The sequence below is a fragment of the Lampetra fluviatilis genome, chromosome 36, assembly GCF_964198595.1.
Source record: "Lampetra fluviatilis chromosome 36, kcLamFluv1.1, whole genome shotgun sequence".
NCBI classification, from domain to species: domain Eukaryota; kingdom Metazoa; phylum Chordata; class Hyperoartia; order Petromyzontiformes; family Petromyzontidae; genus Lampetra; species Lampetra fluviatilis.
Genome location: NC_136310.1, coordinates 3,421,285 through 3,709,642, shown reverse-complemented (window position 1 = coordinate 3,709,642; position 288,358 = coordinate 3,421,285). Strand labels below are relative to the sequence as shown.

Sequence of the window (288,358 nt, the reverse complement as noted above, 5' to 3'; positions counted from 1 at the left end):
TAGCAGGAGAGCATTGTGAGAATGTGAAAGACTCATTATCCATCCTTTCCTGTAGCATAAGACAGCCCAGATGCATTCACGTCGCACCCTGCTGATGAAACTCATAAAGTCAAAGCTGATCCGTATTTCAACAGCTCAAAGAGATGTTGATGAAGAGCACTGACATTGCATTGGTACACATTGCATACGCAACTGTAGAGAGACACGAGTAAATACGAGCCCACAACCTGATAGGCGTTTCAGTGATGAAGCGGGTGGCTCGTCATCGGAAAGGCTGTAATCGGAAAGGCTGTGAGTTCAAACCATGGTTGAACTTAAGCCATCATCCCTCCAGGAATAAATAAAATTAGTACCACTATGTGGGGAAATCAACAGTGGTTTTATCGTATGGGTAGGCTCACCCCCCCCCCCCTCGACACAGAAGTGTGGAATTTCCGCCACTGGTTCAGGGATGTAATCAGAAGATGAGCACTGCTGCCTCGATGCACATTTTACCAAGAAATCACTTTGGCTTGACATATTGGCTACATATGAGATGTGTTTGACATATTTTCGCGCACAACACACTGTTGGATTGAACATTGCATCCGATTCGCGAAATAGGTGTGCATTATACATTGCGCTCATTTTTATTTATTAATATTATTATTATTCGACAGTTGATTTATTCAGGATGTCAAGGCAGATGTTAGTATGGCATGACAATGGGCTCACACTCGGGAAGCCTTGAGTTAATTTCCCAGTCAGCATTTGACTAAACCCATCATCACTTTGTGGGAAACAAACAGGGGTTGTCTTAGAATACACTTGTTGATTATTTTGTTTGTTGTCCTTCCCCGCACCTTTCATTAGCACGTTAATCTACGTATGGTGCAAAATACGTTCAACAAACACACGTGCGGAGACGCCCCCAGCCATGGCAATGTGCAATGTTCACTCACCTATTGTCACAACCATGACCTTTGTATTGAGCTTTTGCAAAGAGAGGTAACAGTGGAGCTATTCTCACCAAACCGCACGTCCAATTAGCACAGTTGGCTACGTACGGTGTGAACGAAGTCCAACACACATACATACCACTTGGTTTATTTACAATTACGTTTTGCGTTCATCATATCCAAGCAAAAGTGTATCCCTGCTCAAATGAGCAATGGCAGTGGTTATCTCCATTGGTGCCCCGAAGTCAATGGTGGAAATTCCACATTCACATGGCAGGTTTCCGTCTATGTTTAACAGATTTTCAGCTTTAGCCTCACACTCCACATGAGACGATTTACCTGGTTCACTGCTGATGAGGATTGTATATGATTGAGAGTGTGTCATGAGACTTGTGGCAAGTTAGAACTTAAAGCCTTTTCCTGCCCTGTGAGTGAAAACACATTCCTGCGGAGGGAGCTGGTAGGAACGTTGGGCTGCTCGGTCAATGGCCAGGGTCAACGGCGGCGTGGTGTATTCTGCAAATATGCCCGACTGTGAGGCCGGGCACAAGCCGGCGTGAGTAGGTTAAACGTTGAGTTTAATAAGGGCACCACGGGGTGACCAGCCCCTCCCCACCCAGCCCCACCCCCCACCCAGCCCCACCCCCCACCCAGCCCCACCCAGCCCCACCCAGCCCCACCCCCCACCCACCCCCACCCTCCCTACCCAGCCGCCCCCCACCCTCCCCACTCAGCCCCTCCCCACCCTCCCCTCCCCTCCCCACCCAGCCCCTCCCCACCCAGCCCCTCCCTGCACGACGGACGGACGGACACAATAATCCCCTGTGGGCTGGTGTAACCAGGAGGTTCCTACCAGTAATAATTATCAACCTCTGGGTAGAAATATTGTGCATCGATTGTGTTTGTTGTTTCTGGTTATACGCATAGCTGTGATTATATTTGTGCCGTTTTTTTGCGTTATAGACTCCCTCGAGCATAATTATAATGTTCGACACTTGTGATCATCTCTGTTTATATGTCTTAGATTTGTTTTCTTGCATATTTTATGAGAGCGTGTATACTGTGAAGGTATACATTAAATTTGGCACGCAAACTCAATTTGGCCATGCGACTAGATCACTTCTCAATTTGCTTGACTTGCAGAGACATTTCCTATTAACGTAGAGAGGCATTTTATCGCCGAGCCTGCTTTATAAACGTGGCCTAGTCTTCCAGATTAATACGAGTGTACGCACACGCGCAAAAAAAAATCCTTAACCGGATTGGTCTCGTGGAATCTAAATGTGAGCAATTACCTTGACTTGTCACGAATGCGAACTGGCGTGACATCACTTCAACTCAGGCGTGAATGACAGTTCACTGTTGTTTCTTACATCTTGGATTCCTTAAGTCGCCTTCCCCCCCCCACCTTCATATTACATTGCCATGGTCTAAAGCAATGGTTCTCAACATTGTTGTCAGGGACCACCGGTCTCACGTGCCCGAGGTTACACAGGCCACAATCGACACAGAGATCACATGCCCACGCCTGTAGCGGACACGGTGCTAGTGAGCCATTTTTGTCGCACGCTGTGTCTTCGTGTGTTTTGTGTCAGTAAGGAATTTGTCACACGCTGTGTGTTAGTACGGTATTTATTTAATGTTGTTTACCAGTGTGGCTTTCCAGAGGTTGAGAACCGCAGATCTAAAACCCCAATCCCCCCCCCCCTTTAAATAATCAACAATAATTCACAAGGGTCAATGTTATCACCACACACTCTGATCATAGTATTAATGATGGTGCAGTGTGAAAGATTTTCTCAAGCATTGCATGATTCACACACATACTCTCTTCCATCAGCTTGCCTCAAAATAAAAAGAGCCTGGCTTAGTGCCTATGGTTCATTGCGTATGCCCTTGCGAGAATTCTCTATGTCACAACAATGTATGAGTAAATATATTGTGCAGCAAATATTGCGCTGATATAAACTGAGAACGCTGCTTTCTCAAAATAGGATGGCCCCAATTCTCACTTCACATCGCGAGCTTAGCACTGACCACTGCACGGACATATATAACACTGGTCAACACACTTTTTCTGGCATAAGGTATTCCAACTGCATTAAGGTAATTTTGAAGTGCTGATTCCAAATCTGGCATCAGTTTTTGTTTATCACATCAGGTTTTTGAGATATAAAATATTGCATTTTCAATAAAAATATTAAATAAATGTGGATATCTACATAAAATTATATTATAAAAACACTATCCTAAACATACAGCACCATATTTTAACACTAAAGCAGTCACTGACTCGCAACAACTTGCAATCATAAGTAACAGAGTTAATTTCGGGTAAAATCAATGAAAATGGGGTATGCCGATAGCATAAAAATGATGTGATAGAGAAAACCTGAGACTAAAAAGCATTTTACGCGGAGATACATAATAATGGTTGATTTATGCATTCATTTATTTCACTACCTGACACGTTTCACAAAAGCACATGGCGATAAAAAAATAGCAATCATCTCCATGCTCAAGCCTGCCAAGGTCACGTGTTTAATTGGTGTAAATTTCACATTCCTACGGCGGATGCCAGTGTGCGAGTTTGTCCGTCCATTCATCTGCAAGTGCACAATGCGATAGAGCGCCGCTTGTGCTGCAATGTCTTGTACCCGTGCAGTAGTGAGGTTTCATGGCTTTCCGTTTGGTCAGGGGCAGCACTTAAGCTGTAATATAAACGGAGGTCATCAATTTTTGCAGCAATGATTGACAGGCTTTTTTTTTTAGGAATTCTAATTAGTCTTCACGACTTACCCATATTGCATGCCAATGTTGAGTTTGTTGTCCTTCCCCGGCACCTCCGATTAGCGCGGATGCCTACGCACGGTGCGAAATCGAGGAAGGTGGAGGCTCTGGGCCTGTCTGAGAATGATCTCGGATTTGAAAGTTTCCAATTTGGAAGACGTATTCTGCAACGTGCCCGTTTCTCGAGCAGCGTACAATAACATGGCACAGTTATTCGGAATGGTTCAATGGTGCAATGGTTAGCACCGCACAACAAACATCCAGAGGACACAGTGCTATGTCCCGACAGTAAAAATTAGTATAGCACAGTCGATCGGTAGGTCCAGTGTGGTGGAGTAACGTGTGGGTATACCCACTTCTTCAAAGATGCTTAGCCAGTGTTGTAGAGTAGGCCAAAATACCCGTGAGAGGGACTCTCTCGAGCTCCCGCTATTGGAGAGCCTTCCGCCAGCATTGGCCTGAGCAAGAAATTGCAGGGTTGCACCTTAGCCTTATTGTGCAACAAAATGACTGACATTAATCCACATGTATATGTAACAAACAAAAAAATGAAGGAGAGCAAACGGCTTGTGAGATAAACGTGGTTAACTTGTGTTTTCTTTTGCCAATACCCTTGTTTCATGGTTTATCTAAAAGGAAGCCCCTTATCACATTCCAGTTGTTGGTTTCAAAAACATACATTTTTGGGGGATTTATCAGAAAGGAAACAGGGGAAAAGTCAATAAAGATGCCCGTATAATGAGACACATGCATGTTTAAGTAAGGTAATAATAATACAGTAATCGTAAAATAATCTCTTACAAATAAACTGAAAGTGTGCTTGTTGATAACGGTTATTGTTTTAGAGTTAGGGCTCAGTGATAAAAGACTGCTCTGTCAGGTTATTTTCCTAAGGCCCCAATGTCTAGAGTAACACATTGAATCAACAGAAAACCTCGATCTTAGCTTCATTAAAATCGCCTACAGCTAAGTCTGTGTTCTGTGTTGTGAATCAACTTTAATGAAGAATGCTCAATTGTCCTTCAGTGAGGCTGGACACAAAGTGACACAAGTACTGAAGTCTGTTATACAAATTAAATTGTACACGTTAAAGACGCCAAAATGTGTTACCATCACTGAAGCCAATACAGCCAATATGATCCATTATTGGCCATGGTCTATCCACTGCTGGATGAAGTTCTCATACAAGCCGATGTCAACGCCCGCAATCCTGTGATGCAATAATTATATTCTTAGGTTTTTTCGGTAGAGTCACGTAGGTAAAAAATTATAATTAATAAAAGTAAAATGTAACAAAAATTGTGATTTATTTATTTATTTTTATTTTACTTTTATTAATTTTATTTTTTTACCTACGTGACTTTACCGAAAAAAACCTAAGAATATGAATCCTTGCAGTCACGAAAGCTTCAAATCTAGCAATAATTATAATTCAACAAACACCTGCACTGAAATTGATTACGTCGCTCCATCTCATCGTTAGACGCACCTCTAAGATGCTTTCCATAAAAATGTTCTAGAGATTATTTTATGTTATTAAGCTGTATTTGATTACGTTTTATAAGCTGCAGCAGACCCAACACAGGGCTTCAGAGCACCCTACAGAAGAAAATTAACAATACTAGTTTATCTAACATGTCATAAGAGACAAAATGTGTTTTTAGTTTCCTTCTAAATGGGAGAATCTCAGCGGTCAGGCGTAATTCTTGAGGCAGTGCGTTCCGAATCTGAGGACCAATGACTGAAAAAGGCCGCGTTCCAAAACTGTTTTTTTTCTTTCTGAAAGCGTGGCATTGTCGATCTGACATGTATTTTTTTAAATCAAATTAAATGAATGCACACTCTATCTCTCTTTGTATGTGAATGTGGTCATTCAATAGTTACACGAGTTTAACGCAAGTGCTTGCACCTTCCCTGGGTGAACGATGCCATATTTAGAACATTTGAAAGGTTGCAAGTTAAAATCCGAGTTCGGGGTTTTGTTCTGCACACCTTTCTCTTCTGGCATTAATAATACCACTTTGCCACTTTATTGTAAGTCAGCGGTTGTTAGTGTCTACGGAGAGACCAGGGCCCTATTGTAGGAAATTTGAAACCCCAGCCACCGGTTGAGGGCTGCGAATGGAGATGAGTGTTAACTCATTGTGCATTTGGGCAAGGAAACTATTGTTCTGTTAGTCATGGTCTGGCATATAAACAAAGAAAATACCCTCCGAATAACAGACTGTTGGGGCAAGTGCTGTTAGCGAGCACCGATGCAAGCTGGTACGGCACACGAGGGGGTGGGTGGCCAACACCAAGCCCGGCCGCCTTTGCCTTTCTAGTGGTGATGTTTTACACACCGCACCAGGTACTCATTTAAGGCCAAGTCGACCTAGGGGAGGCCCAGGACCGATTTAGACAATCGTCACTGGTGTTGGCCGTGAGCGGTTATCAAACTCTGGACGCCGGGTTCGTAGCACAAAGTGCTAACCACTACACTACCGCTCCCAGACGCACACATCATGGCACAGTCAAGATTGACATGGATTTCAATCTTATCTTCCATATATCTGAATACATTGTGCATAAAAATACGCAGTATAAAACATGCATACACACGTATATAGTTTAAGAATAAAAGGGGTTTGCTGATTTGTCAACATTTATATAAACAACCAGCCTATATAGCAATTTCAGATTTATACATTTCAGTAAATCCAGCGGTCAGCAACCGACGGGTCCGTAGCCGCATGCGGCTATTTGACTGCTTCGTGACGTCATTTATTAATGGCCACCATATTGTTTTCACCACGTGCATTGCGGCTCTTGAAATATTGAGTTGTTGTTTTTTGTTAGCGAATAAACAAACAAAGGTCTGTTAAGCAGGAATCTTTATTTCCAAGGCAACTCACACGGTACTTCCACTCATCATCGAAAATCAACCTCGAACCCTCCAAATCCTCTCCCTTATATAGCCAGTCTCCCCCCCCACCAACACTTTTATAACACACATTCTCTTCTCGGGTTTCTAACCCTCCCAAGGTTTTCTCTCCTTTGCCAATACTTCTCGGGTTTTTCCCACTGCTAATCCTCCTGGGGCCAATCGGATCAGAGTGTTTTCCACTCAATAATCGAATTGCGTGTCATACACGGTAGTGCTCCCCTGACCCTTAACCCGTGGTTCTGTGGTGTTTGTGTGTGAAGATGTCCCGAACATCCTCTACACTTTGTTTTACCGACCCCTGGTCTCACCGATGTTACCTTGGTCTTGTTTCTTCTTCCTTGAGTGTCATCATCAGGATGCACTCACTCTTCAACCAACGCCACGTGGCTGTCCCAACGTTAACGGCACGAGCTGTTCGTGTACAACAATTCATTGCAAATGCTCTGCAGCACACAATTAATGCTGACGCTACGGGAGTTGGCTATGCGTTGATGAAATGTGTGTACAGCTACAACTGTCCATTACAAAATGCGCTGCACTGCTGCATATTCGGGTATTAATAAAGCCATAAATAAAATACAGGTTTTTTCTCTCATGCATAAATCTATGAATTCTTTATCGGCAGTGGGTACCCACAAATGCTGCACAGGTGATAAGTCACGGGGTGAAGCCGTACACGTGAAATTGTCACCGTGGTTCAATCCATCCAGTGATGCAACACAATCTCCCGAATGGTCAATTTATTTTGCACTGGCATATACCCTTAATAACGCACACCATTAAAACTAAACACATACGTTCCCCGCGACATTTGCATACTTTGCATATCGGACCATCACATATCCACCCTGACCCATTAACCGCCCCGACAACCACCGAGTGCAGCATTGAGCACAGGGTGTAACTCTCATTATTTCTAATTACCTGTTCACATATCCCTGAATCGAACTCGGGTCGCCGAGTTCATAGAGCAGTGTGCGAACTGCTGCGCCACCATTCCTCACAAAGACATCCTTTTGAATGCATTCACGTGAGGTAGTTTTTTTTTTAAGTAATTACCCAGTACCTGACGAGCCCACAGAACTAAGAGCGTGTTAACATTTGCAACATCTGTCCTTGCCTCTAAAACTCGTGCGCTTTCTGTAATTGTCTTATGACGTTAGTAAGAAGGAATGCTTCGGTATAGCTTTCTTTTTATCCAGGAGGCTCGGGTTCCTCATACATATTTTTACATTATCCACAGAGATCGCAGCCCAGATTCCACAAAACGCAAGAAAAGCATCATTAATTGTGCGTGTCCTCAAAAGCAGAGTGCCGTGCATGCGTGACGCTAAGCGTGTTTGACATCCGGCTCCTGGTTGCACACCGCCCAAGACGGACAGAGACACGCTTATCCCCATGTGTGCTCCGATATTGCTCATCCATGAATTGTTTGGAAACAAGTTTTCCGCCCTGTGCTCGCGTGACCTCGTGGCACCTTTTTTTTTTACAAGCAGAAAGAAAGCAAAGGTCACCGTGACGATGCGCGAAAATGCCACGGATTAAATTGAACGAACTTGCTTCGTTAGCACCAGCACGACGGTGGTAAAGAAAGTGTCATCAACGGTAAGTGTGTACGTATGTATGTTGAACTTATTTCACACTGTATGTAGGCAACCGATCTAATCGGAGGTACAGGTGCAGCCCTGCAATTTCTTGCTAATTACACTGCTGGTGTAATAGCCTCCACTAGGCAGCTATAGAGGGGGCCTCTAGAGTGTAGTTTGGCCTATTTTTAAATCCTTTATATTAAGTTCACTTGCTTGCTTGCTTGCGCGCTTACGACCGTGCAAATCTTTCTGTCGTTTTTTAACCCACTTCCCGTGATCCAATCGAGCTGACATTTTGCACACAGACTCGTTGTGCGTGACAATTTATTTTCGTGAAAAAAAAAATCCAAAATTTTACACTTTTTAGGAAAAAATAAATTATATTTAATTACCAATTGCTTAATGGTGGCAGGCAATCATCTGACCCATAGGTGGCAGCCATCTCAAGCCAGAGGACGAGAGGACTCTAGCCGCCACGCATATAAAGGATTTATAGTGAAAAACGTTGTTTTTACGGGTTCATTTTTTCAACATAGTTCAAAAGTCTTGGAAGATGTGGTGGTACTCACGCGGCCTGAGGATCAACTGTGGTGCACCCATTTTATATTTCTGGGTGGAAAGAAGCGGTCAAAATATTGCCCATTTGTTTCAACACCATCGCCAAAAGATAAGTAATCTAACCTGTGACGTCGGGATTGCAAGCCCTGTGTGCTGAACCACATTACACCACTGTGGCGGCATCCCGAGTGAAAGAGGATCAAACTTAAATGTGAAAAGATAATTAAATTTGTCTCACAAAATACAACATGAAAGCATCAAATACAACACTCGGAAACGTGCATTTAAGCCGATACAAAATGCACGCGCTGCATGAATTGGTTCCATTTTAACACTGCAGGAAAACTCCTTTGATGAGTGCGACGGCTGTGACACAGACTGCAGCCATGCATTGTTTAACAAGCGGCGGTAGAATATTCCTGTCTCCACCAATTAGCGGAGTCCTTATGTCTGTTCATGACAAGCCACGTGACACCACGCACGTTATCATTTATTCAACATGTTGTAGGAAGATTTTGACATAAAACTATTTCACCTCCTGTGAAACATCCCTTTGTAATTTCAGCACACTAAATATTCATAAGCCTTGGGAATTTCGCTTGCCAAACAAAAGCCTATGAATTGCAACTTTCTTTTTTTCCCCCCACGAAACAGCAGGGAGGTTCCACAGCGAGTGCACTATGAACCCGGCCACACGAATTGGATTCCCAATCACGGCTTACATCGGCAGCCAGTCATATCCGAACTGATCCTAGACCTTCCGCTTCACCAACCCACCTTCACCAGCGCAGTGAAGTATGGTAGAATAACGCCCAATGACTCACACGGCATGGACAGGCTTTCATCTAGCCGTAGCGAGACCACGTGTCCACGTCTCAGTGTGTCCACATTGATATTGGACACATGGGAGAAAATGTCAGCCAACCATAATCAGTGGAGAAGTGCTGTAGCAGACTCAGTCAAAAGGGTTGAAGAGAAAAGTGAAGAAGAAAAAAAAAACTATCAGCATCAACACCAGCAGCGGTGTGACACAAATCCCATCCAGCAGACGAGCATCAACTCTTGCCCACAGTGCGGTCGATGGTTTCACTCAGGGGCTGGCCTCTCATCCCACCAGCAGCACCGAGGAGAATGCTACTTACTCGTTGTTCTCTACAGGCATCATCGTTCGCGATGGACAGCCGAAGGAAGAAGAACACAAGTTAGACACATGACTGATAATTGTTATATTTTTGTATTCAATCTATGTTTAAATTAACGTAAAGCGTAACACCAACGTTTCCACTGATACATCCGAGAGCTGGGGCAGCATGGGGCCTTCGCCGTACAGGTAATTTCCCACATGCTATTGAACATGCCTGGCCGCAGCAATATATCATGATACGCTGGCTTCATGCATCTGAATATGTCTCAGCATTAAAGGCATCAACCGTATATTCATCGACTGTTAAGCCTGAGTAAACTTAAGGAAGGCACAGCCCAGCGACCTATGCCAAGCAATGCTGGTGACATGCATGCCCGGTATTCTAATTGCAGTCATCAGGATTGGAATATGTGCAGACGCAAGCTTTTTCATTTTCCTAAAGAGAGCAAAAACTACATCGCCTCACTACCCATTACATCGAGCTCTGATGCCAGTGTTCATTATAACCATTTGTTTTCCCAATTTTCATTATGTTGCTCAGAAGTAAAAGTTAAATGTACACAGAGGTCAACATTAATTGTGAAATTCACAATCCTCAAGGCGCCTAGAATTTCCACAGGCTTTGAAATCATGCGAATTTATTGCCAAAAAAGTGGCTCGTTTGTGTTTTGAAAGTTCCCAATTGGGGAGAAACCAGCTCCCGTGTCCGGCCAGGTGGCTCCTCATGTGAGTGAGTCACCCGCAATTGAAAGTTCAAAGCTTGTTTGGGGGTTTATTCAGCCGGTCACCCCCCAGGGGCCGATAAAATAGCTACCACATTGTGTGGAAGTCAACAGTGGTGGTCCTGTCCAAATACTTGCCTACCCCCCGAACCATAGGAATGTAGTATTTCCCCAAGCAGTACCACAATGCTCATTTTAGCAGGAAGTCACGTGGCTTCTCATTTGAGTATTCTACTCACAGAAGAGATGTGGAGAATCAAAGATAATTTGGCATTTCTCTGAGAGTCAACGGACATTCGATTCAGTAAATGTTTTTTGGTTTCTTCATTTTAACATCATCTTTAAAAGGGGGGCAACCCAGGTCGATTTTGGAACACCATTTGCAATGCCCCCTCCCTAGCCCCATCCCAGATACCTCCTTCTCCTCTCACGTGACCATCAGTGGAATCCTCTTCAGTCTTTCCTTTGATTTCCAATTGGTGCCATTTGGTGCTGCTGCTGCTGCTGCTTCTGCTGATGCTTCTTCCACGTGCAACAGGTCAATTATTAAGTAAATCAATGGTGCCTGATTAGCACACGTAATCAAAACTGGTAAATAAATAAGGCGGAGGAATTAGTGCCGGTGCAACTTCTGTGCCGCATCGCCCGGCGTCCATTTGTTTGTTAAATTTTAAACTTTAATTAGAACTTCTTCAGTCAAGAAATTGCCTTTAGGCATCGTTGCAACTAATTGCGTCCTAATCTTTGCGCCCATTCCTTTAAAGTCGCATTAATTAGCGGAGGATTTGCCAGAATGATGTAAGAGCTTCCCCTTTACCGATTACAAACGACATCTCACACTGCATCATAATCGTTATCAACCAGGATCCATCCACTTCTGCATGAAGGTATTCATAAGCAATCACCGTCTCTCATGATCTGGTAATGGAACAATCTCTCTTGCGCACAACCTGATTTCATTGTTCCGTCTTCATGGTGTTACTTGATGCAATCTCATTGTTACGGTTCTAAATTTGTAAATTATTTTCGTTTGTTCGAAATAACATTTTCATGAAGACACACCTCGTTTTGAGAGTCAAATGTATTCCACAATCTACAAGGGCTCGGCAACTTATTTATGTAATATTAATTTAGGTTGTTTTTCTCTCTCTCTCCGGAACCAGAACCTGATTGATAGTGTGTATGTTGTCAATGCTAGAGACACCTTTCATAAATTCTGCTCACTCGTATGGTTGGCTGGCGTCTGATTGTTTTTGTTACTCCATTCCCAATGATCCTTGCGAACAATTTTAGTGCTGATAATAGATTTGCCATTCTACAAAGTCATCTTAATCACGATTTTTTTAATACAATTATTGAGTAATCTTCCGTGATTGTTTCTGTGTACACATTTCGCAAATAGGTACTCTAATTGTGTGATCCTTCGCATCTGCTGATGCCCATGGTTATGACAGCTGGTCCAGGAACTTTGACTTTATGCAAACTGTGAAGAGAAGAGTTTACTTATTCAAGTGTGACAACTGCAACTTTCTTCTCTTTATTTGTGAATATTTTTAAGTTGTGAGATATATATATTGTTCTACTTCTAGATTTGAAGCTTTCGTGACTGCAAGGATTCATATTCTTAGGTTTTTTCAGTAAAGTCACGTAGGTAAAAAATGTAAATTAATAAAAGTAAAATAAAACAAAATAAAAAAAATTCACGACGTTTCGGAAGCAACACAAGCCTGTGACGGTTCCACCTGAAGACGGAGGCTTGTGTTGCTTCCGAAACGTCGTGCATTTTTTTATTTATTTAACTTTTATGAATTAAAATGTTTTACCTACGTGACTTTACCAAAAAAACCTAAGAATATTGTTCTACTATTTATAGCTCTGCATAACATTTCTACAATCAGTTCAAGATGTTATCTCTATCGTGTTTCCTGGTTTCCTTATGTCCCCCTTAGGAGCTACCATTGGGTGAATTGGCAATCATCAAACATATTCTCGCGCGTTTTCATGCTCCAATTGCTTGCCATGGCAACTTCGTTCACTTCTGCATTGTTATCCTGACTTATATATATGTAATAAAACAAAACTACTTAGGGAACGAAAGTGAAGGGCACCTTCAAAGTTTGGTCAGATTGCTTTCGCCAATAAGGACTAACTTTGGAAAATGGGATTTGTGGACACGCATTGGCTCTACACATATTGTAACGATTACATACGCGAGAGCAACACGATGCTGCTATATCATAGTACAGCAAAGTAGGCGGGGTTTGTTTGGTATATCTGTATTAAAACGAATTTAACTTAAATTGTATTCATTTCTGGGCACTGCAGTTTTCTCTGACAAATAAAACGTCTTCAACCATTTGAGGCTTTCAATTATAAATAAGAATTGACCATTACCATTATTCCCACATTGCCAGTGTTATTTATAACCGAGCCAAACCGTGATGTTTCCCATCTGTTTCTCGCTTTTGCAGTTCGCCTCGCAATTCATTGGATCTGCCATAAAAATCTCTGTATCCTAACAAACGATCGCTGAACAAATACTCCTTGAGAACAATGAAGGAGTGAATTTGGCTTTTACAATCTTGAGATTCGATTTTTTTCAAAGAAGGTCTTGAATGCGTGTTGTGGGAACCTGAATGTAGATTTTTCTATCCACAAAGCAAACACTCATCCATTGTGCTTCCCACACAATGCACAGCTCTCACGAGGCTTTCAAAGGGTTAGAGATCTTACGACCATTTCTCGTGCGGCAACAAATTCACGTTTTAAATTTAAAATGTAACATTCGGGGAAAATTGCCCCCGAGATATTGTCGTTAGACTTAATTACTGAGGTTATCAGAATAATGCTGCACGGGGATGTTTATTATAAAACAGAAAACTATACAAAGTGTGCTAGAATCTTGCACATCTTTCAAACGACACGGAAACAAATAGAAGATGCCCAGAATTGCAACGGCCGCCAAGTAATCTTTCACAACCGTTTCTACAACATGACCTTCATTCTGAGACATGGAGGCAACAGTTGATGCCATGTGCGGTGATACTGCATCTTAGCCATCCACGTGCAGAGCAGCAACGTAGCTGTAATAATAAGCAGTGCAGCAAGTAGGTTGTTGACATCCTGTATCTGTGTGTAATTCAATAGCTATTTCCCCATGTGTTCGCGTGCGTGTGGTTTTTTTACCGGGCACTCGACTCTCCTACCGCCACGTAAACATTAACAATGTGAAGTTGCCCATCATTCCAGGTAGGACCATCCTAAAACACCCTTGACAGCTGCAGGTATTATGGGTATTTATGAGCACTCTTATAGACTTCATTCTCAATTGTTAACAGGCGATTATGATTCGAATTAAAATGTGTTACGAATGATCAAAGTCACGAGCAATGTTTTCAGTTCAAATTAGAAATGTTGATAATTCAAATTGTACCCGTGACAAGCGCCGTTTTGACAGTGACATAATTGATCGGTTGAGTTGACGTTAAATGTAACAGTTTAATTAGGTTAACATTGATAGGCTGGGATGCTGCTGTGGTGTCGTCGTCAGCACAGTGGACGTAGGATCCAGAGTTTGCCGGTTCCAATCGTCCTCGCTAGGTGAGTCAATGTTGCAGGCTAATGTTATACCCCCTGCCTCTGTCCAGCCCACAATACAAATGGGTTAATACTGGTAGGAACCTCCTCGTTACACCAGCCCACAGGCGATTATTGTGTCCGTCCGTCGTGTATCCAAAAATGGGAGGGGTGGGGCTGAGTGGAGAGGGGAGGGTGGGGAGGGGCTGGGTGGGGAGGGTGGGGCTGGGTGGGGAGGGGCTAGTCACCCCGTGGTGCCCTTCTAAAACTCAACGTTTAACCTACACCACGCTGCCGTTGACCCTGGCCATTGACCGAGCAACCCAACGTTCCTACCAGCTCCCTCCGCAAGACAATGTGTTCAGAGATAGGCGATCGGTAGGACCAAGTGTGGGTGCTCCCACCTTTTTCAAACGTCTGGCCAGTGTGAACGAGTAACCCGAAATACGCTCAAGTGCGGGCTCTCCAGAGCTCATTTCAGTGGAGGCCCTTTCGCAAGCATTGTAGTGGGCAAGCAATTGCACGGCTGCACCTTTGCCTTGTATTGATAGGCTATTTATGTGACTGGGTGGCAGCGAGCTGTCGTGGTCTACTGACAATTGGGGACTCGCAAGTTCAAACACCGGGTGAGTTTTAACTGCGACGAGTCATCTCTCTCAAGACTTGACAAAATGAAATCCACTTTGTGGATGGTCAAAGTCATTGTCCTTTGGAAAGACTCCGGATTTATCCATAGAATGTAAAAGTTCCACCATTGGCTGAGGGCTGCCAGAATAGGCGATCCTTGATTAAGCAGCGTTCTCTTCGCTCCTTGGCTTTTCGCATATTCATAATCGTATTGGAATATGCGAGGGAATTCGTGCATTGGCATGAGATTAGTTTAACTCCTACATAGCTTTGTAACGTGTTTTCATGTTGTATTGCACGTGGATGCGCACGATGCGTGAACCGGAGTTCTTTAAGACGCTGAACCTGAACTCGACGGCAGTGCTCCATTATATTCTTGGTTCTTTCGGTAAAGTCACGTAGAAGGGAAATAAAAAAAAAAATCTCACGACGTTTCGATTGCAACACAAGCAATCATTGCTTACGTGACTTTACCGAAAGAACCAAGAATATGAATCCCTGCAGTCACGAAAGCTTTAAGTTTAAATTCAGTGCTACATTGTTTAAAAATACTTTGATCGCCTTTACTTACAACATGTTGACTGCATCTCGTTGCCAATGTTTACTGCCACACAAACCAAGGAAATAATCTTTTTAACAGTGAGTGCCGTAAAATAATGCAAAGTCTCTCGGGTTATTAGCTGAAATAAAATAATTAGTATTTTCAAATAGGATTTCCATGTTTAGCCTCGTGTAGTCAAAGTTAATGAAGCAGAAATATTCTCATAACCTCAAGCAACGGAAGAAATTGGCTCTGGGTTGTGCATTGGTTTAATGAAGTATTAATTGGATGTGCAGATCAGTAAATTATAATTGAGATGTCAGTATGTGTGTGACTAGCAGCTGAGGGCTGCGTCCCAGATTTTCCCTTAAAGCGGCAGCGTTCATCTTGCATCCGCGTCCCAAAGCCAGCGGTGGAATGTCCAAATTGGCATTAACCAGCTACAAAGTCATTCCATGGGGATAGTCATTGCTGGCATACATCACGGCATGTTCATAATGTGATTGACTCAGGGATGGATGGTGACCGAGGTAAAACCACGGATTTGACTGTGCACATTTTTGATACAATACTTGCGCTTTTCTGATATTTGCCCACCCCTCATCCACCCCCCCTCAAATACAAAAAATACCATCCTGCCTCCTATACTATCAATGGGGCACATTTGCAGAGTTATTTGTTCCATTAATTATTGATCTTGTAAATCTAGCCCTTTGTGTTAAATTCTCAGACCATAGCACAAACTGGGTGAAACGTTGGGTTTGCGCAGTGGTTAGCACGATGCGTTTGCGTCGTGGTTCGCACACTATTTTATTCCCAGTGACAGAGAACCTCCCCACCCTTCACCAACCTGCACGGACCAGAATGGTGAAGTATGGTCAAATAAACCTGATGACAGACGTAATGTGAGGAGGCCTTCATCCAACAGTGGGTTGACAAAGGGCTATGTATGATAATAATACAACTGTAAACCTGTTGATAATGGCAACATAATAACACGTCTAATTGTATATGTGTTACGAGTAAAATATATTTCTTAAAATTAAAAGCCAATATAGAATACGAATAAAGCTTACGGGAGTTAGAAAAAACAAGCGCATGACTTCCATTTTGCCTTGCGTGCATTTCATGTGACCGCCACATCACGTGTGCACAGTTCTCAGCTTTGTCTAGACCAGCAACTCAATAGAGATCTGAAAACGTGGCTGTATTATTGTTTTGAGACTACCAACTGAAAACGGATGAAAGTGTGGCCATCCATTCAGCTTAATGAACTCATGTTTAACTGGTCATTTTTAATGTCGCGGTAAAGTTTCAGGACCCTGCTTTGTAGCGTGGTTAATTGAAGCCCTTCATCTTGTTCAAATTGCCGATAAAACACGCGCACACCCCCAAGGCCCATCGCCCAAGCCGACATGACGGATTATCCCCAAGCCCCTCCCCACAACGAACATTATGAGTGATGCCTCAAACGCACGGGGCCATCACGACGATACCGCCAGCCGAGATTGTGTAGCGCAGTCGCAACGAACACGTAGCAAATCACGTATACAACATCGGCTACTTGCGCGATGAGATGATAATTAACAAACCATAATATCACCCTGAATTACGTTAGTGTAAGAGTCGTGCCTCACGCGCACATTAGGCAATTTGGACTACACTCCATTTGACCGTCAACAACAAATGCTCATTTGCCATCTGGGTTATGAATGCGCAAACAGGGCGAGATGCGTACGCCGTTGTGCTGCAAAATTTATATTCTAGGCTGTGAGAAAGATTATTTTGTTGTCGCAGTGTCTGGCTGTTATATGCATGCTGCATGAGGAAACACGTACAGCTGAAGGTTGCAATGAACATGGGATGATATGAATTAGCCCTGTGAAGGAGATCCTGCCGTCTTTGATAGGCAAGGGTCAGCCATGTATGCAGATAGGAAGCATGTGTTTTGTAGTGATAAAACACAATGGATTGACATTTTAAAATTTCAAGGATGTTCTGACATTCTTTTTTTTTCACCAGCATTGAAATGCGGTAGTAATTATTAGCAAACCTTGGCTTTTTCCTTTCATTGGTCCAATTAACAAAGATACATATTTGCTCGTGTCAGTATTTTGTGTGGATGTCGAGTGGACTTTAAACACTGCTCACAATTTACTACTGTTTCATTGCGGCAGTTTTAAAACGTGATTGTAAGCATTTGCGAACGGCAACACAAACATTTTAGATATTTTTTTCAAGATTGACGTTGGGTAATTTACGCACATGAGTGTGTTGCGCAGCCGCCGTTAATCTTGTTTTGTTTTTGTTACAAAAGTACATTTGCCACGACGAATTACAGACTCGTGACACGCAGCTCTGTCTCCGGTTCTATCGGGTGGTTTCATTTCGGCTGTGGGAACAAACCACAAAAATCACTGTGGTTTTTGTGGGACGGCAAAAAAACAAACCTCTGATAACGGTTAGAACAATAAATGTGATGGGTCATATTGCTCAAATGGTATATGTCAACCACAGGATAACAAACCAGTGGATTGGAAGTCCCAAGTACAAGGTTGACAGCTGGTTGTTTATCTTTAAAAGCAGCCAGAGATAATTATTAATTAATACATATTTCATTGGTTAAGCATACATAGTAAATAAATAAAATGCATTGCATCGGGTTAGATAAACAATTGATAAAAAAAAGGCAGCAGTAGAGATCACATGCTCGACTGGTGCATGTGGATTCACTGGCCAATGCTGTATACTACCGGTAGCTTTGGTATTGCGTTGTTCTCATAGCGCGGAGCTATCACGGAGGCGTGATGTTGCCCAGACATCGTCTGCAGGAGATTCGCTGTTGTGTAATTCCTATTGAGTAATGTGCAGGTAATATTTGAAATTCGGCAAATGATGACAGTGGCGCATGCATAATTATCCCACGAGCAGTATTCTTGCAAAATGGTTTTATTGTTTCCATTGTTTTTCTAGGCAGCTCTTCTGTCAAATGTGATATTCTGACGTACTCGAGTCCGGCTTTGGGAGATGCTAATGTACAGTTGCATTGCGACAAACAATCATTGGAAGATTTATTAAATTAGCTTTTCACACCATTAATTAAATGAGCCCAACATTGTAATTGGATGTTGTTTTGTCGTGTCTATTCATCGTATTGTGTTTTTGCTATGCTTATGATGATGCCTTCGCTAATGTTCAACTTTTTGGGGGTTTCAGGGAAATATAGACTTGTAAAGGTTATTATTATTATTGTTATTTCGCTTCACTATGTATTTTTATTGTTAACAGGGCAAGGTTTTTCTTGTATTATTGTCTTGTCAATGTGCGACCCCGTGCTGATGACACCTCGAATTGGAACTAGGCCCAAGGTTTTCCTTGTTTACACAAAAGCTCAGAGGATACATTCCTGAAGGAGATGTATTTGTAGATACATTAAATATGATTACAATTTAATCATGAAATTCATGTTTTTCATGATCATCCTTGCACCAATGTCCATTCGCTGCGTGTTATCCCTATCCAGGAACACGTTGTCCTTGCGATGTATATTTTATCATTGTAAATGTACGTGCCGTGCAATGTCACATCCAACTTGATGGGGACTGAGGGATAGGCGTTTATCTGAAGGGGTGAGGTTTGTGAACACCGAGAGCCAATGACAATTACACCATGCACACACTGCACAGGGCAGTGGGGGTCGTTAATTGGTCAGGGTAGGATTTAGAACTGTCGGATACGTGATGTTGCCCTGTACTATGCATTTTTTTTCTCCAAAAGTATGTTTTATCAAACAAACAATTCGGGTACACACAGAGGGCATGTAAGGGAATTGACACCAGTATAGACACAATGCGAATTACAATGAGTTTCGCCAACATTTCATACATTGAACCTGTCTATGTGTTTAAATAAACTCAAAGTCACTGGTGTCTACTCCCTTAACTCGGATAACCCCTGTTCTATACTTTTAGTAAACATCGTATTACCCCAGCACAAAGGCCCTCACTCTTGCAAATGGAGCCATGAGTCCCTTAATTCTCTCCACTCAGTATACCACATTCTCTTCATAGTATTACCACAGCATTACTAGCCAGAGAAATAATTGAGTTCGTAAAATGAGCAGTAATCAAATGCGTGTATCCGCTGATGCAGGCAGTATTCAAAATCTAGGTTGCTGTTTAATAACCCTAAAATATTGAAATATTAACTGGTCTGGACACATAACTGATCAAACCACATGAGAGCATGGTAACCGTTCTGAGTAAACTCACGACTTAATTTCTGCTACATTGCAATGAGCCCGTTATGGAGTGCATTTACATTTTCAGTTTGCATACGTAAAAAATGGCAAAACTGCTTTGCGTGTTATATTTCAAAATGTGTTGCTTTGTGGGACCTGCCACAACAGTCAATACAAGGAACGAGAATGGAGTAATTCATCTGGACAGGGTTTGTTTTATGAGCATAATATCAACTGGAAAATGAGCTCTGTGGCTCAAAGGTCCCTTAACAGCTATTTGGAGAGTAAATGATGTAAATCCAGCAGTGGTCCCCTTGAGACTTTCGCATCTGTTATGCATGCAACAGGTGTCACCATCCTACCTACAGGAATGTAATTTGAAATAAGCTGAGGTGTGGCGATGTGGATTGTTAATGGAAATTAAAAGCAGCAAGTCATTTTTAATCACCCCCATCTTGGCTGGTACGGCAGTTGCATATGGTGCTTCGGTAATAGGTAATGTATCAGAAATTGCTTTCCCACGTGTCGTCAATGAACAGTTGGTTTCCCGGTGTTATTTGGCAATTAGCAGCAAACACGTATGGCCGTCGAAAAATATGACGCCTACATGATTTAATAGCGTGCGGAAATCCAGGCACGGAATTCTAATTCCTGATTGTTCTACTCCTTGGAAATTGTATCGTTAAGAAATCGTAATAACACTGGGTGGCTGGGTGCCAAATGGGGACGATGCCACGTCGAACAACTGAGACGGCGTCGCTGCGACCGGCAGTTGTAGGCAATCACTGCGGCAAAGCGCTTGGCTCACATTCACAGATAGGCAAGATCAAGACGTATCTCTGTGACCAAAGCCATTGATGCCACCGCATCTCGCCAAAAGACTTTCTACCTTTTTTGCCCGAGAATGACAATCTGATGGTGAGTCGCAATGCCATTAACGTGATAATTTCGTGGTCAAATAGGGGCCCTTTTTGTGGGAAGTCAACAGTGGCTATACAAATTGGGAATTCGATTCTCGTCATAAAAATGTGGAATTTCCACAGCTGACTCAGGGTTGCCAATGGATTTGAGTACAATACAGCCAAAAGTTTGTTTTATGATCAAATGCGATATATATACGCTTTGCACAATGTAAGTCCGATTTTCTATGCCCTATAGTTGGAAAGAATATGAGAGAATATTAAACAAGCACCTTTGAAGGAAATCACGTCCCCACCTCTACCATACCTGAAATAATTATGCATTGACTGCATATCATACGTCAATCTCTTTGATGAGATAACTTGTCCATCGCCTTTCACTCCAAAAAGGAATCAAGTGCACGATAATGGAAATAGGTCCACTTATGAGCATGTAATGATCAACCACAAGAAGTAAGAATGGTCACAGGAATATCACACTTCCTTTTTGCATAATGTCCACTTCAGCTCTGGGAATTTCAAATAAATGGATTTAACTCTTTCCTTTTCCACGTGCAGTTTCCCGTAGGCTACCTTAAGCAGAAATGAACCATCCTTGTATCATTGAGAAATTCTTCATCCAGTCTTAGGCAGTTTTTTTTTTAATGTCAATTCCATGGTACATGTATCGTTTACTAGGTGCCTATGCTGGCACCTGGACTCAACCACATTGGGCTAATGCTTAATTGTTAAAATACTTCATAATCATCCACAACTGTATGAAGGCGTCTGCCGTGCCTTGTCCATCATTGGGGTTGTTTGGCCATACTTCACCGGGCTGGTCAGCGAGGTTTGGGGAGGGAGCGGGTGTGGAGTTTGACTGATTCAGAAATATCTTGCCGCTGACGTTAGCGACGGCTGGGAATTGAATCCGGCTCGCCGCTTCACAGCGCAGTGCACTGAACGCTGCGCCACCGCTCCGCCACTCTTGATTGTTATAGGGTAGCGAACTTGCAAATGTGGCTGAAGGCTATTTCAACGAACCATTTTCTTTGGCTTTCAAGGCAGGAGCCCATGAATTTGATATACAGTTTTTTTTTTGGGGGGGGGAGAACGTATGCATTTTATGTTAATTGGATTTTGCGCTGTTGCAAATTATTATTATCAATCGCCAAAGTATGTCTGTGCTTATCGCGATATGGCTGTGGGCATCTCTGTCGGCAGCGCGGTACCAAACACACAGCCTAGACACGTCGCCTACGGCAGTACCCGCGGTGCAATAGTGTTTCTTGTATTCTTTAATCCTTTCCCGTTCTGAGACGTCTGGAAGTTTCAGGGTGGGGTCCCGTTCACCGCTGAATCTCGGCACGTGCCCCTCCTCACCCAGCCCCACCCAGCCCCACCCTCCCCACCCAGCCCCACCCTCCCCACCCAGCCCCACCCTCCCCACCCAGCCCCTCCCCACCCTCCCCTCCCCACACAGCCCCTCCCCACCCTCCCCACGCAGCCCCAGCCCCACCCCTCACATTTTTGGATGCACGACGGACGGACGGACACAATAATCCCCTGTAGGCTGGTGTAACCAGGAGGTTCCTACCAGTAAAATGTTTTCTCTATCTACGATGTATTTTACATTTCTTACGGTATATATTCGTCGCTCACGTTTTGACTTCATTTTGCTCGGTCGGTGTTAGCCACCGAGGTCGTGACGGTTGTTTTTTTTTTGCTTATTGTCCCATACCCCGGCACTGTTACCGTTTCGTTGTAATGCGCGCTGGTCTCAACCTTATCGAGGGTGACATCGGCACGTGAGACAAAGATCGGCTGATTGGACGTGTGAAGCGCAGTGAAGCATTTCCCCACAATTCAAGCAGTTTGCACTTGTAACTCGTCCCCGAATCGAGATTCTTTCGATCATTTGGCTGCTATAAATGTCCACGTGATAAGCCGCTTCGTTGAGCTCTCGTTTGTGGCAAGGTCGCATCTGGAAAATAAGCTAAAAGTTTAGTGGGCTTTACCTGGTAAGGGAAAAAGACTTTTATTTAATTCGTATATTTGTGCGAGTGATTTGCTTGCCTTTTCCTACACTTTGCACTCCTCTCGTGTGTTTTTGTATTGTTTGTTGTTGGAACTTGCTGACCCGCCCCTACTGGACATCGGTGAAAAATAGCTTCATGGGCTCATTGGATTTCCTCCAGTATAAATACATACATGCTCTGTACACACATTGCACAACTGTCATGTTCTCCAGCCGTTCACGTATCCGACCGTTTCGCGTGTGCGCGCTTCTACGGCTCGGTTATATTACTCGGATTCGCGACGTTGTTTTCCAAATCTGATTACGGAAACGTAGTGCGGCAGCACCTGCAACCATTTTTTTTAAAATCTCCTCAACACGGAAGAGAGAGCCCGCGTGCCTAAATGCACAACACTCGATCGCTCACCGTGCGGTTTCTCACTCGAAGGAATTACCCCCCAAGGCAACGACGCTGATGAAGCAAAGACCAGATTGACTTATTTTAGAAAGATGGTCTCAAAAAAAAACAACAACTCGCTTTTCAAATCCAAAGCCACGCGCGGTGCCATCTGGGAGAGCTTTGGGGAGCTCAGGCAGCTTTGTTAGAACACTGCTTCGCAAATCCGTCAATAAGCACTTTCTCGAATTCTCATTTATAAAGGCATTTGGCGATTTTAAGCGTAAATACACTTGCTCTCTGTATATATATATCTATATGCAATTAATAAAGACGCTTTGCCTAAAATGTCATCTTTTATATAGATAAAAAAACACAATTTGCTCTTTGGCTCAGTGTTATGGATGAATTACGCAGCACAGCACTTCAGAGGCAGAGGTTGGTGGATCACGCAGACTTCGTGTTGCATATCAGCGTGTCCTGTTGCCATAGATTATCGCTGACGTCCGCCGTGTACATTCAAATGTTTCCCTGCACGGCAGCCATACCGTGGCGTGCTCTTCCCATTGGAAGGCTTTCCACGGGTTGGGGACCGCTGTCCTAACTACACATGCACCCTTTATTTGTTTTAATGTTTTGTTTTCTTCTAAAACAACATTCAACTGGGGTTTTCCTACTCTTTGGTTCTCTCGGTGAAGTCACGTAGGTAGAAAAATAGAATAAGAAATTATATATCGCGACGTTTCGATCGCAACACAAGTGGGAAAAAAATATCCAGCAGTGGAACTGCTGAACCAGGAAGAACACAGCTTAAAATCGAGATTGGGTTTTCCTCTTGTATTATAATTCTCAGTGACTCCATTATTTGCAAGTGTTGCATGCATGTTGAACTCCTTTCGCACCGTACATAGTCAACCCAGCCAATTGGAGGTTAGATATTTGGTTTGCTTTTCTCGTGCTAATATTGCAAATTGTGACCAACGTGAAGCAAATGCATGGGAATGCAACGGCAATTCCGTGTCGTTTATATTATTCTCTCTTCCAGTCTTTTCCATCCACTTAAAATGAATGGAATGCTTTTCTGGCAAGTCTAATGTGGCGGAGACATTCAAAAGCTATTATTCAAAGAGTTGCAAGCTGCCGTGCTATTAGTGTCCAAACACCTCGACAAAAAAAGAAGAAACGTCTACCAGGACCGTGTGCGTTATCCCGAGGCAGTGTGCCGAGTCTTGTGATTCAACGGATATTTGAGCTCTGAGTGGCCTTGTATTGTGGTACTAATGTGTTTTTGTTGCTTGCATCGGCATTGTTGTGTTGGCAGTTGGCACACCTTCATGTGACAGCTTTTAAAGCTGTTACGGTAACAATACTCTGTGTATGTACGTGTAATGTTCACCAGCTTTGTTTACGACCATGTTTCTGAACGTTATGCCCTTGCCATTAACAGAAACTAAATGTAAGAAAATACGAAATGTGTGTAGAAAAAAGAGATGCTTGAAAATTACACAGAGGGACAGAAAGAGGAACACGTGGATGAAATACAGAATGCAGACTGTTAAGAGATGTGGGTTCTAGATTTGAAGCTTTCGTGACTGCAAGGATTCATATTCTTAGGTTTTTTTCGGTAAAGTCACGTAGGTAAAAAAATAAAATTAATAAAAGTAAAATAAAATAAAAATCACGATGTTTCGGAGGCAACACAAGCCTCCGTCTTCAGGTGGAGGTTTGTGTTGCCTCCGAAACGTCGTGATTTTTATTTTATTTTACTTTTATTAATTTTAATTTTTTACCTACGTGACTTTACCGAAAAAACCTAAGAATAATAGATGTGGGCTTGAACAGGGCCCAAAACTGAACCCCCAGATTGGCAGATGGTTAAAATAATTACGAGGGAGCAGTTCACCAAGTCATGGAACAAGTCCGAGAGGAATGTCTGTCGAGGAGATGGAGCCATGAAACCTGCTCACGTACATGGGGGGGCTGGGGGGTGGACCACAGAGCAGATGGTGGACGGCTGTTAGGGCAAATCTTGTAGTTTTCCTCCGGTGGAGGGTGGTAGAAAGCGTCGGGGAGGCCTGGAGGCAGAAACAGCTTTCGGCCTTAATGACATCTTGGTCGTGATCCTGTCCAACAAAACAGCGGGATGGTTTGACAGCGAGTCAGATGGCACGGATTGTGGAAGTGGCAGTTGAGATACTGTAAGTCACACGCATTTGGAGTTTCGATTTATTTGAACAGCTTCGCAGCCGAAGTCATACGCACGTTCTCGGTTTGTTGTAGCGACTCAATGCTCATTGCATTAGTGTCTGATGTGTCTTGGCTTGGTAATTATGAAATCCTACTCTTATTCTGCCGCCAAAGTTTCATGATTAATAACAAAAAAGTAGCTGGTGTTAGAGCAATTAAAATATTGTATTAACTTGATATTTTTGGATCGTTCCCGTGCGGCTTAATGTAAGTGTAACGTTGCTTGGCACTAACTGCCTTTGGTATCGTTGCCCTATTTATAGGGTAACCTTCCAATTACTGAGCATGCAACTGAATTGGCTCACTTTTAAAATCAAACTTGAGTTAGTTCCCTTTCTCCTTTAGTCTGGAGCTGAATTTGTAAAAAATAAAAAATAAACATTCATTCTCCTCTAGAACACCCACATTATCTATCTCCTTATGTGTATACTGTTGTCTTCTTCTAGATTTGAAGCTTTCGTGACTGCAAGGAATCATCTTCTTAGGTTTTTTCGGTAAAGTCACGTAGGTAAAACATCAAAATGAATGAAAATAAAATAAAATAAAATCAAAAATGATTTTTGATTTTATATATTTATAAAATCTAAAATGATTTTTGATGTTATTTTATTTTATTTTCATTCATTTTGATGTTTTACCTACGTGACTTTACCGAAAAAACCTAAGAAGATGTTGTCTTCTTATACTCATTGTGGCCATTGTGTGCAGTGATACCTCTCCGTGTTGCATTCATTATTGTTGATCATATTTAACTCGCAGAGGTGGGACAAAGTCATTGTTATGCAAGTCCAAGTCGAGTCGCAAGTCATCAAATTCATGACTCGAGTCTGACTCGAGTCCAAGTCACATGACTCGAGTCCACATCTCATAGGTGGGACAAAGTCATTGTTATGCAAGTCCAAGTCGAGTCGCAAGTCATCAAATTCATGACTCGAGTCTGACTCGAGTCCAAGTCACATGACTCGAGTCCACACCTCTGATAACTCGCCTTCGGGACTGAAGATTGGTACAAATATAGTTGATTCCAAACTTTTAAATTAATATATTGAGTCCATTTGTTTATCCACTGCTCGATGAAGGCCACCCCAAAGTGTGTTGATCGAGGGAGCTGTCTGACCATACTTCACCATGCTGGTCAGAGCGTGTTTGTTAGAGTGCATTTGATTTCACCTCACTACCCTCCACTGCCCACACCGTAGCATTTCCTCAGCCTATAACACCTGTTTCACTCATTGTTGTCACCCATCTATTCACCTCCCAGGCTCGATCCTGCTTGGCATTAGAGATCTGGCGAGCTCGGACACATTCCAGGAGATCTGGTTGCACTCTGTATACTGTGCATCTATATATCTAAAAGGGAAATTTGTGAATATGTGTGTCTGTTCGAAATGTTTAGCATACTTCCCAACATGCAACAAACTTGAAGTTAGCCATGTGGGTAGCTTCCAGACTGTACACAAAGCAAAACGTATAAAAATAGACTTTTGTATTTTTTTTGTGTGGGGGGGGGGGGGACGCAATAATGGATATATTTTGCACGGCAAGTGAGCGGTGACGTCACATCTGTGATGTCACCCGCATGCGGCAGCGTCACGCAGTGTGCCTGCTGACATCACGCACCCCCCCCCCAAACCCTCCGCGTAGGCCGTGTATTAATCCAAGGCTAGAATCCAAGTCCCGGGCAAAAGCCGGGTAGTAAAGCTAGTGCACATATAGGGGTTGTTACGGGGAGAAAGGCGGACAGAAACACAGGGGTGTCTACACCCACGTCCGCATCGGTTAACCCTGGGGACCATGGGTGGCGCTGTGATCCCCCATAGCCCCACCCCTCGGAGAGGATTCCTATTAAAGGCGGGGAGCCAGAGGGCTCGGGGCCAGTGTATTAGAAGCTTCACCAGTGAAGACTGAAGACCGGCAGAATAGGCCCTGGAACTCCCCTGGCTCGCTGTCCTTGTCAGGGCCGAGCAGGGCAAGCCAGTGGCGCGGCCCCAAGAGCTCCAGGACCGCTGCTCTTGTAAGAGCACGGCCTGGTTAGCTGGGTGCCGGGATCCGTGCTTGACCAGGGCCGGATCAGATAGCCTCCCCTAGCACTCATAGTGGAGGACTGGGAATAGGACAGTCGGGGAATAGTGCTAGGGGTGTTTCCCATTGAGTACGGGTGAAGAGGCCGTTACCCCTTCAAGTGTTGTTACCGCCTTTGGTTAAATATAAGAGTGTGCCTCAACTACGTCGTCTGCCTCGCTGAGAACTCACTACACACATATAAGGGGCAATGGTGTCTCTCCACTGCTGGGTGAGACCCTCCTCGTTGCTTGTAGGCTGTGAGGAATATTTGATCTTACTTCATCATGCTGGTCAAGGCTGTATACATACATCAACACATTCGGATCAGAATATTAATGTATACGTGGTCTCAACCTATTCCACCTTTTCAGAAATCTACTGGCAGTACGCCTTTGCCACGACAGAGGATCTAAAAGTGCGCCGAGCTTGGCACAAGCACCATGATGATGTCATTGCCATTTAGTGTCAAACAGTGACTGTTAAGCATACAATATATACACAGTATGGAGTATATATATATGCAGTATATATATATACAGTATATGTATATACTCCATCAACCTTTATATGTTAAGTATTGATTGTTTGGCCTTTGTAAGCACCCCCCTAGCTCAGGATATGAGAGAGTGTCCCTTCAGAAAACGTCTGCTGTATCTAGGAATCCATGTCATTACTTAGGCCTATTATCTTTCCGGTGTAGTCTATACTCTTTCTTGCGAGTGCGTCTTCGTCTTTGTGTGTCTATCATGCTGTCTGTTGCTACAATGTTCTTCCGGCATGCAAAAATAATCATAAGTTACGGTATCTCATTTTTCAATAGAGTCCTGTCTGGTTAGGAATAAGAGCAATTTCCTGTGCATGCTGTTATACAAGCCAACACAAATGTGGCAATGTTTTCATAGATACGTAAATATATGTTGACGTTTTAGCTCCAGTAATCTCAACAATATGCCTTCCAGTCACTTCTCGGATGCAAATGTTTTGTCTCTAAAGATGTTTGTCTCTCTTCCCATTTTTTACATTTAGCATTTGGCAAATGCAGCTACGGCGTTTTGCGTTTGTGTATGTGTGGAGCGGTGATGCAGTGGTTAGCGAAGTGTCCTACAAACCCGGCAAACCCAAGTTCGATTCCTGCTCATGGCCAAGACCAGTAACGCTATTTTGAATCGGTCTTGGGTCTCCTCTAGGTTGACTCGGCCTCAAAACGAGTACCTGGTGCTGTGTATAAACATCGCCACTGCGTAAACAAAGGCGGGCTGGGCATGGTGCTGGCCACCCCACCCCCTTGTGTGCCGTTCTGGGCTGGATACTTGCTCGATAACAGCACTCGCCCTCACAGCTTGTTGAAGGCTATACAGGGGATCTTTGTGAGGAGCAGTGATGCAGTGGTTTGCTCACCGCGCTTCGAACTTGGTGACTTGTGATTGATTAGAAGCCGTAGATGTCATCAGTGACGAATGCTATCCAAACCTGGTCACGCGTGAATGAGCATCTGGCGTGATGCGTGCACATCAGCACTTGGAAGGCAAAAGCAGCCAGATGCGGAGGTGGTCAAACCACTCTTAATAATATGCAGTGGGTGGCCTTCATAGGTGCTTGCTAATCGGACTTGCTCCAAAAAGTCTGTACGGCTAAAAGTGGGTTGTGAGTCTCTCTTTGTTTTTTGGTGGAATCGGCCACATATCGGTTAGCGCAATTGTTCTAATCTTCGTGTCGTGTGTTCAATTCTTGGCCGTGTTGCACACCGCCAATTGTGGCGAGTGGTATGCCAACCTGACCTGAGTCTTCCATCGGGCCAGCTCAGCCTCAAACAAGTGACGGATAAAGTCCGAAAAATAAATCAACACATGGGGGGACACAAAGGCTCGTCTGGTTCTGGCCACACCGCCCCTTTGGTGCTTTGCCAGCCATAACAGGCGCTGCTCATGGGGATATCTGGTTATTTTATTGTGTGTGTACAAAGTGATGTCAAGTCGAAGTGTCTCTCTGCTCAAATGTGCGATGGGTCACCACTCGTCTCCATCGGTGGTCCTCAGCCAGCGGTGGAAGCACCACCTTCCAATTGGGAGGGTGAGTTGGGTAGTCCACGCCATCGAAAACCAGATTCATTCATCAATCAACCTATTTGTGACCAGATGGTAATCTATTGTTTTGCAATGGAAACCTTGAAAAGCGCTGCTGGATGAGGGCCTCCCCATGCCTTGTGGTCCATGACCGAACGTCACCACAGTGGGCAATACCAGTTTGTGAATATTATCAGTCAAACGCGGTTCTTCTATGTACATATGGTCAAAATGCATCCGCACAAGAATTGTGTGAATTCCTCTAAATTGGTATTGTCTCATTTATTCGCATCGCTCAGAATGTTTAATGCCGCATCAAGTTTTGTCTGTCACCACCCCCTGCTGGTTCTCCGGAAGAACGGGCAGTTTATTCGCTGCCTGCAGTCTGTATTAAGTAGGCTTGCTACGGCATGTATCTACGTATGGTGAACTTCTTTCGCACCGTACGTAACCAACCACGACGGCCCCATGGTATACTGTGTGTAGTTCGATATAAACACCAAATAATAGAGTCAGTTGGGCATACATCCCAATCTAGGGCCACAATGCTTGGGCAATTGTTGACACCGGTTCTGGCTGCATCCGCGTTTTTCCGCAACCCTCCACTCCTCCCCGGTGCAATGTTCTTTTAGCCACGAGCCTAACTGTGAACATTAGGAAGTAATTTGCGTGTAGAAACACATTGATTGCTACGCATCGCAGTCTGAGCCTTAAGACGAATTACTCATCAACCAATGGGTCATTAGACCTCAGTGTGTATACATCCGTGCGTGTGTCTTACGTGTCCAAAACATTGCATCTTAAAATATATATATAATAAAAACAGAGATGCAAAACACGTGAGAAAATATTATTAAATACAACATTGACGAGCTTGATGCCCTCCCTTTCTTTAAAGTTAGTGAAGTGCCCACAAACTGCATTGCTGCCTTTTATCAGCCACTCATCAGCCACTTATCAGCGTTCATCCTGCTGGACAGCATTCAAGTAGAATGTTGTCAATTGGGATCCCACTGCGAGAGGACAATCCATCCGAGGATCCATATGCGGCGGATAAAATAAGCTGTGCAACATATTGTTTGAAGTCCTACGCATATACACTGACCCCCAGTCATAGGAATGCAAATGTTTCATGACCAGATTAGGGCCACTATCAAATGCAAAAAAATATATATATATCATTTCAAGGATAATCTTTAAAATGTTGATTTTATTAAGTAAGGCCCTCTGAGCTATACAGCTCTTATTTCAGAAGCAACCTGGCCATAAATGATAGGTCAACGAAGTGGCAGTTTATCGCAGCTAGACGACTCATCGACTACGGGGAGAACATGTAAGATCCAAATATACATGTGTCAGGGTCGGGAGCGAACCCACAACCTCCTCTATACCAGGCGAGAGAGTTCATATCTCGCTGCCATGCCACTTCTTTCTATGTGCGTGTGTGTGCAGGGATTCATTTCAATGAGAGCTGTAAAATTATGTCCATGGGTCTTGGTGGTCAAGGGTTTGGTGAGCTTTTTCACAATGTTTAATGATATATATACATAACCACAGTGTATAGATATTTAAATTTTACAGGGAATTGTTATAAACCATGTGCATCGTTGTACAATATTGCATCAATGCAGATAATCAGATAATTTACTACATTTACAGAAGAAGAAAAATGGTCAACTAAATTACCATACAGATTAGCACATATAGAATATAATATAACTGGGTCATATCATTCCATTATTCATAAACGCACCATGTTATTGATATGCCAGGGGTAAAATGCATTTTCTAATGAAAAAAATGCATATAAAGCAGTTGTTTTTCGCTTTGTTCTACGGGTGAAAAATAAGGTAACAAAAGTTGGCTGCATTTCAGCAATATGCACCATGAATTATGATCTTATAAAATATAAATACTCTATCGTGTATATATATATGGCCAGATATTTCCAAGTAAATCTGTATATCTTTGAAGAAACATTACCACAAAGTATGAAAAACGCATTTGAAAGACAAAAGGAAGTACAATATTCGCCAAATAGCCAAGCCATTGCTTTTTAGCCACCTAATGAGGAGTTTTCAATGACAAAATACAAACATTTAGAGATAAAAAGATAACAATAAAAGCTTTTCCACGCACACACACAGAACGACATCCATACTCTAGCTTCACAGATGTTACATACTGTCCGTCAAGTCTTGTAAATGAACTCCTTTTCAGGTCAAACCAGTGCACAGAGGTGATGGTGTGGCGAGCACCATGCCAACACCACCCTCGATGGCATTGGCCTACTCTTCCGTGCCGGACAGATGTCTTGGAAGAGATGCTAGTACCCACACTTCACCTCACTACACATACCATTTTTGTTTGAAGTACGGAGTTAGACTGATGACTTTAATCTAAGTTGTCTTGTGGTTGTTGTTGTTTGACTTGCATCCCACTGGGATTTTTGCACACAGCGTTGGTGTACGGTGCTTTTTCTGGAAGATTTTGCTGTTTTTCTGTTTGCGCATAGTCACTTTAAGCTGTTTTCTTGTTCATGTTTTTTTTTGCGGTTGCACCCGATTCAAGAGCCGAATGGCTCACAGGGCTATACCTAATAAGTGAAACTGAAACTGATTTGCCCATCAACGATCTGTGGTATTGTGGGTGGGGAAATTAAGAAACCTGTACCACTCTTTCATTGCCATTTGCCTCTCAGTGTCGATGTGTACAAAACACGCACGGTTTTCTTTTGAGGCCCAGTCAACTGTGGGTAGGTTTATCCCAATGCGCTCGCATTGAAGCCAGTCGACAAAGATTGTAGCACAGCGTACGAACAGCCAAACGCACGAATCACCCACTCACTCAAGCAGTGTGCACACGCACATAACGCACGTTCACTCTAATGCCGGACAATCTACAGTATTTAACATTCAGCTCTATTTGTAATTATCTGATTAAATGTGTACGATATGAATCAACGTTTCATTTTGTGTATTTCAGATTTTGAACACTTAACATATGATTTAATTAAAAGCCATGTAGAATGTTTTTCAGATTAAATGAAATTGTGTTTAACTCTGTGTCGTGATAACGTTGAAGCAATTACTGCGTTGAAATTGTTAATTGAATGCACAAAAAAGTGGAAGCAGTTTAATTGCAATTTAATCCCAAATGGATATATGTGTTGAGGGCGGAATCTGACAAGATAAATTTAGACTACAATTCAATAATTGTACATTACAATCGCTCCACATTATTGCTCACAATGCACACAGATTAATCAGGGAATAATAATTGCACGTGTCTACACTCGAGGCAGATGCTGCCGTGGTTGACCAGAGTTCGTGTGATGCTTTATGCTCCTGACTGTTCTCTTCATGGAGCGTGCACCATCACGCAAACTCCGACCATCCTGGCAGCGGCTTTTTGGCTCGCCACTGAACAAAGACGGTCAACTGCATCGCGCACTTTCAGACGCGCTTCTGCAGCCGTCTGGAACGCTCTTCCTTTCGTTATATTAGGAAACCACTGGAACTTTGCACTTTTAAACAAAGACTAAAAAACGAATTTCTTTCGAACTGCTTTTCATGTTTCGTTTGTTGTACGGTGCGAAAGAAGTCCAACATACATAGCGTACTGGACTTGCAATCCAGTGGTCGCTCTCGGTATGACAGTTAAATCAATGGTGCACGTTTCTTAAATTCCCTGACATCTGTCCCCCTGGTAGCATGTATAGGTGCACCACATGTAGTCAATAAGGAGGTCCCATTTTGGTGGGTACTCTTACCTCTTTAAATACGTAGGCCAAATACATTCTAGAGGGGCTCTCCAGAGCTCCCTGTAGTGGAGTCTCTTTCACCAGCAGCGGTGTAAGCAAACAATTGCAGGGCTGGGCCTTTACCTTTTACAATGACATAGCTGGAATGAAATCACACTGGGTCCTATATTAAAATTCGTGGACGCAAAATATTTTATCTGGTAAAAGTGAGGTCGTGATAATAATTACACCGTTTTATTATCAGTGGTTATTGTATAGGGAAATTGCCCCTTGCCATAGGAATGTGGAATTATCCATAACCGGTTCAGAGCTGCCAACTTAGATGACCACCACTCACCGCTAGCTTGAGCGGAGAGACACATTCATTGTATTGCTACGTTGAGATTTCAGTAATATTTGACTTTTGAAAAGAATATAGCTTTCTACCCAGCGCCTGCTATCACCCGAGATTGCGGTTTTGAAAACTCAGATTGTCAAAGGTGTTTTTTTTTTTTGGGGGGGGGGGGTTCACCTTGAGCCAGCAAATTCACTCACGACATTGCTTTCCACCGGTGGGTAGCAGGTGTCATGGCCACGTCAACCACCTGCTATAAATCACACCTCCCTGACTCCCCAAGCCACATCCAGTCGCAATTTCGCGCACACACCACACAGGTGTGCACATAAACAGGCAAAAAAAAAACCCAGACAAACCTTGAGAGCCATGTAGAATGTGCTGTTAGTGAACACATATTAAGACCAGTTCGGGCCAGACTCAAGTCTCACGACGAGGTGGGTGGCCAGCACCATGCATACTAAGCTGCACACACACGTGCAAAATAAAATGGGTTCACAAGCAAATGTTTTGCAGGAACTCTTGAGCTCAAAGCGTTAATGTTTTTAGCCACCATCAGCTTTCTATTAAATGTACATTCAAAAAATTTCACTCCAACTCATAGCCCACACCGATAACAACACAGTCTGATGGGTGACTAATGCAATCTGTGCGCGAGGGAGGAGAGTTTCTTTTTACTTTTTGTCACTTTGAACACCAACACTTTGCAGCACTAAATTGATTAATGTATTCAGATACATGATAATAATATTACACAAGACATCAAGAGACGGCGACTCAGATGGCTCGAACATGAACTCAGAATGGACTGGATACCAACAATTGCCCCAAGAAAGACTGCCGGGCAAAAAGGAAACCTGGGAGGACCCGAGACCACGTGGCACAAGGCCGTGAAGGGCGAGCTTGATAGCAGCGATCGGCCTCTCTTGGGGCGAGGCTCAACATGTTGCCAAGGACAGGAAGAAGTGGAGGGAGCTCATTGCCACCTTATGTCCCATAGGGGACGGAGAGGATTCACGTAAATAACCAACTATTCAGATAAATATACGGTGAGACTAAAAAACGTCACCAACGGCAACAAAAAGTTACGATGAATATAAACTCATCTCATGGTTTTAGACTTTTTTTAAATATACCATACAATATGATTGTTTTGTGGACCTGTATTATTTGATGTGCGAATCGGTGCTATGCCAATGTATTGCATTGATTGTATTGACGTCTGTTGACACTCTCCCATAATTCGATTTTCTAAAAATCCCCATCAGCATTTTCCCATTCTCATCTGAGTGATGGTCTCACTATACTAGGCTAGGCTGTGCAGCCAAAACCCATCTCATTCTTCCAAGGATCGTGATTTCCTTGCTCCATATTCTATTTTCATGTCCCTTCATGTATTGCCTATTGTTGACATTCCTTTTGGGCCTGTGTTATTAAAGGACTTACCAGAATGCCAATGGCGTGTAGGCATACGTGGATGTATGTAGGGTTATGGTTTTGAATGTTACCTGTTCACAGGGTAAATATATATCTACATGAAATGTTAGAATTCTTCAATAGAGTATAACATTTAGCACACAGCTTACCAATCTACCTATATTATTGATTATGTTGTTTGATTGCTTTATTAAAATAACAATTACATTTACATTATATACTGTAGAGCACTGACAATTATTATTGCCCCACATGATGACGGACGCTCGTGTTGCACCCGAAACGTCGTGATTTAATTTTTTTTATTTTATACCTACTTGACTTTACCGAAAGAACCAAAGAGTACTTGTACTAAGGTTGATTTACACCTTGAAATAGGAACACTTGCCTGAGTACGCTACACTTGCAGGCTGTTCATCACAATACATCCACATCTGCTTCAGTCCTCACAGTAACCCATGTTGCTTATATTAATCACATGATCTGGAACAATTTACATATTTAAAATAAAAAAAGATAAAAAAATGAATAGTGTACTGTCTTTTAAGTAACAACAATGCAATTATACACTGAAATAATATAGAGCTAATTTGCTCATGTGATTATAGTACACCACTCTTCTATTCTTGCTCACGGCAATATTTGCAGAAGCTGAATGCCATGGTCGAGATTTGCTGGCCATGCAAGGGCTTCAGGAGAGAATGTAAGTAGTTTTGCTGTTCCTCCTTCGCTCAAGAAGTGCAGACTACAGTCGTTGCATGGCCAAAGTGGCGCTGTGGCTTTCATGAAAGAGATGTGCACTTCGGCCTGTCGATGTTCTGTAACCCATGACCGTGACCTGCCACACGGCAACACCCCATAGAGCAACACCTCAGCGAGCTACCAACCATCAGTGAGCTGAGGCGTGCCATCAAGCGGATGGAGTCCAACAGAGCATGCGGTCCCGATGACATCCCAGCTGAAGTCTTCCAAGGTGGCAGCCACCTGTTCACGTCAAGGCTCCGCAAGCTGATCCTCTGCGTTTGGTACAAAGAAGACCTCGCATTCCTGAGGAATGCGACCGTTGTAACAGTCTTCAAGAAGGGGGACAAGTCCTGCTGTGTAAACTACAGGGGGCATCTCGCTCTTGTCCGTAGCAGGAAGTGTCCTGGCTTGTATCCCGCTCATTTATCAGTGTCCCATTGCTGAGGACACAGTGCAAATTTTTACCATCCCGAGGAACTGCAGATGTGGTCTTCGCTGCCTGACAGATTCAAGAAAAGTGTCGGGAGAAGCATCAAGAACAGTTCTTGGCATCCATCGACCTAACCAAGGCATTTGACTCCCTCAACCAGGAAGCCCTTTGGAGTATCCTCCAACGCTTGGCTATCCAGAGATGTTTGTTAGAATCCTGCGGCTCCTGCACGATGACATTACCACCACCGTTCTGAGTGGGGGATCTCAAACAGATGCCTTTTAGATCCGAACGGGTGTCGGGCAGGATTGCGTGATCACCCCCACCTTATTCTCCAGCTACGTGGTCATGGTCACCCTCCTCGTCCACGGTCGCCTTCCATCTGTTGTCAGCATGCAGTACCATCTGGACGGGTAGCTCTGAACCTCGGACCTTTACAGGTAAAGGAGATGCTGACCACAAAGGATATCCACGACCTGCAAACTGCAGGTCGTGGATATCCAGATGACCCTTGATGTATTCAACTCTGCAGATAAGAGAATTGGCTTAACCTTGAACATCACCAAAACCAAGGTCCTTCACCAACCACCATCCGATCAACCAAACATCCCACCAGATATCTATGTCCATGGAGGGGCCCTTGAATGTGTGGAGTATTGCCCTTACCTCTGGAGTCATCTCTCTCAAATGGCCACTATTGACGAGGAGATCGAACACAGAGTCCAGTGTGCCAGCGCCCCCTTCTACAAACTGCACCAGCACATCTTCGATAACAAAGAACAAAAAATATCCTCGTTTACCGGTGCGCCATTATCATCCCAACGCTCCTCTACTGCAGTGAGACATGGACAACATACCGGCGCCACGCCACTGCACTTGAACACTTCAATCAGCACTGCCTCCGCCAAATCTAGCGAGTCAATTTTGGAGATTACTGCCACAATGCGAGCATCCTCCTTCAAGTTGACACCACCAGAATCGAAGCAATACTTTAAAAAACAACTATAATGTACCAGCCACTGAATCCGCCATGCCTGAATACCGTCTTGCTCGCCAGATCCTTTTTTTCACGAGGGGAGGACAAAGAAAGTGGTTCAAGGATACCCCCAAGTCCTCCCTGAAGTGCGCAAACAATCAGCCTTCAAGACTGGGAGAAGCAGCAGCAGGCTGCCAACCGCCTCTGGTGGGCCGCTCTCTATCCACCAGGTGGTGGCCCACTTGGAGACCCATCATCTCGATGCAGAAGCGGATCGCCGCCAAAAAAAAAGAAAAGGAAGCCCGACCCGGCGCTGCGGATCCCCACTTCCATCTGTGACCACGTGGCGGGACCACGTGGTTGCCCCCAATGGCCAAAAGATCCGTGGATCCAGATTTGGACTCCTCAGGCACCTCGAGAGCCACCCCCAAACCTGATGGACGTTATCCTCGAACCCCGAGGGATTGCCGCCGACGACCGACGACGACTGTAACCTGAAATATTGGCATGAATTGCACTCTGCTTTGCTTGCCATTGCACACCGCATGTTGAAGCCATGCATCTTAGCAGATCTGAAATCCACGTGGCTGGCATTTGTAAGTAAGATAAACCAGAAGCAATAAATTGTTTTGCATTCATCTCCAACAATAGCTCGGGTGGTTGCATCTTTCATAATGTTGTAAGCGTATATCAGCGATCTGTGGATAATCCCAGGATTTCTGTAGGTTGTTTATGAGTGAGACAGCCACGTAGAATTTCACTTTAATATATCGCAACATATTAAAACAATAACAGCTGGCCGGTGTAGTGCTTTGGTTAGATCAGCTTAGCACACAATTGGTAGTTTTGCAAGTTAAAATCCTATTCGGGGGGGGGGGGGGGGATGTGGGGGTGTTGGGGGGGAAGGGGGGGGGGGAATAGACGGGCAGAGGGGTTATTCTTTGGTCGGAAAAGTCACGTATAAACATAAAATAATACATTAAATTAAATACTAGCATACGACGTTTCGAATTGCAACACAAGCAATCGTCATCAGGTATAAATTAAATAGAAACACAAATCTAGTATACTTAGAAATGTAATGTAATACAACAGAGAGTCGGATAACATAACAGTCAACGTCGTATGCTAGTATTTAATTTAATTTATTATTTTATCTTTATACGTGACTTTACCGAAAGAACCAAAGAATAATTCCTGCAGTCATCCGTCAAGGGTTGTTAAAACGATTCTCATCTGTGGTGTGTCAATGGCGGCCGTGCTTTGGAGAGGCTTCCATGCTCTAGGAATGTCGAGATTCCATTAACGCCTGTTATTGCTGAAAATCAGAGACGACACTTTACAAAATATATTATTACTCCTCATTAAAACATTGTGCTGTGATGCAGCGGTGGTGTCATCACGTGTGTTCTCATTAATTACGATTGAAGGTGCGGCATCTCTGCTCCAAGAAAGATATTTATTGTGGCACTCATCTCCATTTGTGGCACTATGTTAGTGTTGGAATTTCCACGTTCAAATGGCAGAGGCCAGTCTCTATAGGATAATCACTGTGAAATATTCGGATAATAAATGTACAGGTGTAGCCCAGTAATTGCGAGTTCAGGCCACTGCTGCCAGAACGGCTTTTCCTAGAGGGAGCTGTAGAGTGCCCTTCGAGAGAGGAATGTTGGCCTACTCTTCCATGCTGACCAGACAACGATATACACCACTTGTGCAATAGTAGAACAACAATTCAATGAAAGAAGATACATAGTTTGTGCAGTCCGTAGTGATAGTATACTGGGTACTGTGACATGACGGATGAGAGCACATTAAGGCTGCATGCAGCACAGGACAACATTAGCATAATGAATGGAGGCAATGAATATCAGGTCAGGGTCCCTGTGTGGCTAGATAGTAGAATAAACTCATTAAGCTCAAGAGCCAGAATGTAGGAAATTTAAGAGACACTGCGAGTGAGCATTCTGCTGTAAGTGCTGGGCGTGGCTGGGAAGCTTAGAGGAAATTGCTTTGCTGATGGATATGCTGTCTGTGCCATTGTTTACGAGCATTTCATATGAGTTAGCAATTCCTACCGGGCACGTAAAAAAATTATAATAAGTCACAAGCTTTATTTATGACAGTATTAAACAAAGGAAAAGCGGTATACACTCCTGTTAATTTGATTACATTTCTCAAGTGTAATAAAAAGTGTTGGTTTTCTAACAAAAGTACCATAATTAGTACGTGTGTACATGTCATATGGATAATGTATATGCTGTGCAATGAGCAATATGTACATGCCTGTGTGTATCTGAAGCTTATATTTCAGCTCGACGAGTTAGTTTGGAGGGGAGGCGAAAATAGAATTGCATTTCTAAGAGCTAAATGCTATTGGTATAAATGTTGCAATACTAATTAAGATGTGTGTTTCCATACATATCCAGAACATGGTCTGGATCTGCCGTAAGTTTACTCGGCTTTAAATGATTATTTTTGTGTGGAGTGTGAGCATTTTAAAGTACGTACGGAAACAAAGTTGGTCTAATCGGATGTTGGCCGTTCCGTACCATTGCGCTGTGCTGACCTCAAATATCCGTTAGGTCCCACAACTCGCCTCTGCCGTCTATGGCTAAATGGGGAGGATGTCTTTTTTGCTTGCAAGGTTCACTATTTTGTTAAAGTGCTGATCACATGAGCGGCATGTGGAGACTGAGATATCGGGATGTACGAAAACGGTAACGAAGTGAAACACATCCTAATTGGCAGTGAGACCGCAGTGGTTCAACTCGTTATGAGAACGAGCCTGTACCATACTCTTAGTTCTTTCAGTAAAGTCACATAGGTAAAAAATGAAATTAAAATTAATAAAAATAAAATAATAAAATCACGACGTTTCGGAGGCAACACAAGATGGAGACTTGTGTTGCCTCCGAAACGTCGTGATTTTATTATTTTATTTTTTATTAATTTTAATTTCATTTTTTACCTACGTGACTTTACCGAAAGAACTAAGATTATGAATCATTGCAGTCACGAAAGCTTCAAATCTAGAGCCTGTACCAGTTGTATAGATGCAACTGCGGGGCGAGGACGAAACACAAACACACACAAAGCAGTTCTCAATAAATTAGTTGTCTATCAAGATTTAAAAGTGCATAACTCCAGTGGCTTCCTAATATTGGAAGAAAGAGCGGAGATTTGTTCTGCCACATCATTGCCAGTGAGCTAACGGAAGGGACAGATTGTGATTATGATAAATAATAAGAAAGATTTGAGCCATGCTCTTGGTTCTTTCGGTAAAGTCATGTAGAAGGGAAATAATAAAATAATAAACATAAAACATAAAAAAAACATAATAAAATAATATTTTATTACGTTTTATTTTTATTATTTTATTATAATAAAATATTATTTTATTATGTTTTGTTTTTATTATTTTATTATTTCCCTTCTACGTGACTTTACCGAAAGAACCAAGAAGATGAATTCCTGCAGTCACGAAAGCTTTACATCGAAATTTGAGCCATGCTTATTTTTCCGTCATCAAAACAGTTTTTATGAAATTGAAGTCAATATGCAGTGAAATATACACATATGTTATGGTGATTTTTTTCAAATTCATCTCAATTTTCCACGTTATTCACATGGGAATAGAGAGGATTAGTGAGTAATGAAAGTCAGCCTCGCAATGGGAGTTATTTTCAACAGGTGGGATTTCAGCACCATCGCTTTAATAGTTGCATCGTCATAAATGTATATATATGTGTGTGTGTAAATTACAGGTCACAGCATGCATCCCACGTTTCTGATGAACTCATTAAGTGCACTTCCCCTGCCCCCTGACAAGAGATAAATGGTCATGATAAGCTGCACCCAAATGGGATAAAGGTCACCGTAAAGTTAATTAAGGGCACTTCGCCGTTTTTGGGGCATGGGTGCAATTCCAACGAGGCTAACGATTCCGACATGCGATCAGCAAACAACTTTGCATTCACATTGTACGCGTACGGATAATCAGTAGACATAGAAACACCACCATACAACCTTCACAGTACGCGGCACAGCTGTTAATTTTGCTGTCGAATGCCGCCACTTTTGGTGATCTTCATTCACACTTCATTGCAAATAATATTTCATTTCAAGTAGATGGTTCACGTGATATGAGAATGGGTGCGTTTTGGGTCGTGCCGCGTGGTGTGTTCAGCACGATGTCTGAGATTTTGCTCCGCGTGATGAGAACTTCTTCAGCAAGTGAATTCCCGAAGAAGCTTCTGACATCAAGTCGAAAAAAATGCAGAACAACCCTGAAATGCATAGGAGAGCCGTACAGCACAACTGCGAGCGAGTTAACTTGTGTTCTAATAATAATAACAACAATTCAAACGTATAATTTGCATTCCATCCCAATGCGCAATGCATGACAAGCAGGAAACAAAAACAGAACCAGGGCAAACTAAAGAAAGAAGGCCACTTTAAAGAGATGGGTTTTCAAAGCGGACTTAAAATGTATCTACCGACTCCGATTGCCCTGATTTCAATTGGCAAGGCGTTCCATCGCGTGGGTGCCACGCTAACAAAAGCCCGATCACGAAAAGCGCACAACCTAGACCTGGGAGTGCTGAGCAGTTGGAGATCAGAAGATGTTAAGGACCTTGATGGAGGACATTGATGACCGGCCACTGCCGTAGGAATGTGTAAATCGCTCGACTGCCTTGCAGTCAGGAATAGAGATGAACACTACTCTGGCAAGCTTTTGGCAAGGGAAACAGTTTGACTATCGAAATAAAAAAAATGGGACATTTACAAAATATATATTTAGGTTTATGGCATATATACAAAAACACGTGCATATTTACACGTGCGCACTGTCATTGAGTATTCGCTGTAGTTGTTTCTGTTCTGAACTTACACGCTTTCCCGCGTGTTATTATACGTGCATTTCTATCTGTGCCAGGTTTATAATAATAACAACCTCAAGCTCCGTGTCAGCAGCTGTTCTAAATCAAGCGAAGCACGTTCAATACGAAATTTGCAGTTTCACTTTTCATGAAATGTTCCGTTACCGATATTATCTCTTTGAGCACATCATTTAGAGGGGCTGGTGGATGTGGAGGTGCGTGCTTAACTTCAAGTCCAGGGCTTTGCACGTCTCAACGTGTCTCATTTGTTCACCCTGGTTTGAGAGTGATGCGATTGGTAGTGGATATGCATCACCAGGCAGGCAATATTTCAGAAGGGACGTTAAGCCGGTTGTCTCAGCTGCCTGTGGGCAGTTACAGATCCCAAAACGCTGTCTATGAGGCCACGGTTTTTGTTCGTCTGTCATTGCTAAATAAGCCACCCACTAATCACTCAAGTAAATGAGTATACGATTTGTTATCTTTTACTTAAGAGGATGATCCTGAAATGAAGAGTATGTGACAGCACTGATGAATTGTAGTCGTAGTGGTAGCGCATGCCTACAGTTCGGTGACTGGGAGGCAGGGTTGGTGGGTCACGTAGAGATAGATGAGGATTTAAGGTGCTTAAATGCCTGAGCAACTCAAAAAGCTTTACATCACATATCATATGAACCAGTCAAAATATCCTGCTGAAATATAGGCAAGGAGACAAGCAGTGGCAGCTGTCCATTTGTGGATTTTCCGAATTAAGTCATTTTAGAGATTTGGACCATTATCCAATCACACATGGCCTTCTATTTGTTCGGATAATGCTGTGCGAAGTTTATTGTCCACCGTGAAACAGATGGTGCGTGTTTATTGCCAATACACCAACGGTATTGACCAGTGTGATGGCAACTGGGCTGGAACCAAGAAATTATCTAACAAGCGGCAATCGAAGTGGTTGGAGCAGAGATGTATTTAATAAACTATGGTGACTTAAGGTCACCTATGGTGTGGAATATGTGTTTTTAAAGTATTTTTCATTAGATTTATGTCAATATAAACTGAGCCTACCCTATGTGTTACCCAACGGTGCTCTGGGAAATCATTGTTGGAAGCCCAAGCTCAAAAAATAACTTTTAGGATTGTTATTGCCATAAGCATAGACCTACGTGCCAAATGTCAGTTCTCTAGCCATTCTACAACATCATTAGAATGTACATACGATACTCAGTCATTCAGTCTTGATCATCCATATGCATAGATATGAACTTTATTTTCTATAAAATTATGTTTTATTTATACGTGACTTAAACATGGCCCTTTTTTATTGTTCATTTTCTGCAAATATTTTGTTTTCCTGTCCACTGAATTAATGTTCTTGATGTGCTCCGGATTGTACAAAGTCACTTCGTAGATAAGGCTTCGAGGAATGCATTTTTTGTTTACCTTGGTGGGTGAAAGCAAAATGAAATTGCATTGTTACCATACGATTTTGTGTGACCTCCTTTGACGCTCAATCTCAGGATGCGATTCCAAAGAGAAAATGTTATATGTATTATTTCTCTGCCTTTATTTTTCCAATTCCTGAAGATGTATTTTATTGATAGTGTTGTGACTGCCCAAACACATCACCATCACAAAGTAAACCCACATTGTGTGTGTGTGTATGCAAGTATAAGTAATTTCCAAAGTCTCTCCTTGCTCAAACGAGCGGAGGCTTTTTCTTTTGTTGGCCTTGACACAGAGGCAGAAGTTACACATTTCGTTGATAGATTATTGGTCTCGATATGACAAGAGAGAACGATATTCCACCAGAGAAGCACTCATTTTATCAACCCAGAACCGGTTCTGACGTCACTTGCCAGTGATGTTCAAGCATTGGCTGGAAATCGAACTCGGGTGGCCAGATGAAAAGTGAAGCATGCTAACCTTCGATCGTTAAAGTGTGTATCGATAGGTCAACGATACATGTTCAATTTTATTGAGGGACTACTGTGTGTTGTCTTGGTCCGGAATGGTTTGTTGTTGTTTTTGCTGTCTCGCCCAAGCTTGATCAATCGGACTATAATATTCCGCTGTCATTTACTTATGCATTTACATTTAGTGACTTGTGTTGCCTTCTTCTCTATGTTGCGGTCATGTCGTTGCGTGTAATGTTCGCTGTTGTTATTTGCTGACCTGCAACCGATTTGCCACGGTTGACTACGTATGGTGCGAAAGAAGTTCAACAAACATGGATGCAACAAATGACGTCATAGCTCATTGTATTCATCCAGTCTAAATACTGACTCTGATTCTCAACTACTGCACGCCCATTGGTTTGGTGATTTCTTCGTATATATTTCAGGTTTTTTTTGGGTTTGCATTCTCACACTAACCTTGATCTGTTAGTTGCCATGTCTACTGGAATCTAGTCACATATTCTGAAAGTCTATTTTAATAATACGGCTAATAATAAGGGTTCATGATGACCTGATGTATCGCTTGTTTTTCTCCAAAAGTTGTATCTCTAAGTATGACTCTGTGATTTATTTGGATGCATTACCATTGTGTTTACCAGTGTTTATATGTGTGTTCTGACAGTTGACGTGATTAAAACTCTAATTTAAAGCAGTATTTTTTTAATATCTTTCTCTAAGCCTCTTGGCTTCTGTTCAATTAGTTATTTCATAATTTTTGTGTGTTCAATTCATACCATAATAGTTAACCACTTTCATCTCTCGTTCCGATCCTCACATCTAAATTCCCTGATCACCTTACCACAGTCCACTTACTTCATACCAGAAATCCTAATAAACTTCATAGCAGTTCAATTAAACAGCCTCAAAAGAAATGAAATTAAAGGAATTAATGAGCAACAAACATATTGCAGTCGAACGCAAATGTAAACAGAATAAGTTGGAGGATATTGAACTTTAATTGCTGTATTTTTTTGTTTAAACTAAAACTTTCCTCCATAAAACCTTCCATTATTTTGGTTTGCTTATTTTTTTTTACGTAACTCAAGCTTCATCTTCTTCATCATTAGCCATGATTTATCCACTGTTGGTTGAAGGCCTCTAAGAAGTCATTTGCAATATTTCATGATTTGGTGATGCAACAATCCGTCTAGCTCCTGCACTTGAGCCGTTCGCTCAAACTCTGCGGTGGCTGTGCCAAAAGCTGCATTCCCTCCTTCGGCTGCCACTCTGTCATTAGGCTTGACCATTGGCCATCATCCCTACGATGGCGAGATGTTAATTACCTCGCCTGGTATTCAGGAGGTCGTGGGTTCGAACCAGACCCTGACACATGTAAATTTGGAGTTTGTGTGTCTCTCTCTCTACGCGTGGTCACTTGGATTTTTGTGCGGGTCCTCCGGTTTTTCCCTCCACATTTAGAATCAACGTGCACTCATCGTGTTTCACTGCTATGCATTTCAACATGATAAGCCACTTTGTTGAGCGATAATTTGTGGCCAAGTCGCTTCTGGAAAAGCTGTACAGCTCGGTGGGCCTTACCTGGTAAAATAAACATTTTTATATAGTAATAGTGCGGTAGTGTCTTGCCCAAGTCCGCCTAATTTACGTAAGAGTACATTTTACGTCTCCAATGTTTTTGTTATCTGAACGAGGTGTTCATCTTTCTTTCACTCAGTGGAATGACAAAGATGCATGTATCTATGCTTTGTTGCGCACTTTTCAGCTTATGAACCACTTTCTCAGTGTCCATGTTTCTGATCTACATGTTATCGCAGACAGTAATTTTTAATCGTAATGTAAAGTCAAAGATCTTAGAATTGCCTGTCAGGGGCGCTACCAAATCGCAGCAGGCAAACGTATACAATTATTTATATAACATAAGTTAATGTATAATACTGGTGCTCTGAAAGACGTAAAAAGTATAGTGTGTGAACAACAAAATTATAAGAAATATGGCATTAACAAAGTAAATGACACGGCAAAATAGTTAAATGTCAATGCAGACATTTATTTTAAACTCTTAAAAAAAAACTTTTGGCTCAGGGTCAGTATGCATAAACTCTAAGTTATATTTCAAAATTAGTTGTTAAGGTCATGCCAGTCTTTTATGACCACCTAACTAATAACAGTGACCTTTTGAGCCCCACCCCCACACCCCATCTAATCTTTACGCGATAATGTCAGAAAGAGTGTGCATAAGATAATTAGGGGCACGGCCGTCGTAAAATGTCAGTGATGCCAAATAGTCTAGCTGTCCATTTGTTTTGTGTTCGCCGAATGGCTGCAAGAAATAATTGAGAGGCACACAGTCCACCACCAGGACTCAGCGTTGTGCAGCCAGAGGGCTTCAGTTTGCTCGCCGCCGTTGACCTGTTTCGGCAATAAATTGGGACATTCACATCGAACACTGTTCAAGCTGCAGTCTCTGCACGTTAACAGTTTTTTTTCTTCAGATTTCCACTGTGCTCATACGTGTGCACGCACACACACACACGTGCACACTTACACACGCGTACGCGTTAAGATTGACACCTATATTCCTCTATGTTTCTCCTGCCTCAGAAGTTTGCCTGCTGTATTTTTTCACCTGAAGACGATTGATTGTGTTGCGATCGAAACGTCATGATTTTTTTTTATTATTGATATTTTTCTATCTCCGTGATTTTACTGAAAGACCCAAAGAGTATTGCCACGTAGTCTTTTTGTTTTGTTTTCCTTCCTCCAGGAGCATACAGGACTTTTCCCGGGAAAAGCCCTGGTTCTGTCAGTTGTGTGATAATTCGCCGCTCCAAACAAATGCATTTACATGCAGTTTCCCCCTATTCTGATATTGTAAGATATTTGTTTTATTCCAACGATATATGCTAATCCTCATACACACGAAGGTGAATAAGCGTATTTAGCTACCTTGTATAGAATTATTTTGGCTGTTAGCGAGCACCTATTAAGTCTGGCACAGCAAACCTGGCTGCCCGCGCTGATGTTTACAGGCACACGCACACGCGCACACACGCACGTGCATTGTTAGGTTTTACTGACCATGGATAATGGTCTGTAACTAGACACACGCAACTCCATGAAAGCTTTTATTGTACGGTCTATTGCCATTTTAAGCTGGACTTTGTTGGTATAAACCGTAATGCAAATGCACATCACATCTTATTATCATTAAACTAAAGACTACACTCCTGAAATGTCTAGCGGTGAGATATCGGGAGCACCTCCAGAAGGTATTTAGGCGAACTCTTCCACCCCGGTCAGATGTTCGTGTACGCCCTCCCCCACCCTGAAATGTCCTGCACTGCAGCAGCTGCTGGCAGGGGGCGCCACGCGGGCGAGATGTGAACGCCTTCGCGTGGCATGCGTGGGTTTTTACCTTCACATTGAGAAAGGTGCGTTTAGAGCATTTGGTCGGCCACTTCGTTGAGCCATCATTTGAGACCAGGTCGCTTCTGAAAAGGTACTATGTAGCGCAGTGGGCCTCAGCTGGTAAAATAACAAAATGAAATTGCTTGTTGTCGTCCTTGCAAGAGCAATTTAGCTCAATGGACGGAAGCTTGTGTAGCCTCCGAAACGTCGTGATTGTTATTTTACTTTTATTAATAACATTTTTATTTTTGACCTACGTGACTTTACCGAAAAAACCTAAAATACAGTCCAGGTCTGAGTGTGATGTCTGATGTCAGAGGTGTGAGTACCCACACTTTACCCCACCCTACACACAACTGCCGATCACCTAGCTGATTACGGCGAGGGTTGGCGGATCACACTTATGTTGTGAAACTCCCTGTCAATGGATGTCCATGTGTTATATCTTGACTTGCCGCGGTGGTGAGATGTTAACTACCTCGCCTGGTATGCAGGAGGTCGTGGGTTCGATCCCGACTCTGACACCTGCTGTACATTTGGAGTTGGCATGTTCTCTCCGTGGTCGTGTGGAATTTTTTCCGGATCCTAAAAAATATTTTCAAACGTGCGTTAATTCATATTATTTGGGTCTTTCGGTAAAGTCACGAAGATAGGTTCAAAGAAAATAAAAAAATAAGAAAAAACTATGGCGTTCCGATTGCAACACAAACGGTCGTCTTCAGCCTTTTCCTGATGACGACCACTTGTGTTGCGGTCGAAACGTCGTCGTTTTTTGTTATTATTTTCTTTGAACCTATCTACGTGACTTTACCGAAAGACCCAATAATATAAATTCCTGCAGTCACGAAAGCTTTAAGTCAAGATTTATGCGTTTAGAGTATTTGATAAGCCACTTTATTGGGCTATCGTTTGTGGCCAGGTCACTTGTGAAAGAAGTTATATCGCTCAGTGGACTTTACCTGGTCAAATAAAAAAAACAAGTTTCATTTATATGACACAGAGAACTGCCCAATTGCATGCGAGGGTTTTATCCTGGCGCTCCGGTATCCTCTCATTGATCAGCCTAAAACACCTTATGATATAAAGGACGGCAGAGCTTGGGCAATTGTTGGCACCTACCGATCTCGTGGCTACCCTTCCGGCTGCCTGTGGTTCCTCGCGCCTGAGTGGTCCTCGGGGTGAGAGAATACCCTGCGCATTGCAAGTCAAAATAACGAATTATTACACAGATGCTGCTGGGTGGACAAATGGAGGGGGGGTATTTATGCGAGACTTGCTGTGCCTGAAGATCGAAGATTTACCCGTCGACCTTCGGATTCCACGTCCAGTGTGCTGACCGTTACACCACGGCAGCATCCACTCGAATTGGATAGGGTTCAATTTAAAGAATGCAGAGCATAGTGAAACGAGTAATCCTAGGCTCCGGTGCTCCCAATGGGGGGCGTGTCCAATACGTTTAATTGAATGATAGATGGACCCCAAATGCAAATCTCATTCAATCTCTTGGCCACCCCGTGCCAGGGACCGCTTTGAAAAATGTAGGATGACTCATTTTGCCCCGCATTTTGCGCTTTAAATCAGAGCCTGACATACGAAACGCCTACCATCGGACAAACAACAGTTATTGACGACCCTGCTTTTAACACTCGTCGAAGATGTGTATTAATTTACACACATTCATTTTAAAAATAACTGTTCAAACTTTACCGTCATTTCAATGCCTCGGCCAAGAATTTGAGCAAGCACTTAAAATGTAGCTTGCATATATAAGTAGGCGTGTATGTAGAACTTCTTTCACACTGTACATAGCCAAAAAGTGCTCATCGGAGGTGCGTGGCAGGGACAACGAATTGAGCACAAAACGCAGTTCTAAAGAAAAACACGCACTTATATAAGCAATTATAACCACACATGCTCCGAACTATAATACTACCCATGTACTGAAGAAAAATACTTGTGTTGCGCCAGAAACGTCGTGATTTAATTTAGTTGTTTTCATTTATTTGATGTATTTTTTACCTATGTGACTTTACTGAAAAAAAACAAAGAGTATGAATCTTTGCAGTCACAAAAACTTCAAATCTACAATGAAATAGATACGCGCAGTTTATGCTATATGTTGCCATTATATGTATAATAACTGCAGCCCCGCCGTTCATAGAAGTGTGTGATTTCTGCTATTGGCTCCGGGCCATAAATGGAGATAAGCGCCACTGAAGTTAAATCGAGCTCGCAGCCACTTTTGACTTTATTGACCTATAAAAGCGGCTACCGCACACGCAGAAGTTTATTTACGCGTGAACGCGTGCGATTTTCCAACCTATAAACACGCCGATGATCACATTTCACAAAGCACACGGGTCTGCATTGTTTTTTTTTGTGGCTGCCTCCCAATGAAAGTAAGGCAGAAACATAAATTACTCCCATCAATCCATCAACGCTCTCTAGAACTGTCATCGAGAGGCGTGGTGTCTGGCTGGGTACGGACATTTAATAACGGAAAGGACCCAAATTCCATTTAGCACGCACAAACTTTACACCTTCACTCAAAGCTGTGCAAGCAAACAGCAGGAAAGCACGCCTCCCATCATGCCGTGCATGCATGTCATGTGACTACCACATTGCATAGGCAAAGCTTCGAGCCTCATCTATGGCTTTGTCGCACCAGTGCGAGAACAAATACTGTCAAAAAGGCGAACAGCACAAGGACAATGCGCACAGCAAAGCACGAATAACTCCGGTCAAGCAGTTGAAAGGTTCTCATAGATATGACCGCACCTCCGATCAGCACGGTTGGCTACGTACGGCGCGAAAGAAGTTCCACATGCATAACGTTGGACGTCAGTATACACCGTCGAGAAGCAATATAAAGCGATACGAGAAACATACAACGTGCTTGGCTGTTTACAGTGCGAGAGCATAGTTCATAGTTCAGCAGACGGCCGTTTAATTTTTGTTCCTCCGAGGGGGGGAGGGGGCGGGTGCTTTCGGGGCCGTATTTCAGATGTTGCGTTACGGTGCATCAATAACGTAATTCCTCTTCTCAAAGCCACGCGGGCGTCCGTCCCTTATCAGCGCGCTTGCAGCCGTGATCCCATGCTGCTTCCAGTGGCCACTTAGTGGGCCAGCAGGACACGACTTGCAGTGGGCTCTCGAGGGAGAGCGGTGAATAAAATAAGACATCAGACGCGTAAAGCCCGAGTCATCATAGGGGACGTAAAAAAAAGTGTTTAAAATCCATTGTCATGAGCGTTCGCGCGCTCCCCTCGTATATGCGCGCACCCAGGGACGCGGTTGCGATCGCACACAGACATGCATCGGTACACCCCACACGAATGAAAGCCTCCTGGATAGAGATGCAAAGTTTAAGATTTTGTCCGCGAGCACCTATTTAGATCGTGCCAAAGCGATTTTCTTGCTCAAATAGGTATTTGGGACAGTGCATGCTCAACTCTTGCTTTAGTTTACAGCACTAAGATAACAGTGTAAATTACACATTCATATGGCAGGGGGTGAATCACCCATATGACAACCACTGTTAACTTTCTCCACAAAGTAAAACCTATTTTATCGACCCTGGTGGGATGATGGGTTGAGTTCACCCCCAACCAGAATTTGGACTCGCTAACCTACTGATCAATCACTGAGTCACCTGGCCAGTCAAGACCAGCATACAGGGACCCCTCTACTTACGAGCATTCGACTTCCGAACTTTCAGAGATACAAACAAACCTGTCCGTATGTCCAGTTGCCTGTTCGGACCGAGAGTCGCAAGTTCAACCGCCGCGCAATAGATGGCGGTGGTCGCATCTTCATCTGCGGAACGTGAAGAACGAGTGGCATCTACATCGACAGGAGATTGTACAACTTTTAAAGTCATTCCCACGCCGTACAACATGTTTGGAATCGACAGGGGTAAATTTGGACTTGCCACGCAAACGTCGTGAGAATTGTATTTTATTATGTTTTATTTGTATTATTTTATTATTTCCCTTCTACGTGACTTTACCGAAAGGACCAAGAAGATGAATCCCTGCAGTCACGAAAGCTTTAAATCGAAATTTAACCTGATAACTGTGAGCAATGCACTATATTGGGCCATGACACAGCATCCAGTTCTTAACACTGGTGAATGATCATTTATTATTCGTCATACCACCATTAATAACATGACATTGAGCGCACAGTGACACATGGAAATGCAGAGATATGAATGGCATAGCAAACAAAACAACCTCTTGAGTGTTAAAATATGCGTGCGCGTCTTAATGAGTTTTCACTTCAATAGAATGAATGACTGAATATTGTAATATATATATAAACTCATTGGAATCAGGGGCGATTTTAAAAGTAACATGCGGTATTGCTCGGTTGACCTCTGCTATTTGGAAGAATAACATTGTTTGCAAACAGATTTTATATTTTTAAACCTCTAAAGAATGCATGTAGTTAACCGAAATTAAATGCATGTTATTCATGCAAGTCTAACGTTGTACAAATGAAAAAAACATCCATATGTGTTTAAATCTTGATTTAAAACTTTCGTGACTGCAGGAATTCGTATTCTTTGGGTCTTTTGGTAAAGTCACTTAGATAGGTACAAATTAATAAAAATAATAAATATAAAATAAACTAAAACCTACAACGTTTCGATCACAACACAAGCGATCGTCATCAGGAGGAAACGTCGTAATGACGATCGCTTGTGTTGTGATCGAAACGTCGTAATTTTTTGTTCATTTTATATTCATCATTTTTATTCATTTGTACCTATCTACGTGACTTTATCGGAAGACCCAAAGAATACCATGTGTGTTTGTTAATGCATACAGTGGATGCTGTACATAATTTCTTGTTCCGGGAAAAAAAAATGTACAAAAACAGATATTCTATATCCAAGTTATATATATAGCGTGGGTGACCTCAATCCCTCCGGTATGTGGTGGGTGTGTGCTTATCACGTGTTTAAACTAGGAACATAGCGCATGCGGTGAGCAGGCAAACACATCGAAGAGCTCTTGAGCTGCGAACATTCAGTGCTTTTCTGCCCTCTGCCGGCCAAAAAAGCCACCGACAAACCAATTTTTTCAAGCTACATTATTGCCATTGACGATTGTTTCCCAGTGCCCAAGGAAACAAACACATTTGGGCTACAGTATTTATAACATAGTAAGGCTGCATGCACACCTCTCTCTCTAGTCTCACTCACTCTGGTCCAGTGGTACACACAGAGATGTTAACTACCTCGCCCGGTATGCAGGAGGTCGTGAGTTCGATCTCTGACCCTGACACCTGGTATTTCCCGATGGTCGCGGAGATATTTCTCCCAGTCCTCCAGTTTTTTTCCCCTCCACATTTAAAAAAACATGCATTTAGACTATTTGGCCACTATAAATTTCCACAATGTGACCCACTTTGTTGGCCAGATCGCTTGTGAAAAAAAGAGCCAGATAGCTCAATGGACATTACCTGGTCAAATAAAATTAGTTTAGTATCTTCTTGGTTCTTTCGATAAAGTCACGTAGAAGGGAAATAATAAAATAATAAAAATAAAACATAATAAAATCATTCTCACGACGTTTCGGCCACAACGCAAGCAGCCGTCCTCAGGTAAAGAACAGGTCTGTCATTCAGACGCTGTCTTTCCGACAGACCTGTTCTTCACCTGAGGATGGCTGCTTGCGTTGTGGCCGAAACGTCGTGAGAATTATTTTATTACGTTTTTTTTATTATTTCCCTTCTACGTGACTTTACCGAAAGAACCAAGAAGATGAATCCCTGCAGTCACGAAAGCTTTAAATCGAAATTTAGTTTAGTATCAATTGACTCTATCGGTGGTGGTCTTCTGCATCTCAGCCAGGTGCTCTGGGGTCCAATTCGTAAGCCATCGCCTCGGCCGCTTGGGGCCATATATATCGAGATAGGCACGGTATCACCCGTGGAGCCTGTCCACTCGTTTGTCTTGCGTTTGACGGTCATATTGCCCTTTCGTGACAAAACGTTATCTATATCACAGCAGTGGGGTGCAGTCGGAGATGCTCTAGTCAAGAGGCTCCCTGTATAAATGATTGATCATTCTCCAGATTATGACAAACATTTGCAGAGCTGCGTAATGAAGTGGATGATTTAGCATAACTGGAGTAAAGGTGACCACGTTTATCATAAGTGGCACGTCAACCGTGAACCAGTCCTGCTTCCCCCCTTTACAAACCTGTACTGGTGAAGAATGGTCAAGCAACGACCATGATTGACACAGCGTGGGGAGGCCTTCATCCAGCAGTGAATTCACAAAGGACATTAGTTGTATTATTACATAGTACTTTTCGGATTTAATTACCATTTAAGAATGCAATTCATTGTTTTGGTAATTTAGGTTTGGTCCAACTCATGCTGTGCATACTGGCCTTCATTACAGGCATCATCAGGCAAGAATTATCAATGTTCACATTGATGTATACAAACAAGTTACACAATTAAATAGCATTTGTTTTCACGTTCACGACAATGGAATAGCACAATAATTGTAGGCGTGAATGCAAACAATAACCAACATTGATATAACGTGTCCTTTGTCGTCGTTTCAGGGTTGTTCAAGGGTTGCAGTATAACCAGACACAACTGTGATGTGTCCATTGGCTTGAAAAGCAAGGCGAAGTACCGTGGGTCGATCTGAAATCCCCTTGGCAAGTGATGGGAAACCTTTTGGGAAGGTAATCCTTCACGGCAAAGCCCAACCCCTGCAACGCGTCTCTCTCCTGTGGGTCTTCCTGTCTCCGAGAGAGCAGCGATGTCTGTGCCACAGCGATTGATCTGCCGTGGAATAAGTGCGGTCTTTCACTTTTGGACGGGGGGCAAAGCTCTCGGTCAATTAGGTTTGCGAACGGTCCAGGTTCTAATGACAAATTTTTTAGTCAGAGTTCATACTTTTTATTAAAAATTTTTTTTTTTACCGCTGTATAGGATCAGGTTCGATTTGGAGTGTGCTTTCTTAAGCCACCTTTTCCAGACTTTTCCCAAGATTGAAGTGGGCAGCACCTCCCTGAATAGGACTGCCTCGTCACTTCCGGTACTGCCCTGCAGATCAATCACTCCCCTTGATGCTGTACGACCCATCTACCCAAGCAGCCTGTTCGAATTTGTTGCTACAGCTCCGAGCTTTATCAAGCCTGCTGCTTCGCTCCTCATCCCTCGCTCTAAAGGGCTTTTGTTGAAAGATGATGGTGAGATGCAAGAGACCATATATATATGCAAGAGATGCATGCTCATGGATTTATTGAAGCGTTTGGGGACTTGCGTAGGATCCTCACACGCGCACTCTCTGCTTGCTCACCAGAATCCAGCGTCACGGAATTAACCCAACACGGCTGGTGGTGGGTTTGCTGCAGGTTATATATTCGGAGTTCCTTCTCATAGACGGGTTGCCTACCGTGGCTAAAGAGCACCACCCCCTCCCCCTTCTGCCCTCTCACTGGGGTTGTGGGTGCCCGTTGGCTCATTGATAGAATTAGCTCATCTGCCTTTGATGGAATTTCCTGCATCATGGTCTCACTCTACTCAACCCAAAGTACTCGTTTGCGCTAATCCGTTGGCACTCTTTGGGAGGGGGGGTTAATTTACCACCACTTGGCACTCAGGATTTCCCCGTTGCAGGTTGTACCGTCTATTGTCTCTGTCATTACGCTTCCAAGATCAAAGCGTGACCTGACACAGAGACCCACAACGATCCACAGTGGTCCATGTATGTATGTTCAACTTCTATCGCACCATACACAGCCAACCATGCTAATCTTACCATATCATGTCAGTGCCAAATTATAGGCAACTGTGACCCACATTGGCTTACTCTGATCCACATAGACCGACACTGAACCAAAGTGATCCACCATTTGGCCACATTAGGCCAGTGACCCACATTAGGTCACATGAGGCCACCTTGACCGACATTAGGCTACATTGGGCCAAAGTGTACCCACATTAGGCCACATTAGGCCACCATAACCCACATCGGACCACATTAGGCTACAGTGACCCAAATTAGGTCACATTAAGTCACCTTCACCCACATTAGGCCACATTAAGCCACATTAGCTCAGTGACCCACGTTACTACTCCCAGCTTAGTAAAGGGTATGCGTTCAAGAGGCAGGCAAAGCGCTTTAAGGATGTCCTCAAGCCCAACATGAAGAAATGTGCCATCGACACCAATGCGTGTGAGACACTTGCCCAGGATCGCCTCAGATGGAGACATAGTCTATTTCAAAGATCCAAACATTTTGAAATTCAACGGCACAAAGAGGAAGAGGAAAAGTAATAATGGTGGAAACAGCACGCTGCAGCCACCACTGTTTTTGGAGCCGTGCCCAAGCTGCAGCAGAATCTGTCGATCCCAGATCGGTCTCTTCGGCAATCTTCAGACTCACAGATAATCCATAAATGACAATCATCCTCTATTGAGAGGAATAGTCGATGATGAGGCCACATTAGGCGACCTTGACCCATATTAGGCCACATTAGGCCACCTTGATCCACATTAGGCCACATTGGGCAACAGTGACCCACATTAGACCACAACGACATACATTCGGCTGCAGCTACCTACATTAGGCCACATTAGGCAACAGTGACCCACATTAGGCCAGATTAGGCTGTGGATGGACGATGGGTTGAGTGAATCCATGATGTCTATTTGAACACGAGGCCTTCAAATAAATCCTATCGATAAAACTGTCTACCTCTACATTCTAAACACTGCACTCTCCTGCATGCGGATTTTTCAATGCCTATGACATTACTAGTTAGAGATTCGGCTTCACTTGTCCTCCCACGCTCACGTTTTAGGAATCAGAAAGATTTCCAGAATTGCCATTTCAGGCAGCAAGATCCTACATCACGTAAAAAATTCAACCACGTTCCAACACGACCATTTTCTCAAGAATTTGGGTTTTGTTCTTTATTAGGCATAGACAAGTTCATAGCGTTAATATTTCATGAAATAATTTCAGACGGTTTTATAGGCTTCAGATAACTTTAGACTATCGAGAAACGTTGTCTAGTGTCGGACGAGAAAGGGCTATTATACTGACTCCAGAAGTGGCTGGATTACCTTTGTTACACATATGTACATACTGTGTGTGTATATACATGGGGAATAGTGGTGGCATGGGGAGGCTGCTGCTGCTGCTGATTTCTTTAGAACTGTTTTTTGTGTTCAGTTTGTTATCCTTTCTCGTACCTCCCATCAACACGGTTGGCTACTGAGGGTGCGAGCAAAGTTCAACATACACATGCACATAATTATGGCACTACCTATACAGCATGATCCATTCATTGAGACCCCACTCATTTATAATGACCCTTGTACTTTCCCAACCCGACAATTAGTAAGGTTTGTCACGTAACAGAACACGCCAATGAATTACTGGTACACCACAGCGATGTTTTGGAGAGCAAAGCCACAACATTTGTAAATGTTACGAATTGGCATGTTATGTTAAAGTGACAAACCTTAGTAATTGGCTATGTAGGGCGTTGGTGGGTTTAATGACATATCTATATTATTGACGCGATCTAACTCAAAAAACACCTGTATTATGGATGATATTGTTCGCGAAAGCCAACATGTTAAAATTAGATTGAATATTGTGAAAGTGACGCCTCCATATGTTACAAAGGGCAGCATTAGAAGCTGTAGCGTGATGTGAGACTCTGTTCACTTAAGGATTTCCAGAAGAGCATTTATTGTTGATGACATGACAAGCTAGCGCAGTTGGAATATATTTCATACTGTTATTGTTGATCATCGTTACGAATGGTAATATCATCAAGATGTATTTAATCTCATTCGCAAACCATATTTAGCCTCTGTGACAGCTTGCTTAATAAATGTCTGTAATTACATAGCTGTAATTCATGTATGTAAAATGTTAATTAGACAACATTTAATCATTTTGCAGAGAGGCAAGGGTGTGCTTGTTTGAAATTCCCCGTAGAGCAAGGATGTAAATTAATTTAATTTGCGCACAAAGCAACTCTTTAATGACTAAAGAGCATGTGAAGAAATCGCATGCTTGAATCCTGCTAATTCTTATAATTAAGTGTCGTTTCAATAAGCCAATTTCGTTCCCTGAACATCTAGCTCTGTGTGTTATCATAAACTAATTCTTGAATAATCAGTTTCACAGCCGATTGTCAATCCACAGCTAGATTAGGATCCCTCCAGGCCCGGCCGTATTGATTCATGGGGGGGGGGGAGGTTGACCATAATAATAGGGTTTTTCCACTTTTTTTTGGCAACAAAACTGAAACCTTTTTACAAGGATTCATGTCTGCATTAACCACAATACCTGCAGTCAAAATGCAAACAAAAAACACACTATGATAATATATGCATTGTCTCTTGGTGTGGACCAATCAGCTTCAAGGACAATGCATATATTATCATAGTGTGTTTTTTGTTTGCATTTTGACTGCAGGTATTGTGGTTAATGCAGACATGAATCCTTGTAAAAAGGTTTCAGTTTTGTTTGCCAGGAAAAAGGGGAAAACCCCTATTATTATATTTTGGTACTGGCAAAGGAGGTCTAATGATGTTGACCATACTTCACCACACTGGCCAATGCACAGTTGTGAAGGAGAGCACACCGAGGACTGGTTCACGTATCCCACTGACGTTGGCCACGGGAACTGGGGATCAAACCCAGGTCGCTGGTTTCACAGCGTAGTGCACTCAACAGCTCCATTCACACACAAGCTTTAAACTTTTGTAATGGCTAGGGGCAATCATCGCATTGTTGTGAGAAGTGTAATATTAATAGGAATACATAACTTTTATATCGGATAAAAAAAGAAGGGAATAATAAACGTATGGTTAGATTGCTCTAACAATGTTCATGGCGGAACATTGTGGATGCCCTCTGTTTAAAAAATAATCCAGGGTATAAAACCCCAAGGAGCACATCACTATTAAATATTTTACTGAATCGTGAGTCATTGATGATAATCATCATTCTACATGTTGTATGCATGATCTTTGCTTCCACAGAAAATACATAGAGTTTTTTTATTTATTAATAAAAGGCTCAATTTTAAAAGCGTATAATTCCTGGACCCGCAACCCCCTCCCATCCCCTTGCGAAGTGTTTAGATTCGCTCCTGCATGCATTGCAGTAAGGGATCAATGCAATCGCTATCTAAAACGAACTCTGCTCTCTGGACTCAATCGCAACCCCGAGGCATAGCAAAGGGCAAGACGGTCATTCATTCAAAATCTGCTTCAGCGAGCCTCTTCGCAGCTTCAAGTGCTCGCTACGGTTCCGTGTGAGGCAGAAGTTATCCTTTCTGTGTGCTGCAGGTTGCGCATTTGCTCCAGGGTTCTGGGGGCAGCGAGCGGAGAAACTAAGTTGTGAGACAGCAGATGCCTGCCCATGCGCGCGCGTTCGCTCTCATATCATGAGAATAGCATTGAATGATCATTGAATGATATTCTCATTAGAACCTGGCCTGTCCTCCAGAGATCCAGGGCATTTATAAACCCCCCCCCCCCCCCCAAACACTTTTGTCTAACCTGCAGTATTAATGGGTAAATCACAGTAAGTTGGTCGTGTGAGGTGGGGTGAAGTGTCGGTATTTGCATTCTGCCAAGATAACTGGCCTCGGTGGAAGAGTTCTGGGGAGCTGTCTAGAGCTTCATCTGGTGGAGGACATTCCACCAGCAGTGACATGAGCACGGAATTGCAGGGTTGCAACTTTACCCTTCAGGAGGCTCCTGTTTATCTCATTTAAAAAACAAAGTTTTTTTGAGTGAATAGGCCATCAATCACCGAATAGAAAACAAATATTTTTGACAATGTCCAAAAGTACCTTTGAGGATGTTTGGACATCTGCTCAATGTTCAGCTTCGCTAACGTAACTAGAAACGAAAAAAAGGCTCTCGTTTGACCGTGCCTGTTTGATGGTGTTGGTGGCTTGCAGTTGCTTGCATGCCCATCGGCATCCCAGGGTTGTCGGGTTCAAGTATCCCTTGCTCAAGTTTCACCTCTCTTCAATTTCCTTCTAATGAGCATCTGCACACAGTCAGGGTGGACAGCTTGATCGTCAGCATCTACCTGTGTTTGCGTTTTCCAGGGCAGAGTCATTTCGGTAACCCAAGCCACTCAATTATGCAAGCGAGCCCGCCCAATTATGTGTAAAATTGCGTGCCTGCTGTCTGCCAATAACACTTCAAGCTGTGTGCTGCTGTCCAAGGTAAGAAACAGAGTTTCTCTGTCCTGGCCATTATCCCTACATTTCAGTGTGATTAATAAATTAAATGTTTGTTGATGCGGTGTTGATCGTGGTTATGCAAGCCCAGTGGGAGGCCCCCTGAACAGAAAATATATCTATTTTTTTTAGGGGGGGGGGGCTCTCATTTGAATTAATTAAATCCCAGTGAGATGACGGAAGCAATATAGGAGATACGATATATTGATGTGTAGTGTGATTAGAAAAATATGGACAAAAAATGTCGCGATATGAGAGGAGAGAGATTCAGACAAGACGCGGATTAAAGGAACTAATTGGCTTTTTGTGTCCAGTGACTTGTTATGCTTAGTAGGATTGGAATTTGAGGTGATATTTGATGCACCCATAGTTTGTTCATGAATCCTGGGCCCCTTGAGCTGCTTGATTCGCTTATGCCTGGTGCTGCTACTGATTCCTGACTGTGCAGAATATGGCCGTCTCCGTTGCAGGCATGAGTTGGTGGTTTCACAAGTGGTTGACGGCCTTGAATTGATGGTGTAAATTCATATTCTTAGGTTTTTCGGTAAAGTCACGTAGGTAAAAAAATCTAAATTAATAAAAGTAAAATAAAATAAAAATCACGACGTTTCGGAGGCAACACAACTTCGTGATTTTTATTTTATTTTACTTTTATTAATTTTGATTTTTTTTACCTACGTGACTTTACCGAAAAAATCTAAGAATATGAATCCTTGCAGTCACGAAAACTTCAAATCTAGGTGTAAATTCAGTGTCGCTGTGGCAGCAACCGATCACTCCGTACGATAGCCGCCGTTGGTTTCCCACACTAGTGGCATTCTTCGTATCGACGATGGGGCGATAATTGGACGAGCAGAGCCCAGGCCTGGATTTAAGCTTTCAAAACTTCTGACCCTGAGTCAAGCGCTCGGACCACAGTGCTACTCGGTTGGATCGATTTTTCTACAGAGTGTGACCAGAGCGCTCAATCAGGAATTGGCCAAACAATGCATCGAAGGATCCTCCTGTAAATAATGTTGAAGGGTTTCCTTCAAATTCTTGGTTCTTTTGGTAAAGTCACGTAGAAGGGAAATAATAAAATAATAAAAATATAAACAATAAAATTCTCCCGACGTTTCCACTGCAACACAAGCAATCATCATGCTGTGGATTTCACACCTGATGATGATGATTGCTTGTGTTGCAGTCAAAACGTCGTGATAATTGTATTGTTTTATATTTTTATTATTTTATTATTTCCCTTCTACGTGACTTTACCGAAAGAACCAAGAATATGAATCCCTGCAGTCACGAAAGCTTTAAATCAAGGTTTCCTTCAAGTCAAAGTGTTCCTCTGCTCTCATGAACATCGGGTGAGACGATCTCTTCACAGTCGTTAGTGGCATTATACATCACCACAATAACCATCAGCCGAGGTCAATCCACTGCTAGACGAAAGCCACCACCGTGACCCTGTGGTGAGCTAATAATCCACCGAGTATCTGTACACGAGCTGATTTGATCGCTCAATCTGCACGGTAGACGTTCTTTCAGACGCTTTTGTTTCCTTGGCAGCCGCTGCCACCATCCCTCGCCATCGCCCCTTGGGGTGTCGTCTTCTGTCGGAGGCCATTTTCTGTTCTTGTACATTGCGAAAATATAACTGAGAAAATGTGTTGTTATTATCAATCAAAAGAGAATAGCATAGCAGTATATATATACACACTTTATCATTGTGGGAATCGTATACAAAATGAAACAATCCGTCGTTTTTTTTTGTACTTCTCTCAGAAGCAAACTAATAACCAGCCATTCTTCACAGATATATTTTAAGAATTTACCGAGTTTTATCGTGCATATGAACTTGCCACATAATTTAGCCTCAAATTTTTTTAAAACCCGTGCATAGAATTGTTACAATGCTGGGCCAGTCATGTCCACGGGGATATAATAAGCCAGAAAGCCTGTTGTGCCGTTTGAAAGCATTTTTATATTTCATTAGAAATGGCATCCGTATTAAATGCTGCAGATAAACAAAGCGATGACGACTAATGTACACCGAGATCAAATCAATGTTGTACTCAAACAAAAACATGCTTTTAAACTATCATTGCATTCGCTTATTTGGTTTGTGCGCTAAAAACACTTTCTTGTCACTGGAATAAACTGTCGTGCTTTGGCCACACTTCTTTATTTCACCTCTATCTTTTCTGTGCCTCGTTGCATTTTATAGATCCAAATTATCGCCCGAAAAGGGGGTGACGAGGATACGTGACCCTGATAAGTTTGAGAATCAACGATGCGCTGCGCTTCAAGTTTCAGTCGATGCGTCCCTTGTCGATTGAGAAATGGGGCGTAGCGAATCTCCGTCGGTGGCTCTCAGCCATATGCGTTCTTTTCAATAGGACAACCACTGTTAGCTTGCCACAAGGCGGCAGTTAGGCAATGACCCCGGGGGTATTACGTGCCAAGTTTGTCCTCAAACCAGGATTTTAGCTCGCAAACCTTGCGATCGGAGTGTTCCTCTAACCTCACATGATGACCCCTGCCACAATGTACTTATGTATCGACCTCGGAGGGTTGAAGGGCTGTGTGAACTCTAAACTAGGTTTCAGCTCGCACTTTTGCATTATAGGCCCAGAAACTGTGATTTAAAATGAAAGAAACTGTTTAAACTTTTTTAACTGCTGATGAAGTATCCATGGGTCGTCAAGTACATTCGAAGGCGATATTCCCATCCAAAGTCACTCTGTGCAGTGACATCTCATTATGCAAACAGACGAGCAAACTTGCCCAAGGATTTTATTAATATTTCCTAATCGTTACCAATCAACACGACTCCATTTGGGCAGCCACACTCTTATGAAACTTAATTATCCACGATACTGCACAGTGTGATTGGATGGCTTTATACTTGTGCACATGTTCTCGCGCTTGTGCCGTGCGGCTCTCCAATGTGCTTTTCGGGTCGTGCCGCGCATTTTTCGGCACAGTGTCCAACGTTTCGCTCCACGTGTTGGGAGCTTCTTCAGGGGATGAATTGAGCTTCGAAGGAGCAAGTGGGCTGCTCAATCTCGCCACGGTGGCGAGATGTTAATTATTTCACCTTGTATGCAGTGGGTAGTGGGTACGATCCCGACCCTGACGCCTGCTGTATATTTGGAGTTTGCGTGTCTCTCTCGCCCGTGGTCGCGTGGATTTATCTCCGGTCTCCTCCGGTTTTTCCCTCCACATTTAGAAACATGCTTTTAAACTATTTGGCCGCTATAAATTTCCACACGATAAACAACTTAATTGGGCTATCATATGTGGCAAGGTCACGTCTGAAAAAAAGCGAAAGTACCTCAGTGGGCCTCACCTGGTAATTAAAATTAAAAAGTTCAATAACAGACTACTTAGATGCATTACAGCTGCATTGAACGAGAGGGAAGAATTCCAACGTTGACTGCATTAATCGAGTATGAATATAACTAAGTGGTGATGATTATTTTGTTAATATTATTTACAATGTTTAAGTCCATAATTATTAGATTATTTATTCAAGGATATGGTCTCGCAAATGTGTTATCTGAGACAGCAGTGCATGAAAAACAGTCGTCCAATACAGTGCCTATCCTATATTGATATACATTTTTACGTGAGTGTTGTCATTATGCTTTAAATAGTTAGTAGAATTGTTGTTGTTTAATGAAATTAATCCTCGCGCGCCTCAAAAATGTGCTCAGTAATTCGAATAGGGCAAATTTAAAACCTCAGATAATGCATTCTTCTTCTTTCGTAGAGATTCATAGCAGCAAATTAAAGAAGAAACTTTAGATTTCGATTTAAAGGCTTTCGTGACTGCAGGGATTCATCTTCTTGGTTCTTTCGGTAAAGTCACGTAGAAGGGAAGTAATACAATAATAAAAATAAAACATAATAAAATAAAATAATTCTCACGACGTTTCGGCTACAACGCAAGCTAGGTGCTTATATATACGCTCCTAGCTTGGTAGTGTCTCATTCTTCACCTGAAGACGGCTGCTTGCGTTGTAGCCGAAACGTCGTGAGAATTATTTTATTTTATTATGTTGTATTTTTATTATTTTATTACTTCCCTTCTACGTGACTTCACCGAAAGAACCAAGTAGAAGAAACTTTAGATGTCGTTATCCACTCAAGTGTCTGTTCAGACGCAGCGTGGATCTCGTCCGTTCCTCCTCTGAAGGAGTGAAGACAGCGGCTCATCTTCTTGGTTCTTTCGGTAAAGTCACGTAGAAGGAAAATAATAAAAATATAACATAATACAATAATTCTCACGACGTTTCGACCACAACGCAAGCAGCCGTCTTCAGGTGGAGAACAGGTCTGTCGAGAAGGCAGAGTCTGAAACGTCGTGAGAATTATTTTATTATGTTTTTTTTTATTTTCCTTCTACGTGACTTTACCGAAAGAACCAAGAAGATGAATCCCTGCAGTCACGAAAGCTTTACATCGAAAGACAGCGGCTGTTTACGATGCGGTCGATGGTTTGGAATTCGTGGCCGCGCCACTCGCAGCCCGCCGAATCTTTGATGCCCCATTTGTGGCATCAGGTGCCCGCGTGGGCCATGCCCCCCCTGGTCCTCATTCGGTTGATGCTCGATCATAGGCGGCGTGGGAGGTTTATTTTTGACGACGGCCGCAGTCCAGACTTGCCTCCATCTCCCGCCTTGGTTTGTATTTGTGGCGTGCAGTGAGGCCGCTGCTGCTGTGATCCAGAGAATGGATTTATCAATACCAGACGAAGTGAATATTTAAGTGTACGCTTCAGTACGCCACACACCCGCGCAAAGGCAAAAGCACACCTCCCATTTAAGTCCACGGACTGTGAGCACAAGCGTTTGTTCGTAGCAGTGGTGAGTTACGGGCATTTCGTGAATCAACTGCCCAATGAAGGCTTTCCCCAGGGTCACGAGGGCTGCTTTGATCACGTGTCACCACGCTGATCAGTGCGGATTGGTGAAGGTGGCCAACCCAGGCTGGTTCGGATAGCATTGGCTGCTGATGTTGATCGTGTCTGAAAGTTGAACTTTGTTGACATTATGGTGCGGCGCTAACGACCCTTCTGCCTCCGCGCCTCAAGTGCTGTTAGTGAGCGCCTATTAAGACTGACAGCGGAACATTTGTTCGTTTACCGCTCGATAACCCCGCGTTTGATTCCTGGCCATGACTCACAACAGCGGTGAGTGATATCTGAACCGGTCCTGGACCTGGCCTCCCTCCCTCCCACTCTCACCCCATCAACCCAATCTAACCAGTGTGGTGAATTACGGTCACAGCAACCCTTATGACCAAGTGATATGGGGGTGGGGGGGGGGGCCTTCATCCACCCTTGAATTAACAAGGGCATGCAACATTATGGTTAAGATCGACACGGACCATGAGGGGGCAGTATAGCTACCACCACACGGAGTCTTGTTTGAAAATGTGCACAAGCTGCACGAGGCCGAGTTAAGCTCTGGATAGACGTAGGATGAATTACAAGATTAAGCATGGTAAGTTTTTTATTTATTTATTTAGCACCCTACACAGAGCACTTTACACACATTAAGTTATCCATGTCTGGGAATCAAACGCAAGTCACCCTCGTTCATAGCACAATAGTCTCGCCCCACCGTACAGTGGCCCAGCGTGTTGCAGAGCTTCGTGGTTCGAATCTGGCAGGCTGCCCTGGCTATTACTGCTGGTGTATCAGTCAAAGAATTCGACGGCACAATACAACCGTATAATGTACCCATATAATGCGACTGTGCAATACGCGGATGCGGACGATTCTCTGATTCTAGATTTGAAGCTTTTGTTACTGCAAGGATTCATATTCTTAGGTTTTTTTCGGTAAAGTCACGTAGGTAAAAAATTAAAATTAATAAAAGTAAAATAAAAATTACATAAAAAAAAGTCGTGCTGTGATGGTTCCACCTGAAGACGGAAGCTTGTGTTGCCTCCGAAACGTGATTTTTATTTTATTTGTATTTTACTTTTATTAATTTTAATTTTTTACCTACGTGACTTTACCGAAAAAACCTAAGAATACGATTCTCTGATGTCATGCCAAACGAGTAAGCCATTGCGTGCGAGCGTCACGACCCACATTTTTTTGCAAATGCGGAAAATAACCCTGAAAAATCAATCGATTGGGATTATACATGGCAATCATTGCCCCCACACCCCCACTCGCCTATTGGGCGAAACTCCTGCAGACTCTGTCTGTGGGACTTAGCACCTTCGTAACATCCTTGCACTGTGTGAACAGCGCCAATACCAAATGTCCGAAATTATTCAGATATTATTATTTTAATGTCTCATTATTACTAAGCCACAGCTCCGCAGTCACACGCCTGCACATCTGACCACGCACGTGCTGCGCGCACACACGCACCGGATTGCTGAATATACATTGTGATGGTGGGCACTTTTTTCCTCCGAGAGCCTCATTGCGTATGCACCCCACTTGCCCCGGCAACAACACGCAGCAGTCTAGTCTAGAGAGCCTTATCTGAAATAGCCTTTACCCCTAATTGCCTCCTAATGTCTCCATTACTTATCTTTGCACTGCTTTCGCCTGTTTAGGCCATGCATCACTGCCATCCCTCGCGTGCACGTTTTCTTCGATGCAGAATCGCACAGCCCACTCACCGCTGCGCCTATCGCAAGCGCGCAGTTTTCAGGTTCGGCGGAAAGGCTCTCTACGCTCTTCACGTAATTTCGTTCACTTCGACAATGCAAAACAACGGTGATCCTTTACTTTCCAAGGATAGCCCCAAATGAGTCTGGTGATTCGCTGAGCAAGTAGGCTGTTGCGACCAATATCATCCATAATAGAGGGTTTTTTGGGGGTGAGATCGCGTAAATATATAAATGTGTCGTTAAAACCCGCCACCACCCGACACAGTCAGCTAGTAAGGGTTGTCACGTAAACAGAACGTGGCCAATTCGTCACTAGCACCCCCCCTCCCCCCAGTGTGTGCAAGAACGCAGAAGCATGGTCACCACATCTACGCCTCGATGTAAGGAACAAAACAGGTGGACTTCTCCAGAAATCTGGCTGTCGCCTGATGAAGCTAGTTGTAATTACTGGAAAAACGTCGTACTCAGATTGTAAATGTTGTGGCTTGGCTCTCCGACACACCGGTGTGCTGTACTAGTGACGAATTGGCCACGTTCTGTTTACGTCACAATCCTAATAGTTGGCTGTCGGGTGGTGGCGGGTTTTCACGACACATTTATATATTTTTGCGATCTAACCCCCCCCCAAAAAAACCTCTATTCTGGTGAATCGTGTTGATGTTTTTTTTTTCTCACGATGTTCGGACGCGACCATATTTGTTCACGTGATAGGTGACAACAAGCCGCACAGTACGTGGCGGAAACCCATGTTCACGAGGATACAATGTTCAAAAATCCATACCCACAGGTCAGAATCCTCTTCTCGTGCATTGTTTGTGCTGTGTAGCTCTCTGAAGTATTTTCAGTTCCCGTGGACGCTGTCAGTAAGTGGGGGGGGGGGTAAAGGTCAGACATCACGTAAAAGTAACAAATTTTAACTAACAAAAATATAACCAACTGCAACTCGAATATTACTAAAATGTATGTATTTACTAAATATATGTAAACTATATGTACGTGTATGTAAAATATAACTAACTAATATAACTAAAATATAACTAATAAAATAAAATATATAAGCAGACAAATACTTCTCCCTCGAATTCCTGTCTCTCTACATATATATTATGAACATATATATTAGAAACATATATATTATACATCCCATCAGCCACGTGGCCTAATGAGAGTGCTTAATTTGAGCAGCATTGGTTCAACACAAGTAAACTCTGATCCAGTCGCGACAGCCAGCAATATCATCAGCAGTCAGGCACGCCCAAACCAATCTTGGTGGACCGTCAGAAGTTCATAGGCAAAGCCCCGCTCCGTTAGACATAATAAACCACGACGCCACTGCAACATCTACGGTATAACAAAAGCTACAGCTAAATCTGACCGAGAGTGAATTAATTCATTTTTCGATTTAAAGCTTTCGTGACTGCAGGGATTCATCTTCTTGGTTCTTTCGGTAAAGTCACATAGAAGAGACGCTGTCTTTCCGACAGTCCTGTTCTTCACCTGAGGACGGCTGCTTGCGTTGTGGCCGAAACGTCGTGAGAATTGAATTTTATTATGTTTTATTTTTATTATTTTATGATTTCCCTTCTACGTGACTTTACCGAAAGAACCAAGAAGATAATTCATTTTTTTCTGATAACAATTTGCCGAGTTGAGTCAAAGTGCTTCAGATGTGGCAATCCTTTACGCTCTGCAGTCATGCAACGTTCCACAAAGTCAGAGGGAGACTTCCCAAGTCAAATTAACGTCGACCTTCAAGAAGATCGCCAAGCTCTCTGTCTCTCACTGGTGGGTACGGCTGATATAATTAATGCAAATGCTCTGTCAAACAGCCAGCGTTCAATTACAGCTCCCGGCAGAGCCTGCCATGGGTGGCTTGGAAAACCCATATCAGATAACCGTGCGAACAGCCCACGTTGGCTACCGGTGCCTTGGCTTCAAAAGGCACTTAAAGTCACAATGAGTTGCAATAATGTGTGCCCAAGTGGGAATTGAACTTAAGACCCCAGAGAAGCAAATGGATACCAGGTCAGCCATCAGGGGCTCCAATAGCACGGGAAGGGGGTGAACGAATGTGCGAGCGTATATTCTTGCGCACGCGTGTGCGCGTGTGTGTGTTTGTGTAATCGTTGTGCCTGTGGTTCGCCGTGTTTGTCGTTGTCTTTATGTAAATGTGAAGATTGTGGCAAGCGGTAGGGTGGTGGGTTAGTGCACTGTTACAAACCCGGAGATCCGAGTTCGATTTCAGCTCATGGCCAACAGAGCTCGTGATTATCTGAACCCATCCCAGGTTTCTCCTTAGGTCGACTCGGTCTTGATTAAGTACACGGTGCTAGTCTGAAAACATTGGCACTGGGGAGACAAAGGCGGTCAGGCAATGCGCTAGTCACACCACCGCATCGTGCGCGCTCGCTAACAGCACTTGGCACAACATCCTGTTGAGGCTAAATGGGGGATGTTTGTCTTTGTGCATGTTTGCATCTCCAAAAGTGGATATTTTCAATGGGCCGTCTTTAGGTTATAAATAAAGTCAAACTATTGATATATCGATGATTTTGATAGTGTTTAATGACGAAAAAATAAGCAACGGTAGTCTTCTCGAGAAACTAGCCAAGTCTTGTAAGATCTTGGAGGTCAAGCATGGTGTGAGCCGGGTTATTGTTTGCATGGATGACGAACGCTGCATTTCAGGGGTCATTCACGCAGGGATGCAGGCTGGCCAGGCAGCCCACAGATGGGTCCAGTCCACAGATAATTCGATGGACTGTGCTGTGTCTGCGGATTGAATAAACCCATGAAGAGATTTGAGTGTTACCCTCTCGACTGTGTGGGGTTGTCTCCAGGCACTCCGGTTTCCTCCTCCAAGCCAAATATTCGTTGACCGGGCTTCCCATACAATGCAATGCAGACACCACCCGTAAAACAATATTGAGATGCAGTGAGGCTTTCCTGTGCAATTAAATATAAAATGCCACGTTTATTTTATAATCCATTTGAAGTGCAAGGCAATGTTATTGCTGACAGCAGTGCTGACGTATTTTCAATCTGTGCTTAAACACACACAAGCATTTGTATGCCTGCAGGTGCAATGGAAGAATATTTTTGTGTGTCTTTTAAAAGTGGAATTTATAGTCTGGGTTAACACAGTCGATAACACTTTGCTGAAATCCAATTTGTATATGTTTGACCCGTAGTTTTTAGTGTTTCCCTATGGGGAGAAAGTAAAAGATTAGAAAATCTGCATAATTGTTGCCCTGTTAATTGTATGATGTGCAATAGTGTGGCAAATCCAGCTCTCATTTATAGTGTGAATAGCGCCAGTTGCATGCGGGGCTAAAATGCATCCTAATGTCATTGAGTGATATCCTCCACAGGCAAGCTTGATGCGAAAATGCACCCGCAGAAGAGGGCACTGAGACTGTGACTCATTCCTATGGCAAGGTCAAGGGCATATTTGTTTAACCGTGAGATATTCTGGGTTTAAGCCCACAGGTTTTTTTATCGAGGGCAGAATGGGGCTCATTGTGCAGTTTTTATTTCATAGAATGCAATTCCTGTACGGTGGTCAAGGTATGCAAATACTTGAGATGTCCGAGTTGCTGTGTCGTTCAGTGGTAATCACCATAGCCTTGTGCGTGAGTCTACAGTGCATGTGCTTCACACATGCGCAAATATAAGTAGCCTGCACAGCCTCATTACAGGTGTGCACGTGCGCTGTGTGTATGTGTGTGTGCGTGTGTACTTTGGCCTCAAAGTGCAGCAGTGCCGTGGTTTGACTCACTGCGTGATGAACCTGGTGACCCCAGTTCGATTCCTGATCACGGCCAACACCGGTGACGATTATCTAAGCCAGTTGTGGTTCTATGCTAGGTGAACTCAGCCTCAAATGAGTACCTAGTGCGATGTATATACATTGCCATTGGGGAGACAAAGGTAGCCGGGCATGGTGCTGACCACCCACTCTCTCGAGTGTAGTGCCGGCCTTCATATGTGCTCACGAACAGCACACACCTCAACACTCTGTTAGAGCTGTCGGGAGATATTTGTCTTTGTTCCATATTTGGCATTAAAGTGCACATAGCATGGGCGTGATGGTGTCATGCCACTTATCAGCAAACGGTAGCTGCTGTTGCAGAGTGCGGCAACCCTAATGACATGGGTTTGATTGCTGGCCATGCACATCATTGTTGACTCAGCCTTAAATGAATACCTGGTGCAGTGTGTAAACACGGCATAATAAATACTAATCAGTGGTTTCAACATCGCAAACATTCACGCAGACTGAATCTCACAACGCAACACAATCTGCAACACAGGGATGGATTTTAGACAACCATTGAGTTGTTCATGCATGTGGGAGAAAACCAGTGCACCCGTATTAATGATCGAAAATGTGCCCCAAAACATATGCAGCCTGACGGCCATTTAAAAATAAACAACGGCCTCCGATTGGAGGAAAGAGGCCTCTGCGATGATTGGTCGGGAGGGCAGGCTTGAAGGGGATTGGAGGATAAGGGTTGCAACGGGAAAACAGAAAGGATCTGGTAAAGGAAAATGTAGAGTTCATGATTTTGTAAACTTGAAATAAAAAGTGGCTCTTCTAATTTCTTTATCGCCCGAGTGGTTACGCCCGAAGAGAACATATGCATGTAAAGGGGGCCAACGCTCCATCAACACACACACACACACGGAACAGACGGAAATTGCTCGACACTTGCTTGTCCCGTACACTCCTGGCATCTGTGCGATCCATCAACAGCTCCGCCTACGCGCTGCTGGCCTACAGCCGTGTGCCACCCCTAACCCAGCAATGGGGAGACACATGCAGACGGGCGTGAAGACCCTTGGCCACACCGCCTCTTTGTACCAGCCTGAGCAGGTGATCGTGAACGGCACTTTCAGGCTGCGAGTTTGAATGGGGAACTCTTTCTTTCTTTATTTCATGTGCATTTCAATGAACACGTTCCCATCGTGCATTTTGGCTCAATAATGATGTGCACAGCACCACGATGTTTGTACTTTTATTTTCATGGAAGTCTGCCCAGTACAGCCCAGGGAGCGCTCTTAGATTGTATTTAAACATTCGGCGTGCGTCGCGGATGTTGTTATCCCACTACGGTGCCAAACATGGGCACGAACGGTGTTGTGTTGTCCCATTTTTGCTCGAGCCCTTTGTAATATGAGAGCGCACCCCGAGATGTTCGCAAAAATGGCGCACATATGTGAGAGAGAGAGAGTACGATCAATAGCTGGGACAAGTTCAAAGACGTTCTACTCTTTACACCAGACCTTTAAAACTCAAAACACCGGCTCAGACGCGAGACAATGTTGGCGTGCTGTGACACATATCTCAAGCGGTTTTAAAGGTGGTGGTTGTTGCCAGCAATCTCAATTCCTGTTTTCAACTGCGGCCCTTATAACTCGACCACAGGTACTCAGGTTTCGAGGTATGGCACACATGCCTGGTTACAGTCAAGCAGTCACGCCTGATGGTGCTGATGTCAGAACACGCCTGGGGATAGACACGTGAGATAACATAAGAGAGGTCTTAAGAAAAGTGATATGTACTGTATATAAAACAAGGCAGGTCAATGTATCTCTATGCTCATACAAGCGTGGGAAAATACCCATCTCCGTTGAAGGCATTATTGGAAATTCCACGTTTCAGTGGAAGGGGCCAGCCTCACGATAAGACTGATATTGTTTTTATAGATTTCCCCCATATATTCGTACAGATTGCTGGCCTAAGTGCTATTAGGGAGCACTTATTTGGACTGATGCATGAGGGCTGATGGTGTGTCCAGCACCACGTGCATTCTACTTTTGCTCCTCCCCCCCCGCCCCCCGTGCTGATATTTGAACATTATACCAGGTACTCATTTCAGGCTGAGTCAACCTAGGGGAAAGCCCCAGGATATATTATGCCTGAATTTCCTACCGATGTAAGCCGTTGCCATGATCTTAACTTCGGGTTGCTGGATGCAGAGCAGAATTCCATAACCATTGCACTTCCATACACACCTCCACAGACAAATCTACACATAGTGCTGATGGTGAAGCGTGTATTACGTCCACTTTAGTGCATGCAGAGGTGATATAGACATAATCATGCCTGGCGGCCTTTGTTTCCCAAACACAAATGTTGACACACTGCACTAGGTACTAGTCTTAAGCTGTGTGGACAAAGAGAAAAGCCCACAATGTGTGTAGATCCAATTTCCAATATTTTGAGGCAAGGCCCGCACTTTAAACGTGGTTGTTCGTGGGTTGCTCTTGCCACCATTTATCATCATCATCATCAGCAGCAGCAGCAGCAGCCATGGTCAATCCACTGCTTGATGAAGTACTCCCCGAGCTATCACCATTTCTCACCGTCCCGTAATGTAACAAGCCACCTCGGACTCACACAATTAAAGTGCACGGCTGTATTTACACACTGTATGTATGTATGTATGTTGAACTTCTTTCGCACTGTACGTAGCCAACCATGCTAATCGGAGGTGTAGGGGAGGACAACAAACTAAACCCACAAAGCAGTTCTAAATAAATTAGTTTTCAATCTAGACTTGAAAGAGCACAGCTCCAGTGGCTTCCTAATATCGGAAGGAAGAGCGTTCCAGACGGCCGCAGAAGCGCATCTGAAAGCGCGTGATGCGGTGACCTTCCTTGGTCGATGGTTAGCCAAACCTTGCTGCAAGGATGACTGGAGTTCGCTTGATGGTTTATGCTCCTTTACAAGATGAGCAAGGTGTAGCAGTTCATGTGTGGCATGCAGTGGATGTCCTCTCATGTGTATTCCCCTCCTTTGACTGCCACTCCATGATCAGGCTCGATCAGCAGCGATCATTGTTTCTCGGATGTAACTAAATTAATCATTAGCGTCGCTGTGGAGAAAATTATATAAATTGTCCGGCACGTTAAACAAAATGTAAAAACACGTTTTTACACTTCCCATCAAAGACAATGGCTTCTGGGAGTGCTTAATTTCAGCCGCATTGGTTCAATACAAGCAACTCGGGATGGGTTTTGTCATGTAGTGTCTCATCAGCAGATTCAGGCTTCATTTAACCAATGCAAGTTCATAGGCAAGGACCTATTTTTAAGATGCGGATCCTAGTTCAACACAAAACTAGTTTGGTTCAAGCACAAGTTAATAATGATGTCTCTAAGCTGCATGTGTTTTCTAATCATTTTTTTTTCTGTTTCACAGTGTAAATCCAAACATGCATCTCCCCGACTTAAAACTTTCGCGACTGCAGGAATTCATATTCTTGGTTCTTTCGGTGAAGTCACGTAGATAGGAAATAAAATAATAATAAAATAAAATAAATATGTAAATAAAAGCAAAAAACCCACGACGTTTCGATCGCAACACAAGCGGTCTTCATCAGGCAGAGAGAAAATGTTTTTTGCTTTAATTTTTTTTTTAATTCTATCTACGTGACTTTATCGAAAGAACCAAGAATATGCATCTCTCCACCACACTTATTCGTGTATGTCCCATTTTGTCTTTCAATGTTTTCGTACCACATCATACAAAATCCATCTACACTTAAAAACCGGAGCATGAACAATAACACAACGAGCATTACTTATATGAAATGCCAACAGAACATCGTTTTCCTAACTCTGATACATTCACATAATGGAATACCACACCTATGACGTGCACAATATTCTAAAATACTCAAATAAAATTTGCGTCAGGTTATACTGTATGAGCTGCAACTTTTATCGATTAATTTAATTTCACACGGTAAGCACTTAACCGCATGGCAAATAGCCAGTGGAAAACCATCTGTACGATGAGAGCTCCGCACTGGCTTGGCTCGGATACGCCAGTGGAAAAGAGCATGAGAGAATTAGATGGCCAGGCACGCACGCTACTGACCACATCATCCTCTCGTGTGCTCAAGTCAGACGCAAACGTTACAACGCACGCTCCGCTGGGCATCGAGTTGGTGTTCCTCACCACTGGCCACCTGAGGCCAGTGATGGAATTTTCGCATTCCGGTGGCAGGAGACAGTTTCTCCATAGGACAAATCACCGTTGGCATTCTCCCGAAGCAAAATTCAATGCACCACGCGCAGAGTGATGATGGAATGGGCTCACGCGTTGACCACGATTCCATGCTTAATAAGTGCTCGCTAATGGAATGTCCTGCCGAAAGGCTGCGAGGCTAGGTGAGAGATCATTGTCTTTACTTTCACATTTACAAGAAATTGCTGTAAGACTCTCAGGAGGCATTACAAGGATCACTGCCAAGGATGCAGTCCTGGTGAATACGGCATTAGCTCCATGTGTTGTTGGCGTGCGCAGACACGCACGCTCCACATTGCACATTACACAGAGCACACAACCAGCAGCAGCCACAAAGCACACTATGGCACAAAGAGATAATTTCCACATTAGGTTGTTTTTATATATAAAGAGAGAGAGACGTAAAAAAACTCGTTGATATTGGCACTGGAATTTTTTTTATATATTTACTGGAGCCAGCAGATTTCTGCTAATATTTACTCGCTGCCTTGCTTCAAGAAACTAATCTGTTGGCCTCCTGTCATCGTCTGCCTCGTACACAGCCACCAACACGGCTTGATTCCACAAGGGGAGTCCCCAGCGCAGAGCCATTGATGTGTGTGAATGTACTGGCACATGGAGGTGCAATCAATGTTTGTTTGTAGCAGTGCTGGGGCAATTGATTGCAAAGGCTCTTTTAGGTTCTTCGGCTTGTTTCCTTTGCTTTTGATTGTGGCACGTGTGCGTGTCCGCGTGCTGTCTGGGCCTCCCCTAAGCTCAACAATGGGAGTGGGATGAGAGACCTTCAACAATGACGAGCGGAGCATCGGGCGGCGAGTGAATCACAGCGAGACGCAATGGTGGATGGGAGAGTTGCGGGTTATCCATGTGCGAGTCTGTCCCTGACCTTCTGCCAACCAGCGGACGCCACCACACCTGTCCTTGAAGTTCACCGAGCCTGGCACAAATGCCATGGCGACGTCACTGCTGCTTTTTGGTTACTGGCGGATTTGTGTGTGTCAGTGGTGTTGGTGGAGAGAGGTAGTGTAGCGGTTAGCGCGTGTGCTACGAACCCGGCAACCCGGGTTCTATTTCCATGCACGGTTAACACCACTGATGGTTATATGAACCGGTCCTGGGCCTCCCCAAGGTCAACCTCAAATGTGTATCTGGTGCAGTGTGTAAAAACATCGCCACTGAGGAGACAAAGGCGGTCGGGCGTGGTGCTGGCCACCCACCCCATCGTGTGCCGTGCCGGCCTTCATATGTGTTTGTTAACAGAACTTGCCCCAATAGTCTTTTAGGTCTAGATCTTTGTTTTTGGTGGGTTCAATACCAGGTTTGTAACAATTCACCCCGATGGAGGCTTGCTGAATTTTCAATTTTTGAGATAATTACGTGACTGGCACGATACATGATGGTCGGTAAATTCCCAGAAGGCCGTCTGGCTGATGGAATGTGTAACAACAAATACGTGGAGGGACAAATATGGGAAAGAGGCGGATTGGCTGCTTTTTTACGTTGTCGCCAAAAACTGAAGTTCGCTGTAAGCATTTGGATGCGCGTGCACATGTGTGACGCACTGTATATAAATAATAAACAAATCCCCCAAAATGTGCATTACAAATGTATAGCGCCGCATTCGCATGCACATGCTCAGGGTGATGTGGAAATAATATTAATCCCACGTGACTGTATGGTGGCACAAAGGCGCTTGCAAGCCACCTGCAAACCACACGAACATTGGTACATTGAATTCTTTCCGCAGCGATCTCACTCTCATAAACCATTGCGGGCGAATTAGCCTACTCTTTATCCTTTCTCGCTACAAGTATGTACACACACTTGAGTGCCGGTGATGTTGATGTCACGACGGAACCACTCGTGCCATCATCACGGTGCTTTTTGCCGGTCAGCGTGCACGTTGAGCCATGCGAGGCAAAGGCTGACTGGCACAAGGCATGGGACAGAACCATTTGTAACGACTTGACCCACTGCCGTTATTGGCAAATGCACCCTCTGCACACATCAATGTGCCAAATTGCTGCTAAATTTTAGCTAATACAACACTCCCACTTGTTGTGAGCGTCACTACTCTCCTTCCTATTGCTGAAAGACAACGTCCCGGAAGCCATAATTCATGAGCCTCACTCCACAGAGACCAATATTGACACCAACAGTGCCAGCCATCAGCAAGTATATTTATCGCCAGGTACCATATCCATGCACCTCTTCTGGAGCCCATGCCATGGCCACTGGTGACTGAACGTAACCCAACCAAATCATGCCTTGCCTGTTAGAATAACCAAGTTACGTGACTCTTTCCCGATCACACACACGTTGACATAGAATACCCATTCTGAAGGTACGTAGTCATGAATCATCTTCACCAGAAATTCAATGACTTAGCAGGATTTCATTCAAGAATCAATTGTTCCATTGTTACTGTCTTGTTTGCATTGTGAAAGCATATTTACCTCACCGTCGTAAAGTGGAATTTCCACTCCTGGTTTCAGAACCACCAACCAAAATTAAAGCCACTGCATTGGTTGACGAGATAAACTTTTACGTGATTGACATCCACCGATGACTTCCCACTCAACGCCATGGAGATTATTCCTTTATTTTATGAGTATGCTCGTTTACCCAGGCTTTCCTCATTGAATCGCAAGACTCTCTTTTCAGGAGCGTCCTGCACAAGCTTTCACAGGCAGGGGTTAATGTTACTAGGTGTAACCCCAGTTCAGTCATTTGAAATTAATGTTACAATTTCGGTCAATTTGGACCATGACGCACGGTCATTTTTTTATTCAGCTTTGGAATAATTTGGCTTAATCAACACCTGTCTAAAATTTAAAACTGCAACCCTTCAGTTGAGCAGCACGCGTTAGAAGCTTCCAGTGAGAGTGGTGATTTTGTGTATGTTTTTTTTTATTCAATAAAAAACTCAATATTTCAGCTGCCGCAATGCACGTGGTCAACACGAGACGGTGGCCCTTACTAAACGACGTCACGAAGCAGTCATTAGAGGGCCTCGCGCGGCTCTGGTACCGCAGGTGATTGACCTCTGTCTTTGATAGAATCTCGGCGGACTCTTCCGTGCTGGCCAGATTGCTTTGAAAATGTGGGGGTTACCCACATTGTAACCCACCACACGCGGCCTGCCCATCGACTAACTGTGGTGTGCCCATTTACACTGCTGGTTGGATAGAAGCAAGGTGCTTTTAAGAAATGTGCCCAATTGCTTCAACTGTGGCGCTAACAATGACACCACGGCAAGCATCCAATTATTGTTACTGTAAATACATATCATAAACCACGGCACGTGACGCCAGTCGTGACTGTAAAACAAATGGCAGAATGCTTAACCGTTCCAAATAAAAACAGGGACATGTATATCCGAGCGCGTTGAGTTATTTATCTGGTTTCGCAATGGAAATGCAGTGTCACAGGGGCCTGGGAAGGAGGTAAAACTGGCCCTGGTGGGAAAACAGAAGTGTCCCTACGAAAATGTTGGTTTAAGTGGCAGAGAGCACAGTGCGCCGTGCTTGCAACCCAGTGACCAGGGTTCAATTTCATCCTCCGTGGCCCAGACAATGTCAAATGGGCTTTGTATGCAATGAGGGCCTGCTCCGGGTCAAGTCGGCCAAACACGAGAACCTTTGTGCTGTGTGGGTGCAAGAGAGCGCTGGCGAAAGTGATATAGCTGGCTGAGCACGTTTCTGGCAAACCAACCCTCTATTTAGACCGGCCAAGAAACTGGTACTTGCTAGCAGCACTTTCACCAACGTCCATTGTGGATTATCATAAAGGAGTCCCATTATTGCTGTTTACTGAAGCCGATGAAGGCCGATTGAAGTCATTACCGAACTAAAAATGGGTTCTATATTTTAAGAGTCAAGTGCATATATATATGGCCGCCATTTGGTATAGAGTGACTTCCCCACAAAGTGTTCATTTTGTTCCATCTGCCCACACAATATCTGAAGGATCGGTGACATGGGTCGCTTTGCAGGAAGTTCACATTCACTGGGCAAACCTGTTCCGAAGGTGGACTTTGCACCACTGACTCAGGGCTGTCAATTGAAATGAGCAACGTTCCATTGTTTGAGCGGAAAAAAAGCAACAAAAATGAAATTCAACTGGATTTTGGAGTAGTTTTTTTTTAGCGCCACCCCCGTCTTTTTGGGTTGTCTCGCGTGTTTGCTCGGCATGATGTCCGACGTTTCGCTCCGCGTCTTGGGAGCTGCTTAAGGAACTGAATGATCAGTTCATGAAACCTACGACTTATGTTTGTTTTAATTCGGGTTGCCACACGACTCCGACACGAGGTTCCTGACAATCTTATATTTTGGTTTTGCAAAGTATCGTTATATCGTGATTATCGTTGCTCAAATATTAGCTTTCAAAAATAATGCACGATAATACGCCGATTAAATTATATGTTAGTACTGATTTAATTCGTATTTAGCAAAACGCTTTCCGGACACATTGACGGCATGCAGGTAATATGAAGTGATTTGTTTTACAGCGCATGTGTTATAATTGTAATAGATCGTACAGTTGCAATGCTGAAAAGATGCACTGCAAGCTTCTGCTGAGCGAACCGGCCAGGTGAGAGTGGCTCACATTCAGGAAGAATGAGAGTTCAAATCCTCCATGGGAAAATTATTTGCCAGTAAAAATATGATAATTGTTTTTTTACCCTTCTATCTGGCAACAAAACTGACACCTTTTTACAAGGAGTCATGTTTGCATAGACCGCAATACCTGCAGTCATAATACAAACAAAAGACATCTGGTCCAAACCATGTGAGACTAGGCTATAAGGAAAGCTGTCTCGGGTGTGGACCAATAAACTTCAAGGACAGTGGACATTATCAGAGTTATGTTTTTTGTTTGCATTATGACTGCAGGTATTGCGGTCTATGCAAACATGACTCCTTGTAAAAAGGTGTCAGTTTTGTTGCCAGATAGAAGGGTAAAAAAACAATTATCAGTTCAAATCCTCTTTCGGGGTCGATAAATTAAGTACTACTAATATGTCTAGATTGACTCCCTCCCACACCACACACCAGATAAATGAGGAATTCCCACCACAGGCTTAGCGGAGGCTAAAACTGGAGATGACCACCACCAGTGTTTATTTGAGCGGTGGAGTTTAATGACTTCGAATCAATCGTTTTGCGCACCTTAAGTACACCGAGGAACAACAACAACACGTTACAGACGCCAAGTGCCACTACAAAGTTAGGGCAATCGATATCGCGATGACCGTCATGTGAGATAAATGTATGACATCGCGTTCGTCGATCAGCATCGTCGCAAGGCGTCTTGCGAGCGTGGAAGAGAAGGCCAAACTTTAATATGTAGGTGATGTCCAGTGCTCCGTATAGTGGAGGCCCGTACGATAGCGGTGCTGTGAAATAATACATTGCAGGGCTGCACCTTTACCAAGACGGCCACTGCATCGCGCGATTTCAGATGCGCGTGTGCGGCCGTCTGGAATGCTCTTCCTTACAATGTTCGGAAGCCACTGGAGCTACTACTGTACGCACTTTTACATCATCTCGACTGAAACCTCATGTATTTATAATTGATTACTATTGTTTAATTTGTTGTCCTTCCACCGCACCTCCGATTAACGCGGCTGGCTACGTACGATGAGAAAGAAGTTCAGCATACATACATGTACACGGATTTAATTTTTTTGATGACCTCATTTTGCGAGACAACCCATCTTTTTTTTTTAAATATCGAGAGTCAGCAGCGATAATTATAATCACTCCGACTTCGGCGACCCTTCGCAGCCATGTCCACACGGTCCACTAGATGGCGATGCGGGGCCGTAAAACAGAGCCCCTGGTAGAACCTGAGCTCGGGGGACCGATGACACACGGAACCTGCTTTGGCCACCACACCTTCACCACCGGCGCATGCCATCTGCTTTAGTCACGCTCTCTGATTTCACAGATTGAGGGCCGCGCACTGGACAACGCGTGCATCTCGACGCGCGAGGGAAAGAATGCATTGATAGAATCGTCGAAAGGCGAGCTGCGACGTCTTCTTCGCACTGCGCCATCACCCTCGGTGCGGTTTTCCCTGCAATTGTGAGCCATCTGTTGGGGAAGTTCAGCTGGGATGGGATCGATTAATGTAGTTTGATTGACTAGGTAAAACAATAAAAAAACACCGCGACTATAATCACGCCAATCGTGTTGTTCGTTGCCATCGTCCTCAGTTCAGCCTGCCGCGCGATTTATAATTTGCAATGATAACGCACAAGCGCCGTTGTCAATACACTGCCACGTGAACGTCACCCCCACGCCGAGCCGCTTGTGATGCTCAGCGTGGGCTCGGCGGAGGACCTCGTGGGGAGAGGCCCGCTACTCACATCGCACGTGTGCTCATTCTGGTCGTGGACGGGAATTGAACTTAGGCGTGAATGTCCAGCATCGCATTGAGTTGCGATAATCATCTGCGCCACCGTCCGTCCCTCTTCCCATCTGCATTGTGCACGTGGGGAAATGACAACAAGTGTCCCCTTTGAAAATATGCGAAATCTCAATGTGCCCTTATCTGAGTAAATCAATTCACCGTTCAAAGTTCATATGCCCATGTATACCTCGATATGGTTGTTTAGTTTCAGTCGTACAGTAGATTTGACCTTAGTCGCCCTTTTAAACAATTTACAGTTTTAACGTGTACCCACTTGGTCACGATGTCATTCTAGGAACGTTTGAAACCATGTTAAGCTGCTCTCAGCGAGGTCACCAGCTTCAACCGAATCTGTGTCTGGGCTACGGGTTTACCAGCTGCCGTCATGAAAGAGTGGAATTTCAATCCATGACTCAGGACGGCACACAACTTGTGCGGATGTAGGTGAATTAAATATCTGTGCTAATGCATCCGATAGACCTCTGGCGCGTTTTGAGGTTGTACCGCGCGCTGTTCGGGATGGCGTCCGACGTTTCACTCCACGTGCTGGGAGCTTCTTCGGGAAATGATATAAATTTTCTGAAAGGAAAAAAAACCGCTTTCAGCAGGTGCATCGAGACGTCGGATATGACCAAAATATTCAGTCCCTGAACAAGTTCCCAGCAACGTGGAGCAAAACGTCAGACATCATACCAAACAACACGCGGCACAACTCGAAAAAAAAAAACTCACCGAAGAGTTCGAGACTCCGCACACAGCATAGGGGTGAAATTCGCTGAAACAACAAAACGTGTCAATATTTTAAGAGGTGGTGTACACGAGACGGTGACCCCTTAATACGACCTTCACCCCCCCCCCCGCCGCCTGTGCCCACAGCAGAAACTAGAGCTACTCAATCAGTGGCAATTTAAGACTGTAGCAGAGGTCGCAATCGGGTTTTGATTCCTTACCCGTACCCGGCCGCACCAGGGTCGCAAACGGGTACCCGTACCCGTACCATGTTGCAGGCGCGGGTGGGTTGATTCTAGGAACTTGAATTGTGAGAAGAGACAAGACGTTGGGAAATGAGTGACAAACGGTGACTCACCAGTGACTCACGTACCTACCCGTACTCGTACCCGGCCGCACCAGGGTCGCAAACGGGTACCCGTACCCGGGTAGCCGGGTATCGGGTAGGGTACGGGTATCGGGTACCCGGTTGCGACCTCTGGACTCTAGTCAGCTGGAGGCGCTTCGACTCAGCGCTGAGACTTGCCACGGTGGCGGGGTGTGGGACTGGGCCACGCTGCCTGCAGTGACGCAAGAGGCCCCACTGGGCGTCGCTGGAGACTGCGAAATACGCGCGTTGGTCCCTGCATCTCACGCCGCTCACTTGCCCAACCCCCCCCCTCCCCCACCACGACAGCTCACGAGGACTCGCGTCTGACACGCGGTTTCTGGCTCTCTAACGAACGCGAATCGTGGATTCCTTCCGAAATCATCGGCGCAACTCCAAAGATGCCGTTACGCTCATGGGTGACAGGTCCTTTGGAAGAAATAAAAAAGAGTATTTTTAATAAATGTCGGCAGCGTCTGATGCCTTCGTGTGCGGTGTTGTCACTCAGCACGGCAGGGTGACAATGATTTGGTTATGCGTTTGCGCTCACGCTCTTCCCATGCATCTTGGTTAGCAATTCATCTTGAAGCTGTGACATTACCATCTTACAACGCTCGATTAAAATGCTAAGGACACCGCCCTGCGATTAGCTAAGCACCCTAAAAAAGTCATCGTCGTCGCTCTGATCAAACCACTGCTCCCCAAACACCCGTTGCCTCTTCCATTGCGGTATCCCTCCTGAAATAAAACTATCTCGAGATTCGTAGACGCATTTCCGGATAGGTTCTATACATATATAACAGGGCATTGTTGCGTGTATGACACTTAATGAACCTACACGTATTTTATTTCATCGTTTTGGTTGTATTATTTATGAGTCAGTGTCTCTTCGTCTTTCGTGTGTGAGCGAGCGAGGGGGATTGGCAGCGTAGCGTTGAGCGCGCTGTGCCACGAACCGGGCGCCACGAGTTCGATTCCCGCTCATCTGAACAGGCCCTGGGGGCCTCTAACTGAGTACCTGGTGCGGCGTGTAAAAGCACCGCCACTGGGGGAGACAAAGGCGGTCGGAGTGGTTTTGGCCACCTCCCCATCCCCTTGTGTGCCGTGCCGACCTTTCATAGCTGCATTCTAACAGCACTTGCCCCAACAGTCTGTCCAGGCTATGCGGGCGATCTTTGTCTTTGTATGAGTGAGTGAGTGAGAGAGATTTAAAAGGGGGGGGGGGGGGGTCGGTGGTGGGGGGGGTATGGCTTTGGTTAGCGGGCCACATTCTCTGCATCTCGGATACTGAAAGGGAAGGCTGAAATAGGCGGGTGATGGCTTGGCGGTGGGGGGGGGTAACTGAAAGAAAGATTCCCGGCCGAAGGTTTTACGCATAAACACCGGCCACCACCACCCCCGCTGACAGCTCTCTGCGGCGTGCAAGTCCCCGTGATAAGCCCGGATCCCGTTGAGCCCCCCCCCCCCCTTTGGGAGTGCGAGTCCACAGATCGTGCACTCACGGCAATGTGTAGACACTGCTTTGCGACAGGTCACACGCGGAACAAAGACAAAGATCCCCCGTGTAGCCTCTAACGGACTGTTAGCGAGCATATGTGAAGGGCGGAAACGACACACGGCCGGGCGTGGGTGGTCAGCACCACGCCCGGCCGCCTTTGTCTCCCAAGCGGCGATGTTTACAGACCGCACACACACACGCAAACCCCATACACACAATTTATTTCAAACCAATTGACAATTAGGATCACCATGAATCATCATCATCAGTCTGATGGATGAACGTCTCCCTAACCCCGTTGCCATCCCTCACGATCCTGCGATGTCATAACCCGCCTCGCATCCGCACACGAGTTGATTTCATCGCTCCATCTCCTCCAGTGGGCGATCCCTTCCATGCATTTGGCTTCAATTCGAGACAACGCTTTTGCGTGCGTGCGTGTGTCAACAACATGTATGACGGGCAAATGGCAGGGTAACAATCACACGTGTTTAGTAATTTGGCTGCAATATGATCCACATTTTTTGTATTACAATGTTTCATGGTGTAAATGCGTGGCATTTCCCTACAGATGTTTTCTTTTCCCGCAGCGTAATACATGTAATGTAAACACAGCAACAATAAATAAAGTTTCAACATTGTCGGCAACTTGTGCAATTCACACCAACCAGGCACTGTTGGTGTACCTGCCCTGCCTTCAAAATAAACGCCTTTTTTTGCTAAACTTTCAACCGTTTAGCAATAAATGTAGGGCAGAATAAAACTAATATTCACACACACACACAAACCTCAGTGTTTCCACGGGTAAATTAAATGCTGGCGTGTGGCCAATTAGCGCGTCATCGGCTAAATAATGAGCGTTTGTGGCTGAAATCGCGTGTAGGACTTTGAATGTGTACGTGCCTTGTGTCCCCAGTCTAACTAGCTTTACTTGTCCCCATCGTGTTGCGGCAAATCACGTTAGATTCGACTAGTTCAAAATACTTCCTCTATAATGGTATGGCATGCGGGCAGCACGATGGTACGGTGCGTTTGGCCGTACGGTGGCTTTGTGAACATTGTAATCTATTGCGCATGATTGTGCTTGGGAAATGATGGTGTGGACTGTACGGCAAAGCAGCTACACCCCCCCCCCATTCAACCCAACCACCCAGAATCACCTCCACTCAGTGTGCCCTTCCCCCAATACCACCACAACCACAAAACAGCGCCACAGCTAACAGGAACGCCACCACCACCACCCACTCACCAACCCACCCACCGACCTACCCCCGATTGGACGTTTTTACAGCGGTATAGCCAGTAGCATCCAACCCCCATCTCTCAAACAACACCCACCAACCTCATCAACCATCCCTCCCCCTCCCCCGCTCACACTCCCACCGCCAAACCTCTGCTCCCTCCCTGGTAGGCGGAGTAGACATCTCCGAAGCAGCGTCTCGCCTCCGTCGAGAGCACACAACTGAAAGGGTGGTCGTCTGTGCGGAGAGCGCGAGAGAGAGAGAGCGAGCGCGCTTGGAGGCTGGATGAGTTAGGAGGGGAGGGGAGAGTTGTGAAGTGGGCAGGCATGGTCCGCGATTGAAGCGCTTCCACCACTACCACCACTACGAACTGCGTGGCTATTGCTGCTTCTGCTGCTGCAGCTGCTGCTGCTGCATCACCGGAGACAGACACTGACGGCGCGACGGGATTACTCTCGTTAGGGGGACCGAATTACATGCGCGGCAAGCCGGGCGACTGAACTGGACACGGGCAGAGCTATGGACTACCTTTTGCTGTTCCATTTTCTCCTCGCCGTCGTCGCACTCGAAGGTAAGGGGCGCGGGCGTCCATCCCAAACTCTTGCTGCTGCTATTCGTGGCTCGGTGCCGCGGTGGTCACCGCTCGCTGCTGTCGGTGAGGGTCACTAAATATGAGCGTGCGTGTTGTAGGTTAGTTGAGCACTGGCAGATCAGCGATGCTTTCAAAGGCATGCTTTGACTGTTGGGAGCAGCGGCACGCGTGCGTGCGTTTCATATATTTGTATGCGTGTAACACACATTGTGTATCTCGGTAGGACATGCTTTGACATGTGTGTGCCACCAACGTGTGTGTGTATAATGCCATAGTGGCAATCTCATATGCTGCTGGATGTCGACTGGCCAATGCTGTGAGTAGGTGGGTGCATGTTGGAGCAACTTTGCGATGCAACCGATCATATGTGCTCCAATTGATGCGATGGTGATTGTGCGCTCATACGTACACAATATTGTGTGTATGTATGCCAACGAAATCTATAGCATGGGTACAGCCGTAGTAGATAATGTTATACACAACCGTAAGTGCACGGCTGTTATCACGTACGGTCTAGTGGTGTACGATGGCTTTTTTTATCATCCGAAACGCTTTTCTTGAAGCAGAGAGAAAGAGAGAGAAAAAATCACTCAAGCTAGCAGTGCTTAGAATGCAATGACGCTCAGATTCTGACAGCGAGTGGTTACTCTCACACGCACGCACCGAGAAACGAGCAGTAATCACTCTGCCCATCATCCATCGCTTAAAGTTGGATCCGATATACAAAACAAAACGCGGCAGGCAAATCGTAGATAAATTATAAACTTTTTTAATTGTATTTATTTGACACATCGGATTCGTCATTTTTAAACCACAGACGCGCAATGATGAATTAAAGCTTGTCCGGTACGAGAAGACGCCCTTGTCCGGCTCCGCTGGAAGCTGTTATTCATTCAGTGGGGCAGACGTTGGAATTGGATGCCGTTCATTGCCAGCGTCCACACTGGCAATGAAAAGACACCGACAAAGATCACCCCCAACCTCGCTGACAGGTTCTGTTGTGGCAAACTGTTGTTAGCGAGCACCTAACGCCAACTACTAAATGACAAAGATACAGATTCCCCCATATATCTTTAAACAGACTGTTGGGGCAAGTGCTGTTAGCGAGCACCTATGAAGGCCAGCACCACGCCCGACCGCCTTTGTCTCCCCAGTAGCGATGTTTTTCTACACACCGCACCAGGTACTCATTTGAGGCTGAGTCGACCGAGGGGAGGGTCCAGTACTGGTTCAGATAATCGTCACTGGTTGCTGGCCGTGAGCGGGTATCGAACCGGTGTCGCCTGGGTTCATAGCGCATCGCGCTAACCGCTACACACACACGCGCGCGTCGTGATGCCGAGAGATAACGAGTCTGCCGTGCGCGTGTTCCATCTGGGCTGCACAAACAGTTGTGCTTTAAGAATCACTTTAATACACACAGTGGCACGCGCGGACAAAAAAATGATGTTGAAGCGCACGAAATGAGCCTTTGAAACTGGGACAAAGCGATAACCCATGGGGAAAGGGGGGTGGGAAGAGACTCGCGCCCTCTCTATGACGGAAGGATGCGAAATGAATGTGTATCCAGTGTAAGTGGCTGCTTGATTAAGGCCGATCTTGCAGGGATGATGGATGTAAGGGGGGCGATGCACCAACATCCAATGCGCCTTGATTTATTGCGAAGAGGGACACTCTAAGATGCCGCCTGCATCTCCCCCCCCCCCCAATCCGTAGACTTTCTAAGGCTGTAAGGTGAATGGGAATTTTGCGATCCAGGCTAGTGGCAGCCAGCGCTTGCTTTGGGATGTCACACGTCTCGGCAAAAAACAAATAACTAAATAACACATTCGTGTGTGTGCCTGTATACCACGGGGGATAAGGAACGGGTTGGCTATTGCAGGGGGTAAATGGAGTGTTGGTGGTGATGGCTAAAGTGGACTATCCCAGTTTCTTTCTCGCACGCACACTTAAAAAAAACCCACGCCTTTACATGTAATGTCGTGTCTTTAGCACGAATGTGTCCCGCTCAGAACGTAATTAATACGTATTTCTGTTTAAGCGTACTTCGTTGAAGGCCATGAAACCCGCCTGACGCAAAGCGGATATGTTGAATTTCATGCCTTCGTACGTTTCGCAAACGAACGGAGAGTTGGATGGAATTTTTTTTTGGAAACAAGGCGTTATTGCGAGTTCTTAAAGGGTCCGGCGTGTGTGGGTTTCGGCGGGATCACCGGAATAGGGGACCGCGTAGTGTGCTTTTTAATGTATTGTGCGGATTTCTGTGAAAACCCAATTCATTAACACGGTTCATAAATAGTACACCGTTTTTTTTATCTACCGACCGTCAAAACATTGTTTATTTGATGAAGTATTGTGCGTGCCAGTGGTGTTTTGTCCCTACTTTTTGGCTGTCTTGAGTTTATTGCGTTTTCTTTTACTCATACAAAAAAAAACCGTATCACAGTTTGTCTATTCATAACAGGCAGTCATACAAGTTTTGTAAATATACCAGGTAGTTGAAGCAATTTAATGGTAGATTGTATATAGACCAGGAACATGGGAAATTATGTTGATGTTGGGGTCTAAGCCGCCTTGGGGACATTGAAGATCGAGAGCCTATGGCTTAGTTATTATATTTTACTGATCTTTACAACACTGCAAACGATCATGTCAAAAACAGATAATTTGAGACGTTCTTAAGCTAAGCGTATTATATTCTATATATATAAAGTACCGATACATTTATGTAACTAATTAATGATAGCGAACCACATGTGTATGCTATGAAATTGCATGTCAAAACTGGCTTTAATCGTGTTTCAATGATCCGAGACATTACCTTTGATATCCATTTTTGCTTGATTTTTTTGTATTACATAAACTCTGTGATAGGGCAGATTTGTCCTCATCAATGGAACGGGCAGTATTAATAATAGAAGAGACACAGTGCCATGTTACAGACCTCCTTATGTTGGTCATTCCCTTTGACATTACCCAGTTAATGAGCAAGTGAGCAAAGATAATGAAACTGAGCTTAGAAAAAAAAATGAGATTGCATTTTCCACCAAAATGGAATCCGTTTTATGTGGCCGTTTCGCCGTAGTATTGAGTGATTAATTACACGGTTAGGAAATATGGATGCACTTTCTGCATATTTATAGGTGCGTTATTCAGAATTCAATTTGAATTATTAAAAATATTGTTTGAATTTCCAAATATCCGTGACGGTGTTACCAAAAATGGTGTGCTTGGGCTCTAGCTATGCATTGTATGTGAATTTCATTTCTGAAAATCCTGCAACTGAGAATATAGTCTGCGTAACCGCATGGTTACATGCTTGCGTGCACATATGCATTGTCACATACGAAAATTTTTCGCATTGCCATGCAGCGCGCTGGACAGTATACAATCCTATGAAATGTAGAACTTCAGACCGAATCTTTAAACAATTGCACTCGCTTATTAAGCTTAACAATACTCAGGTAAATTTGACTAACTTAAACCATACGTAAAAATTTACCCCTATTTTAATATCGTCCATGTTGTACCCGCAATATAGTGCATTACTATTTATATGCTGACATTTCAAATAATTTGCTGCAACTTGGCATTTACACATTGTTAAGGAGAAAGAAAAAATATGCCACTACATTTGTGTATTGTTTAAACTGTACAGTACCTCGAATAAGTATTGTTTAATTAGCCAGAAAATCACATTGAGTCCCGAGACTATTTTTGAGGAGGGTCCTGCCCTGCCATGTTTGGCCAACGTCAATTATAATGGCCGTATTTCAGGAATACTCCGTGTGTTATGTGTCTGTCCGAACGCTGTCTGTCTGTCTGTTTCTGTGCGTGTGCGTGTTAATACAAGTCTAATCCGTGTTTGTAGATGCATGACCTTAAATTCAAAGCAGTTCCCCTCGCTTCGGACTTTAGACGGGAGTTTCAGAATGCCCGCTCTGACAAACCGCCCATTGCCTCCGTAGCAGCAGCAGCATTGAATTTACCTTCAAAGTTTCTGAATGGAGAGTAAACAAGCACTTTAAAAGCACATGGGACCCGATTTGCTTGTGCACCTGAGCACATTGAGGTGGGCCCGTCCACAATCCGCGAAACACACAAGGAGAGAAAAGTAAATGTTGGCTTCAAAGCCTGGAATTGTTTACTAATGTGTTGCGTTGGAGGCGAAAACAGCAAGCCAGCAGGAGCGGTTTGCTGACCGCTTAATTCCGGCACATTACATTACACAGAATAAGCCGTGGAGTTTGCTGCGCTTTAATTACTCGGGGGCCCATTTCATTTTCTCCACGCCTAATTTCAGAAAGAAAAAAATTGAATGCCTGCTGCGATGGATTGCTGTAAAGTGAACCAAAAAAAAACCTGAAGGTGAAACGGCGGCAATACTGTAAGCGTGACAGCTTTGTGTGATTACAAACGGGGAGAAATAAATACGGGGTGTAAATTCCCACGCGAGTTAATTAAGGTGTTGTAAATGCGCGTCTCAATTTTTTTCCCCCTTCTCTGAACGCGTCATGCGGTGGGGGTGAATTCTTTTTTGGGCCCTGCCAATTTCTCTATTGATTTGTTTGACTGTGACGAACCACAGTACAAACAGTTTTAGCTGAGAGGGCCCACCAGCGGTTCAATTGTGTGAATGCGTGGAGTGTGAAGGGGGGGGAGGAAAGTAAATTGCAAAGTGCAGGCTGTGGTACTGATTTGAGGACATTTAGTGAGTGGGTTTGTCACTCCCTGAGTGCCGAGTTGTGTGCACACACGCGACGCGTGCGCCCGGCAGCATTGCAAAGGGGATACGCGACCTGGAACCAAAAAAAATAGCCCGATCTTTTACGATATTGCCCCAAACTTCTATCCTAGTTATCCCTGTCATTTGATGTTTTACCACTTTTAAGGAAAGAAAAAAAATCTAACTTCCATTTTTTTTTATCAAAGTCATTTAATTTTGTATATTATCTTTGCAGTGCAGTCTTGTGCATCTTACATCTTTAAAAACATATATATCAAAAAGCAATAAGCTGCCAAATGTTCCAAATAGGAAACTATGCAGTAAAGTATAATAGCACACTGGGTCGCAACAATTAAAATAAAACAATATAGTGTCCCCGTTTGTGTAAGTTACGTAATTTCTCTAAGACACATGACAACGGCCTGGCTTTAACAAATAACGCCATATTTTATGCTGTTGCAATTAACGTAATACACACATTTTGGTAATTCATCACATAAATTACAGGGTAGCTGCATGAATGAAAGCTTTAATCCTTGCGCAAAATCGACTAACATTGTGAATGCGTCTGTGCGCGTGTGTATATCCACGCAATATTAAAGTAGGTTTTATTTTTTACTGCCACACTGAGTTTCAAGCACAGGCCTGCCTGCGATTTTTGACCAATTCCTTTTGAATCTTAAAAAATATTTACCTACGTGTGAAACAAAACAAACAGAGAAAACCCATTCTTACAAGGGGAGAACACTCATAAATGCATACATAGATCGCTTGACAAGTACTGTACATCGGGCATACTAAACTGTAATGTCAATTTAACTTCCGCAAATAAGTATGCGATAAATTATTGTACCTGCCGATGCCTCATGAGGCAGCTATTTCTCTTAGAAGCCCCCCTCCAAAGACAACCAAAACTGCTTTCACAATTTTCTGGTCCTATTTGAGAAGTGTGCCACCCGTCAAATTTCTACTTAGTACAGCGTTGCGCTTCATGAGCCGGCATTTTTTTTTTGCCTCCCTCCTGCAAGACAATCGTGAGCCCAGTGGTGCTTATCACGCAAGTTTCTTGGCAGGTGACAGCCCCAAAGAACATTCCTCAGTCCCTTGCTCTGTCGCCACTGAGCCGTGTGCTCGCCTCAACGTTCGCTTTTTTGTTGTTTTGCCCTGTCCCACATCTGCTCTTTCGGTGAGGCCAACTCTTCAGATGCGCACGCTATCTAAAAGCACTTATACGTGTTTTGTTACAAAACACAGCCAGCGGCCCGATTCTTTACGCGCTTGAACGTAGACGGAGGTGTTTCTCCATCTCTTTGAATGTTTCTTCATTTGGCGATGACGTCTTGGTTTTTTTTTGGTGGCTGTGTGTTTGAAAAAAAAAAACGGCCCTTGAAAATTAATTCGCACATATATATATTAACAAGAAGTGGTCGCAAAATAGAAAAACAGTCGTAATTCAAAGCAAGAAGTTCATAAAGAATTGCTGATCAAAGTGCTACATGTGACTTTGTTGTAATAGCTGAAGTTATTAACCCAATGAGCTCGAGTTAAACTTTTTTTTTTCCAAACAACTAATTTCGGTGCTCCCATTGCTTTCTGTCAATTATTCTCAATGTTGCGAGCCCTCAGTATTCTTATAAGAGTAGCAGATTACACACATTGGTATGTTAGTGTCTACTCTATGGTAGGACTCCTGTTAACTGTGGTGATATGGTGCAAATTGATTGTGGATGCGATTATCCACGACATAACCCGCCAATGTTAGTCCCCTTATCCCTGAATAAATTGTGGATAACCAGAAGCTATTCCGCAATGCAAAATACGAAAAACCGCAGATGGTCATGGAGTAAGAACAAAAGTAACAGGGTCATGGAGAATAGCAGTTTTCCCAAATTCTGCACGGTAATTTGACGCCTATAAGTTAATTTCCCAGTTTTGACAGTTTTTTATATTTTGCGATGACTTCTTAAACCATCTTCACTCCACGGCGGAAAAATATACGCGCATCTCTGCATCAGGTCCATCGGTGGAGCCTGAACATGACGTCAGTGCTCATTACTCAACCACGGAGGCACCGGCTTAAATAAATATATAAACTTGTTATTGTCACGCGTCCTAAGTGGCATCTCAAGTCTTTGGATGTTTGATGTGCGTACATTCAAAATCCAGCAGCTTCGTACGTGCGATGGAAACATAAGTGGGGGGGGGGCACACATCGTGTGCTTAAATGCTGTTGTCGGAATCGTGGAAGTGCTAAATGCTCGACGAATGGGGCTCTTCAGATCTCTGGGTCAAGCAATTTCAGCCGGTTGAAGTATTCATACAGCACAACGTATACTTGCGGATTATTTGCATGTGTTTGACATTCAAACTGTGGTCTCATTTCAAGTGGATCGACAGAAATGAGTGGTGCTTAAAAAAAACAAGTGCATCGGCACTAAGGGCACACTCGTTGTGTGTGAATATATATTACATTTATTGTGTGGTTTCGTTATTAGTACGGCAATTGATTTCACGAGAACACCTGTCCAGATGTGTTTCATTGAAAGCAAAGGTAGATTTCAAGATACATATAATCAGTGACGTGTGCTTGCGATGTGTTATTTATTTATACAGTGTATCATTATCGTGTATAGGCTTCAGTGAAAGGAAATTTTCCAGTGATTGATCAATCAATTTGCGTCTGCAACAAATACCCCATTCACTTGGATAACCTTAGTGCCTTGCACCACATTTTTTATTTAATACTATCAATTTTTTTTTACTCACTTCCTCACCTGATATTTTAATTAATTTACGCTTCATTCGAAAGACGAAAAATGTAGGATGTTGAAATCGTGGGCATGCCTTGCCATTCTCCCATATCATGGCGGTTATATTCTCAGCCGGTGTGCAGACTGCCAAGAAAACTTAAGCACCTACCGATCACTAAATAGCCATATCCTCCTTCACCTGATAACATAATGTAAGTTGAGTTTTGTTTGTAAACAGATACAAAATTACAGCCCTTGGAAATTAGTGGATCGCGTTCGGGGCGCCGAGGCAGCGATATGTTAACTACCTTGCCTGGTATACAGGAGGTCGTGGGTTCAATCCCGACCCTGTCCCCTGTACATTTGGAGTTTGCATGTCTCTCTCCCTGCTGTCGCGTGGATTTTCATCTGGGTGCCGTTATTTCCCCCTCCACATTTAGAAACATACCTTTTGAGTGTGTGGCTGCCATACATGTCCGCGTGATAATCCACTTCGTTGAGCTGTCATTTGTAGTCAGGTTCATCTTCTTGGTTCTTTCGGTAAAGTCACGTAGAAGGGAAGTAATACAATAATAAAAATAAAACATAATAATATTATGTTGTATTTTTATTATTTTATTATTTTATTATTTTATTACTTCCCTTCTACGTGACTTTACCGAAAGAACCAAGAAGATGAATCCCTGCAGTCACGAAAGCTTTAAATCGAAATGTAGTCAGGTTGCTTTTTAAAAAGGGCTATATAACTCAGTCGGCCTTACCCGGTGAAAACAAATAGTTGTAGTAAAACATTGTAGTTTACCAGAGTATCCTCACTACAGCCTTACTACTGTAGTGAGCTTTCTCCGTGTTATTATTTTTATTTAACCAGGAAAGGTGTCTCCACTGGAATTAGTTCAGCTTTGTGCACACGGCGCTAAAACACACACACACACAGATCCATAGGTTCTCGTTCACGCTCGGCGGTTGAGTGTGAGTGTTGTGCGTATTTTCTTTACCCTCATTTGTGCGGTCCCGTGAATTGTCAGGCTAAGGATGGCGGGGGGAGGGGTGAGTGACACAGCAAGACACAACAATGAGCCCGTTTTGTCTAATTTGCTGAGCCGAAGAATTCCCTGCTCACACACCAGGCCATGAATGCTGCTCCCCCGGACCTCACATTGTGACCGAGCGGAGGCTGAAATATATAAATAAAGTTGCCATGTTTCCATAGGGTGATGGTCCCGTTGGGGGGGGGGGGGCGATTAATCCTCGGTAAAATAATTAAGGCATTAGCTGTAGCGCGGGTCGCCAATTTATGGAATAGGAGCAGGATGAAATGAACTGCTACTGCACGTGATATGTGTAATCCAAAAAATAATAGGGGCCTTATGCACTTTATTGCTGCTCTCTAATTAATTCGTGTAAAATTGCGCAGCTTGTGCATTTTATTGGCTCAGATTGGTGGCGGTAGGTGTGTGTTTTATCGGTGTCGTTTATTCACCATTCTGGGTTTTTTTTAAAGCTGTGTTGCTCTTTACGCCGCTGAGTATCGGCCCACATACCTTCGAGTCACACTCGGTGCACTAGCTATTGATTAGGTCTGCCAGCAGTGATAGATGTTTCTGGTGGTATTCACAGTAATAACTATAATCGCGAGCTGCATGCGTAATACAACATTGCGCGTGACGTTAAAATGACTTTTGCAAAGCCTATGATGATAAGCTTTCAGCTGGAGCCAGCTCGTTTGCCCCGAGTTATTTTACGACACATCAAGGTGAAAATGATGGACACGGTTTAAAATGCTGACAAAGTATGTGCATGCGCGTGTGTGTGGGGGAGTTTTTTTTTGACTGACAATTCCACATTGAGAAACAGGTGTGCATTGTCACTGTTTATTACAGCTGCATAAAAAGAGGGGGATGAGATGTGTCCTTTGTGATGTAAGCGTACCGAGTGAACAAGTGCCGTTGGTAATGATATACCAATCCAAACTTCAAATAATCGCAGCACAATGCCCCGCGCTGGCAAGCTGAGACAACAGTGTAGCATTGTGGGAGAGAAGAAAAAAACCAACAAATCAAATCTGGGTGGCAAATGGACACTTTTCCAGCATTGTGGCAATGCTCAAATGCCAACGATTTCTGCTTTCCAAGATGTTTTTTAGGAAATGAGTTGATGGTTTTCGCGCAGGATGACGATAAGTGATGCCAACAACATTCATGGTGTTCCACCCCCCCCCCCTCGTGAAAAGTCTTGCGCGGTGGTGAAAATTTAAATAGTTTGCCGAAAGTTAAGATAAAACACTGGCATTTTCTTGGCACATGTTGAAATGAAAAAATATGGTTATATATGACGCAGATAATACTTGCTGAATGATAATAGTAGTAGTAACAAATTCAGAAAAAAAACGTGAAGAAGCCTGCGTGGAATTACATTGAGACGTAGAATAAGGAACACGTAGATTTCGAGAACATAGCGAGGTTAATGGAATGATTCGCGCTGTTCAAGGAAAGGAACTTTGCTTCGGCAAGACGTGTCGCTGGAAGGAACGATGGCTGCTCGTCAAGAATAATGACAAGGAGAGCACGTACAATGAGGAGTTGGAGCGATGAAATAATTAAATGTGGATCATTACATGGCACGCTTTTGAGATATGGTGGAGGGTTTGGGAAGCCTTCATCAAGCAGTGGGTTGCTTGTTTCTGCTGCTGCTGCTGATGATGATAATAATACTTGACCCGAATACTAACGTTGCGCCTAGAATATTTGACTCACGATTGGCATGTTGTGAGGGGTAATTAAAAAGAGTACCACTTTGTAAGAAGTTCAGGGCGGTTCTTTTTTTGTTGCAGAGACTCGGTCATACCACCGGAATGTAGAATTTCACAATAATTCTTCACCACTGACTCAGCACGGAGACGCCACAGTTTTACATGAAAACAGTCTCGTCCCTAATGATGTAACAACTGCCAAAGTTAACTTTACGATGGACTCTAAAGATGTTTGTATACCACTCAGCAGATGCTGACTTCATTATGTCACGTATATATGCAGTTCGTGTATAATTTATTATGCAGTTAAGCGTTAGCTGTGTACGGGGATTCGGCAGTGTTGTGCATGGATTGTGTGAATCGAACTAGCCAGCTTGGGTGTACAGATGTCAGCTGTTTCACGCTGAGCCCGCAGTAAACAAAGACATCGCTCGCCGTGCTTGTGCCTGGAAACGGTCGCACACGTGCATGGCATCGCCCCCCACGTGTGGGCATAGTCCGGGAGATTAGGGCTTGTGTTTTCGTCGCTAGCTGCGAAAGCAATTAGTTATACAGGCGAATTGCAGCCTGGTGGCGCTGTGGTCCGAACGGTTGACTCGTACTCAAAAAGGCTTCCAGTTGAAATCACAATTGTATAAGCCACAGGCGGGGTTGTTTTGACCAATCATCCTCATGGGGGTGGGGGTCGGTAAAATTGGTACCCACTTTCTAGGAGGTGACGAGTGGCCATCCCACGGCCATACTGGTGCCTGCCATAGGAATAAGGAATTGTACTTCAACACTAAGGTCCACCAGAGTTGATCGCATTAATCCGATGCCTATTTAAGCTGACAGTGAAAATCGACTTCATATAGAGTCATACCTGCCACCTTTGGGAATCGAGTGTTATCAAGTCTACCCAAGTGCGAAGAAAATGTGTTATATATTTAACAAAAAACTGATAGAATACTACGGTTGATTATGGATCTTGGCACACAGTGTAAGCAATTAAATTACGATATGAGAAGTCGTAAATAACGTTAGTTTATACCCATGTAATAACGTGTTCATTATTTTTCTTGGACAGAAACACACGCTGGCAGAGTTGAAGTTATAATGATGCGCATAGGCATAATGGCTAGGCTATAATGAAACTAAAGAGATTTTCGAACCACATATCACCATTGTTTTATTTGTAGAAAGTAATCACGTTGTGATTTCTGCCCTGTTAATAAGGCACTGTCTATCCCGCAGATGCATTTAATTGGTATTTGCAACAGGAAAAATCCAGTTGAGAATATTGGCAGAATTCACAAATTAGCCATTTTCACTGATAGCCCCAAATCTCTCACCCGTATGCCATCGGCGGTTCGTTAACAATGCGTCCTATTGAGAGGCGGCATTTAACGTAAGGCTTTGGCACGTTTCAAAGTGCGCTAAGTGTTTCCCCGTTCGAGCCCCATGCAGTGTAGAAAATGAGCGTGAAATGCGGGACACACCCAGCAATCCACCCCTTTTGACCAGCGGACGTGCGCACGGACAATACGCAAAGCGTGTGGGCGCACAATCACAATACGACAACGAACGCGGCAAACCCGGCCGCTCATTCCCAATCGGGTGGCCAGGATCCAGCGCACGAGTTCTCACAATCCAGTGACGGGGGCAACTCTGTTCTCTCGGTACGGGGGATGACCACTGCGCTGAATTCCCCACCACAACCACCACCACCACCACAACCACCACAACCACAGGCGACAAAAGCAGGGGCTGGCTTCACCGCCCGCGCAGCTCTGTTCCCCGTTGCGTTTCGCGTCGACGTTCGAACCTCTCGCTCCACGTGGGCGAGAGGGGGCTTCTTCGGCCCCTTCGGGGAGGCTGATTGGATCAGTCCCGTGTAGTCCCCGTGCGACAGACTGGTCTAGCGTCAACACGTTCAGCAGCGGTTGGCAACATCGTTGCAGCTGCTTCATTCAATTCCTCCTGAAGGAGCTCTGCCCCCCCCCGCCCCAAGCAGCATATTGACATCGCGAGCGAACAATGAGCAAAACAGTGCACATCGGGGGGGGGGGGGGGGGGTAGTTTGCTTTTGTTGAACACGGAGGGATGATTAGCCGAGTCAACCGCTGGTCTGATGTTTGCACTCGAAGTCTTACATCGCCAACAGCAACCACCCCGCTAGTTAACATCACGGTACAGAACGTGGCCCATCAACCATTCAGAGATGACAGCACACGTTCCAGTGCGAGGGATATTAACGGGACATTCATTATTCTTTGGGTGAACTGACCTCCGCCATTGGGTTATTTAATGTATACCTGTGGGCCGGCTACCAAAGTAGATGATCTTGACAAATGTATCATTCGAGCCTTGTGCGAGCAATTATTTGCACCCACAATGGCTTGATTTTTGTTTAATGCATGTACCTCGTTCAATGGACGGTGGCTCGTTATGGCTTGTGCTAGTAGAGTTATGCTCGTTTAGAGATGTGATTTTTGCTAAAGTACGTACTTTCATTATCATTGAAGAGCCAAGGTAGAATGACCCTTGTCCAGTGGCTTGGTAAATTATCCCAGCTGCACTCTTGGGCGATAATCTATTGTGTGGTATTGTCACACTTTCACCGATACAAATTATAATAGTTTACACGTGAAATTGTTTTGTAAGCAAATCCCACCATTGCCGACTGCAGATTTTAGCACTCTGTTCGCAAGTTATTTGTGCGCTGGTGAAACCACTGTGTGCGCGTAAAATCTGGAACTAATCACACGCTGCCTAGCAATTCTTTACAATGCTCTGTTCATATTGACTGAAGTAGTTGTTGTTAAACATGCCGGTGCTGTGATTATATCTGAGAGCTCTTCACGTCTGCAGTAATTAAATATGCGTTTTGTGCGCGTTGTGCACATCAGCAAGAGAGTAGCGGTATCCATTAGTGGTGGAGCAAATGTTATTTTTCTGTAAACGACGATCACCGCACTATACTACTACCTCGATGACACACGTTCAATTCCTGGCCTCGTATAACACGAGTGCCAGCTTTGTATCTGAACCCCAGCGCGTGTTTCCAGGATGCCAACGCTCTGTTTAACGCCAGCCTGAACTGAAGGCGAACTCCAGCACTAGGGAAGATACACGTGCTTTGCTTTCCTTAATAGGTGCTCACTAACAGCACTTGTTATAGAGGGGGTGGAGGTTGTTTGTGTTTCTAAAAAGCGTCTGTATTTCCGGTAAAATTGCTTAATTTGACTGCATTATTTCCAGCTGTGTCAAAGTCAACGAGTTGATATACTGTTTATACATTATATCCGACCAGAGCAATGACATGAGCGCACTTCTTAGGAGGCTGAAAACGTTTAAAAAATAATTGTGGTCATCATTTCAGTTACCACCTATGCATGCGCGTTGGACATGTATATGTGCGGTCATGCATGTGCGTATATACCTTCGTGTCGTGTATGTGTACATTTGTTCTTGCTTATGTGAGCACAGCTTTGCGTTTGTGTGGGTTTGTGTGCGCACACAAAGACAAAGATCCCCCCTATAGCCTGTTGGGTCAAGTGCTTTTAGCGAGCACCTATGAAGGCCGGCACGGCACATGAGGGGGTGGGTGGCCAGCACCACGCCGGACCGCCTTTCTCTCCCTGGTGGCGATGTTTACACACCACACCATATACTCATTTCAGGCTGAGTCGACCTAGGGGATGCCCAGGACCGGTTAAGATAATCGTCACTGATGTTGGTGGCTGTGAGCCGGAATCGAACTCGGGTTGCCGGGTTCGTAGCGCAACGCGCTAACCGCTAAACTACCCCCCCCCCCCCACGTATAGCCATGTTTTTGTGCACGCGTTCATGCGTGTGAGTGTACACATTTATGAGCGTGCATACATTTGAGTTACGTTGGGCGGAGGCGTCAACGGGGGTGCGCGCATGTGGGCTAAGATAAGAATGTGCCATTGGCGAGCGGTACAATGGCTTGCACATCTGCGACGGCGTTATGAGTTTTTTCGTGAATGGAACGGGGTCACCGATTGGACACCGTTCGTCCGAATGCAAAAGCCCCGTTAAGGCTGGGGCCCATTGTGTGTCGCGCCCGAAATATGGTCGCTGTAAGAAAGCGGCAGACGCGCGACCGCATGGAGAGTTCCACTCTCTGGCCTTGGCCACTAAAATGTGTCTGCAAGTGGAGGGATCCACCCAGAGGGTTTTGCTTGTTACGCACTTTGGATTTGAAAACAATAAAATCTGAACTTTACCTTTCCACGTGCGAACGGTTCCCCGGTGAGCAAGCGGCGAAAAGGAAATTTTCATGCAGATAAATTGTATTCATTTAATTTTATGCATATAAAAAACGGAGAACTTTGCCGATGTAAAAGAGCAAGAGCTTAGCGTTGAGAATCATGCTGTTTTGCAGAGACACGGTGTGCAGAAAATAGCCATGCATGTAGCTTGATTTGACAGATTCAAGTCTCTTGAAGGGTGATAATGGTGAGCTAGAGAACAGAAACAGACACTTCTGGCCCTGAAAATGTATTTACACTGAGTTCTTTTTTTACTCCGCGTGCCAAGCGACGCGTGAACCCGGCGTATATTGCAGCGTATATAGTGGCGTCGTGTAGTTTTGTTATGTTTTATTACGCGGGAGAGAGAGAGGAAGAGAAATGGGCTCATTTCGTGCGGATCATTAATTTATTTGGGATTCTATTTCAGCCCTTTATATATTCGAGGCTGCATTGTTGAAAGAACATTACATGTTTTGCCATCTTTTATGTTAACAAGCGTGTATCACATCGCCGTCCGCCAACGCAAGTTGACTCTCTCCTTGCTCCAACGAGCAGTAGGCCCGGAGCACGCGTCTTCATTGGCACCGCCGTGAGCATGCTGTGGAAATTCCACGTTTCCATGGCGGGGTCCTGTTGTTTATCCATGCATCCACCACTATTGACTGGTTACAAATTGGTCTTGTTGTGCGCTGTACATATATTGCGTGTATGTATATGACCTCGAATAGAGCTGTAATCGTGCTGTCGTGTCCTGAAACACCTGTTTTTTTCCAAGGAAGCAAACCCTGGAGGGGAACTTTAAAAAGGCCCTCACTGCTGATCGTCTTGTCAAGCCGTTTGTGCTGTGTCCCTTGTGCGTGTATTGCGTGGTAGTGTACGCGCACAGTCCAGTATATAGTAGACGTATGTACGGTGCATAGCATGAGCGGATATGCCTGGAAAGGGTAAGTAAGTCGAAGTTTCTCCCGTAACAAATGAGAATGGGATAGCGTTCCTTCATTAGAACTGCTTTTTGTGTTTAGTTCGCTGTCCTTCTCCCGCACCTCCGATGAGCACAGTTTTTGGCTCAGTACGGTGCGATGGAAGTTCATGCATTTGTGGCCCGGATAAAATGGTGGCAATGCCACGTTTCTGTGGCAGAGCCGGCCGACACAGAGAGCGACTTTGTGTTGTTTATTGTAGTAGTCGTTTGTTTGTATAAAGCAGCACGTGTACATGCAGTGTATATATATACACAAATATATTTTCATCGGTTGGTTAACTTCTGTTCCTCGGCAAATGTTGATTATATAACCTCATGCATATCTAGAGAACAACACTTTAAAAAATTATTAATGTTCATAACCACCATAGTGAATCCTTTATAATTTTAATATTTTGCACATTACTACATATAGTCGCATGCATTAATATCACCACGTCCATGACTATTGTCAGGGCAATAATGAACCTGTGATATAACTCATGAGAATATCGTTTTTTGCATGTTGCCTAATAAAGTCTGGCCATTGCACATTTTTTTTCCTCAAAATATGTACTGATTTATTTTGCTGGACATCCTTAGGCAGTGCTAAAATCACGCATTATTAGACTTGGAAAATATGTTTTTTAATTTTATTTCGGTGAATCATGAAAGCAGTGGCTGGACTGCCAATAAGCTCACCATTTTTTCTGCCAAGGCCAAAGTTCACTTGTTTAAAGTCTCAGGTTGGACCCCAGTGGCGTAAGGAGATCCACTAAATCGCAAAGTTTCCTGTTGGAATGGGCTTAGAATGTACCGCGCGTGCGTGTGTGTGCATGGTTGCGGGGGAGGCGTAGTGGGCTAGGGGTTACCGCGCTGCGCTATGAACCCCGCAAACTCGAGTTCGATTTCCGCTCTCGGCCAACATCAGTGGCGAATATCTAAAGCAGTTTTGGGCCTCAACTAGGTTAACTCCGTCTTAAATTAATACCCGTTGCAGTGTGTAAACATCAGCACCGGGAAGACCAAGATGGATGGGCAAGGTGCTGGACACACAGTCTCCTTGTCAGCCTTCAGATCTGTTCACTCATTGGACTTGCCCCAAAAACGGCCTTTGGTAGGCTCTACGGTGGGATTGTTGTCTTGTGTCCAGAGTGGGAAGGAGTGGTGGTGCAGTAATTGATGCTCTCTGCCTCTACCGCTCAGTTGTTTGCGCGCATCTTTCGCACCATACGTAGCCAACCGTGCTAATCGGAGCTGCATTCGACTGATTATTACTTCCCTTCTACGTGACTTTACCGAAAGAACCAAGAAGATGCTTAAAATGAGTCGCTGTACTTGGTTTAGCGGGTAAATTTCAACAACGGGGGACTAAGGGCAGTACTCGCCACACAAACCTCCCTGGGTACCTTCTACAAGCGGTGATCACCATGATCTAGAGCAGTGGTTCTTAAACTCTACTGCAGCCTGGCACCCCTTTGGTTCTCAATCGAAAAACAAATATATAATGTTAATCAATACAGAGGGCTTGACGAAACCAAATAGTTGTACTTACGTGTCCATGGCCACGTCTCGCACCCACAGAAAGGGCATCTCGCACCCCCAGGGGGGGGTTCGTTATTCAGCAAAGGTTAAGAACCGCTGATTTGGAGGGTGCCAAATGGGGGGGGGGGGGGGGAGTGTAATTCGTGGATCTGTTTTGGCCGACGTAGTCGAAGCGGTCCCTGCCACACGTGTGCGTGTTCCCCCATCACTCGTTAACCAGCCCAGTCCCCTGCGAGTAACGATGTTAATCCGAAGAACGTGCGCCGACTGCAAAATAGCACCATCTTAATTCGTGCCCGTGTGTTTTTCTACCGTGTATAATTCCATACATCGCAGTGGAGTACTCCAAAATATACTACTGCGTAGGTTTTGTTTTGCGGTCGTGCTGTAAAAGCTCACCAGTGTTGCTTTGGGTTGTGCCGTGTGTTTGTTATTTGTCTCCACACGGGGGGTTGCTTCTTCTCAAATGTCTGAAGAAGAAGAAGCTCCACCACATGTGGAGCGCGAGGTTGGACAGCGCGCCGTACAACCAGGAAAACACATTGTGGAGCTTCCAGCACAACCGTGAAAACCTACAGAGTAATATACTAGTAATATATATTCTTATTACAGCAACCTTTTTCATTGCGTTTGCTTTCTTCTAGAATATTCTGGTGGTGATGTGTAGACCACAGCAAAGCACAAATAGCAAGTGTTTAGCATCTGCTTCCAAAGCACGAGATCTGTTCGTTACATCAAACAGGATTATCGCTTACAAAAAAAACATTCCTATTGCAATTTTCACGTACGCTCAAATTAGCCGCTTTATTCGGTAAAGTCAAAGCAAATGAAAGCGGGAGCGGGAGCCCATTCGCTCGCGAAGCAGACGCGAGCGCGTCAACCCATGACGGGCCACATGGCCGCATCTAACAGCTGCGCGGCATTAAATATTGCTCTTGAGCTTCAGTAGCTGCACGGTAATCAGCAGCCTCTGCTTGACGTCCCTGGAGTCCAGTCTCTGTCAGTGGCTCCATCTGAGCCCCAGGCAGTGGGGTGTCCCTCTATATTAGCACCGTATAGGATCCTCCGCCTAGCTCTGACAGCACGATTTTTTTTGCCACTGCCCACCACCCCACGGCCCAGCACAACAACAATAAACAAATTATATTCGCACTGCTTTGCGAGCTGGCCTTCGATCATGAAGTCCAGCTGTGCCCCCCACTCGCTTTCAGACAGCGCGGACGCCGTGATGGGTTTGCAAGAGCACCCTATTGTGCGTCAGTGTCGAGGCAAATTAACCTCGCGCAATGAATAATGCATCTCAGACGGCAACTATTTCAAGGGGCACTCTTCGAATTACGACGATTGGAAGCCGAGGAAGTGCCACGGGATTAATGCAGAATGCAAGCAGACAAACAGATGAGTCATTTTGTGGTGCTTTAACGAAGGTGTGGTCATGTTTGTGTTCAATTTAGTGCAAGTTCTCATATCTGGGTATCCATCATCGCTAGTCCTACTGTCTGCAATTTTATTTAACTTATCCACGAAACAAATCGTGGATATTCATGGAGAATAGGGAAAGTAGGGACATGGATAATAGTTTTTTTTGGGACGCTACTTTTCTGTGGATGATAGGGTCACAGATGAAATGACCTCAACTGTACATTAAACATCACGTCTATTTTTCTGTTATCCGCTGATCTTATTATCAGCAACCCTGAATTCATTTTTGTACAATTCTACTAACTGCACGTGGACTTTTCCTCTTAAACATTAATATCCACAGATAAGAGGTGCGGACTGAAATCGGTGGTAAATTTTTCCCGATATCTGTACTCATCGAGAAGTGGAATTACGTATTGGGAGATGGACTTCGTGCAGCATTGCATAACACATTCCTGCAGAGGGAGCTGGTAGGAACGTTGGGTTGCTCGGTCAATGGCCAGGGTCAACGGCGGCGTGGTGTATTCCGCAAATATGCCCGACTCTGAGGACGGGCACAAGCCGACGGTGAGTAGGTTAAACGTTGAGTTTTATTAGGGCACCACGGGGTTACCAGCCCCTCCTCACCCAACTCCACCTCTCCCACCCCCCACTCAGCCCCACCCTCTCCACCCAGCCCCTCCCCACCCTCCCCACCCAGCCCCTCCCCACCCTCCCCACCCAGACCCGCCCCACCCTCCCCACCCAGCCCCTCCCCACCCTCCCCTCCCCACCCTATCCCACCCTCCCCTCCCCATCCAGCCCTTCCCTTCCCTCCCCACCCAGCCCCTCCCTACACGACGGACGGACACAATAATCCAGTGTGGGCTGGTGTAACCAGGAGGTTCCTACCAGTATATTTTTTCTGCAATCCACTGAATGTTGATTTGTGAGCCTCATAGCATTCATAAGTTTCTGACTCTTCTACATTAGGATACCATGACATTGGTTTACTGGGCCATGCCCTTCTGATGAGGCTTAGTGCAATGACAACTAATCCAGAGTTTGCATGAATTTTAATATAGTTATAGGCTGCTGGAAAACATTGGCCCAGACAGGGCTCTTTGATTGAAGCTATTTAGGTTTACTTGAGCAATGAAGCAGATACCTATGATAGTGCTGAAGTCACATACCAAATCCAATTAAAAGGTATAACTCAGCTCATTAACCCCTCTGAGGGTGATAATATGCATACCACTGTGGAAAGTCAGCAGTGGGTCTACCGTAAATAAAACAAAAACGCAGCTCCCACTAGAAACCTGGGTTGCCATAACTCATTCAGGAAGTGTATCATTCATTTTTTTTGCAAATGAATTTGGAGAATGGGACTTATGTACTACCGCTGTAGAGTAATAGACGACGAATTAAAATGTGAACAAGTAAATAACCAGTGTCCATTGATAAGTTGGGCAGCCTCGGTTTGAAATGTCGTGTGGGCTTCGGGGCTTGAGGATTAGTAAATCCCTAGGTGGTATTGTTTACGGGATGAAGGTAAACCTGGCATGTTGGAGAATGTCCCAAGGTGTTCCGTGGGATTTGAAATGTAAGAATGCGCGACTTGTCTTTTGTTTAGCTTCTTGTTCACAGTCGGCCGGCCGGCTGCTTGTGTTTCATAAACGTGTTTTGGTACGAAGGAACTGTACGTCGTGCGAATTTTTTTGGTTTTATAGAAGAAGAAACATTAAACCCCCGAGGATTTGTGTTGTCGTAGTCGTAGATTTGCTTTGTCCTGCATTTGAACGTCATCATGCAGTGCCCAACTTGGTTGACCCAGATTCCCCCCCACCCCCCAATATCTCTTCACATGGTGCAATGCAGTCGATTAAATTATTTGCAGTTGCCCATGAAATTCACGTTAAATTAATTAGCCATGTCCATGAGAATGCTCTACCAAACCCATCCGAAGTGGTTTCTCTCATGTTGCACACAAACATTTAACTGTTTGGTGCCTGCGAGGAAAAACCTGACGTGGTACATCGTTCGCGAAATGTTTACATTTTCTACCCTCAAGGTCCGATTGATTACGCTTTCAATGTCACTGTTGGGAAGTGAGAAAAAAATGGCCTTTTTTCAAATCGTGATGCGTTTTGTAATGCACATTGTACAAAGTGAATTCAACCCCCTGGGTACCTTCACAAGCCAAAGGCAGTGCTGTACTCTTGTCATTAATGCTGCCGTCGAGAAAATGTTGTCTGCTAATGTTCGGGTCAGTGGCCCTGTCTTATCTGTTAACATTGATGGTGGTTAAGTGTTGCCGGTCTGGGCTTTTAAATTATGATCAACCATTGCATAGCAGTGACTGGAGTTTTCTTTTTTCACTGTAGATTAAGATTGTACCCCAAATACCTGCATTTGATTCCCAGCCGTGTCGTAAAAATGCCAAGTCTCATTCACACTCCGTCGACACTCAGATTGTGTCCCTTTGCAAACCACTAGCAGTCCTGAGGCAGTGGTGACAATTCCACGTTGCTATTACGAGGGCTTGTTTTATTCAATGGTGATGACAAGTGTTGACTTACAAAAAGAGTGGTACTCAATGTATTGGCCTAGACGGCATTGAGTCAACTCCCAACCGAGATATGAATTTGAAACATTCACATTGAGTGTTGAACAACCTGCAACAGGGCCAACCAGTAGGGTCTGCTTCCTGCATTAGTGGAAATCAATTTCTGCCAACGTTTAGAAGCAAAACTGGCCAAGTGGGAGAAAAATTTCGTACGCTTGCGTCACAGTAGCAGTACTCTCCTGCGCAACTCTTGATTTTATTTCATCGCGGTTTGTGTGTGTTTCCTGCCAGTTGCCATGCGCACCTTTAGGAGACGCTTTGCATATAGACACCAAATATATTCTAAGGTGGTGAGGCGCAGTGGTATATAGTGCTCAGGTGCGCTGCGCCAATAAACCCAGTGACCTCGGTTCGATTTTAGGCCACGGCTAACATTGGTAGCTTGTGCGCTCTCATCCTATCCTGCGTTCCGTCTTCTTCATCAACCCGCAGTGGCCAGCATGGTGGAGTTTAGTTTAACAACACCCATGACTAACTTCTGACTTATTTAGAAACATGCGTTTTAGAGTATTTGGCTGCTCTATATTTCAAACGTGATAAGCCAATTCATTGAGCGGTCATTTGTGGCCAGGTCGCTTCTCAAAAAGAGCTAGAAAGCTCAGTGGGCCTTAACTGGTAAAATTTAAAGTAGTTTAGTTTAGTTTTGCATAGGGGGCGGGAGCCCTTCATCTAGCAGTGGATTTGACAAAAGTCTGAAATTATTATCGGAGGCATGTGTGCACAATTTGCAGATATACAAAGTGTAGAGAGTAGAGATTCTGCGGCCTTTGTTGTAGATGGCGATCGCTCATACATCCCTGTGATTGCTTCAAGAAATCGTGGCATTCTATAAAAGGGCCAAAGCTGACTCCGTGTCGGTGTTACATTTTAGCGGGACGGTGTTGTGATTGAGTGCAAACTGTAGAACCTGCAATCAATCACCAAGAAGGGAGTGTGGAAATGTAACTGCGGGATTTGTACTCGTAGCAGTGAAAATTGACCATCGCTTTGGTTGTTTTTCCAAATCGCCTTTGTGTTCACCCCCGCCGCTTTGCTCGCGCCCAGAATAAAGCACCAGAGTGCGAGCGAGAATGGAGGGACACTGGCTGTGTTTTCGGCGATGAACAATGCAATGTTGAGGCGTTGGCATGTTTTTTAGTTTTCCGTCCAGCTTGCTGGAATGCTCGTCTTTGATTGCACCCACAGCAGTCTGGAGAGTTCGGGGGCAGCTCATTGCTGACCATCGAGAGCGACCCCCATTGCTCTCATAAATGCAACCATCACTGTCACATTCTACCCACGTTTGTGTTTTCGTGCCTCTGACACGGATTGTGTAGCGCTGGCTTTGCGTGCCTGCCGTGGCTAGAAGGCTTTGACCTGCATTCGGAAGGTTGCCGGTTCATATCCCAGTTGGCTTGCCAGGCGGGGAGTGGCCCAGGGGATTGTGTCGACTCGGCCAATCACATTTCGGCGGTCGATAAAATGAGTGGTCAGCTGTGGTCGTGCTTTTGGGAGAGGATGGCTCTGCTCTAGGAATGTAGAAATTCTGCCACCGGCTCACTGCTGTCAATGGAGACGGAGTGGTGCCTGACATTTATCTCAGCAGTGACAAGTATTCAAACACATTTTTTGTTTTGCACTATTGTTATGTTACTAGGTAAGGCCCATTGAGCTATATAGATAGCTATTTTTCAGATGCGACCTGGCCACAAATGATAACTCAACAAAGTGGTTGAAGGAGTGGAAATTTATAGCAGCCAAATGACTCAATTCGCATGTTGATTTTAATTGTGGAGGGAAAAACCGGAGGACCTGGGGAAAAGTCCACACGACCACGGGTAGAGCATCCCAACTCCAAATATACAGCAGGCGTCAGGGTCAGGATTGAACCCAAGACTTCCTGTATACCAGGCGAGGTAGTTAGCATCTTTCCACCGTTTGTTCTATTATTATTATTATTGTACATGTTGTTTAGTGTAATATGTATACATCAAAAATAAGTAAATTCTGTTATCACATCCATGAAAATTTATTGACACATTCTTTGCAAAATTTTGAGAGTATGATATTGTAATCTCCCACCCAGCCAACACTCACCGGCATGGTGAAGTACGGTCAACAACTGGCATAGTGTGGCGGTGGCCTTCTTCAAGTAGCAGATTGACAAAAGGAAGTCTGTTCTTCTTCATGCCCTCTGTTGTACTACTGCAGTGCTATCTTTTACCATGCAAATCAGAATAAGAAAAACAAATGTTCAGCGTAAGGTCACATTCCTAAGCATCAAAGTGCGAATCTGCAGAAGCTTCGAGAGATATACACACGCATAAGCCCAGAAAACAAAAACAAAACCCCCTTTTTTGCAATTTTTAAGCCGTGAAAAAAAATGTTCACCCATAGCTGTTGAGCGTTAGAAGCAGTTGTTTACGTTTGTAGGTATTGTTTTTTTTCAAAAGGAGGATTTGAAGTGATGAAAGGGAGAGATCGAGAGACACACACACAAATGAGTATGTTTATTTGTCTCGGGAAATGAAACCCTCACGGTTCATGCAAAACATTAACGATGAAGACCTGATCAACTGCGAATAACGGATGGCTTTCCATCGTGATGGTAGTGGCGGCGGTGCTGCTGCTGCTGCTGGTGTAGGACGTATCTTTGAGTCCCATATTTTCTTACAAGGTTCGCGGTTTGTTTAACTCGAATGGACGTCACGACCCGGCAACTGGAAGGTGTGCCCATGCGCGCCGAGTTTGCCCGCGCGTGTGCAGTGCGGGTGTGTCGGTGAAGCCTGCATCGCTTGAATCAACACCTCCCTCTGTCAGTGTCATCGGTGGGAATGGTGGGAGGTTACCTGCAAAGGGCAAAGGTTAGGGGGGTCGCCATATGGGAGGGCATGCACAGCCGAGTGAGAAAATTGCTTTTGAAAATTAGCAACTGCTTATTTGGGCGAGCAGAGCTTCTGGGTACTTATCTATGAGTCATTGTGCTGGCAGCCGTTTGCTATCGTATTGCTGCATGAACAGTTTTTATTGTTGGAAAAAAAAAATTTCTTCCACATTGCCTAAACTCACTTCCGTCACATATTGCATATAGCGAAGCTCCTCTTGTCCCCTATTGCTGTTACTCGCGACTCCTAGTATCCGCGGGAGCTCCAGGGATAGAACAACTACTATTATCCACGGCTCTATTCGTCATATTATCTACCATTATCAACGGTTGTTTCCCCATCCTGCGTGTCTAACTGGCTTCCTATTATCAGAATGTTGTTGTGTTTTTTCACAGATAAGGGGAGTTTGTGGTAATTCGCCTGACCCCCTGACGTGTATTCACAGCCACGTCTAACATCAGTGTCAAGTGATACCGAAACAGGTCCCAGTCCCCCACACCATTGTACCAAACCATACTAATCAGATTGGTGAAGTATGGTCAAACGACTCCCATTGACTGATACAGAATGGATATGCCTTCATGCAGCAGTGGATTGACAAAGGGCTGCAAATAATTACCTAATATATATTTGTTTATATTTAAGTAAACCCTTATATACTGTTTAACAAGTAAATGGACTGGCATTTTTTTTTACATGGTCATTTAAACTTGGCTTACAGCAATAGCGTGCGACTTCATTAAAGCGCACGTGTCATCTTTAACAATGACAAACGCATCTCCCTTTATCACGGTAAACATTGCATCCGTGTAGTTGGAGGGTAAAAATGGGCACAAAAGCATTTGCTGCACAACGGTTAATGCCACGGCTGCTTCCTGGAGTTGCAGTACGCTGCCTCACAATGACACATGGTTGCGCTAGGTTGAAGGAGATGGGGAAAGGGCGAAGTTTTAAATTAATTTACCCGGCAGAATTATTGAGTGCATACACACAGTAGTGTACACATTTGACGTGTGCTCTCAAGTTGAACATTTTGCTCACACTACGTTTTGTACGAGACAGGAGTGGCTTGACATGAATCTTTTCTCAGCACTATATAACAGCGGGCTTGGGAAATTGCCTTTTTGACAAGTCCAGCACGGCTTCTAATGCAATTTCATCTCTTAATTTACCACACTTGAGTTTCAAGACTCTTTCAGGAAGGTCATGCTAAGCGTGATTGAACAATGATTATTTTCTATTTTTTTTACATTTATGATAAGAAACCTGCTTACTTGCACAAAATACATATGTGATGTACTCGCTAATGGAGGTATGTTTCCAGGGCCTGTAGGTGGGTGGCTTTGTGCACCATTTGCAATTCACCCTACCGTGCCTCCACAATCAACATAATTATAAGGTGACTTATATGCCACCATCCTTAGCTATTGTTCTAAATCAGCGGATGAACTGGCCCTGCTAGAGGAATGTGCAGGATTGATCACTGGCTCTGGCCCATCAATGTAGATGGGCACCACTCCATGCTTCTTGATCAGGGAAAGACCCCACATTTTTACTGTTAACGTTAATAAACAGTAACTTTCTTTATTTAGAATTGCATTTACATTGCATCTTGTCGGACAGGTAACCTTAAATGTAAGGTATAATGATAACAAAACCCCCCACCCCTCAATACAGCACTGTATTGTGATAATACATTTTACACGATTACAATTATCAACACGATCACTTGCAAGCTGTCGTATTAAATGAGCGTTGCCGCGAGATGTTAATGAATTTTGGATTGTGACGCTTAGGTTAGGTGCAGACTATTAATTTCCAGGACAATCCATCGCGTCTGTTTTTGTCCAGAGCTCGCTAATGACTATAAACACGGCGGCTAACCTTTCCACGTGAAGTTGTGTCTCAAGCCGAGCTCCTGCATGATGAAGCTGACGCAGTGTTTTCATACGGTTCAGTAATAACATTTAAGAATGTGAAAATTGATATCAGAGCCAGCATCAGTGCACATTTCCTCTCCATTTATTGTAATTATATCGCAATTATTTCGGTGCACATGTTTCACTTAATAAAGTATGAGGTTTGAGAAGAAATCCAGCACATCTAAGAGAACGTATGGCCAAACATGAGCTATAAACACAGATTTGGAACAATTTAAGACATCTTCCATGAAAGTATCCGTTTTACTGTGATTATGTTTAAGATTGTATCAAAATATTTTCTAGGAAAATACACAAGAGTGTTTAAAAGTTGAACAAGATATTTTTAAATAAATTAGCTCAATAGTTATATATTTAACAAATACAGCAAAACGGTGGCACCTCCATAGGACGCGAGTTCAAATCCTTGATGGGGTTTCAATGCAGCCCATCGTCCCTCTGGAGATATTGAACGAGTACAACTTAATGAGATGCCAAGAGTGGTCATTCTATGGAGATGGCAGTATCCTCCATGAGCATGTGGGAATTTACAAACAGTAGTACCAGGTTTGCCAGTAGTCGATGACTGCTGGCTCGTTCACTTAAGCAGGGCGATTATATTTTTTCAGATTGACCACCCAAAACTATCCACAATCTTGAGGTGCGTTGCCACCTCTGTTCACATACTGCTGTCTGAGAAGACAGACACACAGGGACTCTTCTACTTACGGACGAGTTAGGTTCCAACGGTTTGTTTGTAAGTCGATTTGTTCGTAAGTCTGCTCCTGTTGATTCCACACGCGATGTACGGCGTGCACACTAAACGCATGGCTTTAAAAGTTGGATCATCTCCTGTAGACGCATATGCCACCGGTTCTTCACGTTCTGCAGATGTAGATGCCACCACCGCCATCTGTTGTGCTGCGGTTTTAACTTACGACGCTCGGTCCGAACAGGCAACTGGACATATGGACAGTTTTTGTTTGTATCTCTGAAAGTTCGGAAGTTGAATGTTTAAGTAGAGGAGTCCCTGTACTTATCATTATTATTCATTGCATATTTTTACATGCAATTGCTGCATTGCCAAGGGAGAGATTTTAAGGTTTTATTTTGATTGAATTGCTTGAACTTTCATTTCCATTGATATACACACGGAGTAGATCCCGTTTTAAAATTCCCATCCAGTCTTTAAAAGTAGGTTAAAGCAAACCGCGACACTCCGATGCGTTTGCTGAGAGCTTTTTCGTGACCTGAAGCTCCCAGTAAGTGGAGCGATACAAACTCCGAAACGCATCATAGAGAGCTGTACAGCACAGCTGTGAGAACCTACACAGGAGAAAAGTAAAATCATTTTTCACAGTCGTGAATGCAGCGTGATTTGGACAAGTCAAGGCACTTATTGAACTGTGGCGGTTTTTTTTTTGCTTTAGACACGTTCCCTTATCACATTCAACATGCGCGCTGCGATATTGAACCATGCATGTTCGTGCAGGTCCAACCGTTCGTGTAGCACCAACCGTGTCGATTCCCGTCCACATTTTAAGTGTTTAAAAACCTCGTCTTTAATCCCGTTGGTCGCCTGCAGTCCTTGTCAAGCTGAAACAGTGTCCTATGCAAGATTGCTAGAATATCGACTCATTTCTGGCCTTCGGAGATCATGCCGTGATAAAGTGTGCCCCTTTGACCTATGTGACATGGGTTGGAGACCTTCTGTGGGTGAGCAATAAGGTAGATTTGTCACAGTTATATGTGACAAACACCCAAATGGGATTTCTGTCAATGAACCTATTTTCTACCGAGTTGCAGTAGTTTTCATTCCGAAGGCTTGCGCAAGCACCATCAATCCTCAGTGCTCAGACACTCACCCTCCCGATGAATATTGAAGAACACTTTTCACACCATTTAGGCTAATCAACCAAATTGAAACAAATTATTTTCATAGGAAGACTTTAACGGTCGTATCTCATGGGCCGGATTAGCATGCAACAGACTGACACGTTTCTAAAGGAGGCAATGTTCAAGGGCTGTGCCACCAAAGCATTCTTACTGGTATAAAGTGGACAATGAGGACCTATAATAGTGAACCATTTGAGGTTGGGAAACAATTTATCAAAGAAAAATTGGAAATCCCAACTCAAAATTAATTGTCGAGTCCATTGCTTACACAGCCCCAAAAAACTAATCTGATGGATAGCAGGTGACATGTAAAAGGTGTCTCAGGAAACAATGTTTGGTGGGGCTCCTATTTCACTCGAATCATTGAAGGCCCCATAACAATAGTGTTCAACTTCATGCAATTATGCAATCGGTGTTGCCCCCAATATCGTGTAAAATTTGCCACAACCATGCGCCACATCAAAAGCGTAAACTCTATTTGCCAATACTACGAAGTATTTTCATCCCTTTCTCAACTCGCTGCTGGTTGAAGGTGTGCCTGTGCAATGTAAGTCACGTGCTTTGTTTGACCATACTTCACCACGCTGTTTTAGTGTTGGTTGGTGAAGCGGTGGCAGGCGTGGCAGAGTACGCTGGACCGGTTAACATATTTTACTTGCCACTGATGGTAGCCGTGGCCGGGAATCAAATTGAGGCCGCTGGGCTGGTGGCCGAGTGCACAAACCACTGCACCACCACTCCACTCGGGCCTTATTTAAACCGAAACGTGTCTATAGCAAAGAATCTTGCAAGTGGAAATGTATTCGGTCCAGTCAACGTTCTATCGAATCAAAAGTGAGGGGGAAAAAATAAAGTGGCACTGCGGTAAGAGCACGCCACTAAAACACTGAAGGAATCATGTTGGAGCCGTCATCTCTCATGTTGAGGCTGATACAATCATGCCACGTTGTGAGACCGATGAACGCTTTCATCGAGCCGGAGCCCTTCCATCATCAACGCTCTGCGATGCACAGACGGTGTCCAACTCAGGCCCACTGAACTTCCTGCACAGTGTGAATTTTCTCCTCGGCCTGAGTCCTCACAGTGGCTGATGCCTGCTAATGGAGATGAGCACCATCCAACGCTCGTTCGAGATTGCAAACGCTTTGAATAAAATTAGGCAATTTTTTTGTTGTGCACAAAATGCACTTGTGATGCTGTGGTGGATGCTGTGGTGGATGCTGTGTCATTACGTGGATGGCTATTAAGCACTGGGAACATGCCCAGCGTGAAGTGAACGGGGGAAGCTTGTTGCACAGTGGGGGGGGGGGGGACCATGTTGTGATTAATAGTTTATCGGCAGCGTGAATCATGCTGGAGACCGAGCACAAAGTTCTCCGCCAAACCGAGACAGCCCGGAAGCTCGCTTTGACACCGAAAGGTGACAAGGTGTGATTTATATTTAATACAGATATCTGACCATATCTTGGTTCATTCATAATTAGTCATCGACGGGCCTTCAAGCCACATTGAAGACGTTTGCCGAATGCTTTTGTCGTCATGAGCATGGTGGATCGGTGCGAGTAACTGATGGGCACATTACAGGGTTTCGATTTAAAGCTTTCGTGACTGTAGGGATTTATCTTCTTGGTTCTTTCGGTAAAGTCACGTAGAAGGGAAATAATAAAAATAAAACATAATAAAATAATTCTCACGACGTTTCGGCCACAACGCAAGCAGCCGTCCTCAGGTGAAGAACAGGTCTGTCGGAAAGACAGCGTCTGAATGTGTTGTGGCCGAAACGTCGTGAGAATTATTTTATGTTTTATTTTTATTATTTCCCTTCTACGTGACTTTACCGAAAGAGCCAAGAAGATTACAGGGTTTATTATTCACATGCATGGCAAGTAACAAAAAAATAGGCATCGATGCACGGTATTATGCAAAATCTTATTTTCTGTTGCAAGCCTTCGACACTTAACATGGCCTATCTTACCAGCATGTTGGCCAGTGCTGGGTGGTAGAGGTCGCCGCACCGCGCACTTTCAGATGCACTTCTGCGGCCATCTGGAACGCTCTTCTCTCCGGTATTAGGAAGCCATTGGAGCTCTGCACTTTTAAGTCGTCTAGATTGAAAACTAATTTCTTTAAACTGCTTTTTTGTCTTTAGCTTGTTGTTCGCCCCTCCCCCCCCACACCTCCGACGAGCACGATTTGCCACATACGGTGCGAGCGACGTTCGACACGAATGAACACACGGATGGGATTTATAGACGTAGATTACAACAAAATGTTTTTGTCACGGTGTCCTCTGCTGTCTATCGCTGATGAGACGATGAGCAGCACAAGCCCAATCTCTGGAGTTGGCCTCCCAGCTCTGCACGCTGCCCGTTCTCTTAAAGCTTGTGTGCGGGTGGCGGAACGGACGTTAATCGGAGCACGTGACGAACAAATCCGAGCTTCTTCCTCTTCTAGCCGGCAAATCCACATCGCTGCTGATTGCCCCCCAGAATGTGTGCGCGCGGTATCTCTGGAGAAACGTAGAGGGGGAAAAAACCTGTTTTAAATTGGCTTGCTTTGCGGCAATTATTGTTGCTTTGAATTTTTTGTTTTGTTTTGTCACCACTGCCAATGGTCTTCCTCAATCTGTTCGCCACTCTTTGCTTCGGCTAATTACTTTGCCGCTTCCGTCGGTGGCCACTGTGCGCGTGTGTGTGCTGTGTGTGTGTGCGTGTGTGTGCACGCTGTGTGTGTGTGCGCGTGTGTGTGTGTGCGCGTGTGTGTGTGTGCGCGTGTGTGTGTGTGTGTGCACGCTCGCGCGTGTGTGTGCACGCTCGCGCGTGTGTGTGCATGCTGTATGTGTGTGTGCATGCTGTGTGTGTGTGCACGCTCGCGCGTGTGTGTGCAGGCTGTGTGTGTGTGTACACGCTCGCGCGTGTGTGTGTGCATGCTGTGTGTGTGTGCATGCTGTGTGTGCGTGCATGCTGTGTGTGCGTGCACGCTGTGTGTGTGCAGGCTGTGTGTGTGCGTGCACGCTGTGTGTGTGTGCATGCTGTGTGTGTGTGCACGCTGTGTGTGTGTGTGCAGGCTGTGTGTGTGTGTGCACGCTGTATGTGTGTGTGCATGCTGTGTGTGTGTGTGCATGCTGTGTGTGTGTGCACGCTGTGTGTGTGTGTGCAGGCTGTGTGTGTGTGTGTGCACGCTCGGGCGTGTGTGTGTGTGCGCGTGTGTGTGCACGCTGTGTGTGTGCATGCTGTGTGTGTGCATGCTGTGTGTGTGCATGCTGTGTGTGTGTGTGCATGCTGTGTGTGCGTGCACGCTGTGTGTGTGTGTGCACGCTGTGTGTGTGTGCAGGCTGTGTGTGTGTGTGCAGGCTGTGTGTGTGTGTGCGCGTGTGTGCAGGCTGTGTGTGTGTGTGCGCGTGTGTGCACGCTGTGTGTGTGCATGCTGTGTGTGTGTGTGCACGCTGTGTGTGTGCATGCTGTGTGTGTGTGTGCATGCTGTGTGTGTGTGCATGCTGTGTGTGTGTGTATGCTGTGTGTGTGTGCACGCTGTGTGTGTGCACACGCGAGCGTTTTGGCGGTGGCGCTTGTGGAAAGGAAGCTGCGCGTGTTAATTGGTCAGGACGTTAATTGGGTATCTCTCTGGGACTTGTTTTTTGGTGTCCACAGTAAGGGTATTAGAGGGGGGACATAGTTACCATTTGCTCGTAAGAATAAAAGCGTGGGTGAGAAACCATTATTTTTAACAAGCTAGTCATGCGAAAGGGAGTGATGTTTTGATATTCAAATGAGAGACATAGGTCTACAATTATGAGTTGTGTGTTTTAATATGAACCTGTAATTAAATGGTGTAAGGGAATGTCCGTTTTTTTTCTCTCCAAAGCATTGCTTTCAATTATAATAACATTTTAAATCAAATTATAACTTGTTTTTATCTATGACAATGCTAAAATATTCTTTATTATGTTATTACTATTATTCTTATTATGTTTAGCATACTAGGCTTGCAAGCCGGATCTTGGAAGTTGGAAGAATGGGGCAAGTTTCTCCAAATCCCTCCGTCTCTCTGCACCCAGCGGTCTAAATGGGTTCACCGGAGTCAGTAGATTGGCAGGCCTAACGTGGTGGGGCCAAAAGCGTGGGTATTCCCTCCTCTTGAAAGACATCCGACCAGAGAGGATGATTTAGGCGGGCTAACCTCTGGAGCGTTTAACATCGAGGTTCCGTTTCGTGGAGGTCTTTCTGCCAGCAGTCGTGCAAAGTAAAGTAATTGCAGTGCTTTTGTACCTTGACTTTTTTTGACAATATATAAACGACACTTTTTCTTTTACAAAGTTCGCAAGTGTTCATTTGCGGCTGTCAAAAGGCGAAGTATGTCGCCTCTCAAACGAGCAAGGGACAATGCGAATATATACGTCAGTGGCCCTGGCTCCGATGTTATAAACGGATAAGACACGGTACCAGTCTAAGCTTAGAACAACCACTCCTGAATAAAAAAATTGCTGCACAGAAAATCATCAACCTAATTCGAATACTCTCTCTGGAATGCCTTTGCTTACAATGTCAGTTGAACTTCTCTTCCTACCTGTGGGTAGGACCTAGTAAATTGCCCACAGAGGCGGGGGGGGGAAACCGCAAACATTCGAGACCGAATTTTGAGAAAATAACCAGAAATCTCGCTGTCGAACTACATTGGAACTCGTTTCCCCATGGGTGGGCAAATCAAGCCCCGTGATGAACTGCCAACGAAACCTCCACCCGTAAGCCACGATACGATAACCCAGTAAGAGAGAGAGAAAAGCAACTTTTATTACTGCAGCAGAGTATTATAACACACGAAAATCGCCCATACACAGCTGCGACCACTTCGTTTGAAGAAAGCCCAAGCTAATTGGTTTAATTAAAGTGTTTTGCGCCATTCAATGCGCAGCGCTATGCTCCAGTGGAGGTGTTTAGCGTAGGAATTCGGTGGGATGAGCCGACTCGGCACCGTTGATTGGGGAGGCTTAGAAATGATCCCCCCTCCTTCCCACCACCACCACGACCATTCACCAACCACCCCGTCCACCAAGCTCCCTCCGCTTTGAATAGCAGGGACATGCACCAACCACCACGAGCTTCTTCGTAATTAATTTTAACGCCTTCATCAGCAAAAGGGCAATTTGCAGAGCCACTTCTTTACTGCGGCTGTTCAACGGGTTTGGCCGTGCAATTTGTATCGATTTGCAATGCAATTTTCACCATGTATGTAGATTAGTTATGTATAGAAATAATTCTAAGTGAGCGATTTGATACTCATTAAGGCCTGTAATGTTTCCAGAAGTTCTGTTTGGAAAACATAGTAATGATGTTAGTTTTAAACTTCATATCGATGCTTATTCGTGGAACCTTTGTTTGATGATTAACTTAACAAGGTAGCAGTCATTAAATCATATTATAATGCATGCAGAATTCAAATTGTTCCTATTGGAATGTGTAATGGTACTGATAATGATACTGAAACCCTATTATCATATTTTTGTACTGGCAAAGGAGGTCCCATGATGTAGCTGCCCACTCCGAGCTCTCATTATTCTGATAGTGAATTGTCTTTGATGTGGACCAATCAGTTTCAAAGACGATGCATATATTATCAGAGTATATTTTGTTTGCATTCTGACCACAAGTATTGTGGTTAATGCAGACATGATTCCTTGTAAAAGGTTTCAGTTTGGTCTTTTAACATCTTAACACCTGTTTTGTTGCCACAAAAAAGGGGGAAAGCCTATTATTATGCTGCTAATGTTTGCTGTCGTCATCATCATCAGCCATGATCAATCCACTGCTGAATAAAGGCCTCCTCCAGCTGCTGCCACCTCCCGCGACCATGCGAAGAAGTGAATTTGAGAGGGTCTTGCTTGTGCCGTTTAATAACATTCCCGATTGCCCCCCCCCTCTCCCCCTGTCACCCATCTGCTTGTCCTACCCCATAAACACACTTCTGACGATCGTTACCCCGTGCACGCGGAGGGGCTGTGAGCTCAGACGTCCCTCTTCGGTCCCGAAATTTGAGGGTCTATCACTCCAGATTTGTTTCACGCCATTTGCTGCCCCCCCCCCACTACTCCGACCTACTCTTTGGAATCGACTTCATATTCTGGGGTCTTGCCTTTCTACTTTACTCGCTGCCATTGTGGCCAAATTAACGGCTCTACAACTCTCCGGCTGTAGAATGTGGACATTGTATTGCAGTGTTGTTGTCCACACTGAGTCGACGAGTGTTCATACATGTGCTAAAGGAAACTGGAGCACCCAGAGAAAACCCCACGTGTGTGAGTGGTCAATACTTGGTGCCATACAGAAGGGACAGATGATGTCAAGTCCCCACTTGCTGTCCTGCCATCTCCTGGCGAGCCATGGTCTGGAGTTTGGCAACATTTGTTCGATCCACCAATTCTCTGCTCAAAAGTGCTGGGTTACGGGCCCTGGTGACATAGCCACCACCGCCCGGTATATAATGTGATCAGTAATCATTCATCCATAACACAGGTTTTGTTTTGGGTTAGATCGCGTAAATATATAAATGTGTCGTTAAACCCGCCACCACACGACACAATCAATTGGTAAGATTTGTCACGCAAACACAACATGCCAATTCGTCACTAGTACAGCACACCGGTGTGTTGGAGAGCCAAGCCACAACATTTACAATCTGAGTATTACGTTTCGCCAAAACTAGCTTCATCAGGCGACAGCCAGATTTGTGGAGAAGTCCTCCTCCTGTTTCATTCCTTAAATAGAGGCGTAGATGTGATCATTCCTCAGTAATCATTCATTTGCTGCACTCCATTTATTTATTTATCCCACGATGTCACCTCCAATTCACGCATTTATTTCAGCAGTGCGTGCGTTGTTAAAGTGAACTGTATCATCTTTTCTACATGGAACAAAATATGTTGACGTATTTCCATGTATAGTGCCGCATGTGTTATGCATTATGTTTCTATAATTGATGACATGAATCAAAAGAGCACATACATCCTGTTGTATTTTGTATAGTATTTGTAAATAATACGTATATATATGTTCCCAAAATTATTGAAAGCGAGTATCAGACCTGTGCATTTTGAATCGTCCGTGCTCTGGTTCATTCGCTGCATGTCAAGGGGGTTTATTGAAGTCACGCGAACAAACAGCAGTGTTTGTGTGTGTCTAGATGATATCGCTGCTGCTGCTGCTCAACATCCATAACTGCATGTGTGTGTCCTGTAAACAGCATGGCAAGGCTGGCGGACAACACTGTGGTGTGAACCGCATCCTCGTATATTATTTGGGAGATGTTGAAATATTTTTTTTGTATTTTTCCAAAACCACGACATTTTTAAAAAAAATTGAGACAAGAGCTAAGATTCAAAGGATCGCCACCGTCTGAAAAATATGAGTCTAAAAGTAGAACGTAGTTGACGTGTCAGGCAGGACAGAAAGGTAACAGAGGGTAAGCGGAAAGAAACGAGCAGGAACAGCAAGAGATTAGAGAGAGATGGCCGATTAGAATAGGGTGCGTTAAGGTAGGCACGTTTTTTCTTTTTCTAAATAAATTAAATATTATTTTCTCACATTCACCGCAAACAATGTCCCATCAGCATGCAGGATCTGCATGCTCATGGGACATTGCTTGTGGGTTAACAAAAATGGCGATGTTGGCCATTATCTCCTGTTGCGGCAATACGTGAGATGTACGTACAATAATTAATGGCGCGTTTCAAAATAGTGGTGTTTAATGAGTGACAGTCGTAAATAGCTATCAAATGGCAGTGTGTCCTCACTCTGTCACCTTGCTTGGTGGGGGCTCTGAGTCGGTGGTAGACATTTGACGTTCCTATGGCAGGGGCCAGACGTTGCCATAGACTTTCATGATGGTCTTCCCACTTCCTGGTTGAGGCTGAGCAGATGTCTGAGTGGGACATGAACTAGTCACCCTGACACTGTGAGTTAAATGCACTGCATCTGTGCCTTCTGGCTAGATACCAGAGCTACTCCATAAGTAACCACAACTATAATAATTGCATTCGAATTCATTTTTCTCAATTTAATTTTGTTTGCTGTTGTTGTTGGGTGCCGATCCGTGCATTACTCTACCACCGCACATTTATTGGCTGGGGAAATATATTTGCGAGCCAGGAAGCATGTCTTCACATGCTATCGTGTATGTAAAAGGAAAATGTAATTAATATGCATACATGCTGAAAATTAATTATTTGGTTAATGTGCAAGTGGTTCTTGATTGATGCACAACTGCATCCTTGTGTATGGGCTTGCGCTTGGCCAGTTTTCACGCTTTTTTCTCTCGCAACTATGCACTCACTGTTTCTACATTCAGTGCAGCAGAAATCGTATTTTTTACCCCATTATTCGCGAATCTTATTTTATACGGGTAACTGTAGCGTCTGTAAAAAAAAAAGTCTACTATTTACATTCCTATCCTACCTATGGTCTGTTATTTTCTGCAAGAAAAAAAATCCCTGCAGATAAGTGGAATGCAATTCTTGGAAAAACCTAATGGTTAATAGGATCTGTATTATCATGGATAAGAGGAGCTTTAGCGTACACACAGAGTATAGGTTGAGAGTTAGTGCTGTGGTCAGTGTGCTTGATTCACATTTGGAAGATCGTACGTTCAGATCCCATCATCCCGTTTGGGTCTATAAAATGTGTACTGTTTTACGGCAAGTCAACAACAGAAGCCTCAAGCACATGGAGTAAAACGTTCAACATCATGCCAAGCCGTGCAGTTGCAATTTCCAAATTTGTTAAGCAATAATACCCTTGGTGTTGTGCGTAAATGGTCATTGTTTGCTCTGTAGAAATGATCACTCGCATTGCTCATGATTTAAAATCAATACAATTAAGTTAATATATTCATTACAGCTGTCTTTAATTATACACTTTATTAATTATATTAAAACCCAGAAGCTTTTTGGTTTTTCAATTAATAATAACATTAACTGTAAGGTTTTAGTCATTTGTATTGGCTTTTGAAATGTAGAACCGTGACTATAAGAAAGTTGTTTTAATTAGATTTGCCACTATACAGATTAGCATATTAATTGCATTCGCTACATAACAGATTTTTTTTTCTTTTCACTGTTTCATATTACAATCCTGGGAAATGTATAAAAAATGTTGGCCATTTTTCAAAGAAAGTTTGCTAAAAAAAAAGATATGCCGCCTAGTTAAGTCAAATACATTTCAGTTCTGCAAACATAAAACAAAACAGGAACATCTTAAAATTGAAAGGTACAGTTTAGGTATTTATAATGTGTTATATGATGCAAAAAAATCCATACCACTTTACCTTCTACCATACTTCAAAGTTGTGTTTCAAAAAGCGTAATGTTTCATACCAAGAAATACTTCAGAATGCTGTTTTTTATGAGCACTTAATAATTGGAGGATTATCCAACATTCGTCTGAGCAATGTTTGGAATGTGTTTTTAACCTTCTTTTCCATTTGCCTCCCTGCAGAAAATCTTCTCGACACAACGTTGGAAACAGCCGAACTTGGTTGGACTGTGTATCCCTCTACAGGGGTAGGTGTAAACATTTGTCTCTTCCATTTTTCCCACCTCACAATTATTTGGTTTGTTTTGCCCTGCAAAATCATTTGCCACACCCCTGTGATGATATCAGGTGCCACCTCTCAGCTTTGTGTTGTGATCTGAACTTTCATTGCTCGTACATTCATATATGCATGTGTATTTAACTTCTTTCGCACCGTACGTAGCCAACCGTACTAATCGGAGGTGCGGGGAAGGATGACATACTAAACACAAAAGCAGCTCTAAGTAAATTCGTTTTAAATCTAGATTTAAAAGTGCATAGCTCCAGTGGCTTCCTAATGTGGGAAGGATGAGGGTTCCAGACGGCTGCATGAGCGCATCTGAAAGCACGCGATGCGGTGGCGATCTTTGTTCGATGGCTTCGCCAAAAGCCGCTGTGAGGATGACCGGAGTTCGCGTGACGGTTTACGCTCCTTGTAGTTCATTTATTAGCTTGCATCTTTTGGAGTTTCTTTTGGCCTCTGGCATGGAATTTCCTGAAATGGAATTCATCCACCAGAGCTTCTCTGCACCTACGGCTCAGCTGTGTTTCATTCATTATTTAATTAGTCTCCCCCCCCCTGCCTACTCTGTCACCATCCCTCTTCTCTCGCTCCAAGCTTTGGCAAGCCTTAAGGAATTTAAAGAAAATAGTTAGACCATTGTATGTCCTCTTTTTTTATTTTTAGCTAAAGCCTCCTAGATCTCTGTCTTGCTGACTTAAAAAAACACCCTTATTTTTCTTGACGCGTCAGGAAATGGCAGCACCCTTTGCACGTACGATGCTGGACTTGTCGTAAATTCTGAGCTTTCATCCCGTACTCATTTGCTTCATTACGTCGAATACCGTAGGCTATTTTACGACAGCCGATGATAGCTGGGGTCCTGGAGTTCAACTTCCAGGGTGGTTAGTCTGTTGGGGGCGAAGAGAGAGAAAAAAAAATGCAATATGTGATCCCATCAATCACTTTGTCGTCTGTCTTTGTCACTCACTACGTATCCATTTGTCGAGGTGTCTAAATATACCTTGATGTCTGTCTAATTGATGCCTCTATGCCCATCCGTTGGTTGATGTCTATCAGCTCGCGTCTCTCCATTTGTCATTGTCTGTCAGTGCCTATTGATTGATGTGTCTCTGCCTGTCGGCGTCTGTGGGCCTTTGCATTTCCTTGGTTGCACATATAGAACATTGTGGGTGAAAGCATTGTTACATAGGGCATTGCTTGCACATACTCTCTGTTTAATCCACAATCCTACCAACGTCTTGGCAATGTTCAACATCATTAGCGAGTAGCATTTGAACAGCTGAATCTGGCTACTGGTAAACTCGGCTCAAAAAAAGTACCAAGCGTGGTCTTAAACCTCCACAACAGTGGAGGAGTTGGCCAAAGCAGTGGAGCATTGTGGTGGCCACGCTGCACTCTGGACGTAATAGGCCCTCACTGATATCACTCGCTTCTGTAGCCGACAAAGCAATAATGGATGAAATTTGTGAACGTGTTTTTTACGAAGACAAACTTGAATATACACAGTGTATATTTACAGGATAATGAGAGATGGTGGTGGCTTGGGGGGGGGGGGGCTTCATCCATCAGCGATTGACTAAGGCTGCTGCTGATGATAATGGCGATCCATTTATAGACACCCCACTCATATAATGACCTTTTTCTCAATACGGTATTGAATATTATAAAAGTGACGGCTCCATATCTTGCAGAGCGGAGAGGGCGTTAACACATTTTATTCATGGATTGTTATTGATGGGAAATGTGTAGAGGCCCTCAAATAAAGTGTTCACATCTCTATAATGACTCCCTATTAGTTTAGTGGTATATTTGGCTATGGTTGGATCACCCAGGATATGCAGTGGAATCTATCTTTAGTGTTTGTTTGCACATTGCCAAGCATGCGTCTGAGTTGCACAGACTTCCAACTGCCACACACGGCTTCCAGGCTAAATACGTGGCACGCCACTACGCTACTCTCACGCAAGCTTATCAGCGTGGGCATTTATCCATCCATATTAATTCATTTATTTTACTCGCATCAAAAACGGGAGAGGTACCAATGGAAAATGTGTGTCAGTGCTTGCAATTATTGTGGCAAGATAAGTAACAGTTTCAATACAGCGATGGATGAAGGTCTCCCCCCACTCCCGTGTCTGTTCCGAGTTGTTTTTCTTTTTAAACCATACTTCATCACAACGGTCGGCACATGTTGGCGAAGGGCGTGCTGGAGGGGGGGGGGAGTCAGGAATTGGTCTAATATCACTCGCCACTGATGCGATCCGTGACCAGGAATCTAATCAGTATACCCAAGTGCATAGCGCAGCGCTCTACCCACTATGACACCATTATTCCCGTCATGTGCTTGCATTGAGTTGTACGAGCTTGTGCATGTGCGTACATAGTACATTGTGGGGAGCGGTGGCGCAGCGGTTAGCGCGCTGCGCTACCCGGCAAGCCGGGATTGATTCCCCCTCGCAGTCGACACAGCAGTGACGATTATCTGAACTGGTCCTGGGCCTCCTCTAGGTAGACTCAGCCTCAAATACGTACCTGGTGCAGTGTGTAAATGTCACCACTTTGGAGATAAAGGCGGCCCGGCGTGGTGTTGGCCACCCACCCCCTCTTTTTTTGATGCTCGCGAACAGCACTTGCCCCAACAGTCTGTGACAGGCTATTTCAGGGGGCGGGGGATGCTGGGTCTTTGTCTTTGTAGTACATTAGGCTGTAACTATTTACCCGTCTTGCCATCCGACATATTTTCACGATTCAGGGTCACGAGTCAATTCAAGAAGCAACTCTTTTGTTTTAGCTAAAATATGTCTAAAACTCCACGAATTTGTTTAAATGGAGCATAGGCCAACAACATTGGTAGCTTACACCAATTGGGTCAGCGACTGCAAATGTACGCCAGACAGCGATTCAGTCACTGCACAGCAGTTAGTAAACAAGATATTGGTCTGTTTATCAATTCAAAGTACTGCTACAACCCAAAATTGTCTGTTATTCGCAGGGCTGAGTACTTCCTAAATCAAGCACAGGAATTAATATTTATTAGTGTAGGCACCAGCATTCACACAGAGTCCCGGACGCGTGTTGTCTCTTTAATAAGCACCCCTAGACTGTGGAGCAGTAATGTTCGGCACAATTAAATGCAAGGCCGCCGAGCTTGCAAGTAGTTTTGCGGTGTGTGCGTGTGTGCAGGAATTACGCAACACGTATTTATTTTGGAAAAGGCCGCACGGCTTACTGGGGGTTCTCTATTGGGAAGTGCAGGGGTCATCTCTGGGTAAAAACCCGGGGACGCTTGAGCCCTGCCCATGCCATCCCCCCCATTCCTGCCCGTTTCTCTCTGTGTCAATATGAGAATATGTCCAAGAGGCTATTGCGGATGCCAGCCCACCCACCCCATTCCATCTGCAAGCCTGAATAATGCTGTCCTGGCTGGAAGGGTGGGCTGCTGCCAACCTTCGACCCAAATTTGGAAACATCGCTCAGTATTGGCTGGGTTTACGGGTTGTATATTTTGGCTGTTACAGGCCTCGCAGTTGGAAAGTTTAAAAGTTCAAATCCTGGTTGGCAGTCAACTCTATCATAACTTCCGTGGTCGATAAAATGAGCACGACTTTGGTGGGCAGTCAACAGTGGTCATCTTATGGAGCTCTTTGTTCTCATGGGGGTCCAGTGTTTTAATTGCTTACGAATATTTCCAATTATAAGCACTGGCTTGGCGATATTTGTGCAAAATAGCAGCATTCTCACCCTTCCATAACACCACTAGAATTAGCATTTCCATCAAAACTGTCTTCATGTGTAAGAAATGGTGATCATAATATCTCTTCGCAAATTATGCAATGCATTTAAGGTAATTTTAATTTGGTGTGAAAATAGTATGAGTGTTTATTTACTAGGTAAGACTCATGCTGTTTTAATGATGCATATCATTACAACACCGTTTCTGATTACTCGGCTAATGAAGTAGAATTTATTAAAATGAGCATTAAGCAGATATGCACTTGTTAAGTAACATTACATTTTTGCTGATGAGTGAATGTTATTTAATTCTAAAACAGCGCAGTGCAACTTAACTTTACTGTTTTCTGGAGAGTATAATCTACAATCAAAAGATAAATACACAAGGCAAAAAATAACATACCAGTTTGTTTTCCATGCCATTTAACATTAACACTATTTTATTTTAATTATTCGTAACTTTTGTGTAACAAGGCCAGATTTCTACACAATTTGACCTTCAAAGCTTAGCGTTTGAAAATATGGAAATAGGGACTTCTTGCAGTAATTAGTTTGCAGAAAGACGACGTGAAATTAAGCAACCACATGGCAATTAAATAACCAAAGTGGGAGGGGGAAAAAATGTAGCAGCTGACTGCGGCCTAAATTCGCATTCGCACCGCAGATACGAATACAAATGTGCCAAAAAATTAAACAATATGTTTCTGGACACATCGTTCTGAACAAAAAACCCCTTAGGCGTTTTGGATATATGCATTCTAAGAATGCTTACCCAGCTGTGAGATTTTCCAAGGGAAGTAGAGCACAAGGAAAAGGGGTGGCGAGGTGGGTGTGGAGGGGGCGAGGGAAGGGGTGGGTGGGGGGCGAGGGGGGCATGCGGGGGGAGTGAGACAGGGAAAAAGTTGCCATTGTCACTTTCATTCATTTCCAATTCCCTAGCCTCATTTTGAAGCGAGATTTTTAGTATGTTCATATTTTTCGCGAAAATGTAGAGAGCTTTTCTCTAATACCAGGTCGCAGCCGTGTAGGTGCTGAGCGCTTGCCAAGTGTTCGTCCGCGCAGTGTTTTTTTTTTCATTGGAAATGGGGGATTCTGTGGAATATAGAACATGCAGCACTCAACGTACGTGCTTGTGTGTCGTGCTAATGTGCAAACTAAAGTGTACCCAGCCGGCCGTAGCTGTGGGTGTAAAATTTGACGTTGCATTCGTAAAGTTTCGCGAATTCAAACTCCAGTTACAGGGGTCACCTCATCCACCTGATATGCTTGGGAGGCTGTGGGGTTGGCTTTTTGCTCGTCACCGTGGAATTTCTACCGCTGGTTCAGAGCTGACATTGGAGAGGAGCGTTGCCCCCAGCGTTAGTCAGATGTGCACCATCCGGCCACTGCTTCTTCACTTTTTTTGCCAAAAATCTGATTGTAATCATAACAACACATGAAATAGTTTGTTATTAAAGCGATTTGTTTAGTACAGTTGGCTGTAGAATGTATTTGTGATTTAAATTGACCCGATTTTTTTTATATTTGGATCGGTTTCTCGAATCTTAATGTGTGGCATCGCTGCACACATCCATCGAATGCTTGGTACATGCAAACACAGATTTTGGTTGCATTTATTAGGTCAGTGTAACTTTGAAATCGTCTATCTCCCAAAATGTATCAACCATATTTTGCCAATAGAATGCATACCACTTGTTATCATATCAAGTTATTTGGCATGCATTTAAATGCCTAAATAAACGATTAAATTGGCAATATATTTTTCCCGACAGTCTACAGTTTTTTCAAATGAAACGAGTGTACTTGGTATGTAAACCCACCTGGAAAATAGTGTAACGAGCCTGCAAAAGTTCACACGCAACTATCAATAATGTGCCTCGGTAGCAGGCGGTAAGTACTCCATTTATCTTCCTTAAATTTGGACTGCAGGAATTATTCGTTGGTTCTTTCGGTAAAGTCACGTATAAAGATTAAATAATAAATTAAATCTTCTTGGTTCTTTCGGTAAAGTCACGTAGAAGGGAAGTAATAAAATAATAAAAATAAAACATAATAAAACAATTTTTATTTTTATTATTTTATTACTTCCCTTCTACGTGACTTTACCGAAAGAACCAAGAAGATGAATCCCTGCAGTCACGAAAGCTTTAAATCGAAATAAATTAAATAATAGCATACGACGTTTCGATTGCAACACAAGCAATCATCATCGGGTATAAATGAAATAGCAACAAAAAATCTAACCAGAAAACTATAGACAGGCATATAAGCAGACAGATATCACCAAGATACATAGAGAGAGAGTAACACAGGCACAGAGAGGGAGATCGTCTCTGTGGGGTGGCCTTAAATAGACAGAGGGGGGGCGGAGGCAGAGAGAGGGAAGGGTTAGAGAAAAAAATTACATGTCAATGAGTACGAAGAGACGCGTAGTAAAGTACGCAGGCTTGAACATTAGGAGAGAGGGAGAAAGAACACACTAAATTAAATAACCTAGCCCCTCCCTCTCTCTGCCTCCGCCCCCCCTCTGTCTATTTAAGGCCACCCCACAGAGACGATCGCCCTCTCTGTACCTGTGTTACTCTCTCTATGTATCTTGGTGATATCTGTCTGCTTATATGCCTGTCTATAGTTTCCATTTATCTTGTCTTGTCGGTGCAATTACCGAGCAACAGACGGTCGGTCTGCGAGAAATCCTCCCGGTCGTTGCGAATGTTGGAGGCTGAGTGGCGTTGAATCCTTTATTCTTTGGTTCTTTCGGTTAAGTCACGTCTAAAGATAAAATAATAAATGAAATAATAAGGGACCGTCACAGAAACGACCTCTCTCTTTGTGCCGATGTGTTCTCTCTCTGTGTGTCCTTGTGATGTCTGTCTGCTTGTATGTCTGTCTATAGTTTTCTAGTTAGATTTTTGTTGCTATTTCTTTTATGCCTGATGATGATTGCTTGTGTTGCAATCGAAACGTCGTAATATGCTATTATTTAATTTATTATTTTATCTTTAGACGTGACTTAACCGAAAGAACCAAAGAATAATTCCTGCAGTCACGAAAGCTCCAAAATTAAGCATTGAATCCTGCTTAGTATTTCCAGAGAGATTACCTGGAGATGCCTGGTGGTGTACATGACTTTTGCAGGCGCTCCAGTTTCAGCCCTCATGCCAAAATCTCGTGAATGGAAATTTGCCCAAATATCCCAATCGCAAGGATCCCCATGGTGAATAACACAGCGGCGAAGTCTTGACAATTAATAGGGTCACTGTTGATAAATGATCAACACTATTTATTGCCATTAGCAACCTAACATTAACCGCACCTCCGTTGGCTACGTACGATGTTAAAGACGCTCAACATACATACATAGCATCAATCGGAATCAATTCAAGGCACTTTACATAGCTCTGCATACAATATAAATGCATTGTATTGACTTACGACTATAAAACATTTCTTGCAATAGTCCTATATACTATTATGAAGAAGAATACAATAAGACTGTGGGCTTTACTGTCTGCGGTTGTTCCGGTTTGAAAGCCATTTCAATGTGAAACGCAGAGCAAATGTGGCTAAGGCCACACACACACACACCTGTGTTTGTTGTTTCCCTCGTTCTCCCAGAGAATAATGGGTCGCAGAGTTACGTCTGGAACGTGTCTGAACACCGACGGCAAAAAAAAACGCGTTCGTATTGAAAGTGCTGTTTGTGCGATTATGGGCCGGTCGCGTAAGAGACACGTTCTCACCTAATGCTGAAACAATGCATGTCACTGGGGGACGTGAACAATATTAAAGCCGTCTTGCATGGATAATGTCCATATGCGCCCGCCTGGTTAGTACTGCTGAAAAGATAGTTTCTACGGCTTTTTAAACAATCCCTGAGCAATCCCTCATGTCATTCGAGCTTGCCACGATGCAGCCAGCCCGCGTGTTTACCTGCTTTTATATGGAGTGCCTGTTCCCAACCATGGGAATGTGGAATTTCGGTCACCGAACAAGTACTCTCAGCAGAAATGAGTGCTGCTCTTTGCAATAATACATTGTTTGCTTGTCTGAACTCTGACTGATGCAATCGGCTGAAATGAAGTGCACTTAAATACACCAAATAATAACAGTATTAATTGATAAAATGCAGTTTCTCTTGCTCAAATAACTATATGTGCTGTTCTTGTCTGTGGATTGGAGACCTTTGGTGGAAAATCCACATTCCCATGAAATTGTCAGTCTGTCTATAGGACAAACATTATTTTTTGACTTACCACTAATTGAATATGAATTTTACAAACCCTAGAGGGATATCTATAATCATCATCTGTGGTAAATCCACTGCTGGATGAAGGCCTCCCCAACCTGCCGCCACCTCTAACAATCCACCAATGCACGAGATGACCTCGTCGCTCCGTCTTTGCGGTGGACAGTCTCTCAACCGCAATCCCTCCTTTGGATTAAACTCCCATCGCCAGTATTGACCATCGGCCATCACAGTTTGCCCAGAGGCCCCCTTTTGTTCACGGTTCGAATTATGCCGTGGAGCCGCGTATGTTCCGTAATCCACGTCTTTCTGTGTCTTCACGTTATTCTTCCTGCAATCGGACATTTTCACGATAACCGATCTGATTGCTCAAATGCACATAATAAAACTTGGAATCGTGAAGTTCATTCAAACTCATACATTGGGCCCGACGCGAGATACCTGCGACACTCGTTTATTTCCCAGCACCAGTTGCAACCCCTCTAATTGCGTGCGTTGTGTGTGCGTGCATTACCCCCCCCCCCGACCCTTGTCGACCGCGTGCAGTGGGAAGAGGTGAGCGGCTTCGACGAGACCATGAACACCATAAGGACCTACCAGGTCTGCAATGTGTTTGAGGCCAACCAGAACAACTGGCTGCGGACCAAATTTATCGAGCGCAAGGGCGCGCAGCGCGTCTATGTGGAGATGAAGTTCACCGTGCGGGACTGCAGCAGCATCCCCAACGTGCCGGGCTCCTGCAAGGAGACCTTTAACCTCTACTACTACGAGACCGACGGCGACGTGGCCACCAAGACCAAGCCGTTCTGGATGGAGAATCCCTACATCAAGGTGGACACCATCGCGCCGGACGAAAGCTTCTCGCAGGTGGACCTCGGCGGCCGGATGATGAAGATCAACAACGAGCTGCGCAGTTTCGGGCCTCTCTCCAAGAGCGGCTTCTACCTGGCCTTCCAGGACTTCGGCGGCTGCATGTCGCTCATCTCGGTGCGCGTCTTCTTCCGCAAGTGTCCGCCCGTCGTGCAGAGCTTCGCCAACTTCCCCGAGACGCTCACGGGGCCCGAGAGCACGTCGCTGGTGATCGCGCGCGGCTCGTGCATCCCCAACGCCGAGGAGGTGAACGTGCCCATCAAGCTGTACTGCAACGGCGACGGGGAGTGGATGGTGCCCATCGGCGGGTGCACGTGCAAGCCGGGCTACGAGCCCAGCGGCGGGCGCTCCACCTGCAATGGTGAGTTTGCCGTGAGCCGCACACGTGGTGTGTGTGTGTGTGTGTTTCAAAGGCGGCTGGGCGCGGTGTTTGCAACCCACCCCCTTACCTCGTGTGCCGTGCCGGCCTTTGTAGGTGCTGCTCGCTTAACAGCACTTGCCCAAAAGTCTGGTGAGGCTAATGCTTTGTCTTTGTCTTTGTTCCACGTGGTAAAAACAGTAAAGGATGGTGCTGTCTATAAGGGCTACTAACTCTGATAGTGTTTTTTTTTCGGGGAAGCTTGAAGCCTCTTCTGGTGTCACACCACTTGACAAACAACAAGCGGTGTAGTTCTAAAATGCATCGGTCGCGTAAAAAAAAATCTAAGTTGTGATATAGTAGTGTTTGTGCTGTAGCCCACAAAACCCCGTGAAGAGTAGACATTCTTGTTTTTTTTTGTCTAGATTCATTGAGCCAAACGGGTAACATTGACAGTTTTTTATGTTGGATTTTAAATCGAGTCACAATGGGAAAGGTGCAGTATTTTTCTCGCAGTGTCCTCAATTTTGAATTTGCGGTGCATCATCCCCTCTTGTGTTGGAACGGCTCGCAGAAGGAGATTCACGACACTTCTGGATTCCCTGCAAGCGATCTTATTTGTTGACAAAATACAGGGCATGCGTTGTTACTTGTCCTGGGACAGATCATTGTTTGCTGTATGGTTATTCAAACTGATATAGTAAAAATAAAACATGTTAGAGCTAGAATATGCCATATGAGGTAAAAAATAAACGAGTTAATGTAATTGTGGTCCATGCAGTCTATGTATGTTGAACTTCATGCACGCCGTACGCAGCCAACTGTGCAAGTCGGACGTGCGGGAGAAAGACAACAAACTAAACATAATAAGCAGTTCTAAAGATATGAATTTCCATCTAGATGTAAAAGAGCGTAGCTCCAGTGGCTTCCTAATAACGGAAGAAAGAGCATTCCAGACGGCCGCAGAAGGGCATCTAAAAGCGCTCGATGCAGTGACCGGGCTGAGACATCCACTCGCTTGAACAACTGGTTTTAATCCTGCATGGCTGCCCCGATTTGAACTCGGTTGGAACCAACTCCAACGCTGTGAACTCTGAGCCCCACCTGGCTACCTAGACAAAAGGAAAGGTTGCGAGTTTACATCCCAGGCAGGGGCAGATTCAGTTCACCGATCATCTTGGGTCAGTAAAACAAATAACCGCATTGTGGGACGTCGGCTGCGATGGTGTTCTCAAAAGACTGGCACCCACCCTGGCAATGTGGAATGTTTTCACTGGCTTCTAAATTTCTGCAAAGAATGAGAGCCTTGCTATTGTTGCTCGTTCTAACATGGATGTACTTCGATGTTACTTGATATCCGGTGTCCTGACAGTCTACACAATGAAATGGCAGGTATTTATTTTTCAAAGTGTTCCTTTCTCTGTACACGTGACTGTGCGTTTCATTGAACGTGTGGCTATTTTCTGTGTACAGTACGCTCTAATGTAAATGCTGTATCAAATGTGTCTGCTTTTTAAAAAAAACTGTTTTGGAATCGAGCTTAAACGAATGGGGATTACCTGCCAAAACCCTCTGCAATATGTTATGGTATGTGTGTGTGTATCCACATATGTTGTGTCTGCTGTACCTTCACCCACACTATTTATAGTTTGATGTCTCACTCGGGGGCCGCTTGTATTTGGACTTGTCTGTTCCTATATCCGCGTGTCACTGTGCCGCTATATTTACGAAAACATTTTTTTTAAGGACACCCGCTCCACAAGATTAAAATGTCACCTTTGAATTTATGGCCACTGTTACGACGCAGGGTCACATTGGAAAGCAGTTATAAAAGTGTGTGGTCTCGACGCATCGCGCGATAATAACTTCACGAGTTGAGGGAAGAGAGAGAGAGAAAAAAAACGGCAAGACAAATTGCCCATTACTGAAAGCGAGAATTTTATATTTTATGTGAAAATGAAAATACGGTAACATCATTGCAGGGTCGTTTGGCGCAACTTCTGCTGAATGTAAAGAATGAGAGAAAGGGCCAGTGATAGAGCTGGCCACTTAAAATTCACTGATATCATGAATACCAAACATATGGATGCAATGCTGTCTGGAGCTTTAATAGCTTAAGCCTGGTGTGCAGTAATCTGTTTTCATGAACTTATTGTATTCAGCCTTTTGTTCTCCACGTCAGCTAGAGTGTTCATAGGTTACAAACAATGCTTTGTAACACACCATTACATCCCGATGCAACATAACTCCTCTTATCCGCAACGCTATTACCCTTTTATCCGCAGGATACTGTAGGATCTGCAAAACCGTGACGTTTGTTTTCATGTCACCGCGGATAACAGGAGTTCTGCTGTCGTTAATGTACTGCACCTTGCCAGAGACGCTTAAGTGGCCAGCCATGCTAACGCACCTGTAATCAGGCAACCGTTGAGGTGAGGGTTGATGGACCTCGTGTCGATGGAGCCAGCAAGCGCTGCAGACTGCAAGCTGAGGAAGTATATTTCCGAACTACCTCGGCAGTGTGAGTTAACCCTTCGTATATTTCCGCATGTTTTTTACTGAGATAATACTCAATGGATCGGCCAAACCTGGGGAATTGGTGAGGCTTTAATGGTTAACGTCGAGGGAGCATTGCCAATGCGTAGGTTTTCGCACTTGTGTCGTACAGCTCCCCGATGTCTTTCCGCGTTGCACCACAAGTTGTTTGGCACAACATTCGACGTGTACCTCCGCGTGCGCTGGAAGCTTCTTCAGCTCACTCCCTGAAGGGTTGAAACATCAGACACCACTCCGAGCAACGTGACGCAGTACAAACCCGGAGACATGTTATCTCCAGCGGGCATTGGGCATTATCAACGAGGAAGGGGGTTAAGGGTTGAAGCGGTGATGTTGTTTTACAATAGCCACCGTTGCTCTCATTCAGCACATAGCCGTGCGCAGTGATCTGTTCGTGCAAAGGGGAGGGATTGTGGCGTTTTAAGCCGCCTTTTTGTTTCTGTGAAACTGGATAGTATTTTTTTCATTGCGCGACTCTTCACGACATCGCCACCGTATCACGCACGTCTGATAGAAACGCTGGCCAATGTCTCAAGGTGCCAATGTGCTCAACTGGCGGTCGTGGCAAGGCGAGTTTTTCCCACACCCCCCCCCATCGCATCTGCGAAGCTGTTCTGTTTTTAAGCGTGTGCGTAATGCAGTCGCACGTGCTGCTTCGGATTTAACGCGCCTGCTAGTGCAGCGCCTTGGGAACTGCGAACAGCCCTTCAAAAATGTGCCAGTGCACGGAGAATAGCAACGCTGTGCACTAAGAAGGGGCCGAACTTCCGTTACTTATCCCTCGCCACAGAAAAGCCCCACAGTTGTGTGATCTCACCGAGACTCCTTGGGGCAAAGCGTGAATGTGGCCGGCTAGTTGAGCTCGTGTTGAACATTCCACACTTCTATGGCCCGAGACAGTTGAATCGTACTGTTAGGTTTTTTCGGTCAAGTCGCGTAGGTAAAAAAATAAAATTAAAAGTTAATAAAAGTAATAATGGAAATAAAATAAAATAGTAATTTGCAGTAAATTTAGCTGTGACGGTCCCACCTGATGACGGAGACTTGTGTTGCCTCCGAAACGTCGTGATTTATTATTTTATTTTATTTCCATTATTACTTTTATTAACTTTTAATTAAATTTTTTTTTTACCTACGTGACTTTACCGAAAAAACCTAACAGTATGAATCCTTGCAGTCACGAAAGCTTCAAATCTAGAAATAGTTGTATCGGTAGAACTTAATACATTTGGCAGGATAACGCGATTGAGATGATAATATACATGGCATAATAATACTTTCATTGCATTTTGCGTCATTCATGCTAAAAGAATCCCATAATGCTGTATATTAATTATTTATGAGAACCAAATCCCATATAAACCCACAACCAAGCAAATGAAAACCCTACTTATATGTGGACATCTCCATAGCTATGTGAAATTCGTGAAACTTTTTCTTTCAAGTAGATGGAAAATTGCTTTGAAATGTTACACCCTTATTATCAATTCATACCCTCCAGGACTACTCTCTAGCTTTGTGTCCGATCGCACTTGCTTTCAAATATGTAAATAAAAATGTTATTGTCATCGGCAAAGCTTTAAAGACCACAATAGAGATTGAAAGCTATTACATACGATGTTAAATAAACCATTTGCGTGAGTGAGTCGATGAGATCCCGCATTTAGAGTCTGTGTTTAGTTGAGGATTATTGTTAACGGAAGTTATGGTGAGGGTCAGTATTAACAGTGTTAAAGTTAGGTTACATTTAGTATGATACTAAAATAGTATTATTCATGAGAACAATTATTAATGCCACTCGGAAAATGTTCCGAATCAATATTTACGTGTGTGTGTGTGGCAGATTGAAACACAACAAAACCACTCGTGCAAATTAAAACAAAAGTTAATCATCGTATTCCAGGTCATTAGGGAAAGAAGGTGATATTGGGTGTAATTAGTGCTCACCAGCAGAGGGAACATGCCTTTGGGCAAAGGCTTAGGAATCTGTGTGCGGATGTGGGTTTGTAATCAAATTTGCCCTCGAGCTTGTGTGTGCTTGCACGAATGACCATTTGTCTGTGTGTGTTTTTTATGTAGACAGTCTATCCGTGTGTCCCCCCCCCCCCCCATATTACTCCCCGCTCCCCTCCTCATACTGCCGCTCCCAGCCCCATACAACCGCCTCCTCCCGCCTCCTCCTTGCATTTGTCGATGTTAAAGCTCCCGTGACACCCGTGACAATAACAGGCGCCAAATTGGCCCAACTTGGCTCTAAGTTATATCCCGCACTGCTGCCCCCCATTGTGTTATCCAGAGCCGCATACGTTGAACTGCGCCTGGAGTGTGGCGGGCAGTGTCTAGGAAGTTGCATCACATCGCGCCTTGTGCGCCGCACCGCACCATGAGACGAGACGTGTGTGTACGGAGCGAGAAAATGAAGCGCATTGTTTACCTGTTTTCGATCGGCCAAAAATCGCAGTGTAAAAAAAACATCCATTTCAACCACGACAACTGCCGGTGCGAAACTGCTTAGCATTTTGCTAATGTTGACGGTTGTCGCGCACTGACAGGTAGCCCCGGCTGGTTGGAAAGAAGAGGATGGTTGAGGGCTCCAAGGAGCAGCAGTCTATTCTGTTTTAAATAAAGCGATGCGCGCGTGATCATTGTGCTAAACATGCACGTGCCACGTATTGAATCTTAATGATTTGTGCCTGCGTGTCACGCATGTGTGTGTATGTCATAGGGGAGCGGTTTTATTGCGGTTAGTGCACTGTGCTATGATCCCGGCGACCCGAGTTCGATTCCTGCTCACGGCCAACACCGGTGACGATTATCTGAACCGGTCTTGGGCCACCGCTCGGTCAAACGAGTCTCAAACGAGTGCCCGGTGTGGTGTGTGGTAAACATCGCCAATGGGGATACAAAGACGGCCAGGCATAGTGTTCGCCCCCCACCCCCTCGTGTCCCGTTCCAGGCTTTATAGGCGCTCGCTAACAGCACTTGCCCCTACAGTCTCTTAAGGCTTTTCCCGAGGATCTTTGTATTTTTGTGTCGTGTCAACGGGTGATTATGGGTGAAAGGGCTCGAACGATCGATGGCTTCAGCTTACGGGTATCCATGTGCGTGTTTAATATTAAATGAAGAGGAGACATTAAGGAACTTTAACAAATTATGTCCAAGAGAAGTTTGCAAAATGTGAACGCCATATTGCGCTATAGATTCTCATGAAGTGCTTGCAGAAGTGATTTGAGAATTTAACCCCACCCAATGAATTATGCTGTATTGGCTATGCATTTAAATTGCTGGGTCGTGCAGTGGTTAGAGCACTCCGCTAAAAGAGAGAAGGATCTTCTTGGTTCTTTCGGTAAAGTCACGTAGAAGGGAAGTAATGAAATAATAAAAATAAAACATAATAAAATAATTATCACGACGTTTCGGCCACTACTTCCCTTCTACGTGACTTTACCGAAAGAACCAAGAAGATGAATCCCTGCAGTCACGTAAGCTTCAAAGAGAGAAGGATGTTAATTAAAATGTGTCTGACTCGGCCTACACATCCCTACAACGTATTAAAAATGAGTACCACTCTGTATTCCTCATGTGGAGAACCTGGCCCCATCAATAGAAATGCACTCTGCTCCACGTTCATGTGAGCCACAGACACACCTGCATAGCTTGCATTATAAATGTGGGAAAAGATAAAGGTACAGTCCTGCCCAATCCCACTGTTGACTGGGCTCTCGAGAGCCCCTCTAGACATCTTGGAAGAGGTAGAAGTACCCACAATTTACCCTACTGTACATTGCTTGCCGATTGCCTAACTGTGGTGCACCCATTTCATCTTCTGGGTGGACAGAGACGTGGGGAATTTAAGAAAAACGTTCCCGTTGTTTCAAAACGCCACACCGGGAGATGGAATCGAACCGAAGTCCCCTTGATTGCAGGTCTAGCGTCCTCACCATTGCAGCATCATGCAGTCTATGGTTGAAATTACGTAAAATTTTAAACGTGTTAAAATGTGATAAAAAAAATGGAAGATTTTGTTTCCTGTAATACTTTTTTTCCCCCCTTCAGTTCTTAGATAAATGACATGCATTGCATCTGTGCCACGAATATATATTTTTGTTCATCCAAACCAACACGAGCACTCCCGGCTTCCTAAAGGGGCATGACCCAAGATTGCAGCAATTTCGAGGGCGGCTTTGGCGTGAAAGGAGAAATTGCAAAGGGGGCAGCAGGGGTGCCAAGCAGGAGCCACTGGGCCCGCCCACCCCAAGCATTGTCCCCCTCCAAAAGGAAACCACGTGTGCATTGGTGCGACTGCACTGTCCGTATAATCCCCGGCGAGGAGTCGTAATCACTCGTGCGGCGGGGGGGGGATCTTTGATTTAAGGTGCCGCCGAAAACTGGCATTTGCTCCGCCCCACCGCATCTGTCTTTGACCTGCCAAGCCTGTCTTTGATGGCGAGCAAATTTGGCTTCACCCGCCCCTTGTTCAGTGTTCCCCTGCCTGCCCGCCCGCCCATCTATATCCCTCTTCTCTTCAATCAAAAAAAAAACCCGCCCCACAGAACTCCTTCGCCACCCTCGGAAAACCCTCTTCAGCACCGGGGAGGGGGACATATGGGGTCTATTGTCGGACGCGGACAATGTGACGGACGGCTTTAACAGAATTCGTCGTGAAGGGTGCGGCCCGTGGCTCGCTCAATTCTAAGCCCCACGTGCTTTCTCTCTCGCTCTCCCTCCCTCTGCAAACTCACAATTGGCCGTACACTAATTTACGGCGCTCACTGTGGCGGCTAATTGGCGCATACTTAGGGAAGGAGTGCGGCCATCTGTCTGCGCTTCTGCGCCCACAAAGGCCCTCTGCCCCGATGATGTTTTGCCTGCTCCAAGGAGCCATTGGATTTGCTTGCCCACAGAGTTGCACTGCGCGCGGTACGAGATTTTGTTGAAAAAGAGATCGCGCTGCCGCCGTGGGCTAAAGTGACACCGCGCTTGAGAAAGCGCGGCGCAAGGTGTGCTGGACAAGTCGGAATTGACGAGGTGGTATCGAGGAGGCGAGCAAGGAAATGGGAAATGTGCGTTGATCTCTATTCGCGCAGTCGGCTATGTACGGTGCGAAAGAAGTCCAGCTGTACATGCATGCATGCACGCGTGCATTTAGAGCGCGTGTGCATATTTGTGGAAACATCCATAAATTTCATGTGCATTGCATTTTTATTAGTGACCATATACGGACATTTGTAGTGACATAGAATCGGCCACTTAGCAGCATAGCGCTTGTTGCTGGCAGGGAAGGGGATCTGCAGTTGCAGCAACCCTGACTGACAGCAGGTCACGTGATAGACTAGAGAGAGGGATGTCGGGTGAAGGTTACAGAAGGGGCACGTGCGGGAAGCCCGGGAACCCCCTGGTAGGTTCTAGAGAGGGGGCGCGGCCGGGACGGAGCCAGGCCACGCTGGGAGCATTAAAGGGGGGCCCTGAGCGAGAGCTCGGGGCTGTCGTGTGGAGTGGGATCCCATCGTGCTGCTGGAATCTTCGTCACCATCGCCATCTTCACCAGCTCGGCGTCGTCAGTCAGGCAGTCTGCCAGCTGTCCTGACTGCGAGCTGTAGTTGCTAAAGTGTGAATTGTTGAGGCTGTTAATAAGCAGAGTGCCTCCTACTCTTAGTGTCTCTGAGTCAGTCACTACACATTTATGATCTTCAATATTTAATGGCGAAAGATCAGAAGCTGTCACTGAACAGTCCGCCTTTGCTGTTTAAATAATGACCACAACGGCCCTCCACTTTTTTATGGGGTTTGGCTTGTGTCATGGTCACTTGGTTAAATCTAAGGATTTATACGAGAATGCTTGAAGGGAATAAGCATGGACGTATTGCAGCGTGTGTGAGTGCCAATGCTCGTTGGTGTGCATGTGTGTGGATACTTGCAAGCGTGTGTGTGTGTTGTGTGTGTCTGTGGAGCTGGTCATCTCAGTCGGTCAACCCATTGCACATGGGTCTGTCCAGTGACCTCCTGCCAGCAGGCGTTCGACACTTCACACGGCCTTAAAGTGCACATAGCCTGGCACAGACGCCGTGGCGACGTCACCGCCACTTAGTGGCAAATGGTGGTTGTTGTTGTTTGGGAGCTGGCCACGCCACGTGCGCCGTGCCGGTCGCAATAGGTGCTCGCTAACACCAGCTTCCCCAACTATGTGTCCTGGCTGGGCCACGCAGAGGGGATCTTTGTCTTTTGTGTACATACATATGTCTGGTCAGCATACTTGGCCTGGAAGAGTGGTGGTTTGGTGGTTTATCTACTGCTGTGCATTCTTGGAAACATGGACCCTATTCGTGACTATGCCAATCTGTGAGCATCCCTTAGATTTACTCGACCGAAATTAGCATCCGTTAAAGCAATGGTTGGGAAACAAAGAATGACGGGCATGGTTCCGGCCACGCCATCCGATCTTGCAGCATACACGACATCGTGTGTCCTTGCCACAACACGCCTTGGTGTGCGTGTCCATTCATATCGGACTAGCCAAGCGCACGTGGGATTCGAAATAGTACTCGGATCATAGCAAATATAATCCACTGTTTTAAGCAGGAATACATTGGACAGAGTGCTAGTCTTGTGCAGTCGCCTAAATGTCCATATGGAATTAAAAAAAAAATTACGTTTGGACAAAGATTCCCCAGTTTGCGTTGTAGATCGTAGGAACAAGTCCTTAGCTGAGACACATACGCACGCGCCCGCGTACGCACACGCGCACACACAGACATGCTCTCTATCCTCAGTCCAATGATAAAATGCGAGTCGGGGCAGGGGGGGTTGGGGGCTCGTCTCTGTGCTTGAGTAATTTATTCACATTTGCCGTCTGGTGCAGAAGAGACGCATTGTATAATCATAACCCAGCGGCACATGAGCACCGTAATTAAGAGGCTCCCACAGACGGCGCACACACAACATTGGTCAATCAGTCGAGTGAAGTGACCTCAAATTAACTCCACGGAATTGAACTTGGGCATCCCAACGGTGCCAGGCGCGGTGCAGTAATACCAGGGTAGGCATTCCAAGCTGTCTCTGCCTCAACGTAATAACATTGCTTATTTCCCAACCGGCATTAAAAGGTATTGCCTTTGGCCAAACACTTTGCCATGTGAGTCCCTTTAATTATACTTGATTATAACATGTTTAATGCGTTTAATTCGAACTTGTATTCCACACTCAGAGCTGCATCTGCATGTTAGCTTCAGAAGCTAATGATCACTATTATCCAATTCCACGTGGATTTGCGTCGAGTTTCTTTGCAGGTCTTTCCCACCTTTGCATTTAATCAATCACCCAGTCCAAGCAGGGCTGGTAAGCAGCCTCAATTGCCCAGATCCATTAGCCCAGCTTGAGTTGAATAATTGCTCCGTACACCCGCATGTATTTTGCCTTTGCAGGTGTTTTGTGTATTTAATTCACATTTTGCCGAGACAAGGATCTCGCTGTGGTAAAGTGTAAAACGTATATATGGAATAGTCAAAGGGCACCAAGCGAAAGGTTCAGTTCCTTGAAAACATTTTGATCATTGCGGAAATGTGAAGTATGCCCCATAATGGTACATTTGCAAATTGGAAGTTTTAATGCAATGTGTTTCCATGTCACCGTTGACCGAACGCTTAAAGTCAAAATTGGGAGGTTGTGAGTTCAATCCTGGTCAGGAGTTTACTTGGCCAATTAAATTCCTCCCTGGTCTGTACAATGTCTACTGCTCTGTGGGACCTTAACAGTGGCCGTTCAATGGATAATTCCGGCAACTAGCTTTGGACTGCCATTGAAGATGAGCATCACCCCCATGCTCAATAGAGTTGGGAAGACGTTTCACACAATAGGACCTGCTTCTTCTGTTGTTTGGATGTAATCTTCCACAAAAATGAATATGAAATTATACTTATTTGGCTCTCAAATTTTTTTTGGGGGGGGACTGAATTTATCCCAGTACATGAATGCAGTTTTTAAGTTTCAATTTTGGTGTTGGTGTCAGAAAAAACATTTAAAATGTATTTACAATATTTATTAGGAGAATGGCATTGCTTTGCAACTAATTGCACAGCGATGAAGGAAACGTCGCTCTCGAGCTCGTGTTAAAGTTCTCACCAACAATTCGGCTAGATACATGTAAAACTGAGCTGCCTTTTTGTTCATCGAAATTTGCAAATGAACACCAAGACACTACCGTGCATATACCGTCTTTAGGACCACTTAGATGTGCACGTGTGCATGGCGAGGAGTGGTGGCACGGCAGTTATCGCCGTTCAGATTTGACTGCATCATCGTTTGTCGGCAGATAATTGGCATCTGTTGCCTTGGCATAGATCTGCCCGTTTGCCAGGAGGTAAAGATGCAGCCCTGCTGTTGCTTGCCCGTTCCGCTCCCGGTGGCAGAGCCTCCACTCGACTGAGCTAAAAAGTACTCCCTCTAGAGGGTACTTGGCCTACTCTTCCACCCTGGCCAGATGTCTCGGAAGAGGAGGTGGGAGCACCCACACTTTGCCCTACCACACGTGACCTCCTGTCGTCGTTCCCATTTACAACGCTCATGATTGGCTCGTGGAAATGGTTCCAGAGTAGACAATGGAGGCCAGTTGTTTGCGACATGGGTAGCATACTAACCTTAATAGTTCACTCATGCCACTTGCCACCGCAGTCGGTCCAGGCTAAACGCGATATATTTGCATCTCTTGGTTTTTTTTACGCGAGCGTGCACGTGTGTGTGTTTGCGTGCACGCACACTTACATTTGTGAGTGTGGCTGTGGTGGGTTTTTTTTGCGTGTGTTTGTGTGTGTATGACTTTATTTCTTTTTTTCTGTAAGCCATCACAGCTCTGAGCATTGTGTGTACCTTCTCGGTAATTAGCATTGGAAATGTATTGCTCGTGTTCAGTGTTTAAGGGGGTGATTAAGTGGCAAGCTGAAAATAGGTTCTTTTCAGAGAGGGCCTGTATAGCCAGCATTCCCATTGAACTTCTTTCACAAGCAGAAAATGAGCTGTCAGCCTTAAGAGTTGCCTTAAAAGTGTACAAATGAGGTGCATAAGAAATTAGGCTCTTAGAAGTTGCCCTTTCTTCTGGCATCTGCAAAGGACCATGCATATGTTGCTGAAGTTCCTGAAGCCCCGAGCTTTTGGTGGCATCAGCATTTCAGAAAGGACCAAGATCTGCTTGCAAGCCGCTGCGCTGGGGTTTTTTTGTGGACTTAAATAAAAAAAGTGTCCAGGCCAGATTGCCTTTAATCTCCTCCTCTTACGAATAAAGAAACACGTGGCGGCTGTTTCCCCCCCCACCCTTATTCTTTTTGCGATCGGGAGCTCAACATTTTGTTGTAGTGCACCAGGAAACAGCTTTTATTAGAAGCCAACAATGTGGGACAAAAACAGGTTTGATCGGTGACGTCATTGGCAGACTTTATGTAGCGATTGAAAAGCTTCCCCGCACGTACTTGTGTGTTGAATTTTTTTTGTACCGTACGTAGCCAACCGTGCTAATTCCATGGCAGCCTTGTTCGGAAGAAAGGTGAATTGCGGCATTGACGATTGAGCGCAATCCATAAAATAAGCAAACTTTGCACATTTATATGATGAAAAAAAAAACTTCAATTAAAGCAGCATACGTCGCTAATTCAAGTTTTCAAGTTTCATTTATTAGGTATAGCCCTGTGAGCCATGCGGCTCTTGAGTCGGGTGCAGCCGCAACAAACAAAATATGAACAGAGAACATCTTAAAGCGACGAACGCGCAACAGAAATATCCTGGATAAACCAGCAAAAGGTGGCTAATTGACTTTGTCATGCAAAAAAACATAACTATAGCTCAGAGACATGCATGTCCAGGAGTGGAATCCAGGTACCACGTGTGAAAGATGTGCAAACAAATGCCACGTGAACATATTCCAAACCTACCTGTTGTACTGCTTATTTTTACTTGCTGTATATATATTGAAATGTATACTTTGCACACATTTGTAGATATCTTTCATCCACCCACTCTGAATCCAAGTGACAGGATTGATTCTAAGCATACCTCGACAAATCTGGCTGTAATAACTGCGGCGTACCACGATCAATGCGGTAAATATCACAGTGACCAGATTTACAACGTGGAGCACAGGTGACGATCACATGTTAATATTAACATCGGTTGGAAAGCTGTAGTTTCTAGATGTCCTTGTACAGCAGGTTGGTGCTATAACAAAACCAAGGGGTCATTTGCATGACCCCGTCTTCAATATTCCTGCAATTCTTCTTGGAAGCCAAGCCATGTAAACACCCATTCACTAATTGTTGCTGCCCTTGGCCTAGCCAACGTTAATCACGAAGTTCCTATGTTAAATCCACTTGAAGGCGGTCGTGTTTATCGGGTACAAAGGTAGCCCTTTTCATACGTGGCATTTTCCAGACTTGTAACAGCACGGTTCTGTTTAACGTCGATTTTTTTTTTATGCTTTTACTATGAAGCCAAGATGGCTCAAGGAAACGCCTTCAGATGGAATTTGCAAATCCTATGAATTGTTGCCGTAACTAAACCATCTTAATTACATAATTGTATGGGAGGAGCAGAAAAAAAGGGTTCCATGTGAATAAACGTTGGCAAAACGTTTGCCCGGTTGGACGTCTGCTCTATAGCGAGTGCCTATAACTAGCAACATGTGTGAGCAACGGTTAAAAGAAATGAATGAGAATGAATTAAACTTTGCCACGTGAGTTTTTTGGAGCAACTCCACAATGTGCGTAATAATATGTATATACGTTTTTATTTATCCAGCAAAGTCTCGCCGAGTGGCAAGACCTATTAGCGAGCTTTCGTATATTTGGATCTCTGGCCAATTTCTGAGTGACTATCTATGACTGATGAATACAACACAAAAAAAACGTTCCCCCGAGAGAAAACCAACACCTGTCACTAGATTACACCAGTAACGTTTGTGCGGACAGTCCATGCGCATAGTGTAGGTCAATCCACTGCCGGATTAAAGGTGTCCTCGCCATCTCTCACAATCCTGCCATGTTGATGATCTATCTGGCACCTGCGCACTCACTGATTTCATGGCTCCCAAACTGCCAGCCCCAAAGGACGGTCCTCTCCGATACATTCCGTTATCTTGACTGCCACTCAATCGTTGTTCCTGGCCATTGCCCATGCCCGCTTACTATTTACGTGCGATTACAAATATATACATACAGCGACACGAAACTCATTACATCTTCAATTAAAGGGAGATTTCGTGATTTTGCTAAGAAAAGGAATGCAATGTTCGACGGAGAAAAGCTGCAAACGGAAGAAAATACGCTTACATGAATGTTCATGCAATCTTAGAAAACGAATCTATAGAATAGGCGATTATTATTCTTTTGAATACACAGCACACAGCGTTAAAGTCAAAACACAACTATTTTAAGACATTCAGCTGTTTTGAATGAAATGTACGCTTATGGGTAGCAGCTGCATTAGATAAGGCATTGGTACACAGTATTCTTGTTACACTTGCATTAATTAGTTTTTGGCTTGACTCTTATCTCTTGCCATACTTCTTAATAAGCACAGTTGCTTATTTTTTTTGGCGACGGCTTTCGCTGCGAGCGCGCACGTGTGTGTGTGTGTGACATGTACAGTTGACGATAAATTGACACTTGAGTTCACGTATTTCATTGAGCCGTCGCCACGTTAGACACTGCACATTCCATTTCGGAGACACAGTGGAATGTGTGTGTGTGTGTCTCGGGACAAAAGCTGCAGATTGATCATAGTTCCAATTTCGAAATAATGATGGGGACGGGGAGCACAGGCGAGTGTGTCCGCGATAACCCGGATGGCATTGCCGCGAACAAAAAACCATTGTGTCTCGCAAGCTGGGTCTTCTCGCCACCGCATACCGTCTGCTATGACACAAGGATCCGAAGAAGCTTGGTCAATGACTGTAAAATAGCGCAAAGCTGAAAACCACACGCATGATCCTGCCAGGATTAATGTTTGGGATAACTCGGGGGGGGGGTGGTGGGGAGAATGGAAAGGATGAGCACAGTCGAACAAACGCAAGTCTGAGCCGCGTTGACTGCTGAGAAACAAGCGAAAGGATGTGGGCAGGATGTGGTGGAATAGACGAGCAAAAAAAAACAACTCTGAAAATTATTAACGCCGCCTCCATAACCGTACACGTATATATATGTGAACACTGTCGGGATGCTACCGTTGTGTCGTGGTTAGCACACGGGAGTTGCAATGCAGAGGTCAAGAGTCGGTTTCGGTTTCCTGGCATGGCAATTGAAATAATGGAGCGAGTTTCTTAAATCCCACTAATTCCCCCCAAAGTAGATTTTTTTTTTTTGGTAAATTATCGTAGAAGAGGAAACAATCCACGGGTGTATTTTTTTTTCACATTAAGTTTGGTTAAAAACTTACGTGACTTGATAATTAAAATTGCAAGAAATATGTACTCAAATTTACCCCCCCCCCCACCCCCCGTTTCGCTTGGTTGCACAATAAGTTCATGAAACGTTACAATCTCGAATTCCTCGGCAGTGTTTCAGTCTGCGAAGTAACGTTACGAGATACTTGGTAATTTATTTACATAAATGTCTGACCACAAATTATCGCGGCTTTGATACTGGACAAATCGCCACCGAGGCAAAGCTACTCAATGCTAATTGTCATTTGCCCCAGACAATCATTCTACCAACGTGTTATAAATAGTTATTATCTCATTAATGATTGTAACTGTATAGGTGAGTGCACATTATTATCCAATGACATGTCTTTTGGATTGCAGTTCATTAATGGCGTTTGACATGTGCCACTGTAAATGAAAGGGCATAGCTCCGTAATATGTTTGGCGTAGAATCTGTGCCAAATATCCTCTTGTGAAATTGACCATTCAGTGTCCAATTTAGCGCGATAAAGTCATGCTCGGTCTTGTTTTAAAATTCAAACCCCAGTTTTTTTATGATTGTTAAAGAGTCCATCACCTTTAATAAATGGAAAAATGTCAAATTCCACTTTTTGGTTTCATCGTATCATACTGCAGTTAACACTTGTCTTCAGAATCCATGAAAAAAGGTTGCTCTACAGCAGGGGTCTGCAACCAAGATAATAAGAGGAGCCACTTTTTTTTGTTCAATGAAAAAAAACTCAACATTTCAAGAGGCGCAATGCACGTGGTGAATCCGAGATGGTGGTCCGTAATAAATAACCCCATAAAGCAGTCCTCAAAGAGCCGCGTGCGAACCCGGAGCCGCGGTCCTGATATTTAATCATTCGCCGCCAAATCCAATTGCTAACCCGCTTACCATTTATTTCTGAAGAAATTGTGCTCGCGTATTTTCCGTACTGGATTTGTCAACCCTTTCCACCCCCGCCCCCCCCCCACCCCCCCATTATGAAATTATTCATTTCCTAGCAACTTTACCAACGATCGGTTAATTCGTGCAACAACTTTCCAAATAATTTTCGATGATACAAATATAATCGTGTGTCTGCTGCAGTAAGTTCAGAGATTTAGAGTTGACACACAGACAACTTATTTGTTCCAAGAGATTGAGTAAAACTATTAATAGAGGAACAACTCAGGAAGTTGAATGATTATCCTTGTACAATGCACGCTTACCCTCTTAGAGACCTTAGCCTTTGGCATAGAAATAACAAAATGTATCATTGTCCTCACAATACATTACCAGGCAATAGAGGCTCCTGCCACTGCTGCATGTGTATGTGTGTGCGAGTGAGTGTGCATGCGTGAACGTGTGTGAGAGGAGCGAGTGTGTTATTGTGAGGATACACCACTCCTGGCTTTGATTCTCAGCGGGAACTGGGCTACCTTTAGGTTAGGTGAGCCTAAAATGACTTGCGTTTGAAGGGTGGGTTCTGGCGTTACCGTGATGTGGTGATGCTATGACACACCGTACAATTTCAGATAACCATGATCATCTTATTGTACATTGTATGAAATTATCCTAGCTCATTTTGTTCTTCTTTAAAACATTATTTACTGACAAGATACCTATAAAATTAGAAAATTCACTGATTAAGGTAGAGAAATTTCAAGAACAATACAAAACACGTGAAATTCAATTACAAAGTTATGAAAACTAAATTTACATCTACGTAACTTTACCGAAAGACCCAAAGAGTATAAATTGTCACGTTGTGAAATTTGACGTAATTTCATATCAGGGAAAATGATACCATGGCAATCTGAGTGGTGACACGGGATGGTAATCCAAAGCCGAATAGGATGCTGACCATTTGAATCCATGTTTCACTTACTGGCCATAATAGGTGCTCACAAATAACGCTTCATCGGGTTTGGTGGTACTTTGGGTAAAGTGCTTAACTCACAGCCAAAAGATTGTGAATAAAATGTTAAATTCCAGACTGGGATCGACTCAGCCCACCTTCTCTCCAGTATTGAATACATATCATCATTCTGTACTAACCGATTGGGGGACTGACTCTACAAATAGAATGTCATTTCATCTGCTAGCACAAGACTTCCACTTGTTGTTGTTGTTTATGTACACACGTTGACTTCGTGATATGTAACTCTGTGTATAATGTTAAGTGTTTGCCTGACCTTGTCCTATGAGTACAACTACTAAATCTCAAAAGCTATATATTTTTTCGAGAACAAATTCGAATATATATAAATACTTGTGCACAATTGCAGCATTTTAGTATTTCCAGAAAATCATTAGGATTTACATTGGTCACTCTGTCTATATTTGAGACTAAATTAAATACGTTACTTTAAGATAGTGATGAAAAGAACTCCAATTAAACTGTCAATGAAGAGAGTAGTTTCAACCACATGTTACCTTTGCGTTGTTTGGTGTGCTCATGGTGTGTGTTGTCTAACCTGTGCTAATTTTGAACGTTGCATTTGGTATGAAATTACTTCCTAAACTGAGATGATCTAAAATGCCCCTGTGTTCTGGCACTATGAGACACTGCATTGGAGGTACAGCATACATGATAATTAACACCGATGATGATGATGATGAAAATTAGATTTAGATAGAAACATCCAGATGCTGCCATGGTGTAGTATTTAGCACACCAGACTTGCAACACCAAGTTCACTGGTTCAATCAATGGACAAGACTCTTTAATCCCCCTCTCATCTGTCCATCCAGCGATATAAATGGGTACATGACGGTTAGTCAATCAGAATGGCCATGTGTGATGGGTTAAAGTGAAAGATACTTTCATCTGTTCTCACTTTTTCTCTTAGAGCCAGCATGTCAGAGTAGGCCATCCAGATGGGTCATCTGTGCGAGGCTTTTCGTGACCCCCATGTCGCATGTACAGACGGAGCTGATTCATTGCCGTTTTCAGTCTCGGTTAAAAAGGGTTGACAAACGGAAGCGACACAAACAAGACGGTGAATCGTGACAATTCGTAGGCCAATCTCATTTAGGGCCCTATCAACACGTGTGTGCGTGCGTGCATGCATGCGCGGTGTACACGCGCGCCCATTACACACGTGCGTTGTCGCGTTGCCTTTCTGTCGGTGTGCAGCGTGCCCCCTCGGGACGTTCAAGCCGCAGCAGGGAGAGCACGAGTGCCAGCAGTGTCCGCCCGGCAGCCGCATGTCGTCCGTTGGCGGAACGAGCTGCGTGTGTCGCAACGGTCACTTCCGCGCCCCCTCCGACCCCCCGGACATGCCCTGCACCAGTGAGTGTCGCGGAATTGCATCTCGCATGCCGCCCCCCCCCACCCCAACCCCCGTCGCGCGTCACAATCATCCGCCCGTTATTAGCGGCGCCGCCGCCGTTCAGCCGCCGGTTACCGCGCGCGTGCCCGGTTGCCTCGGGCGACCGCCTGCGTTATCGGCTGCGTTGCGTCGCCCCGAGAGGGAATGTGTTTGGGTCAGGGCCACGAGCAAAGTCGTCCCCTCGCAGTTCGAATGTGCAATGGGTTTGGGCCCTTTTCTCCGTTAGAGTCCCTGCGCCATTGGTGGAAATGGCAAACGCCGAATGGTGGAGGTTCATTCCTTGACCGGTTATCTCTGTCGTCTGTCCATGAATTGATACTTGTTTTATTGACCCGGAGTGATGATAGGTTTAATCGGCCGTCAACCAAGGCTGGAACTCATAACCTTCCAATATGTGAGTTGGGTAACGATAACCATAGCCTCTCAGGAATTTATATATATATGGACATTTAGGGCATACATTGCTCTTGTAGATCTGACTGGGTGATGATCTGATCAGAGCAAGCAACTCGCAATTGCATGTTGGAATTTCAAATCCAGGTTGGGAGGTACCTCATCAACCTGTCGTTGTTGATAAAAATGAACACCACTGTGGGTTGAAATAAATTCAAAGAATTTTCTCTTCACATGAATTAAAACATTGTCAGTTTGATCCTTTTGAATGCTATATCTAGCTCGTAATACAGTATACCCTTATTATTACAATACATGTCTAACGTGTGTGTGGAAACACCTATCGAATAGATGCAAATATGTAACATTCCTCTTATTTACATTTTGAAAATGAACACGTACATCTGAACACCCCTAGAGATATAACGATTCTTGAATGAGCATAATTTTAATCCATTAAATCAACCCACTTATGTAGCATCTGTTCTCGGCATTCAGCGATTGACCTTTTCCATTAACAATGGTCAGAAAATACTTTTACAAAGGGCCATGACTCTGCGAGGCATGGATCTTGCCCTATGCATACCACTAAATCCTTACCCTTGTCAAGGTGTCCAAGTCCTGTAGCTCTCATGCGACCTTAGTTCTAGCCTCTAGGGCACTTTCGCGGGGATGGTTTTAAATTGCTTTGGGGCCGCCAACAGAATCTGCTTATAGTGCTCCCATCTCCCTCTGATCTGTTTCAATTTCTATCAAATGTGTATATATGTCCACCATACACAAACAAAATGTTGCTGCACCTTGCCTAACATGTCACTCTGGGTCCTTAAGAGCCTTATGAGACTCTCATGGGTTCAGGTTTTTTTCTATGATTGATTAAAGCACTCCAGCACATTGGCAATGATCCTTATTTTCACGCGTCTCTGACAATTGTAACGGCGCTTTGGTGCATGCTGAATCTGACCGGGTGATGCATTCGGCAGTCTTAGGGTCATGGGTTCAAATGCTTGTCGGCAAACGGCTCGTGCCCATCATCCTCAGGGGTTGATAAAATAGACACCACTTTGTTGGAAGTTAATCATATTTTCCCAGCTGGCTGGCTCCTGCCATGGGAACGAAACATTTCTACCATTGGCTCAGGGCCAAAATGGCACACGAGTGGAGTGCTGCCCCAGTGCTTGTTTTGAACACGGAAACCATGTGACATTTTGACAGATGCATAATACTATACAAGGCAACATAAATTACATTTAAGAGAATTCTATACCTATATAAAACATTGTAATAGTGTGTTTATACTGAAATCAGTGTTGGGTGGTACTCGTTTCCACCGACAGCCTTGAGACAGTGGTAGCATATTCTTGGTTCTTTCAGTAAAGTCACATGGAAGGGAAATAATAATATTTCCCTTCTACGTTACTTTACCGAAAGAACCAAGAATATGAATCCATGCAGTCATGAAAGCTCTAAACAGTGGTAGCAGTTTCACATTTTCATGGTTGTGACCAACCAATAATTTGAATGGGACTAGCACTGCTGCCTTCCCAGAATGTTCATGGCAATGTGCATATGTTGTCATATGAAATTGACATGTTCAGCGTTGGAGCTAGAATCTTAACACTCCGTTGAAATCAGTTCCACACAATTGCATGTGCAGCGGAATTAACTGGCTTTCTTTACCCAGAAATGTGCACACCATACAGATAACATTAGGAGCACAATCCTCCATCAGCGCAGGTATTGGAAAAGCATTGGGGATTCAGGAAATTACACCATGTGTTTTAAGATGACCCCTTGGCACATTGATCTATCCCATCCCCCCCCCCCCCACGAGTCTCCCGTCTCTCTCCTTTCCTTCCGCTGAACCCTCCACCCAGTCCCCGTGCTCTCTCCTTCCCCCTCTCCCAGATCTGCCTCTCGTGATTCATCCACACATCGATTGTACTTATCCTAATTGCATCACGCCACGCTGCATTCCTGGACAAAAAATGCCACGGGCGTTCCAATGATGGGTTTTTAAGATTTCTGGCCTTGGCAAAGGAAACCCCAAAGACTTCAAGAGGATAGTATAATTTGTTGGTATTTATTTTAGGTTATCTCCATGCTCAGTAGGCTCCATTTAGGCTTGCGTGCCGTGTGCTTGTTTACAAGGAAGCTGAGCACTTATGAAGAACCATCCATGGGAAATTTGGGTAATTACTAAAAGAGCAAATCTGTGAGAAAATTTTCTCAATGCACTTGCTCGCAACATTCTATGCACTTGCTCGCAACATTCTAAAGCGAATCAATAATGAGGTGATGGCTCATAATCTCCAATATAAATTACCGAAATAACCTTTCTGAATCTATAACATATCAAATATTACTTTACAGCGCTTTGTCAATACACTTGAATGAAGGCCCATCTACCAGGCGTTGTTAGATATGAAGGATTGTAGGACAACACTTCACCGTGCTGGCTCGTGTGGTCTAATGAAGGGAGGAAAGTCCAGGACCAGTTCAGTTGTCGCACACCACTGATCTTAGCCATAGCCAAGATCGAGTTTGAAGTTCAGTGCCCTAGCCACTGAACCACTGCTGAATGCCGTGTGCATCTGCATCTACCTCTTTGCATTCAAACACCGATCTCTTATCTGAAGCACGTGTTGGATTTTGTTAAGTGTTAAATTATTACTATTGAATATCTGTACAGCATATGCTTTGTATAATATTCATACACATGTGTTTGTGCATTGCCATATTGTCATTGCCTTGCCATAACCTTGGCAGGTTGACAATGCCGTATAAAAGCAATTTGAATCGCATAGTGCTCTAAGCAAGGTCGTCCAAAGGAGGCGACAATAATTCGGTAATTTTTTTTCTCTCCCTGCCATCGCTTTATTAGTGGATGCTTGGGGTGAGAGGGAGGAGGGTGTTGGGAGTGTTGACATTGGGGTGTCTGAGAGGGGGGGGGTCAACCCCGCACGTTAAAGCAATCATTCCAGACCTCAGACACCATCCTGACAACTCGACAAACACAGTGGCTTGTCCCAGTATCGCACACAATGTGTGTGCGCCCGCGCGCGCCTTGGGCCCTGCTATAAATTTGTAGACGAATCGATAGGGTATCTTTGGCGCGGCTAGATGGGAGAACTAGCACAAATCTGAGACACCGCGCGCACTTTTTGTAATTAGGAATAGTTTCCGCGATAAGACGACGGGTAGAGAGGGAGGATGAAAACGCTGCCAACAGAAGCGGTCGCCAACTGCCCACAGGCGCACCGCGTGAAGGAGGCATTGGCAGTGTTTGAGACATATTAATCGAGCACGGGCGGAGCCTTGGAGAAGGCAGGACAGAGCGTTTGATCTCTGTGCGCATGTTTAAGCATCGGCCCCCTCTTGCTCAGGAGTTTCCTCTGGGCGGAATAGTTTTCTCCCGCAGTAATCAAGCAAATTAAAATTATTTCAGTGCAGGACTGCTTTGTAAAAGTTAACTTTATTTATTTATTTTACCAGGTAAAGCCCACTGAGCTACATAGCTCTTTTTGAGAAGCGACCTGGCCACAAATGATTGCTCAACGAAGCGGCTTATCACGTGGAAATGTATAGCAGCCACATGCTCTAAATGCATGTTAATTCTAAATGTGGAGGGAAAAACCGGAGGACCTAGATAAAAATCCACACGACCACGGGGAGAGCACGCAAACTCCAAATATACAGGCGTCAGGGTTAGGATCGAACCCGTGATCTCCTTTATACCCAGGCAAAGTAGTTAACATGTTGCCACCGTAGTTGGTCTATGGAAAGACTGGCTCTGAGCTATAATAATGGGAGCTTTTGCAATTGATTCAGGACCATAAATTGAGATAAACACAACCCTGGTGCCTTAACTGTGAATTGAAATGTCTTCCATTATATGCTTGTGAATCCTTCGACTTAAAAGGATTCCGTCAGGTTATAATTGCAGTCATTAACGATCCCTTGCTGCAATTAGGTGTCATTGTTTGACAAGGCGGATAGCAAAAACACGCGTTTGTGGAAAACAAATACATTTGCAATTAGGGTTCGATTGTTAAAGGCGGAGTTTTGAAAGAGCAATGTGAACGCGGCAGTTCGATTTAGCTCGCTTAAAATGGATAATTAAAATAAACAACAATAACAAGGGGCGGTTTTACGTAATGCAATTCGAAAGTTGTAGGTCAGGAATCAATTCTTTTTTTAGGTCAACTATCTTCAAAGGGAATGCGACAGAACAGATTATTGGAATGGATTCCGATTTTGTAGTTATTTGGCGCGGTGAAAAACTGCCTCTGAAAAATAAGCGCAAACCCATTTCGCGGTGATTGAATTTTTATTCCATTTCTCAAGGGCGCACCGGGTGGGAGGTTTGTACCTGCTCGTGAATTTCACTACCCTTGCTTGTGAGTGACGGCACAACACAATTTGAGCTGTGCGCAGCAATTAGAGGATGTGGCTTCTGGAGATAGCAATTTGTTTTTTTTTAAATCCTTTATATTAAGTTCGCTTGCTTGCTTGCGTGCTTGCTTGCTTGCTTACGACCGTGCAAATCTTTCGGTCGTTTTTTAACCCACTTCCCATGATCCAATCGAGCTGACATTTTTCACACAGACTCGTTGTGCGAGACAATTAATGTTCGTGAAAAATGTTTTCCAAAATTTTACACTGTTTAGAGAAAACAAATTAAATATTTAATTACCAATTGCTTAATACTGGCCGACAATCATCTGACCCATAGGTGGCAGCCATCTCAAGCCAGAGGACGAGAGGACTCTCGCCGCCACGCATATAAAGGATTTATAGTGAAAAACTTTGTTTTTACGGGTTATACTTATTTGCTTTCTAAGCCAATCATTTAGAGCAGCGGTTCTTAACCTTTACTGTAGTCTTGCACCCCATTGGTGCTCAATCGTTAAACCATGCATATTGTTAATACATATTTAGGTTTGATGAAACAAAGCAGTTGTACTGACGTGTCCATGCTGAGTTTGTGTTTTCGACGGTTTGCCTTCTAAAACATTCTGGCCATGTCTCGCACCCCCATAAAGGGCATCTAGCACCCCCAGGGGGTGCGTGCACCCCCCCCCCCCCCCCCAGGTTAAGAACCACTGGTTTAGAGGTTTATTTTTTGAGAAGCATTTGCATTTTCCCCAATTGCAATGAATTTTAGTTTTCCTATCGGTATCATTTGAGACGTTGGTATGGATGCATAATCTTAAAATGCCCTTTGGCTTCCAGTATTGATCTAATGCGAAGCTATCTCTGCAAGTAATTTGCAGAGCAGTGAAAACAATGTATGCTCTTCAACCTCTTGACATTAACAGGTCTCCCTATCTCAGTGGACCCTTGCCTTGTTTATTGTAATATATAAATATGTTAGAATATATAAATATATAATGACCCCGAGCTAGAGTGTGTGTCATCATGTGGAGATGAAATCGGCACTCTGTGTTTGTTAGAGTGCGATGTTGAATCACTCCGGTCCATTGTTAACGTATTACCCTTTTTATTTCACGTCTATTATGTAATTGATTGCATTAGAGTCGGTTAGGTGTCTCAGAGACCCAATGCCATTATCAGGCTTCTAAGGTGACGTCTCTAACACTACCAGTTCATACCCAGAGGTGAAATAGAATGAACTTTGCTCTCTTCTACATAGTTCTCACGTAATCTGACGACACAAGTGTTTGCACTCGATTATAACGAAATGAATTGCCACTACGTCCCATACTTTGGTCTCCACATGCAAAAATATTTTTACAAAAAAGTACGTTGTACACAAATCGCCTTGGCTGCTTGTCCCTCTAGGAGTGCATTTATCACTAATTGTGTAATTCAATGTCTCATCAGTAGACAGACTTTCTTGAAGCAACGCTGGTGAACTACATGATGTTAATGAAGGCAAGGAACGCCACCTCTTACATATGGGTTTCATTTAATTTACAATGTATACAATACTGATAATTTTGTGATACATGTTTTGACCATTGACTACATTGGCAAAAACATTTGTCATCTGTTGGCGATGCTCTATTTTTTTATTTTGCATATACGGTAAATCATTTTGATATTACATCTGTTTAGTCAATATATGAATGAGATTATAAAGTATTTCAGCCCATTATTCATCCAGAGTTGATGATGACTGCTGCACTCAGAGACTGGCAACTGCCGTGAGAATGTTGAATTTCCACCACGAGATTGATGCTCATCATGTAGAAGAGAATTGCTGCAACGCATTTTGAGTGCAGCTTATATAATACAATCCTCTTCCATAGGAATGTGGGGATTTTATCGTTGTCCTATATTGAATGGCATTTCGTCGGCACGTAATGTGAAGCAAATAGACCTTGCATCTGATTCGTGCTGCGGCTTGTTTGCTATCCAAACTACAACTAGGGCATTCTGGGACCGTGGCTGTTTTTATTTTTCTTAACCAATCACAAGCATCTCATTCACATTTGACCTTCATAATTTCCCCGAACAAGCTACACATTTTGAGACAGTGCTTAAGCCAATTGGCCCTATGCAAATACGTGTAATAGCCTTGTGATTAAAGTGTATATGCGCGTCCTCGTTTGAGCCAGACAAACGATACCGTTATTCATAACAATAGCTTGCATAATAGAAATTCGCGGGTAATCAGACACACTTTTTAGATACTGCCTGCGATATTTTGCCAGCCTCTTTCATTGTGTCGTGTTGATCGCGATTAATTGCGAAATCAGAGTCACATTGCACAATCAGTCCCTGCTTTTCCAGGGCAATTATCTACGAATATGGTTTCCCACAACAAGAGTAATGGTCCCCATTGTGCATAAGTGTAATTGTAAGCTTCATTTCAAGAATGAGACGTTATGCCCCAAGTACGAGATTGGAAACCTTGCCTTGTTGGCAATAAAAAAGATGAACAAAACACACATTTTTGGGCACTTGACCCTGTAATACAATAGTAGAATCTGTACAATGGCATTCATTATATATGTACAATGCAGTAAATGAAATTGGTATTTTGTTTCTGGCAAACCATTCCTAATTTTGCATGCCAAAGGAAAGTCGTTTTTTTTGTCAAATACCATTATTAATGAAGAAACTATGAGACAATGTGGATTTCAATCATGCCATCTAAATGCAAATTAAAATAGAGAAGCTGCGATAACTTTAATTGCAATGCCGACTGAAAATTGTAGTGTGAATATCTGTATAGGACTTTATTGCTGTAGTCAAAAGTGAAGTAACCCAGATGCATTTAAAAATAAACTTTTAATTCCTCAAAGGTCTTGAGATCGACCCCAAGACATGTTGTTGTTGTCCAATAACATTCTGGCAATCATAGTTCTCTACTGACATCACAGTTGTCAATATTCACTCGTTTTAAAGGAATTGATGTGATAAACCAATGAAATAAAGAAGTAAGCATTGGCAGGATGGAGTGATGTTAGAAAAGACAACGTGGTTATGAAAGAGAAATTGCCTCCTGTGCCTCCATAAGAATTTGTTTTGTACTGGTATATATCTCCTGGATCAACAACACTGACAAGTAGAAAATCAAAATTTTAAAAAAATATGCCAAGTGTACAGAGAGATGCATGCTGGGATTATTTCGAGAGGCAAGTGTCCGTCAATATAAATCGGAGACATAGTGACTGATGACAAATAAGTGGGCTTTGCCAGGATAAATCCCTGCAAGAGACAATAGATCGTTAATTTTCGATTTAAAGCTTTCGTGACTGCAGGGATTCATCTTCTTGGTTCTTTCGCTAAGTCACGTAGAAGGGAAATAATAAAATAATAAAAATTAAACATAATCAAATAATTCTCACGACGTTTCGGCCACAACGCAAGCAGCCGTCCTCAGGTGTAGAACAGGTCTGTCGGAAAGACAACGTCTGAATGCGCATAGACAATAGATCGGTCATGGAGTAGTAAGCCGAACGAGGGAACATGACCGCGGTGGAGAATGGGGCAAGGAAATCTGCTCGTGTGCAAGAGGTGAGGTGGATTATGGAACGATAGGATTGCAGGCTCACGAGCGGTGGTCAGATTGTTGGAAGGCCTTCATGCAGCGTTGGAAACATTATGGCTGGCGACGATACGCTTGCTGCCTGTTCGCACACAAACCCACAGACACAAATGTTTCGTGACCTCGGTGCAATATGACACGCATTCTTTCTTTTGGTTACATTTTCCACGCGGTGTGCACAAGTTAATGTTTTCCCACAATGCACTGCAGTGTTTTATACAATAGGTCATTGTGAACATGCATTGGTAATTTAGCTGTGTAATTGTAACATCATGAATGAAATGCCATTCTATAAATGGGTTTGTAATATAGTATTTAATTGACGATTAAAAATAATAATCGAGCAAAACAACAACAATGGTTTGTATAAAAGTATTTTTTTTCATATTAATTATACTCATAGCATCAGTTTTGCACTGATGGTAAATGTGAGGTAATAATCATAGTATTGTAATTATTGGTATTCCTTCCATGCAATAATTATATTAAATAAATTGCTTAAATTACATCGCTTTTAAATATCTATCATTTCGTTAAAAGATAATTTGTAAAGAAATACCTCGTGGTTAAACGCATTATCCAAAGACGCTCAGACTTATAAATTCTAACAACTTTTGTACAAAGTCTATGAAAACAAAATTACGAATATAAAAGTTTTCTGTCATATTTATGCACCATCATCTATATACATTAAATATTCTAATTATTCCACTGGAATATAAAATCATGAACCCCTACGACAAAACACTTGGCAGGACCTTCTTGGCAAAAAATCCATGAGACTCTGAGTCTTTCCTGGGTAAGTACGAATACAAAGCAATTTTAAGCTTTAAAAAAATCAATTTAATATGAGCACATCACGTAACTTTTAATGATAATGGGGCATAATACGAAACGGCTTCATTGACGATGTATGTTTGTACAATGTTCTCAACAGCCTGATTCATATTGAAGGATTACGATTTAGAGTTCATGACACAAGTTATTTGGATGTTCTAAACGATGTGTTCATTGTAGAAGATGAGTCTTTGTTGCGCATAGTATTTTTAATTGGTGTGCACAGCGCCTCTAACATTGTGTGATTGGTCTCCACTTACTCCAAGCTAAATGCATCCATTATCAAAGAAGACTTATGAGGTCTATAATTTTGTTATAAAATAAACTGAACTAAATAATTTAAAGTTTGCCCGGTATGATCAGCCATGCATTTTTTTTATTAGGTTTTTGTTGTAAACAGGATCATAAGCCCGTGACAACGTCCAAAGATCAGCCATGCATTTAACAGCACAGTGATAACGTGTGCCTACATTTACATTCCGTTTGAAACATATTCGTGAGGTTACTTCACGTTCAGCTGCCCCTATAAACCCAGAAGTAAAGTCGCGATGGTCAAAGTGTCCCTGTGCTCAAAGCGTTGCCCATCATCACTTCTAGTGACGTGTCCTGCCAATGGAAACTTACGTTTCGTAACGGTTTGAATCATACCATTGACCTTTGTCGGTTCTCTAATCCACACATTCCTGACTCCCGGTGTCATTCCCAGCGTGCAAATCTCCACTCTGCTTTGTGCACTTTTCAGTGTCCGTTCAAACTTGAGAATTGCTTTCTGTTTTAAGTTTGTCATCCACCCCCCACACCTCCGTTTAGCACGGTTGGTTACGTACGGTGCGAAAGAAGACTGCACGTATATGTACATACGTGCAGTCTCGTTCGTTTACGGCCGTGTTCATGAATATCCGCGAAACTACTGGACATCTGTGACACGTCTGGACATCCGTTGAAAATAGCTTCATAGCTCATCGGATTCCTGACAGGTATCAATACATATTGTGATTCTCATTCAGGTAGTTGCCATGCAGATGCGAGTTGCCTCAGCCGATGCCGCCGCGCTAACCACGTTCGCTCGCTCCCATCTCTGCCCGCTGCCTTCCTCCTCCCCTCCCCTCGATCGCAGGCACCCCGTCGGCTCCGCGGGGCGTCATGTCGAGCGTGAACGAGACGTCCGTGGTGCTCGAGTGGAGCGCTCCCCTGGACTCGGGCCGACGCTCGGACCTGGCCTACAACGTGCTGTGCCGCCTGTGCAGGAAGGACCGCCTGGTGTGCACGCGCTGCAACGAGGCCGTGCGCTTCGAGCCGCGCCAGCTGGGCCTGCGGCAGACGCGCGTGCTCGTGAGCGAGCTCATGGCGCACACGCCGTACACGTTCGAGGTGCAGGCCGTGAACGGCGTGTCGGAGCAGAGCCCCTACCCGCCGCAGTCGGTCGCCGTCAACATCACCACCAACCAGGCCGGTGAGTCCCCTCGCGGAGAGGTGGGTGGGGTCTGTTCCCGTGGTGGCGTTCCTGAGAGCGGTGGGCTCGTAGTCCGTCGTTCGGAACGCGCGCGCGTGTAGGTTTGGGGTGGAGGGGGGCGGGCGGGGAAAGAGGTGAGGCCCCTTGCAGTTGCTCGCTCGTGCCGCCGCTCGTGGATGGAGACTCCACTGCAGGGAAGCTCAAGGGTGCCACTGTGGCGAGATGTTAACTACCTCGCCTGGTATGCAGGAGGTCGTAGGTTCGATCCTGACAGGGACGCCTGCTGCTGTATATTTGTAGTTTGCGTGTTCTTGCCGTGGTCTCGTGGTTTTTCCTCCTCCACATTTAGAATCAACGTCACGCGTTCAGAGTATTCGGCTGCTGTAAATGTCCAAGTGATAAGCCACTTGGTTGAGCTATCATTTGTGGCCACAACGCTTCTGAAAAAGAGCTATAAAGCTCAGTGGGCCTTACCTGGTTAAAAATCATAATATTTTTTCGCTTATCGTTTAGAGAGCTCCGATAGAGGGTATTTTCGCCGAGCCGTCTTCCTAGCTGACCTGACGTCTTGGAAGGGGTGGGAGTAGCCACACACGTGACGCCGTCACGCACCGACATGCCGGTTGACCGACCATGGTGCCCTACCCATTCACACTGCTCGGAGGACAAAAGGTTTTTAGAAACTTGCCTGTTATTGAGACTGCTGCCACGCAATGAGACAAAATCTCACTGCGAGAAGACCTCTGGATTGCAAGTCCAGTGTTGCTAACGTGTGCATCCAGGCAGGATGATCATGGACTTTATTTATAACCAGTGGGAGGGTCCGTTGAGACTAACTATTTTTCTTTCGAGAGACACATTTGGGAAACATTAAGTGAAAGAGCAAAAGTGTGTGATACAAGTTAATTTAGCAAAGGAAGCCAATCTCTGATAATGTCAGAATATTAAGCAGCACATTTCAACTTGGAGCACCGTTTTTATGTTATTTTATTCGTATTTGCTTAATCAAATATTTCCACCTGCTTAATCCTTTAAGATGGAACATCTAATTTGCAAAGGTGTCCGAGGTGCCAATTGACATACATTTAGGGTCACACGATGAGAAGCACACACGTTGTTTGCTTTACAGCAACCACTCTTCGCTGGGCAAAAGAGGGTGCCCCAATTCTTTGTTGGTTAAGAGCCGTCTGGAAGTTAACTCGTGGGAAGTTATTTGTTGTTGTCGTTGGGGACAATTCTCTCCCACGATGTGAAAGTACACTGCCCCGTGTTCGAGTGCTGAATGGAACTCCTTGTCGCAAGACACCATGCCAATTGCACAATGAGAAAATAATTTCGATGTAAAGCTTTCGTGACTGCAGGGATTCATCTTCTTGGTTCTTTCGGTAAAGTCACGTAGAATGGAAATAATAAAATAATAAAAATAAACATAATAAAATAATTCTCACGACGTTTCGGCCACAACGCAAGCAGCCGTCCTCAGGTGGAGAACAGGTCTGTCGAGAAGACAGAGTCTTCAGACTCCATTCTACGTGACTTTACCGAAAGAACCAAGGAGAATATAATTGTGGATTGTTTCAAAGCAGACAAGCCGCTGACGTTGTTCAGTCGTGGAGCATTATTGTTTGCATATATATTTATAAAACTGCGTCGGTTTCAGAAGGACCTGACATACATTTTGCAGGTCTCGGTTAAGTGTGGTGAAAAAAAAAATATATATATTTCTTATCCAGCCACTACGATAGGGTTGGTGGATCGCATATAGATTGAACCATCATAAATGAGACCACCTATGGGCAAGGAAGCAAGGTGATTCTTGTAAAAGGTAGTGCAGCACGTAAGTTGTTGACCTTTCTCAGAGGAGTTAGAGTTTCATTGCTTCGTGCTGTGTGGATTCCACCCCCCCATCCCACACAGCCATAAGAGTTTCCTCCCACACAGAGAAATGCCATCGCAAGCAGACATCTCATAAAGAAAAGTCTAAAAACTCAGTCGGGGCTTTCAAGAGTAAATAAGGAAGTATTATTAAGTTAACTTGGACGACTCCATTTCAAATTGCCAAAGGATGGCAGGTCACAAAAGATGCCCCCTTAACGTGAAATGTCAGTCACTCAGTGATTATTAAAAAAATAAACTCGCAATGAGCTTCACGGTGAAGTTGGTGTCACTGTGCAGGTTTGAGTTTTAGGAGACTAGATCCCTGTTTGCTGCAGACTTGTGGCAACCATCCTATAAAACATGAAGCTGTTTTGCTTCTAAAAGTTCAAAAAAAGCGATGATACGTGTCATGAGAACACTTTGCTCTGACTCTGCCGGGGAAGTTTACAGACGCTACATACCAGAGAATACAATTGTGTAAACTTTATAGGGCTTGTATGTGTCATGGGTTTTACATTCCAGCCTGCCTACATTGGTTCCACTAACCCCCAACATTGATTATTTTTTTTGCATACAGAGAAATGTGGTGGATAATTGGCACATAATTGTTTTATTACAATCTTCATAACTTCAGTACTAGAGTTTTGGCAGTGGGTCACTTCACGAATGACTCCACTTCACCCGTATCTTCATGAATTGTTCTGACATCACCAACTCTATGCACCATTTTTTAAATATCTGTTTACTCTGTCACAATGCCACTTATTAATTTGGTTCATAATGCATAGGTAGAGCCGTGCTTGACACTTGCCTGATGGCTTGAGACTGTGATTCAAGCACATTTAAATTGGATTTTCAGCCGTCATGAGTGTAGATTCACGATAATATTTATTTTAAGAAGTGGCTCTCCTTTTTAATCCACAATTAGTATTATTACTGTCCTCAATAGCATTGCTGTACAAGAGTTAGCAATGGTTTATCAATGGTAATTCATGTTATGTTTCCGTATAAGTGGTTACACTGACATCAATTTAAAACCAGCACAACTCTGGACTCCGATAAGTGGATCTCAATAAAATACACAACAGTGCATTGCACAATAGGAGCTGTGACCGATGTTTGATTCCCAGCCATGGCTGTGCACCCAGAGTGAGTGATATCTGAACTGGCCCTAGGCTTTCATATTTACAAATCCCAGAAAGGAGACAAAGCACTTAAATCCATACACGTTTGTCCCCGTTGGCTTTTCAGTGCAAGACAGCCATAACTGTGGGGTAAATTTGGACCGAATAAAATATTGAGAGGTTCTATGCGTCATGATATATATATGCATTCACTGGTACCACTGGATAGACTGGCATGCATAATGCAGGCAGGTATTGTGCCATTTATGTGTTTGTCTTGAGAGATATGAGAATCTATCTCTCTCTCTATATATATACACACATACACTTGTAAAAACAATTGGCCAAGTGCAAGTCTGCATTAGATTCCTGGCCATGGACAGCATTGATAATAATTACAACCCAGATTTACACCGGCCCTCCTCTAGGTGAACTCGGCCTTAAATGCATACCTGATGAAAGTGGAGTTTCCAGACAAAGGTGGTTGAGGGGCATTCTGTTCCCACGAGTCCTCTATTGTGCACAGCAGTGGCCCTAATAGGTGCTCATTAACAGCATTTGCCCTGGCAGCCTGTGCTCCTCACTAATAGGCGGGGCTATTTGTTTTGCATGTCGTTTACTGCAGCTCTTTAACCCGCAGCGGAAGCTGGTTGTGTTAAAGCCTGTGCTTGAATGAGGCCAAACGCCTCGTCTTTCATTCGGTTTAATGGCAGTCCTGATCGTATCAATGTGAATGTATGCGTTTCTGTTTAAGTACGAGTTATGCAATAATAGGCATCCATTAATCCTGCTTCTCAAGGCTATTTTTTTTCACTATGTAGTTATTGAAAGCCGTACTTGCAATGCGTCTCTGAATGTGACAAAGTGGTAAAATCGGTTTCTGTTGAGGCGATAGATCGATTATTGCATCACATGACCCAGCAAGGTGGGCAGCAGCCTCGGGAGACCTTTATCCAGCAGTGGAGTGATCATGGCTGCCGATGATGACGACCACAATCTGAACAATGACACCATCATTGCGCGCTCAATTTATACTCCTCTCATCGCTGGTTAGACAATAAAGGAACACATTTTTGTTTCCATCTATCTCATTGATGCTCACCTGCCCTCGCTCTGTTTTCTCAGCCCCTTTTCTCAAAGGGTCTCTAAAATTCACAGCCCATGACAAACGTCTACTCTTCCTGTCGACGCTGTGCTGTTAGCCTCTGAGTTGCGGTGGAGATTGTGCGAGATATATTTGCGGATAATTACGGGGCCCCTTATTCTGGCCAGCCGCAGTTCTGTGTTCTGTTGTCCTTCTCCGCACCAGCACGAGTGTGACAGTTGTCACAGCTGCCCATTGAATGCGTGCCCTGGTTCGGCTCATTTAGCAACACGCTCAAAGCAAGAGGGGGCATTAAGCGCACCACAACTTTGAAATACCGTCTCCAATTTACTACGCGGACCATCGTGTCGGCGGAGTCAGGGGGGTAGTGCTCGGAGCACTAATCGAATGTTGTTACTATTACTTAAAAGATGAAGATATTGGTTGTTCTGCTTGGATGTTTTTTTCCCCGTAGTTTATCACGTTTGGGACTCTGCCGTGGTGTAGCGGTTAGTGCACTGGACTTGCAATGCAGAGGGGTCTCCAAGTTACATTTGATTTCTCACCGCCGGCAGTGGAAACAATGGAGCAAGTTTCTGTTACCCCCCCCCCCCACCGTATCTGTCCACCTAGGAGTGACAAAAGGGTGCACTACAGTTAGTCCATCGGGACAGGCCGAGTATGGTGGGGAAAAGTGCAGATGTCTGCCCAGCACATGTGTGTGTGTGTATCTTGAACTTATTTTGCACCATATTCTTAGGTTTTTTCGGTAAAGTCACGTAGGTAAAACATCAAAATTAATAAAAATAAAATAAAAATCACGACGTTTCGGAGGCAACACAAGTCTCCGTTGCCTCCGAAACGTCGTGATTTTTATTTTATTTTATATTTATTAATTTTGATGTTTTACCTACGTGACTTTACCGAAAAAACCTAAGAATATGAATCCTTGCAGTCACGAAAGCTTCAAATCTAGAATTATTTTGCACCGTTCGTAGCCAACCGTGCTCACCGGAGGTGTAGAGAAAACATGGAAGAGAAGGTCAAATGCCCTCTAGAGCACCCCTTTAAAGGAGGCCTTTCCGCCAGCAGCTGTATGAGCATGCAATTGCAGCGCTGAACCTTTGCCGTTTATTTGGAGAGCACCGTTCCATTGTTGTGACAAGGACAACGTACCCACAATGCAAAGCGACCCTGTTCAAGGCATTTACATCCTGGGTGAGTTGCTGCTTCCTCCATTGCCTCTGTCCACCAGTCTGTGAAATGAGTAGACTGCCCTAAGCCATTTGATGAATTGCTTGTGGTGAGGTATAATGTGGGTATTTTTAACACCCGCAACCTTGGCTGGCAGAGTGTGAGATTTGAGATAAATTTCCCATGAAATATGGAATCTCCAGCGCGTACAATGGCACAAATTTCTTTACTTATGTATACTCACGTTTAATCCACACTCGAATTTTTTTTGCATATTTGCAATTAAAAACCCTTATTCTTGACAAATTTAAACCGCATAGTAACCCCGTGTTTTCAATAACCCTTTGTCACGTATAATGCAACTTGTGATTTCCTTTAGGATCGCTATGAATCAGTTCTGTATATCTGACAAAAACAATGCCCTTGGTTTATACTCACTGAGTTTAAATAATCTTTAGCTCGACGGCCCTCCATTGGCTTGACATGTTTGACCAGTTTTATTAATTGGCATTTGGCCTTTGGGAAGAAACCCGAGTACCCACAGAAAACCCATGCACACAAAGATATATGTAGTGCACAGACCTCATGTACAGGTGAATTCAATCCACGCCCTTTAAATCCATCTCCTGGCCACCTTGTAGCCCAGTTGGGTGAGGAGTTTTAAACGTTTGCGAGCCACTCTTTTTTGCCTACAAAGTGCTCCTTTATTTTACGAAGTCTGCAGCAAAACACGCATATGTATACAAAGCACTCGCTTCATGTTTGTGATCGCCCTAAGTAGGTGCTCATGATTACATTACCATCATCATCAACCATGATTAATCAACTACTGGATGAAGGCCTCCCGAAGCTGCAGCCACCTCTCGTGATTATGGGATGAAGCAATCCGTCCAGCATGAGCGCACAAACTGATTTTACCGCTACACCACCCCTGTGGACGTAGTCTCTAACGCAATCCATTCCTAGGCACCGACATACACAGTGCACCATGTCCGTCATGGGGGGGGGGGGGGGGGTGTTTAACTATACTTCACCACACTGGTCAGTGCGAATTGGTGAAGGTGGGGTACCCAGAACTGGTTCAGATTTCAATTCAACCCCCCTTCCCCCTTCGTTATCCGTGGCTGGGAATTAAGCTCAAGTTGCTGTATTCACAGCGCAGGAAACTAAAACGATAAAAATGAACTATTTTTACCAGGTAAGGCCCACCGAGCTATAAAGCTCGTTTTCAGAAGTGATCTGGCCACAAAGGATAGCTCAACGATGAGGCTTATCACGTGGAAATGTATAACAGCCAAACACTCTCAACGCACGTTCATTCTAAATGTGGAGGGAAAAACCGGAGGACGCGGAGGAAAATATACGCGACCACAGTGGAGAGACATGCACACTTCAAATATACAGGTGTCAGGATCGGAATTGAACCCACACACCCACGACCTCCTGTATACCAGAAAACGCAGTGACCATCCCGCCACAAAGGGATGGCACACAAATATACAGGCGTCAGTCGGGATCGAACCCACAACCTCCTGTATACCAGGACCGGTAGTTAACATTTCACCACCACAGTCGTACCACCAACCACTGCAATGCAGACATAATTGAGCCACTTGCCCAGACGACTCTCGCAGCATGTCACAGGCGGTGGCTGGATTGATTGCCCAGTGGTTAGCGAGCTTGTCAATGCGCCAGCGAGCGCAGATGCGATGGGTCAGATACCACAGACGCCCTCGTAACGTTGCCTAGAATTGATAAAGCACGCAATATGGTGGGAAATTGACATTGAAGTCAAGAGTGACATAATCGTCCATACATCAATTCATTGTTTGCCGGTGGAGTTGCCCACGTGCTTATTTGATTAGTTTAAATTAAAAAAAGTCTACGGTCTGAAATGCTTTACACCGTACAAAGGCTCCTTGCAGATTTACCCAGATCTCTTTTGTACTAAATCCTTTTTTATACGGCTGGGAGTTGATCAGCAACGTGTTTGTTCGTGTTGAGGTGTGGGTGAGTGAACCAGCATGGGCGCCTTCAGGAGTAGCCTGGTGACAAAAAAAACGAAATGCTGCCAGTACGTCATCAAAGCACGTGGAGGCAGACTTCGTGGTCTATGGGATTTATTTTGCGTGTTTCACTCGGCGAGAGGAAACCGGGGAACGCAGAGAATCCCCACAAATTAGTGGATGAGGACCCAAAACTTGGCTCGCATAGATATAATGCACAGACCGACTCAATCCAGTAACAGGACCACATCTATCTGTGGACGTGCCTGTTGCTGTGTTGCCTTTTCCTAGCTCCTCACAAGTCCCCTAGCAGCCATATGAACTAAAAACTAAACAGATTTTTTTTTATTTTACAGGGTAAGGCCCACTGAGCTATATAGCACGTTTTCAGAACTTGATCGCAAATGGTCACTCAACAAAGTGGTTTATCTCGTAGAAATGTCTAGCTGCCACATACTCGAAAACTCAAGTTTCTAAATGTGGCGGGGGGAAAAAATGGAAGACCCGGAGAAAAATCCACGTTGAGAGAGAAATCCGCGTGACCGCATTGAGAACATGCAAACTGAAAATATACAGTTGTGTGAGGGTCGGGAATCGAATCCACGACCTCCTGTATACCAGGCGAGGTATTTAACATCTTGCCACCATGGCACAACACCTGCTATGCATTGGTAGTCACTCATCCAAACGCTAACCAAGCTCGGCCCTCCTTGGCTTTGAAAGCCGATGAGATTTGGCACATTCAGAGCGGCAGAATGGATTTGGTCGCCTCGTATTTTGAGCGGAGTTTTAGTCTCGTATAAAACCGCAACAGCTTTCAAAAAGATGAAATCGCTTAACGTGAAACGTGCATATTCATTTGTGAGTGACCAAGTTTGTAGTTGCGTCTATGAGTGATGTCTGTGTCGGGTATCTTTTCCACACAACGGATGGAGACTTTTTTTTATCTCCCCGTTATTTTTATTTTCATCCGGAAGTGTCTTTATTGCCGGCTTAATTCGTGTGGATTTTGTAGGAAGTGTGGAGTCGTTTTTTGTGTGTGTGTGTGCGCTTGTAGTTGCTATATAAGGGACCCTTACATGGTCCTTTGTCAAACTCCAGCTCGTTACAACTTCACAGTTGCTGATTCAGCCTGCTTGTAGTGTTAAAAGGGTCTCCTTCTGCTCTTCAAACCCTGTGGGCACAAACTGTTAACAGTGCCGCTTCCTCTTTATTCAAGGGCCTCGCGTAAAAATGCTGTTTGTTCAGTCGCCCAATTTACTGGAGCCCTTTTATTCGGAGTGGTTGTTGCTGCTTCAGCCTCTCACCCAGAGTTTGGCAAACTCTGCCAGGAAATTTTGAATGGAGCACACATTGCAGTTTCTCGCAAACATAAATAGAGAGCAGCCCTCAATAGGCGAGGCAGCTTTTAGGTGCACAGTTAGCAAAGCTGCACGGGGCCCTGTAACGGTTGGGTTTCATTTGCACTTGTTCCTTGTTTGTTTCTACGTATGTATTTATGTGCGTTGAACTTCTTTTGCGCTATACGTAGCCAACCGTGCTCATTTGTCAATCCAAATTTGCAGAGAATCAGTGAGTGTTGTTTGGGCTATTATGATATATTTTATAGATATATAACCCATTATTGAGCATTTCGAGTCTATCCGTTTTGGAAGTAAAATAATGCTCCGCAATGCTGAACACGCACAAGGAAGGGTCCCCGACCGCGATGGGAGACCGTTACTGTGAAGCGGATTTCATAGGATAGCGTTGGGGCGTTGTCTGTGGCTTTTGGCGCGCGTTGTTCGGCGGCACGCACAGTGTCGTGTCACCCCCCCCCCCCCACGTGCCCACAGGGAGCTTCTTTGGAATCGCCAACTTAACTTAGGCCGGAGGAATCCGATGAGCTACGAGGCACTTTATTATTATTATTATTTTGTTCACAGATGTCCAGTACATCTTTATTGCTGGCTTGATTTCCTCAGTAACTCTCAGCACGTTGCGAAGCTTTCCCCGGGCGCTTCGAGAGGAGCGTCTATCGGACACCGTGCCCAAACAACGCGTGGTGCAAAAGCCAATAGAAGGCAATCGGAAGGTCGCTCTTGCGCTGCCGTGTAACACCGATGCCGTCAGTGGTAATCGAATGCCTCTGCTTCAGTGAGCGCGGTGCACGGGTGCGGCGAGTGTTTTGCTCACGTGTTTTGCTCACGTGGACGACGCTGTCTGCAAGCTGTTAAGAATTGGCCTCGCGCAAAGTAGGTCCACTGCTCCGTATAGCCATTCCCTCTTCTCCAACGCCTTGTCCATAGCCAAAACCTGTCACGGTGATTTTTTTTTTTCACCGTCTGAAATAAAATTGGCACCAAAGACGGACAAAAAAAAATCACCGATTGATATTTCTTGGCCAGAATACAGTTTTTCCATCTGCCAGTAAACATGTCAGATGTTCTATTAATGAACATAATTTTCTTCTAATTAAAGACTTTCCGGTAATTGAACTTGTTAGCAACTGTCAATCAGCCTTTTGTATGGTTAAGTGAGCCTATTATCCCATGCATTCAAGATCAGAGTTGGCATACACGCTTAAGACATTTGCATCTGTCAATAACAACACGTTCTGTTTCTGAATGCTGCATAGCGATCTTGGAAAAGAGTGACACCCTGGGACTTATAATGCAATCATGGACAGGCAGTACAATTACATTTAAGTATTATTTGCCTCTTTTTTTTCTTCCCCCGAGACTTCCCATCGATGTGCTTTTGCATAGACGTTGGCGTTATTCAATGTGGCATGCATGTGTAATATACTAAGATCCCCCGTATAGCCTTAACAGACTGTTGGGGCAAGTGCTGTTAGCGAGCACCTAATTAAGGCCGGCACTGTGGCACACGAGGGGCTGGGTGGCCGACACCACGCCCTGCCGCCTTTGTCTCCCTAGTGGTAGTGTTTGTACATGTCGCACTAGGTACTAATTTGAGGCTGAGTAAACCTAATATACTGATGCACACACACACACCACGATGTCTGAATAATTAGTAACAAAAAAATGTCCTAGATAGACTTTGGTATCTTGTTTCAAAGTTCCACTGAAGGGTTGTAACAACTAACTCACAGCCACAACTTGCTTCAATTTGTTGTTTACTGGATTTCATTTTTTTATGTTGAATGATGTAATGGTGATTTGAGCCAGCAAGGTGCCACGTGTTAACCAACAGCATAATTGACTTGACTACAGGTACATGAGCTATCTGTGTACAATGCATAATATTATACTGTACTGTAATCGTCATACTATTTCATGGGGCTCGTATAAACGTTTGTAAGATTATACACGACATAGGTAAGATAGGGGGTGCCCATCTCTGTAGGTTGCTCAAGGTTTATGATGGAAATTGCACACTTGTTTGATAGGGTTAAGTATACAGGAACGATGCACTACACTCAACACACCTTGCCAGGCTGTAGTCAAGTACTGGTCTCATACACTTCATCACATCTGCTGGATTCACTGCGCTGTAAAAATGCATAATATGTGTACAATTAATCATTCAAACCGCCATTTATTCATTTTAGTTTGAACGCGATGCCAGTAAGATGTGTAAATGTGCTTGCGTTGCTTAGTTGATAATTATTCGGATAAACACTTCAGTGCCTGGTGTGCCTATTAACTCTCATCAAACTGCCATCTGATTTGTTTTTTTGGGGGGGAGGGAGAGGGCGGGTTGCATGGTAAAGTCTGGCAGCAGTTGAGCCTCAAATGGCTCTGCTAGGAGAAACTGGCCCACAGCCTAACAATGTGGGCATCATCACCAGCCAGGCAGATCCACCAAAGAGCATGGACGCCACACTGGGCAGGGGGAGACACACATCGACTTGTGTTTTATGATGTGTGGCATTCTACACGGGCGCTCCGTGCATAAACGTTCCAACCCCTAAATGGCAATGCGTTTGCACCGAGCAGAGGTGTAATTCATATACGTAATTTCGTGACAGATCATTTATACCAATGTGACGTTAACCGTTTGCCAGTTCTAGCCCCCCCCCCGCCCTCTCTCTTACGTTCTCATTGTTTTGTGTTTGGTGTACGAAGCCACAAAAAAAATTTGCTTGCAATTATTTTCACCACTTTTTTGGTTTACTTTGAATGCTTCTAATGGTACTTTTTTTGCCCTCCCTTTTTGTTTCTGTTGTTATTTGTATTCATGTTCTCGGCCCATCGTACCCGCCATTATTGTTCATTTGATCATATAGTCATTCTTGGACCTCATCTGGGAGAGGAATCTGAAGGTAATGGACTTTACATTGCTTCCAGCTAGAATGCTCCTGCTGCTTCTTCGACGTGTGCATAGACAAACATAACTTCTCTCCAAACCAGGGATGATTTTTACGTGTACACACAAGTAAAACTTAAGGGGACTGTTTGCAGTGGTGTGCAAGCACAGGCAGACACGTGATTAACCCTGTTTTAAAACATGCATGCATATTTGCAATTAATTTTGAAAGTGTTGTTAATATGCAGTGCTTGAACCATTTAAATGGCTTCATATTGTTTTAGGCTGTTTTAATTTTAATACATAAAAAAGTACATGCATGTCTGGGCTTATAAGAAGTGTTGTTTTTGATTTCCTGTAAATATATATTTTTATATTTTACAACACTAAGCTGTGGCGTTTTTTGTATAAGAATTAGCTAAATGATTTGCCTGGAGTTCTTATATTATTTAGGAATAAAGTAAATGTCACATTGCTCTCAGTAGATAAATGACAGTAACGTCCAAAAATAAAATATGGTAATTGATAAATGGTGATTACAATTACGTTTACTTTCATCCCATGTATTATGTCGAAGGAAGTTGCAGTCCTGTTAGGCTTTGCTTGATTGGAAACAAATAATGTATCTGCCGTTGCTGTTGGTATTCTAAGCTCAACATATTGACTGCCTGTCTTAATATATGTTGGCATCATGCATGTATATACAATATAGAATTTTGCCATTACTGGTTTCTATATTTAACAAGGTAACAAGCGGCATTCTTTCCCATTAAAATTATTCATTTTCAACACACTCTTGGACCACCCATCGTATCTTTTGTTCCCTTCCAGTGGGGATTGGCATGTTACATTTAGATTTGAAAACACTCATATGGCAAGACGAAAATCATAATGTTCCAAAAGCATCTGTGGTGGGTATTCCCTATCGATGGCCTGGCATAATTTAATCTTGGCAGGGCTAAGCAAAGCTTTGCAGAGCATTTTGGGATTGTGCGCTGGCATAACTCGCTTTGCAAAGCCCTATAATGTACCCCACCTGTCCTCTGGATAAATGACAGAATCTAAGCGCAAGTTCATTAACCGGTTGCCTCACGTTTGAGAAAACTTTAATCCAACAACTGTCGCTGTCTGCCTTATTGATTGCCCTCTTGCCGGCATGGCTTAGGGCTCAGTATGTGCTTGGCATGACTGAAGATGCCTCCCTTTCCACTAGGCTGGGGATGAGACGAGTTAGTTTGAAACGTAGTGCGGCAAATACAATTGGAGATGGGGGGGTGCAAACAAATAAGGTGGCAACACGTTAAGCCGCCGCGATTATTTTGCTGGCTGTAGGCGTTTAGTGTTTGTCGGTTTGTGTTCGTACGTCGTTATTTTTAAAAGCCAAACTTTAAACACATGCAGCGGTTATTTTCCAAGACAAATAATAAAAAGTGCAGGTGTTAAACGTTTTTCGTAATGTGATACAATTTTTGGACGTTAGTAGGTGAATGATTTTTCGAATGTCTGAATGTTACTTGGAAACGAGGTCACAGATGTTTACGTTCTATTATTGCTTTTAATTTTCACTCGTTTTCCATATAGAGTAGCACACAATTCTAATGGACAGCAATTTTAATTGTGCGTTCATAATAACGTGTAGCATTGTACCAAATAAAAATCACAATCTGCCTGTAAATGGATTTTTTTTGTTAAATGTTAACCTAAGTGAATTCCATAAACCTACTTAATAGCGTGCTAATTTTAAAGAGCTGTCGTGGTTTTGTTTTTGCTTTGCCTGCACTGTGCGGTTCTTCAGAATGTAGACAAAAACGTGCGTTTTGCATTAATCGTGCTTCTCACCTTTTGCCGCCTCGCTGCATAGCAGCAAAATAAATAAATAAACACCCGGGGGCTGCGGAGGTGATTGGAATTGAATGATCAATTGATGAGAAGGGTCAGGGAGTTATTTTTTTGGGATCGCAGACCAAGTTGGCTTGCTTACGCGAATGCCATTTAGCAGGCACGACTACACATCAGGCCGGTGCAGAGCATTAATGCGTTGGTCGATTTTGTTCATCATTAGAATCCCATTGAGAGTAAGCGTTGGAGGAGGAGGGGGGGGCTTTAAAGGGTGGTGGAGTGAAGAGAGCGGTGAGGAAGGTGGGAAGAGAGATTAGTTTGTTTTTATTGGTCATGAAATAAAAAAAAATGCAAACATTCGCGCGGGAAACATAGGTCACAAACGCCGGAGAGAGATTAGTTTGAATGTAATAATGTTGGAAATATATAATCCTTTCTCTTTCACTGTTCTGCTGCATTCTTCAGCATCTGTGTCAAATTGCGTAGGAAGTGCTATCGGATTTTCTTTGTAGACAGCCCACCGATGGTGTGTGTGTGTCTGTGCGCGTGTATTTTCAGCTCCCTCTTCAGTTCCCATAATCCACCAGGTGACTTCAAGTGTGACCAGCATTACACTGTCCTGGCCACAACCTGAGCAGCCAAATGGAATCATTCTTGACTACGAATTACGCTACTACGAAAAGGTAAAGGTAGATAGATATGTATTTAAATTAAAAATTGTTAAACAATACGATTGCTTTTGATGTAGATATAACATCGAATAACACATTTACATGTTAAGATGCTTTCCATTATCATTCTTGCCATCATGATTCACTCTCATCGCGTTAAAATCGTAGTGTCTCCCTGCTCAAATGAGCAACGGGATGACGTTCCTCTCAGCGGTGGAAGTTCCTCATCTAAATCTCAGCGGTTGAGCTACATAGGACAACCGCAGGCGGCTTCTTCAGGAGCCGGCTTGTCCCATTAGTTGGAGCGAAAGGTTCAGCTTCGTAGCAAACCCGAGAATGCAGCGGAGAGCTCCACGGCTTCAACCGCAGTCGTACCGCCGCAGTTCCTGAAGAAAGTGCTCACGTTCTGGCACTGCTGATGGACTTTTCTTTTGCACGATGCGCAAAGTCTGAGCGCGTTTTACTGATTTATTTTTGTTGTTCGAAACTTACTTTTTTATCTCCCCGGCCTGTGCTATTATTTTGTTTTGATGGGTGCTTCCCACGATTAGTCTTTGCAGCTTGATCATTGAGATAATAAGGAATGCGATTAAGATGATGATAGAAATAAGTCGGCAGAAATTGGGCTTGCTGTTGACTAACGCCCCCTCACTTGTTATCACCCTCGGGACAGAGCCAGGATGAGCGCAATGCCTCGTTCATGAGGAGTCAGACCAACACGGCCCGCGTGGACGGACTGCAGCCTGGCACCATCTACGTGTTCCAAGTCCGCGCTCGAACGGTCTCTGGCTTTGGCCGCTACAGCGGGAAGATGTACTTCCAGACCTTGGAAGAGGGTAAGTGTCAGCCTCGTCAACTCTTTATGTACGTTGAACTTCTTTCGCGCCGTACGTAGCCAACCGTGCTCATCGGAGGTGCGGGTACTTACTCGCATGCCGCATTTAACACCTTCTCCTGCCCTTTCCTGTACTCGCCTAAGTGCTGCTCGTTATCAAAATCCCTCGGTCAGCGGCTGGAATGGGACGACAAGTTGGAAGTGCGCAATTATTCACGAGCGGTGTCACATGATCGACAGCAGTTTTCCCCCCCCCACCCCCCTACCCCCCCTACTACTTTGTGTCTATTTACTGGAGTGCATAATTAAGCGATGTGCTTTTATAGTGTGGAGACTGTTGCTTTGTTTAGAAGTTTAGAGGATTTGTGTTGAATTCAATCAATGCCCATTCTTGTAGCTAAATGTGCTAAGGATGCTACAGAATGACTTTAACGAGAAACTGAAAGGGATATCCCGTGCTAATTTCACATCTATCAATATAATGTGAAGATCTACGAGTGGCCTGTGACTGCATTGCCAAAGTTTCATGGAAGAATGTGTACCCATATACATTTTGTATCGCGTTCTCAAAATGTCCGGTACCATCCGTATCAATAAACACATGCACACCTAGGATAAGTCATATGTTAATGCTATGGTACTTTAAAAGAAAAAAAAAACGTACATACTACATTATTGTATACTATCCAAAGCATGTATCCTGCGAAAATCATCCGCCTTTTTATTTCAAGGGATTTATTTAGTCCATTTAGGATTCCGCCTGCCGTGGTGCAATGGCGAGCACACTGGACTTGCAATTCAGATGTCGCCGGTTCAATCTCCCAGTGTAGCAATTGAAACGACGGGTTAACTTCTCACATCCTCCACCTCCATCCTACCGGCAGTATCAAAGGGTACACCGCAGTATATCGATTGGCAGGTCCCTGCGCATGGTGAAGGAAAGAGTGTACTCCTAATTACATTTTCAGTGTCAATGCCTGCATCGATCCCATTAATCGCTCTTAGCATATTCTGCAGACTTTAACTTTGCCAGCATGAACTGAAATTCCACTTTTGAAATGCATTTCGTAAGAGGTGCGCTTCGTTTTTAATTATAGTTTTTTTTTCTTGGGATTTTACCTTAATTGCAAACGCGTAAAACATTCGAGAATAAAACTTGCTTTTTTACGGCAAATGACTATAAAGGACTCGGCACAGTGTTTCCAGGCCCACATTGTTTTGTAGCCAATTAGACGGGCAATTGCTAGTGTCACAAATTATATGAGCGCAACATTCCAATTACAATGCACTGAAAGTATGTTATGGCACTCTTAAGGGAATTCGCAGGAGTGGAACATTCTTTTGATACATTTATTTCCACAGCAATGCAGTGGCCTGTTCCTTGGGTTTGAGAAATGCAACAAAGATCCCTTATGTTCAGCAGTTCGGTTTTAGTTTCGTCCTTCTTGCGTTATTCCATTGGCTTTTAGCTTGCACAAAACTGGGCCAATTTTTCATCAAGGAAGGATCATTTGATTGGTGAAATTTACAGATGATAGAGCACGCGTATATAAAAACACCAACATTCCATTTCTTAAGTAAGGCAAAATCCGAATTACGCGTTGACTAGTGCATTTACGATGAATGGCGTTGCAAAAATACGCAAACGCAAAGTGAAATTGGAAGTCACGTGACTAATTGGTTACTGGTTTACGGTCATTCTCAATCCTCCAGCGACAACATTACAGATCTCTTACCATTGCATGTAGAAAATGGGCAAGTTGGAAAAGTGACCTCCCATTATGCTATATTTTACCAGCCCATCCCATTTAAAATCCGTAAAGCAAGCACCACTTAATGAACACTCAACTGTGGCTGTCCTTGTAGAGAGACTGGTTCCTGATTTAGTCCCTTCGACTCGTTAACTTAGTTTCTTGGGCCCCCTTATATACGAGCTGAAAACAATACATTTGTTCACCGATCTAACATAACATCGGCATATCCCAATTGAAGGTACCAATGTCCAACGTGGTTGTTAGTTACATCGCCTTTCAATAAACGCAGGGGCGGTGTTGCTAACCGGGGGTCATATGAAGTGCGGGGACACGAATCCAGCACACACTGCATCCTGCATTAAAAAAAAATGTTTCGGACGTAAGATTCCTACACTTCAGCAACCTGATCCGAAGCAATCCAGGGCAATGTTTGGGTCAGGTATCGGCGGGGTCAGTAAGCAAACTCTTGAGGGCCACTTCTTGCGGTGTCATCCAAGAAGCTCTGTCCTAAACGGCCTAATGCGCGGAATGCCGAGGGGTCGGGTAAGTGCACGGGCTAGGAGTTGAGTCATAATGCTCTTGGCGGGCATTGTGGGGAGCCTTTGCTCATAAGCCTGCCTGAGTCATTCACGTTTGTCATCTCTGTCTGAGTTGACCGATAGACGGTAGGCTTGAAATAAAGTTCAACGTTTGTCTAAAGCGTTCAGGAGATTACAACCGATGTGGGATAGTCAACAAGTCCCTCCGACTTGCGTCAACAAATGGCTCCGCACCCATTGAATTTTGAACCGTTCCTCACTCGCTTCCGCCCAGCAAAGGATGGATATTAATAGCATCCCACGATAGCTTGAGCAAGACGACTCTTTGAACATCTATTTGAATTGCTATTAAATCAACCTTGTCTGCTGCTTGGTAATGACACCTTATGTACGGCAGTGGGAAATGAACACGTACAACACGTACAATTTCGGATTCAAATGTATTTTTTTATCGCAATTTCTGAGCACAGGCACAATAGGCTCAAAAGTATCCAGCGGACAGCAACAAATGACGTTATCATAGTTATAGGTAGATAAGAGTGTAAACATTTATTGAATTGAGCAAGCTTATGAGAACTCGGTGGGGGAGGGGGTAAGACACAATCACAGGGAATACCAGAGTTGATCAGCATGGAGTTGATAATACACATAAGCCACAATAATACTAATAATATATGTGAGCTCATGCCAGCTAATGTTATACACACACTCCAAGTCCGTGTTCCCAAAACTTGTTAGGCCCTCAGACCACTCGGCCGACACAAAAACTTCCTTGGACCACCCAGCTCCCCCACATCCCTCGTGACCAAACTCATTCACTTCTCTCTCTAAATACCAGTAATACAAAATTATTCATATTGCCGAAACTAAAAAAAACGCAGCAGCTATCAGGTTTTAGGTGGGGGTCATTTCGATGTTAGGGTTATGGTAGTTTAATCAGGGAAGTTTACCTCTTTGTTTTGATTAAATATCACTAGCAAAACATCCACTAGCGTGATTTGAGGCTTTCGTGAATGCAGGAATCCAAACTCTTTTGTTCTTTCGGTAAAGTCACGTAGTTAGAAATAAATTAGAATAATTTATTTAAATTAAAATAATTTATTTCTTACCGAAAGAACCAAAGAGTATTCATTAACGTCCATAACACACGGCATGAACGTTCCTCGTTATTGCCCGGGATCAACCTGCATTTGGATCGCAGCCCAGCTGGCCTCCTGGAGGAGCATCGTGGGCCACCGCACTCTGACAATCACCGCCCCGAGCAGTTGTGTCCATTTCGAGGCGCGTCCAGCAATGCCTAAGGGTGTGGTATGGCCACATGCAGACAATGACAACATTCATCACGATTAAAACAACAGACAGAGAGAGAGAGCACTCCATGTGTTGTTGATGCAGACACAGATTAGTCCGGTTGCTTTTATTTATTTGACCAAGGCTGGAGTTCTTTGAGCTCCAATATGTCTCTCTCTTTTTTTTGTTGCAAGTAAGATGTGTGTGTGTGTATATAGACACATAAATACTTGGACAGAGAAAAACGAACAGATGTGTACTTTTTACTGCCATCGCAAAGGTTATCTCCTCCGAGTTGATGTTAAATTCCACATGTTCCGCAGTCTTAACACTGTCAGCACCTGCTTGTCACAGTGGAGTGCTCGACATTCTACTTTGTTGAATTCCAAAGTCGCTCGTACATCTGTCCCATCATCCCCTGGATTCCTCTGCATCCGTAACTCAGTCCACTGGTCACTCGGTGACCAGCGAATTACTTAGTGACCAGTAATTAATGATTCCCTTAGAGTCTTACAGTGACAACCTTTCGAAGTAACATACACACACACGCACATGGAAAATCAACAATTACATACATAAGCAAAACGCCATTTTGTATCTGAACATTTAAATACAGATCTATTTTTTTGTAATCCCATCATCCGATTGGCATTCCAGACCAATATTGTTTGGCAGCCGTTTGTTGCAGCATGTTTCACATTCTGAGTCTCATCAGCAGCAGTGAGGCTTGTGAAACACATTGTGCTGAGAAGTTGAATACAATTGGGAGACTAAACCACAGACTTGCTACTGCTGTGGTTGTGTTTCTATACAAATGCTGAGGTACGGTACATTCAGGATGCATAACTGAAGCCATATACACGAGTTAAATGTTGAAAATAATTATCCGTGAGCGTATGTAGAGAGATAGAGCAATTATAACAATGTTTAGTTGCTACATTACTTTGGAAACACGAGCTAAATGAAGTGTTTTATCTCAGCAGATGTGAGGGACGAACAAACCTCTGAATTGTACGTTCTTTTTGGAACCTCATTAAATTTTAAAGTATTTGTTTTATGTATTCACAATTCCTGGCAAACACTTTTTTTTTGCTGCCATTTTTTACGGCATGAAAAAATTGCGCTCGGTGAAAACACGTTCAGTGGATGAGGATGCTTGCGAACGCACACGCGCACACCGTGCGTGCACTTCAAGGTACACATCGTGTGTCGTCTCGTGTACTGAAAATCGTACGACCCATTTTCTGCCTCTCGTAAAACATTGCCAAGATTAGGCGGTGTCATAACCACCATGCACAAACGCACTGAACACACACATGGATATATAGATAAGGGCTGTGCTTTTAGTGAGCACCTGTGTACCATGCATCGAAAAAGGCAAAGAATTGGGTAAACACACAAAAAAATGCAAATATCGCCCATTTGGCCTCCTAGGCATTTTGAGAAATATCGTCTGTTCGCGTGCTCAAGTTGAGGCCCATAACGGCCACTCGCGATGTTTGTTCACCGTACGTACAAAGGTCATCATTTCAGAGTCGACCAAAGAGCGGCCCCTGTAGCCAGTTCGGATATCCGTCATCGCTGATGCCAGCCGTGAGCGAGAATCAAACGTGTGGGTTGAGCGGTCCACAGGGCAGTACACGGACCGCTGCTTTAATGATCCACCACGCAAATACACACCCACAGTACACATGAGGTAAAGGCAAATATTCACCCATGCACACTTTAACAAACTGGTGGGATACATGCCTGTACGTGAGCATATATTAAGACTGGCATGACGCATTGTTTCCCCCGTGCTGACGTTGACACATCGCATCAGGATCTCATTTAAGGCCGAGTCAACATATGGGTGGCCCGCCCAGATAATCACCTGCTGATGATAGCTGTGAATATGAATCAAACTCAGGCTGCTGGGTTCATAGACCGGTACTCTAACCACAACACCACTGTTCCACACACACACACAATAAACATTCTAGCTAAATGAAGAAGTTGTTTTCCCAGATCCCATCGCCTGCCGTCTCTTACTCTGTGAGCGTGCAGCGGATAATAATGCAATGTTGGAGCCTCTAGAGAGACCGAACTTTTGCAATAGGCTCATTCACAGCACTGCTGACAGAGGGAAGCACCTTGCTTTCATTCAGGCGAGCAGGTTGAAGCTGCATTGTTCCGGTGACCCGTATGGACAAAGAGTGCCTTTTAAGAGACGTAATTGTCCTCATTGTAACATTCAGGGAGGTGGGCTCCCACCTGTAATGATGCACCGCAGAGACCATCAGGGGTTGGTAGGTCACTTACAGATTACGAGGCATCACATAGTATTTGATAAATGGCAAGGTCTCCAGTGTCCTTTTGCGGGGGGGGGGGGGGGATTCATCTTCTTGGTTCTTTCGGTAAAGTCACGTAGAATGGAAATAATAAAATAATAAAAATAAAACATAATAAAATACAATTCTCACGACGTTTCGGCCACATCACAAGCAGCCGTCCTCAGGTGAAGAACAGACGCTGTCTTTCCGACAGACCTGTTCTTCATAAAGACGCTGTCTTTCCGACAGACCTGTTCTTCACCTGAGGACGGCTGCTTGCGTTGTGGCCGAAACGTTGTGAGAATTGTATTTTATTATGTTCTATTTTTATTATTGTATTATTTCCCTTCTACGTGACTTTACCGAAAGAACCAAGAAGATAAAATAATTTTGTTTGTTTCATTACGAATGGTGTACACCCACGAGCACTGGTGCTGTGATTGGAGCATTTGACGTACAATTGGGCAGATTGTGTCCGCGTGACTTATATAAGACTGGCCTCTGCCATGTGAATTTTGAATCTCCACGATTGTCTCTGGGCCATTATTGGAGATGAGCACCACCCCATTGCTCACTTGGCCACCGAGACACTTTGGTAACTTGAAGCCCAACTCTTGTGGACTGAATATTGTTTTTTTAATATTGCTTGGATCATCATCTCAATTAGGAATGTGTTAACTATGGCAAAACTCATCAAGCCCTGTTCAGGTAAATAAATACTTTAGTAACAACAATGGGTGAAGGCCTCCCCCCAGACCATGTCGATCATGGCGGTTGTTTGTCCAGACCTTCACTAAGTAGGCCAGTGTAAGCCGTTGGAGGGTACGATGGGGCCCAGGATCGGCTCGGATAGAACTCCCCACTCTCATACCCAACACACAGTTGGCCGGCAAATCGAACTCGGGTCGTCGTGCGTCGAAGCGCAGTGCTCTCACCGCTGCCGAAAAAAAAAAAACACTCGCCAATAAAGCCTCGCGCTGCGTTCACTTGTCTGTTGATGCGCGCGACCAGCATTGTAGCGTCGCCACTCACCGCCGCTCGTCTTCCTTTGCAGGTAGCTACCCAGAAAGGCTGAAAGAACAGCTGCCGCTCATAGCCGGCTCTGCAGCTGCCACCATTGTGTTCATCGTTGCAGTGGTGGTCATCGCCATAGTCTACTGCAGGTAACGTGCCGCTCTCATTCGTCCATTCAATGCGGGATCATTGGTGTGGCCCTGCACTTGACTCAAATTGGTCGACAGAGTTCAAATCCTTGTCTTTGTATGCAACGTATGTTCGATCTTTTATCGCACTGTATATAGCCAACCGTCCGAATCGCAGTTGGGTAGATATGTTGATCTTCTTTTGCACCGTATTTAGCCAAGCGTGCTAATCACAGGTATTTGAGTCGCATTTATTTGGGTCTCGAAAATGAGCACAACTCCATGCGAGGTCATAATTTGCCCTGTGGAGATAACGGGACCTGCCCTTGTAATGTGGAGTTAGCACCACTGGCAAAAAAAACAGTGGAAATTATTGCTGCCCATTGCTCTTCAAAGAATGTAAACCCTTAGACCTTTTGACACGGGCTATAAACGATAAGCTTCCACATTTTTCTATACATGTTGGATTTTTTTTTGGGAGTGTGGTATATTACCCACACGCAGAATAGACATTGCAAAGGTTTTTTTTTTCCCTCTTGCAAGATTTGTGTGGACCATGATTTTGTTCACTCGTACAGTAAGTATGCTGCGCAATTATCATTCTTGATCCAGTATTGGTTGAGCTTTCGCCTCCGCAGCACAATGGACATGTATACTAAAACATAATACATTTGGAATTCAACAAGTTTTTGCGCGATTGTAAAAAAAAAAAAATCTCTGAAGGATACCGCAAACCTCCTCTTAGTATTTCTACAAAGATCTAGTTCGGTTTCCCATGGAGTACCGAGAAAACGATAAAGGTAATTTAATTATGCACAAGCCCTTTCCATTAGACTTGTCACTCACTCTCTAAGTGTGGGTTTCCATCGTGTAAGCAGCTTGCTCCGACAACGAGCACGGTTCCATTGGCACAAGGCGGGATACTGGCTTTTCGCCAAGCTGCGTGATATCATAAAATAAAGGCAGCCTTTCTCGCCACGTCAAATTACGTCAACCGGCCGTGTCTTCTTAGCCACAGTTCTGGGTGCTCGCTCGGTAAAATTGCACGTCGCTTCTCTACGGCCGCGTGTGCTGCGTTTTAAAGGGTGTCATTATTTGAAATGTTCGTTACGGTGATTGGATGGGAAGCTCAGGAGGGTCAGTTTCTGCATCGGGGCACTGAGCCAGTAGCTTGGAGGTCCTTGGGTTGTGAATCCCAGCTTCAGTTTATGGATGTTGTCTACATATATGGTACATGTTCTCAAGAATGAGGATTCTCTTGGCTCAGTCACGGTGATTGAATGATAATAAACCGTACCGGCCGCCTTACGGGTGTTTGCATTTCATTTGGCAGCAGCTCACCGGGAGTAGTAAACAGTGTCAGAGACGGATCAAATATTAAATGTAAGGTCACACGTGTGCGTCTGAAGGAAAAAGACTTGAGCAGCACAGGCAATAGACATTCTTTGAGCGAGACACTAATTCCTGGAGTGTCTGCCTCTCGAAATGTGCTCAACATAGAGCCAATATGTCTCTATTTTCAAACAAGTGATAGGTGTTTGGATATTTCCATCAATGCTTATTTGAGTGGGGAGAGGGAGGCTCTAAATTTTACTTTTAGCAGTTAAATTATATTTCTTTGATGGCTCACTTCATCATGGAGCAATGGGGATACGTTTTGGCATTCAATAATTGCCGTTTAGCCAAAAAGTAAGAAAAAAATCGAGAGAATATTTATAAACACTCTTGCCATCAAAGAACATCTGTTTTTCAATCCTCCCAAGGGCGAACATGTGAAGTAATGCCAAATTGATGAGGTTGCTTCCGGGTCTGGCTGCGAATGAATGTCCGGTGTTGAAAAAGCACAAGTTGTTCAGTTGCGAAAGAAAAACAACAAAAGGGTGTGATACATTCCCAACACACCAACCCATACCTCCGCAGTCAGGCACACGCGGAGCGCACGGCGTGCGGACGGCAGCCTCTGCATGGCAGTGCGAATAAAATGGCAGCGATTCGATTGGGGTTGACGCGACCATGCTCCCCCCTCCAGGAGGCAGGGAGAGGGGAGCGGTGTTTTGTCCGAGGGGTTATTGTCGGCCGGTTTTAATGCAAATGGGTTCAGCGATGGCCCTCGCGGTTTCACCGGGCCGAGAGGATGAACGCCTGACGCTTGTAATCGCTCTCGTTGAGCGATCGACGCCACGTGTCGCTGCTCGCTTTGAGGCGCCATGTGCCGTGCGGTGCTTTCCTAATTGGAAAAAAAAAATGGGAATGGAGATTCTCTCGTTATTGGAAGCATGCATGTTGCCATCTGCAGGTATCTATTGGTCTACAGCGACTTGCTTTGAGCTCACTTGACGTGACAATGATTTGGTGCTTAATTTTTCGTAGCAACCTCTTACGTGCTACTGCGTAGGGGTTTGCGGTTGCGTTGTATAGCCCTCCAACGTGTCTTTGGGTTTGTACCTCGTATGGTTCAGCGTGATGTCTGACATTTTGCTCCAGTTGCTGGAAAGCCTCTTCTGGAACTGAACGTTCGGTTTGACATTTGTCGGACATTGTGCCGAACAACACGCGGTACAACCCGAAAACGCACCGGAGAGCCACACATCTTGTGCATCACCTGTGATGTCTTTGCACATTGTATTGCACGATTCGTGCGTACACATTTTTGGCCATCCATTCGTATGCAAGTGCATCCGCAAGGCAGCATGTCTGTCCGTGCGCTTGCACGTGCGTTATGATAAGCTGTATTAATTCTGTGGCCGACTTGATTTCTTATTGAATTAAAGCAGCCTCTGTCAATCACGCTGCACAGTGTGGGCCAAGCTAAAAGCCCTTAAGTGTTCAGCCACTCTCAAAAAACGCCCACCCTACGAACGTTGGTGCGGCGCGTTTTGGCTACAGGGAAATGTGAACTACGCACATCTGTTGCGATATCCCCCCCGAGGATTTGGAGCTGGGGCCTGAATAACTTTGTTTGCGGACGGCATCAGACGTAAAAGTTTCATTAATGTAAAGTTCTCCCCGGCCTCTCCCTCTCCTTGGTAGCAGTTAGAATTACCGTGCTTAATATTCCCTGATGAGCGCGTGGAATTCTGTTCGTGGCAAGACCAGTGACCACTCGCTCCTCGGCAAAGCTCAAGAATGACAAGGAAAAACGATTTGACTGCCGCGACATGTTAATATTTTCGGTTGATAAACGGACGTTTAATTTCGTTGAACAGGAAACGCAGTTACGGACGACCCGATCCAGAGTACACAGACAAGCTGCAGCAGTATCACACTGGCCACTGTGAGTATATTGAATTTAAAGGTTTGTACCCAAAACTTTAATTATAACTGAAACCATGTGTTAGTGGCCATTCACTCATTTCAAGTAATGCATGGATTTCCAAATGTGAGTTTTGTGTGTGTGGAATTGTTTTTCCTCTTTTTATTTTACTTGACATTCATCGTGCACCAAAAAATATATAATTGTAAGGTTCTTTAAACATGTCGCTGTTGAAGCCAAAACCACAGAAGAATGCTTCAGCTTCTGTAATGACCCGAAACATAATGCGACACATTAATGCGGATACATTTTTTTCCACTCTCCCGTTTGGCTATTTGTTTTATGTAATAACACTTTTTATCACGACTTCACAAGTAATAATACCTTTACAAAGGAAAGATGCAAATGAGTATTATTCACATAGCAAGTGTAACTTCCACAAAATGTGCAGCTGTTCACATAATGGCCACATATGCATTAATTCCTTTCCCACGTACTGGCAAAGGGGCAGCTGCTATTAGGAGCACCCATAAAAAAAAAACATGTGAAACAAGTCTGTGAAGCCTAATGCTGCATAACTTTCATGTAACACATAGCCCTGCTGGCTCTAATGCAGCATATTTGACATTGTTTTTAACATTAATGCGTTGTATGGGGTGGAGACTGAGGCACTTGGACCCTGAAGGCGTTACAGACGTGACTGTGTACATCTCCCAGTTGATGTATGAGCTGCTCTGGAGTGCACAGCGTTTTCTGTACGAGTTTCATTTTCCTAATCTTATGACATTTCACCCTATTTATTTCCCTTTTGCCAAGAGCCATTGACAGAGCCTAAAGTTTCGAACGTACATTCTTTGTGCACTTGCAACTACAGTTGGCAGTTATTTTCGTGAATTTCATGATATATATATACTCTTCAATTGGTTACGGTTTGAGCTGAAGCTTAAGTTGTTACCTTATAAGTTCTAAATGTAAAAAATGCACTGTTCTTGGCAATGCCTCGGCGTGCTTCAAACGTACCGCAACTGTAGCCCTTCCCATCATACACTCCATCTCCTTTGCCAGCATGGAATACAGAAAAAAGATGGCTTGGCTTGCTGACCTCTGTGAAATCTGGAGAAAAAAAAAAAACTAAATCCACATTTTAAAAACCACCCTGTCACGCCATCACCTTGTCACAGAAATCATTCCCATTTTTGCTGTTCACATCTGCAATCAAACACTTCGCATTTTTCCCTTCTTTGTGCTCTTTTATATGATTTGTGCTTGATGTGTTTTTTTGAGTTCCTTTTAATTTGTCGTCCGCTCCGTACAGCCACTCCAGGAATGAAGATGTACATTGATCCCTTCACGTATGAAGATCCGAATGAAGCCATCCGTGAATTTGCCCGCGAGATAGATATATCCTGCGTGACGATTGAGCAAGTCATCGGCTCGGGTAAGCCACGGCTGATCACATCATTTGTGGAGCTTTACGTGGGCGCGTGCGTGTGCGTGCGTTGCAGATGAATGCCCTACGCCGAGGCTGTGCGTTCCCGCTATATTACGTGCAGTGCAGTTAGATACACAATGCTCATGGGCGGCATAGTGGTTCGAGCGCTCCGCTCAAGATGTACTGCATGGGAGGCACGGTATGAATAATAAATTATGATGGTGATGATGAAGATTGCCCCCCTTCAAATCCTGGTTTAGGAGTTGACTGGAGTTCTTGTGAAAAAATATATTACCTCTTTGGGATGTCAACAGGAGTTGTGATATTTCCTCCACTGAACCAACACCCTATCCACGGTTGGCTACGCACAATGCGATAGAAGTATTACATACACACGCACATTTCAGCAGTGTGAGACACTGTGACTTTGCTTTGTCTTTGACCCGCATACGCAGACAGCACCACTTGCTCGTTTGCTCTTGCTCGCTGACACACGTGGCCAGACGTGTCACTTTGCCGTATTGACTGCCGCTTGATGTGGTACTGCTGCTGCTGCTGTTGCCGCCACTATTGCTGCTGTCGCTTCCACCACCACCATAGTTATTGGGGCGGTGGCGCGGCCCAGCGGTAGCGCATTTGCCGCCTGTTGCAGAGGTTCACGGTTCGAGCCCAGCAGCTGCCCTGGTACTATTAAACATACATGCAGGGTCTGCTACACAGTGAATCACAAAGATCCTATTGATGTTACCAGAATAAGAGTAGGGCATGTGTGCCGGTATTATGCTCCAAATTTGCCAAATATATTTCTAAAACACGACTCGCAAATTAATTCAAAGGGGAAAAACATATTAGCATTGCCCCCTATCAGCAGAATTTGCCCATTTTCAGGACAGTGTTCACAAACACTTTGTACCACGTAGGGACAGCTGTCGCTGGCGGTCCCCTTAGCCATGCCGCAGCGGGGCATTGAGATGTAACGGAAAGTCGTCGCTCGGAGCTGCTGGGTGGAAGCACGGGGGTGGTGGGTGGTGGGTGGGGGGCATTTAAATCGAGCGGCCAGATGCCAGGCAAACCCTGTTGAGCCGTTGCCGCTGTCTTTCCCCCCGGCAGGCGAGTTCGGCGAGGTGTGCCGTGGCAGGCTGCGCATGCCGGGCAAGCGGGAGATGTACGTGGCCATCAAGACCCTCAAGTCCGCCTACACCGAGAAGCAGCGGCGGGACTTCCTCAGCGAGGCGAGCATCATGGGCCAGTTCGACCACCCCAACATCATCCGCCTGGAGGGGGTGGTCACCAAGAGCAGGCCCGTGATGATCGTCACCGAGTTCATGGAGAACGGATCACTCGACTCGTTCCTTCGAGTAAGACCCCCCCACTCGGTAGACAAGCCGACAATGAGATCCCCCCCCCCCCACCTGTCTGCATCTATCCACGTGTTGCCCGCGACCTCTACAACGGTTGTATCGCTCTCCGATGGTATCGCTTGTCAATGTGGTTTTGGGTCTTGGACGCTCTTCCTTCCGATATTCGGAAGCCGCTGGAGCTATGCGTTTTTAAATATGGATTGAAAGCTGATTTCATTCAAACTGCTTTTTCACGTCTCGTTGGTTGTCCTTCCCCCCGCACCTGCAATTGGCGTTATTGGCTATGTACGGTGCAAAAGAAGTTCAGCAAGTTGAAGTTGTGCTGCGTGCTGTTCGGGACGATGTCCCTATGTTTTACACCGTGTGGTTTGTAGCTTCTTCGGTACATGGTGCTGAACAATACGCAGTAAACGGTAATACCAGGAAGCACATCGGAGAGATGCAGAGCGCAGCTGTGAAAACCTCCAGTAAATGGTATCGCTCATTGGGCCAGTCGTAGTGATGCGACATTGTAATCCAGTACTTTGCCAGTGGAGTTGGTGGGTCATGCCATTACCAAAACATCTTGAATGTGCATGATGTTGTCAGATCTCAGAAGCTCTGTAGAATTGTGCCTGGTCAGTGCGTGGATTGGAGACTGCCTGGGAATACCAGGTGGCCTGAAGATGTCAGTGCTTTGTTGATTGTCTGTGGATTTTCACTCAGAACTCTGGATCTCTCCACTTGCCTAATGCTCACTACTTCCATTGACCAAACACCCCAATGTGGAAAGCATGTCTGAAGAAAATCTTTGAGATTCCTGGAGGATTTATTGGATTATGAAGGGTGGTTATTGAAGTATTATACATATTTATTTAGAGAACAGGGCAAATTAATTTCTGCAGGGCCTTTTGTGCACCAATGGCTTTGTTGGTTCAAGAGTGAAATAACTATTTTATTTTTTTATTTGTTATAATTTGATACTTTTAAATACTCGTGCGGTGGATAGAGTGCCTATTTTCCAGTTGAAAGGTCATGAGTTGAATTTGGCTTGGAGGTCAACTCATTATACATCTTTGGTCAGATAAAATAAATACTCCTGTTTGAGAATTCTACGACAGTTTTTTTCTTTCTTTATGGAGATACCTGTCCCTGTCACAGAAATGTGGAGTGTGTGATTGTTTTCACAGCAGTACCAATGGAGGTGATTACCACTCCAGTTTTTATTTAAGCCAAGTGGCAGTTTATCTTTTTGCACCAATTCTGATTTATTTTGTAAGATAATTACGTTGATGGCTGTCTAAAATATAATGCAGTGGCATAATTAACGGTATTGTGGAAATCTAAACACACGTTTTGTTTTTGCTAAACCCAAGCATGATGACATGTTTGGTTTCCTATTTTGCAATTAAAAAATGTGCTCGCTTATCCAAGGTCAGGACATACATTTGGCCAGAAAACTGTTTATGTAACAGCAAATTATTATTCATATCTGCTGTTTATATGTGGCATGCCTAAAATAATGGGTGAGGTTTTACTGTTACAGGCTATGCCTGATTAAACAACGAGTGACCCATGTGGCAATGCAAGTCATCTCCATCTATGCATTTTACTTGAATGGTGAATTATCTTGTCACATCCACACGTCTCGGGAAACATCTTGTTAGCTCGGACAGTACAAAAAAAAAATGAGATTTAAAATAATAATGATAATGTCAGCCTACACAGTAACTTTACCAAAGTATGCATCACATTATAAATGATGTGCTCAATAAAAGTAACTTTGTATTGAGCTCGGGTATAATGATAAAATTAGCAATGTATGATAAATGCAGGAGTAAGTGTATTAAAATGTAATGCAAACCGAAACATTATTTAGGGAGGCACACAATGGACACTGTTATTCTCTTTCTGTGATTAAACACATTGCCCACTAAATTATTTCTCCTTTACGAAATAAAAAAATAACTGCCAATGAAGAAACAACAAAAATCGCTTGTTATTGAACGTACGATTTTGAACTAAATTCTAAATGGATTGTAAAGTGGGTCATGGTTATATAAATATATTTAATATTTTAATTGTGAAACAACATGTGTTCATTCCCAAAAAGCAATGTTTTTCAGTGTTAACTCTTGAGGTTTAATGGATGACAAATTAACACGTCAGTAGAGTATTTGGTAACAATGTATCTGTACCATTGTTGCCATATGGGCTGCTGCATGCATTGCCTAACTTGACAATGCTTAGGCTACAATGGTCGGGGGCGTTAACCATTCACCTCCACAGCGATTCGATTAATTGCTCAGTCAGGCTCACGATTTGATTCAACAATTGTATCTTATTAACATTCCCATGAATGCTGGTACCACTGTTAACTTCAGGAGTGGCGTGTGAACTTAACAGGTGCAGCATATAGGAATTGGATTGTGATCCACACGATTCGATGCTTCTATCGTGAGCTTAATTACTGAGGCTAACAGTTGAAAAATTAATCGTTCCACCCCTGTGTTTTTTCTGAGATTCAGATAATCAACAGATAATTGATTATATGGAAACAGAAGTTGATCATCTTTGACTGGTTCAAATAATATGATTATTTATAATATAAAACGGCTCATATTTACTTAAATGGAGCCAGTGGCGCATCGCTTTGCACAATCATAAACCCAGCAACCGGAGTTTAATTCCTGGCCATTGTTGATATCTGTAGCAAGTCGACATCTTAACCGGTGCAGCACCCATTGCCAAACCGGCCTTGACCATCGTGATGAAGTGCCCGGTGAAACGATTCCCCCATGACATAAAGTTGTGGAGAGCGGTCTTCATTCGGCAGCGATTTTGCCAAAGGTCTGTTAAAATGCTACGACGATTATGTTTAATGTGCATAGCAGGCATGCAAACGCGTCCGTGCTCACGCTGCCTTGCTGGTGAAATAACGAAGCAATTTCCTTTACATCTACCCGCGTTCGAAATAGAAAGCCAAACAGCGGCATCCTGCACTTCTAAACAGTGTCCAAATGCTCCTGCTCGACCCCGCGTCGAGTATATATTCTCTCAACTTGTCCAAACATCCGACGGTAATTCGAGGCAGGCTGTCAAGGTAGGCTGCTGCCAGTCCCATTGAAGCCCCGCTAACAGTCCATAAAGACGTGCCTTTTCTTTTCTTGGCAGTTGCACGCACGCGTTAATAAGGGGCACAGCCTCGGGCCTGAGACAATTAAGAGGAGGAAAATCCACATTTTGCTGACATTCCGTGTACAGCATCAACACGAACGCCGCCGCTCCGAGGTCGTTTGCGTTTGTCAGATTTATTAAGTAAAATGTCAAAATGCCTCCCCGCTCAAACAAGAAATGGGGCAGAGATTATTTATCGTTAGCAGGCAGGGTTGCTGGAAACGGCACAATCTTACGGCAGAGACTGGGGGTGGAGCGGTGGTGCAATGGTAGGCCACTGCCGTGAACTTGGTGACCTGAATTTCACTCCCGGCCACCGCTGACATCAGTGACAAGTGGTATCTCAGAAGGGGAGGACACTTTTCTTCAAATCAGAAAATTGGAGAAACTCCGCATCAAGAGGATGAAGCTGATGTCCTGATGATGCTTGTTGTAATTGCATCGCACTCGAATTATAAATGTTGCCGGTTTACTTTACAACACACCGGTGTGCTGTACTAGTAACCAATTGGCATGTTTTGTCTACGTGACAAACCTTACTAATTGGCTGTGTCGGGTGGTGGCAGGTTTGATGACGCATTTATGTTAACGCTATCTCACTAAAAAACCTCCATTGTGGATATCTCAGCATCCGAATCATAGTGTTCAATTATGCTGGAGGTATCCAATGGTAAGAATGTATCGAAATGATTAGCCACTTTGTTGCAAGCTATCATTTGAAGCCCAGGTCGCCTCTGAGGTCGCAACCGTGCCAATCGCGCCTGTGATTGGCACGGTTGGTTACGTGCGGTGCGAAAGAAGTTCAACGTACACGCGGTGTAAATCGAAACAAAAATGCTTTGCGTCCACAGCAAAACGACGGGCAGTTCACGGTGATCCAGCTGGTGGGGATGCTGCGCGGCATCGCGGCGGGCATGAAGTACCTGTCCGACATGAACTACGTGCACCGCGACCTGGCCGCTCGCAACATCCTGGTCAACAGCAACTTGGTGTGCAAGGTGTCCGACTTCGGGCTGTCGCGCTTCCTGGAGAACGACCCGACGGACCCCACGTACACCAGCGGCATGGTGAGCGCACGGCCGTTCCACACGGCCGTCCTGCACACTTCAAATGAGTGTAAACATTGCCACTGGTGAGACAAAGGTAGCCGGGCGTGGTGCTCGCCACTCGCCCTCCCCTCGCGTGCGAGCAGAACTTGCCTGAACAGTACGTTACAGGCTACAAGGGGCATCTTTGTCTTGTGTACGTGTTGTGAAACACACACACAAGCCAATGCCGTTTCACCGATAACCCCGTTGCTTCCACAGGGCGGAAAGATCCCCATCCGGTGGACGGCTCCTGAAGCCATCCAGTACCGCAAGTTCACGTCTGCGAGCGACGTGTGGAGCTACGGCATCGTCATGTGGGAGGTGATGTCCTACGGCGAGCGGCCCTACTGGGACATGACCAACGAGGACGTGAGTTCGACCGACCCGCCCACACCAATAATTGCAGGCCACTTGCCATCCACCCGCACCAGTGGTTAGGCGGCAGGCGAGCTCACTCGCCCTGTTTGCGTCTTGTCTAAAGACTCAACAGTTTCACCTGCAGGCCTACACAAATACTACAAAGTATTTATTTTTTCTCACTTCGTGCAATGGCGTACTGGGATCCCTGGATACTATTGTGCCTTATAAATGTAAATTATTATTTGTGACAGGCTGCATCAGAACAAGAGCAATGTTGCTGTGGAAGGGAATCTTCGTGTAAGACGCAAAAATAAAGTAAAGGTGCAGCCCTGCAAATATCTTACTCACACCACTGCTGGCAGAAGGGCCTCCACGATGAGGAGTTATAGAGATCACCACTCGAGGATATATTGGCCTACTCTTCCACGCTGGCCTGACACTTTAGAAGAGGCGGGAGTACTATTACTATTTGAACAATTTTTTTCTTACCAGATAAAACCCATTGAGCTACATAGCTCTATTCAGAAGTGACCTGACCACAAATGATGACTCAATAAAGTAGCTTATCATGTGAAGTACCCGCAACTTTACCCCAACAAGCGTGACCTATTGATCGACTTATGGTGTAGTGTACCCTTTCATACTGCTGCTGGGTGGACTGGGAGATCACTCTGGCGACCTCTACCATTACATCACCACAGTATCCACAGTCAGGGCATACCCACGCGGTGGTTCTTTGACAGTGGATCTGAGCCAATCGCAGAAATATCACTTTCCCACTGCAAAAGGTCAGCTTTTCAATGGGACTATCAGACTTCTAATGAATGTACTTTTAATTTTTGATGATGGGCTGATCCAAAATTGTTATTTAAAACTCGCAACCATTCCACTGTGAGCTGAATGCTTTGTCGCAGATCCACGTTCTGATGGTCGGAGCCTGTCTATCCATTGGGCAAATGTTTTTTCTTTATTCCATACATAATGGTCCGGTTGGAAATCTTAAGGTTATTGTGGCATTTTATGATATTGCCGACATCTGCTAATTGGAACACTCCTACGTGTATGTTTATGCACACATTTATAAAAAAAAAAATGGATAACTAAGCTTTTAATCAACCACACAGTTGTTATGCTTTTGTTTAGACCAATTAGCAAAATGTGGACAGACAAGCAGGTTTGATAAATAGCAGCCTTATATAATCTGACACTGTTCAATGTTTCAGTTTTCCCAGTTGATTTGAAGTTCTTATTCCATATGCAGTGAAATGGAATCAAATATAAGATGTCCGTAAACACTGGATGTGGAGATTTTTATTTATTTTACGTAAGCGTTGTTAAATTGCACTTGCTAAGCTCACTCGATTGAATGTGCTTGCTCTCTGCTACATTGCAGAAGCCTTTTATATTCATTAAACTGCAAGCCACACCAAATCAAACGAATTCCATACACAATACATGTGCAGAATGTACATATTTAAAAGATTATAATTGTGGTTTTCTTAATGTGACATTATAAAATTTCATTACCAACTGTCAAATAAAATATTTACTTTAAATAAGCAACATTGTTATATATATAGAATATATATGAAATAGACAAATGTTTAATTATTTTTGTAAATGACCATATGCATGTAATTACATAGTGGATCTAAAACAGGCTGAAATCACTTAGTACTAATGTTAGTTGTGGCCCAGAAATAGAACCCAGGTCGCTGGGTTCGTAAAACAGTGCCCTAACCACTGCACCACCGCTCCACACTACATTGTAATTACATTGTGACTGGAATGTGATTTATCCTTTTTGGAGAATGAGTATACTATGTAATTAAAAGTTTAATTAAACCAATCGTGATATTTGTTTAATTAAATGTAACCATTGTGTAAGGTAATGGTGCATACATTGCAAATGTACATTATAACGGTGTGCATATATACATTTAAAAGCAGTAACAACAATTGCTCTCACACTTATTATCTAAGTCTAATATATACTTCCAACTGCATGTGCCAAAGAAGAGTTACTGTATTCTACTGTATATAAGATATACAATTGTTAACATTAGATGCATTTAATACACACATGATGCCTGAGCAGATATAAATATTTATAATACAGATGAAGAGTATTGTACTTAAACATCTTAACACTTGAGAAATATTGCATTTGCGTTCCTCTTATTTCTTTTTACAATTCGGAAGCAATGACCTACTTCATGCCACTTCGCTTGTGAAATAAAATCCAAAATCGCCTACTATAAAGTATTTAAGTTTTAATGATGAATGAAACACCTTCTTGCCACGGGAGCTACACTATATTCAGTGCAAATTTGGTGTCTGTTGAAAATGCTCTATCGAGACAGCTCTGGGCTTCTCAATGGCTTTTACAGTTTGCCGCTTGCGTGGCTTCCTTGACGACGTCGTTTACTACCTGTGAAAGAGAATTAAAGACAGTTAAAGCGCAGATCTGCAGTTACCTGCTCATGCCAAATCTGGCGAGTAGCACACCTCCGCTTGGGGTGGCTCGAGAGGGCCCTCCCCTCTAAGCAGGTTTTCTGGCATTCTCTTTCATGCCGCCTTGATTTTTTGGAAGAATCTTCTTGGTTCTTACGGTAATGTCACGTAGAAGGGAAATAAAAAAAAAATGCAATAGAATACAATTCCAAGCTTGGTGGTGTTCATTCAGACGCTCCCTTTCCGACAGACCTGTTCTTCACCTGAGGATGGCTGCTTGTGTTGTGGCCGAAACGTCGTGAGAATTGTATTTTATTATGTTTATTTTTTATTATTTCCCTTCTACGTGACTTTACCATAAGAACCAAGAAGATGAATCCCTGCAGTCACGAAAGCTTTAAATCGAATTTTTTGGAAGAAGTATGAGTACCCACAATTTACCCCACCACGCGGACCGGTGTAACCGCTTACACTGCTAAGGCAGGGGTGATTTAGTAAAACCTTGTTTCAATTGCCATGCCGAGAGATAAAACTGTCAACCTCTGTACTGCAAGCCCAGTGCGCTAACCATCGCGCAGCAAGCAGCCTCTCTTTAACTGTCCGTGCGTTCTTAAACAAAGTCTAAAATTATATTTTATAAGCAAGGTGCTGTGCCGTTCTTGGTCATGGCTCATGTGATGAAGTAGATGCAATTACTCATCGATGCGTTTAAAGGGGGCATGCCACAACTGTATGTTTAAGCCCATATTTTAAAGCTCTGATCTCCAAAGTAAGATTATTGAAAGGCTTTTTTATGAAGCAGTGCCACCACTAAGGTTAATATTCAGATGCAGTATATAATTTTTACACCGACTTCATCACTAAAATGCAACCTACGTACACCAAAATAAAAATAGATGTATTTATGTTTTAGCCACAATCTCATATGCAATATAGCCCTTTTCACACTGCATAAATTAGGGCAATTATAATTATCTAACTGCTTCATTACTATGTAATGTCCTTGATCATTGTGGCCCGCTTTACTCGTGATGAAGTGTTACAATAGTCTTCTATTGTAAAACATTGTCTGCGGCTAATTAGAAAATCTTCGAATGGGAACATATCTCCTGCAAACAAATGGCACATTGGAACCGTCACCGACTGTATTAACGCATCACTGAGCGGAGTACATCATCTGTGCTCAGGTTTTCCAACCCGAGCACAACTGTTTACTCAAAAGTAGCTGAGCGGGAGTGTTTTGCATTAGGGGTGGAATTCGGGGCAGTTTTGTTTCAAAATTGGGCCAAAAGCAATTTGGCACGTTCCCGAAGCAGCTACTCCAAAATAAATACGGCACCATTTTGTGGCGCGTGCAATGTGCTCTGTGCTTGGGAATGAGGGAGGGCCCTCTGGGAGATTTCAATAGCATTTGATATGTCTGTGTTCCTTGGTTTGCCATGCAAAAGAAACTGTCAGGTTTCATAGTCAGAAACAATACGTGAAGTTTATTCAAGGCGCACAAATGAATTTCAATTCGATTCTGCGATAATTAAGTTGCCGCAAATTACAAACGTAAAACTAACACAAAGCTGAGCACGGGGAAAAAATAAGTGAACTGTGCAGCTGCGTAAAAAAAAAAATTGCGACGCTTGCAAAATGTGTGTTTTTGAACCATAAACTTAAAATGTCTGTGGTTTTTTTTCACGTACAATTTTCATTCCTAAACATTCATTAAATTCTAGCCTTTGTTGTCTTTAGTGGTTTGAACATTGCCTCCTGCAAAACTTATGTTCCCAGTGATCGAAAACACCTGTTGAGTTTTTTTTGTGTTTGTTTATTTCTCTTCTTGAGACAAGCCTCGTGGAGATTGATCTCACACACGCAGTGATATACTTAAAGGTCGCTTAAAGATCAATAAGCAGGACAATCTTTTTTGGCGAAACTGTAAGGGGGACACATTTTATCAGCTGACATCTTGACCCCACGAGCTAATTAAACATTCCGATTTTCCTGAAAAGAGTTCGATTTTCATGTGTAATGCATTGCACTTGAAACAAGTGGGATGTCGCTGTGGTCGAACGGTTAGCACGCTAGACTTCCAAGTCGCTGGTCGCCGGTTCGATTAAATCTTCTGTTGCTGCATTTGAAGCGATGTTGCCAGTTCCTTAAATACCCCCTTCGCCTCTGCCCACCCAGGAATATGAAAGGGCACAGCATAGTTAGTCGATGGGCAGGGCTGGCATGGTGGTGTTTGGTGGGATTCGAGTATTCAAGGTGCATCATTCGTCATCGGTAATCAATCGTGCGGTTTGGAGTACACACTCCTGGACGGATATTGTCAAATATAGTAAATTAATTTTGATCAAATTATTAAATAAGGTTGCTTTCAAAATACCGTGTTACACAAATTGAATATCGGTGATAGCCTTTGGTTAGAAGAGAGGCGAGGAGGTTCAACTGGGTAAACTAACTCTCTCGCGCCATTGCTGGCACAGAGGGTTCCACTAAAATCAGATCAAGAGAACTCCTGTAGAGCATGGCTTGGCCTACTCTTCCAACACTGGCCAAACCATATTTGGGAGGTGGGTGTAACCCGCGCGATAGAAACATCACGAGATGCTCTGACTCCTAACATACTCACGGTAGCTGCTGTGTTTGTGGTAAAAAATTTACATACAAAAACAAAACGCATACGTTATGCATGTTTATCAGATTTTTGGGAGTTCTTTTTTAGCTGGGAGTGCCTCTTGATTGCCAAGAACCACTGGAAAACAAAATCGCAAAAACAGTTAATGAGCAGCACATCCTACTCCGGGAAACATGGTACGCACGTTACATTAGTTATGCATTTTACATTCTGTTATTCATTATTTTGGGGGGGGGGGGTGGGGGGGGGTAGGGGGTTGTGGGAGGTCTGTCTGTGGGCAATTTGTGCAATTACCGCCGGCTTGCAAGGAAACATTGCTGGCGGTAAGTGATACGAGGCTGCTCGACTGCGCGGTCTTCTTTCCCCGTGTGCCGAACTCCGCTCGGCGGTCTACGGTTCGGTGAGCGCGCTCAGCTCTAACCGCAGCGCGGCGCGTGTAACTGCGAGTGACACACGGCATTGCGACGCACGCACGCACGCCCGCCACGGATGCACGCACGCACGGATGCACGCACGGACGCACGCACGGACGCACGCACGGACGCACGCACGGACGCAAGCTGGGGGGAGGGGGGAGGGGGTTGAGGGTGCGCGTGCGGATCGCCCTGGCGGTTGGCACCGTTCCGAGGCACGATCCGTCTCGCTGCGCAAGCGATTTCCATCCCCCACTCCTCGCATTGAAGTTAGCTCTTTGATGGGTGGAAGCCTTCCGGGTCGGAGTTCTTAAAATTAAATTTACGTGGCACTACACTGCATAGTGTATTTTTGAACAGAGCTCTCTGTTTCAGTCGGCGGAGCCACCGAGTCGCATGTTGACCGACGTGTGAGTTAGCAATGCGCATCTAAAAGACCGTGATTTTGGGCAGAACGTGTGTGTGTGTGCATGTGCGCACGTGTGTACGCATACTTCGATTCCTGCTCGTGGCCAACACCAGTGACTATTGTATGAACCAGTCTTGGGCCGCCCCTAGGTGGATTCAGCCTCAAATGAGTAACCTGGTGTCGGTGTGTAAAAACATCACCACTGGGGAGACAAAGGCGGCCGGGTGCGGTGCTGGCCACCCACCCCCTCGTGTGCCGTGCCGTCCTTCATAGGTGCTCGCTAACAGCACTTTCCCCAACAATATATTCAGGCTATACAGGGGATCTTTGTCTATGTGGGGAGGTGGATGGGGAAGGAGAGGAGGGCAGTGGTTAACTTACCCCGCTAGGTTCCCAACGATTTCCAGCCGTGCATAACATCGGCGGCAAAATGTTATCTCAACTTGCGCAGCCCCCCCGCCCCCCCCCCCGTAGTTTTACTTACCATTAATTTGACTTAACCGCCGTGGTTGGTAAACATCAGCAACCTTTAAGTGCAACGCGAAGGTTAATAGGTGCTTGCTATAGCAGCACGTTGCACAAGAGTCTGTTGAGGCTATATCGATTTGTCTTGGGCGTGTTAACAAAATAAAAAACGGGGCATTGTCTCACGTTGTGTGGGGGGAAAGTGTCGTCACCAGAAAAAATATCGGCGAGGTTGTTTGGACCTTCGCCTTGCTTGTTGACAGTTGACACAGTGGGTCAGAGTTTGGGAAATGCCTGCAGCTGACCACCCACTCAAGTGGCGACCTGTGACCCGGTTTGATGTTGCTGAGAATTGAGTTGTTATTTTGTGCAGCAGTCTGTAAAGCTCCCCAGGAGTGAGAAGCCTTGGGGATTATTGACGTTGCCCAAGTAGATTTCCCAGGTTTTCCGTCTGGAATGGGGGTATTCCTTAACGAAAAAAAGATTATATTTCCAAAGGCGATTATCTTTTTTATGGAATAGAAACACTGAAATGGTTCGTAATAACAGTAGCTTTAATCGGAATCAATTTGAAAATAAAGTAAATAAATAAAAAGCCGCAGCTGCGCTGCTATGTTCAGCGGTCACCTCTCTGACCTGGATTCGATTCGTGCTCGGACATGTAACGAGTACAGTCCCCTTAGCTCCAAAGCGGCAATGAAGGATTTCATGTGGAGCAAGATGGATACTCTCAACCTGACACACTGTGAGCATGACTCCTGCTGTGCACAAAAAAGAAATGCTCTCCCAACTGCTTGTATTTACGCTTAATTATTTGTCAACAAAACCCGGGCGCCGGTGACACATGCCACATATTGCCGCGACGTTCAGCCTAAATTTGTGTGACTGCTATGGCCGGCCCTATGCACGTGCGTCAGCCCTAATGTGGCACGAAACAGACATAATTGCCTTTCTATCTGACCCTGCTTTCAAGGGAGGTCAGAGCGGGTTTAAGTTTTGTTAATCTGCCAAAACTTGTGCGGCTAGCAGTGGCAGCTTGTTTGGCTGTGCCAATCCATCCACCGCAATTAGCATTGAAAGCAAACCCTGCTGGTCTTGAATTGCTTGTTAACAGGATAGTCGCTTGGAAATAAAATCTTCCACCCAACCACCCTCCGTCCAAACAAACGCTCCATTGTCGATCCGCTATGTGATAATTGTGGTGCCTTTTTACGGCGTTTAGAGAGAAAGCGAAAAGCATCATAACGTCTGCGCTCTCAAACGAGTATTGAGACGGTGCTTGTGGGTGGTTCTAGAGCCGGCCGTGGGAAATTCCACTGTCCTTTGGCATGGGCCTTCTTTCTAATACGGTGATCATTTCATGAAACCACAGACCTTTCTTAGCCAGAATCGACTCTTGAAGGTCATTTAAAAACATAACCTTCCAGTTGTCAATCTACTGCTCTAATCACAGCGCCAATGTTGGCGAGGGTGAAATATGCTTTATAAATTGATTTATTTTCTACGTGACTTTACCGAAAGAACCAAAGAGTAACTTCTGCAGTCACGAAAGCTTCAAATCAAGTTTGATACTTAATAAAATAAAACACACCAAATGGTGGGAGGGGGTGGGGGACAGTCAACACAACAATGAATGATTGAATGATGAAACAAATTCATGAATGAATGAGCATTTCTATGAATGGATATTGCCCCCCACCCGCCGCAGGTTATCAATGCAGTGGAGCAAGACTACCGGCTGCCGGCACCCATGGATTGCCCAGCAGCCCTGCACCAGCTCATGCTCGACTGCTGGCAGAAGAGTCGCAACGACCGACCCAAGTTCGGCCAGATCGTGAGCACCCTGGACAAGATGATCCGCAATCCTGCCAGCCTCAAGGCCATGAGCTGCGTCACGTCCGCGTAAGTGCCCCGACCTGCAACCAAAGCGCCGTGTCGATGTTGGTGCCAGTGTCCGTAAAGTCCGTCGCTGCACTGTCACTGGGTTCAAACGAGGGTTGAGAAATAGTCTACTCAGGGGGTCAGGGGAGGAATTATTTTAGAACTGGAGCCCCCCCCCAATTTCCCGGACCTCGACAACGGGTGTGGGGGGGGGGGGAATTGAGGCATATTTTCTGGAGCCCAGCCCTGGACAGCTCCAGCTGATATTAAACCCAAGTGCTGCTACAATAGCAGCCCTTTAGCCAGTAGAGGAAATCCTTCTTTCCTGTGGCATGGGGCCAGTATTTTTGTCGGACAACCATTGTCGACTTCCTGCAAAGTGGTACATATGTAATGACCCCCAGAGGGATGATGGATTGGATTGACCCCTGACTGAGAGTTGAATTCGCAAGCCTTCTGATCGTGAGTGAATTACTCTGACTGCCGATTTGAAATATTGTTGCTCGGTGTGGGTACGGAGCGGCCTTAAGTGTACCTTGTAGCAGACTGCATTTTATTTTTACACGTTGCAAAATTAATGAGCAGAGATGCTGTTTGAACTGCTGAACCCTTGCAACTTTTGAAGCCTTGCTGGTTGGTTGGCCTGGCGCTCGCTAACCATTCTGTTTCACCACCCAACCAAAAAATGTGGCTGTCGTCTGCCATGAGATATGGACGACATTCAAGTCGAGCCGGGTTCTGCAGAGTATTGGGCCAAGTGCTATTGTTATAATGCCGTATTGCATGGCAGTTACGGACCATGGTCCATTGATTATGTTTACAAGTGGAATGTGTGCACAAATGTGGTAGATAGAGCAACATTGCTTTTGTTCCATCTATCAATGTGGTCTTTTGTAATGAGACACACGCTGTAGATTATGCCGTTTCACATGTGGAGATATCTTTATATTTGTAAGGATAACCCCAACACAGACAAAACATTCACCTCTTTGATTGCTGTTGTTGTTGTTGTTCTTGTGACTATACGCCGCTGTATGTGTCGTGAAAACCTTTTTAAAGCAATGTTTTGTTGGGAAAAAAAGTTTTTACGTCTAACTTTGATAACATAAATGGAAGAATATCCTGATAGCTTTGTTGTTGATGTGCTGTACATAATTTGTTATGCGCGAATATATAATATTTTTTTTATTCTTGTGAAATGTCCCATATCTTTAAAGAATAAACCTACATATGGGTTTCTTGGATCCAGTCACGTGTTAGTATGCTTCTTTTGCCTAGAATATTTACAGCTTTCACAACGCTGACTCTTACAAAGAACCACTGCCTTCCTTTAAAACATTGCATTATATTACCTCTTGCAAAAGCAATGTAAAGAATAATATTGCGAGTCAAATGGTTGTGGACCTTCTGCAGAATCCTGTGGCCCACTCCTCGGTGAAATACAATGCAATATAAAACGAGCGGCAGTAGCGCTGCGATTTACACGCACGGTGGACGTGCACGAGCGACTGTGCATGTCAGAAGTTGTCACTGCGGTAGTGGGTAATGTTAGTCATCGCTCTGCTACCCACTGCATCCATGTTAGCAGAAATGGGACTGTGAGAAAGAGGGAGAGAAAGAAAAAAATACACAGAGCCAGTCACTTTCAAAGGGTGCGCGGTCACGTGGACTTGTGTGAAATTACACGAAGTGGCCCATTTATTTGTCCACAATTTTAGTCACGTGTGCGCTTCTGGCAAGGCAATTTGTCTCACGATTTGAAGGTTGCGAGTTAAATTCCGGGGGTTGGGGGTCCACACGGCCCAGCTTCTCTTCTAGATCAATTAAACAAGTGCCACCACTTTGCACAAAGGCAGCAGTGATCACAATCATAATGATTATTTATTTGCTCTCCAACACACTGTACTTGTAGCAAATTGGCATGTTCTGTTTACGTGACAAACCTTACTAATTGGCTGTGTCGGGTGGTGGCGGGTTTAACGACACATTCATATTTTCGCGATCTAACCCAAAAAAACCTTTATCATGGATGATATTGGTCGCGAAAGCCTGCGCGTTAAACCAACTTTTGTTCATTGGTGCCATAATTCCAAGGATTATATGGAGAGGCGCGCTGCCCTCTGCCATAAGGCAAGTAGAATTTCTACTGCTGGCAAACCTTCACTAACGGTGTGCCACCGCCCCTTTGCTCATTTAAACCGACAACTTGGCTCGAGTTTTATTTCAAGTGAAAAGTAATCTCTGGAGCAGAAGTGCAATCTCTTTAACCTCTAGAGGAAAAGTGACTGTGTATGAGTTAAATTAAAAGATGTCCTTTCTGAACATCCGAAAAAAAGATCTCGGACCAAATGGGGTTTATCACTTTATGAGACCCCGGTCCTCAAAGTGCAAAATCTCTGTGGCTTACTCTTTAATAAAACAGATTAAGGTTGGCCCCGCAATTCAAGTTCAGCGGAAATACCTGAACTGCTTATCTAAGCAAATGGGACAAAGGCCCTCATGCGTAGATGGGATTTTAGTAGCACAATCCTTGCCCTTGTGCTTTTGTGAACGGTAAATTAGACTACGTTGAATTTAAGAGCCTTCCAGCAGAAGGAAATAAGTAGGCGAAGAGAAAAAAAAAAGGTGTTTGTGCAGTATAGATCACATCAGCCGTGACTTAGCTTGGTGTGTGGGTTTAAATTAGAGCGAAGCGGAATAGACATGGATTCGACCAAGTCAATCGATGAGAAAATATTATTTGTTATTTCTGGCCTCTTAAACAAAATACAGCCACCACCACGAACCATACCCAGCTTGAAACGTCATCAAGCCCTGCTCAATTAGCTGTTGTCCAGCATCACACGCAGTTCTAGATTGAAAACTCATTTTTTTTAGGTCTGATTTTAGTTTGGTGTGCTTCCCCTGCACCTCTGATTAGCACGGTTAGCTACGTACGGTGTGAAAGAAGTTCAACATACATACAGGAACAGAGGTAAGACGTGTAGATCAGGGAGCAAACACAAATGAGAGATATCGTACCATCCGACAGTGAAGGTACATGTTCTTGAGCAGACGCGCGCTGCTCAGTGCTAGATAGTCGCCTCCAGATTGAGATAGTTTGTGGCATCACGGGACCATGAGGGCTACTGACCGCATGGGGGTAAGGCCTTTATCTAGTAGTGGATAGATAATGGCTCATGATGATGATTATTATTGCGATGAGTCACGCAACAATACAACTGGTTCTGCCTCGCTTTTTATAACGTTTGTGATGCAGGTCTTGTTGTACTGACCGCTGCTGTAGCTCAGCGGGCCAGTGTGTGCTTACTCTTCTCGCACGTGTTACCACATCCCCCCCCACGCACGCACACAATTAATGGCGGATGACAACATCCCCAGGTGGTCGGATTCTATTTGAGAGTTGCTACATTCGTGATGAGGTTTCACCATCCAAGCAAAACCGACCTATGGTTATTATTGTTATTCTATGGAAATCCGTACCGGAGTTGGATTTAATTGTTGAGTTTGTGACACCGGCTATGACTCGTACGATTGATGCCGTTACTGTTGGAAATGCAAATTTTACAGCAAACGAATTAAATGGTTGGACAATCTGACGTCTAGCTCCCACAACAACTGGTTCTTCTGGGTTAACGCTGCTCAGAAGGTTTCAGTCTCAACTTGGAAATGTAAATTGCCAAGCCTCTCATGTCTAGCACACTTAAGGGATCTACACACTTCCATGAGTTGGTGTCAAAGTTCCTTTGGGGACACATGCAATGATTGCTTACAATAACACTGCTTGGGGGTTGGCGTTTAGTCGTCTAAGCCTCAGGAAAGCCAGCAAATCCTTAGAAAAGCAACAGCAACAAACGGGAGAAGAAACACACCTCTGGTGTGTCTTCCTGTCATCCCCGCCTCATCGCCATGTGTTAAGCAACCACAGCTCTCAATTGTTTAGTGAACATGATGCTATGTTGGGGGGGGGGGTGAGATCACGACACAAAAATGTGGCATTAAGAATATATTCCTTTTAGTCTGCTCCATTGGATTACACAGAGGTAAATGTCACGTCAACCCCACCAGTTAGTCAGTAAAAGGTCTCCCCATGTCACTTTGGTCCTATTGTTTCACCATACTTCACCACACTCGTCGTTATGGCATGGTTCGGCTATCACTCGCCACTGATGTCAGCCGAGGCCTTCATTCAGCGGTGGATTGACAAAAAGTTGCAATTATATACGTGTTGTATATTTCGATTTAAAGCTTTCGTGACTGCAGGGATTCATCTTCTTGGTTCTTTCGGTAAAGTCACGTAGAAGGGAAGTAATAAAATAATAAAAATAAAACATAATAAAATAAAATAATATATTTTATTTTATTATGTTTTATTTTTAAAATAATATATTTTATTTTATTATGTTTTATTTTTATTATTTTATTACTTCCCTTCAACGTGACTTTTACCGAAAGAACCAAGAAGGTGTTGTATATTGTTAGCAATTGTGATTGTGAGGCTTTAATCTGAATTGCTTCGTCGAGGGGCCAAACCAGATACATTTAACGTGGTCAGTTTAAACTTGCATCCTAACTGTGTCCACAACGATGTTTTGAACAAACCTTTGGAATCATATTAAGAGATATATTCACAAACATTCAATTGTTTTAATCGTTATGTTAATACTGAAAAGTAAAAAGAATAAAAATATAACAAAAAAACTAAATTGTTAATGGCTCAATCTAGATATTTTGTTTGTTTGTGCAAAGCTAACACATATATAAACAACTGGGGTGTGAGTCATGAACTCGCAATCAATATATCAACATTGATTTTGTGTTTTATCAGCACATCGTGATAAAACGTGCCACACATGTTAAATACAGCGAGTGTGCTTAGCTCACTTGAATAATTTCACCCATTGGTTATTGACCATCATCCCACCTATAGCATCTGCTATGCTAATATAGTGCTTGCGTGCTTCAAACATCTGGAAAATAGCATCAAATCTTTATTTAAAAAAAATAGAAATCACATCACACGTTCACTACAGCATTCATTCGGCGTTCCGCCAAAACGCATGACAATTTTACATCGATCTGATTTGAAATGGCAACGTTAAATGCGGGACACGCACATCAATAAGCAGTTCTAAGCCTCGTCCCCCTGCTACCCTTTATCAAGCCAGCACACTCAAGCCACACCAAATTAGTTTTAAATCAACACACGCATGGGAGAGCATTTCCACACGCGCGCACGCACACTCGCACGCACACCACTTATCACGGAATACACTAATATTAACCTTTCACCGCCGCCATGGCAGGATATCGCAATAACGACTTTCCGTTTGAATGATAGTGTGGCCTCTAAATGTTCCTGCACATTATGCAGATAAATTACCTTAACTGCTGAGTAGTTCACGTAGCTACATGATTTAACATTAACACAAATAATGAACATGCTTCATTTTGGTCATCTATGATGTTTTGCATGTTTAGTAATTAACTTTACTTCCTGTACAATGGTATTGTTGTTATCTTGCCTGGCTACTCCCACCTTTAAACCCTAACCTTGCATTTCACTCTGCTAAATCTACAAAACCCCAACTTGATTTAATCTTTCATGAGCACCGCAGTGAATGGCATCCCACCATGAGGATGTGAAATGTCCTTGTTTGTAAGTGTGTCTTCGGGAAAAAAAAAATGCATTTATGTTTTTAGATGTATATTTTTTTTACGCAGGCCCTCTGTTAAACTCAAATTTTAAGTTAACATAACTCAATGTAACGTAACTTCTCATCGAAGGTGTCCTCATTGGTGCATTATTATCTATCACAACAATACATTTAAGCCCAAAGTAAGAGAATAAAACAAGACAAAAACATCTGTTCCAAAAACACACACAATACAAGTTGAGTGTATATTACATTTTGTAAAGTTAGCATGCACATTAAATCACTTTAGTAGCTCTTAGTAATGATGGCTATAACCTTTCAAGCTTGGCTTTCCTTGGTTTTTGTCAGTTTCTTGGTGAAAACACTCGACGGTGACACAGAGATCAGAGGAACAGCAGTAATTAGATTGTGATCCACTTCTTTTGCCTTGGGCGCTATTGATAACACGAATACCCTTTTCAAATCTGAGCGTTTGTGTTGTGGGTGATTTCTTTCCCTCTTCGCAACTAAAGGGAACACTAAGGCAGCACTGATAGATAAATTATACCTCGTGCCTTCAAGCAATTTCCCTCACTTTTGCACAAAAGATCTTTTCATGGCTTGATAAGAAACCGTGGGAATTTTTAAGTGTTTGAGAATACGCTTAAAAAAAAATAAATAAATGAAAATATCTATCTGTTTTGCGGAATTTTTTTTCTCTCCCATGAAATTGACAAGGAAGTTGTCTCAATGTTGGCCGGTGTTTCCATGTTATTCTCTCCTTAGCGTATCTTACTCCCAGAATGTTTTGATAATCATATGCCACTGTGGTTGTATGCATTTGCTGCGAAGATATGGGAAATGTCTCGTTATTTTAGTAAAAAAAAGTGAAAGTGTGTCGTTTATTCTCAAAATTAGCATGAGGTAGGATTCGGTACTATTGGCTGTTCCAAGTATGTATTAGGAATTCCACATTTCTATGGTAGGACCCAGCTTGTTTATTCAATATCCATTGTTGCCGTATTGTGTATAAAATAGGAATATATATTATACGTATAATTCAGCACGTGTCAGTGCTAGGTGGATTGTTGTATCGCGAGATCGTGAGGTGGCAACAACTGGGAGAGGCCTTTGTCCAGCAATAAACTCATAATCACTGATGATTAAGATGGTACATATACAATGAAAGATGGTCATTGCACCGCATGTATTCGGATGCACTTCTGCGGCCGTCTAGAACACCCTTCCTTCCAATATTAAGAAGCCACCGGAGCTATGCACTTTTAAATCTACATTAGAAACTAATTTCTTTCAAACTGCTTCTTGTGTTTAGTTTGTTGTCCTTCCCCTACACCTCCAATTAGCACGGTTGGCTACGTACGCTCCACAAGATGTTCAACATACATATATAAATATTGAAATATGCATTCTACAAAAGTGATGTATTTAATGAATAAATATTTATATGTAGACGTTTTAACCAATAAAATCATATCCGAGTGCTTTGGACAAATGTGAGGGTTTTTGTAGTGAATTGTGTTTCATTTACAGGCTGATTATAAGATTTAGTTCCAAATAATGTGGCCTAAAACTTAATTTAGTGTACAGTTATGAAAATAACTTTCTATTTTTTCTAATACATTTGTATGGTTCGTCGCATTTTGGATTTCATGCCGATTTCTATTCCATTGTTGATGTGAGCAAGTCTCCATAGACAAGTTCATGTACATTTAAATACAAGTGGAATGCCAACAGCATAACATTTATCAAATTATTTGCATTATTCATCCCGTTTCTTATTAAATTTAAAGGAGCCATTAAGATGCATAAATATTGCAAGTCATGCAAATACCGTTGTCAATGAAAGCATTCACACCCACAAGACAATTTTCAAGTACATAATGTCACGTAAAATTTTCTACATTTTATTTCCCGTTAATAAACCGATTAATACCAACCTGTACAATTTGTGCTCGCACGTAAAATGGTAATACTTATTCCTGATAGCTTTCATTTAATATTACAATGCTCAGTGTTATCCTCATTGATGTATTGCAAATCATTCTCGTAAGCCTTTTTATCATATGAAAACAGTGTGTATGTGGCGCTGGCTAATTAATTTCATGGGGATCATCTTGTTTGAGGATAAATAGGTCAATATTTAATAACATTGGGGGTCAAAGCCCGCTCGACTTTAAGATATGGTTTACTGCCTCATTATTTTCCTTGAAATCCATAAATGGAAGCATGCATTTAAACGTGAAGAGATAGCAAAACTACACACATGAGCGTATCCTAAAGCAGAGGTGTGGACTCGAGTCATGTGACTTGGACTCGAGTCAGACTCGAGTCATGAATTTGATGACTTGCGACTCGACTTGGACTTGCATAACAATGACTTTGTCCCACCTATGAGATGTGGACTCGAGTCATGTGACTTGGACTCGAGTCAGACTCGAGTCATGAATTTGATGACTTGCGACTCGACTTGGACTTGCATAACAATGACTTTGTCCCACCTATGAGATGTGGACTCGAGTCATGTGACTTGGACTCGAGTCAGACTCGAGTCATGAATTTGATGACTTGCGACTCGACTTGGACTTGCATAACAATGACTTTGTCCCACCTCTGTCCTAAAGCGAGGGTGTGGTGGGTAATATATATTTTCTGAAGTTTTGTAAAATTATTGGGTTTTGCAAGTTCTGTGGGTTTTATTTATAGTGGTAGAGAATGTCTTGGAATGTGTTTAATCATATTATGGGAGTGCTGCGTTAAATACAAGTAAATAGGACAAAGACTGATGTAAAATAAATGATTGAACATTTCTGTGAAAAAAAAGGAACGGATCCTCCGAGATTTTGTAATGTACATTCCAAAATTCAAGAGCATAAGTTCCTTCCTGCGGAAACATCGCGTGGCAATAAAAACGTTCATGTTAAAAAAGAAAACATCGCCTGTTGTTGGCAGCCCTGAGACAGTGGTTTAATGTTTTGTTTAGAATGATCACGTTTGACTTCCCATCTTGGGCTCAGTCAATCCCTTGAGCAGAATTTGAGACGGCCATCTCTCTCCTAGCGCTCGGCTAGTTTCTTCACAAAAGTCAAGTTTTTTGGAAATTAAAAAGAAAACGTCTTCCAACGTCATTGTGAGTAACGTTGTAAATGGAGCTGATGAAATTGTCTTGTGTGCAATAGCTGAGCGGATTCTTATTTCGTGAGACAGTGAGGTATGATGGTGGCTATGGGGGGAAATGTTTTGACCCATCAATGAATAGATCATGGATGACAATAATGATGATGAAGTCTCATTAACAAACTCAACTGCACAAGCGTATCACTCATATTTCAAGACGCTTCAGGGGGTACGGAGGCACATCTCACCCGTGGTTTGGTTTGAGTCTCTACGATCGATCTTGGAGTTTGCTCAATGGAAACACTTGTACCTCACAGCAAGAGACGATTGAGAGTTTGATTCCTGACTTGGGCACCTTTCTGCCTGGAGTTTATATACTTTCCTCCTGTACCGCATGGGTTTATTCTGGGTTGTGTGTCCTTACATAGATACAAAAAAACTTTGTAAATGGTTGTTGGCCGAATATCCAAATGCAGGATTCTCCTGAAAACGAGTCTTACGGACTCGGTGTGACATTTCTGGGTAAATGACTAACATTTTATTTTATTACAACTCAACACGAGCCCAAAAACAAAGCACCAATCACCAAACGCGGGGATGGGTGGGACAGAAATCCCGCAAACAGCAGCCCCCGAGTTTAAGATGTAGGCTTCCGCGACCAATATTATCCACAATCGAGGTTGTCCACCTGATGACTCTAGTTGTAATTATTGGAGAAACGTCGTACTCCAATTGTAAATGTTGTGGGTTTAACTCTCCAACACACTGGTGTGCTCAACTTGTGACTAAGTGGCATGTTTTTTTACGTGAAGAAACTTACTTATCGGCTGTGTCGGGTGGTGGCGGGTTTAACGACACGTTAAAATTTACATGATCTAACTCAAAAACCTCTTGTGGATGACTGCAGCAGCCCCCGAGTTCAACGCGACAAGGTGCCCAGTGAAGGGTTGAGAACTAGGGGGGGGGGGGCTCACTGCCCCTACCCATGTGGGGGGGGGGGGCGGTTCTACGAGCAAATACCTGAGGGTTTATGAATAAGTAATTATTCATATTACATAAATTAATAAGGTCTCTTGTAGACTGGGGCCGCCAGATCCTTCCCACGAGCGAGCCCATGGCTGAAGACAGCAGGAATGTGCTCCTGGAGGTAGCGAGCTGGGAATTCGTGATGGCCCATCGCATTGTGAGCATAGAACCCTTCCGCTACCCCCCCCCCACCCCCGAAGTGGTCATTGAGGCTTTTTTTTTTGGTTTTGCTCGCAATTACCACCGCTCCCCACGGAAGTCCTCAACTCACTTCAGTGGCGCGCTTGAGGTTAAAACACGCACCGACGTAATTTGCGTTACGAGTTGCGAGTGCGGAGGCTTTACTTTGCGATGCTATCTGATGGTGCGTGTTCCATGAGTTTTTTTTTCTTTCCTCGGACATCCTTCGATGTGTTCGGCGAAGCGGTTTGTCTGCTTCGGGTCGCGTAATTGGTAATGTGAAAAGTCCCTCCGTGTCACACGCATTTTATTTTTTTACATTATCCTCGGATATTCTCGTATAATGTGTGCGGTTAACACCAGAAATCAAGGCATCTCCTTGCTCAAACAAGTGTCTTGCAATTCATCGATTAGCCTCAAGTCAGTGTTATGCATTCAGATTTCATTATGATGTTTGAGTCTAATTGTATTGTTCTAGTTCTTCCTATCCCAGACCAATTTACAGAGGCCGCTGGGTCAATGAACTTTCAGCAGCAGAAGTAGCAGTCCTATACTGTTGGAGGTCAACATTATCATAAGTAACAATCATTGTCATCATTATCATCCTATCTGTTGCTGATGTTTCCATGTCATTCCTCTTAGCTCATGTGCCTCCTCTACTCCATAAGACCACCTCTGCCGCTGTTGGTAGTACAATTTTGTTTTCTAATTTTACTTTAGTTTGCGTCTTCTCCCGCACATGCCGTTATTCACATGTTACTCTTTAGCCAATGTTGGTCTTGTTTTTAGCCATCCTCGATCCGAGGGTTGGCCCCACTATGGGGAATCCTTCATCACTGACTTCCATGATCTGCTATCCTCATTGTCTGTTCCAGCTTGAGCCTCGTAAATGCTTTGATGTTATCTATCCATGTCATCCTTGGTCTTCTTTGCGCATATGACCCGGGCATTGTACCTTGCATACTCTGCTTTTCCAAACAAGTACAAAAAATTCGCATGACATGACCATAGTAGGGTAGCTTTCTTGATGTTATCACCGCTAGCAATTTTGGTACCGTCTTCTAATGGACAGTTCATGGTAACTCGCACATTATATTTATTTTACCACGTGACTGCCTGTAAAGAGAGACGTGCCGCATCAGTTGACTCTCGCCCAATTCTAAGTAACCAATCTGCATTTGGTTTACTATATTGCTGTCAGTACTGTCAGTGTTAATTGTTTAGTTGGCATTGGCGTCATAAGTAGCACCGGGGCCCGCTCGTTTAAAGACACCACAGTGCTAACATCGGCCCGCTATTCACAATTCAACGCCTCGCTGCCCTCGCCAGACAGATTTGGCACTTGGAGCCAACTTCTGTGATGCTGTTAATTGAAAAACAAAAATCACTCGATCGTTCATAGAAAATACTCTATTGCAGAGGTCGCAAACGGGTTTTGATTCCTTACCCGTACCCGTACCCGGCCGCACCAGGGTCGCAAACGGGTACCCGTACCCGTACCCGGCCGTACCCGTACCCTACCCGTACCCGACCGGGTACGGGTAGGGTACGGGTATCGGGTACCTGATTGCGACCTCTGGGATGAAGCCATGTTGCAGGCGCAGGTGAGTTGATTCTAGGAAATTGAATTGTGAGAAGAGACAAGACGTTGGGAAATGAGTGACAAACAGTTACTCACCAGTGACTCACAGTCTACCCGTACCCGTACCCGGCCGCACCAGGGTCGCAAACGGGTACCCGTACCCTGCCGGCCGGGTACGGGTAGCCGGGTATCGGGTAGGGTACGGGTATCGGGTACCCGGTTGCGACCTCTGCTCTATTGAATGGGAACGAGCGCGCGTTATTTGCGTGTGGTGACTGCGGCCGAAGTGATCACCGCAGCAAAGCGCCTGCTTTCCCCGCAGCAGCAGCAGCAGCGGCGCTAAACCAATGGGCCCACTGACTGCTGTTGACAGTTGTCTTGAAACGAGCCGCCGCCAGTTTCTTGTTGTAGTTGTTGACCAGATGGTCACGGGAAGTCAAGATGTTGGCCCCCGATAGTAACCTAAGCGACCATTGTATTTTTTTTTTGCCGCAGTTTGCGCCGAGTGACAACAGGTGCTTGCGATGATACCAAGCTGCGATGCTGGTGAATTGCTGCAACAGTTCCGATGCGGTGTCGATATCACGGGTGCATCACGCTTTGTATTTGTGGTAAAAAAAAACCCCAGCCTATAGTCTACTCACATGAGCAAAGGGAGAGGTGGTGGTCATCTCCGTATAAGCGGTACTTAATCTTGATTTGATGCTGTCGTGACTGCAGGAATCTTAACTCTTTGGTTCTATCGGTAAGGTCACGTAGGTACAAATAAAATAAAATAGATCACGACGTTTCGATCGCAACACAAGCGACCGTCATCAGGCGGAACCGATACAGCAGGACAACTTATTTCTACCTACGTGACTTTACCGAAAGAACCAAAGAGTATTGGCGGTCCTTACTTAGACGATTCCTTATTTCTATGCCGGAGACCAGTCTCTTCGTAGGATGATCGCTGTTGATTTACCACCTAGTAGAAAGCATTGTGTAGGGACAGTAACAGATACATACTACGGTAAGAGGTGGTGACAGCCTAAGGACTCCTCCATCCAGCAGTGGTTTTGTGATGAGGCCAGGTTGACCCCTTGTCAGTTCTAGAACCCATAACTTCCTGATTAAGAGCTGAGCACTCTAACCATAGTGACACCTGGTTAGATTATATTTAGGGAAGGCAATATCATAATGCTGGCTTTTGACTTTTAGTGTTATTTGTGTTGGTATTATAGTATATATTCTAGGTGTTTTGGGACATTCCTGTGATCCAGTATTCCGCAAACAGGGTTAGGCAAATGGTGCTAAACTGATCGAGCGTGCCTGTGTGTGAGAAACACCTCCGGGGCTTTCAAATGGCATGTAGACATTAGGTCAAGTGGGTCTTTGTTCATTTTTTGTGTGTTATCCTCTCGCCAATATGAGTTTTCTCTAGGTCCTCCAGCTTCATCCTTACAGGCACAAAGAAAATACTAATTGGCCAAACATCCCAAGTGCAGCCTTTGTGAGAATGAGTCTCAGGGCTCAGTTGAGGCTTTCCTGGGTAAATCGCTATTTTTATAAATAAAATTACTATTTTTATTCTTCTAATCTTGAGTGGATGGAGCGTTTGCCCAGAGGTAATTATTCCATAAAATAAGGAATGCCTGTGTGGTTTTTATATTTTTATTTTCTAAAGGGGATGTTATTTTAGTTTAGCTTGCCAACTACTATGCATTTTGGATTAAATTTCTCAAAAGCAATGTTAAATACTGACCACCTTCAGAAGAGTCCATGATATATTTAACTTTAGCATGAACTTTAAATTATAACTGGTTATAATCAAAATGCTAATTAACAGTTTCAATATTCCATTAGAATATATTCAGGATTTTTTTAGGTTATTTGTTAATCGATTGGATTACATTTTTATCATAAGCAATAATGCCACAGGCTTTGCATTTGGAAAAAAATGTGAGTCGTAATTTTAAAAGGAAAAAAAAAACATATTTTAATAATAATTTACATTATACTGTACCTTTAACTGAGACCATAATCAACTCCACTGTGATAATAAAATAAATGAATTCAAATTCATATTCTTAGGTTTCTTTTCTGTAAAGTCACGTAGGTAAAAAATTAAAATTAATAAAAGTAAAATAAAAAATAAAATAAAAATCACGATAGCTGTATCAAGTGATACAGCTATCGTGCTGTGATTGTTCCACCTGAAGACGGAAGCTTGTGGTGCCTCCGAAACGTCGTGATTTTTATTTTATTTTTATTTTACTTTTATTAATTTTTATTTTTTACCTACGTGTCTTTACCGAAAAAAACTAAGAATATGAATCATTGCAGTCACGAAAGCTTCAAATCTAAATGGATTCAAGCCAATAACAATCCAGAAAAAGACACCTCCCCCACGGAATGGTGGCCGTGGGGTTATTTTACCATACCCCACCTTGCTGGTTAGCATGGGTTGGTGACGGGGTGGAGGTGAGATGCGGGGTGGGGGATGGTGTTTGATGTTAGGTTGGAGGCTAGAAATAGAACTCTGCTCATCCTCAGCACTCCACCACCACTCCACTGAGTTATACATTCCTTTAAAATGTATACATATATATGAGTACTTATCTTTTGATCTCATGTACACACCGCCTTGCACTATAGCGATGTGGAATTCCCAATATCATAGTGGGACCACTGACAGAGATGACCACTGCCCTACCTAGTTGAGCCACCTTGGTTTTTGACTCGATGCGTAAAATACCTTGACCAGAAATAGCTCACTTCGACCAAGAATTCAACTTATTTTTGTTATTTAAAAGTATGCATAAGCAAAACAAATATATAACATGTCTCTGTATCTATGCATGGAAGATGTTTTCTTTTTTACTTGGCCCATGTTGCATCTTAACAGAGGCTGTGCAGCGTTTTTTCAATTGAACAAAAGCCTCGAAATTTGCCTAATTTGGGGACAGAGACAGCTCTTGGGATTAAACATTTAAACACTTTTGCAACCTTATATCGTTGTTGTCCTGCACTCATCCGGCATGCTTCGGTATACTCTTTTCTAACCATTCTCAATAGGGATGTTGCAAATCCCATCAGTGAAGGCGATCACGGTAGCTTCCATGTCGTGCATTTAAAAGCCCCTCAAAGCAGCGCATGCGTTGATATCTTCACTCGGAGGTGCATCGCATTTACCTTTGTTATGAACTTGTTGTTTAAAATACAGTACCGCTCAAATTACTTACGCAATCATAAAAAAACGCACAATAACTGGAAAAAGCCCCATGTGTAAGACTGGCTGATTGTTATTTATTGTTGGACGGCCTTGGAGAATTGTTTTGGCAATGTTCGTTCATTGAAAGTGGTTTCACGTGTGGTCTCCTTTAAATGCTCTATGAATACGAATTGTGTAGCGGTGTATTGTCTGTTATTTGGTGAATAATATTGACAGAGCTGTCAAAGCAATGATGCATCTCTTCATCATTATCATCATCAGCAGCCATGATCAATCAACAGCTGGATGACGTATGCCCCTATATTGTTGTGTTGCTGCTTTTTCCTCATTTGGCAAGCGAGTATTTTTGTTTTACGTGGCTTTTTCTTCTTGCTTCTAGCCACCTTGAGCCCAACTTTGCAGGCCCTCTCTGTTAAGCTCTTCAATTATTTTTGCAACGGCCAGTTTCCATCGGTTGTTATCAATCTCTTCAGCAGATATGAGATGGTGAATCGCCTGTCCGCTTATGTTTTTGCCTTTTTTTTCCTCTCCAAAACAACACAAATGTTTTTGTTGTGTTTGTAAAGTTTACGTGAATAGCCTTGTTGGTGAGAAAACAGTTGTGGTGTTTTATTGATGTCTATGAGCAGCAAACTTACTTCATTTATTTAATTTATTGTGTTTATGAAGAAGGAGGTCTAAATGAAAGTGTGAATTTGATCGCTTTCCATGTTGCCAACATGACATTTTAAGGAGTATTTACACTGTAAAATTCTAGTGGAGTTTTCTCCAGGTCCTCCGGTTTTCCACTCCACAATTTAGAAACATGTGTTTAGAGTATTTGGCTGCTATAAATTTCCACGCGATAATCCACTTCATTGAGCTATCATTTGTTGGCCAAGTCGCTTCTGAAAAATAGCTATATAGCTCAGTGGTTCTTACCTGGTAAAATAAAAGAATTAAGTTCCGTTTAATGCAGTATGTAGTGAAAAAATATATCAAGGCGGGTGCATTGTGGCGATATGAGGAGGAATGTTCTTGCCAAGTGACAGTTGTCATCATTCTCCAGGCAGAATCACAGACCCAAAATAACGCGGCACAAAGTTTCTACGAAGATTATCTCTCTTTTCCATCTACCATTGTATATTGAGTTTTGTGTGAACACCAAAGCACCATTTTCGTTCGTCCCAAGATCTCAAAAGTGAAAGCTAGGGCGAGAGATAAGAAGCATGCTCAAATTCGGCAAAAAAACTAATTTCTTCGGGAAGAAATTGAAGTTTTTTTTCGCCAACGGTCAACTGCAGCCGAAATGCACCGCGGCTGACCCAGCCTGAGCTGCACTGGCTGCATCGGGGCACGACGGCGTGGATCGTCACTGTTGCGAGGGAGACCACTGAGCAGCTGGGATGGACAGGAGGAGGAGGCATGCATTGTGCTTGAGCAATAGGGCAGTTCATTTGTATGCTCCGCGTGTGTCTCCGTCTATCTCTTTTGGTATATATGTGTGCGCACCCGAGTGGGAGTTTGTATAATGTTGTGCTCTTTAGATAAATAATATTTATAAAAAAAAGCACATCAGGTTAGAAATGTATGTTGTCTCCGAGCTCAAACAAGCATTGAGCTGTGCTCCTAATCATTCATGGCCCTGTGGGAGTGGTGTAAATTTCACATTACTATGGAAGAATTCAAATACGCGAAGCACAACTCCTTTGCATTGTACTTTTCCGCTTATATCATCATAGCCCTGGGGTAAAGCGTGAGTGTGCAGTGGCTCGCGTATTGTGCGATGAACCCAGCTGACCACTCAAGGATAACTTCCGTGGTGAGTGATGTCTGAACCAGTCCTGGGTCTCTCCCTTCAACTCACAGATCAGCATGGTGAAGATTGGTCAGACAATTCCCCATGGCTGACACAGCATGGGGAGGACATCATCCAGCAGTTGATTGATATGTAGCTCTACCAGTAGCCGTGATCATAACGATAACTCGTGTTACGTGTCCAAACAGCAGTTCCACTGCTGGATTATATTTTTTCCGCCTGAGGACGACCGCTTGTGTTGCGATCGAAACGTCGTGATTTATTTCATGTTATGCCTACGTGTCTTTACCGAAAGAACCAAAGAGTATAACTTGAAACATTGAACAACAGCTGATTGTTCATTTGAAAAGTATGCTGTGGACTCGAATTCGTTTCAAATGGTGTTCTGTATTTGAAGGCAATTAATAACGAGTCAATGAGTTTAACAGCAAGTGTGCCCACTGGGGAGATGGAGCAGTGAATTATCTCGTGTGCAGGTCGATTATTACAGTGCAGGAAAATTATGAGAGATTGGATCACTTTATCCAGCTGTATTTTGTTCGTGGCTGATGATGATGATTAGTTTAACAGCCTCAGCCAAAGTAGGCTATGGATTCTGAAAGGTATGCAATTGTAAAGTAAGTAATACAACAAACTCATGGTCTCATAATTTCCCTTAATTGATCTGTGGTTGCCGAGAAACCGTTTCCACACCATAGAGCCACATTAAGCGAGCGGGCGAAATAATTATTTAATTAAATTACGTCACCCCGCTGAATCGAATGCAAACTTACGTGGAACTTAGCTCATGAAGAGACAGGAATTTGTTTTAAAAGCATTTCCTTGACAGGGGCGAGTCTGTCAATTGGACCTTGCACCATTTTTGCAACCATTTTGTTTTTTTAAATCCTTTATATTAAGTTCACTCGCTTGCTTGCTTGCGCGCTTACGACCGTGCAAATCTTTCGGTCGTTTTTTAACCCACTTCCCGTGATCCAATCGAGCTGACATTTTGCACACAGACTCGTTGTGCGTGACAATTTATTTTCGTGAAAATTTTTTCCCCAAAATTTTACACTTTCTAGGAAAAAATAAATTTAATATTTAATTTAAAATACCAATGTGATAAAAATGAAACTCTTACTCAAGAAAAACAGAAATGAATAATAAAATAAAACCGATGCCACGCATATAAAGGATTTATAGTGAAAAACTTTGTTTTTACGGGTTAATTTTTTCTCTCTCCAGATTTATTTTTGTGTCCTTCCCCGTGCCCTCGCATGCGGCTCTCTTTGTCAGGGGGTGTGCACAGAACCGGCCCTAGACCTTTGGGGGCCCTAAGCAAAATTTGGTTGGAGGCCCCTTTGATGTATTATTTTTTTCACCCACTAGCTAGCAGTGACTCTAGTGGCCACGGGGCCCTTTGCAATTGCAAGGGTCGCTTAGTGGCTGGGCCGGCTCTGGGTGTGCACGCACGAGTAGTCGCTTGCGTGCGATCCCTGCCGATTTGCCCGTCAGTTCGCGTGCGAGCTGGCGCTAATGTCACATGGGGGGGCGGGGTGCGACTGACTGTTGGACGTGCGCAGGGACTCCCAGCCGCTGCTGGACCGCACCATGCCGGACTTCACCAGCTTCGCCTCGGTGGACGAGTGGCTGGATGCCATCAAGATGGGTCGCTACAAGGAAAACTTCGCTAACACAGGCTTCAGCTCCTTCGACTTGGTCTCTCGCATGACGGCAGAGTGAGTACCCCTTGCGCAGTCACGTGCTCTAGGCCCCCCTCCCCCCTCGCATGCGCCGCAGCTAAATGGTCGAAGCTCTGAAACGCCTCGCTGCCTCCTTGCGCATACGCAACACGAGCGGCAAACGGCCGCAAGCGCCGTTCTTTTGATCGTGGTGGTGGACATCGACGCAGCGCTCGTGCCATGGCTAGGTGCACTTCGTGCGGTGGGTCAGACGCAGCTGTGGCCAGGGGTGATCGCATTCAAGTCCACAAAGTTGCCGATGCGCGCGCACACACAGAGAGAGAGAGACACGACCCGGATTTCCATGCTGCCTCTCTGACACCTCTCTACGTGCTGTGAAGAAGGACGATCACCAGAAGCATTGCCTATTGTTAACGCTTCCTTTTCTTGAGGCAGTGTCGTTGATGAATGCCAGCATTTGAGTTTGGGTGCACGTTGTCACCAGCTGATTTGTTTCATTATAAAATGTGGTGTTGGAAGAGAGTACCTATTTTCTTTGTTTGTCTATATAAGCGGTGTTTTTTTTGTTTTAAAGAGGATGCAGTACGGATATCACAGGGTACCGATTTTAACAGTAGCATGGACTTAGTTGAGAAATTAACAATTACTTAAATTCTGTAAATAAATATATATATGACACGAGAGATTTTGCTCTTCATGTAAACTATAACTGTGGTAGTGGGATAGTTTTTTTTAGTAAATTATTATCTTGTATTGTTTTTTTCTTTTCAATTTAGAATTCGAGTAGTATTGTATACATATATCTTGAAATCCCAGTCTGTGGTCAACTCATCCTCTCATCTGTAAGAGACTGGCTCTGTGACTTGAGTGCTACGCTGAGCAGTTCAAGGGAGGGGATGCCAGACGGTTCTACGAACCTTCCGATCGTAGTGATGGTGGCGATGGTGACGATGGTGATAATCTCCAAAAAAACGTCACAGGTCTTGAGCCAACGCTGCGCTACGCATTGTTTATCGTCAACCGTGAGCACGCTGCCGGAATTGTGCCAGTTAGAGACACGGTTAAAGCCCTTTAATAAACACGCTTGCAAATATTGCCTATATGAATCAATCGCAAGTCCAAACACATTTTTTAACAGTGTCAAATGATCCTGTAGGATTTCAGAATTCTGTTGGGAATTCTAAACAAATAACAATCCTTTGACATGTCTATAATGTCATACAGATGTTTTTTCCCCCCCAATATAAGAGAACATCCTTGGGGGATTTTTAAATGTAACGAGATGCAGCATTCTCATTTATAATGGCAAAAGAAGAAGATCTGGTGAGGGAGTGGTGGCGCTTGTGTTTTGTGCGCTGCGCTGTGAAGCCAGTGATCTAATACGTTACGGTGATAGTCGCCCTCCCCACAATCTGCTGTGGCCAGTGTGGTGAAGTATGGTCAAATAAGAGCCATGGCCATCAGGAATGAGAATTGAAAAATATTTGTAAGTGTACTAAATATGATCAAAGTGATTTTGATTGCCAAGTTTTCATTTAAAGTGGCCGCTATCTTTATTGACTGAGAATTTGATCAAATGCGTATGTAAATATGTATATGTTCACCACACCCATATGTGTAAGTGTACTAAATATGATCAAAGTGATTTTGATTGCCAAGTTTTCATTTAAAGTGGCCGCTATCTTTATTGACTGAGAATTTGATCAAATGCGTATGTAAATATGTATATGTTCACCACACCCATATGTCTGTGCCTCTGTGTGTGTCCGTCTGTCGACTTAGCCTCAAATAAGCACCTGGTGCTCGCTAACAGCACTTGCCCCAACAGTTTGTGAAGGCTATACAGGAGGGGGGTCTTTGTCCGTCTGTTGTGGGGAGTTGTAGTGTAGCGGTTAGCGCATAGCGCTACGACCATGACGACCCTAGTTTGATTCCCGCTCATGCCCAACACCAGTGACGATTGTCTCAACCAATCACGCCCCCCCCCCCCTAGGTCGACTCAGCATCAAATGAGTACCTGGTGTGGTGTGTAAACATCATCACAGGGGAGAAAAAGGCAGACGGGTGTGGTGCTAACCACCCCACCCCCTCATGTGCCGTGCCATCCTCCATAGATGCTCGCTAATACCATTTGCCCAAACAGTCTGTTACAGTTGAACACGTTGGCTTTTGCGACCAATATCATCCATAATAGAGGTTTTTTGGGGTTAGATCGCGTAAATACAGGCTATACGGGGATTTTTGTTTTTTTTGTCTGTCTGTGTGTGAAGTGGGTACACTGAGAAATAGAATATCAATCGAGGTAAATACAGAGCAGCAGGACAAGACGCGGGAAGAAAGTGCCAGACGGAAATGATCGCACAATATCTGAGAATGAATGGCGCAGAAGAAGATGGAGCGATTGACGCTCAATAAAAACGCTGTGGATAAAGGAAGAGGAATAAAGGCAGAGGCAGATGGACAGACAGATGCAGTCCAAGACACACGAAGAACTTGACAGAATTGCTGGGTTTTCATATCGAATAAGTGGACATTATTCCGCTCGTGCGGATTTCCGTGCGAGTAGTCGGATGCGTAGGGAATGTTGAATTGGCACCACTGGTCCAGGATTACAAACCGATATGAACAATGCCTAGTGATCATTTGACTATGGGTACGCATTGAATCACTGAATTACTCGAATAAATACGATTAATTTACACAGTACATGTGACCGTCTTTGTAAATTAAGACCAGAGTGTCTAGGCAGATGTCTTTCGGTGTAATGCAAGACAGTTTAATGACTGAATTTCGATTTAAAGCTTTCGTGACTGCAGGGATTCATCTTCTTGGTTCTTTCGGTAAAGTCACGTAGAAGAGAAATAATAAAATAATAAAAATGAAACATAATAAAATACAATTCTCACGACATTCAGACGCTGTCTTTCCGACAGCCCTGTTCTTCACCTGAGGATGGCTGCTTGCGTTGTGGCCGAAACGTCGTGAGAATTGTATTTTATTATGTTTTATTTGTATTATTTTATTATTTCCCTTCTATGTGACTTTACCAAAAGAACCAAGAAGAGAAAAAAAAGTTTAACGACTGTAGAGATAATAAAAAATTTAAAACTTGGACATAGGCTACATCCACTGCACTTGACTCCGATCCATTACATTCCACATCACATTCCCGTCCGTAAGCAGTGGCAAATAATGTGTGTGTTCTTGCCACATGATGAGGTGTATGCTCATCCGCACGGCATGTTTGGCGTGTTTTTTTTTACATCACAGTAATGCATGTTGGCATGTTTTTACATCAAAGCAACCGAAATTAATAAATTTTTATAAAAAAACCTCATCAGTTTCCATTTTAAGGGGATGCTGGTGCCGTGGTGAGGCTTACCACACTGGACTTGCAATCCAGAAGTCGTCAGCTTCGATTGTCCCGGTGCCGTGGTTGAAACTATCGGCGAGTTTCTTTTGCCAAATCACCCCACTGCCCTCTGTCCACACAGCCAGAGGACCACCGCAGGGAGTCGATCTGCAGGTCGTGTGCAGTGGGCTGAGGTTGTGGGTACCGCTCACCTCTTCAAAAACCGTCTGACCAGCCTGTTAGAGGCGGTCAAATACTCGCTTTGGAGAGGCTCTCAAGAGCTCCCTCTAGTGGGGGGGCCCTTCCACCGACAGTGGTGTGAGCAAGCAATTGCAGGGCTGCACCTTAACCTTTTCTTTGTATAAATGTTGCAATTGTAGCTGGCAATGCTGCAAGAAGTTTACCTGACTTTTTTTTCTTTCATGTTTGGCTACCGAGTCATCGTGTATATATATGTTTCATCTTCACGTATTAACGGTGGTCTTTTTTTTTCTCCCCTTCCTCTGGCTGTATTTTTGTTTCTTAGGGACATCTTGAGAATAGGTGTGACCCTGGCAGGCCACCAAAAGAAGATCCTCAACAGCATCCAGATGATGAGGGCTCAGATGAACCAGATTCAAGCTGTGCAGGTCTAATGAGAGGCGGCTTCCCCCACCGGCAAAGCGGTGCAATGATGCAGTGAACATTCTTCCTGCCTTGTCGTCCCCTCTTTGCCTGGACTTGCAAAAGTCACGTGTCAAAAGTTGTCATTGCAAACGCCGACCAAGCAGAGAGAAAACAAAGGCACGAGCAGTAAAAAGCAAGATGATAACGTTGTGTTGTCGAATGGTTAGAGTGTGAACTTGGGAAGAAGGTTTTGTTGAGCTCACGTGGTTTGTTATATCTATATTTTTTTGGTATAATCATAACTCGATCATTAATTCAATCCAATTCGCAGTCCCCCATCCCCTCCCCCTCGCCTCCCTGAATATTGTTAGTTCTGGGCCATAAGGGGGGGGGGGGGGAATCAAAAGAATCATGAATGCGGAGTGAAGGAGTGTTGTGCACATCTCATCCGTGACTCTCCCGTGGATATTTTCTAATCTGATGTGCAGAATATAAAATTGACCTTCGTGTCATCGAGCTCTCAAAGTATATTCCTTCATCTGTGAAGATGAGTTTGATGGTTTCTGATAGGCACTAGACCTTGATGTTGAAGGCTGGGATTAAGTATGTGCAGGGAAAGGATCTGTTGAACTGGGTAATTGAATTAAAGTTTGCTTCCAGAAAGAGGCCTTGCCTTTAATTCTTAAGTCACAGACTTTGGAAAATGCATCACAAGTAACATGTTTAATCAAAACGGCTACGCAGATACCTTCATATTGAAGGTTGTGCGTGGAAGTGGGGTTTTTCTTGCTTTTATTTTATCTCTCGTGTGAATTGCTCTTAAGTTATATGAAGTTTTTTTTTCTTGATGATGGTGATATAGATTTTACTTCTTTATACCAATGTACCCAACCTTGTTTTTTTTTACACTTCAGAAATGTAACTACCCCTTGGTCACAAACACACAGCAAGTAACGATCACTCATAAATAAATACACCAAATATATCACTGCAGCCCTGTTCATTTTCATTGTGCCATGATCAACGCTACCTATAATACAAAATGACACGATGTATTATTCAACAGTAAGTTTCCAAGGAAACATATCATTCAAAGGAATTATGAGTGGATTTTAAATATATATTTTTTAATTTCAGATCATTAATCACCCTCGTGAAATTTAATGATTTTTTTTTATAATTGTGGCTAATGCGTCAAAGTGGTGTGTGGCTTGGGTGTTGTTCCACGGTCTGGTTTTTAGTTTCTCGACCATTGCCGTGAATCGCAAACGGTTGTGTGACCGCCGCTGCACGGCTTAATTTTCCCGGCATGCGCACGGCAAGTTTGATCACATTAACCGTGTGCGGTAATCCTCGGCTTTGATAATGAATCGCGAACGATCGCTGCCGCCGCGTGCACCATTGAGATGTGGATAATTGGCACGAGCAGCCATGGCAGGTGCCAGCATGCTGTGTGTAGGTGGCCAATGGCTTCTTTTTAACTAATAAAAGCATTTTACGTTAACGGTCGTGGATGATAAAAGTGCTCCCTCCTCCTTAGTCAGAAACTGACATGTATAAACGGTATCACTTTGGTGTACTCTGTTAATCTCAACCCGTGTTATGTTCATGCCTCTGAGAGTACTGATTGCCTGCAGGCACAGCCGTCTTCTCTGCATGTTTAAATTGATTCCGGACCGTTACAGCAAAGCAGATTTTTTTTTATCCGTTAATGCCCATGCTAATCTTGCGAAAGAAATCTTTGTTTTTAGCCATGTACCACAAAGAGTTAGAAAGAAAAACATGCCCCCTTTTAAAATGCACTGTGAAATGTAGAATGAATTGCAGCATTCTCCATACATCTCTCAGTTTTGTGTGGGTAATTCTGTGGACATTTGGGAAGGGGTAAAATAAATTGGTCACTGTGGTTGGTGTACAACCGCTACGCTTGATTGTTTTTCACGACGAAGTTGTAACACGAGTTGTTTTTGTTTTTGAATTCTTAAATTGTTTTGTGTACACTTGAACACATCTGCTACTGGTCACAAGAACAAAGGGAACACATTGAAATGAGCTTGGATGTCTCGATTTAAATCCCACTGTTTTGGCTTTAATTGTGCAATTCACGCTTGATTTGTAAGTGGTTCTCACATTTATTTTGCTTTCTTTGTGTCGTGTATCACCACTGGTTTCACGTGAGCTTCACGCTCACAATTATCTTTATTTACCGATGCTATTGCTGACAACCTTGATGTGTACCGGGCTATGTCAGATGCTTAAACTGTTGTTGGTATTTTCTCACCATGGGGGTTTTTTCGTTGCACATTATTTGAACTGAAATATTCACAAGGATGGTCAACATACACTAGTCACACCTGAGTTCAATTTCAAATGTATAACTTTTTTTATTGACCACGCGTTAATTTTTTATTTCACGAAAAAAAAACGATATGCTAATAGAATATGACTGCTTTAAAGAGTGATTTCAAAAGGGGCTTTTTGGATGAGACTTTGTTTTTAACTTTAATATTGCAATATAAAAATGGCTTTAAAGGCTTTTTTTGACAATAAGGAGTATATTATCCTCACACTGTTTAATGCCTTTACATTACAGACCTTGACATTTGTGGAGCAGTTATTGCATTAGATATGAATGGTGGCAGAACACACACACACTCACGAATGCAGATCCCACGTACGTATTATTATCGACCACAATATAGAGACCTAGGTTAATTTTCACTGAAGTAAAAAATGATACCCATGCTGTTAATGGATAAAAAGGTGCACTCAAACATTGTGAAACTCTGGCCACATTTAACACAAAGAATACCATCATCCAAAAATGTAAATGTTCATTCAATCAAATTAAGTATTCTTATACGTCGCTTATATATTTTTATAATTAGTTAATGACACAATTAGCATAGGGAGTTGGTTGGGAAGTTGAGGCTGCCTTCAAAAATACGGGGTCTAATTTGATTTTGTAATTGTGCAATTAGCACCCAAGTTTCACCCCTATGTGGGTCTCATGATGCCCGAACGGTGTCATTATTTTATGAATGAGTTTTTAAGGAAACAGATCTTATATTAGATATTGCAGAACTGCCAAATTAAATATTTAAATCAACGATATGTAGACTTACATTTTTAAGACACTGCAGTTTCTAACAATAATCAGGATATAACAGGAAAATACCTGTTATCTGCCACCCTATTATCCATGACTCTTATTAACCGTGGCAGGCAGTGATTCTGGAAAAAAAAAACTATTATCCGTAACACTGTTTTTCATATTCACTGAATACAACAAAATGGTTAAGTGAAGTTAAATCTCGGATAATTGGATATGCAAAATTGCTCCCCCACATCACGGAATAGAGGAGTCTCGCTTTAAATGCAAATTTCCATTTATAAAAAAAAAACACTTCACATGATGATATTATATATGATAGAATACTAGGCAAGTCGATTCTTATTTTTTTCAATTATTATCATAATTGTTGAGTGTGACATTTGGCAGTAGTAGAAGTTGCAGGCTTGGTAGGACTCTGTGGCCTTGCAAGGACTGAGTGTGATTTATTTAGCACTAAAAACTTTAGCAATAGCCATTTATCAGGGATTTCTGAAGGAGCATATTAAACACAAAGCGGAAAGAATAGTCGTTTCATTGCCCAGATTTTCCTGTTTGGTTCTAAAGTATTCACTTTTCCCTGAAAAGTTCATTTATAATAGGCTTTGCTTATTTCACACAGTTAAACTTCGCTATCATTAAGTATACATACTTGGGCTTGTTTTGGCAAGTCGATTCGAGCATGTTTTATAGAAACTCACGTGTATATAATTTTCGTTGACTGATGTGTATTTTAAAAATCACTTTCTTTTTATCAAAGTTGGAAAAAAATGACTGCATGCCACTTTTGAGATTAAAATGCTGACAACACTTTGAAAATAACTGCTCCTACAAATTAGTCTACGGAGAGAGTTTGATTATTTACCAGTTAATTCGCAACATCCAACACTGACGGTTATTATCGGACTGCGATTCCTTCATTCAATGCTTTTCAATTCAAAGCATTCTGCTGTAGCTTATGTAGATATAAAGCATTTTTTTTTACATACTAGTAGAAAGTTCGATGGAGACTTTAATATGTTTCAAGAATTTATGTACATTTTGTATTTTAAGAGGTTTTGTTTTCCTTTTTTCTTCTTCTTTTCATCGTTTTGTATAAGTAATAGCAAATTGATGAATTGTACATACAAGTGAGTTGCAGGCTATTGGAGGCAGACAAGTTAAGATGTTTCGACTTTTATTGTCTTCCGATTGTTGTACCCTGCCATTTCTTTGCACAGTTTTCCGAATTGTCGTTTGCAATTTGTATTTATAAATACTGAAAGTATTCTTGGAAACTGTAGAAATAATGTCGAATACCTTTTTACAAATAAACAAAACAAAAATACCGAACTCTTCTGTCCTCTTGCTCTTTGTAAGACTACAAAAACAAACAAACAAAAAATTCGGTGGCTCAATCTGCCGACTGTGGTATTTGTGGCAGATTCTTTGCTCTCCGCTGCGTTTGCGGTCTGGGAGCTTCTTCAAGGCACTGGGCAAAAACGTCGGACGTCTTGCCAAACGCCGCGCGCGCGCACACACACGCACGGTTATGACCCGACTCCACCTCCGATTAGCACGGTTGGCTACGTGCGGTTTGTGCGAACGAAGTTCAACATACGTACAGCACAATGGCAAAAGCCTACCCAATAGATTTCAGCCTGACGTCGTCTGTGAGTAGATGATAGAACAACAATTATCCGTCCTCTACTTTTCTCCTACCGCTGTCACCACCAGCGTTCTTCATTGCAAGGCCCACTGCCCGCTGGCGGCCCCTTTAGCTGGGCCACTGACTTGTGGCCCCTGACAAAACACAGCACGTGAAACACACCCCCATCGATAATTGCTTTTTTTACCCTTCTATCTGGCAACAAAACTGACACCTTTTTTACAAGGAGTCATGTTTGCATAGACCACAATACCTGCAGCCATAATGCAAACAAAAAACATAACTCTGATAATGTGCACTGTCCTTGACGTTGATTGGTCGACACCCGAGACAGCTTTCCTTAGAGCCTAGTGTCACATGGGTTGGACCAGATGACGCCAAAAGGCGCACAACTCAAAGACAATGCCAGTCAGTTTTGTTGCCAGATAGAATGGTAAAAAACCAATTATCATATTTTTTACTGGCAAATGAGGTTCCAATGGTGTACACACCCCCATCGTCATCATCATCGCGCTGTCAAACGACTAGTGGTTTCCAGAGGTGGGACAAAGTCATTGTTATGCAAGTCCAAGTCGAGTCGCAAGTCATCAAATTCATGACTCGAGTCTGACTCGAGTCCAAGTCACATGACTCGAGTCCACATCTCATAGGTGGGACAAAGTCATTGTTATGCAAGTCCAAGTCGAGTCGCAAGTCATCAAATTCATGACTCGAGTCTGACTCGAGTCCAAGTCACATGACTCGAGTCCACACCTCTGGTGGTTTCATACGTGTGGCGGCCCTCACACTGATGAAGTCTTATCGGCAAAAGTGCCCCTCCCCAATGCTTGACGCTTGTTTTTGATCTGCGCCCCTGCAGCAAGGCCTTCTGGCGAAGATGGTAGTCAACTTTTACAGCGTGGGAGAAAATGCTTATCGTATTGATGGCATTGTTTCAATGAATGAAGGCCTCCCTATTGCATATGGATCATAGAGGTTATCTCAGCGATGTATAAAAGCCATTTAACGTTAGCGGTTAGATACCGTAGCATTGTATCGAGTTGTCTGTTTGAATACACAATTTGAAATGCTCCTTTTGAATATGCGCAACACATCTAGACGATTCTGTGCAGTCTAGTAATATGTTTGTTTTGTGTATTTTCCTGCGATGCTTGTGTGTCAGTTTATGTCATGCTAAACTGCTTGAGTTGGGCAGTGTGAGTCTTTATGCACATTCACTGATCTAAGGCATCCCTAAGCAGTAATTATTAATATATATCGGTGCGTTCCTTATTATACGCAACTCGTGCAAATTTGGTTGAAACAAATCAGAACACATTTTTACTACAGAGGCGGGAGCAAGGAAATTTACCTTTTTTTGTAAAGTATAAACTTTGTTTTAGTGTTGTTTAAAGCTAGCATAAAAATATTGACTACAAAATTTGCCTCCGGTAGTGTTTCAAAAGTAGTTTATGTAGGAACATTCCCTGGCGTATCGTGCGTTTAAAAAAAAGTTATTCAGGGGCTGACAATTGTGATATTTCAGCACGAAGACAAATATGGTACTGGTTTTAAATTTTACTTCATTAACGTAATAAGTGCCATTTATTCAACTTACAGTTGTTGGGGGAAATTTACAGGATGAATAAAACTGCACACTTCTTTCCAAAATAACGTATCATCCTTGTCAACAAAATACAATGGTATGGATTCTTCATATTGTGATGAATAACTGCATTTTAGATGTAGTAGATTTTTTTTTGACAAATCCTATCCAATCACAGACAGTTAAAATTGGGCACAGAGTGTAAAAATATCATAAATCACCGTAAAAAATCTCACTCATAGATCCATGAAATATAAACTATTCCTTTCGGAAAAGCGGTTAGCCACCCAACTTTAAAATGTCTATCATTTGAAAAATAATACGAATTTATCTTCCACTACTCACTGTGAATCCAGTGATTCGCTTTGGTTTTTAAGTTTGTATATACATTTTTTTTTTAAATATATAATAATGAGACAGTGTTGAAATAGATGTATGTGATAATCACATGACGTGGGGCGTTGTGGGGTGAGTTCGCGAGAATATACACGAGGGGTTATTTTCCAAGTGGCCAGCATTAATCTCCTACTTTGCTGGCAATTCAAACGTGTTTCGCTTTTCACCAACATATTTTACGCTGAACTTTCCTGGAAATATCAGGGGAAACATTTCCAAGTGTGCAACAGTTTGTCTTCTTGTCCAGTGTGTTGAAAAAAAAGAGAATGCTGAGTGTATCGTAAAAAAAAGAAATATATCTTTTGAAATGGTGAAGGCGATACTGAATGATGGGGGTTGAAGAGAAACACAGGAAGTTTCTTGACCGACAATGCCGTGTTTAATATATTCCAGTCTTCCCTTGCTCGCTCTTTGCTGCTCGTATTAGACCCCTTATTAACAGTTTCCATAGGCAGTTTAGTTGAACGATGTTCGCCTTCCACTCTTGCAGCGAAACGCATGCATTGCCGTGGGCAGATGATCAATTGCAAGGTGCACGGTCATGTGAAGTGAAAGACAACGGTTGGCTGATGGGGTTGTCTTGTCGATGGCGTGAAAGGGTTTTACGGCGTAACGTAGAAGGTTCAAATTTATTGCGGGGTTCACTCAACCAATCGTCCCCAAGGTGTCGGGAAAATAGGTAACACATTGTGCGGCTGCATCGCGGGGCGGAAACGTATCAGGCATCATCCTTTTGAGAGGATGGCACCTGCCATGGGCATGGTGACTTTCATCCATAATACTCAAGATCATGAAATGCCTGATTGATCATACTTTGTTTTAATTCAGCATTGATCTGAAATGGACACATGTGGATAGACGATGGCTAATGGCGATCCTAATGACTTCATAGTTGTGTTCAGATCACGTTATAACGTATATTAAAATGGCAATATTAAACAATCTACAAATTTAAAACTTTTGTGTTTACATGTGCCTGTGTTTATAGGTAAGATGAACACAAAGTGTTACTTTTTAATGTTAATTAGGAAATTAGAGGATCTGCTTAATTAGAGAACACTTTACTTATATGCTTTGCTCATTGTTTTAGATCGGGACGTTTGAAAATGTAGCTGTAAACAATCGACAATTAACGAAAGAATAACTTCTATTGTGGATTGTATTACGCATTAAATATATTCCTTTTCTAATATCACACAGCAAAACCATTCGAATGTGTTTGTGTTTTAACACAAGTATTTGTTTAAATTCTCGCCAATTTGATTAATTTTAAGATACCATCCTACGTAATCGAAACCCACGCAAAAACGTACAAGAAATAACCAAATGTGAAATCAAGCAATTACAGTATTTACGTGTTTAAATAGAGTCCGCATGCACTGCACAGCCACTGGTGTTGTATGCACCCCTTATGCAACGTACAGACTCAGAACATTTAACGTCAAAACATAATACGAGCCCCTTTTCCGATGTTAATCTTTTGGAAGTATTTCTTTTAATGTTTTTTTCATGCCCTTTATTTTTTTTTGTTATTCCTTCTCCTTCCCACCTTTCCCTCTTTCTCCCTTTACCATGGAGATGAGTGGAATGGGACTCGGGTTCTGGCAAATGCTTGAACGCAGTCAAACTTAAAAGGGCTCCCCTGTGAGAGTGTGGAGCTCACGTGGCAGTATGAAGCGCCGAGTTCCTCTGCTGTCCAGCGCCGTAGCCAAAGCAAACAGCGAGCTCAGTTGCCTGGACCCCCCCCACCTCCCTCGTTCCCCCCCCCCTCGTCTCCCGTCTCCCCCCCACCTCTCTCGTCGCCCCCCCACCTCCCCCCCCACATCCCCCGTCTCCCCCCCCCACCATCTCCCCCGTCTCCCCCCTCCCACCTCCCCGTCTCCCCCCCACCTCCCCCGTCTCCCCCCCCACCTCCCCCCCCCACCTCCGTCGACCTCCCCCCCTCGTCCCCCCCACCTCCGTCGACCCCCCCCCCTCGTCCCCCCCACCTCCCCCGTCCCCCCCACCTCCGTCAACGCCCCCCCCCTCGTCCCCCCGCCGCCTCCCCTTCCTCCCACACTCCCCATACTTCAGCTTCCACCCAACTCCTATTCCCGGGCACCACGGACCCAGCTAGCTACGTGCGGATTGAGGAAGTGGTTCACGCCGGCTATAGGGTCGGGAACAAAGTCATATTAGCCAGCGGGTCAACCAAAACAATTGTAGGCCAGAAGGCCACACTGCACACCGCACACCGCCAGGGCCTCCTCTCATATCTCCCCCCCCCTCCCCAGAATGCTTCTTCTTAAATGAAACCCACTCTTTTGTGGCCACGATGGAGGCGGTGAGAACAACCGATTCAGTTGTTTGCACCCAAAATCCTGCATTTCAGCATCGCGTTTATTACTCAACCGGTGGGAAAAGTGCCATCCCAACATCTGCCTGTTAATTGGATAAGGAGTGTTAAGTCTTGGAAACACAAGACCACGCTTTCTGGGTCAGTGGCTTGAAACCTGGTTCTGGGAGACTGGGTTTTTGGCCACTTTTGTGAATTAAACCTTGTTTGATTTATTCTGGTGACATCATCGGAAGACTTGCATCGCTCATCCGATGACTTTTCTGTGCTTACTTAAATCGTTTTGCTCTGATTGTTGAAAAATTATGTCTTTGGCACGTGGACAAGACCTATTAGCAGTTTATATATATATAATGTAATCCATGTATAGATACCTCACTCATTTCTAATGACCCTCTTCTCGACACGTAATTGAATACTGTGAAAGCGATGGCTCTGTATCTTCGAGAGGGGAGTGTTGAAATACTTAATAAGCACAATGAGATTAGTGGAAGACACGCGGAGGATTTTCACTTGAAATGTATTTTTCTCTCTCTATAATATATCCATCTTATTTTAGTGGGGTATCGATAAATTCATCACCCTGCACGCGATAGCGAAATAACTCGTGAGAGCTATGATGTCATTTTATTTCACCATGACCAGCGCATTCAGATGGCCACTTCGAACGATGAAATCCATCGTTGTGTTCACGTCCCTTGAACTAAAAGGACATTAACACGAGCAGCATCTGGTTTCCGATTGGCTGGGATGGCCACGCTAGCTGTCCCTTCATCTGCCCAAAGCACGTGCTGAAACCTGGTCTCTTCGAACTGGTTTTTAACGCACAGAGTAACTCCGTGGTCTTGCAACATTGCAGACTTGTCTGGGGAATGTTTGAGATGTAAAGATGGTCTGTGTTTTTGACCGGTGGTGCCTAGAGCTTTTATAGTTAATTATTTAAATAATAAATACAAAAGCAGAACACATGAAAAGTTTAAGAACACAAAACCATGTTTATATGCCACTAAAAATGTTATCCAAGGGAAAGCTGCTGCACAAACCAAACTTGATGTGGCTAGAAAATAGACGTTTGTAGCCGGTTGCTCAACAGCTTCATTGGTTTCGGAGATTTGACAGACTATTGGACTTGCACCGCCGCATACGTGAACATCCCTGATGTTGGCTGTGTTCTTGCTGTGTACATTCATATGAACCCTCAACATCGTCACGCTTTGCAAACTGTGATGTGCCCATTGTTCATGTTCTCCAGGTACGAGATTGTGGCAAACAACTGTACTCCGTTGAATGATTTAATTTGATAACCGTGAATTACTGCGATGCAAACTTCACCAGGAGTTGGCCTGTCAAGTATTATGCATATTAATGAATATTATTATGTTTAAAACAAAAAAAAACTGTGTTCACCAGACAGGCTATTTTACTTATAGGGTACTTGTCAGCCGCTAAGTACTGCAATTATATTTGTTCTCATCCAACAGTCATTATCCAATGGTAAGATTGGGTCCTGCCATATGAATGTGCAAAATCCACCACTGGCTCAAGGAAAGCAACGAAGATGGACATCCCCCCTGCCCCCGCTTCGAATGGAGCAGAAATCTGTTTTGTTTGACTGTGGTATATTATTTAAAAGTGCTATTGTTACATGTGCTTTCAATTCCAATGTCTCTTTCCTGTTACGAGGCCTTGGTTTGGCTCTTTGAGCTATTATTCCCTCCGTACATTGCTAAACATTTATTACAGTGCACCGATACAAATTCCAACCACACTTTCAATACAAAAGATGCCTTTTAATTCTGTATCGGAGAAGTCAAACCTGCCCTGTGACATTCTGAGCCAAGGACAATATGGGGTACTGTGCCGCTCTGAGAGAGAGAGCCACATTGCACTAATTCGCTGCTGTTATTAAACAAAATAATATGTACGTCCTAGAGTAATGAAATCGAAGACATTAAGGAATAAAGCATTTTACAGTTAACAAAGTAACGTCGCTAAGCAATTTCTTTTTTTGTTTAAATAATTTATATTCATTCCGAACTCAGCATTTTTAGGGCATTAAACTCAACAGTGGGTAGTGCAGTCCGTCTGCTGCTGTGCATCTTTAATCAGTGGAGTTATATTATTCAACAACATGGATGGATGTAAGGAAGATGATCGTAGTGAAGGTGAGCGAAGCTTCGGGTTTTTTTGTTTAAGTTTGTATCACCGTCTCAGTTTGTTTTCACGTGATCTCGTCCGGGGCTCGTGGTGTTTGCCAGTTTGAGATCAAGTTTGCGTAACGTTGAAATGGTTTTATCGAACATAAGTGTAGCGTCGGGCATTGCGAGGTATGAAAGTGTGAACGTTCTGTGTTGCTACTGACGTTCAAACACAAATGGCATTTTTACAATTTTCTGAACTGATACTTTTTTTTCGTAAAAAAGTGACTGAAATATGAACGCATTGTACAACATGATTTATAAATTTATCACCACATCAAAATATTTCCCTCGGTGCAGCTTTGTCGACCATGAAACTATTAAAATAAGAAAAAAGTGTACATTTTTATAACTTAAGTTTGACTTTGTTTAGTATCACGAAAGTCATGCAAAGTGTCATGAACTGTGCTTATCGTGAAACCATGTGGTTGGAAACAGGAGGGAATGATTTATTCAATGAAAATAGCTGGAAAACAAACTAATCTAATACACTTGGCGGAACGAATTGTGATGTGGATTTGCAATGTTGCTGTTGGTTCCAATGTGTGCACGCACGTGCTTTTTTGCAATGTTTAAACCACAATGCATTCAGTTGGAAATAAGGAGTTTTGGTTAATAATAAACGCTTGTTTCTTTGTTTTGTTTATTTTTTACGAATTGTGTTAGCTCACAATTCCCCAGATTAAATTGTTCCATAGTTTTAATATAAAATATATATTGGGCAGCAACAATGTTGCATTGTTGTTTTGTGTAAATTAGAATCACTCGTAAACTTCAAAACCGTTTTTTCGCTTGTTTTTTTTTTACGTATAGCAAGCACCAGTCAAATTAAGTATGCACTTGATGTATACATGAATATTTGCCTGTATTTGTATGTGTACATAATTCATATTTCTTTGCTGGTGTTCGTTTTGTTGACGCGTAGACAGATTTATAATTAACTTATGTGCAGGAAAGCTTCTCACCGAGTCTTGTGACTCCTTTTATGTGTATTTATTGCAAGTTATTTTAATGAGAGGTTTTTTTTTTTACGCGGTAGGAAATTCGAGTACTTGGAGAAAATATATCATGCTGGAAGGGGGGAAACAATGCTCCAAAAATCCACGATTGTACTGGCAACTCCTAGACACCTTCACCTTCATTTGTTGTGACATTAATTATTAAATTGTGTATTAAAGACGGATATTATGTGGGTCTTTCGGTAAAGTCACGGAGATGGTTCAACGAAAATTGTTATTTTTGGTTATTTTCTTTGAACCTACCCCACATCACCCCTCTCTGTCTTTCCTCCCTGGCTCCTCCCCCCCCCCTCTTACCTATATAGGCCGAAACACCCTAGGATCCAAAGGTTCACTACTGACGATGCGCTCCCCAAATTTCACCAGGCTCATTGTTCATGAACTCTTGGAAGTGCTTGCACAAAGGATAGTAACATCTCATCCTGTGTTCTTTGGAATCTTGTTACAGCAGCCCTTTTGCCCACTTCAGCAATTGTTTCTTGCTGTGGCTGTCCCACCTGATGACGGACGCTTGTGTTGCTCCCGAAACGTCGTGATTTAATTTATTTCATCGTATACCTACGTGATTTTACCGAAAGAACCAAAGAGTATGGATCCCTGCAGTCATGAAAATTTCAAATCTAAACTATCTACGTGACTTTACCGAAAGACCCAAAAAATATGAATTATTGCAGTCACGATAGCTTTAAGTCAAGATTTTACAGATGGAGATATCCATAATGGGTGTTTTTGGGTTAGATCGCGTACGTTTTTGTGTTTACGTGACAAACCTTACTCATTGGCTGAGCTGGGTCATGTTGGGTGTAACGACCCACAGCCAATACGATCTAACCAACAAAAAAACTCTTATTGATAAATTTGGTCGTGAAAGCCTTCGTGATATATGGATGTAGGTTGCCCAGGCGTAATGCTTATCATACTGGACTTGCAATGCAGAGATCGCCGATTGCATTTTCTGGCACAGCATTTGAACAATAGGGGGAAGTTCCTTAAGCCCACTCCCCGTCTTTGTCTACCCAGCACTATAAATGGATGCAGCACAGAAAGTCGAGCAACAGGTCACTTTTAGTGGGGCAATGTGTTAGGGGCCGTCCATAAATGACGTCACGCACTTGGGGGGGGGGGGGTTCAGACATTTGTGACGATGTGTGACGAGGGGGGGGGGGGGTGAGAAATGTGACGTCACATCAAAATGCGCAACTTTAAATAAATATAGACAACACGTTCTACTTAATTAAATATACTTTTTAATAAATGTTTTCTCCTACAACATCACAGTGCAGCGCCACATTAAATACGCACTACAATGACAATAGTTTAAAGCGATTTGAAGCACGTTTTATTGTTTGGGGGGGCAGAGCTCTGTAACGTCATATTTGGGGTTTGTCTGACTTTTTGTGACGCCGTGTGACGATGGGGGGGGGGGGGGGGTGTCAAAAATCGTCCAAAATCGTCCAAAATCGCATGACGTCATTTATGGACGGCCCGTAAGTACTTCATCGTCTTCTACAATGTCTGACCAGCATGGACGAGTATGCATGTTGAACTTCTTCATCAGCGTACATAACCAACGGTGCTAATCAGAGGTGTGAAAGAGTAGGCCAAAGTACCCTCGAGAAGGGCTCCCTCATAGCTCCCTTTAGTTGGGGCCCTTCCGCCAATCTTTGCGTGGGCCAGGAATTGCAGTGCTGCACCTTTGAACTCTTTTCAATTTGATCTGAACGGAGAAGGCAGCTTAAGTTCACAAGATTGATATCCCCACGGACTCTATTTTATAAGTTTAAAGCGGCAATGCGAATGCTTAACAGCATCCACGTGGCAATGTGAGTTAAACATCAGCTGTATAGCAAAGTGTTCATTGCTATAATTATTGTTGCTGTGTGCTAAAAACCAGGAGCAACACTCCCGTGCATGAACGGCCACTTGTGTAATTGCAAAACGGTGGATCTAATATAGTATTTGTCGTAACATTAAAACGTTTGACACGCAGCAATTCGCGTATTTATTTACATTATAAATACATACTGCAAGTCACGTTATTCGTACCCTCTACATTGCGAGTGTTGAGTTAAAGAAATAAAAGTTAATTTGCAGAGGTTCCATCAGTGAAAAAAGCAGCGATCTGTTTTACATTCACGATATTATTGTTGTAAGGACCTAACCGAGCGTAGCTTGTATATCACCGATCATAAAATCCTGTGTATGGAAGTGAAGGAAAATGCCTCATTTTAGTGAAAATAACTTACGGGTAAAATAAATACAATCCTCTCTGCAGTCGCCGGAGCCGACTGTGGTTCTGTTGAAGCGGTGTTGCTATTGGCTTAGCTGGGTTCTCGTTTACCCTTCAGGCACTCTTTCTAACTCAAAACCTCCCCACATTATCCCGAGCAGCTCGCCTTCATTTTTAACTCCACGAGCCTCAAAGCTTTTGTCACTCTTCCTGGCTAGCTTCGAAGTGGATTTTTGTTGTTAATTGGTTTTTTACCCTTCTATCTGGCAACAAAACTGACACCTTTTTTTTTTACAAAGAAGAAAAAAAAGGTGTCAGTTTTGTTGCCAGGTAGAAGGGTAAAAAAACAATTATCATAGTTTTTACTGGCAAATGAGGTTCAATGGTGTAAATGCTTACCCCGAGCTCTCATACTCTGATGGTGCATTGTCTTTGAGTTGTGCGCCTTTTGGCGTCATCTGGTCCAACCCATGTGAGACTAGGCTCTAAGGAAAGCTGTCTCGGGTGTGGACCAATCAACTTCAAGGACAGTGCATACATTATCAGAGTTATATTCTTAGGTTGTTTCGGTAAAGTGGCTGTGACGGTACCACCTGAAGACGGAAGCTTGTGTGGCCTCCGAAACGTCGTGATTTTTATTTTTATTTTATTTTACTTTTTAATGTTTTTACCTACGTGACTTTACCGAAAAAACCTAAGAATATGAATCATTGCAGTCACGAAAGCTTTAAATCTAGAATATCAGAGTTATGTTTTTTGTTTGCATTATGACTGCAGGTATTGTGGTCTATGTAAACATGACTCCTTGTAAAAAAAAAGTGTCAGTTTTGTTGCCAGATAGAAGGGTAAAAAACCAATTATCATATTTTTTACCGGCAAATGAGGTTCCAATGGTGGATTTTTGTTGTTGTCGTCGCTGTTACATTTCCATACGTCCGTAAGTCATAAAATAACATAAATTAATCGCGAGCATACAACCTAAAGCGTACCTGGTATTTTTTTTACCTCGTTATAGGGATGACTTATAAGTGTTTGATTTCACTCGTATTTAAATACACATTTAACTCGTGTGCAATATTGAAAGTAATTTCATCGTGTGAAAGTGCTGACAATTTCACGTTCTCTAGGCATACATTTTTAACTTGTGTTAAACTACACAGTGGGACCCTTTTGCCAGAATCATTTTGTCGCAGCTCACCCGGAGCTATAAATGCTCCGATGCGTGAATTATCTTTGTACTGTTCGTTCGCTTTTTGGCGTTCCCTGCTCAGACACAGGTCAGACTAGGCCCTAAAAAAGGCTGTCTCTGGTGTAGGCAAATCAGTTTCAAAGACAATGCCATATATTATGAGAGCATGTTTGTTGGCAAGTTCACCACAAGTACGTGTGGATAATGCAGACCTGATTCCTTGTAAAAAAAAAGGTTTCTATTTGGTATTTGAACAACTTAACACCTGATTCATGGCCATAAAGGTTAAAACCTTTTCTTATTTTTTTCATACTTGTGTTAAACTGCCCATCCACAAACATAATCCTGCAGTAAATTTAGCTGTGACGGTCCCACCTGATGACGGAGACTTGTGTTGCCTCCGAAACGTCGTGATTTATTATTTGATTTCTATTATTATTAATATTATTTATATATTTAGTATTATTTCTTTTTACCTACGTCCCTTCACCGAAACAACCTACGAGTATAATCCTGCACGTCTGCAGCTGTTGTTAATTAAAGGTACAGTCCTGCGACTGCTCGCTCGCGGCTTGACTGATGAGAGGGCCTCCACTAGAGGGAGCGCGAGAAAGCCCCTATCGAGGGTAGATGTGATCACCCGATAGGATTTGTTAAAATGTTCACGTTTTTGTTTGATGGTCAATGTTTGGGGGACAGTGTTAATTTCACGATATATCAGACTGCTAAATGACGTAACTCGAAACGCCGAAATACAAGAGCCGATGGGTGAATTGTACAATGTATGCCAGGTTTTGAAAAAATAGGTTAACGGAGGTTTTGTCTCCTGTGCGTGGGATGTTCACCACCTAGTTAGAACAAGGTGGCTAATCATCGCACTGCATCTCCATTGAGTCTATCGTTTTTAAAATATAATGTTAGCATATTCTTCACGTTAACATTTATGGCTTTCTATCAGTCAATTGCTGGATGAAGGCCTCTCCATCCGGGTTTCTCCTGGGAGTTGTTTGACCCTACTTCACCACACTGGTTAGTAGTAGGTGCCTTGCGCATGTTAGTATGCACAAATGTGTGCCCTATTCCAGTGAAAAATGTATTCCGTTGACATTTTAACTTATTTACTTAAGGAAATGTAATTAGTTTGGACTTTTGCTTGATATGCTGATTGGAAGTGATGTACCCTGTTACTTTCTGTTCAGTTTAAAGAGAAACTCGTGAAGACTTTTTGAAAGTCGTACTATGTTCTGTAACCCTGGGCGTAAAGGCAAATAAAGAGTCCCTAAAAACGCCGCTTAAATAACATTTCTCGATTACGTCTTCATATAACTTGCGATGGAGCTACTGCTTCGTTTTCATTAGCAAATCAATGCTCTTAACACATTTTAAAGACACGTGATATCTTACGAAAAAATATATTTTGTTATTCGCAAAAAATGCACTTTCCTAATGAAACTATATATCCCCAAAGCAATGGGACTATTTATTGTGGGGCCGGGGGGGAGTGGAGTTAGGTGGAGGGGGAGGGAAATCCCTGAACATGGAATTTCAGGATCTGTAACATATAATTACTAAATCTCGACGTCCTGCTTTCCGACACACACACACACAAAGAGAGAAAGTCTGGACATGAAGCAGAAGCAGCTGCAAAGCACAAATCGTCGCAAAGGACATCATTGTCCATGTTGCTACGTCGGTGGTTTCACCAAGAGCCCACATCGATGCTTGGGAGGTTGGACGGACGCAGCTGAACGACTCTTCCCTTCACCCTTTGATTTCACGACGCGCCAGAGCCAGTCGAGGAATTGTCACATCGATGATTGTCCGTGCGCCTATGATCACGCCGCGTGCGAGCGAGCGAGCGAGCGTGTTTTTTATATCCCGGTGCCGTCTCGTTTTCCGACATGCGGCACCTCCATCGTGCGGGAATACGATGTCGCGTTTCGACACGTGGCGTGCGCGGAGTGGAATTGCACCTGAGCAATGCGATTGCGTAAACACGCGTGCGGTGTATGTGCATTACCCACGGTATTATGAGGAAAAAAATATGTGTTTGCGTGTAATATAATGTCAATTTTGTACAAATAAGGGTCATGAAAAGTAATGTTTATTAACTTTGCTTATGGGACCTTCAGATTAACGTGACTCGGTATATTGTTTTTAAAGATGCAATGTGGGAGTTTTATCACAAATATAAAATATACGTATTTAGTTGGCTTGTTTTTATGAATTTTCGATACATCAATTGCCGTCACCTGTTGTTGGCGTATTTTATTTTGTTTCACTTTTTTTTTTTAAATAACCAATGCATGGTATGTAACTTACAAAAAAATACTTTTGGTACCACCCGACTCACAAACTAATTGTAAACATCGTTTTTACAAAATTCCCATTCGCTTAATTTGACAAAAATTAAATACGACATTGACAAATATCCACGACCAAGACAAACACTTCACAGTCGTTATCCAGAGAGCCCCAATCAAAGCTGAAAAGTGTTTACCACCGACTTTCTCCACGTATGAATAAAACATGGTCATCATGGGTGAACTCGATAGTGAGAGCCCTGCTCCATTTCTGGCGATAAGTAAGGCCATTAGGGTAGGAGAGAGAGCTTGCCGTGCTTAACAGCTACGGCGGACCAAATGCTACCTCCTCCCCCTCTTTAGAGTCTCAAGCGTTGAGCTCGTAAGAAATGAAAATCTAGAATTTTCCTATAAATGTGCACCCCCGTTTGTATTAACGCATGCATTATTCATGTGGTGGGCTAACGTGTTGATGCAGATGTGTATGCTGATTTGTTTTATGCAACAACAACACACAAAAAAATAGGGCCCAGGGCATAATTGTTGGATTTGGTTCATTATGGAATGCACTTTGCGTCTACGGAAACCCATTCTGCAAGGGTGATGTGCTTACGTCTATAACCGGGTGTTTGGGGAATGGGATTTTTTTTGCGAGTTGGCACAAACCCTATACATTGCTGAGCAGTGCCAATTTAAATCGCACTCGGGAACGATGCCGTATGAGCCCGGTGCTCGATCTCACTTTGGTGAGTATCAGGCTGTATAATTTTTACGAAAATTATTTTGGCATGAATTTGAGAAAACGTGTGGTGGTTTTGAGCTCCCCGGTGTGAGAGTTTGGGTGTTGCCACGTGTTGTCGGGCACGACGTTCGACATTTCCCTCCGAGTGCTGCCAGCTTCTTCGGGTGGATATTCGATTCCTGAAGAAGCTTTCAGCATGTGGGGTGAAACGTCGGACATCATGTTGGACGACACGCAGGTCCAACTGCAATTGGTGAGATAGTAATGCTCCCTGCAAACTCCTCTACTGTGTCTGGCTTATTCGGCTTATCATACATAACAGATGTGTGTATGGGCATACATCTCAAATTGTATTTAAATGCATCGTTATTGCCTACATGTGACATATTGAACACGTGTGTGTTTTCCAAGTGTGTGGATAATGTACTCAAAAAGGTGATACATGAGTTTGCAGTTGTGTTTTGGTTGTTGTAATGACGAATAGCATACACATGCCTTCACAATAACAAATCAGGTTAATGTTTTAAATAAAATAAAATAAGGTGTAGTAAATAATATGTGATGTATTCGATTTACATCTCTTTAATTTTAAACCCAAACGCACGCTAAAGTCCGCTTCCAAAAACACACACACACACGAGTATTGATTTCAGTGATGCTGTGGAAATGCCGTGCAACTTTCTTTCCAAGCAAACTGCCTCAGATATTTTTGTTGCCACTGGAACCTTGTCTCACACACTCGTCTGGCACCCCCCCCACCCCCTAAAAATGTTTAAAAGATGCTCCCACTCTTTGTGCGAGGATTTCTTTCAGATAAGGAGATTCCTGGGCACACAGCAGCCTTGGACTAGTGGGTGCAACTTTAGAAGGGTTATGTTCTGCCCTTGGGATTCGCTCTTCCATTGCAGCAGCGAAGCCAGGCGGGCAGGGTTTTAGTTATGACTGCAGCAGGGGTGGCATGCGTTGCAGAACGTGCCTTGCCCGTTTGCTTCACCCTTGAGCCCAAACATTAGGGTTCTAGCCTCGTTAAGGCCGCTGTTTTGTGTTCCGCGAAGGAAAGTGTTCACAGGCATATTTCATTTCCACGTTGCTCTTCGCACAGAGGTCGTTTACCAATGAATTCCATTGGGTTCGCTTGATGAACGGCTTCTCAGATGAAGTTGCTTTCTGTCTGCGTTGACACGCTCATCGTCGTATGACGACGTTGATAGCACAATTTTCGGCCACAACGCAAGCAGCCGTCCTCAGGTGAAGACCAGGTCTGTCGGGGAGACAGCATCAAACGCTGAGGACGGACGGCTGCTTGCGTTGTGGCCGAAACGTCGTGAGAATTATTTTATTATGTTTTATTTTATTATTTTATTATTCCCATTCTACGTGACTTTACCGAAAGAACCAAGAAGATGAAGAGAATAATTACCTTATCAACACTCCCGAGAGGTGCGTTGAGCGGGCGAGGTCATTGTGCAGGAGTCGGGGAAACGGCTCCACGTGAATTAATGCAAAGGAGAAATGTATTCAACCGCTCCAAGGTCACTGGTGTAATGCTGATGTAATGTGGCATTGTGTTGCGTTCATATCAAGCACCATTGTGCTTTTTACACCGTGCGAGCTTCTCGCTTTGCACAAGTGGATGTCGGCAGTGTTTAGCCTGCTCATTGGCCGGATCCCGCCATAGGAACGTGACAATTCCACAACTACTTTAGTACTACCGCCATACATGAGGCCCCTTAGTTCAATATCTCTCAATGACTTTTCACAAAGCAGTACTAATTTAATCGAGCATTTCGAGATGGTGGGATTATTTAAATCTCAACCGCGAATCTCAATCAATCTCAATCAATCCTCATTGTATGTGCCAATACTGCCCTCAATAAATTAGCCATCAATGCACGTTACAACAGAACATGAAGTCTTCTTCTTGGTTCTTTCGGTAAAGTCACGTAGAATGGAAATAATAAAATAATAAAAATAAAACATAATAAAATAATTCTCACGATGTTTCGGCCACAACGCAAGCAGCCGTCCTCAGGTGGAGAACAGGTCTGTCGAGAAGACAGAGTCTGAACGTGAAGTGCTTATCACATTGGTGGGACCTATCCTGCCACCATTAATGTTGAATTTCCCCAAGTAGCTGAGAACTCCCGACAAACACGAACACCCTTGCCTGAGTTTCTTCTCCTAACTTCCCCACAAACAGCCTCAATTTTTTTTTAATCGAACTTTGAGGGACGACGGGGCGAGTCGCGCGCAAGTCGCAATAAAAAGTAAAAAAAAAAGTTGCAACAATCCATCCGCGAGTCGAGCATTCTAACCACTGCGCCACCGCTCCGGCCATTATAGACACCGTTGCCAGTTTATTTATTCCGCACGCTCTTTGTTGGCCACCACTTTCCACCGGACAAGCTCTCCCCTCCCCGCCCCTCCAGAAGTGCCACGCGGGTGCTTTTAAAGCGCATTCCTCGCCGTGTTTGCACACACACGGGGGGGGGGGGGGGAGACACACGTGGGGGAGGGCCCGGCCCAGCCAGGCCCGGACCCTACGGTTGCTGGAGAGAGGGGGAGAGTGCACAGTGGAAACTGTGAGGCCCCCCCCCACCCACTCGCCCACCCCCCCCCACTCACTCCCCCACCCACCCCCCCACTCCCCCACCCACCCCCCCCACCTAAACAGCTGAGTGAGCGCTGTGGCCCCAGTAAGGTGGGAGGACGTCGCGGGGGAGGGAGGAGATTGAGTAGAGAGGAGGGTGAAGCGGGTGCGGCGTAGGGGTTGAGAGGAGGAGTGATCCCTGGCTCCCTGGAGTTGCATGTGCAGATGTCTCGTGTCCATCAGCAAATGCACGGTGCCGCTAATGAGGCTAAGGGCACCCAGAAAGCTAGCCTCCTAATGAACATTACACAAAAAAAGCCCCATTCCAATTCTTAAAACATACATGTTCTGTCCCGATGTGCATGGACGCGTCTTGAGCTTGCTTAATGCACTTTTTTTGCACGCGTGCGCGTCTGCCGTTGTTGGTTAGAGAGACGGTGGCTACATTCAGAGCTCCAGCTTCGTTCTCAGAACGGGCCAGTATGATGGTAATTTCAGTGTATCTATTTAATTGCATTTTCATTCCCAGTTTTTTTCTTCCATCGGGATCTGTTCTCTCGCCGTACTTGGTGTCACGGGGATTAAAATAACATTCAACAATTTAAGTAACGCACGGTGCGTGTCTGTGAAGCAGATAATTTCACGAAATGTCAATTTTTTCTTCGAATTAGCATCATGATATTTGTACATGAGGGAAAAACGTTGCAAACAAAGACGAGTAGAATTAAACTCTTTTTCATCTAGGTAGATTGTTGGGGGGATGTGCTGTTTGCAAGTGCATATTCGTGTTAGCATGGTGCATTTTTGTTGACTAAACGAAATGTGCATATTTTTTTTACCGAGTCAACAAAGATAAAGCATGGTCAGTAATTGACTATTAAGGATTGTAGTGCACTGGATTATCCTTCACACTACCATAACAAATACTTTTTTATTCCATATTATTTAAAAAAAAATACCAGTAAATTTCACTAATTCCCATTCAGAAATGATCTTTTTACTATCACTGAAATGAAGCAAGTCATATTGGAGAAAGTGGCATATTGGTCTATGATCGATGTGAGGTGGGCTATTTTACAAACGTGTAAAGTGAACAACAATGTTGCCGTTCTGAAGTAACCTAATTAATAATCTTCAAGTGTTCAGCACTGCTACACATAGTGGGAAAGAAGTCTAAGAAGTTTGTTTAAATTGATAATGCCTGTTTTACGTTTCTTCAGAAAAAAAAAAAGTTTTAAAGCTTAATATCAATCGACATTTTAAATAGACGTGTCTTTGTACGCAGTCGGCTGTTCGACCACGCTGAAACCATTTGTCACATTTTACTTTTGCTCGTTGCCTTGCTTGGCGTCGAACATATCTCAATCCATATGAAGTTGTCATTGGCAACTCGTACATTGGGAAGAGGAAGAAAAAAAGTTGGCACAAACAAATGAAGATAATAACATGGGCAGCCTTCTGGCGTCACGTGTTCAACACTCGGAGGCCCGGTGACAGTCAAAACGCGTGACGTGTGTGTTTCACCACCTTGCCCTCTGTGCACACTTGCAGCTTGATTGAAAGTGACATTCATTGTGGTGACCAAGGGTACGTCTCTTCTTCTTGTTTGTTTTGTTTTCATCGCTGTGGGGAACCGAGTGATGGACATGTCACGCATATGGCCTTCATCTGTTTACCACACGGTAACCGATACGTCATTTGTTACAATCGGGGCGAATGAGTGCTTGAGACATTAGGGGATTTTGAAGAGGGGCACTTGTGTGTGTGTATATATATATGTTCTGTTGAGTGGATGGGCTTGACTTCATGTAGATACGGTGACGTCTCAAACCAAGCCCATTCTATTTGTCTGTGGAAATTAAATAATGAATGCATCCTCTAAGGATCAGAGAGGAGGAGAGGCAGAGTCGTGAGCGTGCTGCACGATGGGACATCGGTGGTGAGTGATATCTGAACCAGTCCTGATCAGTGTGGGCTGGTGGAGGTATAGGGCGCTGGCCCATGCTTCCATCCAGCAGGCGATCTACAAAGGGCTATATAGGTTAAGGTCCGAGTGGTGAAACTCTGGTTAACACTGCACATCCCATTTAGCACGGTTGGCTTTGTACGAAATCATTTCTACATATATACAACAGTACGCTATGAACCCGGCCACCTGAGTTCCATTCCCAGCCCTGGCTAGGAGTGGAGAGTGAGCAAAAATAATAATTGTTATGCATATTATGATTACTACATCTATAATCAGTCGTGACAATTTTTTTTTGTTTTGATGGCCAGAACACAGGATTGGCTCGTTATATTAAAACTAGGCTGTTGGGGGGCGCCTTGACTATTTCACTTTGCTAAACTAATTTTCACCTGCTTAATCATGAGACCATCACTGGATAGCATCGGTTCCCGTTCATGAGATATGCTAGTACAAGGATATGTTGGCCCACCCTTCCACGCTGGCCGGATATATCTTTGGAATAGGTGGGAGCACCCACAATGTTGCCCCACTCCACGTGATCTGCCAAGTAACTGAAGCGTACCCCTGCACGCTGCTTTACAGAGATGGGGGAATCGAAGTAAGTTGGACCATTATGTCAGCCTCTGTGCTGGGGGATCGAATGCAACTGATGACCTCTAGATTGCAACTCCGGTGTGCGAACCATTACAGGTTGGTTTTTTTACTTAAGGGATTTAAATTGTTTCGGGAGAAATGTAACCCTTTCACGTTTGAAAACATTGTCATTATGAGTTAGGAATATTTTTTTTTCATCTTGAGCAGCATATTTTATTGATTTTATTTGTCCATTCCGCCTCTCGAACACATTATTACGTATTTGCAAAGCATGACTGAACGGCTTTTTAGAGAGGCACACAGTAACAGCGCAGGCTGGCACCAGAGTAGATACCAAGCGTTTGAAAACGTTCCCGGAGCAGCGGGGGAGCCGTGCTCTTAGCATGACAAGCGCAAAGCCTCCGCGAACATCGTCATGCCCAAATTTTGATGTGCCAATGGTGGAGCCTTGCTTGCATCTCTTACCTCAAAGTCTTAAAAAAAGGAGCAGTGCTTTGAGAGTTCAGTGAGTTCCATTACTCACGATGCTTCAGCCAACTTAACCACCATTCCAAAATTCTATCACTTCTCAAGTATATAGTTGTTCATGTGCTACTGCATTGCCACTGACACATAAGCACATATAAAAACAAAACCTCAACACATTCATCCATAACACTGCCCTGACAGGAAAACTATTCATAACAGGCAACTTTTTTTGCGAAATCGCCCCCCTTCATGAATTATAAAAGCAACTGCAAGAATTTTTTTTTTAAAATATATCACATTTCAAAGTATTATTTTGTACGACGGTTGGTCACCCTAGCTTGATGTAATTCTCATCGCAGCACCTCGGATTGCAGATTGCCCCTTGATCAGAAGGTGACATTTGTGGGAGTGGCTGTTGGAGTGTACATCTCCAATCATTTGTAATGCCACAAATTCAAGGTTTTGTTATTTTCCATTCGACATCAATGGCATATATCTGCAATCATGAGATATCCCCAACCATTATATATCTGCAAGCATGGGGTATCCACAAGCACGATATATCTGCAAGCATTGTATATATACACACCAGCATGTGATATCTGCACGTGTTTAACTGTGATTTGTTGTGGCTCTCAACTTGGGCTGTCCAGAGTTGGGGGTGGCAAAAGAGAAAATTTGCCCCGGGTATCACACAAAAGAGGGAACAGTCACAGGCCGTGTTTTTTTTTTTTGGGGGGGGGGTGATCAGAAATGCATAAGGAGCCTCCACGTGGCATTCTGCCCCAGGCCTCGAGGAACTTGTTGGCAGCCTTGCCCCCCCCCCCAACTCCCCCCCCAAAAAACCCCAACATAAATCCGTGCAACTGTTTTCCTTTGGGAGGGAATATCTCAAGGAGATGTGTTTTAAGAGAGCAGCTCGGTCAATCCTCGAACTTGAAGCAAGCCACAATGGCGGTGTGTCCGTCAAATTGATGATGATCTTCTGACTCGTGTGATGGACTAACTGTTCTGTACACAACCCTGTGTGTACACCTGTGTGTACACCTGTGTGTGTTCACCCTTCTCCCTCTGTTGTGTACACCTGTGTGCTGTTATTAATACGTTCGGTGGCCACATTGGGCGTTTCTTGCACTGAACCTTCATAATAATAAAACATAACTTTGCAAGGTAATCTACTTGTAAATGAGTTTTCGCGGTTGTCGATGTACGTGAGAAGTTGTGTCATTTCTAAACAGTGGTAAATTGATGAAAACGCTCCGTACAACCATGCTCCTTGATTCCAAGTTTTCCTTTTGAATGCCCATCGTTATTCAGCGATGTACACATCTGATGATAATGCCGAGCTGAAAATCTGAGATGTGATTGGGGGCAACGACCGGAGTTGATGTTGTTATGGAGCATTGTGACTTGCTTTCGAATATGTGACCAAGTCCACTTCTGTTACATTATTAATGTTGAGCGTTAGTTCCATGTACATTCTAATGTATTGTGTATCGACACGCTGATACGTGCAGAGTATTTACATGGTCACGCATACCTACTGAAAGGTGTCTGTCCCTAATAGGTGTGGATATATAAAGCATCTTCCAGTTCAAATGGGAAATATCAGCCCTTAGCCAATAAAGGAAATTCCACATTCCTATGGCCGGGGTCATTTTACCAACAACATTCGTGCTTCCTTTAAGGATCCTTGAAGGATGAGTCATACGAGAAGTAGGAATTCACCCCATTAATTAATGGTTGTAAATGGCAGTCTAATACCAGCACTAATCAGCATGATGGTAATAGTGCACGACATATCATGCATATGGTTCTTGCAGTGTGAGCTTTTGAATATTTTATGGTTCTGTTCAAGCCAGGGAATGAGTCCCAGGTTTTGAAGTGAATGGACCATTCCCTGGGCATGGGAGTCTGGGAAGATCAAACGCAAACTTTGATTTGCAATTAAACTTCAAAGCAAGCTGACAGTGTCCATTGGCATAATTAGTCATTATTGTGTTGAGCATCACACAGAAAAGATTTGAAATGATTGGGTTTCCTCTTAATAAATTATTGGCAGTCGTGAATCAGATTGTTTTTTCATTTTGGCCCTATTTGGATTGAAGCAATATTTAAAAAAGGAAAAAAAAAATTAAGAATAAAAGGACACGTTTGCTTAAAATATACACTGAGTCATTGTGTTGTAGGCATTGTTCTTGGTGTTTGTGGATTTCAAACATAACATGTAATCTTGTTTAGTTATACATGACATGGATGATGCGGTGGGCTAATGGTTAACACACTCGATGTGCAATCCAGAAGTCGCCGGTTCGATCCCGAGGCGCGGGGCAGTTGAAACAGTGGCTCAAGTCTATAAAAAAGAAACCCCACCTGTGTCCACCCAGCAGTAACAATGAGGACACCCACAATTCGTCAATCAGCAGATCGAGTGTGGTGCGGTGCGGGGGGTGTTGTTGCTATGGAGACTGAGAGATCGATGACCCGTTGATGGCATTCGTCGTGATTTGCCACTGAACAGCGTGGGTTGCGTGGAAGGCTGTCGTCTTGCACTCCATGTGGTGGAGTACATTGTGGGGACTCTCACCCCTTCCACAGCGTCTGACCGGCACACCCATGAGAGCTGCCTCGAGTGGAGGTCCTTTGAAAAGCAGTGGCGTGAGCAAGCAATTGCAGGGCTGCACCTTCACCGTGACCACCTTTTTACGACGTTTAAAACACAGACATACGCTTAACTTCCTTTCAGTTGTCTGGAGCCAATGGAAACTTGGGTAGAACATAAGCTGGCTTTCTCCGATGCGTTTGATGAAAACTCAGGAAGACAAACGATTTTCAAAATGCATTTGATGTTTACATTTGGCGAACGTCAGTGAAAGTAATCGTCTGTGAAGTTTATGCGAGGAAACTCGATGATTGTACCTTTCCATATCTGACACAAATTCTTGAGCATCTCCTTGGACATATTGAAATGTCTTGTGCATTTCCCCTATGTATTATGTTAGTGTTTCTGGGTTCGTTATCCTCCATATTAGCCATTATATATGTCACTGAAGCCATCTTTCTATAGTTTGCACTAATGGTCCAATTTGATCTTGTGCAGAAGGTATCTTGGTTTACAATAAACTGTCACAAATGAACCCTATTCTGGGAAGATTTAAACATTTACCTTTAATAGGCTGTTCATATGCAGTATTGTCGTTGCGTGATGCTGTGCTTAGACCATAATACAATCGGGGATTATAACATTTTCTCGGTCCAATAAAACAGTAATCAACTTTGGGAGACATTAACAGTGGTTGAACGTGAATGTCTGCTATAACATCATGTTATTAGTTGGTTTCCAAATAGTATTGGAACCTCAAAAGCGATGTGGGTACATGCAGTTTTAACATTGGGTTTACGACTAGCTTTGAGATGTTTTATGTTTCCCGTACACGGGATTTTGATTCCCTCTAATTGGCAGACCGTTGCTATGTATTCACCTTTCGAGATTACAATCAATAGTCGTAAAACACACACGCCAGCTATGTTTTGACATGTGTACAAACAGAAAGTGGTGGATAAATAGGCTGAGAAAATAAAATGCAACTCATTTTTAAAAGGCCAGCCTTTGGCAGACAATATGCTAAATAGCATCACTATATGGCTGCATACACACGTCCACACACTAGCACACACAGACCCATTATAAAAGACAAAACAGCTAAATAAATAACTCGGTGGGTGAGAGCCAAAAAAACATTGTTTTGCGAAATGGTGCCTGTGGCTAAATCTGCGAGTATAAAACACTTCAAAATAAATAAGCAACATACCTCCCCGAGAGTGGGAGAGCTATGCAAGTCGAGGGCAGGCAGGCCAAGAAATATTGAGTTTCTCCTGTGCAGATGGGCAAGGTGGGGGGGGGGGGTTATGGTGGTGGTGGGAGGGGGGGGGGGCACGCGCCATTGGATAGTTGGTCCCTGGAGTTCCCCGAAGCCAATCCTGGGGGCAAAACCAAAAAAAATGTGGCGCTGCGAAAATTAGTGAAAACAAACACACACTTTGCGATAATCGTGGTGCAGCGCCACGCGCCTGACTGACCCCCCCCCCCCGCGCGCCAGCCCCCGGCTCCACGGGGTTCTTGGCGCGCCTTGTATCGTGTGAGAGAGAAGAAAGTTCTAACGGGGTACAAAAAAAAACACCTCTCCTTTGCTGCTCATCTCTCCAAGCAGGTTTTTTTTTTATCTCCCACCCGCCAGAAACTATTATCTATTCCATTTCTTCTCCTTATTCTTCTTCTCGTATTATATTTCTGTACCAGGTAAGGCCCACTGAGCTATAATTGCTCCGTTTTCAGAAATGAGCTGGCCACAAATGATAGCTCGACGAAAGTGGCTCTTCGTGCGGACATTGAGATAAAGCCACGTTGCTCTAAACGCGTGATGTTGATTCTACATTGTAGAGGGGTAAAACCGGAGGGGCTCAGAAAAAATACTATGGGGTAGACTTTAAACAACTTTTATTGCCGCCAGCAGCAACAACACTGGAGGCGATTCCGATATGAAATACACAAAGTCACCAGCAAACAAATAAACGCTATAAATCTACGCGTTGTGGCGCTAAATGCACCGCGCATAACACGAAAGAAAGGTCACGTGGTGGTGGTGTTCATCGCGCACGGCACGGTGACGAGCGAGCGCTTTAGAAGGTGAACACGAGGGTGCTGTCCACTCTGGTACAGAGGGCTCCCCAGCGTTCGAAGAAGACGTGCACATCACCGGCAAGTGTGTGGTATGCGTGCTCCAGCCGGAGCCGCGCCTTAAGCAGGCCTCTGAACACTGGAAGCATCACAGAGCAGCCGTCAGTCAGTGTCATCTTGCAGCATCTTGTATCTCGTTCTGTACACGAGGGCATGGCGCTTGTTAGCCAGGTAAGGCATCTCCCCATATACCAAGCTGCCATTGTAGAAGGGCACCCCCAGTTTCCTGAAGAGGTCCCCCAAAAGGCGGAACATTGGTTTGAGCCGCTGGTAGTGTGAGAGAGAGAACACGCAAACTCCAAATGTGCAGCCGTCGTCAGGGTCGGGATCGAACCGACAACCTCCTGTATACCGGGCGAGGTAGTTAACATCTCTCCACAGCGGCGCTCGCTGTCTTTCGTCATTCTGTTGTCGGGCTGGTTGTATGCAATTGCGGATGTTTTTTTTTTACATTTCATTAATCACAGAGGGGGTAAGCGCAGCGTATTCTGCTGTTTGTTATCTGCGTGCAGCTACCTCTCTTTCATTACGCTCTGTGTGGTGTAATAGCACGGTTTGCATTGAAATGTTATAAATACATATTCGGAACGCGCCAAACATATAATTGTCGGGTGCAGTGATTGTGCTGGTAGATGGTGGTATAATTTCAGCTTGTGTGCGGGTCGGAAGACTCTGAAGTTATTGCGTGTGTGTTTTCATGCTAATAATTTGTCCAGCAATGCAGTGCACATTAAAATTAAAATAAAATATTTGAAGTCACGTTGTTCTCTTTGGACAGTGTTTAACATTGATAATTGCTTTTTTCCTTCTCAACTGGTCGTAACTGCTATGCTGTTAAGCAAATACTATCTCCGTTTAAAAATAGAGAGGAATCAAGTTATGAAATATCTGTTTTTGTATGTTTATAAGTGATGTGTTGTAATTTATATGTAGTTCTATGCATTTTTCGTCCCAACCAATGTGTGGTTTTAATTTGCCCCGTATCAATACGCAGAGAGTATAAATAGCAATCACTGTCTTGGCAGTAGCGGTGATAAAACGTGGAAATAAATCGCTTCGCTGTCATCCTTCACAAATGCTGGCATGTAAATAGAAAATCACACAGACGATTTAACAATATAGAGAGTGACCATTAATCAGAATAAACTTCGATCAAAGTGAATGCTGATTAAGCGCTATTGTTTGACATGTTTATTCTATATTTAGATTTTTGCATGGCAGTGTATTGTAATAAAGACAGCATGGCAGTGCATGTGCTGTGTATGGTGTATACATGCAAACCTTTATATATAGTCCTGTATCTGTCAGAGACACACTCCCTATATAGCCTTATAGACCACAGTTAGTAAGCACCTATTATGGCTGGCATTGCACCATGCCTTGCCACCTTTGTCTCCCCAGTGCTGATGCCGACCCACATTCGATATTTGGCTCAGGCTAAGTTTACCAAAGGAAGACCCAGGACAGTGTCTAATACTGGCGTGCATGACCAGCAATGGAACTCATGCTCCTGAGATAGCAATGCAGTGTGCTAACCACCCTTCAACCGTTGTGCATGAGTCTGTAATATCACACATCCACTTATAAGTACACTGTTATGTATTTGACTTGCACTTACGATCATCTGTTGAATTCCATCTTGTTGAACCTCTCTTAATTTTGGGTTTCATTTTTGGACGTTTATGGTATTATGCATTGCCTCCTCCAATACTTTGCCTATGTATTATGTGTGGTGACTTTAGCACTCACTGTGCATTAAGTCGTGATTTGCGCAGGAGAATATGCAAAAGTAACATTGCCCAAGTACGATTGGAGGTCAGAGAAGTGTTTTCTTGTTCGTACATCATAGTTTGAGCCAAAGTCTGTGATGCGGTATATGACTCAAGAATAATAATGAGAGAGACCAGTGGAATTTCTTATTTTCGGCTAAAAAGTATCAAGATTCCAATCTCCAACTTTTACACTTGAGTAGGCTCGTGCTACATTATTTAAAGCTCACATAGCACAGGGCAAAATTATAATATGAGCCTCATAAAGCATTTCTGATAGAAAAAAAAAAAAATTCTATACACTTATACCGTACGTTTGGTAAACATTAAATGTTTGTTTCATTTATGCATGGAGGAATTTAGAATAAAAACATCGGTATGATATCTATATGCGTTAAAATAGTGTTATTGTTTTAATAGTTCTTATAATTGTGTATATATATAAAGAGTTTATGATCATTTTTACGAAATCGATTATCATGGATTGTCATCATCAGCCATGAGCAATCCACTGCTAGATGAATGCCATGGTGCTGCCATGTAATAATCCGCCTAGCTCCTGCACACGAGAGGATTTCATTGCTCAATCTCCTCGGTTGGCCGTCCGCAGGATGCCTTTTGCCTCTTGGATACCGCTACGCCATTAATCTTGACCGTCGGGCACCATCCCTTCGAGTGATGTGTCTTGTCCAAGTCCTCTCACCTCTCTTTACAACTTCATTGATGCCATTAACCTGCATCGTTTCTCTAATATACACGTGTTCCACTTTCTGTCTCTCAATGTAAAGACAGGTGTGCATTTTATCCAAGCTGCTTGCACAACTTTTTTATTTGTGTTCTACTTTTGTCTTTGTTATTGACCATGTTTCTCAACAAGATGTCATAGGAGGCAGGTGTACACACTGATCAAAACCTTTTAATCTTTGCAATGTTACTGTTCATGATCAAGTTTGGCATTCCAAAATAACTCCAATCCACTCTGTTTATCTCTTGATTCTAGTCTGCATTCAATACATGTTCTGCTCGATATTCCAGTTGTGTTCCTCCTGGAGTTTAGTGACAATAAATGCAAAAACAAACATCGTCTGATTTATGTTTTGTCCCACTTCTCTACATTTCTAAATTGAAAACTCGTTCCTTTAGAACTGCTTTTCATGTTTAGTTTGTTGTCCTTCCCCCCACACCTCCGATTAGCACGGATGGCTACGTACGGTGCAATAGAAACTCAACACGTTGGTTATTTGGTTTGAGCCCATGATCTCAGAAAAGTCGGCTCAGTGCTCAGACCTCTGAGCCACCTCAATTAAGTTCCAGTTTAAATAATCTCAACACCTTCAATGCACGTAATTGAGTATTACATCAAGTTTAATTGCATGCGCCGTGCATTGTTCGAAATTTATATGTAGAACAATATTTTAATCTAGTAATCGCATGTGTGTGCATGTTCACTGCAAACGAACGACATTGCAAAAATGTTGTTGTTAACTAAAGTCGCGTTTGTAATTCTGAGCATGCCTCTAGGTGCCCCTCAATCAATACAAAGTCGTATTTTAACAGCACAAATAATGAAGATGCACATTTCTCTGATGGGGAAACGGGTGAAATGTTTCAAGCAATGGGGAACAATCAAGATCCTGATTGCAGCCTGATTTTTAAATGCTGATCATTGGCCATGCATCTTATTTTAATTAACTTATTTTAATGCCTTTTTCTGTTACAATACATTCACTGATTTGCTATACCACAACGTTACTCATTACGGGAACAAATATTCTTTATTGCGTTATTGCATCTCATTTTCTTTGACGGGAAAATTATCCACCCCACCCCTCCCTCCGCCTCACAAAAAACAGAAAGTTATATTGTCTGAGAAAAATCAAAGGCTCGAATTTAAAACATAAAGTTACTTATTTTTAACCTCTGATATGTATTTGGACTAAAGCGTGTGTAGCCCGACACGAGGGGACTTCCTTGGGAACTGGCAGCTCCTTAAGTTACAGCGGCACATGGAACGAAACGTCGGACGTCATGCCAAGAAACACATCGGATAGCTACGCAGACCAACTGCAAACAAACTCACGCGGTACTATCACTCGTTTTAAAGATGCTTTGATTCAAACGTCTCCAAATTATTCCTTCTTGCCTATCCCATGCCTTCTGTTTATCTTCATGTCATGGGGTATAGGAAGCCACATCGATTGGCCTGCATGCGTTTGAAACAGAAACACGCTGGGTCGCACGCTTCTCCACAACGCTAACGACCTCGGGTAGATATCCAGCCCTGACTTGCCGGACTATTTCAGTAGAAAGTTGTTTTGGAACCAATCTTGAGTCTCGTCCAATGAGTATCCGGTTTGGTTCTAGAAAGAACGGACACAGACAAAGAAGCAATGCAACGAAATCAGGTCCGGTACAGGAAGCTGCAATATTTTGGACACGTGACCGGGATGAATGGTGACAGAAGGGCAGAGGAAGGTGGTGGAGGGAACACTGGGGAGGGGCTGGGTGGAGAGGAAGATATCGATCTGACTGGACGTCAAACCTCAACCACTGGACAGGATTCACGCTGTCTTGGTTCAAAGATGTAGCGACGGACAGAGAGAAGAGGAGACAGCGTGGCGATGAGATATCGGCGAAGGAATAAGGTTTGGGCTGTGAATAAACTTGGGTAGATAAATTTAGCCTTGCATGGTGTTGGCCGTACGACCACGGCGTTTGACTCATTGGCCTTAATGGGCGATCCCTCAAAGCATTTCCCCCTGTGGTGTTAAAGGCTGGAAGGAGAATCTGTGGGCATACATGTGCGTACGTCACTCAAGTTAATTGTGGCCTAATAATTGTCATGCTCTGTCGAACAGAGGATGGCATTCGTTGACTCTAGAGACTGTGTTGAAGCCACATCGTGCCCAACTAGTGCACTGAGTGCTTGGGAAGCATTGACATACCTTCGTTATGCATATTTAGGATCTCATGGGGTTTGTAAACAAATTAACAATACACACACACGTAACCCTGATATGTTTGTACTTTGTGAATGTGATGCCTTGTCAGAATTGACGGTAACAATTTGGTAATCAATGTTTGTATTAATAGCACACTGCACATCAAGAAGGGAGTATCTAATCATTGAGCATAAAAACATACATTTACATAAATGCCCAACAATCAAAATATATCAAATGTATGCATTTCAGTTGTAAATATCAGCAAACCAATGTACCCTAGGCAATATAATAATAATAATAATAAAATATCAACGTGGAATTAAACGATGTAGCACTCACAGTTGACTCATTTAGTTCATATACAAAATGTGTAATGTATTAAAGTAATGATCACGGATCAGAACAAATGCAATTGTCTGCTGAGGAAAGTTGGTGAGCTTGGTCAGGACTCGTCACTCGACGGCATAACGGTTGATGGATGAAACTGGCAACAATCACACGCAAAGGATGGAACATGCCAGAGAGAATGACGAACTGCAGATTGAGCGATGGGATTAGCACCTCTGCAGGAATGGGATGGACCGTTGCATTGCAAGCCCGCGATGGAAAGGTGGTGATTGGGCGAGGCCTTCATCCAGCAGTGGATGGATCATGACTGATTATGATGATGGCCCATTGAGACAGCAAGTCGTTTTTTTCTTTGCAAGACGGAGCAGGTTTACTACCTAATTCACGTACGTGTAGCAATTGATTGTGAAGGATCATGAATGCAATTTAGTAGTTAGGGGAGATTGTCCAGAAAAAGCTTCTACTTAAAGATTTGTAGTAAAAAATGTCAAGTACCATAAACGTATTCTTGCAGGCAATGATCTCATTCGTAAAATAAATATATCGTGATATCGGCGCCATCAATCTCTGTTGTCATATTTTCTAAGGCCTACTTGTCGTAACCTGGCACGACTGGAGTGATGAAGAGCACATACTTGGATGCCAGAACTGGTGGGTTTTTTATGACATGACTGTGTGGTTCCCGTGTCTCCTCAAACTCAAATTGATGCGGGGCAGTGGCGATCTTCATTAGCGATCCACAACTTGCGTTGTAAATTCCACATTCCTTTGGCCCGGGGGGCCAGGATAGCCACCGATTCACTTCATACAGAATATTATTTCACTTTTTATTTGAAGCTTTCGTGACCGCAGGAATCCATACTCTTTGGTTCTTTCGGTAAAGTCACGTAGGTAGAAAAATACAATTTAATAAAAAAATAATATATCACGACGTTTCGATCGCAACACAAGCGGTCGTCCTCAGGCGGAAAAAAATTATAATCCAGCAGTGGAGCTGCTGAACCAGGAAGACCGAAGCGAGAGAGCCGTTACAACAAGAGGTTATATATGTGGCGCAGGCCAAGCAGGGGCGGGGTCTGAGCTGGAAAGGAATTCCATCCCCGACCGCTTGTGTTGCGATCGAAACGTCGTGATATAATATTTTTTTATTTCATTTTATTTTTCTACCTACGTGACTTTACCGAAAGAACCAAAGACTATTATTTCATTTGTTGCATCGGCCCCTGGAAGAGGAAGAGGGGGGGGGGCAGCATGGCGATGGGCTGCGGTCATCTCTGTCGCGCGATGTGGAGGAGAGAGACATCCCCATCGCCGTGACACGGCTTTCTCGAACCCAAAGTGTGGGCCACCACGCTGTCCGTCCCACGGCGTCGCACATCACCTCGCCTTCCCGCCCAAGGTGTGCGCTTCAACCAGAGGTCGCAAACGGGTTTTGATTCCTTACCCGTACCCGTACCCGGCCGCACCAGGGTCGCAAATGGGTACCCGGGTACGGGTAGCCGTTCCGTACCCGTACCCTACCCGAAATGAGTGACAAACGGCTACTCACCAGTGATTCACGGCCTACCCGTACCCGGCCGCACCAGGGTCGCAAACGGCTACCCGTACCCGTACCCGGCCGGGTACGGGTAGCCGGGTATCAGGTAGGGTACGGGTATCGGGTACCCGGTTGCGACCTCTGGCTTCAACGTTGCGCATGCGGACAGCGGAGAATTCGCGCTGGCGTTGTACCCCCGACAAAGCCGTTGCGCAACTTTCTTTTTTTTTGCTAAAACCGTCTGCCAGCCGCTCTCCGTGGCAGCGTGACAGCTGCGAAATGCTTTCTCGCCTCCGTGGAAAGAGATGTTCATAGCGACGGTTCGCGAGTGCTGGGGAGGGCAGCCTTCACAAGCGCTGGCGAGGGTCTCCGAAGGATTTCTTGAGTGTCTAATGTACAAGACACAAAAATGCACTGCCCCGCTGCCACATGCCCTCTCAACACCTCCGTGGCCCCAAGAAATGTCAGCTGGTGTCTGCTTTCAGAGCAATCGCTGTAATTAGTGGGTCAAATATGGTTCACGATGTGAGCCAGATTGCAAATTGATGCTCTGTGAAGTAATGCCGAATTACACTTGTAAACCTATACTGTTTCCACATTAATTCTACTGGTTTTTGCCAAGTTACGTTTACGCGACGTAAGATTCGTTTTTAATATACATGTATTTTTGGAGGGAAATAAAATGTAGAGATTGTTTTTGTTCCTGTTGAGTGCATTTGGCTGGGCAAGTATGAGTTAGAAAAATATGGGATGTGTATACAGTAGGAGTTATTCAATTGTAGTCCGAAAACATTCCAGATGTTGGGAACGTGCATTAAAGTAATGAATGCAGAAATATGATTTTGGGTTTATTTGTTCTTCCTAAGCGTTATTCAATAATAGGTTTGTGGAATGTGATTATATTTATAAAAGGAGACATGAGAGTGGAAGGCTGAGTATTTTTTTTTCCACATTGACTTTTGCATATATTTCATTTAGTGTGTATGTGGTATAGATTGGGGTACAATTTCTACTGGTAGGAACCGCCAGGTTACACTAGCCCACAGGGGATTATTGTGTCCGTCCGTCGTGCAGGGAGGGGCTGGGTGGGGAGGGAGGGGCTGGGTGGGGAGGGGAGGGTGGGGCTGGGTGGGGAGGGTGGGGCTGGGTGGGGAGGGTGGGGCTGGGTGGGGAGGGAAGGGGCTGGGTGGGGAGAGGCTGGGTGGGGAGGGTGGGGAGAGAGGGGCTGGGTGGGGAGGGTGGGGAGGAAGGGGCTGGGTGGGGAGGGTGGGGCTGGGTGGGGGGTGGGAGGGGTGGGGCTGGGTGGGGAGGGGCTGATCACCCCGTGGTGCCCTTATAAAACTCAACGTTTAACCTACTCACGCCGGCTTGTGCCCGCCCTCACAGTCGGCCATATTTGCGGAATACACCACGCCGCCGTTGACCCTGGCCATTGACTGAGCAACCCAACGTTCCTACCAGCTTCCTTCGCAGGAATGTGTTAGTATAACCCACAATTAATAATGCTATACAGTGGTGTATACTATCCTGAACTTCACTTTATCAAACATATATTTCAGTGATACAAAGTAATATTGTGTGGCTGTTGCATTTATTAACATTCATTGATTGTAATTCCATTTCGTGAACATTTCTAGGGTTGTAACCTCATTTCTGGAAAACACGCTCAACTAACATGAAGCCATACAAATCATCGCTTTGTTTGGTGATGTAAATTGTTGAAGTGTTGATATTATCCTCTGATTTTGACATAAATGCTTATGCACAAAATTATCTATGGACGATGGCGTGATGAAATCAACTCACGTGCAGGAGCTAAATGAATTGTTGCATGGAAAGCCTGTTAGAGATGACGGTCTAATTTAACGAGGTTAGAAACAGTAAGGACTGCATGTCAAGCAACGTTCCACCTTGCCAATGCTGTGCGTAGATTCTCAATTCATTCATAATTGGGAACGTCTGTGCACTTGATGGTTCACAAGCGAAGCACGCAGGACGCATTGGCCTGCAATCTCCGGCCACCTCAAACGACAATTAACCTGCGAATGACACATTCCGCACCGCAATCGCTCACAAGCTCTCCGGGGGCAGTCACGGGCTCCCTCGTCCCTTGACTGTGCGCAAATCCACCGTGGATAATTACGTGCGCGGACGTTGCGCGGGACATTCGCGGATGCTCTCGCGCAAACGTTGACGCATTCACCCGGGGAGCTCACGCATGGCGCACAATGCCACGTGCACAGTTGACCAAAATACGTCGGGTGCATTTTCCAGCCTCTCCAACGCATTTGTGAACGGCGCAGCCCAGAGAGAGTTGACATTTTACTCAAAGGGGATTTCAAGTCTGCTCGCCCATCTGCTCCCTTATTGATAGGAAGCAACCAATAAACTCTTCTCGAAAGTGCACCGTTGTCCTTATTTACCGTGCAGTGGATGTCATTAAATGAATCCTCTCGATTCTCAAGTGGTCTGGCTCCGTAGATAGCCCTCTTTATTTAACCATCTAAAGGCCCATTGCTCTCTATTGTTTAAGGGAGGCATGAAGGATTTGAGAGAGAAAAAAGCATAAAGTAAAAAAGTACAATGCTAAATATAATTAAATATTGAATATTTATAACATATTCTTCTTATTATATGTGCATTTATTTGTTTTAATTAATGCGCTACATTGCCAGTGATATTCATCACATTTGTCATAAAAATTCAATAACAACAATTACATTTCTACCAAGCTGATGTTTCATGTAATGTCAATGTCCCTCCAGTGTAGAGAGAGAGAATGCAGAAATATTGACATGGACTGTGAAATCAGTGAACATTTTAAGAAAGCTGAACATTTTCTATTTGTATTCCATTAACTAATCATCGGTTGCTCTTAACTAATGTTGTCAACCTTTAATGTTGCAATCGATCACCCATACTTGACTATCCGATCTGTGGAGAATGCCTTCATTGGACAATAAGCCAGAGCCTGTGGTGTGAATAGACCTGGCATATATATATGTGAATGTGATGAATGTTGTAACCACAGCTATAACCACGGTGTGCCTTAATATGTGGCAGTGGTTTGCAGCTCCCCTTTCACGCCACATAAATGTGTCCCCCAACGCAAATGCGCCCCGAGTATATTTACTGAAGTGCTGGGAAATGGCTAAAATAGTCCGGAAATAGCTTTTTTTGTGTTCCTAAAAGATTTATGATTGATCTCTCTTTGCGGACCCACTTTACAAAGGGAAAGAACGATTTTTTTTTATCTGTATAATGTATGCATTTATTGTTATCACAAAACACTTACCCACCCACACTTTAAAAGTGTTCAAAATGCACCGTGAATGTTATCGTTTGCTTTAAATGCAGAATTTGTTTCAGATTTTACACACAGTTTATTTTCACTACCCTTTCCATATGTTTAATTGAAAAGACAACAAACATTTTATTTGTAATCATTTATGTATTGCTTCCTAGTGGTTGATTGATATATGTAAAGTGCAATATTTCGTACGCATTTTGACCTATTATTACAATTATTATATTATTTAAATTGTTATGGTTGGACTGAGGCTTACAATAACTCGAAGACTGACGTTTATAAATATTGTATGTCACTGCCTGGACAGACTACGATATATTTGTATAGTACTTGGGTGACTAGTGGTGCTTAGCGGTCCCCTCTATCGTATGTATAACTTCCTTTCAACTGAAGATAAAAATCTGTTTACATACCAAGGGCCAAGTTAATATAAAAAAATAAACAAACTTCAATGGCCAAAAAATCCCACATGACTTATAAATTGCACCCCTCTAGCCACGATGTCGACAGCGGTAAAAATGCAAGGCTAAGTTACAGCATAAATCAGCACAAGCGCAGTACCGTGCGGCGAGCAAGGCGGTCGGTCGCCACGTGGTGCGCGTGGTCGCATGGAACGACTTGACAATAGAGTTACATTTCGATTTGAAGCTTTCGTGACTGCAGGGATTCGTCTTCTTGGTTCTTTCGGTAAAGTCACGTAGAAGGGAAGTAATAAAATAATGAAAATAAAACATTATAAATAATTCTCACGACGTTTCGGCCACAACGCAAGCAGCCGTCCTCAGGTGAAAACCAGGTCTGTCGAGGCGACAGCGTCTGACGCTGGACGGCTGCTTGCGTTGTGGCCGAAACGTCGTGAGAATTATTTTATTATGTTTTATTTTTATTATTGTATTACTTCCCTTCTACGTGACTTTACCGAAAGAACCAAGAAGAATAGAGTTACACTGTCGTCGAAAAAAAGAACCACGGTTATTTAAAGAAAAAAATGTGTTTTATATGGAATATGTTTCATTCAACATCCTCTCTCTCTCTCATTGTACATTGCAACATTCTGACGTTCAGCGGCTGTTATTGCCGTTCTGGGTTCAGGTATTTAAGACTGGTCTGAGGTTTAGGAACGGACCCCATATTCTTTTTCCTTACTCTTAGGTTTTTTCGGTAAAGTCACGTAGGGAAAAATAAATAAAGAATAAAAATAATAGAAATAATAATAGAAATAAATAATAAATCACGCCGTTTCGGAGGCAACACAAGCTTCCTTCATCAGGTGTAAAAAGGCACAGCAAAATAACTGTTATCGTGATTCAACTGTTATCGTGATTTATTATTTTATTTATTATTTCGTCTATTATTTTTATTATTTTTTATTATTATTATTTACTTATTTTTACCTACGTGACTTTACCGAAAAAACCTAAGAGTATGAATCCTTGCAGTCACGAAAGTTTCAAATCTAGAATTATTCTTCTTTGTCTCTGAACTCATTGCTCAGATGCTCCGGCGTTTAATTTGTTATATTATGCTGCATTTTTGCTTCAAATATTCATAATTTACGACTGCATGTGTTTCCACTCGTGGTTGTACTTCGCAGGGAGGCTCTCCGATGTGTTTTCGAGTCATACTGCACGTTGTTCGGCATGGTGTCTGACGTTTCGCTCCACCCGCTAGGAGCTTGCTCAGGAACTCGAGTGAAACGTCAGACATCGCGCACAACAATACGCGGAGCGACACGAAAACACATCGAAGACCGATGCATTGATTTGAAAAAAAAAACTTAATATGTTAATTATAGAAAAGTGGCATTGCAAATGTGGCCAGTAATAATCCGTTAGTCTGCATTGCCCATTATTACTGACAGTTTTTTTTATTTAACACATACGCTTTGTTCGCAATGTTTTATCTGCTTGAAGGAGTCTTAAAAGGGCAACTGTTGTCATCTGCGATCTTATCTGGTTAACCACTGGGGATAAAATCCAGTGTGGCCAAGAAGCTTGCTGATACAAATCTTAATGTACAGCAAGTCTCGACAGCTGGACAGAACAGCCTTTGCTGGTTGAAAGTGTACATGAAAAAAGCATGCACTTTTAGTCTCTGAATATCTATTGCAGCACTTTTAAAACTTGCATAGAAAGGTTAGATAATGAAAATGTTGCATGTTGTTTCAGAAGCACAAGTTAGAATTTAAAAACAAAAAAATGTTGACCAATAAAAATAAACTTTTACCAATGTTTGTGCATCGCTCCAATTTGTAAGTGTCTGAAATGTGCAAACGTGGAACGTGCTGTTGTAGTATTGGCATTCGCGTTGCTCATTAGAGCCGGAGGACTAATTACGGCGTTCCACACGTGGTTTCCACTCAGTGCTTTCAGTGACTGCTGTGTGCTGGCCCAGTTTGTTGATATATTTGTCCGTAGCACCTAGCGAGGGTGCAAAAATCCACACGCCGAGTGTAAACAACATGTGGCCGATCTGTGTTGTTGTGTGCGTAGCCGAGAATTGGGCAGCTGCATTAATTGGGAGGCGGGGGGGTGGTGCAAATATTTTGCATCGCAAGCCAAATTACCACGGCCCATTTGGGTGTCCCACCTGCCCCCGGCCACTTTACGTTCCCATCCGTGAGCAATAGGGCCACTTCTGGACTCAATCCGGGGCACAAGTGGGAATAAACTTGGACATCTGATCGCCTGCCCTGGTCGCTTGTCCCCCCACCCTCTCTCGCCTCCCCGCGTCTCAATCGAGGCAGCATTCCACGCGTGCCCAGAATGTGTCTCGTTGAGCGCTTGCCACGCCCGCGGAGCGCGCGCACGTGTCTTCTCGCGCGCGCGCCAGTGTCTTCTCGTGTCGTCTCTCGCGCGTGCTCGTGTCTTCTCGTGTCTTCTCGCGCGCGCTCGTGTCTGCTCGTGTCTTCTCTTGCGCGCGCTCGTGTCTTCTCGTGTCTTCTCGCGCGCGCTCGTATCTTCTCGTGTCTTCTCTTGCGCGCGCTCGTGTCTTCTCGTGTCTTCTCTTGCGCGCGCTCGCTCCCACGTCCGAAAGCGTCCCACGTGCTCGCAACGCTTCCAAGCCGCGCGCCTCTCCTGCGCTTAGGCGACACGTGGGAGTGGCGCGCAGAACGTTTCACCCGCGATTGATTCACGCGACAGATTTCGTTCTCTGGGTATGTCGCGTCTGACCCCGCTGCAGCTGTGCTCTCTCGCTCTGCCACTTGCGCGAACATGTGTGTACAGGGCGCACGTGTGTGTGTGTGCGTGTTGGTTATGTGGGGAGCGGTAGCGTAGCGGTTTGCGCGCTGCGCTATGAACTACGGCGACCCGGGTTCGATTCACGCTCACGGCCAACACCGGTGACGATTATCTGAGCCAGTCCAGGGCCTCCCCTAGGTCGACTCAGCCTTAAATGAGTACTCTGTGCAGGGTGTAAACATCGCCATTGGGGAGACAAAGGCGGTCGGGTATGGTGCTGGCCACCCACCCCCTCGTGTACCGTTCCGGCCTTCATAGGTGCTCGCTAACAGTACTTGCCCCTACAGTCTGTTAAGGCTATACGGGGGATCTTTTTGTGTGTGGGGGCGTGGATGCTGCCTTTCCTGCTCGCATAATGCTATGTGTGCTATTATTAAATGGGTTTGCTGTGGCGTATGCATTCAGGAGCAACCTTTTTAGACAAAGTCAAAGGGAAGACGACCGCAGTGGTTCTGATCTCCGTGCTCGGCGATGTGACGCAAAGGCGGAATGATGAACACGAGTCTGGCGAGATGGAAAAGCAGGCGGATAGATGTGGCGGTAACATATCACGAAAAATAAGGTCGAGCGAAGCAGTGGCACTGCTTAAGGAAAGAGAACAATGGCAGAAATGTGTCCATGGCCGCTAGCGAGCCGACGGAAAGGACATTACAATGAGCATGATGATGCCGCTGTAGCATCCCACCCTGCACAGGGCTAGTTGCGTCAATAAACAATGGTTATGGCCACGGCGAAAGCGCTTCACGGAACGAGAAATGCACATTTTGGTGAAATTGTCATGGTCGGAAAGCGATGTGCGTGCGTGCGTGCGTAGGGAGAGGCAGCGGTGCAGTGATGAATGCTTCACGGCTAAGATGCCGGCGACGAGAGGTTGAGGCACGCTTGCACGTGTGCGTACGCGTGTGCGTGGCACGTGCAATCTAAACCTGTCCTGGGCTTTCTCCCACGTTGACCCCAACTTGGCCGCTGGGCATGTTGGACCCTCGGCTCCGGGGTGGCAGCCTCTGCAGCCTTTCCTCGCGGGGTCTGTTCGAGATATTCGCTCGCCACCTGACGCCGGCCGTTGCCAAGATTTGAACTCTGGTGACGAATGGGCACTGCGCTTGGTCGGGGGTTCGTGTGCGGTGCGTTTTTACACGCTCGGGCGATTCAGCGATGTTGACTTAAAACTTTCGTGACCGCAGGAATTAATATTCTATTGTTCTGTCGGTAAAGTCACATAGATAGAAATAAAATAAAAGTAATAAAAAATATAAAAAAATGTACAAAATATATTTATATTTTATATATATTTTACATATATTATTATTTTATTTTCTATGTAGTGACTTTACCGCAACAACCATAGAATACGATTCAGCAATGTTTTGACCGACTTTTTTTTATTCCAATACATCTCTTAAAGTTAAATGAAATTAACTCATAAAAAAACGCTTAAGTTTGCCGGTTGAAGTGGATTCTCGAATGGGCAGCTGAAAGAATGTCTGAATATGCTGAGAGTCTAATGACACAGTTGTCCTATTGCGAAACATAATGGATGTTAAGTGGTCTTCAAACAAGCATCTCCAGTATGCCTGTAAGCTGTCTTCAGTAAAAGCTCTAACCAAAGCTATGCTGCATTTACTTCAGACGTAGTCGTAAACACATTGGAGCGTTGGCTGAAGCTTTTCATACATGTAGTAAATTAATGCATTTAAATACGTGAATATCTAAATTACGTTCTCTTTTGCTTGATAACGATCTCGCAGTCGCTTTTGGCTGATCATCGACCAAAACGTTCACTCCATCGCGCGCTTTCAGACGTGCTTCTGGGGCCGTCTGGAATGCTCTTCCTTACGATATTAGGAAGTCACTGGGAGCTATGCACTTTTAAATCATCTCGATTAGAAACTAATTTCTTGAAAACTAAATTTTTTGTTTAGTTTGTTGTCCTTCTCCGACACCTCCGATAAACACGGTTGGCTATGTTCGGTGCGAAAGAAGTTCTCCATGCATACATCTCACCATGTCATGCTGATCAAGGGGGGTTGCAGTATTTTTCATTTTCGAGACATCACCAACAGATCTTTCGGCTTAGTCAATGGCATGCGGTCGCCCTGTGCATTGAAACAATGTTAGGAAAATACGGTATCGGTCAGGTATAATAAACCAGGTTACATGGCAAAACTTACGAGCTGCATAGGTCAGCTTTGTTTTCACGCCTCGACGATGGCACATGCTGGAATAGTAGAGAAACAAACTATTCGTTCCTTTATTGCTTAAAAGACGCAAAAGTACAACATTTAATTTGCTTGCTTCTAGCATTGAGAGGTTAAGCCATACAACAATAAACACACAATGAAAATATTTGTATAAATCATCCAACAACTTGCGTATGATTGGCTGCAAATAAATCCATAATTAGCTCCCCGTATGCAATGCCCATGTCACAACCCAAGATCTGACTCCTTCAACTGAAGTTTGAAGCCACACAGAGTTACATGGCTCTGCGTTACTTTCTCTCCGAATGTTGCTACCTAACACCCTTGCCCTTCTGTCATGTTGGAGGGCAAACGCTGCTGAGCGTTGCCAGCTGCCCTATCAAGTGAGACATATGCCACCCCTCATTCCATACCTGCCACCCATGGCATTCAAAGTCATCGTTTTGTACACTCTCAACCGCATTATATTGACTGCATCTGGTTAATCTGTGGCACTTACAGGTGAATGTTCACGCGTGTAAAAAGTCCGGCGTGTTTTCCCGCATTGCCGCTTTTCGCCGGGTTATTTGAGTTAACGCAAAACAAAGCGTTCTCAGCTCGTGGGTGATTTTCAACCGATACTAAATTAATAGCGATGCGGCTTGCGGGCGTAATGGTTTTGGTTAATCCACTGGATTTGCCATGCAAAGGTTGCCGTTTTGGTCTGCCAACGTGGCAGTTGAAATGATGGGCACATCGCTTAAATAGTCACGCATGTGTCCACCGAGCAATATGAATGGGCACACCGCAATAATTCAAGATTTGAAGCTTTCGTGACTGCAAGGATTCATACTCTTGGGTTTTTTCGGTAAAGTCACGTGGGTAAAAAAAAATTAAATTATAAAAGTAAAATAAAACAAATTAAAAAATTATATATACGGGGTAGTATTTCTTGTGATCTCTCATTTACTTGATACAGCTGTCGTGGCTGTGACGGTTCCACCTGAAGACGGAGGCTTGTGTTGCTTCCGAAACGTCGTGAATTTTTTAATTTGTTTTATTTTACTTTTATTAATTTTAATTTTTTTAACATACGTGACTTCACCGAAAAAACCTAAGAGTACACCGCAATAAGTTAATTGGTGGGTCGCATGTTGGGGTAAAGTGCGGGTGCTTCCCAACTCTTCCAAGGTGTGTGAGCCGGCGTGGAAGAATAGGCCAAGTACTCTCCATAGGTGCTCTCGAAAGGCCCCTGCTGTGTCAGAGGCCCTTCTGCCAGCAGTGACTTGAGCAAGCAGTTACAGACCTGCACCTTTATCTTCACTATACTAATACTCGCCATTTGCGTGCCTGAATAGTACCCACATTATTGTCTTGGAGACAGTGCGAGATGGTGAAGTTTTTAACCACTGGGCTGTTTCCCATCTTTGTGTTGTTCGTAAAAGCATTTTTACGTGGATATTTTTACAATCTTTTTTTTTACTATGTGTGCACGTATGCTGAACTTCTTTTGCAACATACGTCGTCAACCGTGTTAATTGGACCAGTGACCTGACCAGTGACCTGAGTACGATTCCTGACCCACAGTTCACATTCGTGGAAAGCGATAAAGCCACGATACCCGGGACCCATTACACATAGTTTGTCGCACTGACCATCGTGACAACTATTGAATAGGCAAACAAACACAATGGGAGGACCTTTATCCAGCAGTGTAGTTACAAAGCCTGCAAATAATTATTTTAAGCTCGTACAGCTCTTGTTCTGAATATTTGGGAGCCATTAGAAGACATGTGATACTATATGGCAGCCGAATTAATAGTGGTAGACTTTGTAGGCTAATGACCCATTGGTAAACGTGCACACAGGTACAGAATATTTGTGTCAATCCACTGCTGGATGAGGGTCGCCCCCACACTCTGCCGGCCGTGAGAAATGTTAATGGTCAGTTAGTGAAGGTGGTCGGAGTATAAAACAACAATGGATTTCGCTGCACTACGATTAAGGATCTGCATGTAACTGCGTGCATAAAACTAGTGGAATTTCCCTGTGGATAAAAATCTAATTGAGAGTGGTAAAGGAATTCGAAAGGTTTAATTGTTTTGTTTAAACACCCCAGCAACTACACAAATAAACACACTGTGAAAATATTACCCAGTCCCAAGTCGATATTCTAGGTGAGGGAGGACTTCAAGAGGTTTCAGGAAGAGGCTGTTAAATTCACAGTAATGTATTGTTACTCCTATTCTGCTATGTTTATTTATATTACTAAACGCACCAGAGCAACATTAAATAGCCTAGAAATATTAATAACAGTGTAACATTCAACGATCGTCGAGCAGAAACAAATAAGGCATAATTGAAGAAGATGAACCGGAGATTACAATGTTCAGAAAGAGGCCCAGCCTGCAAAAACATTGTACTTTTGCCTTATTTTAAAGCCCCATTTGCAAGTGCTAATCTTTATGTACTAATGATGATGTACTTGTATGGGCGACTGTAGTATATAACATAAACACAGACGTGTTAGTCTGGGGGCAGTACTGATATTCCACGTCTAAAATGTTTTGACCACATCCATATACTGTGTGTGTATATATAAAACTATACTGTGAGACACCCACTTAACATATTACACTTTGAGATTAATCAAAACACAGAAGCAGCTGTCTTCTCTCCTTCCCCTTGCCATGTGTGTGTATGTTTCTTTTATGCATAGTTTTTTTTTTCCTTTTCAACATGGTTCACTTTCAAACCATAGAATCACTCAAATCCCCTATTCATATGGCCATCAAACAGCACTCTTACACAAACAAGTTGATGCCTAAAAACAACTTTGTCCATTACCGCCTACTTTAAACAATAAACATTTGGAGCTGTTTATGCACACAATGTACAGTTATGCTTTCAAAATTATTTGGACTGTGGTTGTTCACGAAATCAGTGAAAATGCCCTTTTAATGCACAACAATAACAGTTGTTATAACCTTGCGGTTAGCATACGTACGTGTTTGTGTGCGTGTCAGTTGAGGTGTCAAGTTGCAAGGGTTCACTTTTCTTCAATCCACCCACCTCCGCCCACTGTTGCTGCGGGGCAGAACCGAAGTGCTCCACGTGCTCTAAAGTGGACGTCATGGGTCTGTGACGTCACTGACAACGCGAGTCAGTGTGCCACGTGGGAACCAATGGAGATCGCCCATGGAGGCCGTATTGCCCCCGACGAACTCAAAGCAGAGATCGGTGCTCGAACGGTTATGCTCGCAGACTTCAAATGCACCCGTCTCGCGCTGGAAGGGGGTTCACGTTCATCCAAATTGCTTCGCGACATCAACGCCAGAAATTAACGTGCAGATGATGAATGCCGTGTATGCAACCAATGCCACGAGCAGCAATCGACACGACGATGGGTGTCTTGGAAGCTTAGAGTTACTTTATGTTATCCTTTGTTTCATAATTATTATCTTTAAAACATATCGTATTTTTTTGATGCAGGATCATTCATGGTTAAACAGACTGATCTGTGTATACACACGTAAACTCAGTTGTCGAAATGGGCCGATGTTATGTTACCAGGGTAACATATTATGTTACCCTGGTGCTGATAAGAACAACACAACATGCATATTGACACTTTTCAGAACCTTTACCGATTTGCTATACTACGATGTTTTTACTTATTTTTTTTCAGAGGGGAAACGACAGGATGAATACGTTGCACACTGGGACTCTTCATTTCCATTTCGACCACCGTGTATGCAGAAATGTTTATCCCGATGTGTATGTAACATTTGAAAAGGTTGAAAACTGACAACAACAACAAGAACCAAAAGTCCACTCATATCAACCAATTGATTGCATGTTCCCGTCATGATTACAAGCGTCACATAAAAAAAATGCGACTTCTACATTTTCATGTGTGCACACTCTCAAATTTATCGTGTGGAGGAATCCAATTAGATTCGGACAAAGTGTCGCTTGTTCAATTCGTGTTTCTCATTTGGGGCATCCAGATTTGAAGTGTGATAAGGACACGAGTCATATGGCCCCTAGATGGTTATTCTGCTTGGACAAAAAAAATCAAAAACCTATTCTATGTTCATACTATCACCGTTCCCGTCTGGGGAATGTGTTTTTTTTCGGTTTACTCCAAGCTCGGTGTTTCTCGCCTCACTGTTTCGTGACATAATAATAGTGTCACAAGGCCTGCCACGGTAAATTGCATGATACAGCTTTGGAGCCAATCCGTGAAAATGTTTTGGTGTCGCGTCTCTTCGAGTGATCTCATATCACGTCGCCGCATAGGTTTTCGCGGTTGTGCCACGTCGCCCTCCGATGTGTTTGCGGGTGGTACCCGCGTGTTGTTGGACGACGGTGTCCGACGTTTCGGTCCATGTGGCTGGGAGCTTCGTAAACAACTGGAGCCAAGCGTCAGACAACCCGCGCAGAACAACGTGCAGTATAATCCGAAAACGCATCAGAGAGCGACGCATTTGATTTGTCAAAACCTAAAAAAAATGCACCGCATATATTTATTACATTAAAGTGTCGTTGGCTACGTGGCCAAGACGAATACTTGAGTTTGCCTTGCCCATTATTGCTGACAGTTTTTTTTCTTTCTGCGACACAAGCTTTGTCCACAATGTTTTATCTGCTTGAAGGAGTCTTAAAAGGGCAACTGTTGTGGTCCGCGATCTTATCCGGTTAACCGCTGGGGCTAAAATCCAGTGCGGCGGCATAGCTTGCTGATACAAATCTTCACGTACGGCAAGTCTTGACAGTGGGACAGAACAGAGGTTGTCGCTTGGAAGTGTATAGAAAAGCCAAACGTATGCGTAGTGTCTGCATGTCACTACTTTGCCAATAGTGCTCCCTGTGCTAAATGTCGTGTGATCTGTCAGAATAAACAAAAATGAAGTTGTTTCACACTTTGTGCACAAGGGAGAGTCATTGAAACCATGGTGACCTGACTGAAACGCCACTGCTGATCAATAAACCATTCACTCCTTGCAGAATTATCGAATCGTTATGCCGGCCAGGGAATGACTCAGAGGTGCAACGAACTTTCAAATAAGCAGGAAGGCAGCCACACGATGAGCCAGCAGCCAAACTCTGCGGCAAAAATACAAGTGATGTTATTCCGGTTGCATATTATGTAGACTTGGTTATATTTAATATACGATGCAATACACTGTTGCAATATCCGTGAACAGAGCACTCACTGTAAATGATTTGTCTCCGTGTGTCTCATTACCTGCGTAAGCTACGACCTTTTAAACGCGCACAAATTGCAATTCGTGAAACGAGGGCAGCTGAAATGGTTGAAATTTCAGTCGGCGGGGAAATGGAAATAAACCACGGGTCAAGGGATCACCTCCAAAATCTTTCAATTAGGATCGTGACATCAGAAAATAAGAGATGGCCAGAAGCACCAGAAACCAGATGACATTCCACCAGCATTGTGCAAATACTGGTGGCAAGCTCCATTAGCGTTTCCTGCAGTTAAAGATATACAGCACTTCCTACAAGCCGAACAGCCGAGCAGGGCGCTGAGGTTTTGGCTAGCTGTCAAAGTCAGGGTTTGAACAAACAGTTATCCTGTCCGTTTAACCTGCAAGCTAAGCACGTGGTGTTCCGCTGGCTCCAGCCAGGTGGTTGCAATGAAGGCCTGAACGTGGTGTACATTGGTGCGGTTTCGGGAGTACACCTCGGGATTGTGAAGCAGGGGAGGATGGAGGTGGACTTGAAGGTGATGAGAAAATAAGCAGAAAAAGAAACCACCGAGGAGATGCCAACAGATCCCCTTGATCTCGACTCCAGCCGCAGGGCGTTTGGAGCAAGATACTGCGTACAAAATAAAGGAAAAGACTCCGTTGTAAACGTTCCCGTCACTGCCTCTTTTAAAGTCCGCCCTAAAAACCAGCATTACAAAATGCACGAGCCACTGTTTTTTTTTTCACAGAGCAATATCATTGATTGCAATGTGAGGTTTCTCATTGTGCCCAGCAGCTCGGCATATAACAAAAGTGTTTGTTTTTATCCCTTTCGCCGGCGAGAGGTGATTGCGTGTTAAACACGCAACTGTGAATATTCTATGGTTCTTTCAGTAAAGTTACGTAGATATGGAAAAAAATAACAATAAAAAATAATAAAGATAAAAATAAAGTGAAGAAACAATTATTAAAATATCACTTCGTTTTGCAACGCATCCTGATGACGACCGCTTGTGTTGCGATCGAAACGTCGTAATGATTTTAGAAATTTTATTCACTTTATTGTTATTTTAATTATATTATTGTTATTAAAAAAATGTATCTACGTGACTTTACCGAAAGAACCATATAATAGTCACGAAAGTTTTAAGTCAAAACGCAACTGTAAAGCTGCGACTTCAAATCCTTTCGACTCATAACAACGCTGCTTTGGCTGTGAACAGTCAATTGGTTGGGCAGGGGGGGGGGCGGTGCGAATGTATGTGGCGGTCGGATATGCGACGTCGTACTCTACCACTTCGTGGGTAGTCAACAGTGTTGCGGTGGCGATAGTGGCCCCTTGCTGCAACATTCATTATAAAGTCACGTGGGTAGAAAAATTATAGATCACGACGTTTCGATCGCAACACAAGCCACCGTCATCAGGTGGAACAGGTACAGCAGGAGAACTGCTGACACGTCGTGATTTATTCTTTTTTCTACCTACGTGACATTACCGAAAGAACCGAAGAGTATGGATTCCTGCGGTCACGAAAGCTTCAAATCAAGATCGATTGTAAAATTTCAACGGCAAAAAAAACTATCTCGGAGGGCTGCCAGTGTAGCTAGACGGGCGTTATCCCATTGCTCATTTGAACACGGTCGAGGCGCCGAGTTGAATGCTGATGCAACCACGCCAAGTAAAACAGCCAGGCAATAAGCAGTTGATAAGTCCCGTCGTTGTTGGGCTCCGAGGAGTCTCACTGGTGGCAACGATATGCTTATTTGATCACGAGCAGCTGGCGTGCGCGCCCCGCGCCAAAAACTCCCCGCCGTTCTTCTTCTTCTACGCCGTCCAGCCCTTGGCATTGCCCCCCCCCCCCACCGATGGGTCAGTGCTGCATGGCACAAGCTGCTGCTGCTGCTGCAGTTGCTGCTCATCTCGTGCGGGTTATGCGCTGCAATCCGTTCGCAGAATGCTGATCGCGCGATGCCTCGCCACGTTTCGCCGCCGGTGACAGCGGTGGCTGCCAGAATTGAGTGTCGCTTGTGTTTAATTTTGTTTCGTATTCCTGTGCTGTCATATTACAGGTATCTGAAAATGAAGTGTGCATCAATTATTACGATTTTTTTTATTTCTCGAATACGTGACATTTATGACAAATCTCAAGGATTGTCTATGACACGCAACGGCGATCTCGACATCCCGGTGCAGTGAGTTGGCACAGTGTTGACTGGGCTCGGGTTGACTCAGCATGTCGCCTCTCCACATTTTTTATAATGAGCCCTCACTCCGTGTCGCCGTCAACCGGCAACTTCTCACGCCTTCCACTCGTTCCTATCTCGATTTTGCTCCGGTCCACACTCACCTCTGAACTCTGCGATTCCGTCTCACTGCGAACTCTTCCGCTCTCTGTTTAACACGTAGGCTGTTGCGACCGATATTATTCGTAATCAAGGCTTTTGGGTTAGATCGCGTTAATGTAAATGTGTCGTTAACCAATCACCACCATCATCAGCCGACACAGCCAATTAGTAAGGTTTGTCACGTAAACAAAACGTGTCAATTAGTTACGACTTCAGCTCACCGGTGTGTTGCAGAGTAAACCCGCAGCATTTACAGTTTGTACCCAAATTGTAAATCTTCTGCTGCTTGCCTCTGCTTCTCTTGCCTTCTCTCGGTCTCAATCCCGTAGTTAATGAGAAGTTCACAGTGGTTATTATATGCAAACCCCTTGTTCTCGCCATATGAATGTGCGTTTTCCTCAGGACAATTGACTGGAGGGGAATGCCATCCCGATGCTTATTTGGACATGGGGTACATTTGGAATTTGTCTTGACTTTGTACGATGTCTTATTAAATTGTTCACTTGGCTGATATTACTCTGCTCAAATTAATTCATCCTGATAATTCAGGATGCATATCATTATCATCATCACTGCGGCTGGAACTCTACTCAATACTGCCGATGCTACTGCCTTCGGCTCTATGCAGCTGCAAGTCATCTTTCTCGCATGCACGTGTGTGTGTGTGTTTCTGTATGTATGTGTGTGTTTGTACAGACTATCCTGAGGGATTGGTTTGTAAGGGCTTAAACCCTACACACGATCACATGTATCCTTTCAACACAGATTTATGTAACATGTTGACAAAGCCCTGTGAAATCTTGTTGAGACGTAACATTTATAATCTGGTCATAAGGAATGTGGGATAATGCCATGGTGTAATGGTTATCACCCTGGACTTGCAATCCAGAGGTCACCAGTTGGACTCAATGTTTCTAGAACGGCGGTTTAAGCAATGGTGCAAATTTCATAAATACCCCTATCAACACTCCTTGTCCACACAGCACGTAAATTGGTACACCACATAATCAGTATTTGTATTTATAATGGAGGAATCAGATTAGCTATAAAGCTCTTTTTCACAGATGTCCAGGAGGGCCGGGTAGGAACGTTACAACAACAAACAGTGCAAAAACATTCTAGTAGTGCAAAGTACAATAAAGGTAAGTAAATCACCCAAAAAACACACGAAAAAAACTAAACCATCCTACCAGGCAAGGCCCACTGAACTAATAACTTTTTTTTCAGTTCTAACTTGGCCACAAATGATAGCTCAACAGAGTGGCCCATCAATTGGAAACTTACAGCACAAAAATAATCTTAATACATTTCACTGCATGTTTTATAAATGTAGACCGACAAGTCGCGTGGTGGGGTAAAGTATAATTGCACCTCGTCCAAGACATCTGTCCACCATGGAAGAGTAGGCAAAATACCCTCTCGAGGGAGTTTTCAAGAGTTTCCCCCCCCCCCTCCCCATCAGTGGAGGCCTTTCCGCTGGCAAGCAATTGCATGGCCCGCACCTTTACCATGAGGAATTTGTTTTAACAGGGGACATGCAAATTGATCTAAAGTGATGCAAACTTAATGGTCAATGTCTTCTATACAGGACCAGATTACATTTGAGGTGGCCTCGAGCAGTTATCGGGATTTTTGGGAGGAGGTGAACTTTTGCTGTCTATTCAATTTATTCCCAACATTGTTATTCACTTGCTTATGTACGTTCTCTATTATATTTCTTTTCAAGATGCTGTGTACAAAATGTAAAGCTAAATCAAAGTAGAAACAGACAAAAGCTATTCCAATGTTGGCACAAAACTGGTAGCAATACACTTATTCATCCTTTTGGCTTTAATTACCACATTGCCTCGAGGGTTTGCCATAGAGCTACGATATTGCATTTCATCCATTATATAAAGCAGGATGCATTTTTCTGGGGACCCCTCAAAATCGGGGACGTGGAGACACAGCCACTAAAAGAGCCTGCATTAATCCGGCCCAGCTTGAATGCGAGGAGAAGCGAGGCATAGTGGCTGGGCTTGTTGGGGCCCTTCCAGTGAAATGCGCTGCCACTACAGTGACTGAACGAGGCAAACTCAAATTGATGGCCATAATTTGCCCCCAGAGAGAGGGAGAATATGATATCTCTGTATATAACTCCACCTCCTTCGGGGACCACGAGCAATATATAAATGGGGCTTAAAGCATGCGGTGTTATTTACAAACGAAGTGACTTATTCAACATTACAGTCAGTCTTAGTTACACAGAAATGTACTTCAACATATAGGCTGATGCCATTACATTGCATCTCCACAGTACTGTTAAGCTGCTCTTTATAAAACTCCTCTACGATGTGTCTCAAGGTATGGACCTGTATTTAGATTTCAAACAATCCCATAGATCATTTGCATAATAACGATAAGTTGGACAACTTAATATGCTACTTAGAGTTGCATTACCAGATTGTGGTACAGCAATAGATTCTTGAATCTATCTGTGTGACCCCCTCTTCTTATGCATGGGTGTTTTTGATGGTTCCATTCCATTCTATTTATAATTCATATAGCTCCCTTTCCTGGGCGCTTTACAAACCGACGGTGGTAGATAAAAGGGGCAAAAGGGAAGCAACGGGTGGGGCGGAGTCGCTGTCAGTGAGGGAGGTGACGGAAGGGATGGAGGGACAGGGGCTGGGAATGGAGGTGATGTTGCAGGGGGTATGGGAGGAGGAACAAAGGTGCAGTGTGATGGTGAATGAGGGTGACAGATGGGTGCAACGCGGATGAGAGGCGGCGGGGTATGGGGCTCACGCATGAAGTGACGAGATAGGTAGGTGCTGTGGCTGAGCATGGATTATGGTAGGTGAAGGGTGGCACGGGCAGAGGTCTGATGGCCGGATATTTGGACTGAATGAGGAGCACGGTGGAGGGCTAGGGGAGAGGTCTGGTTAGCTGCACGTGGTTACGTTTGGTTTCCTCTCACTCGTTAGTGGACTTTGCCAAACATCGCAAAGGTAGGATCCTCTTGCAAAGTTATCTCGAGATCCAACGAGGCTATGCTGGATGAAAGGAAATGTTATGATATATCATGCAAAGCAGGTATGTTTAAAAGAGCAGGGCTTCTTTTTTTTACTGGAAGAAAAGATCTCAACGTTTGGATTACCTGGATTTTTGTCCCCCAAACCAAAAGTCCCTATTATTTTAAATCGACATGCTATTCATTGAATAACTTGCCTGAAGCCGCAACTTTATGCCGATATATTATTACGTGAAATGATATTTTTCTTGCCGTTGCTTTGAACAGTTTAATTTTCGAATTATAAAAAAAAAACATTGCAAACATTGTTACATTAAAAACGTTTCGTGGTATTCTGGTACATTCGTAATTCATCTCAGCAGGAGTAATTTATTTCAGGCAATATACTATACAGATAACAGAGGACAGCATTGCTATAGACTGTATGTGGTAACTACATTTTAACATTCACAAAAGTGATGTGTTTGTCATTCTGGGGCTCATCAGCAGAATATGCCCCCAATATTTAACATATCTTATTCTGCTGATGAGTCCTGGAAATGTGAAGCCAGTTCAGGGTTTGAGTATGCAAGTGAATGCCGCTTGCTAATCCAACCCTGGAAAATCGAATCGGCTGGTCAGCTGACACATCTTATGTTTACGTAGAGATGCAGAATAGCACAGGTTGATTAATGAAATGTACGATTTTTACTATTTCCAAACGGTTTGCATGTAGCCCTTTATCTGTGGTGATGTTTGAACGTTTCCTGCGTGTGTCTGTTTAATGTCGATTTAATCTGCTTTGGAACTTTTTCCGAGTGTCGTTTAAGTCTGCACGATGCACACATTGCATGGCCCTGCTGTGTCTGTTTACCCAGACATGCACTTTGTATCAGATGCTGTATTGCAACACAATATATTATTATTGCATTGCATGTAGCAGAGTTGAGTTATTCATTTTCATACGGGAAGTATTAAGCCTCTTATACCACCGACAGATGATCACATGCAATGCAACGTCTTGTAAACTATACAAGAAAATGAACCCAGCCGATTTATGATTTAATGCAGCCAAAGTATTGTCTGTACAGAAATCAGTGACCACAGTGAAGTTGTGCTTTAATGGGTATTCAAGGTGTGTTCGCATGTTGTTTAATATGGTGTCCGATGTTTCGCTGAGCATGCTGGGAAATTCTTAATTTCCTGGAAGATTCTCCCCGACACTTGGAGTCAAACTTCAGACAACGTGTCAACAAAAATACAAAGTCACGTCTGCAAGATCAAACCATCTCCGTCCACTGCTCGCCGAGCTGCATTGGCTTCTGGCTGCCGAACGAATAGATTATGAAGTAGCATTCGTTACACAAAAAGTGCTTGCGACAAATGAACCACAATACCTTGCCGATCTCATTAATGAGCGTAAACCACCGTGGCAGCGGCTTCAGGCTGGCCATCGGACAGTGACGGTCACCGCATTGCACGCTTTCAGGTGCGTTTCCGCGCCCGTAAGGAACACCCTTCCGATATTATGAAGCCACTGGAGCTATGCACTTTCAACTCTAGGTTGCAAACTCGTTTCAAAAGAACTGCTTTTTTTTCGTTTAGTTTGCTGTCCTTCCCCGCACCTCCGATTTAGCACGATTGGTTACGTACGGTGCGGAAGACGTTCAACATACACACGTGCATCGCAGACCCGCAAAGCCACGAGGCTTATTGAAATAAACAGCACAGTAATAGTCCACTGCTTCGTCTACCGCCGCCATGAACACAATGTCCAATGTGAAAATTGTCCACAGCCAAAATTTGATCCGCAACCCTCCCCGTACATCCCACAATAATGGTTCAGTCCGTGAGTGCTTGCAAGAGTCAAACGCTATTTTGTACTGCAGTAGCTTCCTTCCGGGGTCTGATTTGTAAAACATGATGATTCGTATCAAGATTATGTTGTGGATATTGTTAACCAATGTTATAGTCCATAGCGTTAGTTCTTATTCACCAACTGTACACTCACAGCCTATTAACACACACATACACTCTAGCAGACAAATCTTCCATTTAGCCTAATAGACCATAGGGGGCAAGTGCTTTTTGTAAGTGCCTATTGAGTCCTGTCATGGCAAACCCGTCCACGCACATACTATAAAAAATAAAGACACAGATCCCCCATATAACCTAGACAGATGGTTGGGGCAAGTGCTGTTAGCGAGCACTTCTGAATGCCGGCACGGCACACGAGGGGGTGGGTGGCCACTAACCACGCCCGACCGCCTTCGTTTCCCAAGTGTCAATGTTTACACACCACACCAGGTACTCATTTTAGGCTGAGGCGACCTACGGGAGGCCCAGAACCGGTTCAGATAGAATCGTCACTGGTGTTGGCCCTGAGCGGGAAATCGAATCCGGTCGCCAGGTCCGTAGCTCAGCGCGCTAACCGCTACACTACCGCTCCCCTATAAATGCACACACGCACACACACGCACACACACACGCACACACACGCACACACGCTATAGCCACCCATATTTCCCTTTTTCAGTGCAAGTGTTCACCCTATTACTAAACATGTATATTGATGTAGATAATTTAAAATTTAATAACAATACTCTTCATTTCCCTATGAAATCATCATTAAGTTTCAAGGCTTTATTATATCAGAGAGGGTCCTACATTGGGATATTTGGCCAAATTAATTGATGAATGTGCCTGCCATTTGGCAGGACAATGGAATTCCCCCAGACATATAATACATCCTCGCCGCTTTGCAGGTCAAACCTATAATACCTGATATTCCCAGGAATTATTCAATTGAAGTAATATCCAGGCTTCATAACTCCTGCTTTGACATCCAATATGGGTTAAGATTGGGCACATGCAGGGTGATTTTGATGACCATCGCTAAAATATAAATACGCGACAATTGTAATAGTTTTCATTTAATGTGCATTGAATTTCATCGCAATACGGCGTAGCGATCCGTGATCTACTTTGCACGTGCATTAAAAGTAACATTTCTTGGCTCAACCCATTTAACAAGGCATGAATAAAATGAATTGGGCACGTAAGACCAGTATAAATAAATGAGCACCAATAATTGTATTTCATATTTTATTTTTTTTCTTCCAAAGGCTATATTTGCTGCTGTTAAAAACGGCATGTCTGACAAAAAAAAAAAACTTGAACCCATTGTGAAGCCCTAAGGGTGCCTGCGGACTCTGAGGGTAAGAATCGTGGTCTAAAATCGGGCTGCAGAAAAAAAAAAAACATATTCTCGTGATTTATTACACTTGTCAGCAGCATACCTTATTTCAAACTCTCCGTAATAGAAATTGCCACTAATAAGCAATACCTAATAGCCATCCACCGCATTCTTCCGTGCGTAATATACGTGCGTGCAAGTGACCCAGTGGTCCTTTCACATGTTAAATCAACGGCTGGCGATGCTGTCAGTTATTGAAATACATTTTCAATGTATTGCGAGTAGTAAAAGCCAGGTATTTAATTCTAGATTTGAAGCTTTCGTGACTGCAATGATTCATATTCTCAGGTTTTTTCGGTAAAGTCACGTAGGTGTTGCCTCCGAAACGTCGTGAATTTTATTTTTGTTTTGTTTTATTTTACTTTAATTAATTTTAATGTTTTTACCTACGTGACTTTACCGAAAAAACCTGAGAATAGGTATTTAATTATTTATATAAACACATAGCTGCAATGCTCTGCAGTTATGGGAAAGTCTTATAATGTTGTTTTCTCATGTCCTTTGCTGTAACTTTAGCTGTAAGCTTATAAATAAATAAATGCCTTCTTTAGAGCAATACTACTCAGCCCACTAAGCCTTAATTTGAATGCCACCCCAGGGTTTAAATTTTGAGAGTGAACAGAGTGGGTATAGGATTTCCAAGCATAGTCACCCTGCCAATACAGCAACGTAAAATGCCAACTAACATCAGTTGACACTTTTGTCAATGTTTGGACCTGACTTGAAATCTACGGCATTGTTGTAATGGGCCATATTAAGGCCAGTGTTTGTGCTGCCAATGCTATCCCATCTAAGTGCCGGTTGATAATCATGCTTCAATTCGATCTATGCTTTTGATGCATAGACATATTCTATGTTTAAATAGTGCCATGCGTTGTATACAAAGCTACTTTACTAAAGCTTGCTCACCGTTTCATATGCTCCATTGTCTGCCTGTCTGCTAAACACACCAATTTCAAATGGTAGACTTTTTCAGGAAAGTGCAATCTAGAGATTCGTCTTCGAAATCGGTCTGCCGGCTATCACGTTGCCGTGTTGTGAACTGCACATGGTAGGATGAACATCACAGGCAAGGCAGGCATGCTTCGTTAATGTTGGTGCACTACACTATTATTGGCCAGATTGCTGCTAAATTATTACTGTGGATGAGTAAGAGGTGGGGGTGGGGGGCAGGCTTTGGCTGTCGTGTAAGTGGTGCAGTTTGTGGTGTGGATATGGATGGCTCCGTGCACGTGACAAAATAAGCAACGTTTAACAATTTGTAAACCATTCTCCGTGAAGTGAAGAGAACATTGTATTTGTATGTTGAACTTCTTTCGCACCGTACGTGCTAATCATAGGTGCGTTTACATGAACAGCAATGAAGGCTGCTGCTGCTGCTGCGGTGTAATGGTTCACACACTGGACTTACATTCCCTGCATATCTGATGAGCACGTTTGGCTACGTACGGTGCGAAAGAAGTTCAACGTGCATTTAGAAACATACTTGTAGAATTTCGATTAAAAGCTTTCGTGACTGCAGAGATTCATATTCTTGGTTCTTTCGGTAAAGTCACGTAGAAGGGAACTAATAAAAATAAAACAATAAAAACCGCCACTTAAAAAAAAATTATTGCTGTGGTTTTCATACCTGATGATGATTGCTTGTGTTGTAATCGAAACGTCGTGATAATTGTATTTTTATTATTGTATTATTTCCCTTCTACGTGACTTTACCGAAAGAACCAAGAATATACTTATAGACGTCACCAGTTCATTCTCCCGGCACGGCAGTTGAAACAATGGTGCAACTTTATTTAATGTGCCCTCCCCCACCCCCCGCCTCTGGTCCACGCAACGGTATAAACGGGTACACCACGGTCGATCCGGAGGTCCTGTGTGGTGGGTTCACGTTTAACATGCAGGTTTTGGCGACCAATATTATTCATAATAAAGGTTTTTGGGTTAGATCGCGTTATTTATAAATGTGTTGTAACCCTCCACCGCCCGACACGGCCAATCAGTAAAACATGTGTCACGTTGACAAAAGACAAATAGTTCACTACTTTAGCCCACCGGTGTGTTGAAGAGTGAATCAACATCATTTACAATTTTGAGTACGACGTTTCGCTGGTAATTACATCCAGCATCATCAGGCAATTTTCCAGAATGGTGAAGCCCTCCACTTGCTCCCGGTCTTAAATTGAGCAACAGCAGGGTAACGTCATCATTCAACCCAATATTGTGCAGTGATTTAAGGCGGAGAGGGGGAGGGTATTGTTATCATATAATAGATTGGTAATCATTCAATTGTTATTAATTAGTATTTGTTTCCCCTATAAGGAATTGTAATTGTAATATATATTTTATTTTAACAATACGATTAAAGTGTGGGTACTACCACCTCTTCCAAGATGCATGGCCTGCGTGTGAGAGCAAATCGAGACAATTCTCTCCTTAGTGGCTCTCTAGGGCTCCGTCTAGTGGAGGCCTTTCCAAAAGCAGTGGGTTTGTGCAGGAAGATGCAGGGCTGCACCTTTGCCTAGCGCTGTAATGGTTGGGACATTATAGGAGCAAAAATTAATGTTCTTCCAGTGTGGCATAGATACATTACATGCCGTGCTATTATCACGTGGCGTAATGGTTTTCAGCATAGGGGTAATGACTAGAGGCATTGCTTTCCTGAATCTGAATATTGCATCAATGTTTTATATTAGATGGCATAATTTAGCTAGTGATAATTTATCTCATCGTAATGTTCAGGACTATGCTTACCTATTTCATGCATTTAAGTCAATAGCAGACTCATGAAAAGTAATACTATTTACCATTCTAAATATTTCCCTTCTTAAAGCCTCACTGATCTTCAAGGTTATTATTTGTGATCATTCGAAATCTATTACAAATATGAGTATTTTCCCCCGCTAATTCTGCTCAAGTGATGTAGTACAAATGAAGCGTCAGTCTATTGCTGAATGAGGGTCTTTTCAATCGGAAAGCTTTAATTTGTGATCTGCACTGGAAGCGGTCCGACTGAGGGTGAGAGTAGCAATGACGTTAATAGACTGATGGGAACGAACGTTGTAAAATACATATAGCATTAATGAAAATAGAAATGTAATCATAAAAATACAATTATCTGATTCTGACAATCTCTAGGCCAGCAGAAAAGGCTTTGCTGGCCCTGACAGCTCGCCTCTGGTGGAAACGAGCTTCATAGGTCATCGGATTCCACCAGTATAAACACACTCTCTGATTCTGGTACCTATTCACAAAATACTCTTAAAATACCTGACAATACACACGTGATATTTTCCATCGTTCATTTTGGTTTAAAGGGGTCTGGCTGGAATCAAGGTTGATATCGACCATAATTGTAATTTAAATTCATGACCAATGCATAGCACGTGAATTTGCCCCAATTCCAATCCCAATGCCAGTTTGGTATTCTGGCAAGATGGGAGGGCATGTGTGGGCCTAGCTGGCCTCGTGAGGTTGCCATTTAAAAACGTATAAGCTGATGCTTTTCAATGGATAGTCTGGTCAACTATTGCTCAGACGAAAGAGACTTCCATTTGGAATACGAGAACTACTGAAGTATTGTCAGCTGACGTACTCATAACTCCCGTACATAAGTGAATTACGCATATGCAATTTAAATATACACACTGACATGCGCACTAATGTATGTGCATACACGTGTAACTATATAAACAAAGACAAAAACTGAAATCCCCCATATAGCCTGAACAGGCTGTTGGGGCAAGTGCTGTTAAGCGAGCACCTTTGAAGGCTGGCACGGCACACAAGGCGGTGGGTGGCCAACACCATTCACGGCTGCCTTTTTCTCCCCAGTGGTAATGTTTACACCAGATGCTCATTTGAGGCTGAGTCGACTGAGGAGAGGCCCAGAACCGGTTCAGATAATCGTCACTTGTGTTGGCCGTGAGCGGGAAGCGAACTCGGGTCGCCAGGTTCGTAGAGCAGCACGCTAACCATGATACTACCGCTCCCACCAAGTATATATGTCCACACACACACACATAAATGATCACTCAATATAAACGTGTAGATTTCAACATGCACATCTTCCATAGAGGAATTGAGGCTCCTGCAGAAATTGCACCGAGTGGAATAATCGGAATCACGAAGCTGTAATGGGGCATTGTGTTCAGAATTATTTTGGGCAGCGTGCAACTATTTTGGCAATGTTGATCCATCAGAATATTGTCTGCAGGAGGACCCACTGTTGACTTCCAACAAAGTGGCAGCAATGCAATATTTCCAGTGGCGCTAATATTTTTTATTCTCATTTCAGTATTATTCATGGACAAGCCAGCAGAGTAGACTTTAATCTTGATCCAAAGCTTGTTTTATATATATATATTTCACCTGGATAATCCCTCGAGATGGAACGTCTCATGTTTGAATTCATGTATTACATCAACCCCATAGGTTCACAACGAGTGCCCTTCTTGAGATCGCTATGGTTCAACGAGATGTCTTCTCCTGTAGTTCACAGGGTTCTCACTTGACTGGCAGCGTGTGCAAGTGAGCTAGAATATGTTGGCATTAATATTTAAGTCGGGGTTCTACGTTATCAAAAGGAGGGCAGTGTAGCTACTCCAACTTCCCGTCGTTTGCATCTGGCTATTCCAAGTCTCAATAATGCACAGTCTTATTTTGAATCTCAAGTCGTATTGAAGAGTCGTTGCTTTGGGTCGGTGCTTTGTCGACCAACGCTTTTCTTGGTTGCTTTTCGTTCAGTGTTCATTTTATATAAAAAAAAGAAGTGGAATGTCATCATCTATCACAGCCATCACACCATTCGTCCATTTTAGTCACCACTGCGCGTGTAGGAACCACACTTGGCTGTAGCTTAAATTGCATGTTACCATTTCAAACAATATCACTGAATTTTCATAAAGTGGGAGCGGATGGTAAAATAAATATTTTTTTGATTCCCAAATCCATTAGGGTAGTTATGTGTGAAGCCAGATTCATAGCTATTTTTTTTATAAAGACATTACTGGAGGATTGAGAACAGTGATAGCATAGCGATTCTGGTCTGGCGGTGAACTTTGGTGTGTTTGCACACATGCTAACAGGGGAATTAAATTGGTTCTATCAGAGCCATGCGAGAACCCATTGACAGGACGTTGTCTCCTTTGTCATCGAGGCCTTTGTCATTGAAGGAATGGCGTGATATTAGAGTAGAATGAAATGCTTGCAATGCATTTGCGATGGCAGTAACGTTTTGTAACGTGTTGGATCATGTTGTAACATACGAGGTCACACTGTTGTTTTAATCAATGTGAAAACCACGACATTTTTAGTTTTGTGCGGGTTTGTGAGAGGTGGTGGTGCAATGGCTCGCATGATGCACTCTGAACCAAGTTCGCAGTTCAATTCGCAACCACGGATAGTCTCAGTGCAGTGGTATCTGAACTTTCCCTGGGCCTCACCTAGGTTGACTCAGCCTTAAATGAGTATCTAGTGCAGTGTATACAAATATTAGTGGTGGTAGGTGGGCACAGGTTGTCAGGCCTGGTGTTGACCGAACTAACCCTTCATGTATCATGTCAGCCTTAATAGGTGCTTACAGAATGTCCCAAACAGTCTTGTACCCTTATAGGGGAATCTTTACATTTGTATGCGTGTATGCGAGTATGCATGCCTTTCGTTATGATCCAAGTGAACCCAATTGATTTGCTGACCATCATCCCCAAGATGGGCATTCACTAGTTGACATCACTTAATAGTTGACATCACGACAGAGGAATCCAAGTTTGGTGGTCGTCACACCACTCGGTGCTCTCTCCACGGAACTTGCCGATGTATAAATCGTCTATGCAGTCTGCGTTTGGGATCGTTTAAGTAAAAATAAGTATAACCCGTAAAAACAAAGTTTTTCACTATAAATCCTTTATATGCGTGGCGGCTAGAGTCCTCTCGTCCTCTGGCTTGAGATGGCTGTCACCTATGGGTCAGATGATTGCATTGCACCATTAAGCAATTGGTAATTAAATATAATATTTTTGTCCTAAAAAGTGTAAAATTTTGGGGAAAAAATTTCACGAACATTCATTGTCACGCACAACGAGTCTGTGTAGAAAATGTCAGCTCGATTGGATCACGGGAAGTGGGTTAAAAAACGACCGAAAGATTTGCACGGTCCTAAGCAAGCAAGCGAACTTAATATAAAGGATTTTTAAAAAATGAAACAGTATTATGAAAATGTACCGGCCAAGTTCTGCTTCGTGTGGCCAATTCACCCTGAATGCACCCAATCTCATCATATGTCGAAAGCTAAGTGGGCTTGAGCCTGGCTGGCACTTGAATGGGAGATTGGCTTAGAATGCTCGAAGTATTATAAGCTTTGTTTGCAACGGTGCACAGGGAATGGCAATACAGTAATGGATTACGGAAGATATGTGTGCAGTCCAAGTGATGTTATCTCTGTCATGTCAGGGTTTTCTCCTGGTACTCTGGTTTCCTCCAACATATCGAAACAAAAACTCATGAACGGAATTGGCCCAATATGCCAATTTGAAACCCTCCCGAAACGCAGTCTTTAGACTCATTGGAGGCTTTTCTGGGTAAAACTCATTGGTGCTATACCGAAAAACTAG

General features: G+C 43.8%; 1 protein-coding gene across 7 annotated transcripts; it reads left to right on the top strand.

Moving 5' to 3' along the window:
• Positions 1–84,488: 84,488 nt before the first annotated feature.
• LOC144945026 (ephrin type-B receptor 2-like) lies at positions 84,489–223,892 on the top strand. 7 transcript variants are annotated; one of them, XM_078873194.1, is made up of 18 exons: positions 84,489–84,968; positions 122,174–122,238; positions 130,801–131,485; positions 149,564–149,719; positions 160,127–160,462; positions 171,980–172,015; positions 174,397–174,521; positions 175,183–175,345; positions 182,294–182,402; positions 185,588–185,655; positions 186,950–187,072; positions 187,667–187,750; positions 188,177–188,424; positions 192,435–192,650; positions 192,891–193,040; positions 201,110–201,303; positions 219,419–219,574; positions 223,417–223,892. In XM_078873194.1, the coding sequence occupies exons 1-18, from the start codon at positions 84,917–84,919 to the stop codon at positions 223,523–223,525; spliced, it is 3,075 nt and encodes a 1,024-aa protein (XP_078729320.1). In that variant the 5' UTR covers positions 84,489–84,916; the 3' UTR covers positions 223,526–223,892. The 7 variants fall into 7 exon arrangements, with proteins under 7 accessions (XP_078729320.1, XP_078729319.1, XP_078729321.1 ...); XM_078873193.1 differs by having other exon boundaries at positions 185,588–185,676; XM_078873195.1 differs by lacking the exon at positions 171,980–172,015 and having other exon boundaries at positions 185,588–185,676.
• Positions 223,893–288,358: the final 64,466 nt, after the last annotated feature.

Coding starts and splice junctions, on each gene's coding strand:
- LOC144945026 (XM_078873193.1), top strand. CDS start 84,917: ATGGACTACCTTTTGCTGTTCCATTTTCTCCTCGCCGTCGTCGCACTC. Junction 175,346..182,293: donor CTTCCAGACCTTGGAAGAGG/GTAAGTGTCAGC, acceptor CTTCCTTTGCAG/GTAGCTACCCAGAAAGGCTG. Junction 187,073..187,666: donor TGAGCAAGTCATCGGCTCGG/GTAAGCCACGGC, acceptor CCACCACCATAG/TTATTGGGGCGGTGGCGCGG.